At 40.7% G+C, this 288358-nt stretch overlaps 2 protein-coding genes across 6 annotated transcripts in view; one reads left to right on the top strand and one right to left on the bottom strand.

Moving 5' to 3' along the window:
• Positions 1 to 216: 216 nt before the first annotated feature.
• VPS41 (VPS41 subunit of HOPS complex) lies at positions 217 to 170018 on the bottom strand. Of its 4 annotated transcripts, none has more exons than XM_050937689.1 (29): positions 169961 to 170018; positions 164147 to 164185; positions 141234 to 141341; positions 138273 to 138350; positions 109221 to 109295; positions 102208 to 102270; positions 101333 to 101398; positions 82695 to 82814; positions 79745 to 79891; positions 78484 to 78550; positions 70543 to 70640; positions 67164 to 67293; positions 61400 to 61515; positions 59719 to 59775; positions 57376 to 57437; positions 56279 to 56360; positions 47906 to 47998; positions 46408 to 46535; positions 45348 to 45492; positions 42586 to 42627; positions 42397 to 42447; positions 40925 to 41062; positions 26970 to 27024; positions 23327 to 23467; positions 21499 to 21635; positions 6735 to 6834; positions 5870 to 5914; positions 3404 to 3483; positions 217 to 1589 (listed from the first exon to the last, which is right to left on the bottom strand). In XM_050937689.1, exons 1-29 carry the CDS (start codon positions 169979 to 169981, stop codon positions 1509 to 1511), a joined length of 2565 nt encoding a protein of 854 aa, XP_050793646.1. In that variant the 5' UTR covers positions 169982 to 170018; the 3' UTR covers positions 217 to 1508. The 4 variants fall into 4 exon arrangements, with proteins under 4 accessions (XP_050793646.1, XP_050793645.1, XP_050793647.1 ...); XM_050937688.1 differs by lacking the exon at positions 169961 to 170018 and adding an exon at positions 167233 to 167317; XM_050937690.1 differs by lacking the exons at positions 109221 to 109295; positions 169961 to 170018 and adding an exon at positions 167233 to 167318.
• A 42510-nt stretch (positions 170019 to 212528) lies between these two features.
• The window catches only part of POU6F2 (POU class 6 homeobox 2), a 419307-nt gene continuing 343477 nt past the window's right edge, over positions 212529 to 288358 (top strand). Inside the window, exons 1-2 of one of the 2 annotated variants that reach the window (XM_050937705.1) lie at positions 212529 to 212633; positions 287792 to 287963. In XM_050937705.1, the coding sequence (XP_050793662.1) occupies positions 212529 to 212633; positions 287792 to 287963 (277 nt within the window). Of the gene's footprint in view, positions 212634 to 287621; positions 287964 to 288358 lie in introns of those variants that run through there. The other variant, XM_050937706.1, reaches the window with a different exon arrangement.

Raw genomic sequence — 288358 nt, forward strand, 5'->3', positions numbered from 1 at the left:
TAAATATGGGAACAAAGGAAATGGACCGAGATTTAAAAGATCTATACAGTTTGCTTGAGAACATGTTCGAAACCTCTATTTCAAAACATACTGCAAAACAATTAGATGGCAATCACTTTGGGTGAAAATCACCACCGAGACCACAGGCCTCAGGGTGACGCCTCATCATAGTGTGATCAATTCCATAGGATCAATTCCATTGTTTACACCTTTGGCTTCTTTGACGATACTAGTTTTAATGCAACACTTACAATTTTATTTCCAATATTAAGTGATATACAGTATTACTATCACCAGAGGTAACAAAGCCCATTAATAATGTACTTGTAAAGCATAAACGGGACAACAAAGAATGAAGCACTGATTTGTTAAATACTCTGGGCCACATCCTCATATGATGTAAATTAGCATTGCTCCATTGATCTCAGTGGAGTGATGCCAATTTACATCAGCTGAGGAGCTGACTCTGTCACTTACGAAGATGAAAGAGTATAGACAAGAGTGATCAGCTGAAGAGCTCATATATACTGCACACATATTTTACATTTTAAGTATACTAGAAAAGTGGCAATAACTCTGAAGAGGTGGTGTCTGTATAATTTTTTCATCTTTTGAAGATTGATTCCCCCTTGGACCTATATGCTGTATGTCAATAATAAAAACAGAGCCTCAGAGAAACAAGAAAAAAATCACTGCATTTTTGTTGGCATCATAAACTATAGTTATTTGACCTTCTCTCTTTTGGTTTATGAAGCTCTTGGAGATATTTTCTTGTAAAGCCCAGATGTTTTTCTATATTTAAGCAACTCAAGAGAGATACTATAGATATAGTTATTAAACAACAGACTAAAGATGCTCACTGGTAACATTTAAAAACTTTCCAGTTAAAAAAAAAAAAAGAAGGATTTGCTTAACATAGTAAATACCTATACAAATGAAAGCACCATGGAGGTCATGTTTGCAAATGACATAAAATAACCAGTTTCTAACGAGATGGGTGAAAATATACAGTTACTGGAACTTATTAATAACTTATTTATTTAGGTATCAATTCAGGAAGGTACTAACTTCCTAACTTTAAGTATTTGAGCAGTCTCACTGAAATCAATGAGAACTACACATACTGACCTTGCATACAAACATCTAACTGTGGTTTCGGATTTGGTTTCAAACTATGGTACACGTATTCTGTAATACAATGTGCCAAGAATAATCTCCAAATTCAATTGTTTCCATTTAGGTTTATATTTTCATTACTTACTGAAGAACAAGGACATGACTGGTGAAATCTGCATTGTGTAATAAAGATATTTCAGATGAATATATATTGTTTTTGCCACTTTTCTTTCTGGAGATATAGAAGGAAATTTCAGTAAACTGGATACTTTTTTAAAATTTGTTTTAAATCACACTCAGAATTATATATAATCTCTTAACAGCATCATCATCAATGGCATTGCTTAGTGCCACAAAATGGTTCTCAGACGTGAGAGAGGATATGGAGCATGCTATTTTTTCATCTCCAAGATCGCACTGCCTGGTCCTCTGTGCTTAGCACTGCATATGTTGCAGAACTGCAATGGGGACATCTGGAAATTTAAAAGAAAGGTACGTTAGTTAGATAGTACTCTGTATTCTGCAACAAAACAATTGTTATATGAAAATTTACCTCAGAATTTGGGAAGGTAAATGTAAGTCACTCCATGAATTCTACAGCTTTCTAGTGAGTGCATAACTCCTGTGCATGTTCGCACATACACATATATATATAGGAAGGCAGTATAACAGAATGTATTATGCATGAAATAATTATGCTTGGAGCCAAGAAGCAGTATATTCCTCCTTGATTTTGCACGTGCTCTAAAAGACACCCTTCAGAACGATGTGTATGTATATAACAAACATATACTGAAGCCAAATTCTGCCCTTATGAGGATTAAATACTTATGCAAACAGCTATGTGCAACAAAGACAGCACAAATTACTTGGCACGCTGTCCTCAGTCTTTTGAAGATCTGTGCTGGTGGATCTGGCTGTGAGTGGATTTCTGAGCCACATTCCCAGATGGTGTGGATTGGCATAGCTTCACTGATTTCAAGGGAGCTAGGCTGATTCACACTAGCTGAGGATCTGGGCCAGAGTCTCTATGTTTTGCTACCCAAATCAAACATTTTTTTTAACTCCTGCTTTTTTACCCTCATCCGTTCCTTACTTTTGCATTATTCTTCCTCCAATATGCCCCACTATGCCTGTATGCATCAAACAGGCTTCCTATAACTATAACCGACATGGCACCAAACAGCAACTGCTCAGCAGAAACACCGAGGACCAACAGCTAAACACAAGAATATTAAGACTCCTACAGTAGCATTTACAATAAAAGTTAACTTTTTAAAACAAATCCCAGTAAATATTATCTAGCCTTCTTTGTCCAGGAACAAAATTTCAGACTGGCTTTTGGCATCCTGGCCTTTTAGCCAAAATTTGACTATTCTTCAGATAATACAATTCACAGTACGGTAATTATTGCTAGTAAATATTGTCTGGTCCAACAACAAATTGCCAACAAATAATTGCTTTTAAGAGAAATATTTAAAAGGCTTTATTATTATGGGAACATGCTAGTAAAATAAAGATCTCTGTGATAAATATTTAAATATACAATTTTTGATGGGCAAATACGGAGATGCCTTGTTTAGTTTGTTACATTTGCTAGAGGGAGTAGTTCTTTAGACAATGAGTTTACAACAAAAGAGACAAGTAAAAAATATCTAAAATTTCAATTGTTATTCCTGTTTTATTAACTTTCTGAGGCTTTTATTTCCAAATCCCTGTCCAATTTATTTATTTATATGTATAAATAAAGTTATTTATTGTGTTTTCACTCTACAGCCAAAACAATTTAATTCAACAGATAAAGATAAAATTCTCAGCAAAAAAGTGAATATAAACAAAGTTATTTAAATATTTATTCACTAAAACATGAAGATGTTTTCCTCTCCAGATCAAATTAGTGAATGTAAGTTTCTTAAGAATTTTTTATGGAAGTTAATTAAATTAAAACATATCTTAGAGAGCTGCTATGGAAAAGTTTAAAAAAAAATCAAACAGCTCTTTCACTAAGTCTCTGAAACACATTTCGTATTCAGATGTGAGAAAAATCAAAATATTTTTCTTGTTTGAGAGCAGCAGTTTTCATTTAAAATGATACATATTTTGGTTTCAGTTGGGTTAACCACCCTAGACACATACTGAGATACAGCCAGAAATAATTGTAATAATCATTTTATAATCCCCGACAAACATGTGCCCTTCTCTGTGGATGGCAAAAGCAAACCATTTGTCCTTTTGTCCTTGATGAAGGTGATCTCTCATACCCACAGAGATTAAGTTGGTTACTTACTGTGCTAGGTATAGGGAGGCACTCTTTGTGAAACATATGCCTGCAATGGAACACTGTCACACTGAAGGATTTGGATGCATCTGGGGGAAGAAAATAAATGCATTATAAGGAGACAGTGAAACAAAGGAGCTGATGGTTATAATAATTTACCTTACCTATGCAAAAGATACTGATAATTCCATTATTTATGCAGAATAGTAGTAACGTCTTACATTTAGGTAGCGTCCTTCAGCTTAATGTATTCCAAAAATTGTTTAGATTATTATAGGTAGCTCAGGTAGTGCCAATAGTTAATACTGCCCAACACTTTCCATCATGAAACACCATTTTTTAGTGCTAATAACTTTGTTAAACTTGATCCATTTGGGCTGAAATTTTCTTTACTGCATGTCTGCCTAAGAATGATTTTTTTTTTTTTTGGTGAGGGGGAGGGAAGGAGGGAATGTCAGCTAAAACAGTTCAACCACTTCTGAGAACAAGGTTATGGAAAATACATTGTTTTGCCCGTGTTAAAAAAAAAAATCTACAACTGTTTGTTGAGAAGCTCTTGCACCTCTGTGATTTGGAGCAAGAACTTTTAATTTGGCAAAGGGCTGCTCTGCAATCAGGGATGTGCCTTTTGATGTCCCCATGAAAATTTGCCCAAGGTATAAGCCTCTGAATAACTCTTATAGTACATATTTTGTCCATAAATACATACAAGAATCACTTCATGAATCATCAATATGCAGTTTTTAATGCATTAAAAATAGGTGGCCAATCATCACTGGAACATCCTCCCCTTCCAGATTTTCTACCACCAGAGGCCTGCGCTAGGCTTGATGTTGGTGGAGGTGAACACAGCAGAACTACATTGTGAATCTAGCCCATGGTCTGACAAAACCATTTCAGTTTTACTTTCTCTTCTACGCCATGTCAACATCAATTTGGCAAATGATGAAAAAAAAACAAAACTGAAATGAAAGTGCTTCCACGAATGCTCTGTGCCACTGCTCAGTAGCTGGTTTTTTCACTAAGAAGAAAGTAATCTTAGTCAAATACTTAGCCATAAGTATTCTCATCTGGAGGGCTCAGGCCAACTTATTCTATTGAATCAAGCTATAACCTTCTCATGCTGAGGAACAAGCAAAAAAACTATACATTTTTTTTTGTGCTATTGCATCTTGCCAAAATATATATCTTTATAAATAATGCTTCGCTGAATTTCTATTTTCAGGGCTAATCTCAGAAAATGTTTTAAAACTGCAATCTGTTATAAGATACAGTAACTCCTCACTTAACGTTGCAGTTATGTTCCTGAAACATGCGACTTTAGGCGAAATGATGTTAAGCAAATCCAATTTCCCCATAAGAATTAATGTAAATGGGGTGGGTCAGGTTCCAGGGAAATTTTTTTTCACAGGACAAAAGACTATATTTTTTATATTTATATATACACACATATTATATACATATATACACACACACACACAGAGTATAAGTTTTAAACAAACAATTTAATACTGTACACAACGATGATGATTGTGAAGCTTGGTTGAGGTGGTGAAATCAAAGGGTGGGATATTTCCCAGGGAATGCCTTACTGCTAAATGATGAACTAGCACTAGCTGAGCCCTCAAGGGTTAACACATTGTTGTTAATGTAGCCTCACACTCTACAAGGCAGCACAAATGGAGGGAGGGGAGACAGCATGGCAGACAGAGACACATAAACTGTGTGTGTGTGTGTGTGTGTGTGTGTGTGTGTGTGTGTGTGTGTGAGAGAGAGAGAGAGAGAGAGATGTGCATTGCTCCTTTAAGTGCACTGACTCCACTCTAAGTACATTGCCTTTTTCAGTACATCAGCAAGTTGAGACAGCAGCTGCTGCCACCAGCAAGCTTCCTCCGTCCTGAGCCCTGTCATGTCCCCCTCTGGAGGAGACGGGGTAAGCACGGGGGGAGGGGGACACCCTGATATTAGTACCCTTCTTTACCCCATTCCCTGGGCACAGCGAGCAGGAGGCTCCCGGGAGCAGCTTCAAGGCAGAGGGCAGGAGCAGCACATGGCAGTGGGGCTGAACTGCTGGCAATTGGTAGCCTGCTGGGTGACAGCTGCACAGGGAACTTAGGGGAGCGGGGAGCTAATAGGGGGCTGCTGGTCCACCCTGATTTCAAGCCCTAACCAGCTTGCTACAATGGGCTGCTCTTTCTGCAAGCAGTGGACAAACAATGTTATAAGGGAGTATTGCACAACTTTAAACCAGCATGTTCCCTAATTCATCAGCAACGTAACAACAAAACAATGTTAACCAGGGCAACTTTAAAAGAGGAGTTACTGTAAGTGAAAATATCTTAGCACTGAGTGAAGCAATATGTTTTCAAATGCTCATATTGTAACAGGTTTATTCCACGAACAATATTTTTTTATTTAGATGTCCTAAAAAAGAATTCTCTCCTCACAGGATCTCTTTCCCTCCAAGCGTCCTACCTGAAGGAAGTATAGGGGAAAGACACGATTCACAGATATTCTCCTCTGTAAGAAAACAAATTTTTAAAAATGAATGACAAAGAACATTATGTTATCATCATGCCTCAAGCAGACATGGCCCTGTCTTTACTATAGAAATTCCAGCATCCAATGCTGCATTTTGAGGAATTATTTATAATGCTCTATGCAGTCTATTAAAAATTTAAGTATGAAATAGAAGCAGCCTTATTGTCACCATGAAAATATGTAGTAAGGTGCTTAAATTCTGTGGAGAATGTACCATTTAAACACCTAGATTGACAGTCAGATCAGAGCTGTAAACTCACAGGAAGAGCTTTGAAAGAGGTTAAAAAAATATATGGCTGTTTTTTCCACGTACAGTATGCTGTGTCAGAAGCTCTGATCCTCTGACTTTACAGATGTCAGGTGTTCTTGTGCTGGAATTATCACTGCATTTCCTTGGAGTTACACAACGGCTGATTTTTTAATCATAGGTGCTTTTGAAATAGTTTTAGGTATCATTAAAAGCTGTATTGTAATTTCTTGTTTAGGTTACATATTCTGATTAACACAATATTTGTGTAGCCAACAGATCCCAGGAGGCAATACTTTTTAGTTTGATCAGAGCAGAGACTACTTGGATCAAGATAAAAGTACTTACACAGGGACCTGTAGTTTCCAGAAGCTAGCAATTCCTCATTAAAGATGAGGGCTAGCAGCATCCCACTCCATTTTCTGTAAATTAGGTCTGAGGCCCAGGCCCTTGGCAGGCTTCCAATATTATCCTTGGTTGGGCACCCATAGTCTAAAAGCAAAGAATACCACTCAACAGTTTTGAAGATTACCGTATTTTGTTTGTACCCACCATCCACACGGACACCTTTCATTTGAGTTCGGTGCATTTTCTTCAATAGCGACAGTGAGTCTGCAACAAGTATCTTCTTGCATCCCTCACGTAGTAAAATCTATCACAAAGTACACAACCAGATAAGATTAAGTCAAGTCAATTACTATACATGCAAATGGAGAAAACTGTACTCAGATCATGTCATACATGATGAGGCCAACTTTAAAAACTTTTCATTTGACTAATAAGAAATGCCACCTCAGTACTTGAAGCATTCTCTGTATCAGTGCTTCGCAGTTCTAAACCTTGGGATTCCCTGTGAAACTAAGGCTTTTTCTACACTTCGAGGGGAGATCGATCTAAGTTACGCAACTTCAGTTATGTGAATAAAGTAGCTGAAGTCGACATACCTAGATCTAGTTACGGCGATCTAGTTACCACACTATGCAATGTTGATTGGAGACGCTCCCCCATTGACTCCCCTTGCGCTTCTCATTCAGGTGGAGTACAGGAGTCGATGGGAGAGCAATCTGTGGTTGATTGCTAGACCTGCTAAATCGACCGCTGATGCACCGATGGCCACATGTCGAACCCCCGGTAAGTGTAGACAAGGCTAAGAAAGGTTCGATTACCTTCTCCCCGAAAATATCTAAGCAAGCAAAATTTGTAACTATAATCAAACCACAAGCAAAGTTCTGAAGTTTCAAAAGACAAACTTAATCAGAAAGGAGGGGAGGGGAGGGGGTCAAAAATTGTAAATACCCACTCAATTCAATATAATGGATGAACTTGCTTATGATAAGGTTCCAATGGAAGAAAATCTAAGGGAAAAAGGAGATCAGGAGAGCTGGCAATTTCTCAAAGGTGCTACAGAACACTATCCCAACATGAAGGAAAAATATGTGGAATACTAAGAGGCCACTGTGGCTGAATCAGGAACTCTTTAATGACCTGAACATCCAAAAGGGATTCTACAAAAAGTGTAAATATGGACAAATTTCTAAGGATGAATATGAAAGAGAAGCACAAACATGCAGGAACAAAATCAGAAAGGCTAAAACCCAGACCTACCAAGGGACATAAAATGTAATAAGAGGTTGTATAAAGACATTAGGAGCAAGAGAAGGACCAATAAAAATGTAGATTGTCTACTTACTATAGATGGAGAACTATTAATAGATGACATCACAAAGGTTGAGGTATTTAATGCCTACTTTGTTTCAGTCTTCACTAAAGATGTAAATTATGACTAGATACTTAACACAATTAATATTAACAAGGGGAAAGGAACATTAGGCAAAAGAGAGAAAGAACAGGTTAAAAATATTTACATAAATTAGATGTATTCAAGTCAGTGAAACCAGATGAAATTCATCCTAAGGTACTTAAGAAACTAGATGAAACAATCTTGGAACCATTAGCAATTATCTTTGAGGCCTCAAGAGGGATGAGTAAGGTGCCAGAGGATTGAAGAGCAAATATAGTACTTATCTTTAAAATGTACCAGTCAGCCTAAGTTCGGTAGCTGGAAAGATATTGGAACAAATTATTAAACAACCAATTTGTAAGCACCTAGAGGATAAGAGCATTATAAGTAATAGTAAACATGGATTTGTCAAGAACAAATCATGCCAATCAACCTAATTTCCTTCTCTGAAAAGGTTACTGGCATAAAGGATAGGGGGAAGTAGTAGAGGTAATACATCTTGGTTTTAGTAAGGCTTCTAACAGTCTCCTATGACATTCTCATAAGCAAACTACACAAATGTGGTCTAGATGAGATTACTATAAAATAGGTGCAAAACACCTTGAAAGACCATACTGAGAGTAGTTATCAACGGTTCACTGTCTAACTGGGGTGATGAATCTAGTGGCATCCTGCAGGGGCTGTCCTGGGTCCAGTACTATTCAATATTTTCATTAATGACTTGGATTACGGAGTAGAGCACATGTTTATAAAATCTATTGATGACTCCAAGCTGGGAAGGGTTGCTAACATTTTGTAAGAGGATTAGAATTCAAAACAACCTTGATAAATTGGAGAATTGGTCTGAAATCAACAAGATGAAATTCAAAACAGACAAGTTAGAAAGGAAAAAAAAATTGCTCAACTACAAAATGAGGAATAACTTGCTTGCTGGGAGTACTGCTGAAAAGGATCTGGGGGTTACAGAGGATGAAAAATACGAGTCAACAATGTGATGCAGTTACAAAAAAGGCTAATTTCATTCTGGGGTGCAGTCACAAGAGTTTTGTATGTAAGATCATGAGGTAGTTGTCCTGATCTGCCTAGTACTCGTGAGGCCTCAGCTGGAGTACTGTGGACAAATTGGAGTGCTTTAGGAAAAATATGGACAAACTGGAGAGATTTCAGAAGAGAGATAACAAAAGGATAAAAGGTTCAGAAAAGCTGACCTATGAGGAAAGGTAAAAAAAAAATGGCCATGTTTAGTCTTGGGAAAAGAAAACTGAGGGAGAACTTAACAACAGTTTTCAAATATGCATAAGGTTGTTATAAAGAGAATGGTGATCAATTGTTCTTCGTGTCCACTGAAGGTAGAACAAGAATAATGGGCTTAATCTGCAGCAAGGGAGATTTGCGTTAGACATTAGGAAAAACTTGATAACTATAAGCAGAGTTACGTACTACAATAGACATTCAGAGTTAGGTTGGGGGTTTTTAAGAACAGGTTAGACAAACACCTTTCAGAGATGGTCTAGGTATACTTCATCCTGCCTAAGTGCAGTGGGGGACGACGCTGGGGGGAGGGCGCTGGACTACATGATCTATTAAGGTCCCTTCCAACCCTACGTTTCTAGGATTCTAGAATCACATTGGTGCCTTCTGGCCTTATAATTTTTAATTTATGAATTCAGCTCATCTAGCTAGCAAGACAGGTTAAGCGAGCCACCCAAGATGAAGGTATCAGCAAGGGGACAACTCATCATTAAGGAAAATTTTCTTCAGCATGTTTGTCCACATGGATTCCCTTCTTGATGCGCATACTTCCCATGAGCACAAGATCAGATTCATTTGATCACCGATGTCAGCTGGAGCCATGACTGCACCTTGCATGTCCTTGCTCCCCACCCTCCTCCAAGGGCATACAGGGCTGAGCAAGGCGATCAACAACCTGGGTGTATTCCTGAATGATTCTGTCCTGTTGATGTAAGACAACAATGCCATTGCTACATCGAATGTGTGAAGTTAGCTTCCCCTGGGGTAGAATGAGGCTTAGGAAAGAAATGGGAGTTGAATGGATTGGTTTATGTGGAACTCTGACACAGCCTTGGGCAGAAACTTGAGGTGATGTCTGAGAGCGACCTTGTCCTTATGAAACTGTATAAGGAGTACCTGTTATCTTCCCTACCCGTCAAGCTGATGTAATAGTTATTAACAACAGCCTTCGTAGACAGGTGGTATAAGGAACAGGTTGCTAAAGGCTCAAAACGAGGATCCATTGCCTTACTAGTACTATACTGAGGTTCTCGAAGAGGGAAGGGCCTCTCACATGGAAGGAAAAACATGAATGATGTCCTTAGGGAATCTAGCCCTGGAAAAAATTAGTATGGCCCTGGATAGGAGGGTGATATGCAGGTATTGCTACTAAATGGACCCTTATGGAGCTGCTGGAAAGCCCAGATTTGTTTCATGGCTAGCAAATAGTCCAATAATTGCTGGAACTGGTTATGTCAAGAGAGAAGGCTGGTATTGAAATGCTGAAATAGAGAACCTCTTCTATTTAGCTTTGTAGGTCAGTCATTGTGGTTCTAATTAACACACACTGGCACAGTGTGCAGAGAAAAGGTGGATGCTGCAGGAGTTCAGTCTCATTTCCACAGGTGGTAAGGAGGATAGTTGAGCCTCCTTGGCCCTTCAGGCACTTGCTGGGGATGGGGAGGGCACAAGGATATCTAAGGTGCAGGCACAGCCCCAGCAGACACAATTGGCCAAAAGAAACCAATCTTGTATGATTGGGGTGCATGTGCTCCAAGAATGGAATCCATATGGACAATCAGTGGAAGAATTTGCACTTCTGCTCTAAATTTGAAGACTCAAGTTAGTATATTACCAAGATGAAGGCTCCTCACTTCCATAAGAAAGAAGAGTTTGCTGAGAAGGGATAATAAATCCCATTGAAAATACTGATGGCTCCATTTCAAATCTGGAAACTCCAGGTATGCTCTGACTCAGACAGCCAACACTTCTCAACCAGGAGCAATCACCCATACCAAATGGAGAGCTGCACATTGTCTACTGCTGGCTCTCTCAGTCCTCTGCCTTTTATAAGTGACAGCAGAAGTTAAACCTTGTCATGGCCCCAAGATCATCCCACAATGTCTTCATGCCCCCAGAAAACAACTAGAAGCTGCATCATGGGGCACCTTTTCAATCACCAAGTAAGATTTTGCTGTCTTCCCATAGAGAGCATAATTCTTTTAAAATACACCACCATAAGAGCTGTAGCCTTCCGCCTAGCTCCCTCGCTCCTCCTACACCTCACTTCTCACCCCCACAAAAAGGGAGATGGGCAGGCATTTTCTTACAGTGCCCCACCATTCCCAATCACTTATATCCTCCTTTCCCAAGTTCCTTGTCTTTCTCCTCCAAGGGGAAACTTCCTTGGCAGTTTAATTCCCTCACCCCAGCCAATTTGTACCTCTACGTAAAAAAAAAACAAAAACAAAAAAAAACCCACCTAAAAATGGAAAGAGAAAAAGGGAACCAATCATGTTACTATGATTCCTTCTACATCCTCCAAGAAAAGACACTTGGGAACACATTACATGTAATAAATGTTTCCAAATATTTATACAGAAGCTTTGGGTACCAAGAAAATTAATAAAAGCTTTAGCTTTCATTTCTTGTTAGTGAAAGTCTTAGTGCTTCACTAACAAGAATTTCTCCAATGCACTTCATTAGATGGACATTATTGTTCAGCACTATTGTAAAATGCAAGCTTGGAATCAATGGTGCTGAATCATGTACAGTATTATTACACAGTCCCTAACGATGCAGAACCAAGGAAAAGGACGTTTAAATTTCCACAACATGAAGCATATTTATGCAAATTTAACAACTCTGAATAAGTCACAAGTTCCCATTTTTCTGGATGGTTTGAAATAATTAATTTTTATGAAACCAGTTTTCAAACAGCACTCTCGGTCACAGTTTTTAGTTTGGTAACAAGAGAATGATTGCACCATTTCTTCTGATTATCTGTACTCTAAGAAAGAACGAATAAACTAATCTGGAACACTCAGCTGTATATCTAATTGAAAGAATATATCATAGCAGAGTGAATTACAGCTAAGTGAAGTTTCCAAAAACTGAAATCGCACACTCTCAGGTGCAAATGAATTATGTAGGACCTCCCAAGAATTAGCTAATTATACATCTGAAATACATTTTATAAATTCATAGACAATAAATCTCTAAACATTTTAAATTGGGCATGCCACTGGGCAACAGTCATATTCTTCAATACTAAATACTTCAAACTATTAAACAGGGCCAGCTCCAGACACTAGCCTACTAAGCACGTGCTTGGGGAGGCACCTTGGGACGAGGCGGTGCTTGAGGTTTGTTTTTGGTTTTTTTGGTTCGGCTGGGCGGTGCTGGGAGGGGGGAAGGGCGGCGCTCGGTGGGCTTCAGCGGTAGGGCGCTCGGGGGGGCGAGGACTCAGGTGGCGCGGGGCTCTCGGGGGCAGGGTGGTGCTCTTTTTTTTTTTTGCTTGGGGCGGCAAAAATGTTAGAGCCGGCCCTGCTATTAAATGATACAACCTCGAAGCACAACGAACCAAATTCAGTTCTACACTGTATAAAAAGTTTAAAATAGTGACCTCAAAATTTTTAATATCTGCTTTATTTCTCAAGAGACATCTGATTCTGATCCTATGGTTTCTCCCCCCTCTTCCTCCAAAAAGGACCACAGTGAAAGACAAATTCCACTTAAACCATAGAGCAGTGGCTTAAATTTTTAAAAATTTCTGGAGGCTTTTTTGACAGAACAGCTGGATGAAACAATTTTGCAGAACAGGAGCGTTCCCCTATTTAAAATGTTGTAAGTCTTCAAGCTACCACATAAGGATTCATCACTTATATTTCAGGTGTGTGAATGACAAAGCCTTAGGAGGTCTAAACTACTATATGTAGTCCATTCTCATTGCCAGAAGCAATTATTGAAAACAGGACTTTAAAGGAGTGTGTTTGCTTATGTAATAGAAATGAGTAAAACAAATTAAATCAGAAGAAAAAAAATCAAACTATTTGGTACCTAAAAATGTAGGCAGTACATAAGTGTTGAGAAAGAAGCTTTAGAATAGATGCAACAGTAGACACATTTATGGCTATGGAAAACTTGTAGAAGACTCACTGTCAGACCTTATTCTGCTAATAATTTAATAAAATAGGCAAGAAAAAAATCACAGTGCAAAGAGGTTCTATGTCAGAGCTCAAAATTCCACTGACACAGATTCAGGGAGTTTAAAGATAAACTTGATAATTTAATAACTACGGTATGTACAGAAAAGAGAAGCAATGGAAAAAATAAATGTTTTTAAAGAATCATTTGCCATTATTAGGACAAAAAGGGCATATAGGTAGGTCCCATTAGACAAGATTGAGCTACATTCATTAACAGTGAAATACGGGGAAAATTTACAAAGAAACCATAAATGCAGCAGGGTCAAATTCTCTTAGAAGACAAAAAAGGATTATTCCTCTGTAGCAAAAACCCCAGGAACTCTTAATTTCTTTTCTAGAAAAGGATGAGATTATTAAAAAGGAAAAAAAAATCAGGAGAATGAAACAAGAAGAAAAATGTGAAACTGATACAGTACTTTTCACTTTATTTAATAAATAATCTCATGAACCAAGCCCTTTGAAAGTAATGAAAATTTCATCCTCTGTTTCGGTCACATTACACTGCATTAAGGCAGACACTATCAGATAATTTGATTACCAGCCACACTGACTTCCATTTAATTGATAAAGGTCTGATTCAGCAAAATAAAGATATCCTCAAGTCCATCCCTGTTTAGGAAAGCATTTAAGTATGTGCTTAAATTTAAGGGCATGATTAAATGCTATGAAAATCAATAAGCACATGCTTAAATTATTTCCTGAATTGGGGCCTAAATGAGTTTAAATCTCTGAATGAAATCATGGAGGAAAGAAGACCTGTCACAACAAAATACACAACATGTAGATACGTTATCAATAGACACAGGTAGGCTGCACAAGTTGTGATATGCCCTCTAGCGGTCACTCTAAGAATCAGCATCTTATTTATACTGTATTTAGGACAAAATAAGAATGAGGTGGATGGAAATAAACAGAAAATATCCAAAGTAATTTTTCCAGATGGATTTTTAATCAGTATTCAACCAGTCATGATAGAGAACTTAGGTTCAGTCAACAGAGATAAGAAAAAAAGGTCATAGTACCTGAGTAGTCAGAGTTATTAAAAATACTAAATAAAAAAAAAAGTGGTTATATTTATATTTGAAACCATTTAAAAGTGGTTTATATTTGATATAAACAAAACAAGATCTTAGAGTAAGGGATGTCTTCTGCACTATTCTTCTGATACTTGTAGCAAAACAAAGGGAATATGAATTAAAATTATTTTTAAAATCAGATATATGCCATCTTAAATTTATCACAATGAGGCATATGCAACATTTGCTAACTTCTGTGATTAATGTAAACTAAATTCCGCATTAGTACATCCTGGAAGCTGAAGAAACTCCTTTTTTATCAATGTGGAAAAAGAGATGTTTAAACTGTGCAACAAGTCACTGAATAAGAAGAATATTTTTACTGGTCCTTTCTACATCAGAACACTGTACATTCTAAAAGATAGGTCCACAAAATTCGTGTCAAAATTTCCATATATGAGTGTTTAAAGTTATGCACATAAATTATATTTAGGCACTTGTAACTTCCACCATCATTTCTAGTAGGGAAGAAACAGACCGAAGTTTGAGAATTTTGGGTCAAGAGACTTTGCTACAGGTGCAGAGCTAAGGTTATTTGGACTCCTCCGCTGTGCAGGTCCATAGTTTCAAATGTTTGAAATTCTTCAAAGAGTAACCTTAAACTTGAAGTTTTAAACAGAGGATTTTTAATAACAAAAATGTTCTTGTACTTTTAGAATACTTGCACGCTCTCCAGGTTAACCAAGTGTAGGTCTGGGAATTTACACTGTACACAAGATTTTAACCACAATAAAATACTTTATTCAAAAGAAAAATACTTGACATTGGTATTCTAACAGAATGTAAGGCTTGCTGCAATATAATAAATGACAGTGGGTTGACTGGCAGGGAAATCCTCTATGATACAAGTTAAAGTGTAAATTAGTTATCAAAGACATGCTATCAAAATTATTCTACATACAGTGTTTAAAATTAAAGATTGTTTTTGGCTATTTGTTTCCCAAAAAGGACTGAATGTTTTAAAACAGCTGAAAACAAACCAGGAATTACAAATAGTAAATTATTGCTTTATTATCAGAATTTCAATGTAACCTCATGCAATTTGGTATGCCTGCCAGAGTTCTGATTGTGATTTAATTATATTTCAAATGCTGGCGGCAGAATAGCAATTTATTCTCTGTTAGATAAACCTCCGCTCGCAGGCCTGTCACTTTTGATGCATGAGTGGACACTTAATAGAATGCACAATTTTATGGCTATATAAATTAAAATGCAGTTGCCAGTAGCCAAATTGATTTATGATTTAATATTCATCTCAGTGAAGAGTTAGATTTAAAGAGTTAGATATAAAATACAAGAACTTTCAAGTTGTGGCTTTAGCCTACATTTTATTCAATTTAATACTTCTGGAAGAACCTGAAGAGCAGCTCTGTGTAAGCTAGAAAGCTCATCTCTCTCACCAACAGAAGTTGGTCCAATAAAAGATATTATCTCACTTACCTTGTCTCTCTAAAGTACTAACTAGCAGATAAATACAAGTTTTAACATATCTGACTGAGTTTATTACATAATAAGGCATAAAGACGGATAATATAGGATTGAACACTTCTGGTAGTGGTGATCATGAGGTAGGAAAGTGTCATTTAAATCTCTAAAGCTAGGGCTAACTAAATAAATAAATCCCACTTTAAGTTATCACTAGTTCATCTTCATCCATGATACCAACAGTGTGAGTGGCCACTGACCTTTTCAGTACACATCATGTAGGGCTGCTCAGGGTAGATGCACCATCACTGTCCTTAAAGTACAAAGGACATCTGTGACTTGTTTATAACAATGCACACATCACTCCCATGGGTGGCACTAACTAGTGGTAAGAAGAGTGGGAAAATCTGGGAGGAATGTCTTATCAGACAAGGCTTCACTGTAGCTGAAGCAAACATCCTCTCTCTCGGGCTGGATGGGGAGAAAGGGGAGAGAAGTCAGCATTATTCCTCCCTTTCTGGAGGTGAGGGAGACTGTCCTTCCCACTGTTAGATGACTGGCTAAGATAGACAGAATGGAAGGATGACAGAGATTGTGTCATACTGAAATGAAGTGGCATTGGGCAGAAAGAGACAGGTGTGTTGACGGAGAAGGAAAGGTAAAACTGGAGTTAGGAGATACAAAATATGGCTAAGGAAGAGAAATTGGCAGAGATTTTGAAAATACTAGGGGACAGGGAATCGAATTGGGGAATGAGGATTTTAAGGAACCTCAAAGTCAGCACCTCAACAAAGACAAATTAATTTTTTTTTTTTTTTGGCACTCAGGTTAATAGAGTCCCATTACCATCATAAAAATGCTAAAAGATGCAAAGGATTATTAGCTTATCTGTACAAAGCAGCTCAAATTAACCTATCCTCACTTTTTCCAGTACCATACATACTGCAGTCCAGAAGAGGATTTTTCAGCTTCAACACTTGAAAAAAATATTTATGTTCATGATAAAAACAAAGAACTTAATTATGGATATGGTGCTCAGATATTACTTCTTGCCACATCTTTTAGCACGTGTGCGCACACACACACGCCACACAGACACACCTTAGTTATCCATGAATAAGACTACCAAAAAATTACTATTCATTCTATCACCAAATAATGGTGTGGTATAAAGATGCTTGCCCTCATAGTTGTGTTCCTGACTGCCACACAGTGAACGGCATGGCATTCAACTTATCTATCTCATCATATAAGGATGAAGGGCTGAGTTGATCATGTTGAGATATGAACCGGTGTTTCCAAACAGACAAAGCTGGTCAAATCTGATGCTTAGCACTTATCATAACAAATCCCAAATATGTGTGGCCTCTGTACTAACTGAGTAGTGCCTGGACCAATCTCTGGCAAGGTTCTTCAGGTGAGCTGATTTATATTCCATTTATGTCCATCACTGACAATCTTATTGTGCCACTGATGCTTTTGGTGCTCGGGGCTCACCAGCTGCATAGCGGCATTCCTTGGTACACAGACTTTAGAATTCATTAGTATTCCATTCATATAATATGTCCATAACAAGAAAGTGCTGATGGAAGCAATTCCTGGGTTTGGCTTTGGATATGGGCACTTCCTTATCTTGTCCTGCCACTTCATATGGGGCAGCTGACTAACACAACAAGAACAAATGTCAATATGGTGTTCTTGAGCCTTGATCAGTGCCCGCATCTCACTTCCACACCACAGAGTTGTTCTATAGGATCTGCAGTTTTGGAACAAGTGATGTCACAACGTTCCTCACACAGGTTGCTGAAGGGCCTGAAACATGGTAGCAGTTGCTGCTATATGAGGTCTATGAGCATAAACATCTTTTGAGCATCCTCCAGCACTGTCTAGAATACTGCCCTAATATTTAACAGCTGACAGCTGCTTGATTTCCTACCCAGATAGGTTAATATTAGTTGTAATCTGGAGGCTAAATTTGGTGATAATGGCTAGAAATTTAGTTTTATCTGGACTAATAACCAGACCTATGCATGTTGCTTCTTACCTGACTGGATCAGCCATCAGTTGTGGCAATTCACCAGTCTGAGCCAATGGTGTATTCAAGATCCCAAAGCAGAATGGGTGTCCAGTTCAATGTCACCAACAGCTGCCTCCTCAAGATTATGCATCAACCAATCAATGCCGATACCAAACAATGGTGACAAAATATAGCCTTGCCAACCTCTTGTGGAAACAGGCAGTCATGCCATGTATCTGCCACTGACTCGAACACAGCTTCCTGTTCCACTGTAGAGCTCTTCTATTAGTGACACGCTCTTCCCAGAGATGCTGAGATGTCTCTTGAAATCCCACAAGCTTGCTCAATGCACTGAAACAAAGGCCTGAAGGAAGTCTATATAAATAGCATTGTGCATGACTTATTAAATGCAGCTATCTTCTCAAAATGATGTTTCAAGGTAACAATCTGGTTGACAGTGGAACAACCAGACCTACAGCCACACTGAGTATCCTGGACTTTGCCACCAAGTGCATTGTTGATTCAATACATTAACATGGAAGTGAAGACTCTCCCTAGAACGGACAACAGCGTAACACTTCTATAGCTGCTACTTTCAGCCTCATCACCCTTTTTGAACAGAGGTAGAATAACCCTCCTTCTTCCAGTCACTGGGGATGATACTAATATGCCTGGGAGAGCCTTTGCAGTTACAGCACAGGAATACTGTCACCGGTCTTCAGATACTTAGGAGTAATGCTACAAACCCTTGGTGTCTTCCCAGACTTCAATTCATGGACTGCGATCTAGATCTCCTTTTGGTTGAAGTAGGTGGCTCTGTGGAACTTCCTGCCCTAAAAGTGGAAGAGGGACTGCAAGTGGCGGACATCTTCCAATTGAGGAAACTGATCCATCAGACTCTGGACAATGCTGCCACTCTGATTCATTTTACTGAACAAGTTGGTGCCACCTTTCCTGGCAGACATTGTAAAGTTGAATGCAGGCTGAGGAGATAGTGACTGTCAGTAGCCTGTTCTAAAATGGCTGAAATGTGAGTCGACCATCACAATTCTTTATCTTTTGTACACGATTTGTTGACTTTCTGAAGTCGAACCCATTCAGCCTTAGCTTTTACGCTCGACAAATGTCTTTGAACACCCAGATTGGAGCTTTGCTTTTTCTTTAGCTCCAGCTGGTGTGTACATCTCCTCACTGTTCCATGGATGATGTTTGTAGGGCTGAAGCCCTAGCACTGAGCTTGCAGTGGCCACTAGTGATGACCTGAAACATCGCCTTTCCTCATCAGATGACAGCATGAGAGACTTAAATCTCTTATGCTTCAGGCAGTTCACAACAGAAAGCCATCAGATAGCTTGGTTGCCATAAGAGCTTTTGGTTGAATGGGGCCAATTTTGGCCCTCTAACTGGTCATCTTCAAAGTTGGAGATGCACTTTTTGTCAGCAGAAGATGATGGATTAGAACACCTGACTATCTCCTAATTTCAAAAGATTGTGTGGGTTTGTACCAGAGCTGGTAAGGAAATCTAAAAGAATGAAGATTGACATTTTATGCTTACAACTCAACACATACACTCCCACAAGTGCAGGAAATTCACTCATTACTCACTCATTTTTTATGTCAAGAGTCATGGGGGATAGAAAATAAGGGGGCCATTTAGTTAATACCATACAGATAAATACTATAGGAGTATGACAGTTTTTCCTTTTTGGAATCAAAAGAAGGTTTTGCCAAAGCCGGCATGGTCTCTAGGGTACCAGTGTGGAAGTCAGGAGAATGGGTTCTGTTCTCAGCTATGCCACTTCTTGTGCGGCCTTTGAATGAGGTATTTCATCTCTGTTCTCTGTTTCCCAATTTGGAAAATGAGATATAATTGTGAGTAAACATCATTAACATGCTTTTAGATAAAAGGATGAAAAATGTCAAAGACCTGAGCATTTTTATTAATAATAAGGTATGGCAAACAGATAATTTGGTTTGCTACACAAATCTGAAGAGTCAAATATATGAGGCAAGATCCTCAGCTGTATAAATCAGCATAGTTTAACTGAAGCCCATGGAGATACATTTTCCATTGCTATAAACTGAAGTGACACATGGAATCCAGACCTTGTTTGCAAAGGTGCATTTTACACCATCAATGTAAGTCTTTTAGCAGCAGTCTTATTTCAAGCAGTAACTTATAGAGTAAGGAGTATTAGTCTCTGTATTGTTGTTATATTATTTTCTATACAGCTGTAATAGCACACGAAGTATAAATTTAATTAAGTCCCCCTAACCTCTATTAGCTCTATGTCACAGAGATCCTCAATCTTTTTCTTCCAGAGGCCTCCACAACATGATATAAAAAACTCCATGGTCCACCTGTGCCACAATAACTGGTTTTCCGCATATAAAACCAGGGCCTGTGTTACGGGCAGCAAGCAGGGCAATTTCCTGGGGCCCCATGCCACAGGGGCTCCTGAGAAGCAACACTGCTCAGGCTTCGGCCTCAGCTGCAGGTGGCAGGGGTCAGGGCCCTGGGCTTCAGCCTCATGCAGTGGGGCTTTCGCTTTCTACCCTGGGTCCCAGTGAGTGTAATGCCAGCCCTGCTTGGTGGGCCCCCTAAAACCTGCTCATAGCCCCCTGGGGGCCCTAGACATCTGGTTGAGAGCCACTGCTCTATGAGATATATATATTTTAATCCTAGAACTATCTGGATCTATTAAAAATGAAATCACTTAAAAACCACAAAGCGTTTCAAGGCTAATAACATTTATCCTAAAAGAATTTATTTAAAAGCTATTTGAAGACAAAAATGAAAACAGTAAATTTCTTTTTAAAAATGTACCCAACATTTATAGCATATTAAATTAGCTTTTATTTAAGCCGCTTAACATGCCAGGTATGTTATGTAAACTGCATCTCTAGTGTTATTTATGGTACAGGTCAGGCCATCATAGTCCAGTGTGACTTGAACAGAACGCTGTAACAACAGAATCAGCGGTGCAGGGTAGCAGAGAGTCATATCAGCAGTGAAGAGGTTACTACATGAATGTTGCATCTAGTGTAGTATTTAGAAGCTATTTACTTTAAAAGCAATTATATCCGATGAAATCAGTGCAAATCACTACAGATCATAAGTGACTATGTACCGCATATACTCGTTCATTAGCCCGTTCGTTTATAAGCCGACCCCCACAAAACGGATAGGTAAAAATAGCAAAAACTGTATGACCCTTTCATAAGCCAACCCTATATTTCAGGGGTTGGAAAACTTTGGCTCCCAGCCCGTCAGGGTAAGCTGCTGGCGGGTTGGGATGTTTTATTTACCTGGAGTGTTCACAAACCCCTCAGCTCCCAGTGGCCATGGTTTGCCGTTCCCAGCCAATGGGAGCTGCGGAAAGTAGTGCTACTTCCCGCAGCTCCGACTGGATGGGAACAGCGAACCATGGCCACAGGGAGTCAAGGGGTAACAGGGGTAATGACAGTGGAGGCATGGCTGAACCATGCAGAGTACATGGAAATCCACTGGAACCAGTGGGTTTCTACTGGGCATGCCTCTTTTCCTGCTACCAGTGTGACTGTGGCTATGTTGCTATTTATACTCACGCTAGCTCAGTGTCAGCTAGCACAAGTATGTGGACATGAGCAGGAGAATCACACCCTTAGCTCATAGTGTAGACATAGCCTGAGTCAAAATAATGCAGTGCCACAACCCAAGCATCTCAATCTAAGATGTCATGATTGTCTAATTTAGTCTGTGGCCATATCCGGCTGGACAGCGACAAAGTGGTTTTTCAGTTCCTTTGAAGCAGAATACCACAGTAGAGATAAAGAGAGCACGTGAGCTGCATTTACCTGCAAATTGTAATCCTGGAGAATTTTCACCAGTGAATCTCTCAGATTAGGAATCTCCATGCCTTCCTTAATGCGGTGAATCAGAAGAATGGGGTCAACGTGGGTACCAATGTTGTTTAACAAGCCAGTAATAAAAGCTGTAAAAAAAAGATGTAAAAAAATTGTAAGATAAAGCCCCACTAAAATGCCCAATACTAGAGTGCTGTGATAACAGCCAATAGCCTTCTGCTGATTTTATGACAGCTCTTTCCTTAAAAGGCAATGTTAAGTCACATTCATATTTCTTTCACACATCTCTCGAGTCAGGCAAGAGGACATACTGTGATTGGCAGACTAACACAAAAGTCTTTGAGCCTCTGAAAAGGAAACCCAGAGTATTTAATTGGCCAAGTCTTCAAAAGACAACAAAAATAACACGCAAATTTGAAATTACAGTGTGCCCATAGCTGAATGTTTTTGGGCACCTGAACACACTGAACCAGAAAGTTAATTTCAATGCATGATTACTTTGGAAACATAGGATAAAGAATTAAATATTTTTCAAGCACTTCTCTGAACCTTTTCCCCACAGGTGTGAAATGCTGTTTCATGCAGTGCTGAGGAGGGCCTTTTGCTCCACCCCCTTTGCTTTTTGGCCAATCAGCTGCCCAGATGGAGCTCTGGGAAGAAGAGCAACTCAAGTTCTAGCATCTTCCCTCTGCCCAGGAATTGTGCAGGTCCACCTGAGCGGCTGCGTACACAGGCAAAGGAGGCTGGTAAAATTCCCAAGGTGATGTGGGTTTTTTCTTCCACTTGCTCAGGTGTTTAACTCCTGAACATTTCATCTTTCAAAACCTTCACTCCTCAGTAATTAGTAACATGCTTGATGATGGTTTTCTGCCCATCAAGTATCGGACTTGAGAACACAAAACTCACCTCTTGCAGGTTAAGAAATGGTAACGATTTCTGGTTACCTGGTACTGGTCTGAATTAGTGGCCAAGTGGTGAAAAGCTCTGTATCCCAACAGTAATCTTATGAGACATTCATTGCCTGGGAAAAGGGTGCCTAAATAAGATAGTTTTATAGCCTTGGCTTTAGAAATTCCAAAAGAAGACACACTCATATATTGTAGATAGCTTTAAAGATTCCCCAAGTGATTTAAATTCCCAATGATATGTTCTCTCCTGAATAAGCACTCTAATAAAAAATGATATTGTGTTGACATTCTGTCAGTAATCTCGCTGAGCTGTAAACCCAGAGCAGATGCTCAAGACAGGGCAAATGGGAACCCCTTCACAAAATAATATTAAAAGATCTTTTGTTTTCACCAGACAAAGTAAAGAATTCAACATATTTAATCTGGTGAAAGAGCAGAAAGATCTAGGCTGATCTTTATTTTCAGAAATTTGCAAACTGACACACACACTATATGAAAACTTACAAAACAGCTCAACCTTTCTGTCAATGTAGCCTGAAGACCAACTTTTCAGGAGGTATAAAAATATACCCTCACTTCAGACCAACTTAAAAGAAATAAAATATTTCATGAATTTCTGTAGGTAATAATACACTTACTAAAAGTTGTAGGATGACATCATATGCTTAAATGCTTGCTCTTTCTCACCTCTAGATACTGCAATACTAGAGGATTTTTTCCTCAGGATGCCAATATTAAAAATGATTACATTGCAATACAACCTCTTGCCCTAGGTAACCTGGCATGGCTCCAGAAAGAATTAGAACATATTCTTTTTGCCATGCACAGGGATAATTCAATTCCCCTTGTCCCAAGCTTACTGCATTTCACCAAACATACATACAAAGCTGCCTGTAGCTTATTCTGCTTACGTGGTTTGTCGATAGAATATAAAATGAGGTCTTCCCATAGTTCTCCATCATCTTGCTCCTTGGCAAATTCAATAGCCTTATCTACATCATACAATTCTTCCATTATCATCTTCAATGCACTACGGCTATTCCCCATTCTGCCTAGAAGAAGAAAGGAATACGGGAATTATAAAAACCACAGAAGAAAAACGTGCAGAAAGCACCCTGTGATAGACATCTGTACAATTTATACTGTTCCTGGTTCACGAATAAGAGGGTGAAGTCTTAGACCCCAATGCAGCCAAGCACTTAAGCACAGGCTCATTTTAACCACATACTCAAATCCCTCATTATTCAACAATGTATTTAAGCATGCACTTAATTAAAGCTTCTGCTCAAGTCCCATTATAGTAAATAGGATTGTAACACATTTTAGTGCTTTGATGAATCTGGGCCTTAAAATTTTGTTATAACTACACAGAGGTGGGTTAAGCAAAGTGATGTTAATTCTCTCTCTCCTGCACTGCAGGTACATCTGAGGCAGAATAAGTCTAATTTTATTATATACATATATACACACATACACATACACGTTCTCTCTTTAAATGGACCTCATCTTCCAAAGATGCTGAACATTCATAGCTGCAATGACTATAAAATACTTGGATTACAGTGCACTGAACCATCTCTTGTATTGAGTAAACCTATTAGTTCTTTTCTGAAAGCAAGAGTTGCTCTGCACTTCCAACATACATACAGAACATTTTTCATAGTAAATGAGACCCATTAGGTAAATTTTCTGTTCTATTGTCAGTTCTGCCCGCCACAGTTTTAATACACACAGACTCCACGGCTGTATGTTACAATTCCTCTCATCCTGAAGAGGGTTCCCCACCCTGCTGAGAGAATTACATTACACGATAGAGTATTTAAAAATATATATAAACAAAACAAAAGTCCAGTTTTCTTGCAGGATAGGTGGAATTTGAAGTTCGAAGACTTTAAGCAAAATTGGAATGAGCTTGGCGGAAGGGGCACAGCTGGGGTCGGGGGGAGGTCGCTGCCAGCTTCAACCCCGCTCTGCTCCCAGCTGAGGCTCACAGACCCCCAGAGAGCCACAGACCCACAGTTGAGAACCACTGCTCTATCATATCCCCCCTTAGTCGTCTCTTTTTGAAGATGAACAGTCCCAGTCTTTTTACTCTATCCTCATATGGAGGCTGCTCCATACCCCTAACTTTAATGTATCTATTTTGATATGGGGTGACAAGAACTGCACATAGTTTTCATGATGTGGGTTTACCAGGGATTTATATAGTGGTATTATGATATTTTCTGTCTTATCTATCCCTTCCTAATGGCTCCTAACATTCTGTTAGCTTTAACTGCCACTGGACCTTGAACGGATGTTTTCAGAGAACTATCCATGATGACTCGAAAGGTATGTCTACACTACCCACCGGATCGACGGCAGCGATCGATCCAGTGGGGATCGATTTATCGCATCTAGTCTAGATGCGATAAATTGACCCCCCAAGCGCTCTCCTGTTGGCTCCTGTACTCCAGCGCCGAGAGAGATGCAGGCAGACTCAACGGAGGAGCGGCAGCAGTCGATTCACTGCGGTGAAGACACCATGTTAAGTTGATCTAAGTACGTCGATTTCAGCTATGTTATTCACATAACTGAAGTTGTGTAACTTAGATCTATCCCCCCAGTGTAGATGTCTTTCTTGAATGGTAACAGCTAACTTAGACCCCATCTTTTTGTTAATATAGTTGAGATTATATTTGTGCATTACTTTGCACTTATCAACACTGAATTTCATCTGCCACTTTGTTGACCAGTCACCTAGTTTTGTTGGATTCCTTTGTAACTCTTCACAGTCTGCTTTGGTATTATCTTGTAAGTTTCAGAGGGGTAGCCATGTTAGTCTGGATCTGTAAAAGCAGCAAAGAATCCTGTGGCACCTTATAGACTAACAGACGTTTTGGAGCATGAGCTTTCGTGGGTGAATACCCACTTCTTCAGATGCATGTAAGTTTTATCATCTGCAAACTTTGCCATCTTACTGTTCACCCTGTTTTCCAAATCATTTATGAATTTACTGAACTGCACAGGTCCCAGTACAGATCATTGGGGGACCTCACTATTTACCTCTCTCCTTTGTGAAAACTGATTATTTATTTCTACCCTTTGTTTCCTATCTACCAGCTGTTGATCCATGAGAGACCTTTCCTCTTATCCCACAAATCCTTACTTTGCTTAAGAGTCTTTGGTGACCTGGTCAAAGGCATTCTAAAAATCCAAGCACACTATACTCACCAGATCACCTTTCTCCACGTTTGTTGACCCCCTCAAAGAATTTTAATAGATTGGTGAAGCGTGACTTCCCTTTACAAAAGCTGCATTAACTCTTCTACTACATATTATGTTCCCCTACGTGTCTGATAATTCTGTTCTTTACTATAGTTTCAAACAACTTGCCTGGTACTGAAGCTAGGCTAACTGGTCTATAATTGCCAGGATTGCCTATGGTGTCTTTTTGAAAATCAGTGTTACATTAGCTATCCTCCAGTCCTCTGGTACGAGGCTGATTTAAGTGAGAGGTTACATACCACAGCTATTAAGCTCTGCAATTTCATATCTGAGTTTTTTCCGAACTCTTGGGTGAATACCACCTGGTCCTGATGACTTATTACTGTTTAAATTTAATCAATTTGTTCCACAACTTCCTCTACTGACACTTCAGTCTGGCACGATTCCCCAGATTTATCCTAAAAAGCGAAAAAGGATGGCTCAGGTGTGGGAATCTCCCTCACTTCCTCTGCAATGAAAACTAGTGCGAAGAATTCATTTAGCTTCTCTGCAATGAGACTGTCTTCCCTGAGTGCTCCCTCAGCATGTTGATCATCAAGTGGTCCCACTAATTGTTTCATAGGCTTCCTGCTTCCTATGTACTTAAAAATAATTTGCTATTAGTTTTTGTGTCTTTTGTTAGTTGCTCCTCAAATTTCTTTTTGACCTGCCTAATTATACTTTTACACTTGACTTGCCAGAGTTTACAGTCCTTTCTATTTTCCTCCATAGGATTTGACTTACAATTTTTAAAGGATGACTTTTTGCCTCTAATGGCCTCTTTTACTCTGTTTAGCTATGGGGGCACTATTTTTTTCTGGTGCTCTTTTTAATTTAGGGCATATATTTAGTTTGAGCCTCTTCTGGTGTTTTAAAATTGTTTCTATCCATCTTGCAGATATTTCACTATCATGACTGTTTCTTTTAATTTCTGCTTAGCTGGCCTCCTCATTTTTGTGTGGTTTCCCTTTTTGAAGTTAGATGCTTCTCTGGTGGGCTTCTTTGGTATTTTCCCCCTTACAAGGATGTTATATTTAAATATATTTTGGCCGCTACTACCTAATAGTTTGGCTATCTTTACCTCTTGGCCCCTATCCTCTGCTCCACTTAGGACTAAATCAAAAATTCCCTGTCTCCTGGTAGGAGATAGATATGTAAGGTAGTTTTACTGACTACACACCAACTTTGTCTCTGGGAGAATAAGTGTGTTAAATGATAGGACTTAATGCTGTGTGTATACTTTCACAGCACAAACTTTACGACAAGATTAAAATTATGTCGCAATTTACTACAACGAAAGTTACTTACTCAGAAGATAGACGGTCTCTTCTACAAAGTTCCTCTGTTGGCAGATCTCAAGAGCCTTAAATTTCAGAGGGGGGGGAAGAGAGAGAATATGGAGTACCATGCCATAATCTATCATCAACAAATGTTACAAAGGCCAAAAGATACTTTTCTATAAAGATGCATTACTCATCTGGACAAAAGAACAGCTCCATTATTATACATTGGCAGAGCCTTCAGAATTAATTAAAAGAAGAGACGTTTTGGCACATCTTTCCCTCTGATTTTTTTTTCATTTATCTGGAGGTGGAAGGGGTAGGGTTCTTAATGCTACAGTTTGGGTTATACCCAGGACTCAGACTGACAAACATCCTCAGGGCTCACATTCCTGGGGCAAGCAGGGACCATTTGCAACAGATTAGAGGAGGGATTCTCACTTCTTTTTCATAGCATGGATCACATCATAGTATCATATCTTCCATTCCAATCACACAACATCCTAAAGGCAACTACAGTAATAGTTTACATGGAAAAGTAACACTAAAAATATTTTAGCTGCTTTTATGTGATTTAGCAGCTGGATACAAGTAAGAAATTCTATACCATATGACCAGCAAGCTCTCCATCAATGTTCCAAGTTTGGGAACTACAGGCCATTGGAAAGAAAGGTTCTGGCCAGAGGACACTCACTCCTGACCAACTAACAGAGAAAGTAGCTCCTCCTCTTCCACATCCTGAACTGGAGAAAGTCACCCTGAAACTAGTCAGCAGGTAGAATGAAGAGACCAACATTTGCAGGTACTCTAAAGTAGTTACATACAGTACAAAGAGAAAGGATGGGTAAGAAGGCAAAAGAGGAAACATATTAAGTAATCTGTATTAATAGACTAAGCGATAATAAGAGTCAAGTTTTTGAAAATAAGGTTTTCTTTCACCCACCCAGGGAAAGTAGGGCAAAGGTTAGAAGATACATTAGTAGGCGTTTACTCAGACATCAGTAAGATTAGAGGATGAAAGTCAACATCTTTGCGGTGGTACTCTGGGGCAGCAATGCTGATGGCAATGGAGCTACGCCAATTTATACCAGCAGGGAATTTGATTCATGGAGATCAAAAGGAGAATGATACATGATTAAAGATAGATACAAGGGTGGATTAAGTCTCCCTCCCCCTCTCACATAGTTCTGTATGGACTGAAACACAGAAAAGGGAGAAACCGACTTCCTGGCACACTCAAAGTCAGACCAAGAAGTTCTCCATACTATCTACAGATAAAAACCCAAAATAAACAAGTGAATAAGGGTATAAGCACAGCTGACCAGTCTTTTTCCACTGTGAAAGGAAATATAAGGTAAAAATAGCCAGGTCTTCAATATTACTGCATCTATAATGCTCCCTGTAGAGGGAAGCAGAGAACATAAATTCTTCTTTTGCAGTTTCTCTCATACTACATCTGTGAAATTGCACTTGAATAACAGTGCTGTTTTCCTCTCTCAGAAAGGTTTTTAAGTAAGAAAATAATTTCCTCCTGGCCAATTTATCATTGATTGATAGTGAGAGATTGGATTTATGCATCTATAATACGGGTCTATGGAATTTATACAGGACATCTGGTTAATTGGAGAGGAAAACACTGGTAAATTGTAAGTTTTTGTTCCTCATTATTTCTCAGCAGTGTGAAGGGCTAGAGTGATGGTAAATTCAATAATGTTATTTGTAAACTGCTTTGGTAATTTTTCTCTTTTCCCTCTCCACTTTCTTATTGAAAATGTATTTAGTAAACGTAAACAAGATCTGTTCAGTTTAAGGGACTTTCATTCGAACGCAGCGTTCTTTTCTCACACTTAAAATCCACTCTTGCACTGCCCATTCCATGATCCTCCCAAGTCACACCATACTCCACCTGCAGCCAAGAAGCAGAGCAAAATGGCTTCAGTTGTGTACCTGCAAAATTTGTGCACAGCGTTTTTTTGCAGCATCACTTGTGTATACAGAGGATAGAATATATATGAACAAAATGTCATTTGGCCCAAAAAACTGAAGCACATATGGATCTTGCACATTCTATGAATGTAAATTCTATCATTTGTATCTGTAAGTGGTGATGCACAAAATCATATGTGAAAATGATTTCTGTGCATACAAATGGAATCTCAGTTGTAACCCACTTAAAATTCATACTCAAGTATTTAAGAACTACAGCATCTATCAAATAGAACTTCAGACAGATCCAGGACTCCTGCAATAATGCACCAGGCCGTGACAGACCTAAAAGAACAGTTAGGTTTTTAAAAAATTATTTAATTTCATTTATTTTGTATACTAAGGCACTTCATTACCTTCAGACAGAAGACCATATTATGAGTGTAATTAGTCTTCTGGACTGACAAACAAGGCTGAGACAAGCTAATGTGGTATTTTTTTGTGTAACAACAACTTCCACCAGCTCTACAGTGCTGCTACTCTAAGGGCTTGTCTTCACTACCGGGGTAAGTCAACCTAAGGTACATTATTCACATAGCTGCAGTAGCGTAACTGGAGTCAACGTAGCTTAGGTCGACTTACCCTAGTGTCTTCACTGCGCTGCATCAACAGGAGATGCTCTCCAGTCAACTTATCTTCCTCTTCCCTGGGAGCTGGAGTACTGGAGTCAACTGGAGAGTGCTTTGCTGTCAATTTAGCGGGTCTTCATTAGACCTGCTATATCGACACCCAAGCAGTGCCCATCTCCCCGGTAATGAAGACAAGCCCTGAGAGAACATCGCCCAAAGTCTGTGATGCAAAGGAAAGAGGGTTTTTTGTTACACAAAAAGTAAAGCAAGTACAGCACTTGCTTATGAGTTTATAATGTCAATTAAAAGAAAGGAGAACTCGTAAAATATTTTGCTTAAAAATGTACTGATGATGTAATTATTACATCTACACATGCTGAGAGTAGGGGTACCAGATGTCCTGATTTTACAGGGACAGCCTCGATAATCAAGGCTGTGTCTTATACAAGCGTCTATTACCTCCTAACCCATCTCAATTTTTCACACTTGCTATCTGGTCACACTAGTTGAGGGCCACTTTAGGGATAGATGACCTGGGCAACCATCCAGGACCCCAAACACGAAGGGTGAAATCCTTGCCCCACTGAACTCAATGGGAGGTGTTATAGGTGAATTGTTCCACAATTTCCCTTGAGAGAGTGGAAATGATTAAGAAAGCGGTACCATGATGGAAATATGGTCAAGCAGTTAAAGCACAGGATGAGGAGTTAGAAGATCTTGGTTTTGTTTCAGGCTCTCCCAGTTAGACAAAAGCAACACTAATTAAGGTACTTAAAAGCTACCTGGGTATCTGTAGTATGAGGATAAGAAGGACTTACTCACCTCAGAGAGTGTGTTCTGTGGTTTTGTTCATGCATATTTTGTAAAGTATTTTAGAATTCTCAGACAGAAAACGCTATAGAAATGCAAAAAAATGGTTACCTACCTTTTCATAACTGTTGTTCTTCGAGACGTGTTGTTCAAGTCCATTCCACATTAGGGGTGTGAGCACCACGTGCACTAGCACTGGGAACTTTTCTCTTAGCGGTACCCGTCGGGCTGGCGGGGCTCCCGCCTGAGTAGCGCCACTGCACCGCGCTTATATATATCCCTGCTGGCCCGACCCCCTCCAGTTCCTTCTTGCCGGCGACTCCAACAGAAAGGTAGAAGGGCGGGTGGTGGAATGGACGTGAACAGCCCATCTTGAAGAACAACAGTTATGAAAAGGTAGGTAACCATTTTTTCTTTGAGTGCTTGTTCACGTCCATTCCACATTAGATGAATTACAAGCTTACCTTTGGAGGAGAGTGGGAGTCACGGAACAGTTGATCAGAGGACCGCCCTGCCAATTGCTGCATCCTCTCGGGCCCGCTAGTTGACCGCATAGTGGGTTGTGAAGCTATGCACCAACGACCAGGTGGCTGCTCTGCAGATCTCCTGGATCAAGACTTGTGCCAGGAAGGCCGCTGAAGCTGCTTGCACCCTGGTTGAGTGGACCATGACCGTTGGGGCCGGAACACCTGCGAGGTCATAACACACCTGAATGCAATCTATAATTCACAAGGAGATTCGCTGTGCCAACACCAGGAGGCCTCTCATCCTCTCAGCCATGGCCACGAGCAGCTGTGAGGATTTACGAAAGGGCTTGGTGCTCTCCAAGTAGAATGCCAACACTTAACAGACATCCAGGGTGTGCAGGCTGCGGTGACTTGGGTCTGCATCAGGCTTGGGAAAAAACAGTGGCACACAAATGTCCTGGCCTCGATGGAATTGTGAGACCACCTTTGGGAGGAACTTGGGGTGTGGATGGAGCTGCACCTTGTCTTTATGAAAACCATATAAGGTGGCTCTGAGCTGAGGGTACTTACCTCGGATACCCTTCTGGCCGAAGTGATGGCCACCAGGAAAGCCACCTTCCAGGAAAGGTGGAGGAGGGAGCAAGGAGCAAGTGGCTCGAACACGGGCCACATGAGCTTAGAGAGGACTAAGCTGAGATTCCATGGAGGGACTGGGAGACGTGAGTAAGGGAACACCGTCTCCAGTCCTTTAAGGAACCACCCCACCATTGGGTGGGAGAACACCGAGCCCCCTGAAAACCCAGTGTGGAAGGCAGAAATGGCCGCCAGATGCATTTTGATCGAGGATAGGCCCAGCCCCTGCTGCTTGAGGAGTAGTAGATACTCTACAATGGTCAGCACCTGAGCCTGGCATAGCTGAACCTGCTGGGGCCCACACCAGCACGAGAACCTCTTCCACTTGGCCAGGTAAATCACTCTGGTAGAGGGCTTCCTACTACCAAGTAGATCCTGCTGCACAGGAAGGGAGCACTGGCTCTCCAAAGCATTCAGTCACAGAGCTTCCATGCTGTCAGATGCAGTGATTGCAGGTCAGGGTGGAGGAGCCGCCCTCCGTCCTGCGTGATGAGGTCCTGGTGCAGAGGCAGGGTTACTGGGGTTTCCGCCGACAGATCCAGGAGCGTGGTGAACCAGTGCTGGCAGGGCCAGGCCAGGATGACGAGGATGACCACCACCCTGTCCGTGCGCACCTTGAGCAGGACTTTGCGCACCAGAGAAAGCAGGGGAAAGGAGTATTTCAATTCCCCTCCCCATGGGATCGCAAAAGCGTCTGCTATTGAGCCCGGGCTGCGGCCCTGGAACAAGCAGGACTGTGGGCATTGGGTGTTGTCCTTGGTGACAAACAGGTCTATCCGGGGAAACCCCCACTTGTGGAAGAGCAAAAACACGACGTCCGCTCTGAGCGTCCACTAGCGTATGCGGTACGGCCTGCTGAGGTGGCCTGCCAGTTCGTTCCGCACCCACAGGAGGTATGACGCCTTGAGGTGGATGGTGTGGGCTATGCAAAAGTTCCAGAGGAGGAGAGCCTCGTGGCTGAGCAGCGAGGAATGGGTTCCGCCCTGCTTGTTTATATAAAACATGGTGGTCGTGTTGTCCGTCAGAACTGTCAAGCTGTGACCACTCAAAGTGGCATGAAAGGTCTGGCAGGCTAAACGAACCTTCCTGAGCTCCTTCACATTGATATGGAGTGACCACTCTGCTCCTGACCACAAGCCCTGAGTCCTGAGGTCCCCAAGGTGAGCACCCCATCCGAGGTCTGACGCATCCGTCACAAGTGTCAGGTCCAGCTGTTGCGCAGCAAAGGGGATGCCTTCGCAAACCACTGTCTGGGACTTCCATGAACACAAGGAGTCTAGAATGTCCCCCGGGGCTGTCACTACCAAGTCCAGGGGGTCCCTGCCTGGGCGGTATACATGTGCGAACCAAGCCTGCAGCGTCCTGAGTTTTAGTCTAGCATGCTTGACCACATGCGTACATGCTGCCATGTGACCCAGCAGCCTCAGGCAGCATCTGGCCGTTGTAGGGGCAAACTGGCACAGGAAGGTCATTGCCTGCTGGATGGCCAGGACTCATGATACTGGAAGGCTCGCCTTTGCCTGCACCACATCTAGGGCTGCCCCTATGAATTCCACCTTCTGCACTAGAATGAGGGTGGATTTGAGGAGGTTGACCACAAGTGCGGAATAGTCTCAGGGCCACCTGTACGTGGGACTGAACCTCCTCTTTGGACCGGCCCACCAGGAGCCAGTTGTCGAGGTACAGGTAAACTTGGATCCTCTGCCTCCATAAGAAGGCTGCCACTACCGCCATGCATTTTGTGAACACCTGTGGGGCCACAGCTAGGCCAAACAGGAGAACCGTGAATTGGTAATGTTCCTGGTTCACAGTGAAATGCAGGAATTGGTGATGCACCGAGTGGATGGCGATATGAAAGTGTGTGTCCTTCATGTCGAGGGCAGCGTACCAGTCTCCTGAATCCAGGGAAAGGATGATGGTGCTCAGACAGACCATGCAGTACCGTGCCTTGACCAGGAACTTGTTGAGCCCGCATAGGTCTAGAATGGGTTGAAGGCCTCCTTTGGCCTTGGGAATGAGGAAGTATCAGGAGTAGAACCCTTTCCCCTTTAGGTCTTTCAATACCATCTCTACCGCCCCTGCGTCTAGGAGTGTGCAAACCTCCTTTTCCAGGAGGTGCTCCTGAGAGAGGGCCCTGAAGAGGGAAGGGGAAAGGGGGGTGGGAGGTAGACAGGGAGGAGAACCGTTTCGCACCATGCGTAACATCCAATGGTTCGATGTAATGCTGGACCACGCACAGGAGAAAAGGATCAGGCGATTCAGGAAACAAGAGGACGGATCCAGTGGTTGGTCTGGTATGCTGTCCTTGAGCGCACCTTCAAAAGCCTGGTTTAGGGCCCGGCTTGGATTTATTTTGGCCTTGGCTTTGGCCTGGCCTATTGGAGCTATTGTTGTTGTTATTATGCTACCTCCTGTTATCCCTGCTTCACGTGCGGTAGGGCTTGTGCCTAGGACGAGGCTGGTAGTGATGCTGAGGAGGCGGCTGCGGCTTGAAGGGCTTCCTTTGAGTCACCAGAGTGTGCATACTCAGCAACTTGAGTGTAGCCCTCTAGTCCTTGAGGCTATGTAGCTTTGTGTCCATCTGGTCCAAAAAAAGCCCAGACCCTTTTGAAGGGGAGGTCCTGGAGTGAGTTCTGGACCTCAGGCGGCAGACCTGACTCCTGAAGCTATGCTGAGTGTCGCATGACCACCCCAGACATGATTGCTCTGGCCAGCGCATCTGCTGAATCCAAGGACGCCTGGAGAGAGGTCTTCGCTATGACCTTGCCTTCATCCACCAGCACCATGAACTCCTACTGGGAACCCTGCGGGAGGTTGTCCTTAAACGTCCCCACTTCCGCCCAGGAATTGAAGTTATGCCTGCTGGTTAGCAATCCTCAACTGGAGGCCCCCTGAGGAATACATCTTCTTGCCAAACAGGTCCAGGTGCTTCACTTCCTTGGCCTTGGGGGCCGGGGCCTGCTGCCCATGGCGCTCTCTCTCATTTACCGCCGAGACTACCAGGGAACATGGGCTTGAGTGGCAAAACAAGAAGTCACACCCCTTTGACGGGGCGAAGTACTTCCGCTCCACACCTTTGGCTGTTGGAGCGTTGGAGGCTGGGGTCTGCCATATGGTCTTATAGTTCGACGGTATGCTCTTAATGGGCAGAAGCATTATTCTGGATGGACTCCTGGGCTCAGGATGTCCACCTTGGGGTCCTCCTGCTCCACCGTCTCCTCGGCCTGCAACCCAAAGTTATGAGCAACCTTATGCAGCTGCTCTTGGTGGGCTCTGTGGTCTATTGGTGGAGGCTCTGCTACCGCTCTGCCTGCTACCGCTTCATCCGGGGATGACGAGGAGGTCAGCAGCTACTCAGCTTCCTCCTGCTGGTCTCCTTGGTCTCCTTCCCCCGTGGGAGGGGCTTCCAGCTCGGGCCAGGACAGCTGACCTTGGGCAGCACTGGAGTTGGTGCCAGTCTCTCCAGTCTCTCGCTCGGCGAAGGTGCAGGTGCTCTGGACACCGTACCTTCCTGCATGGAGGAGCATTGATGCAGGGACCAGGACCGGTGCACCGAGTAGCTCTGGAGGGAGCCCTTTGCCACTGGGTGGTATGCCCAAGGGGTCCAGAAGGGCCAGTGTCCTGGCGGTCCTCACTGGGGTTGCCACCGAGCCTGGTGTTCTCTGTTGTCCGGTGCACGTAACTCTATTGGCCCGACTTAGCGCTGGACTCCGGCAATGCCAAACGTGAAGGCCACAGCGGTGCCATCGATCTGTACCAGTAGGAGGTCAACGAGCGGCTTCTTGCCGATCGGAAATGGTACCGGGATCGGTGCTCCTGCGACCTGGACCAGTGACTTCTGGAAACCTTCGGCAATGACCAGCTCACCTTTGCCTGGTACCGGTCTTTGGGGGGGCTGCCGGAGAGCGTCGGGTCCCTTGCACTAACCCTGTGCGCTGACTCACCTCCGGTACTGAGACTTCTCTCTGCGTCGGGGTAACAGAGTCCACAGACTAGGAGCTTGACTGAGAACAATGCTAGGAGTGATGCCGGGACGGTGTCCTCGAATGGTGCACCATTGCTGGCTTTCCCCTCAACAGCACCCCGGACCTGGGTGCCGGAGGCTTCTGCCTGGTCAGGAGGGGGCCCACCGTCAACAGCCCAATGTGGTCCTTCGCTGCCTCAAAGGTGTCAGGCATGGAGGGTTGATCTATTACTCCCTCGAGCCCATCATTCTCACTGAGTTCACTTGGGGCTGGATTCAGTGGGACTTGTGGTGCCGGCGCCAATCATGTTCTTCCTGGTGCCCAGGCCCTTAGATGGTGCCGGTCTCCTTTGTAGGGAACATCCGCGCCCTTCCTTTGGTTTAGTTTTGGGCCGCACCGGGGAGGATGAGCGGCTTGTGGTGCTTATCTGGCACCAGGTCTCTTGCCAACTTTGGGGCACTCCGCACCGAGGAGGCTGGAGCCGGCGTCGGGTGCTCCAGTCCCAATGGCTGCGGCGCGGCCTCCATTAACAACTGCTCCAAATGAAAGTCTCTCTCTCTTTATTTCAGGCTTAAATGCCTTGCAAATCTTACACTTCTCTGTTTGGTGTGCTTCCCCCAGGCAATGTAGACAGGAGTCGCGGGGGTCACTAATTGGCATAGGCTTGCGGCATGTGGCACAAGCCTTAAACCCGTGTCCCTGTGGCATGCCCCATGGCCTGGGACGGGTGCTGGAAGCCTCCAAGTACCTAATCTGTTAAGTGTCCAAAACAAGGGAATGCTAACGAACTGATAACAGTTATGTACTCTAAAGCCAAGGGATTGCTTCTCAGAGCAAGAGGTTGTTCCAACACTGCCATGGACTGTAAGAAGGAACTAGAGAGGGTCGGGCCAGCGGGGATATATATGCATGGTGCAGTGGCGCCACTTGCGGGGGGGATGAGGGGCATGGCAGCCCAATGAGAGCTGCTAAGGGAAAAGTTTCCGACGCTCGTGCACACGGCACGCGCATACCTAATATGGAATGGACGTGAACAAGCACTCGAAGGAGTAGTAATATTACATATATATCCATACTGTCTGGCCTTGAATTGAATATCACTTGTTTGACCTTCTTGTTGAAGAAAAGCTTGCTGATCGCTTCTAAATGGAATACAGTATTGTGTATACTACTTTACCTTTTGCGAAATAATAAGAAAAATATGGCAGAGAAGATCAGAGATTCAAACTGTTACGATTGTTATGGATATACGTATTTATACATCTTCTGAAGCAAAGATTATATAAACATTAATTTTCTCAAACATGGTTTATTACCCAAAATAGACCTTAACAGTTCCTGCTGAAGGAGCATTTATAATTTAAATCCACGTTCAGAGTACGTTATAAAAATGCAGACCATTTCACATGGTGAAATGGCTCATCTGGCATTGTTATGAACTCTTGTACCAGTTATTTTCCTTTGAAAAACTTTTTCCCTTAACAGCTAGACGTAAAGGATAACTATGAAATTAGCGTAATAGACTTCAGTAAACTCTTGAGCCTAGATGCAATACAAGGGAGCCAGAACCAACAACAGAGTAACACTGAGTCTTATGCCCAAGCCTATACCCTTCTGCTAGGCAGATTAGCATAATAGGGGTTTATTGTTATATTGTAATTAACTGTATGCAATAAAATAATTTGTCTGAATTTTGTAAAACTAGTCGCAGCCATCGTACACCTACGTGTCTGCAAAGCTTTTGTGTATTCATGATCACTGCACCTACAACCATGAAACACTTGTGAATCATATGTTGTACATTATACAAAGTCACCTATAAAACTATAGGTGAAATATGAATCTCAGATGCTTATCTCAAAAATAAGGCAATATGTGCATGACATCATGATAAAAATCTGGCCCTATGAAGATGCTGCTGATATAAAAAAAAAATGGAGAAAAAAATTATTATTGGTGCTCACAATTTTTAACTTGACTTCAGGGAATCTGTTCAAAATTAATTTAGCAAGAGATTTTTTTCTTCAAACTTCTTTCTCTAAAATAAATAATGATACACTGAGCCATAATGGAACAACAATTACTTGCACTCATTATAGGCACGGCTGGTAGCCTCACCTGTTTACTGAGGCTGCTCAACGCGTCCCATTGTAAGAGCCTGTTTTGCTTATAACTTTGTCTAATTTTAACAGCTTGGGCTGAAATTTCCCATAATTTTTATTATTATTTCTAAATTTCAGCCAAAATGATTCAGACAAGATCAAGGTTTTGGAAAAATGTTGTTTTGCCCATGTTAAACATTCTAGCAATCTTTTCTTTAAAATGCTCTAGAGGTCCCATACTTTGAAACAAGGACTTGAAATTTGGCACGAGAGTGACCTTTGTGTCACGGATGTGCCTTTTGCCATCCCAATGAAAATATGACCATATTTGGATAAATTAATTATAAGCCCTTGAAAAACTGCTGTTCGCACATGCTCACTAGAGACTTGCTAGAGCTTCACAGCAAACCGGTAAGCACTGGGCATGCCCCAGCCCGGGGTGGAGAAGGACTTCACTTGCAACTGCAGCTCTAGACTGTTGCATGCCATGCTGGGGCTGAGCACAGTAACTGAGAGCAGGGAACCTCTCTCTCTGTGCTGTCAATGACCCCCTTGCGATGCCCAAGCAGTGCAAAAGCAGAGAGGGAGAAGAACCAGATGGAGGGGGGCAGAGAAGTTGGATAAGGACCCTGGGCGGGGGGGAATGCGTCAGGGGGTGAGGAGAAAATGGGGAACTGAGAGTTGGGAAGTGGAGCTGACTGGGACTGACTGGGCAAAGACAGAATGGGAAAAGACTAGGTCCAAGAGCTGCAGGGGTCCAGAGAATTCACTGACTTTAATGTCAGAAGGGACCATTACATAATCTATTCTGTCCTCAGAAGACACTGAAATGGCTGGGCAAGGAGAATGGGAATCAATGTGCGTGGTGGGGGCAAGGAGGAGAGTTCTGATGATAAGTCAAGGTGTGAGGGGACAACTGGAACTAGCTGCGCAAAAAGATTTGGACAAAAAGATGGGTCGGGGAAGAGAGGCAAAGACTAGATGAGGGGCCCATGGAGGGGGACAGGGAGCCAGTAGGGACAGGGAAATAAGCATGTGGGCAACTAAATGCCAATAGAGGGCAGAATTGAGCAAGGAAAACAGGGAGACTAAAACTGGGAGTGGAGAGTACAGTCTGGAGGGGACAGGGCATAAGGGCGTCACACTTGGGGGGAAATAGGTAGAAAAGACTATGCTAACTAGAGCACACTCTCCTCCATGAATAGAAGCAGGATTTCACAGTCTCCCTGTGAAACATGTATGTGATCATTTCATTAAAGACTATTATAATACATATGCATAAGATGGCCAAATTAAGATTGCATGGACAAATTTAACAGTAGCATTTCCTTACTTTTGAGCACTTGACTTTATAACCTTGGTAATGTTATTTTTATATATTATTTAGATTACACATGCAAAAATGAAGATTCCAGGAAGGTCACTTTCTGTCTCACTCTGAAGCCTAAAATGTTAATAGAGTCAGTGTGAAGTGATGGAAGCAGCTACAAGCTCCTTTTGTTCAAAATATCACCAGACTGAACCGTCACTGGGTTCTGCAGTCTGTTACCATCCAATTTTTAAGTTCTCGCCATTTTGGCCTTATGAATTACACCCACATGTTGTTTAGCTACAGTAAGACATGTTTCTATGCCATGCCAAGGGCCCTAGACCATTGCAACATCAGAGGTAATTCAACTAATCATCAATCTTACTCCATAGTTAATCTGCATGCAACAATTTCATGCTTATATAAGGGAGAGTGCACAGATGATGGATTACTTGACCCAACTACTTAACCCATATGCTCAATGTCACCAATACAAATCTACAAGCACAAGCTCCCCGACACAAATCAACACAACAACCACATAATCAGCATATACGGTAATCCCAATCACACAGTCCTTGACTGCAGCACCCCCGCTTCATTTGCCATCTGCACAAATCCACACAACTCTCCTAGCACAGCACAACCCATGCACAAATCAATACAACTCACTCACACCACCACCACAATCAGCACATGCAGTAATCCCAAAACAGTCTGTTGAATCAGTGTGAAGCAATGGAAACAGCTACGACCTTGGTTGAAAGCTCTTTTCTGTTTAGAACATCATCAAAGTTAAATCATCACTGGGACTTGCGGTCTGTTACCATCCATTTTTTTAAGTTGTTAGCCATTTTTGGCTTTTTTACAAATGACACTATCAATTACATCCTGTGATAGCATGGGTTTTCAGATTCTAGTATACGAATGAAGTAGACAAGTACTGCACTCATTTTACAAATCAGCCAAGTGAGCCACAGAGAAAAGAGATATGCCTAATGCCACAAAGGCGCCGATCCTGCAAGCAGGTATGCATGCGAGCAACTTTACTCATTTGAGGAGTCCCATTAAAATAAATGAGACTTCTGATGTGTGTAAAGTTATGTGAGCGCACACGAGTTTACAGGACCAGGGCCAAAGTAATCTGGGAACAGAACCTCTTGTCTCCCACTCTCTTGATGTAATCACAAGCCCGTATTGGCTCTCACAGGCCATGTGAACCTTTTGGAAAAGCAAAGTAAAATAAAACGCAAAACTGAGGCATGATTAAGTTAAGTGAGGCATGCTGCAGCACCAGCCAACACTCTCAGCACCCCAGACCCTGCCCCCCTTCCAATGTTTCTTCCTGTGACAACTCCCACAATTCTTTGTGGCTAAAGGATTGTGCAGTTTGGTAGATCACAGGACAATTGTGTCTCTTTTGGGGGAGTTGAGAACTAAAGCTCAAAGCAAATGACATTTCCCACTGCCCATCTTCAGTTAATGACAGTCATACAATCCAGGCTTAGTCCTAGGCTGGGACTGTCGGTTTTCTCCCTGCCTGCTCTGAGTCCTGCCACTGATAACAAAGAAATACCCTCTGGCACCAGCCTTCAATCAGGAAGTGAAATCTGGGGCTGGGTGTGTGTGTTTGTGAGGGGTGGGGTGGGGGAGGGAAAATCACAGTCTGGATCTCAATTTAAACAGTGAAATGAACTTTTGGTTTATTAATGCCATTCCCCTCTCCCTAATACACGTTAAATAGACCTTTACACATTTATAATAGCTAACTAAATACATCCAACTAAATTACTAAAACTACAGCTGTATGTGCCCTGCTTTCAAGCAATAAAACTAAGCCCTAAACTTTGCAATATGATTCTTGATTTCTTACTACAAGCCAGAGCTACATAAGGACTGTACACAGGCCGACAGCTAACCTATATATATATTCAGCATGGAAAACAGAACTCAGGACCTTCTACTTCAAAAAGACATAAGCCTCTGTTTCTTAAGTATTGGAGAAACCGTTAGCTGTCAGTATCTTGAGCAGTTCTCTTTTGATCCAGTAGAGGGCAGTGACACACACATTAACAAATTTGCAATGCAGCAAGCGGCTGACATACCAAGCCAAGAAAGACATCTCTCAGATCTCTGGCTTACCTTCTCTAGCGGACAATGTGTGCTGTCTCTGAGAAACGGCAGGAGGTTTGGACGATCGTATTCAGCGTAGAGACTGATCTGTTTTTCATGGTATTTCTGTCCTTTATGATGGTCTCTTTTGAAAAGCTTATGCAAATACTGCATGAACAAAAAGTATCAGAGCCAAACATTCATAAAATAATGGCTACACTGTGAAACTTTCACCACAACCGTATTAGTAACTTCCTTGAGACTGAACCAAAAAGTGCATTGGATGATAGAATAAAAATCTTTAGGTTTTTCCTACAGTACCTCCATTATAGCTGTATCCCAGGCCAGCTCTGCTAAGCAACTATTTCTGTCAGTACTTTGAGATAGGTGCTTTCTTTGTTACTCAGTATGACATTCTTTCATTCATAAAATTATTGCATTTTCTATTTCACCAAAAACCTAGGAGAAAAACATTATGAGAAGCTTTCTATTTTTCTAGATAAGCTCAACTGATTGGATGACCCTGGGTCAAGTTTTGTGAGACAGATCAAAATGAAAAATACAGCATGCACGTAATGGGTAAAACATTAAATAAGGTATTTCAAACTATAAATTAACTGCACGTGGTAGAATGTGTGAAGCTCCTCCCCTCTGGAAAACAGGAATTATGAGAGGATTACTTTAAAAGTTATTTTTATTCAAAGGGAAGCAGACACAATGTTTGAAACTGATGCAGCCTCTTAGCTGTTGGGCATGCAGTTAATCTTCTTTGCTTTATAAGGCTCTTTGACACCAAACTACACTTAATACATGTGTCTGCTATAATTAGATGTCCATTATACAACTCAGTTGACCCCATTAGGTTAAAGCTTTGACCCCCTCCTATCTACAGCAGCAACGGTTGCTAAATAGGACAAGCTTCCCTCCCTAATACAGTTTAAGGTGGATGGTGTAGTTCTGCATGAAATAAGACAAACACTTTATGGAAGTTATTGCTCTGGAAATACAAATGGTTCACTTTTTCTATCAAGCAGGGAAATGCATCTGTAAATTACACTCATATTCCACTGTATTAGTTGGAAGTAAAGCAGCATGCTGGGCAACACTTCTATTGTAAGGACGGGAGGAGGGATGCAAGGGAAAAAGTAACTGACAGCACAACTGGGCTGCTTTACAGTCCAGAACCATAGGTGACGGCCCTCAGTACGGCATGAGGAGGGCAGAAGAATTCATTTAAAAAGAAAATCATTTTACTGTTCTACAAATGTCTTTGGGTCAAAGTTAAAGTAGAATGGTCAGAGGAGCCAATCTGTGTCTCATCCACTCATGTAGCTGATCTCTGGCTAAAAGATTTCGATGTCGTGTACCTTCGTTCCCTGCTACGGCAGTAGGAGATGGATCTGCTTATCAACAGCTAACCGTATTTATAAAGGGATGCCAAGAGAGAGCTCCAGCAGAAAGTTTATTCAGCTCAAAAATAAACAGCAAACACTAATATTTACCACATGTTGTAACTCAGGTCTGTTTTCTAATTCTTCTACAACTCTGTCAATCTAAAAAAAAAAAAAAAAAAAAAAAAAGTAAACACATGGGTTAGGAATCCTGACAGTTATCTGACCTACAGAACTGAAAGAAAGATGTGTAGCGCAGACAGTCAGCTGATGACAACTCAGTGAAGTGTTTATACTCACTGAAATTTTATCTTCATTATCCAATAGCATGTCCACCGCTTTCTGTAAATGAAGTAAAAGGAGCACAGCTAAGAATGGGTATGCAAAAGCAGCATATGATATCCAGAAAGACTCTTATTGATCATCCGGATATTGTAGACACACACGTTTCATTTGCATTCATTTGGATGGCAGTCTGCAAAATGTCAGTATTTAAAGGGAGAAATTAATTTACTTCAAACTGGAATTTATCAAATATTTCACAGAATACTTTTCATAAGCTCCTGCATTCAATGGAAGTCAACATTACATGATGTATGTCAAGTATGCCCACCACATCATGGTCCCCAGAAGACTTCAGCCCTATTGCAGCAGAACCATTGTAGTAACACCGTAAAAAGGGACAGGTTGGCTACAGATAAGGTATGAATAGGAAATCCACACCCCAGTGTGGCATGCAGGGGCACAGAATGCAAATGATCTGCATATTGCTGTGTCCCCCCAGCACATAAAACCCCAAAAGAAATCGGGGGGGGACACACGCATCTCTTCACTGCCAGCGCAGGCAGCTCGTCTGTTCCAGCGTGCCTGGAGCAGCTTCAGAGATGCAAATCACTGCAGGTGGGGTGTGCGTGCCTGTGGGAGAAAAACTGATCACCATCAGGGGGCGGGGCTGGCCAACAAGCAATAGAGACTCTGTCCCTCTCTCGACACTGCAGCTCAAGGGGAGTGGAGGAGGGTAGGTCTTTTTGTTATGCAGGAACAAGGCTCTGTCCCCGAGGCAGAAATGCAGCAGCCTGCCTGCCGGCCTGCCTAGTAAAATGTAACTTCTTGAGAATTGAAAAAACACAATTAAATATTAGTATCATGTTACTGAAAATTGTTTGTTTTCAAGTTAAAGAAAAAAGCTTTTGTAAAAAGACAAAAGCGACATTTTGTTCAAGTTGTGGTTGATGATTAATTGATTATTCTCTGAGGCAGAAATGGAGAAACCTGTCTACATAGTGTCAAGTATCAGAGGGGTAGCCGTGTTAGTCTGGATCTGTAAAAAGCAACAAAGAGACCTGTGACACCTGTCTACATAGTAACATTGTTAATTATTCTATTGTTAGTTAACTGTTCTCATTCACAGTCAACTTCCCCAGCAGCATAAAAACCTGTACAAGTTATAAGACCCCTACATTGCCAGAGTGATGTAAAGCCCTATAAATGACAGTAAGGGAATCAGCTAGGAGCAGCTATTCACTTTCTCACTTTTTTTTCCTGTGCCAAAGTGGCACAATGGGGTTAGATTTTTACCTACTCATTTTTTAAAACTAAAAGACTTTTGAGGGCAAATAAAACATTTACCAAGCAGTCGATAAAATGTCAGGACAATCAGAACCAAGCACTTCCCAAAGTACCCAGCTAGGCCTAATGATTAGCAAAACTGTATGACTTTCATGTGTGAAAGTCTGAGCAATTTAAAATGACATTCTAGCCTCCCCCTCCATCCCCCGTTTGGTGTTCTGTGATGTAATTTAAATGAAAATCCAGGATTATAACTGGAATGCAGGGTAGTAGTTACCAAGTATTTTGTAACTTAACTTTCATGTATTTAGGAAATGCTGAATAGTTAATGTGACTTTTTTCTGTATTGTAGTTTTGGTAAGTTATTTAAACAATTGAAACTGGTGTGATTATATTGCATTATTTTGACAAATAAAATTTGCAGAATTTTGAATTTTTTAGTGCAGAAACCCCCAATAGTAAGGTGGGCTCCAGGCAGTACTTAATTAATAATGAAAGAGATACTGGGGCTCAAGCAATTAGGTGCCAGGGCTGATCCAGCAAACCCAGGAGTGTTGGGGCTATGAACTGCCAAGTCAAGAGGTGCCAACGCTCAGTCCTGGCAAACCCTGGCACAAATTAACAGGACTTTATGTAGACCAGTATATGGGCAGGCATAAGCACATCGGGGTGTGGCCAAATGGATCCAGTTTTGTTCCCCACCACCACCACCACTGGAAATAATCTCGTCAAAATCCTGATCTTCAGACATAACCTACTGTATCTCTCAAGTGAAATCACAGACTCACTGTACTTAAATACTTGTAAAGACAGCACACCAAGAACGATACCAAGCATACCAAAGTCTCTGTTTCCGCCTCAAGGCTACAGCAGCAACAGCAGATGGGCTGCAGGTTCAGCTCATGGATGGGGTAATTTTCATCCCTCAAAGCTCAAGTCATTCACTCACCAAGAAAAGTTCATCTGCCTGCATTCTAGCCAAGTTCAAGGAAAGAATACTAACTTAGGTTGGGAATTAGGTTGATCACCTTGTACTTCTGCAAGCAAATTAGTCAGCAGCATACAAAGAAAAGTGGCAAGACTATCCAAAATGTGTGTGAGGTTAAATCCACTTCCCCAAATGTTTATTACTTTTTGGCTCGCTAACCTTCCTAATTTGATCGGAAACACAGCAATAGTCTTACAGCAGTCAAAGTCCTGGGTGATGCTTAATAGGAGATCTGTGGCTGAAGGAAAAGCAGAATACAGAAGCCAATATCCACTATGGCATTTTGAGAGAAGGATTTTGTTCTCAGGGATGTATGATGTTATTTTTGTTTTCCTGACTCCAGATGATGCAAATATAGTAAGTGCCTTCACGTCACCTCCAAATGCGTTTAGCCATAGAACACAATCCCACTTCTATAGCATTCTGTTTAACAGGCATTCACTTCTGACTTTCTGAGCCATAAATATTTCAGCAAGAGATAAAGGATCATTAAAAATCATCATACCTCTGAATCAAAATCCATGAGAAGAACAATTTTGTCTCTGATAGAACTGAAAAGATTATGTTTATGGATCAACTGGAAAACATCTTTATGTCTCAGTGTTAGGTAAATTTCAAGGGCTTTGCCATAGCGTTGGTCATAGGTGTATCTGAAAGAGATAACGTCATGACACACAAAGCCATCCATATTTGAAATTAAGAAAATTATGCACTAGGATGAAAATGGACACGTTACTTGTTTTGAGGAACAAAAATATTAATAGTTTAAATAATTCACTGAGAAAAAACATGGGCAATATGATTCTCAACAGTTTAGTAAACTAGTAGCCTGATGTGATTTTTGTTCCATCCCATTGCTCCCCTCCATCCAGTAAAGCCCCCAATTTCATCACCCCCAAGCCCCACAACCACAGCCCTGTCCTTTTGGTTAAGGACAACTAAACAGAGCTCACTGCAGAGGCCATCGGTGCTACTCCTTAAAAGGTGGGAGGGTTCATCATAGAGCAGTAGAGACATATGTTCCTCTGTTCAGAGGCTAAACATGCAGCACCTCTTAACCAGAAAGAGAAACTGGGTACATAGTGCAGAGCCCTAACACTAAACCAGATCAAGTTAAAACATATTTTCCAGTCACACATTTCAAAGCTAGTCTACACAGAATTTAGTACATTTGAAATAGAGGACAAAGAAATGCCACTGCTTTTCTCTCTTTATGGAATACACACTGGTTACAAAAGATGCTTGTTCTAGTAACACAAAAGAGTGATGAGGGCTGTTTGTTTTGGCAAAGGAACTGGTAAATTCAATCTTGCACCAGAATTCCTTGACTTTATTAACAACTCCCTTTATCGAATGAAAAGGAAATAGTAAAGAACTGCTAAGGATTGCAATCAATACATCTATACAGAGAAGCTGGAACAGAAAGCGGTTGATATTTCAAAAAAATGGATGATGGTAATTTCAATCGAGGTAGGCAGTCAAATGCTAACAGAATATATCATACCATTCAATAAACATGGTCTTGTACCGTTCGGTTTATATAAAGGAGTTTAAAATGCACTCACAATTCCGCAAGAGTTCTGAGCAAGGTCCTATTCTGTGGATCTTTCTTCAGGTGATCCACTACTACTTGAACTATGATCGCATTGTTATAAAGATCTCCAGGCCACTCTTTTATCAGCATTGCGAAACCCTAAAAGTGGAAGCGATCACTGATTAACAGAAATAGAAAGAGCTGACTAAATAATATTTCAGCACAACAAAGTCTCAGCTAGACTTCTAAAATTGCACCAGCCATTTTTCACCCACTTGTGGGCATCCACAAAAATATGAAATTGAGGGCACAAGTTTTGCTTTTTTAGGCCCTGATCCTGGATAGACTTGTGAACATATTTAACTTTATTCACATAAGACTTCGTAGGATGAGTGACAGACAGTTTCACCAACAGTATGCCAAAACAGAATCCCTCATGATGTACTAGGAGGCAGTTTACTTCGGACAAAACAGATAAATTTAAATAATTAACATTGCTTTTAAATGTGGAATAACCAAAAAGATGAGGATAAATGTTCAGACTTCCACAGATATACTTTTACTGACAGTGACACACAGTCCACATTTTTATGCAAAAAAGGTAGGACCTTCATTTTTAAGGCCCATAGTGTACACACACATCCACTGAAAAAAAATGATTTGCATATTTATGTGCACGTCTACTGCAATTTGTGCACATGCAGCTTTCTGAAAATGTAGTCCAACACAACGTCGTAAAACATTCTCTGACCCAGGCAGCTTACCATGAAAGGTCTCTATCCCACAACTTGTTACACACAAGTGGATTGCTGTTTTATCATAGAGCCCTCTTCGGTCAATGGGGCTCTGCATGGTCATAGCACTCCACACTGCATAAGTAAGTACCAGGATTGGGATGCAAGGGTCTGATCTTATGAGGCACTGAGTGACTCCTGTGAGGGACTGAGTGCCCTCAGTTGAAGACAGTCAGCACCTCTCAAGTTCCAGCCCTAAGAGAGAATACTGTCATTACTAATACCATTTTAAATAATTGGCTGTAGTTAAATTGCTACATTTCAGAATCACCAAACTACCTGGACTGAGACTGAAGAGATATTCTGGTTACTTCCAGAATACACAAATCACAATCTGTTGGCCATTTAGCATCCTTACCTTACCCTTCATTCACCCTTTTCCATCACCTTTGGGTTTTTTTGTCTTCACAAATCATATCATGCCATTAGTTAGACAGTAACCTCTTTTGGACTCTATATGTTTTGTAAGGCTCCTAGCATACTTTTGTGTTGTTAAACAAATGAATAATAATGATTATTATTAACCAGACTCAACACTTGGGTCTCTAAACAAGTGCACCGATAAGTATTTAAATGTTTATTGCAAACATTATTGGCTTTCATTTTTGCTTTGTTGTTAAATCTAGCACCAGTGAGCTATTTGACTACTGTAGAGTTTGCTACCAATTTTCTAAATTGCTCTTTAATTATATTCTAGTAAAGACTATTACACATGGATGTGTTGGAACACAGTACCTCATAGTCACTCTCCAAAAATTCATGCAGGACCATTTCATAGATGAGAGGTTTCAGAATTGGATCCCGTCTTGGCAAATAACGGCTAATTGCCTACAGGGGGAAACAGAGTAGCATGGGGTTAAAATAAATTATTGTGCTTAAATATCCTCAGATAGAATTCACAAAAATGATTCTTTCCCAACAATTTGAAGTATAAAAGCAAGAATACCCCTTGGTAAACATTAAAAGTACTGTAAATTCAGATGTTAAGCAGTTTACCTTAAAATAGCCCCGATCTGAGTTCCATTACTCACTTGAAAGAATTTTCATGAGAAAAAGATGTAGGTGAGATTAGAAATCTGCTCCAGTGTCACTAAGCTTTTCTTCATGTTGCAATGGGGCAGTGTGTCACAGATGCATCTAATTGTTGAGTTAGTACTGAGGATTATTTCTGTATTGTTTTACAACTTTTGGGTACACAACCCATTTAGTCCAAGCTCATTGGCTTCAGTCATTTGAAAGGAAAATCCTATATGTTCAAGTTAGGAGTTAGCACCTCAGGAAAATCTACTTGGCTAAATGTGCTACCACATTTACTGAAAAGGTATTAAAGCACTCATCTGGCACAATAAAGTAAACTTACTTTTCAAGGTATCATCTCACCTGTCCAAACAAAGCTTAAGATGAGAATAAGTAAAAACAACCACTGAACAACTTGCAAAACTAAGTTATAATTTCAAAAATGGTCTTTCCACCAAACACTGAATACAGTGAGTGGTTCCCAAACTTTAACAACCTGTGAACCTCTTTCACTAAAATGTCAAGTCTCATGAACCCCCCTCTAAAAATGAATATTTCCAGGAGATTTGTTCCTTTATCTGAGTATAAATTATAAGAACAGTGATCTTGGAAATATAATATTTGTTTTTATGATAAGCTTATTACACACTAATTATTATTATTATCATTACAGTATTTTTATTACATTATGAAAATGGCAACACTCTTCCAAGATCTCACTTTCGTAGCTTGTATCACTTTGAATAAGCCTGTTACAAGACAAGACTTCTATGCTTCATCAAGGAGTATCAGATGTGAAACAGCATAAAGGTATCTAAGAAACCAACTCAAAGAGTTCCTCCTATGCAAGCATTCAGATCTTGAGCAGTCCAGGCAAACAACGCACATTACAACAAAGCTTAAACTTGTTCTTCATAATAAGTTTAAAAACAATACTAGCTGCCTATCTAATTTTAAAAACAGCAAAAAATATTCACCTCCCTATCCATTTCTTATAAGGAGTCTTGAAGTTTAAATCTCCTCAGTGTGATACATATGCTTGCTTTGATCTGCTTAGCTCTTGGAAGCCCAGGGGCTCTGAGCTGCTGGCCCCATGCTGCCCAGGATCCTTAGGGTCAGCTCTGCCCGCCATTAGGGAATGTTTTCCCCGAGAACCCCTTGTAATATTTCACGAACCCCAGTTTGGGAACCACTGACTGAATAGAAGGGTTCGATCTGATGTCCTATAAAAGGTACTTAAGAAATTACATCCCAATAATCAAGAGACAGGAGCATGTTCCAGGGGTGAAATCACTTCATGTCATGTAATTATAGCACAGCATATTATTATGCAATGCAGTTCTATCTAAACGTGAAGTGATATTATAGCAATAGGGTTTACATTAGCAGATTATCAGTGCACAGTTTAGATGTGTTGTGACTGTGAGGCACATGGCTGAAATACCTTCAAGTCACCAGAAAAGTTCACTTACAACCTGCTAAAACATCTGCTTAGGTACAGGTCAGAAAATGGGACACACACAACCAGGCACATTTTTTGATTGCCTTTTTTCATCAAAACTTAATTTTTGTTGCAATCCTCCAAACAGCACTAATGCTTATTTTGAGTTGATGGGACACTAGATGGGGGTGGCTCTGAGTTACCACAGATAATTCTTTCCTAGGTGTGAGTCTTTCCCACATGCTCAGGGTCTGATCACCATATTTGGGGTCAGGATGGAATTTTCCATCTGGTCAGATTGGCAGAAACCCTGAGGATTTTTTGCCTTCCTCTCCAGTATGAGGCACAAGTCACTTGCAAGTTTAAACTAGTGCAAATGGTGGATACTCTGTAACTTAAAGTCTCTAAATCATTATCTGAGGACTTCAGTAACTCAGCCAGAAATTAGGGGTCTATTATAGCAGTAGTTTTCAAACTGTGGGTTGTGATCCAATATTGGGTCGCAGAATGTAAAGCACTGGGTCACGGTGGCTTTGATCAGCACTGTGACCGGGCTGTTAAAAGTCCGATTGGCGGTGCTACCCAGTTAAGGCAGGTTAGTCCCTACCTTTTCTGACACTGTGCTGCCCCCTGGAATTGGCCAGCAGTAGGTCCGGCTCCTAGGCAGGGGGCCCATGGGGCTCTGCGCGCTGTACCGGTTCCGCACTGCCACTGGCCAGGAACTGGTGCCTTTGTACAAGGCAGAAGCAATCAGGGCGCCCTGCAAAGTTTCCTTGCTTAGCCTTCGGGGTTAGCCCAGGTGGCAGGGCTCGGGGACCTGGGCTTCAGCCCCATACAGCAGGGCTTCATCTTCCTGCCCTGGACCCCAGCAAGTCTAATGCCGGCCCTGCTTGGCGGACTCCCTGAAAGCAGTTTGCGGTCCCCAGTGGGCCCAGAATCCTGGTTGAGAACCACTGTTCTAGATGACCTTTGTTTCTCAGTAGCCACTGGGAGCTCCTACTTTCTTTTGGAAAATCTAAGTTGGAAATGTTAACTATAACAAACTGGGCTCCCATCCTGCAAGCTGCCCTACACAGGCAAGCCCCAATACTCCTACAGAGACCCTTTGTAACAGAAAAGGGATCTGGAAGTAGCATGACAAAGCAGGTGTACTCGGGGTGGGGACTGGGAAGGGAGAGGCGATTTTAACTGCGCTTCTCATACTTCTACTCTGTTCTTCTCTACCCTGCAGCTGCCTCCTAAACAAGGGCTCTTAAAAACAAAAATAACTGATCTACATCTCAATACAATCCTTAGATTCCTAAATACAGCCTCAGTGCAAAGCAGCCCAGCCACTTCTTTCTCCCTGCAGCATGGACACAGCACTAGAGCAGCACTTTTCCCTTTGAAGTCCCACTGTTATCGGAGGGGCTTCAAATGGAAAATGCTGCTTCCTCCTGCAGTTTCGCTTCAGCACCCAACAGGGATAAAGAAGCAGCTGAGTTGCTTTAAAATGCACTTAAGAAGCTGAACTAAAGGCTAAGTTAAAGTTCCTAATGTCATTATTTTGTTTTGATTTGTTTCAGATCCCTAGTTGAGGTGGGGAATTTGGGAGGAAGTAAAGGACTTGGGGATGGCAGGATTAAAAAAAAGAGACCAAGGGATTTGGATGTTTTAGTAGTCCTGCACCATTTGACCCATTACAGAAATGGAGTTTGCAAAAGGGGGAAATACACAGAAATAGTCTTCCTCCCCTTATTCCCTCTTTTAAAAGTCAGTATACGGCCATGACATCACCAAAAAGGTACAATGAGCAAATCAGCATATGGAGGCCAGTCCTGCAAATTCTTAAAGCCCCTTGGGATCAGCTCAATTGCCTGGACAACAGCATCAGCTGTTAGCTAAACAGATTGTCAGCTAAATCATTAAGGATGCTTTCCCAGGACTCCATTAGAAGTTGATTGGCTTGTGAACTAGGGGTCTTAGCCCCAGCAAAATGCCTGACTTCAATACTACAGGATTCGTAGTCTCTGAGTATGAGGACAGGGGTCTTAGCTATGCGGTAGCATTCTCAGATACAGGTCACGATCCATGAAGAGATTCGCTGAGAGGAGATCGGGAGCCCCTTCATCCTATCCGCCACTGCGCCAGAATGGGAAGAGGTGCTCTGTGGGATAGCTGCCCATAATGCACCACTCCTAACACCGCTGCAAATGCTGCAGATGTGGCATTGGTGACGCCTCCTGCCATTGCTGCCCCGCCTGCGCCCCAGCTCCTGGCGAGTCTGAGGCTGGTAGGGGCGTGGGGCCATCTGCGGCCGAAACTGCCTGTGCTGGGTCACAGGGGTATGCAAGCCCAGTGAGTGAAGCGTGGCCCACGAGTCCTTTAGGCTGTGCAGACGCTTGTCCATCTTTTCTGAAAACAACATCTGCCCTTTGAAGGGGAGGTCTTGAATGGTCTGCTGGACCTCACAGGGCAGGCCCGAGACCTGGAGCCAGGCTCCCCACCGCATGACCAGGCCCGTGGCCAGGGTGCGTGAGGCTGAGTCCGCCGCATCTAGGGCAGCCTGGAGAGACGCTCGGGAGATCAGCTTCCCCTCCTCCACCAGGGCCGAAAACTCTGACCTTGAGTCCTGGGGAAAGAGCTCCGTAAACTTCGACATGGCTGAACACGTGTTATGACCATATCGACTTACAACTGCCTGTTGCTTGGCAATGCGGAGTTGCAGGCCTGCCATGGAGTACACTTTTCTGCCAAAGAGGTTGAGTCTTTTAGCATCCCTGCTCTTTGGTATTGACCCCTGAAACCCGATGCTCCCGTTGGTTGGCCGCATCCACCACCAGGGAGTCCGGGGGTGGGAGGGTGTGGGTGTACAAGTGTTCATGCCCTTTAGAGGGGACGAAATAGCGCCGCTCCGTTCTCTTGGCAGTAGGGGCCAGTAAGGCTGGCATTTGCCATAAGGCGCGGGACGTATCCACTATGGTCTTTATCAGTGGGAGAGCCACCCGGGAGAGCCACCCTGGATGGCCCTGAGGGAGCCAGGATGTCTACTACAGGGTTCACATCCATCTCAATTTCCTCAGCTTGAATTGCGAGGCTCTGAGCTGCTCGCTGGAGCAGTTGTTGGAGGATTCGGGCGTCCTCTAGGGCCGGTGCCGCAGCCGTGCCCGAGACTGCTTCGTCCGGGGAGGAAGACGAGGAAATTACATGGATCGGCCCTTCCTCTGGTGCGTGCAGTCCTTTGGGGTCCTGCGACACAAGGCACTGTGGTTGCGGGGCCAGTTCCGATTCTAAATGCGGCACCACGACCGGTACCGGAGTCGCCAGTGAGCGGCTTGGCATACAGGGCGGTGTCTGCTGAGCCTGAACTATAGCCATTGCTGGTGCCACTGCCCGGATAGGGGGTGCTGAACTTGGATATGGCACACCCCTGCCTGGCGAAGGTGCCGGTGGAGGAGGCAGCTGCGCTGGGGCCACTGACGCCAAGGAGACCGAGGCCGACCTTGATCGAGGACCAAACGCCTGGCATACCGACTGGTGGTAGGCCCAGGGGGTCCAAAACGGCCACTGCGAGGGCGGATGCCATTGCTGCTGCCACTGTGGGTAATGCTGGTGGCTCACCCCCGAAACCGATCTCCTGCTTTGCGACCGGCTGGAACAGTAAGAGTCTGCCTCTGAGTCTGAAGTCTCTGAGTATGAGGATCTGGGGGGAGCAGCACCTGGGGCCACTGGAGAGCGGTGCTGAGGCAGTGGGGAGCCTCTTATCTGATCCGGTGCCACCTTAGCGCCACGGTGCGGGGAGGGAGGTGACAGCACGGCCGGCTTGCTCCTCGATTGTGCTGGGGGATGGGCCACGGTAGGCAACTCCCTACGGTGCGGGGAGGCCGGCGCCAGGAGTCCCATCAAGTCTGAGGCCACCTTGAACACCTCCGGTGTCAAAGGGAGGCGCAAGTCTCCGCTGAGGTCCGGGGACCTAGGCCGGTCTGGACTCAACTGCCCTCTCTGCAGTGTGGGAGTCGACGGAGCAGTCGAGGGCTGTAGCCCAGCCTGTTCGCTTGCACCCGCTGACAGCGTCAGCCTCGAGTCCTGGCAGGGTAACCGTTCCCTCACTGGCTCTCTCTTCTTAGTGGGCACCGGTGACGGTGAGCGGTGCCACACTGAGGCTGACTTCCTATGACCTGACTCCGTCCGGTGCTGGGTTTTAGACGACTTGGACTGGACCCTAAGTCCTGATGCCAGCGCCGGGGCGCTCCACACCGAGGAAGACATGCCGGGTACCGCCTCGGCCGGTTCCGGGTCTGAGAGTGGCCGCAGGACAGCCTCCAACAGGAAGACTCAAAGTCTTTGAGCTCTGTCTTTGAGAATTCTCAGGCGAAAGCCTCTGCAGATAGAGCACGAGTTCTTTGGTGGCTCTCTCCAAGGCACCTCAAACAAGCAGAGTGTGGGTCACTCTTGGGCATGAATTTCCCGCAGTCCTTGCAGAGTTTAAACCCGGGGGACCTGGGCATGCCCCAGCAGGCGATGAAACCTGGGGCGGGGGACCCCCCAACCACTAATAACTATATACAATGATCTAAGTAAACTAACTATAACGTAACTATATACACGGACTATACACAAGGATAGGACACTGCTAACTTGCTATGCGCAAGAGAAGTTCCAGCTAGCCGTCACTGGCGGTAAGAAGGAACTGAGGGGGTGGAGGGTCGGCGGGCCCCTTTATAGGGTGCTGTAGTGGCGCCACTCCAGGGGGCACCAGGGCCGACCCTATGGACACTGCTAGGGGAAAATCTTCCGGCTGGCGTGCATGCGGCGCGCACACACCTACTTTAAATGGACATAAACAACCACTCGAAGAAGAATCTTAGTTACATTACGACTTTGCTCATTTGCACATGACATTAATTTGGAACATTTCTTATACTTCAGATAGCACCTTACACATGGAAGCATTTTATTTTTTTAAAAGATACCCCTTTTTAAATTAGGAATTATATCATGACAGTAGACCATGTATATATTTCAGAGCTCAGAACCTAACACCTAAGATGATTTAATTCCCTATTTAGTGTTGCAAAGCACCTTTGTCTCAACCTGTAAGCATAATGCCCCAAAATACATTAGAAATAGTTACATTTTGGATCAGCTATTTTATTCAATGTGTATTGATTACAATACATAAATCCTGACTGAAATTAATAGACAAATATTTCAATGAGACACAAGAGAATTCAAAACCGATTTCATGAAACAGTCCAGTTAGGATTGGCCTGACTTCATTAACCTTTTGTAGCAGTCAGGTACCATAAAAACCTGAGGAAGACCATATAAAATTGTAATGTGAAACGAAAAAAGGAATATGCTGGAACTGCAGCTTGAAGTCAAATAATGTAACCTATTACAGTTTATGTTTTTCTACAGTCTGCTTTCAGAGGGGTGAAAACAGCCAACTGTTTAGAAAGGCAGTAATTTAACAAAGAGGTTTTTGCAGCAAACCTGCAAATATTTTTATATTTTACAGTCTGCTGGATGACATAAGTGGAGACATGAAAACATCCACTCTAGACATTCATGTCCTCTCTCCCCTTAAAAAAAAAAATCAAACCGGGGGGAGGAGCGGGAGGGACAAAGCATATCACCCGTACATGCGCTCAGGTCCCTTACTGGATTGAAATAAAGAGACACAAACATGAGATTTCATCTTCCAATGTGGCAATGTGCACCAAACCACTAAGAACTCATAAAAACGGTGCTGTTCTCTTACTAGTATGACTCTACCAAAAAAACCCCCCCAAACATTTCTAAGAACTGTAATGTTGAAACACCTTCATTCTTTGACAGAACTAAATGGCTCAAAACTAGCAAAGAACTGCATGCTGAGAGATCTTAATAATATGTCCTTTTTGGCTCATTGAGCTTGAATAGGAAGACATAAAATTCAGAAATAAGTGTGTATGTGTTATCAAAGGGAAAGCGCATAATGTTTTCTACTCGTTTGGGAGTGACTACATTTCAGCCTAATGTTGTGGGCAATTTATTAACTGAGAATCTTACAGAGAATGTGTACTCTTACAGTAGTTTGCAATGCTAGTACTGGCAAGACACAAGTAGGGACAGAATGCTCCCCCTTCCCCTGCTGTTTTCAATGTCCAATAGAGGGGAAATCTGTCACTTTACAACTTAATTATTCTTTAGTGCTGCAAGGAAAAATCCTCTCAACAGAGGGGGCTCAGAATTTTGTGAAGCGATGGTAAACCGGCAAAGGAATTTCACTATGGATTTTCAAAAGGTCCTTAAGGGTGTTTGAAAATCAATGGGAATAACCAACCTTGGGCACACATGAAAATCCCACCCTCCATAAATAAATAGCCCTTTATGTGGGTTAAAAAATATGTTGGTAGGTACATAATTGTGCTACACTTCAAACATTGCTTCACATATACGCATTAACCTGTACGAGAACCATACAACTGCTGTCCACAGATTACATTTTGACTTTAAGAACGAATTTGCAGCAGGCTACAGCATCTTGGGTGTGCATACTTGCATATTAGATACATACATAAAATTTTGGCTCAATGGATATCACATGTGTTTGGTCAACTTCAGCCCCCATAGAATAAACATGGGTCAGACCAAACACATCAGTTAAGAAATATGAGTTAACCTACCTTAAGTTGTCCTATTTCTTTAAACTTATAAACTTCAAATTCCCAGAGTTCTGTGCTTTTTCCAAGTATTTTCTGACATTTTCTGAGGGAAAAATGGCAGCAATTACAAATAAAGTTACATGTAGGGATGAACAAAAAACATGACTGTGTTGGCTGTGTTTACTCTACTCCCTCCACCCTCCAAACCAGGCACCTTTCAAGGCCCTGTGTTTTAGCAGTCATTATTCAAATAAGGTGTTCTGGACACCACTTTCTTCAGAGCATATCAACACTACTCCTTCAGCATCTAGAAAGGGTCAGTAGCGTAACAGGAGTGGTATTCACACCCTCTTTTCCAGTAGCAAAATGTGTCATCCCAGCTCTGGTGCCAGGCACTGCTGATCCAGGACCTGAACTTTATTCCCCAGATAATCGAAAAAACCTCAAGAACATTCTGCTACTGTATTCCATTATTTGGGTGTCATCAACACAGGTAACAAATTTGCTGTTTGTGGTCTCCTATGAGCATGAAGAAAACGTCATCAGTTACACAGATTGCTACCGTTATCAGCCAATCTACAGGTTAGTTCTCAATTAGTAGAGATTCTGAGCAATTGCAGCTTCCATTCATTTCAATGGAGTTTTCTGGTCTTCAGCAGTTCTAAAAACCAGAATTGTTTAAGTGCTTACATATGGATTTAGGCACTTTACTTCATGTAGCCAGACCTGAAATTTTTAGTCTAAATAAAGTGTAAAGTATAATTATTATTGTGAATTATTTTCTGAGCATGTAACAATACTGAACACTGATAAGTCTATAATACAAATCAAGTGGATTCAAATGATAGTTTAAATAGCAAAGATATAATGTGGTCTAGAAGAATTAAATCCCACTCTTAAAATATGTGTACTATGTTTCTAACAGCTAAAATGATTTATGTGACTAGAAAGATACAAATCAAAGTAGTAAACTTGCAGTTGTTTCTATCTATATAAATTAAAGGACAAGGGTAAAACAAATATCACAGGATTCCTATGAATCAAGGATTGCTTTATCTATTTCACACATGCATTATACATAATCATAAGCTCAGCAAAGACATTCCTAAATATATTACCTGGCAGCCAAGTCATACTCTCCTTTCTCCACTAGATGATTTATATAGGCTAAGCCTATGTCCTAAAATAAAGGGAAAAACGTAAAAATGTGACAAACTAGCTATAAAAGTTCCAAAGTCAAACATTCTTGAAGAATCAAGTGTTTAACTGCTGTAATAAACCTTTCAGCTCTGTTTACATTCAGTGGCTTGTTAGGTCAATCATCAGTGCTTATTTCTCAGGGATCTCTCCTCCTAAGCCCCCGTTCCCACTTAGAAATAAGCACCTGTACATAAATTACATTGAAAAAACTCACTTTAAAATCTCATCTCTTGAACATATGACTCTCTTTTAAATAATTTCTCATGACTTCTCTAATCCTGAGTTGAATATACTACTTCCTGAGTCTTGAGTGGGGCTCAAAATACATATCTAGACATTCAACAGTTGAGTCACTTAGATCAAGGATGATAAAATGTTGACCCTGACACGGGACACTTGCTGCATCAACAAAAAGAAAGGTTTGGTGTATGGGGGAAGAGAAAAGCAGTGCATCCGCCGAGAACATAACTCCAAGCAATGCTCCATAAAGTAGAGGAATTACTGATAATTTAACAAGCTCCTCATTTTATTACAACGAAGTAGGGAAAGGAAACTAGGTTACAGGCTTTATTATCTAAAAAGCACTAAATCACACCAGTGCTATTCAAGCTACTTTAGAGATCTGTCTGCATTTACATAATAAATCCTATCTCAAGAGTTTACCCCATTAGTCAGCTGTCAGTTATCTGCTGTGCCTCAATTGAAACACTACTTGGTACTTTGGCCATTAAAAAAAAAGCATCCATTTATTATCAGATGTGATCACATCAGCGCTCAGAGATGATATCATCAGAACTTTACACAGGTGAAGCTGATGGGACTACGCACAAGGCTCACTGAACAACTTATGTCAAGCAATAATACGGAAAGGGGCTGAGGGTTCTAACTAGTGAAGGAACTAGTAAGGGATTCTACCATAGTCGCGCTTAGATTGGGGTGGCAAATAGAGGCCAGTACGGGAAAAGCGTATGGGGACTGGATTTGTACTTATGCAGATCAGGTGACCCTAGCATCCTGTGTAAGTGGTGCTGAAGGGGTGGGCCACTATGACAACCTACAGAATCCTTGGGAGGAGCTTAATGTTACATGACCCTGACCCCTGCTTAACTGTATATGCTGAATATATTTTGCCATTTAATCCCTGTGGAACTTTACCTGCTTTGGGCCTGATCCAAAGCCCAGTAAAGTCAACTGGAATTCTTCCATTGATTTCAGTGGGATCTGGATGAGGCCCAGCAAGCTAATAACTGTGGCTGCATGTGCATTAATTGGATTTCATCCTAACCTAACACATTTTACAAGCCATATGTTAACAGAGCATTTCCCTTTTTACTTTCTGGCTAGGACTTGCTTTCCCGTTTCTATATTTCTTCTGAAAAGGCCACAGGCAACTAAAGTATGCAAGGAACTGAACTACCTGCCTGTTACATTCTGGTGATGCCATCCGCTCTTAAAGGGGAAAACAGACTTTTGCATTCAGCTGAGACAAGTAAAACACTTTCAGGCTATTTCTAAAATGAATTTATTTGTAAATTTCAGGGTACACTTGCCATTTAACTATGAATTAAAAATCTCAATCAGTGCTTTGTGCTTATTCTTTAAATACCACATTTCACCTTTAAAAGGTCAGTCATCAACTCAATCTCTAAGTCAATTAAAAAAAAAGACTTTTTGATTGGACTGGTTTTGGATGATTCACAGTATTTTCCTATTTTACAAAATATCGCTATTTCCCCTTATTGCTGTGTGTAAGACCATACAAGTAACAGGGAAAACAACTTTACAGGAGTAAGAAGTGACTACTATGCAAAAGGCAGGGATTTTAAAATAGCTTCTGGGAGTTAGTGCCCATTTCCCACTGAATTTAAACAGGATTTAGTGTCTACCACCTTCCATAGGTCCCTTTGATCATCCTAGCCAAGAAGGTATTGTCTTACGCAGAAAGTAAAGCTGAAAAAGAAATTAGTTTTTCTCTAATGACTTTCAGGTACTATAATATTAGTTGTTAGCCAAAACAACAGCAGGTAAAAAAAACAAAACAAAAAAACAGTAGTACAATTTTTAAGTTCACCATTTTGTGCTTCCATTCTGTGCTTTAGGACTGACCTCAGGAATCTGAACATTGGTTGGAAAGTGTATAATTATTGTCTGGAATAATGTGGACAGACAAATATAATAACCAACATTCCTGTGATGAATATAAAGCACCATACAGTGTTCTAAAGAGAAAAACATTTTTATTTTGAAGATTTTAAACTTACCAAAATCCTGTGTTTTTTTATGGTCTTCTGACTGATCTCAGCAGCCATCAAAGCCTCCTATATTCATATGACAGAAAAGTGACATACAAGCCAGATATACAAAACTTCTACAGAGAAAGCTCTAGAACTGAATAAATCAAACCCTTTTTATTGCGCCTTGTGTTTGAAGCACTTAGAATTTTTAATGCCATGGTTGGATGAACAGCTTAGAATTCATACTCAAACAAAAGCAGTCAACCAAAAAGAAAACTACTTTTGTTTCCATATGGGTTCACTCCACATTGGTATATAAGTATCAAATTTCAAGACTATGACACAATATATAATGCAATACCATTGGATAATGTTCAAACAAAAATTCTCTGCTAGAAAACCTATATGAAAAATCTGTTTGAGAAAAGATACAATTTTTTTTATTATACTCAACCAAAATACCTTCTCCAGTCAGAATGTTTTTTTCATTAAGTTTAATTTGTAGTTCTTCCTTTAACTGCTTCAACGTGCAGAAACAGACACGGCTTTTTAAAAGCAAAATGAAAAAAGTGAAAGCTTAATTTAGATTACAACACAAGCCAGTCACTGATTATTAGCCTAGGAGGGCTTTCACCAAGACACACACAGCTATCACTTGAAAGGTGCTTGAGTCTTGTGGGACCCACTGCAGTGTTTTGCATAACTACAGAACTGCATTCCAAATTTTGAATGTATTCCTCAGGAGAAACAAATCCTATGGAGGTTTTCAAGATAATCTGCATCAGGGATATCAAAATTTAGTTAACCACAGAAATACATGCCGAATGGGGATGAGACTTATGTTCTTTTTTCCTAGATGTCTGTTTTGAATTTGACTTTAAAACACATGCATTCAGCTTATTAGTAAATTTAAATTAACCTTTGCAAATTTCTTTAAACAGCCTACATAGTCCTCTGATTCACTGCCGGAAATCAGAAACCAGAAAACTTGGGTATTGTATTCATATTGCCTATAAATTTCCACTTAAAGACACACTGCAAATTCTGGAACCAATACTAGGTGCCTAAGATCAGTATTTAGGCACCTAAATAAATGACTAGATTTTTTCAAAGAAGCTGAGCACCTTAGTTCGTAGTGTAGTCACTTACCACTGCTGGTGTTCAGCAATTTTCAGAGTCTGGCTACTGTAGGCACCAAAAATTGTATATTTGGTCCTAAATAATTTAATACTTTAAAAACTGTGCCACATATAAAAGAAACTACATCTTAGCTGGAGCTGTATGTGTTACCCTAATATATCAACCCTCTTTCAATATCTAATGCCTCAGAACGGAGACTTCTGATGCAACTAAAGTGAACCTCTTTTCTTCAATCAGTTTGGATGGACCCACAACACACAAAGAATATCTGATTCCCAAGTTCATTTCTTCAAAGCCAAATAGCATTGCTAATTTTAGTGACATCTAAAACATTTTGAATTGGACACAGACATACCCTTTCCATCAACTACACATTTAGGCTCCAATCTTGCAAAGATTTACACAATGGAACGGTATTTGTGAGTAAAGCTACACACATGCTTATGTGATTGCAGGATCAGGAACTAAGGTTAAAATAAGGCCTTCCCAGTCATATGGGATGGCAACATTACTATGGAGAACAAGACTTCCAAACATAAGAAATTAAAGATAATGTGATAAAAATTACTTCGTATTTCTTCTTTTCAAGAAGCCAGTCAATGTGGTCATCTTGGTCCCGCTCTTTAGCCACAACAATATCTCTTGGACTAATAACGTAAAACAGCGATTCGCCCTCTGAATGCTCTGCAAACACATGACATTTTTAGTATTTTATTTTCCTAAAGAAAAGCCTTGCATTTTAGTTCATCTTTGGGAGAAAAAAAAGTGAATAGAGATGCAACCAAGACAGCAAGAATATGACGATTTTGGGTGCTGTATGCTCCAATAAATTAAAACTGATTTAAACAGCAAAATAGCTTTCAAAACTCACCACAGCTTATTGAAAATTCTGATTCATCCTTTATGTATAAATGTTATGATGGTTTAGAACACAGAGTTATACTGTCAGAGGACTACTATACGACTTAGTCTGCAATAAACCCACCTTCCCTATCAAAGTCAAGGCCATCAAAAGCATAAGTGATAGATGCCATAACCCCGGGGGACTTGGTACATCATTACAGCAATGCATTTGCAATGCTGTAATTTAAGAATATATATGGCATATAGATATATATATCTATAGGGAGCATATATATATGGCATTCACCAACAGTTTAAACCCTTAATTTGATTAAGCTTCATGTAAAAATGCACTCAAAAAGGTAAAATCTTGCATAGAAGATGACTGCTCAAAAGGGCATTTCTTTCCCCAAAGCCTGGAAAAAAAAAAATCTCCTCAATATTTTGTAGACACAGGGATGGAATTTGTCCTAACGCTATCTATATCTCCACACACACGCACGCACTTATACACCCGCAGAACAATTTTTGTACACAGTATATTCTAAACCATCAAAAAGTTCATACATGACACATGAATCAGAATATTCATTGAACAGTGGAGCACCATAGTGGGGACCAGTTTTGTGTTTGGGCACAGGTATAAAGCAGCCCCAATTCTGTGATGGGAACACAATGGCTTGGAGACTGGCAGAGGGTATACTGCATTTGCAATTACTTACGGGTATGGATGTGCATTCAGGTTTGGCAGGCCTACTTTGATTTGAAGGTGACTGTATGAGATACTTGCTGCTGGCTAAGATGTTTAAATCAGACTTGGCTTTGGGACTCCAGAAGGAACCATTATGAACAGTGCTTAATTTGTAATGAAAGAGGGGCTGGGACTCACAATTTTTTGTATTTATAACTGATGCAGCAAGCCTAGAGATGCCAGGGCTCAGCCCTGGCACAAAGCACGCACAGATTATTATCCTCCTGCATAACATAGGCTATATAGTTTTACCCAATTGTTTCTGCATCAAGCCCATAACTTTTGTTTGAACTGGAGCATGCCTGTTTAGAAAGACAACCGATCTTGATCTGAAGACTTCAGGCAATGGAGAAACCACCACATCCTTAGGTAAGTTGTTCCAATGATTAAACTGCCTTCATTGTTAAAAAATTGTGCCTTACTTCTAGTCTGAATTTGTCTAGCTCCAGCTTCCAGTCACTGGATCTTGTTATTCCTCTGTCTGCTGGATTAGAGAGAGTCTTCTACTATCAAATTTCCTCTCTGTATAGGAGACTGTTAATAGTCCTTGTAGCTCTTTTTCTGAACCCCTGCCAAATTTATAAACATCCTTTCTGAAGTGCGGACACTAGAACTGAGCACAGTATTCCAGGAATGGGCTTATTTTGCCATATACCAAGTAATGTTACCTCCCTACTCCTACTCCATATTCCCAAGGATCACTTTTAGTCCTCTTAGCCACAACATCGTACTGAGAGCTCATGTTCAGCTGCTTATCCATCAAGACCCCCACATCCTCATCAGAGGCCCTGCTTTCTATGGGATATCCTTCATCCTGGAGATCTCATATATGACCTTGGGCAGTCACCTAGGATGAGATTTTTAAAGTTATTTAGGTGCCCATAGATACAGATAGGCTGTCCATAGGATTTTCAGAAATGCCTAGTCATCTAACTCCCATTGAAATGAGGTGCATTTAGATGCCTAAATACCTTTAAATAGCTAGCTCTTAGTGTCTCTGTGCCTCAGTTCCCCATACGTAATATGGGGATAACAGCACTTCCCTACCTCACAGAGGTGACTTGCAGATAACACAATGGATAAAAATCTATGTTTTCAAAAATGGAATTTAAATAATATTTTTATTTAAATTAAATGCAATTTTTAAATAAACGTATTTAAAATTAAATTTGAAATGATCACAAAAATGATTACTATCCTGTTCTGTAACTATTGTTCTTTGAGATGCATTGCACATGTCCACTGCTCTTTAGCTGCGCGTGCGCCAAGTGCACCAGAGCCAGAGTCGTTTTTAACTTAGTCCAGGCAGGGCATGCGCCTTCACATATTCACATTGCTAACTGATGGTATAAAGAACAGAGCTGCCCCTGACCCCTCTCAGTTCCTTTTGACTAGATAGACTCCTACATCGCAGGTAAGGAGGGTGGGCTGAGGAATGGACATGTGCAAAATTTCTCAAAGAACAGCAGTTACACAACAGGTTAGCAACCGTTTTTTCTTCGAGTGATTGCACATGTCCATTACACTTCAGGTGACTCTCAAGCAGTTCAGACTAGATGAAGGTTTGGGAGTCTAGCTGAACAACTGAAGAGCTACTCAACCAAATTTGACATGGTTTCTGGATTGCTGGGCTATAGTAAAGTGCTTTGTAAAAGAATCCACTGATGACCAAGTTGCAGCTTTACAAATTTTCTTAAAGGTACTCGAGCCAGAAAAGCTGCAGAAGCTGTTAGGGATCGTGTGGAGTGAGCTACAAACCTGCTTGGTGGGGGTACTATGGCCATGTCATAGCATAGACTTATGCAAAATGAAATCCACCATTATATCCTCTGCATAGAAACTGGGAGGCCTTCCATCCCCTCTATAACTGAAATAAACAGCTGGTTAGACCTTCTAAAAGATCTAGCCCTGTTCAAGTAAAACATTAATGCCCTTCTGATATCCAAGATATGAAGCCTCTTTTCATTCTTATGAGAACATGGCTTAAGAAAAAAGGATGGTAGGAATACGGCTTGATTAAAGTGGAACTTCCAGACTACTTAGTGAGGGACTTTGAATGAGGACATAAATATACTTTGTCCCTACAAAAAAAACATGAATGGAGGGTCAGCAACCAGGGCATGTAACTCTGTCACTCTCCCCGTGGAGGTAATGGCCACAAAGAATGCTACCTTCATAGACAGCTGTAACAAAGAAGGGATGCCCACTGGCTCAAAAGGCAGACCTATTAGCATTGCCAGTACCACACTGAAGTCCCAGAGAGTCGTGGGATCTGCTATTAGAGATGTAAAGCCTGACCAAACCCCTTAAGGGTCTAATGGTTATAAGGTTAGAAAACACTGATCCGCCCTCTGTCGGTGGGAGGAACGTGGAGATAGGAGCCTGATTGTCTTCATAATGGCTCAGGATCTGCTAGGTGACTTTGCAGCAGGAGGAATAGTGGAATATTTTGAAATGGGAGATACACCACAGAGATTCCAAAAAAGTCAGTCGGGTGGCATAGGACCCCAGCCATAACTGTTCCATGGGTCTTGGCCTCTCCTGTCAGATAGGTACTAAGCTCTTCCTGATGGTGGCGATGACTGATGTGGCTTCCTGTCATGGAAAGGTGGTGCATACAAGGTAACCTTGGACTCCAATTCGTATCCAGAGTACTCTGACTGCCACAGCGGTGCCAGGCCACTCTGTGCCAGAGACTGAAAACGTCTGCCAGACAATGCCAGTACTGAGAACAACATACTAGGCTTACAACTGGGTTGGACAGGACAAGAGTTGGACCAATGACAGTGGGGAAAGACTTCAGTAAACAAATCCACGTGCTCAAACTACCAATCACTGATGGAAATGAGGGGGTCCTTTACTACATTGATCAATTACACCAGTTGGTAAAGGCAAATGCACTGCCCTGATGGATCTGCTACGGGAAAAATATCTTCTCTGGCTCTGGTGCACTGGGCACACATACACGTGAAACAGAATGGACATGTGCAATCACTCGAAGAAGAACCTACATTAAGTCTCAAACTTATAATCTACTAAAATAATTTACATTGTTTAAATTAAAGAAAAAAATTAAGCTGGACGTGCTTGCCACCAAGTTTTTAAAAAAGCCACACCACTGAACTTGTAGAAATCACTGGCTAAACACCTGGAAGATGAGTTTGTTGAAGTGCTAAACAAGCTCTTGACAACAGTAGCACCTTCTACAGGTGCACAGACAACATTTTCTTTATTTCAATTTATTCAACTAGGTCAGTTTAACGACTAGTTCATTCAAAACTAAGGAACCAATTGGGAGTTGAAAAAGCAGAAAAGCTTGCTTTCCTCTTCCAATCTCCATGAAAAAAATATAGGTACAAGAGGGTAAGATCTACTAGTTTTAAAATCCCGAAGAATATGGTGACCAGTTCAATTCATTTACTACAGACAATACTTCCTCTGTTTAAGTAAGTTAGTTAGCTTTAAATGCAAAACATGTTTAATATGCTTTCTGATAAGCTTTATTTTTCTTATGTATCCAGCACTTAAGGTAGTTTTATTTAATAAAAAACTAAAATGCTGCTTTAGTGAATTTTTAATTTAATTTGAATTTCCTTCCACTCATAGCTTGACACATCATTCACCATTTTCTAACATTATAAAAAAAATATAATCTGAATAAAGGTAAATTAAGCTATATAAATCTGCATAGATATAGTGTATTCTCCTGGTTAGCAGGAAGAAATACCAAATTTAGGGTAAAGACTATATTTAGTTTCAAATCAACATGTCTTAATAGTTACTAACTAATGGGAATCAGTCTTTCTTTAGGAAAATAACTAAAAAGTACCAATGTAAAACACAATTAAGATCAATGATTTAAATCACGGTTTCCTGCTTGCTGATGTAAATCATGATTAAAATAGGTGATATAAATTGCTTTGATTTAAAACCAATCCACTCTGGAGGTTCAGTACATTAAAAATTACGAGGAACACAGATTCTATTGTAATGGGGGCCATAGAAGTATCTCAGATAGCCAGAGAATGCATTGTGGTACTAAGTCAAATGCCTTACAAACATTTAGGTAAGCTGTTAGTGCAGTTACCGTTAATCAGCCAAATGTGTAATCTCATCAATAAACTATATCAAGTTGTATGACAAGTCCTATATTTCTATTAAGCCTGTGGATTAGCATTAATTATGCTACCCTCCCTTTAATTCTTCATTGATGGCATCCCATATCCAGCATAGAACAGAAGCCCTAGTCATGGACCAGGGGTTCATTGTGCTAGGTTCTGTACAAATGCAGAAAACAATTATTTGACAAAATTAGTTAATAGAGGTTAACCCAGATGTTGCGGACAAACCTCATTGGCAGCATTGGTACAGATGGCATTATTTTGTGGTTAAATGTATAATTTAATATATGTAATCTACGTAATTAAATATTCTCAACATATAATACCTACAGGATATCCAAGCAAATGCAACACAGTCCAGGGAATGTTATGTTGGAACTTCAATTTTTTAATATCTTGACATTTTGTAATTTTAATTTAGCAACCTTAGCACTGCATTAAGTCATATTTGTGCAGTATACAGAACAATTGCCATACATAGATATTGACAGAGGAACTAGAGGATAGGATAGCAAATTAATGGTCTGACTTCTACAAGAGTAATTAAGCAAGGCTATTGTTACTAAAAATAAAATAAACAAAACAAAAAACTAACAAGAGTCATTGAAACTTCTCACCTAAATGATAATCTCTACATTCGTTTTCTTGGAATCCTCTAACAGTCAGAGCATCAGAGGAGATCTCCTCACAAGACTCAGGTAGGGGTTGAATAATATCCAGTCTAGGTCTTGCACAACATTCCATTTCCTAGGAAAAATTCAACCAAAAAAATTTGTGTTATGCAATGTGTCTTCTTTATATCAACTGATGGTCACCTGAGAACGAGATTTAAAAACAAACTTCTGCCATTGAGTTTTCCAGAAGGATACCCATTGTTGACAATAGACATGCCCAAATTGTCAGTATCAGACTTAACTTCCCAGTTCTCTGTAGCTATGACATGGTTATCACCACAAGAAACAAACAGCTGAAATCTTCCTTCACTGTGTTTAGTGAATGTATACAATTAAGTCACCATTGGAGGAGAGTGGAGTAAATTTTCTACACTGTGAATGGAGAAAAGGGGAGTGGAAAAAACTTTCCACAAATATGCATTCAAATTTGAAATCAAATTTCAATTTAGCCATGTCTTACTACCCTTTCAGGTTCACTTTTTGCAAACAGAGCTTTGTGAAAAGTGATTTTAGCTCAAATATTCACCAGATATGAACATCAAATTGTGTGTTCAATTGTAAATTTTGCAGTTCATAATTTGTGAGCTGTTGATTAGTTTTGGAACATAAACCACATGGTAATTATCCTATTCTTTCTTTGGTTTTCCCTTAAGTTATGTAACCAACACAGAGCAAAATACATGTCACAAATGACTACATAATTCAAATTTTGCATTCTGTCAGCTACATAATTGTACATTAGTGATTCCACAGTTAAGGACATAGTGAGATTTGCACTTACATCAAAGATTAAAAATTGTTTGGTATGTATGAATAATACCCTGTACCTTAACCAGACACACAGCAATTATAGCATGGAATTAATTTTTTAAGCATTCAAAATTAAATCAGTTATCTCAGACTGATTAAACAGATTTTTAAATGGGCTCTACCACTTTTTTGTGGGAGTGCATCCAACCTTATGTTTGGTTCTGTCTAGCAAATAAAATTCCTGATTTTTGAGATTTGAAAAGTAGCTTACTTCTAGATGATAGCAAACGTTACTAATGTATAAATTTGTGATTTAACAGCACTACTCATATTTCTAACGGTATCACAATGATTGTCACCTAATATATTTATCAACCAATGGATTTCGAGAATCTGAGTTTTCAGTTAAAAAAAATAAATTAAATTAGTGGGCTAGATCTTTGGCTGTGTCCAATCCTTGCAGAGCACAGCCCCACAAAGGAGCAGGTTGCAGCAACCTGATTCTGGGCTTAATTGTATACTGGAGCCAGCCCCAGGGTTATTTTTTTTTTGAAGCAGGGTGGATTTCAGTCTAAATTTATCCTTCAAGCGTCCAGTCAAAGTAGGAGTATATTAATCTGAAAGTAATCTAGAATTCTTGATAGACTGATGAGCTTGAGTAATGGGAACATAGGGAGTCTGTTGTGGATATTTTTAGGTGAAGTGGCATAAAGTTTGGGATTGGACTTTCACCTGTGATTAGTTATTCTCTGATTTTGGGGTTGGGGAAACTGCTGGCTTTACAGTCTTGCATTTTTAATTATGTCAAGGCCCCAGCACTGCCACTTAAACAAACAAACCTGGTTATGAATCAAACAATAAATAATGGAGTACTTAGTGATGATGCTACCTAGGCTCTCCCATCAGCATAGGTACTCCACATGCGTGAAAGGTGGCCCTCTCGCTGATGCAGCACTGCCTACACCAGTGGTTCAATCAGCATAACTGCATTGCTCAGGGTGTGGATCTTCTACACTCCTGAACAACATGTTTATACTGACGTAAGTTTGTAGTGTAGACCACGGCTAAGAAGTGGCCAGCTTAAGTCACTGGTTCAAATCTAATCCCAGTTTGTAATGACAAAGATATTTGCCAGTCATGAAATGAGTTGGTGGGCTCATTAGTTCACAAAAACAGAATTCTACAACACAAATCATCACTGATGATAACTGTCACCCTTGCTGGCAATCACAGCAGAGACGCTAACTAATAGGTCCCTCAGATTGAACTACTCTATTCCCCCTTAAAGACATGGCCCTCTCCAGGTCACAGCAGAGGTATATAGGCAGGACAGCAAGAGGAACCCTTCACAGCATCTGCTTGCCTTCTGTATGTTTGCTTTGGCCAATAAGAGAGGTTCAGTTTGATCAGCTTGGCATCTTTCAGATGCTCTGCATTCGTGTTTCCAAAAACACAAAACAAATGCAATTACATGAAAAATCTCTCTCTGCTATGATCTACTGTTGCTTTACCAGAAATTCTCTCTTTCCCTCCTTGTTCCCTGAAGCAGTCAGAATTTCTTTCATCTTTCCCATTTACTTCTTGCTTTATCCCAGCTCTTTTCTAATACTACTTTTTCATTAAGAATGACTTCCAATTTCCTTGCTTACTAGCATTTCACCCTCCCATTTCCTTTTTCATTTGTTACCTTGCTTTCTTTCAAAAAAGACTCTCTCTCACACCAGAGGAATTACTGTACTAGCTTTCTCAGGAAAAGCTGCTGTGGCATTTTTTTTGGCCTTAAAAATAAATAAATAAATAATCTGACATCCTGCAATAGGGCTAGAAGCTAACCCTATTGATTTCAATAGATTTGAGCATTAGTTTGAGCCTACAGCATTTCATTGCCTAGCAACATGTGCACCAAGTTGCTTAAGGTTACTATAGCGATGACTGTCTAACGCAGGCACACTATCAAAGAGATGATCAAGAACACCTGCCACACTCATATCAGAGCTTCAAGGGCTTTCCTTTCCCCACTTTTTACTGTGTATTCTGAAACAAATATATGAAGCAGGAATGGATGTTTCCCTCCTGGTACTGATGTTAATTCCAAGTACTATATATTTATAAAAATATACAGTGCACAAAACAGATGTCTCAGAGGCGAAGGAAACAATCAACTGCTCTCCCAGTAATTTCCATTGCTGCGACCACACTGACTTCTATTGTTAGAGCTGATCAACTTCACTCTCTCATTCCTGAAAATGCACAGTGTCAGCAAGTTGCCCCTCCCTTCAGCTGGATGTATCCTTCATTCTCTCTCATACACAAACACCAGAAAAGATTGAGAGAGAGGCTTTCTTTGTCCTTCCCAAGGAACAAAGGAGACCAGACAGCAGGGCCTCTAAAAGATAAATACACCAGTATTCAACATAACCTCTGTAGATCTTATTTTATAGGTCAAGGTAATCGATCCATTGTTCACTACAGACTAAGCTAATGAAGAATCATTTCACAGATAATCATTGTGTCTAACTTAAACCTGAGGAGATTTTGCACTGCTGTGCAACTCTAACGCCGAAGTAATTACCGTTTTCTCAGAAACCTCCTTTACGTATGAAAGCACAACAAGCTGGTCGCAGAGAGGTGCAAGTCCACTGATGTAGAATTCAGTATCGAACTGGAAAACTGCAACACAGGAAAGAGACAGATTTATAGAAGAGCATGATCCACTCTCCAAGAAAAACATGGATCTGATTTTCAGAGGTGGCCAGCTGTGCATGCTCAGCATCTCAAATAAATCCAGCCCAAGGTATATAACAAGCCTACAGTACCCCTTATTAGACTCACTGGGTGACAGAAGATTGCAACTTGCAAATGAAACTAAATTAAGGGTTAGGAAAAGAAACATCTTGGGCTCCATCATATGCTATCAATAAGACATTTGAAATAAGAGGGGTCATGTGGATTTTCAGTAGCTGATCGCATAATACAACAGGACGCAGAGCTAGAGGCAGAGTTAGTGCAGTTTACACAGAGTAGTAAGAACATTTTCCTATGGTCATTAAATTGTGGAAACTCACTTAATGGTGCCCCCTAAAGCTATCGGTGTGATATATGAGAATCCTTAAGCTTCAATGTGATTTTTATAAGCAGAATCAAGATTTAAAAAAAAAAAAAGAAAATGTTAGCTGATATTTCCTTCTTTGGCCTGATGTGTAAAACTGAACATGAATTTCCAAGATCACTTCTGAACCCAGGGAATTTGAATGCTGACTGTAATTGTGCTCGGGGATGGGGTTTCAAAAGACAGTTGAATGTTTATTTTTTTAAAGAAGTTTTGTTTCAGTATACAGTGAACCACAGCAACATTTACCTCACCTGAAATGGAAATAAATTACCCTTTTTCCCCCCTACTCAGTTTACATTTGTAACATTTAACATTAGGGAGCATATTGCTGCTTATTCTCTCTTTGATCCTTGACCACCACATGGGTGACATAAATATACACAGAGAAGAAGATCTGTAAGTGATTGCATTTGGACTAGAAAGGTGCATTCTGTATAACCCTAGATGTAGATCCAGGGCACAGTGATTTTCATTTCCATTTTAGAAGAATCTGAGCATAGATAATGAATGTGTTACCACTAGTTACCACTAATTTAATTAGAACAAGAAGGAAATGCACTGTAATCTTGAGTGATAAAATAAAGAAAGGGCCATAAAATAAACGGGGAGGAAAGAGGAGAAATAATCTCCCATTAACTAAGAAAAACCGCTATGAAATAAGAGTTAAATGTAACATTTGTCTCTAAAGGAATAAGCAAATATATACAGACACTGTGATATCATTGTGGGATGAATGCATCACATAAGGTTAAACATTCAAACAACAATATCCCTCGGTAGAATATGCTGCCATTTTTAATCCTCTATGCAATTATTTTGTTCTGTCCTGCAAGATTGACAATGCTGCTCAGAATATATCACGTTTTGAGTGCAGATTTTAGAACAGCTAATGTCAGAAACATTATCTACATAATATATCTTGCTCCTGACATTCAATTTAGCATTTAAGGACTGAAAGGAATACTCAAAGCAGAGAGTAAGAACTTGAATAATACAAAACAAAATGGACGAAACGAAAAACATTGGTTACAAGGAGGGCAGAGGAATATTTATTGACAACTTATCAAATGGTGGCTAAAGAAGAAGTCTACTGCTCTGAGAGACATTTTTAAAAAAGATAGGATTCAGTTTGGGGGAAGAACATGGCACTTAGTGACATCTTTAGAAAGAGAATGGGTAAAACATTCTAAATAATCTAAATTCCATTGACTTTCAAACGAGACTACAGTTCCTAGAGTAAATTAGGCACTTTTGAAAATTTTACCCTATTTGTCCACTGAGTGGTGAAGATGGGATAAACCAAAACAGCTGTTGGGCAAGAATGTTGCAGTAAGTTTTGTTCTCTGAGTTTCATTTTTCTGGTTTCAAGTTCAGCTTCTCTATAGCTCATCCTCCTCAAGAGACCTTATTGAAATACAATGCTATAGTTCTCTTGCTACGGCCTCGAACAAAGAACATCTAGTACAAATGCTTCTTGTTTAGCTGATAAAAGGCTTTGAAACAGCTAATCAAAATTAGGAAGGAAATGAAACTAGTTTTTAACAGTACATGAGAGGCCATGCATCAGAAAGCAAGGACTCAATGGGAACTCCGCCTTTTCGCAGAAGTACAATGAAATAGTCCATACGAGAATCCTATATTTGTACTCAAAGGCAGCAGTGTGCCTCTACAGTTCACTGTAATTCTTTTCCTGAAATTATATCATGTCCTATGGGAGCAATAAAGAGACTATCTACTGACTGAGAATGCATTCAAATGACATTCTAATAAAACATTATTTCACTTGAGTTTCTATAGGAGGAGCACTTTATAGGATATAACTGATACCAAATGTCAGCTCCTCTGTGTACTGCAGACTTGGCATCAGTATAAGTTTTTGCACAGGATACACAAGATGGGTTTTCTACCTGGATCTCACAACCTCAAGGAGGGTTACAAACTGGTTCCATGGCTCACAAACACCACATGGGTAGGATGGGAGAGAAGGTGGTCTCAAAAGGTGGTTGTAACATGGGAAGGTTCAGAACTAGTGGGGCATCTGACAAAGTGAGTATTCATCCACGAAAGCTTATGCTCCAAAATGTCTGTTAGTCTATAAGGTGCCACAGGACTCTCTATTGCTTTTCATAGATTAAAAAAATCACTAGTCAACCACTCCTAACCTGGTCTGAAAGAGACAAACTAAAGGACTAAGGATTTTCACTATTTCAATGTAAAATATGATTTCATTAGCTAGGGTTAGGGCTGGTTAGTACCTGTCAACACTGAATTAGCTGGGTGTGATCAGAAAGCAAAAAATATAATGCTAGATAAAGCTAGGGTTCTATTAAACTCTTCATGATTAACAGCTGTCACTTTACTGGATATTGATGTAGAGTGGAATCAAATGGAAAACTTGCTCTTAAACCAAAACACTTGTCATTACTTTAGACTCTCAAATTAGAAATGGAAGAGAACAATTAGGTCCATCCCCTTGGCAGTGCAAGATGGTCCCTATATTAAAAGATGCAGTGCACAGTGTAACGTCAGCAACATTGAGATTTGCTGCATAACTGTACTACCCAGAATACACAGCATTTCTGAAACATTTACATCACTTTCGTGGAACTAAGCAAATCTTTACTTACTTCTTTCCCAATACTGCCAAATATTTAACTTTGTGAAATGTAGCAACATATTGTAGTACTGCTGAAAACATTCCATACTTTTTATCTCACAGTAATGAAGTCAATGGGAACATTTCCCACCATTTACAGCATATATTTGTCCAGCCAGAGGCCTATAGTTAGGGCCCTACCAAATTCATGGTCATGAAAAACGCCTCATGGACTGTGAAACCTGGTCTCCTCCCATGAAATCTGGTCTTTTGCATTCTTTTTCCCTATACTATACAGATATCAAAGGAGGAAAACCAGCATTTCTCATATTGGGGGCCCTGACCGTTGCAGGGGCAGGGGGAGGAGGGTCGCAAGGTCACTTACTTATCGGTTGCCTTCAGAGCTGGGTGGCTGGAGAGCAGCAGCTGTTAGCCGGGCACCCAGCTCTGAATGCAGCAACCCACCAGCAGCAGTGCAGAAGGGTGGCAATATCATACCATGCCACCCTTACTTTTGCGCTGCTGCCTTCAGAGCTGGGTGCTGGAAATTGGTGGCTGCTGACTGAGGGCCCAGCTCTGCAGGCAACAGTGCAGAAGTAAGGGTGGCAATACCATACCATACCATCGTTGCTTCTGCGCTGCTGCTGGCGGCAGTTCTGCCTTCACAGCTGGGCTCCCAGACAGCAGCTGCTGCGCTACAGCTACCCAGCTCTGAAGTAGGGGTAGCAGTACTGCACCTCACCTATAGTAACCTTGCGACACCCACCCCCCAACTCCTACAATTACAAGGATGTGAAATTTCAGATTTAAATAGCTAAAATAATGCAATTTATGGCTTTTTAAAAATCCCATGACCATGAATTTGGTAGGGCTCTACCTATAGTCCTCAAGGAAATCACATAGAATCCTTGTCATCTTTTGCCGACAGATTAACAGAATTTTAACAGCTAAAAATATTGATAGCCTCAAAGGTGAGCTTTGCTTCACAAAAGTATATTGAATGGGAAACTATGGGCAACCTCAGCAACCAACAGGGGAGGAATATGGCAGCCTTCAGATCACAGTATTAGCCTCACTTATTTCATCAGGCATTTTGCTAATTATTAATATGGCTTTTTTATCATCATGTGAGGCTAAAAAGGGGTAATAGCAGTATTAGTCAACATGGGTTTATCGTATGGGTAGTATGGTGTTTTGTTTATTTATTTTTATGGCTTAAGATGAAATGTTTACATAAATAAACAAACAAGTGTCCGGAGGTTTTATAGATCAGTTAGAACCTGGACTTGGAGTAAGAACCTGGGGTGAAATTCTGGCTACCATGAAGTCTTTAGGAGCTCTGCCACTGACTTTAAGGGGACAGGGTTTCATCTTACATTTTACTCTCAAATACCACTGAATGACACTGAACAAATTGCTTATCCTTTTGTGTCTCAGTTTACTCCTCTGTAAAACTAGAGCAATCCTTACCTACCTCAAGCGGATTCAAAGAGAATTACTTAATGTTTATGATATGTTGTGTGATCTTTGGTGAAAGGCATTATGTAAGTGGAAAATATTAATTATTTCCTACTCTTTAAAATAAGCATCTTATATTGCTTTTTAGGTCTTTGCTGAGGAAAGGATCCCTATTCAGATCAGTGCATAAGCACATGGTCAACTTTATGCATATTTAGAGGAATTAAACAAGTGCTTAAGTTCTTTCCTGAACTGCAGCTGTAGCATAAAAAAATCTATGTTTTTATGTACATGCTAAAACTCTAAATGAGTGTTAAAGTTTTTTTTTTAATAAAAAAGTAATGCAGAAGCAAACGACAATGGGAATGGCTTAGTGTAGTGTAACAAACAGCAAGAACTCTGACATCAGACGGAGTAAGCACTGAGATCAAAAACTCTTAAAAGCTCACAACGGTCTTTAGTCCAAGTTAAGCTTGTAATTCAAAACCAATACTTTCTAATTAATATGGTACCTTCACTGTGGTAACTGACAGAGCTTAACTGAGACAATCAGCTCATCTAATAAACTGTTACCCAAGCAGCAACATTTGTGGAGTTTATCTAAGAACCATGCAAGCAGTGAATTGCAGCATTTAAAAAATCAGACAAAAAAGATAAAATTATTACATCATCATTGCTACTAAACTGAAAGATACCAAGTTACTGCTGCAACATATGCCTGAACATCTGAAACCTGTCCAGATGTTTGATTTGATTTCTCTAAGGCATAAACAAGGCATCAGTATTTTAAAAGGAGAAGTACAGCTAGAACAGTTTAGTATCATTTTTCTCTCATAGTATGGGATAGCCTGGTTTAGAAGCAAGACAGATGCCACCTTTACTTCCATCACAGAATGGGATGACGAGAGAGAACTTGCTTTATAATACTTGGCATCTTTGCTTCCAAGGTAAAATTTAAGGAGCAGGAGTTGTTCAGTTTCCTATTCAACAAGCTGTAAGCCACTGTAAAATGTTTACACTCTCTTTATGCCGATATAGTTTGTACTGTTACAAACACATGAACTTCTGATGCACTAGGAACATGACTCTAGAGTGGTGCAAATCTGAGCATTCTTAACCTTCAAGGAAGAACTGTTATCAGTCCTGTAGGTATCTTGAAGAGCAAAGATCCAAGTGTGACGCGTCATAGTCCACCTCTGGGATTCATTCATCATGTGAAGTTTGGGCAGCGGAGGAGAAGCCTCAACATGACAACAGTTAGTATGTTTGGTTATTTGGTTTGAGTTTTTACAAAGTAAGATGCCCAGATGTTAGGACGAAACTTGTCATTCAACCACTGATGGTAGTTTCCTGCTCACTGAATTTCATTTGCTTTAAGTTCTGTGCACTGAATGCACATAGTGTAAGAGTACAGTATCTTACTTGACATACTAATGTTTTCTGCCAAAAATCAAACTGGTTGCTGTGCTGTACACTGAGATTACCAGATCTCATTATCTAATACCTCAAAGTAAAATTTAAACTACAATAAAACTGAAACTGATGCCACTGTATGATACAAGGTTCTTTAGAAAGATCTTCTAAAAGGTATCAAAAGCTATTGTAATCTCTACTGAGACTTGAACAAATGATGCTCCCCAACCTTATGCCCATATTTTAAGAGTGTTGTTCAGAGCATTCAGCAGAGCTATCTCAGTGCTGTGACCTGAAACCAGAAAGGAAAATCTCAAGCAGATTCTTAACAGGTAAGTGAGATAAAACACTGATCCTCAAATATATACTGAAGACACTGTGCTGAAAGAGGTAAAATCAAGAAGTTCCCTCCACAAAAATCTCTAGCCTTCAGACATGTGTCTAGGTAATTTGATAAGAGCCTAACTTTTTTTTTAAATGAAGTTCCAGAAGACAGAGTCAAGTAAGGTCAACTACCTGTGTATATATTACAATCACACCTGAAAAACTGAAAGCTGTTTTTGATCATTTATTATATAAACTATCCCATTTTATTATTTTCTAAAGGGGAAACCCAAAAAGCTTTTGGGTACTGAAAGATCCAGATGATCTGAGAGTGGAACACAAGGTTAAACTTCTCCTTCTACTTATGATTTTCTCATAAATTATATAGTTCTCCATTCAGATGATTCTGTAGGGAAAACAGAACGGTGTCAATAAACATGTTTTGCAATCTTTGTAAGTCAGTTAATTTTCAGGTATTCCATCCTCTCAAAGTATCCAGACTTCTTGCATCTGCAGATGGAATCTGAGGATCATCCTGGTTAATTTTCAGAATTTTTCTTACAGATCTAGCCCAATCAGTACTAGTTGGTAAATACAGTAATATATTAAATTATGACATTTGCCTGAAATCACTATCAACATGAATAGTACAAATTTATTTCCTGTGGAATCACTTGGTTCAGTGTCCTGAAGTTAGACAACAGAGAGTGAAATCCTGCTCAATGGAAATCAATAGGAATTTTACTATTGATTTCAAACAGGGCCAGGCTGGAAACCAATTTTGTATGGAAACCAATTTTGTCTAATCCCATGCCTTCATAACAGAGAACCAGGTAAGAGCAGGGGTTCTCAAAGTGTGCATGCATTGCTTCCACATATCCACAGAGTTGGTTTTGTCACAATGGGGTGACAGCTTTCACTCTTTCAAGAGGTTATGCTTCCTGCTAGTCACAGTCCAGAATAGAAATATCTTCCAGGGACTCTGGGGGCTTCTTAGTGTTTAATTAAACAAAACAACCACTCCCTCAACCTTTTTTTTTCCATTCTGCTTTGTACCCTGCTTCATGCATCTGTTTGTCAGGGTTTTTTTCCATGTATATTCAATGGCGACCAAAGTTACACACATGACCAGAACTGAAAGGGTAGCAAAATGGAGGCAGAAGCAAACTACAAAGCAACCTGAGGACATTGGATCATTAGAGGCTATACTACACTGTGCCCAAGAGACAGAAAATGGAGGGTGGTGGTGAGCAAGGTAGTCAAGCAGCACATAGCTACCTGAGATGATGTGGGATTGGGAAGTTAGGAGCTATGGCACAACCAATCTGTTTTAAGAAAAGGGCCACAACACGAAGTTTCAGACTCATGGGGTTACAGAACTCCGAGCGTTCCCAAGACAGAGTTAAGTAAACTTCACAGATTAAAAACAAGAAGGCCTTTGTGTTATTTCAAATTGCTACCTCCAAATGAGACACAGAGAACCTAACTGCTACTGCAGTTATTCATTCTGAAATGAGAAAACAAGCCTTCCAAAATTACATAATATTGACATTTATCTGTGAAAACCTTTTCTCTTATTTTTTAAAAAGACACAACTTGTGGGGTCATACTTATTTCTACATAGCGGCTGGGCAGGTCTCGCATTTCACTGGCATGCCGTTCCTTTACCGAACATATCTAGAAAACAAAGATTTTATTCAGTACTATTCATCTCAAACTATGTTGCATTTTGAAGCACTTAGAGATATATGCATTATTAGAGCTTTAACATAGCCTGGGCTTTGCATTGTTGTAAGCTGGGCAATTACTATTTACCATTATCACTTAGAAGGAGACCATTAAAAACTGATGGAGCTGCAAGAAAGTGCTACTGTAACCCACAGCCACACAAATAAACGTTGGAGGAGAAAGGAAAAATGACTCAATTTAAAGTCTGGTTGCTGTGGTTCATACAGATTAGTAACTATGGGCTCAGTTTTTGTGTCACCTCCTTCTTCCATTGAGTGGCCCCTCAAGCTTTTCAGTGGAACTAAAGTATTGCTCACTCTGAGTAAGTATGGCAGAACCAGGCCCTGTCCATTTGTTTAGCTGATTTACAAAGCATTCTTGGTCTAAGTGTTTGAATGTTATGAAACTGATACAATTTGCAAATATAAAAACAGATGCAAAACTTTTAATTAAACCTCATAGTACAGAAAAAACTCTTCCAAGATTTTAATGTCACAAAAAAGCATTTTTTTTAAATTATGCGTTTCCCATCTCACTATATCCTCCCCCATACCATTTGCTCATACCAGCCATTTTTAAGTTTCCCACTGAGCACTAATATAGCACTCTGTTATTAGAAAGCATCTAACATGCTTGCAACAAACTTATCAGGTATGAGTCACAGCAAATCATACATGTCTCCAGTGCACGTGTTTAAAATGCAAGCTCCCTGCTAAAACAGGATTGAAAGAAAAATATTCCTTTTCACTTCCATGGCTGAAGGAAACTGTGTGTCCATTTCAGCAGTCACAAAAAACCCACCTCATGACAAGCTGTTTCTGCTTACGTTAATAAAAATAAATGAATTCGACAACTCTCTAGGTGCTTTCAAAAGAGGTAATCTCTTGAAGGCACAGAAGAGAAAAATTTCCCCGGGGATTATATACACCATATGTACAGAGAAATCTGTCCGATCACTGGTGTCTGTCATTACTCCTCCTCATGAGGGTCAGCCCAATGATATTTCTGTGGCCACAGGAGTTCTGCACGCAGTTGTCAAACCAAATTCCATTCTTTTCAATTGTCTTTGCTTTTCAAAACTAATCTTTTGTTTTTCTGTCTGTGATAACAGCAAGCATTTATTACAAGGACAGGTAATTATACCTTTACTGAAGTTCCCCAGCCAATAATCAGTGTTAAATTATCTTTCCAGCAAAGGCTGCAGGGATACATATCTGGGCGAAGACTTATATCATCACGAGGCACATTGGTAATTCTTTGCTTGGAGATCATGTCAAGTATCTTCACACCCTGGAAGTTAAATACAATCCAGTCTTACTTACTATGCCATCTCTCCTACAAACTGCATCTCAAAACATTTTGTGGTGTTCGGCATTACATGACAACATATTCAATCTATGGCATAAGTTATAGCTGTGTCAAAAGAATGTATAGAAGAAATATGTAAGTGTTCAATATTAAGACCAACACAACCTAGGAGAAGAGAAGAGAAATTAAAGAGGTACAAGCAAGGGAGAAATATTTTAACCCATTTAATAAGTGGTAGGATAGGATACAGAGACACAGTAATGAGGAAGAGAAAAAGCAGGCGGACAGCAACATCTGAGACAGAAGGCGCTCTAGAGCAGAAGGATCTTGTGGAATTGTGGGAAGGAACAGAGAGAAGGCAGGGGCTGGATGTGCAGATGGAGTCAGGAGACGAAAAAGAGGAGCATCAGCACCACTGAAGTAGAAGACAATGTTTTTTAAAGCAAGCTAAACTCAAAATTTAAAAAAAACAAAAAAACCCCACCACAACCAAAAGAAATAGAACGTACCTAGTAGAAAGCTGCAGTGTTTCTTTTACTAAGTTTGCTAGCAATTACCCACTCTAGACGGAGAAGCCTAGTGAGGTTTGCAAATTTGTCTGGATATTTTTGAGGAGAGCATGACCAGATACAGGTAAAAGGTGCTATTGGTTAAGCCTCTCCATAACTGTTGCTAACAGCCAAGGAGGAGACTCCACAGAGGTTAATGCTGTTTTAAGCAGCATTATCTCTCCCAGTGAGATCTCTTTCGCTTTATCTGCAGGCAGAGAAGATGATGATGCTACGAAGGACAGCCAATCCCCTGCTCCAGCATCTCTGAGACCAGCCCCACCTTCAAAATCTTGCTGAGCCATGCTGGGGAGCACTAAGAATTCCCTAGCATGTGTTAACATAGCACTGTTTGAAAGAGAACAAGTTAGTGCACCACACGCTAATGAAGACCAACATTTACACCCATCTGGTGAAGACTAAAGCACTGTGTAGACAAGCCCTTAGTCTTTTAGCTCAAACTGAAAAAGTTCAAGCTCTTAGCTCTGGAGGTTCCCAGTAGATAAACCCTGTGCTGCTTAACTGTAAGCCTTGTAACTAGTTCATGCTGTCTGTGGCTCAGGCACAGAGGGGAACTATAGATTCAACCTCGTGGCTATTTCAGAATATCAGAGGTCCAAAAGATTTGTACACATGTCAAAAAGAACACAAGGGGAGAAGACGACCAACATGGTAACACAGAGACAGTTATGAGGACACAAAAGGCATTCTATAAAGTGGACTCAACAGTACGGAACACTAACTGCACTGGATAAGGAGTACATTGGAAATTAAGAAGGCTAAGAGAAAAACAAAGGGTCAAGAGTCAAATATATTAATCTTCTGGAGGGCGAGCATCATTTCACTTTCAACATAAGGAAAAACCTGGCTGTGACCTTTTGTCTCTGATAGATGGCGTTCAGCATGTTATTAGTATTCCATGTTCCTATGCGGTACTCTCTAGAGACACCTCTCTTCAACTGTCAGATCTACTCCCAGCAGAGTCTCATAGAATAAATATTTTAATTGCATGGCTCTGAAAAGAATGGACCATCAGCAGTGGTCACGCAGGAAGACAAAGCAGCCATTGAAGCTGCACTCTCCAGCGGTAGTTGTCCAGAAGAAGCATGTCACCAGTACATCCATGCAGCAGATCTGGCAGGCAATGCCTGTTGATTATATATAAATTAATTCTAAAAATGGATCAGAGCAACTACGGAAAGAAAGTCATTGAATACTTCAGCTTCAAAAAGTAACTAATAGAAAAAGGGTAACATATTCAAAAGGGCTAAAATCCCATTTTCATAAGTGACTTGGGTTCCTAAGTGCCTAAGTCACATTTGAAAATGAGACTTAGCTGCTTTTGAAAATGCTACCCACACTAACTATTCGTGACTATTGGGCTTTGGCATTTTACTCAATTTAGGCCTTGACCTTGTAATTTGATATGCAAATGTAGGTGAAATTCCATGGTCTGTGTAATCCAGAAGATCAGACTAGATGTCTACAGTGGTTCCTTTAGGTCTTAATCTATGAAATTATATTTTTAGTAAAAAGAGTCGATTTTCTGCTAAATATTTTCCAAGGAGGACTCCCAAAGGCCTATCCCAATTAGGAATTTAAAATAAATAAATAAATACATAAAAAAAAAAAATAAAAAAAAAGATTGCACCCATGGAACTACACTGATGTTACACAGGTGCAAACCTCAATGTAGACACCATTCATCGGTTTAAAGCAGGGCTCACAATAATGTGATTCAGTATGGCGGTTTCTCAGTGCAAAAAGCACTGGTATCAACCCTGCTTTCCACAGGGGAAGGGTGCATCTCTAATACAGGTTTGCACAGGTGTAAGTCTCTACAGTCCTTCAGAAGAATACAGCAATAGTCAGTGTACTGAAGAAAGAGAGAGAAAATTTACACACCTCAAAAATACATTCTTCTCAATGTTTGACTGCATTAATATTCTGAATAATGGAGACAAATGTTTTAATAGATATCAGAGTAGTTTATAAAAAGAGCATTCTGGCAAACTGACACTTTAAAATGCTTCAAGTATCAGCCAAACTTGATGCAACAATACCAGGTAATTTTCCATGTATATTTACCAGAGATGGCAGATACAGTAGTCAAGTATCAGAGGGGTAGCCGTGTTAGTCTGGATCTGTAAAAGCAGCAAAGAATCCTGTGGCACCTTATAGACTAACAGACGTTTTGGAGCATAAGCTTCTTCAGATGCATGTCAGTAAATACTTACCATATTATTGGCCCAAGCAATTAAGTGTCCTCTCCACTTTACATTTCTTATGTTTCCTTCTCCTTCATGTAAAACAGAAGGCTTCCATCTGTTCATCCAAGTCTTCTCATATAACAGCAACTGTGGAGGAGTATAACAAAACCATAGTTCTGTGAAGTAATGCTGTATATAAAATGAAACTTTTTTTTGATTAGTAAAAGTATTTCTAAATCTTTGTGTTTGAATTGGAAGAGGAAAAAAAGTGTCATCCAACCAAACAAAAAGAGAAGCAATAAGGTCAACTATTTTAAATAGTTTCCAATGTCAAAGCAATACATTTATTATTTCAGAATTAAATCTACTTTAATAATAATAATCAGCTCTTATATGGCACTTAAATGGCTTTGCAAAGGAAGGTGTAATTATACGTGTGTCATAAACAGATAAGTAAGAGTTAATAGAACAGAAGTACTTCATATCTCTTTTCCCTGTAAAGGGTTAACAAGATCTGTAAGCCTGGCTGTCACCTGACCAGAGGACCAATCAGGGGACAGGATACTTTCAAATCTTGAGGGAGGGAAGTTTTTTGTGCTGTGCTGTTAGTTTTGGTTGTTGTTCACTCTGGGGGCTCAGAGGGACCAGACGTGCAACCAGGTTTCTCTCCAATCTCTCCGATACAGGCTCTTATAAGTTCAGAATAGTGAATACTAGGTAGATACAGCGAGTTAGGCTTATGTTTGTTTTCTTTATTTGCAAAAGCGTATTTGGTTGGAAGGAGTTCAAATTGGTATTTTGCTGAAAGGATTTTAATTTGTACTTGTATACTTAGACTGGGAGGGTGTTCCCAGTGTCTATAGCTGAAAGACCCTGTACCTATTCCATTTTAAATTTACAAAGATAAGTTTTACTGTTTCTTCTTTCTTTAATTAAAATCTTTTCTTGTTTAAGAACCTGATTGCTTTTTTATTCTGGCGAGACCCCAGGGGACTGGGTCTGGATTCACCAGGGACTTGGTGAGGAGAAAGGAGGGAACGGGGAGAGAGAGGCTAATTTCTCTCTGTGTTAGGATTACTGTCTCTCTTAGGGAGAATCTGGGAGGGTAAGAGAGAAGGAGTGGGGAAGGTGCATTTTCCTCTCTGTTTTAAGATTCAAGGAGTTTGAATCACAGTGATCTTCCAGGGTAATCCAGGGAGGGGAAGCCTGGGAGAGGCAACGGTGAGGGAAAGGGTTTACTTTCCTTGTGTTAAGATCCAGAGGGACTGGGTCTTGGGGGTCCCTGGGCAAGGTTTGGGGGGGGGAACCAGAGTGTACCAAGCACTGGAATTCCTGGTTGGTGGCAGCACTACAGGTTCTAAGCTGGTAATTGAGCTTAGAGGAATTCATGCTGGTACCCCATCTTTTGGACGCTAAGGTTCAGAGTGGGGAATTATACCATGACAACCTGTCATAAAGGTGGGGAAATCAAGGCACAGAGGGATGTGAAGTGATTTGCTCAAGTGTCAGCACGTAAGCGAGAAAACAGAGAATAGAAACCAGATCTTCTGACTCCAGTCCACCAATTTAACCATGGGACCATTACTCCTTTCATCCAATAGGAGATTAGACATAGCTTTTTATATGTATGACATAACTAGTACCACTCAAGCAATGATATGTAGGCTTCAGTCCCATGATCTGATCCTTACAGCCATTCAGAACCATCTTTATTTCAATGGGGCTGTACATAGGTATACAGGTCCACCCATGCAGATTAGATTGCAAACTCTTTGGGAAAAGAATCTTGCCTTCTGCCTATAAGAAAGATTTCTATTATATTTAAAAAACATATACAAAAAATTTAAAAGCGGCAAAAAGTCCTGTGGCACCTTATAGACTAACAGACATATTGGAGCATGAACTTTCATGGGTGAATACTCACTTCGTCGGATGCATGTGGTGGAAATTTTAAAATAATTTCTGAAATTGGTAAGCACTTCACAACAAAAGAGAAATAATTCTCAACTAAATGAAGATTGTTTCCAGGGCAGCCCAACTCTTTATCCATTCCAGTGTACTCTCAGTACATTTGTATTTAATATGGTTTTTAACATTTCTGGAGGTGCTGTCAGTTTATTAGCAACACATGAAAAAGTCAAAGTTCCTGCCCTAGAGAGTTTACAGTTTAAGGCCCCAATCCTACCAACATTTATTCACATGAGTAACTCAACTACTTCAGTGCGTAGCTCATGTGCATACAACAGGACTACTCATATGTAAAGTTATTCCCTGCAACGACTCATGCATGTATTGAGGACTAACTCAATAAACTAAAAAACCAAGGAAACATTTCAAATGCCAGAAACTATTACAGACAACCCTGACTACAGATGGAACATTTTTTCTCTAAATGCTTAAATGATTTGGATGATCAGAGATGATTGTTTTAAAAACACACCTTTATCAGAAACAAGGCTTCAGGTGATAGCTATACAGACTGCATGTCTTTTGAATGACCACAAGATGGCATCAAAGACAGATATTTCCAGAAAAAGTTTGATTGGAGGCAGAAAATGGAAGTTTTATCAGCTCGTTTTACATGTCAAATGCACTGCAGAGAGAACACTTTCTAACGTAACACATGCTTTACAATCTCTCCATCCTGAAAATGAGATAATTTCACTAACAGAGCCTACAAAGTAGTGACACCTGTCAATGTCTTTGGATAATTGTTTCTTTGTTCATATAATCTATGAACAAGTCACAAACAAAAGAACTTTAAGTGGCATGAATCATTTAGCTTGGCTGCTTTAATATAAAGTTAAGCTAAACTGAAAAATAATGACAAGAGAATTTTAATATAAGGAACTCAGAAATTGCTCCTATTGGTGGCTATATAAAATTGGAAATGTTTTTGCTAATTTACATTATATTAAAGAAAGGCTTGATAGGAAAAAAAAATAAAGTTATTTTTCAAGTTTTTTTTAATTCTTTTAAGTTAAAGTACTTCAAGTGTGTGATATTTATTTAACTAGACAAAAGTGTTGACTTTATTATTCATACCAGTATTAAAAGTGGCTACATTTATATTGAACAATATTGATTCCAAACTGAACCCATTTCTCTTTGTGAACAGATTGTGATCATTGAAAATATTTTGTTATTCATAAGTATTCATTGAGTTCCCTTGGAAGAACACTTTTAAACCTTCTCTCTATTATATGTGGTTTTGTTAAGGCTCCCACAGTGTGACAAACTTTTAAGATTAGAGAATTATGAACAATCAGCAGTAAACTTGTGTACTTTTGGTACAAGTTTTCAAGTGTTTATTCATTCACGGTAAATTCCTGGCACTTTCAGAATGTATCGTCTTTAAAATACAAGCTGCTGAATAAGAACAAACTGAATATATTTATAAAAATATGCACAAATCAGGGTTTAAGGACAGATACATCTCATTGTTTGGTCCTGTATGTTACCTATTGTTGGCCAAACACACTGGAAAAAAAGATGAGGTTTGTAACAAGGAATTACAGTAACTCCTCACTTAACGTTGTACTTATGTTTCTGAAAAATGCCACTAAGTGAAATGATGTTAAAAGAATCCAATTTCCCCATAAGAATGAATGTAAATGGGGGGGGGGTTAGGTTCCAGGGAAAATTTTTTGCCATATATTACAGTACTATAGTTGGGAGGTGCCCCCGCCTTACCCCACAGAGGCACAGTCCACTGGCACTGGAGACAATGAGGCAGGCAAGGATGCTGAAGGTGTTGTAGGCTAGGAGAAGCACGTTGTGCAGCAGCAGCGGCAGCTTCCCCTAGTGTGCAAGCACCAGGGGCGGGGGGCTCAACTCTTGGCCCATCCATGACACCACTTCCCCCAAGTCCCCACCTTTAACTTACCTCTTCTTCCCCTCCCTCCCCCTTTACTCCACATGCCGCGTCCTCGCTCCTCCCCACTCTCTCCCCGCCTCCTGCCCACAACAATCAGCTGGCTTGTCGCGTTCAGGAGGCAGAAGGGAGGCGCAAGGACACGGCGCGCAAGCTCCCCTGCCTCCTGAAAGCTGCAACCCAGCTGATTGCCGCAGGCTGGAGGCAGGGGAGGGACGGGGGAGGTGTGCCGCATCTTGGCTCCTCCCCCACTCCCTCCTGCTGGCAGCAATCAGCTGGCTTGCGACATTCAGGGGCCAGGAGGGACAGGGGAGGAGTGAGGACTCGGCGCACAGTCTCCTCCGCTCCCTCCCAACTCCTGCCCATGGCAATCAGGGGAGGGAGGGGGAAGGCAGTGACCCGCAGGGTCTGCCAGCGGGCAGGAGGCGCTGGGGGGGAGGGGCGTAGAGGAGCTGATGGGGGGTTGCCAGCCGTGGACAAAGCAGGCAGCCAAACAACATTATAGTGAAGCATTGCACAACTTTAAATGGAGCATGTTCTGTAATTAAGCAGGGACGTAAGATCGAAACAATGTTAAGTGAGAGGACGTTTAGTGGGGAGTTACCGTAAATTAAAACAACAGCAAAGAACTGATGGCCATTATAACAAATGATTTCCAGAGTTTCTGAGAACCCCTCAATTCCAAGCATCCAAGGGAACTGTGGGTGCCCAACACCTCTGAAAATTAAACTTAATACTTTAGAGAAATTTAAGATTTCCAGATTAAATGTGTCAAGTATCAGAGGGGTAGCGATAATTGTGATAATTTTTACTTACAAAAAAAAAGTGATAATTTTTGCTTACATTAATTCATTCAAATGGTGCTAAAAACTTTCCTCAATATAAATTTAGCAGAAAAAGTATTAATGATAGATTTGAAGTTCAACTAAATGCTATTTGAATGTCAACTATTTCCTAAACCATTATACAGAATAGGCAATGTTACATTATTTAGACCCACAATACACATCAACTTAGAATTATTATATTACGGTAGGCAATGCCTTTATGAATTCTTAATACCTATTTAAACCCACCTGCCTATAGTGAAGAATATTTTTGTGGGGAGAAAGGGGGAAGGAACATCTACATATTGCACCATGGAAAGCCTTTTTTGAAATCTCACCCCAAACACAACAGACAACCCCTGCCCTGAATAATTTATAGGCGTAAGCCCCAAACACTTACACATGTGCCTACCTTTGCGCACATTAATAGTTCTCCCATGAAATGCAAAACAAGTGTTTGCAGGATCAGATCCTACAAAGACAAAGGCCAGGAGAAAAGAAGAATTGCTATCCCCATTTTGCAGATGAAGAAACAAAGACCCTACTCGGGAAAACGTCCCCATCCAGGACAGCACTTACACATGTGCCCTGAGTTAAGCACATGCATATGGTGTTTTCCTGAACTGGGGCCAGAGATGAAGTGACTTGTTCCATGTCACGGAATCTGTAGCAGAGGAGGGAGTTGAATCCAGTCTCCTAAATCTCAAACCAGTGTCCTAATCTCAAACCAGTGTCCTAAATCTCAAACCAAGGTCATCCTTCCATTTCCAAAAGTACAACAGTAACTAATACTGGTGCCAACAGAAAGAACCCCTAATCTAGTGGCTTCAATAAGACAATATTCTTCTCTCAAAAATGTTATACTAATTTAACTGCAATAAAACTATACACCCTATTTTACTGACATTTAATAAAATCTCTCTCTCTTTTCCTCAAAATACAGCCACCTTGAGACTCACTGAACATGAATGTTCTACAAAGCATTTTAGGAGTTTGTAATCCATTCAGCATACTTCTCTTAAAAGCAGTTGTTAATTTATTTAGTTCATCTTCCACACAACTACAATATTGAATTGTCATTATCACAACACCAAAAACAATTTAAACTCAATGGGAGTTATGTAGAGAGAGAAAATAAGTTTCCTAGACAGGGTTTCCCCCGTCATCTCTCTTTTTGGTTGAGGAAGGTATTTTAGGGCTTTACTTCCCATAAATCCACTTTCTGGCAGCTAGCACTCTCAGTATTTATTTTTCAGCAGCAACAGCAGCAAAATCACTTCCTTGCATTTTCTACAATATCCTTCATTCATCTCTCTGTTTTGTACTGACAGATCTCTCTAGTTCTTTGTTAAAGTATAGCAGTGTTTAAGATGCATATCCCAACATCTCCTACTTGTATAATGTATCACAATATAATATGGCTGCAATAAAACAAGCAAGCTAAACCTTCTCTGACATCATCACATTGGGTACGGGACTTGACCCCTCTTTCCTCACCATTACAGAGAAGGGGTGTGCAAAGCTCTGCCACACTGGAGTTTTCTTGGTTTCACCACTTTGTTTCTTTTATGGTGTTTTAATGAAAGACTCCTCAGGATTTTTCTAAATGCTGAATAAGGATCCATATGCCCATATTCAATCACTGTGCTGCTAACTGTTGCAACAGTAGGAGAAGCCTGCTGAAATGTATTTATTGGTAGCTTTTTTGATGGGATGAGCAGAGGACTTTTTTATGTTAAAACTGAGTCAATGTAATTCAACTGGATTACTGAACACCATTCTGTGTATCTTGCACTATTAATACATCAGCCTTCTTGGAGAGAGCTCAGAACTCTTCTGTGGAGTGCAGCCACTAAAGAGAGTAGACTAGTGTTTTGACCTAATGGTGCCTGTCGTGCAATTAGCACTAATCCTAATTACATGTAATCCCGGTCTTTAAACTATGTATAGGAATCCTCAATCATCTGAATAAAGATATCAAAAAGACTACAGCAACAGCATTGTCAATGGGATGAAATTTAAACTGATTTTTTTCCAGCTATCAAATACTATTTTCATAACAATTAAATGAAAAACACTTTTTCCACAAAAACCAAAAGTTTCAAAGGGAACAAATTGTTCTGTACAGCTAATTTATATATGCAAAATGTGGGATATTACCAGTATCTATCACATAAAAATAACATGTTCAACTTATGTAGTTATTTCTTCTTGAACATATTGAAGAGTTTTACAAACATTTGCACATTATATTTGACACTCCTGCAGTGGATGTAGGGAAGCAGCACAGCCATTTTATTTCAGTATCAAATAAGAGAGGTTAAGTGACAAACCCAAGGTACGAACACACATTAATAACCCAACCTAATACTGTACACTAAGATTTATATTTAACAAGGAACCCAGAATCAGTGAATGTTATATATGTATAGTACAAATAAACATTCTTGTTATAAATGGCAATGAGCTGGGTGGATTCAAAGAAGTCAGCAGAGGCTGTGGACAATAAACAGAGGGCTGTTTCTCCCAAATAATCTGTAACTAACAACAACATAACTGTGAATAAATTCCATAGCTTCAAACCCAGGAGGATTGAGGGAGACTATTTCTACTGCATTAAATCTTAATTGCTTTAATTGATGGATTCTACTTATCACCAGCACACAAACTGCCAACAGCACGATTTCACCTGAAAATCCAAACTTCTCATATTAAGTTAATTATCTTGTATAAATGCATGTGTATCTTTCTACACTTCATGTATTTTGATCCTTTATGTCTAGAATCTCAGGGACAGCTGTTAAATATTTTTATATACACACATACATGGATTAGAAATACAATTTACTTGCATACACTACACAAGTGAATTCTAATTCTCTCTCTCTCTCTCTCTCTCTCTCTCTCTCTGTGTGCCTGAAGATACATATTGTGTTGACTGGGGGGAAAAACCCAGCAAGTTACATATATATAATATCTGTTTACTAAGTGAAGAAGACATCACTACTATTAGAGCACTCATCTACTGAATATCATTACATATATCAAGTACATTCAAAAACATCCTACATCCTTGTGAGTAAGTCATAGTTAGAAATTACTTTGGCTTGGTGAATGCTTCAGCCTGTACCCTGTTTAAGGTAAATTAGCCAGTGCCTGGACACAGATTGCTATAGTATCTGCTCTTACTTCACTTAAACTGGACCCCTCAGTATTTACTGACTGACATTTTACAGCTTACAAAGCAATCTGCCTTTCTTGTCTGGTACTCCTCTTCTACACAACAATGCAATGCCAAACAGCTGACTATCTGGTTTCTAAAAATGGACTATGCTGCAAACAGCATACTGACAATTTAATAATTTGTCAAAGTAGTCCAACCAGCTATTATGAAGTACATATTGTAGGGTTCAGAGGTAAAGGTCATCTGATCACTCAAAACGCAAAGTTAAACTGTATTTGCTGACACTAAAAAAAACAACAGACAATTAAAAATAAAAAAAATCTAAGACATTCTGTGGCAGACCTGCTTTTAACATACAAATTTCACTGCCATGCTTGTAATAGCAGTTGCAGCTTTATGAGAAGAATGCTATTTTTCTTCCTGTTTGAGAATTGTTCAAGATCTCTATTCTATTTCTGTATTAGAGATTGCCATAAACTGGAAGTGAAACGGAATTAAGAATAACTTGTTTGCGATGTGTCAAGCAGTGGAGCCTATGAACGCTGCCCTGGAATTCTAGTACTGAAAAATTAGTTTGGGGGTTTAAACTAAGTGTTTGCCAAAATGCCAAAGACTTTTCGCTATTGTTATGGCATGCAAGATAAAGGATCTAGTGTTCAAACTTGGGAGCCTAAATTAGATGCTCTTTAAAAAAAAAATGCTTAGAAAATGTATTGGGGACATCCATGTTTGAAAATTATTCCTGGTATCTCCAGCCTCTCTAACAACAGAAATGTATGCCTAATTTTTTAAAAACTGACTAGCAATTTTGAGTACCCAACTTAAGACATCTTAAAGGGACATGATTTCCAGAAAGAAGTCGGCACTCTTAGCCTAAAAATTACACTCCTTTAAAAGGTGTTTCCTGTTGGGCGCCCAAAAATTGTGGCACTCAAAATCACTAGTCACTCTGAAAAATGTAAGCCCTAGAATTAAGTGATTGATTCCATGAGGTGATGAACACCCTTATCTCTTACTGTTTTCAACAGGCTTGTGCATCAGCTGGAATGTGCTAAGTGTCCACACCATCTAGTAAGATAGGCACACAAAATCTTAATTAACAAACATATACTGGATCAGTGTAGGTAACAGTGGAAAGCATCGGTAACTAATCAATATCCTGAAAAGTGCCTTCACTAATCACTTTTTGATATTGGTCAAAGCACAAAGTGTAAAGTCTCATCAACGGCTTTACCAAGAGGAAGAGGTCAGAAGAGCAGAGCAATTTAAAGTACTGTATCTTTGAACAAGAAATAAGTACCCAATAACATGATTTGGAACTTACATATCTTTCAATCTTTCTTCTCAGTTCATTTTGCCTCTAACACTCTGAATACGCGGGATACCTGTGTTGTTCACTTAACCAGTAGATTAGTAAACACCAGCATTCTAAGGGTTAAGTGAAGAATACCTTTATTTCAGCTTTACCACCCTCATTAGCTAGCTTGCACCCTGTTATTTGTAAAGATTAGACCCTTTTTTCCAGGCAGAAGTTTACTGTCTCCAATAGCACACTATTGGTCTTTTCCCCTTGCCTTGAAGCTCGACTGCCTGCTCTGGCCAGGCATGCCCTGTTATTTACAATATATTATTATTATTTCAGGGTCACCATCATTTGCCAAGTGCTCCATTCAAAACAGTACTGCACTTAATTGCAGAGTTAAGAGAGGACAATGTATTTAGTACCATACCTATCGCCTGTACTTGAGCTAATATCAGCACTTCCATAAAACATCTACACTTCTCAGGAGAAGAAAAAACATTCATTTCTAAAAACCTGTTCCTGGCTGACAATATGGGGCAATTATTTTATCCACATTTTCAAGAATTCTGCATTTCTTATTCAGATGAATAGGTTTAACATTGTAGGATCTATATATTACAATTTGTGTAAGTAACAGATTGGCTTTGCATTTTAATTTGACCACAGCACAATATTTTTTTCTTTTAAAAAATCTCTGATGTTATTAAGTTCAGTAGCTTTGTAGAGCTTGCACAACAAAAATAAAACTTATTTCAATGTCTAATCACTTTAATGGCTTCTAGAGGAGCCATTGTTGTTTACTAAGTACACTGGTGTTTTTAAGATATGCTCATCCACAGCACCACACAATGAGTCCCACAGGTTCTGAAGATCCACTCAGTGCTGGGATCAAGATTTTATAATTACATACCCTTAAACCCAGCACATTACTTAGGCTGTGGCAACACCTGCAGATGTAGAGTGCCGGGAGTTAAATCAGCCTTCGGAGACAGCAGCAGGGAAAGCGCTGCCATGTGTTCACACTGTTAGCTGCAAGGGTAGTGGCATGGCTACATTAGCAGCTATTGCAACGCCACAGAGAGCAGTGCATTGTGGTAGCTATCCTAGTGTGCAAGTGGATGCAGTGTGCTTTTCAAATGCGGGGGTGGAGTGTGACAGGGAGTCTGTTGTGTGTATGTAGAGGGAGAGACAATGTGTTTTGGGGGAGTGTCAGCATGCTGTTTTGTAAGTTCAGATAGTGGCAGTGGGAAGGTGAAACCCTGACATCAGCCCCCACCTCTCTTTCTCTCTCACACACACACACCTGCCTCGGCAGCAGCAGCATTCCACAGTAATGGTTTGCTTTGTGTCCTGGAGCAGACAAGCATGCCAGCTGTCAGAAACGGAGCTTTGAAAGGGGATATCTGTATGCCTGCAGCTAAGTTCAAAACAATGACCAGAGTGGCCACTTGACTTCAAGGGATTATGGGATGGTTCCGGAGGCCAATCACAGCGCAGTAATGTAACAGGTCATCCACACTGACACCCCGGCACTCCAGCCCTGGCACAGCAAGCTCTATGCTTCTAGTGGAGGTGGATTACCAGGAGTGCTCCAACTGCAGAGTCTAGGCGCTCTAAGTGCCTTGCTAGTGTGGACACCTCAGGAGTTAAGGTGCCTGGGGCTCATTTAATGCACTCTAACTTGCAAATGTAGCCAAGTCCTTAGATGTTTTTTCATGTCTATAATTTGCCCACAATATTCACATAATGGATTATAATAGCTCCTTGGACATTATGAGATATTATGCCATATCCTTTATGAAGGACTGATTTGTCTCAAAGCAAATAGCATTAAGGAGGAGGCAATTAATAAACATAGGCCCTGATTCAGCATATTAAGTGTAACACTAAAGCAGGTGCTAAACTTTAATATTAACAAAAAGGGATGGAATTAAATGCATATTTAAGTGCTTTCGAGAATAGGGGCCACAAACTCTACTAAAATAGTGGACAGTGGATAGACCAATGGAAGCAAAAAAATTCAAGGAAAAACCAAACAAAATGATTACATATTTGTTCATTAACTGTTGTTCTTCAAGATATGTTGCATATGTCCATTCTACTTCAGGTGTGTGCATGCCAGAGGACCAAAACCAGAGGTCTTTTTCTCATAGCAGTATCCATCAGGACTAGGAGTGGCTCTATGTTTTTTGCCACCCCAAGCATGGCAGTCAGGCAGCCTTCGGCGGCAAGCCTGTGGGAGGTCCGCTGGTCACGCGGATTCAACGCAATTTGTGCAGGTGATCTGCTGGTTCCGCGCCTTCGGCGTACCCGCTGCCGAACTGCCGCTGAAGCCGCGGGACTGACGGACCTCCCGCAGCCGTGCCACTGAAGGCTGCCTGACTGCCGCCCTCACAGCGACCACAGGCCGGCCCTGGCGGCTTGCCGCCCCAGGCAGACGCTTGCTGCGCTGCTGCCTAGAACTGCCCCGATCAGGACAGCACATGCACCATGTTCACATTTGCACTGCTAGCTGAGGGTATAAAGGGGTGGAGCCACCTTGACCCTGCCCTCCATTTCCTTCACACCCAAAGCCTGTATTTCTTGAGACTCCAGTATAGAGGAGACGGAGTGTGGGCCATGGAGGGGTCAAGCAACATCTTGTAGCACAACCATTATCGAACAGTTATGTAACTTTTTTCTTTGAGTATTTGCACATGTCCATTCCATATCAAGTGACTCTCAAGCAGTTCAACATTGAGGAAGGTATCAGAGTCTACATAAACAAGGACCACTTTCCCAAATCTAGCATCATTCCTTGAGGCCTGGGACAAAACATAATGAGCGTTGAAGGTCTGAACAAAGAAACACGTCACAGCTCTGCAAATGTCACTAAGGAGTATGTGACCTAAGAAAGCAGTCAAGGCTGCTTGTGCTCTTGTAGAGTATGCTAAAACTCTTTGAGGAAGTGGAACCGTAGCAAGATAACACAGATGGATATAGGAAGGGATCCAGGAGAGCCTCTGCAAAGCGATTGGTTGTCCTTTTATCCTACCAGCAAAAGAGACAAATAACTGTGAAGACACTTGAAACTGCTCAATCCTGACCTGTTAAAAGGCTAATGCCCTCTGGACATTCAACTTATGGCATTTTTATGAGTGAGGTTTCAGAAAAAAAGGTTAATAACTATATAGGCTGATTTGGATGAAAAGTCAAACACTACTTTAGTGAGAAATGTAGGGTGTGGACACAAACTAACTGTTTTTATTTTAAAAAAAATGTATTTGCATTTAAAGCTGGAAGTTCTGCTGCTTCTGGCCAAAGTAATAGCCACTGGGAATGCCACCTTCTTTGAGACAAGAAAAATGGTACACGTAGATAAAAACTTAAAAAGAGGGGGCCCTACTAAAACCCCAGTACCAAATTTAGATCCCATGATGATGTGGGGTCTTTTATAGGAAGGAAGAGCCTGTCCAATCCTTTTAAGGATCTAACAGTCATAGGACTCAAAAAAACATACCTTCCTTCCATAGGAGGATGAAATGCTGAGAAAGTTGCCAAATAAACTCTCAGAGAACTGGCAGAGTTCTTCTTTCCGTTGCATGAAGCAGGTAAAACAGAATACACTGTATGGGATCCTGTGAAGGAGAGGTACTTTTGTATTGCGACCACAGAGAACCTCCTCCATTTTCTAAGTTAAGTGCTCATGCTAGTTAAGAGAACATTCTGAACTTCAAGGAAACAGTATACTGGGGAGTTAGCCACTGAGCAACCAGAAGTCAGTTGTAGGCTGAGAAGGCTGGAATGCAGAGTCTGCCCATGGTGCAGCAAAACTATGTCTAAGACCTAAAGAACAGTTAAGGATTTTCAAAGTGAGACTCTCAAGTGTTTGGCGAACCAATGCCATTGAGGCCAGCCTGGTGCTATAAAGATTAGAATGTGTGATCCTGTCTGTGTTTCCATATAAAATTCTTGCTACCAAGAGAATGGGGGGAAAGCAAATAGAAGTTTCCCCCTCCAGGAGACTAAAAAGACATTTGTTAATGACCTCAGGCTGTTACCTAATCTCAAACTGAAGAGGCAGCCTGCTCTGTTGGGAGGTGAACAGGTCTATTTCTGGCATTCCCCAGAATCTCTGCTGAATGTTCTGCTCAGACGATCTGCAGACTGTTTTGGACCTCTGGGAAGCAAGCATAATTGCATTCTTAATGCAGAAAGTCCAAAGGTTCAATGCCTCTTGGCAAAAGGTTTTGATTTGTCGCCTCCCTGCTTGTTCAAATTGAACACAGTAGCAGTGGTGTCCATGATTACTCTACATTACAGTACAACTTCTGATGGGGGGAAGAAAAATCTGACAGGCCAAGTGAACAGCTCCAAGTTCTCAAACACTCATATGGAGAAAGATTCTGATCTGACCAGACTCTCTGAGTCTGGAGGTTCCCTAAGTGAGATGGGAGATGAAGCATCTGTGATGTCCTGGAGGGCACAGATGGGGCAAAGAGAACCCCTCTGCTTACACTGGCAGGGTCTAGTCATCATTCCAGCGATGACAAAACACTTACTGGTGTGCAGCAAAGAGTCCTGTGGCACCTTATAGACTAACAGACATATTAGAGCATGGGCTTTCATGGGTGAATACCCACTTCGTTACTGGCATGGAAAGTCAACATCTCTGCTGGATTATGAGGGTAGTGATAGAACAACTTCAACCACCTCTGCATAACTTTGAGGTGAGATCTTGCATGTTGAAGCACATATGTACAAGCTGCCATGTTGTCTAGAAGTCTCAGGTAATTCCTTGCTGCTGTATGGGGACAACCCTTCAAGTCCCTGTACAGGTTGACTATCACCCAAAACCTGGCCTCAGTGAAATATACTCTCGCTGTGATAGTCGAGAACTGCTCCTTGTTGATCAACAGCCCTAAGATGCACTACAATCACTGCCATGCACTTTGTGAAGACTCAAGGTGCTGACGAGAGGTTGAAGGTGAGGACCATAAACTGCTAATGAACAGCTGCTATAACAAAAACCACCTGCGACTCTGGTGAATAGCCACACAGAAACAGGCAACCTTTAAAGCAGAGGGCAGAGAACCAGTCACTGGGGTCTAAGAATGGGATAACAGATTCTAGTATAACCACACAAAACTATCTTTTTTATGTATTTGTTGGGGGTTTGCAGGTTTAAATTAGGTCTGAGGCTTCCCTTGGACTTTGGAATGAGAAAATAAACTGGAACCGAATCCATTTCCCTGATGTTGAGGAGGTGCTTCCTCTGTGGCCACTAACAGTATCAGAGACTGAACTTCTTGAATTGGAACACTCTCTTGAGAATTATCTCTGAAAAAGGATGTGGGTGGTGAATGGGTGGTGAGAACAGAGGTAAATTGCAAGATACATGCCAGTTCCACCACACTTAGAACTCACTAGTCTGTTGTAATGCGAGTCCAAGCACTTACGAAGCGGAACAACCTACTCCCAAAGGGAAGGGAAAATCAGAGTGAGCGGTATGCTGGTCTCAACTAAGGAATCAAATAGACTGTTTCAGTGCTACAGACTGTTTGTAGGTAGCAAATGGCAGAGGAGAAGGTGATTGAGTCATATGGCCTAGATAGGTCCAGGAAAGCTATCTATTCTATCCTGCAAGATAAGCTGGACTAGAGTGTATATGCCTGAAGACTTTAACGTTGCTGTAGAATCTTTAAGAGAATGAAGAACCTCATCTGTCTTTGAAAATAATTTTGGGCCTTCAAACGACAAATCCTCCTTTGTCTATTATGTTGTACGTTGGTTAGAATGACAGATGATTATAGCTAAGGAGAACCTACCTGGAGCTGGCTTAGTTTTGAACCTGGTATCCATCTTCTTGTCTGATTCTGTCAGGGACTTAGCCCTCAGACAAGAGAGCCTCTTCTTGTTAGAAGCATTCGACTTCTGCTGCTGCTTGTGCGGTAATGGAGACAGAGAATCATACCTTCTCAACAACACAGAGATGACACCAAACCTGGCGTATGCTCAGAGCTGGAGTACACTCTGAATCCCTGTGTACCAACAATTAGGTGCCAAGGATGGGCACCAAGCTGCCTTCATTAGGATGTGTTAATCAAACGTCCCTCCACTTTTTAATCCTAGTCTTAACTCCCTCCTACAGATAGGGCACTTATGTCTCACATGTTCTTCTCCAGACACAAACCAGCGGGAGTAAGGATCACTGACAGGCACAGGTTTGTTACATTCAGAACAGAGCTTAAAACCCATGTTCTTAGGCATGCCCCAGATCAAGCTTAAAGCTCAAAAAAAAAAAATGAAACAAAAATGTTCCTAAAATGAGTACCACTAATTACAACAATAAAATCTAGAAACATTTTATCTAACGGCAAAATGTGAAAGAGTACAACAAGGACAAATGCTCCAACTATCGACCGCAGGTGGTGAGAAGGAACTGAGGGTGTTCAGGGCAATTCACCTGTTTATGCCCTTGGCTAGCAGCATGGCCAACCACAGGGCACACACTCTGCCCCACTGGTACGATTATGGGAAAAAGATCTCTGGCTCTGCCACACTGGCTTGCAGACACCTTTAAATAGAAGGGACATGTGCAAACATTCAAAAGGTAAACATCCTTCACTCTTTCTGAAATGACTATATGAATAATCAGGCTTGGCAGAATTAAATTTTTAGGATTTTATCATTTATAATATCAGGCATGTTTGTATTTTTATCTATTTAAGTTTTCAAAGCTGTGCAATATTATGGGTTTTAAGCATTTTTTCTATTTTTTTCTATTTTCATCTATTTAAATTTTCACAGTTGAGGGAAATGATGAGGGTTCAGTCGATGGGTAGGGGGTCAAACAATTATTTAATGACAGCAGACACTGAGATTCAAAAAGTTAAAACTTTATAACCATTAACACACAAATTGTCAAAATCATATGTCAAAATATAAAAAATACATGGCCTGAAATCAAAATCTAATAGGTTCTCAACCATCATTTTTCTTACTTTGCCTTCCTGTAAATTTCAATTCTCTACGGAAATATTTTCGGTTTGCATGTGTATGGTGAAAACAACATTTATCAACATTTACTGATACAAATCTAATCCTTTCAAGCCTATGTATAATGTAACTAGAAGAGAATGAAAAAAAGTGGGAGTACTCCATGCAAAGTCTTTCTTCAACAGCTGCCTCTCTGCTCAAATGATCAGTAGTGAAAGAGTTAAAGATGTTAGCATATAAACTATTATTAGGTACCAAAGTTAAAATTCTGCAGGGATGGGTGGGGGTATTTCATGATTTTCAAAGCTATTATTTCTATACGCTACTCAACAGATAACACCGCAGTTGGTCATACTGAAATGGTTTTCTTCACATCTGAAAGGCTACATTTGGGGGTTGGGGTAAACGAAAGGTTCTGCCGAAACTAATGGGACTACTCTAATAGTGTTGGTATTGCATGCCATCTCTGCTCTAACCCGAACCTGCAATAGATTAAGATCCAATTGTGTAGGGCCTGTATGTTCAGAGCTCATTACAGAGCCGGGTATGATTTTGCAAAGACTGCATTTTTTGTGTTGGGCCACAATCTTAAATTTAATTACAGGGTTTTAAAAATAAATATATATATTAATAGACTAAAATTAAAAATTTCTAGGGCTTTTTTTTATTACTATAAATGTTAAATATAATATGCTAAGATGTCAGTTAAAGTTTTTCTGAAGAGGAAAGTTTTTTCTCAGCAAAAAATTAATAGGAAGAGGGGGAAAATGGGCGTGCATTAGGAATCAGTATACCATTTCCCAGAGGGCAGAATAAAAAACAGCCTGTCAAGTAATCAAAGATAACCAAAGAGATGTGTTAAATCCGTGATGTTTTTTTCCGTTCGGGATCAGGTGAATCCAAGTTATTTTACTACCTGACAGAGCTTCCTCATTTCTATGAATTCCCAGTTTCTCTCTCCACATCACCATTAGCACCACTCAAATGCTTGGCAACTTGGTTGTTGGGAGAGACATCCAGTGATGTGCACTATCTAAAGCAGTGGTCTCTAAATTGTGGGTTGTGACCCATCAGTGGGTCACATGAAGGTTCCAAATGGTTTGTGGGCCCAGTGTGGACAGGAGGCCTGGAGGAGGAGGGGAGAGGGAAGAAAAGGTTGGAGACCAAGCCCACTCACACACCCACCACGCTGGGCTGGGCCTGGCTCCCTACTCTGGGCTGCAGCGCCATTCACTTGAACTTGGCCTGAAGGGACAGCCAGGCCAAACCTGGGTGATGCTATGACCCCTTGCGCCAAGCTGCAATGCCCTGATTGGGGAACCATGCCCAGCCCTGTGGAACAGGAGCTGCCGTTGCACACTAAATGCCGAGGGAGCTCATTCTCCAAGCCTTCCACACACCCTGCCTCCGCTCTGCACCAAGCTGGGATTTGGGTTGAAGTGCTAGGGTAGAGGGTGCTGTTTGGGAACCACAAATCTTAAAGCTGGCTTAACCATTGATATCACAGCTATTTTATTTTAAATAATGAGTAACAGTAATAAATTTTACTCCTGATGGAAAAGAGGTTATTAGCAGCACTAGAATTGCTGCGACATCTGGCAAGGCAGATAAAGTTTGATGAATCTAAAACTGTAAATGTTCATTTTTAATTCAAAAGAAAGGGTCACAATAAATGGCTACATGAACGTAACTAATCACCAAGTTGCACTGTTTTAATATTTTTTTCCTAAAATGTACACTGAATGATATAGGGTCAATTCTGGAACATACGGACAATGATGTTGGATGTCAAAATTACATTATTTGGTAGGTGAGGAATGAAACATCTTAGTATTAACTTTAGAAAGACCAAATTGCCTGGAACCAAGGGGTACAAAAAAGAGACAAAAAAGTCCATCCTTGACACACAAAGAAGTTTAAAACTAAGGGGCCTAAATTCTCTCTCACAACTGATTACGTACTCCATTAAAGCACAAAAATGAAAACCTAAGACAGACTTAAAGGACAAATGTATTATGACCCAGTTTGGCATACATTGTTTTTATTCATACAGGAAAGGAACAGAGCCAGAAAATAATATATACCACAGAAGATAACACTATGAGCCAAATTCTGTTTTCATGTCAAAGGGTTGAAGGTATGAAGAGAAATTGGCCCATGAAGTCCAATTATTCTCATCAACATTTTGTCAGAACACAAAACTATTTTTATTATTATTAGTCTTAGTCCTGGTTTTTAAATCATTCAAGTGTCCACATTTAAAAAAGAAGTGGTAATCTTTCCCTCTAAGGCTTAACCTTATGTATTTTTGTTTTGTTTTTTCTGGCAGAACGGATCAAGAGAAGGAAAAAATTGCTCCTCCCTTCTAGGTTTTCAAATCGATACATTTAGTAATTTTTTAAATATATTTATATATATTTATTTTAACAGAGGAATCCATAAATATAAGAGGAAGGGAAGAGAAGATGTAAAGTCATCTATAATATTGAGACAGCTTACCTTTTTTCCTCCGGTTACAAACTGTTTGCAGTGGGATCTTACAAACTGAGGGTGGACAGCAACAATCTTTAAAGGGGGAGAAAAAGTATAATTGCTGAAGTATTTGTTTCTCTGTTAAATTGCGACATTGATGCTGTATCAACTGTCACAGTATGCAACCTTCACTCATTATGGATTGTTACAGCTACACCTCTTTTACTAGGTAGAGAGATGAAAAATGGGTCTTTTTGCATTAAGATGCCATGGAAGCTCCCAACTGGCCAAAACTCAGTATTGTTGGAAAAATGTTATCATGGTTCTCTTCCATAAAACAAAATCTTACACCAAAAGAACTGCCCTCTTTCCCGCCAAGAAAAAGCCACCTGGCTCTTCACGCAACCCTGCTATTGCCGTTCTCTGAGGACAGCCAATCTGTCTATGATAAGAGGAGCATAACTGAGGTTTCCCCTTACTACAGAGGGCATCATCATTGGGACACCATCATCCACCACTTGAGCCCAGGATAGATTTAAGATCCTAATCAATTAAAAAATATTGACCTAGCACTTATCACAACCATTAAAATTTATAATCGCAGATCTACACAGAGAGGAATAGGTTAAGACAGGAAACTGAATCCTGACAATTTCCCCCTCACGCTTTGCTTTTTGTATTTTAAAAATGACAATACCACCCTAGACTGTACAAAATCTAGATCAGCTTTTCTCCAACCTAACCAGCTCAAAAGCTTTTGGAGTGGGACAGATGACTATTTTCTAGAGATTTAAACAACATTAAGGCAAAGAACTAGTATTTTTTAGCAAAAGAATCAGTGTGACCCTTATTTTATTAAAAGCACCAATAATGTAACTGTTAAGGATTAAATAAGTACTTACTTTAATAGGACAGTCAAATGTTTCATGAAATTCTTCTCCTGAATACAATCCAAATACCTGCACCTAAAGAGACAGTTAACATCAAATACTAATAATCAAATAATAATCACTCTGACAAACACTGAGAGGTGAATGAAAATGCTAATGCTTAACATGCTTATTAAAACAATGCAGTACACTTAACAATTCAGAATTATCTGAAACTTCCTTGGATTCCATTAAGGTCTCTTATGAAACTAAACAGTACCAGAGTGCTTCTTTGCAATTAGGTTTTACAAGAACCACAAGAAATAAGAGTTCTTTTTGCTTTAGGCTGATCACTGCCGTTAAAACAGATACTAATTTAATAGATATGAAAAGCATTCACATATTCTTAATAAAACTCAATGGAACATATATTAAAAGCTTTTCTTTTCTGAAAAGCTAAGTGCCTTTAAAAAAAAAAAAGTTAATACAGTTCAGCTTCAGAGATGCTTCTTAGAATCCTTCAAATCTTGAAAAATCTCCTCTGGACTATAAAGCAAAACTAGCATGAAATCTAAGGCCTAGTGTACACGATAGAGTTAGGTTGACATAAGGCAACTTACATCAACCTAACTCTGTAAGCGTCTACACTACAATGTTGCTGCCCACCACACCGACCTAATAACTCCACCTCTGCAAGAGGCATACCACTTAGGTCAATGTAGTTAGGTCAACACAGTGCCTGTGTAGACACTGCATTGCTTACATTGACTGCTGCGGCCTTTAACAGCCCGAGCTCTCAGCTCTGCCATCCTGGACAGCCCGGCTCTGGAGGTCATCCCGGGGCAACAGCTCCAATGGTCAATCCTGGGTGGCAGGGCTTTAGTGGACAGCTTGGGCTGTCAGCCCCCACAATGCCCCACTTAAGTTGGTGTAACCGCTCCTGGTGAGGACGCGCACCACCCGCAGGAGGAGGGTAGTGTGAACACGAATAACTGATTTAATTACTATGGTGGCTGTAGGTCAACCAAACTTAAGTGAACTGAATTGTGTAGTGTAGACATGCCCTAAACACCATAATTTTCATGGCCTTTCCTAAAAGCATCCAGCCATACTATGTTTTTTCTCCTTACACTTAGGAATTCCTTCTATGAAAAGGTCCCTCTACTCTTCTAGTGAGTTGAAGTAACTGTTGGCAAATGCTATTTAGTAGTCACCACTGCAGTTGCAACTATATACAATAAATGTTCTCCTTCAATCAGAGCCAAGCACACTACATACAGCTACAGCAAACAAAACTATATTCATGACAGTAAAGATGTTTAATAGGTTTTAAGAACAGAAAAATGTTTTCTTCTCTTTAAAGAATTGATGAGAATAATCGAAGCCATGAATGCAACAGAAATGATTTTTTGCAATGAAGATAGAAGATTTATCTTTCTGGTTTTTTATATCTAAATAATGTTGTCAATGATCATGTGAATGAAAGGTGAAAAATATTCCTGGAGAAATGTGGATAAAGACAACACAAAATGGAATGAATGGAAAAAGAAAACATTATCTTAAATTCTTGTAAGTGGCACTACCCCGGTCTAGCTAGAGAAAGAGGAGAAGGGTGCACGTGTACTTGGGGATACTTATTTCAGCTCTGTAGATCTGGGGCCAGAAGCTGTAACAGATTCTCCTCTCTGCTTCTAGCAAGCATCATACACACTTGAGATCCCCAAACATTTCAAGTGGAGGAATGAAGGAGATGCTCAGGACACATATGCCAATGACAGAATGAGTCTTGGAGCTCTCCAGTAAAAATATATTTACCAGTTTGTTCAAGAGATGCTCTTCTGGACCATGGCATTTTCTTACATACTGTTTGGGCTAATTAATTTAGTCCAAATTTATTTAGCTCAGGGTGTGGTTATCTTGTAAACAAGGAGGAAACAACAGTAATATTTAATAATCACTGTGTAGGCAAATGAGCAGCAACAGTGTACATACAGACTTGGACAACAGACACTAGTTTTCCAAGACCCACAACCTTCTCAACAGATTTTATTCTGCCTGTTCAAGGAAATGGACTCAATTTTTCCTCCCTTCTCCTTGGTCTCCTTCCCTTCCTCTGCCTGCATCTGATTGTTTTGTTTGTTCTGTTGAATCTGAGGTGCTATGCCAATTGCCCAAAGATACCCTCCCCACCCCCAAAATAACCTCCATCCCCAAAGATTATTGTAGGTATAGAGTCAATCTCAATTTGAATATCACCTATTCATCTCTACCAGTGGTCCCCAAACTGTCAGACATATCCCCTAGGGGGCATGGAGGAATGTTTGGGGGGTTGCACAGCAGGGCCCAGGCCAGCCCCTACAGGGGCAGGAGGGAGCGCCACCCAGTCCTGCTCTGCGCCCAGCCACAACCCATTCTGCCCCCATCCCAGCTCCTGCCCTAGCCTCAACTCCACTCTGCCCTCTTCTCCACCCCCAGGCCAGCTCTGCCCTCATTTCCTCTCTGTCCCTAGCTCTGCCTTCAGCCCAAGCTCCTCTGCCGAGGAAGACTTGGCTATGCAGTAATGGACTGAGGGTGCGTCAGTTGTGGACACATTCCGTTACATTCCCCCTCACCAGTAACAGGAAAAGTTTGGGCTCCACTGGTCTGTACAATTCACTGGCTGACTTCCATCATTGCAGACTTGTGGTGCTTCTCTCTGTCGCCAAATAATGTCCAAGCCTCCGGAGCAGTATCTTGGCCCCAGTTAGTATGTAAAACACTCTTTAAGGCTATGTTTGCACTACAAGTGAGGGGTGTGATTCCCTTGCTCGTGTACATATGCTTACGCTAGCTGTCATTAAGCTGGTGCAAGTATAAATAGCAGCATAGCCGCAGTACCACAGGTAGCAGAGCACAGGCACGGCTGAGCTGTGTCAAGTACAACCTCCTCTGAAATCGGTGGGTATGTACTCTGCATGGCTCAGCCATGCCTCTGCTGCTGCTGACTGTGCTATCACAGCTGTGCTGTTTATTTATATTCATGGTGTCTTGATGAGAGCTAGCTCGAGTGTGTGTACAGGAGCGGGGGAATCACAACTCTAGCTCTTAGTGTTGTCTCGTAGCATGAGTAGATATTCCTGGAGACATACTGAACTAAAGTTTCTTTGGCTCATCACTGGTGGCTGTCCAGCTTTATTCTAAAGATCTTGTTACTTTTTTCTGAATGATTCCTAAGGGGCAACTACAGTCATAAAAGACAAAAATGAAAAAGCCAGTGAGAGAATAAGAGGTTACAACAAGAGAATCTCTTACCCATCTGACAAAACAGCCTGTATATTTCTTTTAAAAAGAACCACAAACAACCATGCTTCTTAAATGAATTAAAACCGAATAACCAAAATTAACATCAGCAGTAGCTGCTAGAATTATAACTGCTCCAATAAATATGTAGCACTGTGTTGTCCATGCACACAGTGATACATGTTTTCAACATTTATATTCGTTCAAAATTTGGAAGTAAACTGGATCCAGGCAATTAAAGTGAAAATAACCCCACATTATAAAACGTATATTATGTTTACTCAGAGAACCTACAGATCAGTTTATTACTCCTTAATGTCTTTTATTCTACAAAGAGAAAGTGATTCTTCTCAAATTACAAAGCTACATTGGATTTATCTGGTTCTACCTTCTGTCTCCACTCAGTTTATCACATTTTTAGGTAGTCTAAAAAGCATCTCACACTGGGAAACCATTATGTTTCACAAATCCTCTGTATCTGATTTTATAGACACCCAGTATCTCTATATCTGATTTTACACTCACTTTCTGGGCCTTAAGTATCCCAATACATGGACCCTTATACTTAAATGGGTAAAAATGACTGGACTGACAATCCAGTGCTTCCAGATGTAGTTGTTCGGTTGGTTTATGTCTGGGTTTCAAGTTTGAGACTCTAGCTCTAGAATGCTCACTGATACCAGGTCAAGTGGGCCTGGAAATATTTCAATGCTCTCCCCTGACTTCTATGACTAACTCAGGGCCAGTGACCTTCCTCAGTCACAAAGGCTGGCCCAGTGCCAGGTTGAGGGTGGGAGAAGTAAAGAAGGAAAAATGGTGAAGAAAAATGAAGTATATAATTTAGAGAAATACAGAAGCAACAGAGCAGCTCATCTCAAAGTCTTCCTTCAGAAAATGAATCATACTCTTCGACTCTGTGCAGATTGACTCATGTCTGGGGAAAATACATTCCTCGCTTTATGCAAAGATCTTTACCAGGGACTGCCTATAAGACTATACCTGTTCATTAAATAATAAAGAACACTTGAGGCACTGTAGCTGGTTCAAAATCCACAGAGATTGTTCTTTGTTGCACTTTCTTTTATAGCTGAAGCGGATTCAACAGAATCAGATTTTTTGATAAATATGTTTATTGACTTTATCATCTGCATATATGTTTTGTACCTACACAATTAGCAGTCAGGAAGAGGTGGCACTCTGTAAGTACTTTCTAGCCAGGTCTCCTGTAAAGGTTGGTGCTATGGGAAACTAGCTGAAGCTTGACTGACTCAGGAAACTAAGATTCAGGAAAACTAAGATGAATTTCCAGTTCTGCTACAGACTTCCTATGTGTCCTTGGGCAAGTCACTTTATCTCTCTGCGTCTCAGTTCCCCATATGTGAAATAGAGAAAACAATGATAAAAATTATTGTTAATTGTTATTGGGATAGAGCATAGGAGCCCCAAATGGACCAGGCTTCCATTATGACAAGCATTGTACAAACAAGTAACAAAAAGAAACTCCTTGCCTCAAAAAGCTTATTAAGTAAAAGACAAGACAGACATCCCTTTCTCTGTCTTGTCTACTTAGCTATGATCCTGTAAAAGCTGTAAAATTTTGCACAGTGATAGTAGTCCCATTGAAGTCAATGAAACAACTCAGTGTGTAAAGTTAAGCATGTGTATAAGCCTTTGTAGGATCAGAAACTTGGATAGCAAAGCCTTCTGGGGAGGCACTATTTTCTGCTACGTGTATGAACACCACCTAACTTTGGTTGAGGATTCTAAAAGCTAATGTCATAAAAATAAAATATTAATAGTAGCTGTATTTTCCATACTGCCCCACTGCTGAGGGACAAGAGTAGTGTTAAGTAAAATTGTGAAAAAGAGGCAAAGCAAGTTGCATAGATTGTCTATGGTTTGATTTATTTTTTTCCTGAGCACATTGCATTATTCACCCTATTGTTCTTTGGATTCCTTTACAGATTAATTACTCTTCTGGGAACAAGCTCAAAAACCTTTGACTTCTGAAGCTTCCTAACCTTGGAAGTCTCCAGATGGACATCTCCCTGCTCAATGTGGAGAGATATAATGTTCCTGGTCTTCAAGAAGAAAAGTGTTCAATACAGCACGCATACTTCAACACTTAACTAGAAATGTGCCTGAATCAGAACTGGATTGTGAGACAGAGGCTTATACTGTCTTTTATGTGTTGCATAATTGTATCTGCCAATGAGCATTTGGAGTCACAGGAACAAAAGCTTGACCTAGATTCCTGGTTAAAACATAATTCATTTTCCAAAGTAATAAACATTTTCTAAATAAAGCCATGTCTTACAATGCACATTAGAAAATAATTATTTACCGAATATTCAGACTACAGTATGTGCATTTCTGTAGATTCTTAAAATTTAATTTACAATTATTGAAATTAATTTAGTGAACCACATTTGTATGATTTAAGGCCGCATTATGTTATATTCTTATTTCAACTCTAATCCACAGATGCATCACAGGAGTAATTACAACGGTGCATTATTTTTTCTTTCCAAAAACATTCAAACCCAACAATACTAGCACAACATATATGATTACCTTTAAACAATTATTGACTCTTCTATTATCTTGCTTAGATTACATCACCCTTGCTGAGTTTCTCACAGGCTGCAAAATTCCACAACCCTTTTTGATAGGCACTAGTATCCCAATTACTGGGTCAAGATACTAACATCAAGATATCTTTGGGAAACACTAGGCTTGCATATATAAACTGGCTCCATGCATGAGAAGCAAAACTCATTTTTTTTAAGTAAATAGAAATTAAATGGGTTTGTTTCCTCTTTTTCCTATCACAAGAGCCAACATTAGTTTTAATTTACTGATCCTTAATGGATCAGCAAATTAGGATCACCAAACCCTGTCAAACTAGATTAGGGAAAACCAAGTTATACTCAGTAATTGAGATAGATATTAAGAACTGATTTTTAATGCACTGTGTCTACTAGCAGTATTATTTTCAAGAAGTTTAAATACACCATGTGCATTAGAATTTTTTCACTGCAAACCAACATTAGAAGAGACTGCCACCGACTTAAAAAAAAAAAAAAAAAAAAAAGACATTCCTATAAGTGGAAAATCAATCACTAAAACCACTAAATGTCACAGCTCAACATTCCAGGGAAGCAATGATAATTGTTAGTTATATACTGTACGAATGATATATGTCCACAGTCTAGGAAGTAGGTGCCAGTTTTTTAGGACTGTACATATATTGATTTTGCATTTATTTAATGTGGCCATTGTAAGACACTTTATTCTTCTGATAAACTATGATTGCTTATCAAAAGATTCTATAATTCAAGAGAAACATTCATAACGTGTGAAAATGAAAACTAGCAGCCCACAGAAATCATGCCACAAAATCCAATTTTGTGGATTTATAGCAGAAAGGCATTAAACTACTGTCTTGCAGGAGCAGCAGACTAGTCACTGAAGTATAACTGGCACAGCAGTAATGATTAAGGTGACATGTCCTCCTGCAACAGCTGTTAATCAGCTTAATACCAGTTACATTATTGACATTCTTGTGATTACTTTTCCTAAGGCACATTTGTGCAAAATATATTTGACTTTAATTATGAGTATTCATAGGTGAGTCCAGTTCCTGAAATGGAAGATCAAATTACTTCTAACACGGGTATTTACTGCATAGATATCATGTGGACCCAAAGTTTAGTATACAAACACTGCCTGGTGCCTCTTTAAATATGTAGGTGGTTTAGTTGTACCTTGCCATCTTCTGAGCATATGCCCATATGTTCTCCACTTTCATCCAGGCTGATCTGATTTATCTTCACTGGGCTCTATAACAATAACATGTAAACTTTAAGAAAAAGTTGCATCAATGTTCAAATACCTTGCTTCCCCCCACCCCCCAAGCATTTAAGCAATAAAAATCTCTCTAGTGTTTTAGTTACATGAGTTCAAGAAACAAAAAAAAAGTCTTTCTATACCAGCGCTAAAACACATCTTTGTTTCTAGTCTTGTGCCTAACCCAGAAACTTGACATTTTTCCTTATTACCTACTGCAGGGACTTGGAGATGTATGTAAAATGCCATACCTGTACAACATACTCATTATGAGTCTCTCTTGGCATTGAGCAAATTTTTAAGAACACTTGAAGAATGTTACATCATAAGACTTTTCAGTTGTTCCAGTTTGGTCCATGGTGGTAACAGCAATAAATTTTCTCCCTATAAATCTCTGTTCTTTTCAGTTCTACCTTTCACACTATCTTCAATTACACAGCACCACTTTGTATGTAATTTAACAGAAGCATCTGTCCTGCCCTTCCCTTCAGGAGTACTTGTTACATTATTTGAGTACAAATATTTAACATCATACATATGCACCAGAGTATTTCAATCCAACAAGTAAAAGCACATCTGACTATACTTAAGTATGTAAAACTTTATTGTGCACTATGCCAATCACAATCCCATGTACTGCCTAAGTAACAAATAAAAAAAAGTCTCATTTCTTCTCTTGTCACTTGAGGATCTTCACCTACCATTTTCAAGATCCCTTAGACGTTTTAAAAGACTCTGCAAAATTGTCATGAAAATTTAAAATAGCCCAAACACAAAATACACTCACTGAAACACTTACTGTAATGCTGAAATTGATATAAAAATGAACTGTATATTGTACTCACTTGTGGGGGGAAAAAAAACCACCCTACCTCTTAGCAGTGTCTACACTAGATAAGGGAACCATCTGTAATTGCACTACCAGGATAGCAGTAATGTAGCGTGTCTAATGCCAGTCATGCTATTTCAGATACAGTGTTGTTGTGTGTCCACACTTGCTGTTATAATTATACTGTCTTGTATCACAGTTCCTGGCTCAGCAGTCTAGAGGAGATATCTTAAGGTCTTCTGGGAGCCTTTGGGAAGCTTAAAGGAATTAGGAGGAAAAGGAATCAAATTCTGGGATATTCAGTTCACTGCCCCATCCCCAATTCTCCATTATTACCTTGGAAAGCACCTGTACACAGTATTTCTGGTTAGGTCAGCATTCCCATTGTAGGCTGCTCTAAGTAACCGCCTCAGATTCAATAACTTATCTATCCAGCTATGCATAGGTAGCTGCAAGCCTCTCTGCCTTCTCACTTGACGACCTTTGGTTTCATATATGTTCTGCAAAATACTACAGGCAAGCATCACAATTGCTACATTAATCACTAACATGGTCATTCAAGGAGAGTCATCTCCACTGTCAGCTCTGTCTCCCAGAAATTTCATCACTATTCTGTATCTGCTGAGTATAGAGTTGAATCAGTATCTCTCCAGATTTATGTAATCTGGGAATGGTTTCATTAAGCGATATGCAATGATTCACAATGGGGATAAACACACCATTAATGTCAATGTTGTCAGGTGAGATCAGAGTCCCTTACTGCCTCTGTTTTCAAAAACTCTCACATTATACCCTTTGCTTGCCTACCTCATGTACATGTCCACCAGCCATTTTGACCTGTGAAGGCCCACATCACCCATCTTTGAGGGGCACTCATATCTATTAATATACAACTGGGCTAGGGATGGGAGGGGATACAGAATGGACAGATGGGTTCCATCAACAGCTTCAGCTAAGTTCAAGAATCCCAACTGTTTCAAAACCCTGAATGATCTCTGGAATGCTGGCCACCTTGAGCACATCCTCCTGCAGCACACTATATATTGCCATACAAACTTCCACCATGTCACTCCCCATGGGCTTCCTAAACCCAAACTGGTGCTCAAATCAATGAGCAACTATTCCAGGGAGCCAACCACCACTGGGCAAACTGCCACTCTTTTCCACAGGAAGCTGGGCTCTCAGTCTGGTAGATAGCCCCAGCATTCCTGTGCCAATCTCAGCACACAAAAGTCTCCTTTATCTTATATTATGCAGCCACTACCACTCACTGCAGGTCTCGATAACAACTTGGTCCCACCAGTGTTGTTGTGGTCCAGGCCCTAGCAGTACTCCTGCTGGTGAAAGTTATCCTCAAGTATCACACATAGCTGATAGTCCCAGGTGTGGGAAGTGCAGAACCACTGCAGCAATCCTGTCAACTGCTGGCCTTGATCTCTGGCATCTTCACCAGTAAAGTAGGAACATCATCTCCTTTCTTAACTCAGCCATGAGATTGCTTTTCTAAACTTCTCTTGCTCAGCTAGCAGCGAGAGCAGTCATCTTTTCTTCTGTTTAAAGACAAGGCCTAAGAAATGCCACTTCAGGCCTCCTCCATGTTCTGTGCTACTCAGAAACATCTCTGGCTTGTTGGAAGTAGGTATTGAAGATTCAGTCCAGTGTGTTATGAAAGGGGCACATTTTCTGTTCTGAACTGGATCTACTGTTGTTATTGTCACAGCTTTCTTACAAAGGACCTTCAAGCCCCTTATCTCTTTGATGCTAGAATACCCACATTGGCCATTGTCAGGCACATGGTCCTAGACTAAATTGTAATGAATGAATTCAGCTGTCCCAATATCTCTTCATCTTTATACATTGCCAAGTGTGCCCGCATGTCAGCCTCATGACAGCTGCCAACACATGGCCTACTCTTGGACATGCCACCAAACAGATTCAGAGGCATCTGACTATGTGAAAACAGCACATGACTGAGCCCCACAGTGTGCACAGCTCTATTTGTACTGGTACGTATCCTCTCTCTGCAGTGGAGTCCAGAAAACATTCCAGATACGTTACATAAGCAGTGACAAGTGCATTGTGGTAAGGAAACAATTCTCTGCATAGCTACGGAATCAGCAATTTCCACCCACATGAGCATGGCACTGGCAGAATATGGTACAGTGGAGTATCACATGATAATTAGCTTTGCTCAAAGCATACTGGTAGCTAAAAGACTTGTGACACATTTGGGTGGATGCGAGGCATGCTTTCAAGGGCACGCTTAGAGGGCATCAAATAGATGGTGAGCAAGCCAAATATCTTTAACATAAGGGCCTGGTGTGAATAGCAGTTTGCAAGCTAACTTTGCAGCATTTAAACTTTTCTCTCACTCAGCAATGTTCTCCACATCTTCACATTTTTACACTGGGCTTTGGAGCCATTAACATATTAATATAAAAGTGAGGTTATGGTTAAAGATGTTATTGTGTAAAACTAGAATCTAATCACTCAACTTGCCTGCTCTGTGTGTGTGTGTCTTTTATGATCAGTTTGCTTTCATGACAAAAAAGTTATTGTTATTTGCACTACAGAGAGACTACAGCTATAGAAGATCAAAGTGGATGTAATCAAAATCAGATATACTTGCTGCTTGTCAACCAAACTGGCAGCTAAGTTTCAACTGCAAAGACATTATAACTGGTGATGATGCACAAAGCAGAAAGAATGTGGACTGATTTTTTAAAAAGCTCAAGTTAAATTTGTGGTGCCGGCCAATGGAAAATTCTCCTTACTTGAAATCTCAACAACTGTAACCTGGAGGTCAGTAAGCGGTGATAAACACGGAACCTCAAAACGTTGTATTCTTTTTAAATAGTCATATTTGACTATTAAACAAACTTCTTAAAATAAAGAATTACCCATAAGTTTAAAAAAAAAAAAAAGATATCCTACACAAGAAACTTGAGAGTCCAGAACCAAATAATAATCAAGGCTGCAATTGCCAAAGCTATGTTCTACCTGTCAACCATCCAAAACTCACCTAGCACTTCAATTCAGACTAGATGGCAAAAGGCTATATATGTTATCTAAACTGATGCACTTCTAAAAGTGACTCCAACTCATCTTTTTTTAAAATCAGAAGCCTTATAAACTGTATTAGTGTATCAACCAACCATGGCTCAGTTTGCATTTAGCCATATTCATATTCTGTCAGTTTGTAGAGAACATTGGTTTTTCAGCAAACAAGAAACGCACAAAGTCGTCGTACATTTCCCCCCAGCCCCCCGCGCTTAGTCCTACGTTTCTTCATTACATTTTATAGTGGAGTAAAAAAAGTTACATATGTAAAAGACCAGGAAATAAAATAAAAACACTATATGCACGTCTTTATTTACTCAGCCATCACCACACAGGTATAGCTGCCTTCCTTTATTTGTTTAAGCTTGATATCAACTGGTGCATGCAGCAGTTTTATTGGTCTGGCATTAATGACAGGTTTTTAAAGTAGAAAGGGAACAAACTCCCTATACAGAATCTGTCACCTTTACTCAACATAAAGGTTAAAGAGGAGGAGTTAGTCAATGGTAGGAAATATACATTGATTCATTAGCTTATTAAAATGTGAAAAAAAGATTGCACTACCCAGTGGGATCTGCAGTAATTTTTTTAAGTGTATGGATATCAAAGGAGAAGAAAATTAAACGAGTAATTTATGAGCTGCTTTTTATTTTTATAAATCCAAACATTATAAGGAATGGAAGCAAGGTTCAAATCCAAAAAATCAGTAATATCAGTATTATTCAGTGAATAGTTATGGTGATGCTCGGGCCCTACACTGCAAACATACTGGGCACAATGTTTTGAAGTATGACAGATAATAAGTGTTTGCAGAATCAGGTCCTTAGGTTCTAAACCCTTTGGTACAGGAATCATGATTTGTTTGTTTGTGAAACTTATGGTACTATATAAATGATGTTAAATCAAATATTTAAAAACATGGAACAAAAGCAGTGTGCTTTAACTCTGGCAGGAAGAAGGATCCACTCCAGTTATGAAGGACTCGACTGAAATGATTAACCTCAGAACAAAATCAGAATCTCAAAGAAAGTGTGCTAGTTGCCGTGCAGGAAGGGGAAGTGTCTTCAGCTGAATTTCCATTAGCTGCAGTTTTCTTTCTGATGGAGACATGTTTGGAATGCTAGACAATGTAAGTAAGTTTGACTGTTCAAAATCAATAATGCCAAGCTGACACTATGGAACGAAAAAAATGTTACCTCAATGGGAAAAAAAAATGTTTAGGGGAAGGAAAAAAGACCAGTGAGCATCTTCTATATAATACAGGCTTTTGCAAAATCCTGAATTTGAAGGAAAGGAAGTCAAGTAACTGCCAACAAATGCTCCTCATGTGATAATCAATTACCTAACGTAAAATGCCTGAAATAAACACACTTAGTATGGATTATGTCAGCTCTTCAATTAGGAATAAATTCACGGCCATTCAGAAAGCCTCTTTTAATTGTGTTCTTTGTGGCAACTCCTTCTCCCTTGACACTCATCATCATCCCACCTTATACTATCAGTCCCCCAATGGTGAACCTGAGAAATCAATCTGCTAATGTATAATTTGTAAAGCTCCTCTGACTAACAAATGGATAATTGATTCTTTCACAAATGCTGCATCCCCATGGATATGAAATGGAATGAATAAAAAACATAAGACTGGCTTTCACTTGAATTCTGTGAGACATGCAATATTTACAAGCGAGAACCTAAACGTTTTAATAGTTGTCTGTGACTTCATGCATTTTAGCCACGGGTAGTGAGCAAGCAATACACACATTATGGGTGTGAAAAGCAATCTAGGGTTCGATCACACTTATGGAAAAGGAAAATGAGCTTTAAGAGGCCCCCACTGATAATATACCAGAGATAAGAAGCATTTCCATTCAGTCTTTAAAAAGACTTTTCTTAAACCATTCATAGCTTAACAAAAACACAACCTAACCCAAGGTTCAGTACCATATAAACACTTCCAAAAGAAAAGTATTCATAATTCTTTCTGCAATGCAAGATGATCATCATTTCTGGGTCCAGGCATCAACTGCGGTGCTAACACAAGACTATTACACAGGCAAGAAAAAAAACCAAACCCAAAACTGTCAGTTCCTGTACCCACAGCCAACCCTCAACTACTTGCTGAGATTTAATCTTCAAAAACAAAATCCATGTGTCTCCTTCTGGTGCTTTTGATTATTTTAATAGTTTATATCTGTGCCCATCACCATGGCATTAGGATGCATATATAATACCAAATATGCATACATTTCCTGCAATTTACAGAAATCCTAATTCTCAACTTGCTAACAGCCAGCCCACTTTCACACTGTAAGCTCTTTGGGATAGCAACCATTATTGGAAACTATTACAACACATAGTCAAACTTGGTTGAGGCCTGTAGGCACTAGCACAATGTAAAGGATTAATGAGGAACCCCTCCCTCCCCCCCACCGCAAAATGCCTCTGTAGTTATGATGCCATCAAGCAAAGCCCTGTCCAGAAATACAAACCTTGTGCACTGTGCAGGATGAAAAAGCTAGCTCTGGCAGGGCATTTCATGGTACTGCCTTGGTTTCCCCATTCATAAAGGAGACTGATATGCACTTCAACTAGTGCGTTGTAAAGATTAGTTAGTTCATGCCTTTAAGCAGCTTAAACATAAATATGGCTGCATAAGTTCTTTCTACTGGTGAGTCTTGACAAAACTGCATAACCTCAATGGGGAGTGACAGAAGGAATCTCATTAAATCTACCTTGTCAGAAAGCTCTCTCCTTTTGGGTGCCTTTCCAGGTTGTGAAGTGATGGTGGAGTAGAAAAGGGAGAAAATCTGGACGACTCTCTCACCATTCCAAGAAATAGACCAACCATCCCGTGTGTTAAAGTGAGAAATAATACTTTCCCCCACCAGATCAGTATTTAATCCCAGAGTTTGGAATGTTGTCAACTATTTCTAAGTAAGTTGAGCTGAACCCAAGGATGTACTCCTGTCATAACATTTTTCCAAGATCTGGACCTTAGCGTCCAAAATATGGGTGTTAGCATGAAAACCTCCAAGCTTAGTTACCAGCTTGGACCTGGTAAAGCTGTCACCAGCCAGGAATCTATACAGTGCCTGGTGCACTGTGGTCTCCCCAAAACCTTCCCTGGGGGACCCCCAGACTCAGATGCCTCGAGTCTCACAACAAAGGGGAATAAACTATTTCCCTTCCCCCCTCCAGGTGTTCCCTCCCTAGGTTCCTGGAGAGAGATACAGAAGCAAGCTCCGTGAATCTAAACAGAGGGACTTCACCCTCCCTGTTTCCAGTCCTGGAAAACACAAGTAACACAAGAGAGCTAATCTCTCTTCCCCCCCTCACCCAGAGGGTATGCAAAGCCAGGCTAGTAAATCTAACACAAAGATTTTCCCCTGACTTCTTCCTCCCACCAATTCCCTGGTGAGCTGCAGACTCAATTCCCTAGAGTTCCCACTAAAGAAAAACTCCAACAGGTCTTAAAAAGAAAGCTTTATATAAAAAGAAAGAAAAGGACATAAAAATGGTCTCTCTGTATTAAGGTGACAAATACAGGGTCATTTGCTTAAAAGAAAAAAATGAATAAACAGCCTTATCCAAAAAGAATACAATTCAAAACATTCCAGCAACTACACACATGTAAATACAAAAAAACTACAATATAAACCTTATTGTCTTACTATCTTGTACTTACAACTTGGAAACAGAAGATTAAAAAGCCAGGAGATAGAAAAATCACTCTCATAGCCGAGAGGGTCAGACACAAGACAAAGAACAAAGAACTCACACCCAAAACTTCCCTCTACCCAGATTTGAAAAAGTCTTGTTTCCTGATTGGTCCTCTGGTCAGGTGTTTCAGGTTACTCCTTTCCAGGTGAAAGAGATATTAACCCTTAGCTATCTGTTTATGACAACTCCAACCACCCAAAGGTCTTGTACTGAAAATCTTGTGTTAGAAGAAAAAGAAAAATCCAAAGCCATGCATTTTATATACCCACACTGAAGTCTTGATGCACTGGGCTATCTAGAGCAAATCTTACGCAGCTAGAGTGTCATTGACTTCTGTGACTCTGCACAGGAACAAGCAACCACTAGTGAATCCTGATACCACATCAGGGCTTAAGTATAATTTACAGAAAAGGGAGAACCTTGCATTCAATCAATAAATCGATCAATTGATAGAATCTGAGAAACTTCATGGTGTGGCATGAAGTTTGAAATATGAGGATTACAAATATAAGCAGTTCTTCACTGGTAGAAAGTAGTATGTTGAATTTTTCAGATTCAAATTTTAATCTGAAATAAATGTATTAAACCCATATCCAATAATTTTGGTATTGAGGTATTGTAAAAAAGTGAGAATATTTGCTCAAGTGCATTTCTTGTAAAGTTCTTGCATCTTCATTCTCCAAATAAAAGCTCAGAAATTGTATTGTGAGAAGGAAAAAAGGAGTAGCAATGTTTGGGGCTTTGAATAACTCAATATAAGCCATTATTTCTTCTGCAAGGAGGGGAATTATCTGCAGACAGAGGGAGAAAAAGATCATGAACGTTTGCCTAAATCTAAGAGCGAGGATGAATAGGAAAATGTTTGTCTAAATCTCAGTATGTGTTAGGGGTGAGCAAGACAGACGGGAAAACCTATGGTGATTTCAATATTTTCCATTTCAGTGAATTCCTTAAATTTTGTTTGTCAACCATGAGCACAAAAAACTATCCAAAGAAAAATTAACAAGGAATCTCTCTAAATCTGGAGCAGATTTAGATAATCAGTATGTCTGCCCAGGAATGACAAAACAAGGCACTACTGTCAGAAATAAATCTACTTGGAGAGCCTGATGCTTGATTTCTAGCAGAGTTTGGCTTCTGTCTTATTTCTGACAGATCCAAAATGAAGTCCTTCATCTCTTGAAACACTGATGGCCTTAGGCCCATGTGACTTATACAATTGCATAGAGCCACATCTTTCCAGAAGCCCTGCGTCAAATAAAGACATCCAACTTATAAGCCCTGATTTCCCATCCATGGTCTAAACTTTGGTGCCACCAGGTTGATTCAAAGATTAAATCCACTAAGTCTAACTCTACTTCTAGGCTATCCTATTTATTATACAGAGAAGTCACCAGAGGAAGCAAGGCCTCACAAACAGAGGTGTGATGAGGGGATGAGAGGCTTTGGTAACATCTGAGTGGAAGTTACTGGCTATCAATGATATGAGCAGGTAAGATGACACAATATAGAGCAGGTGGTTATAAATTCTTAGAAGTTAGGGTCAGTCCTGAATCTGCTTTCTTCTAATTATTTTCATTAGACTAATGCAGTGGTTCCCAAACTGGGGTTCATGAACCCCTGGGGGTTCACAAAATGTTACAGGGGGTTCTCAGGAAAAAATTCCCTAATGGCAGACGGAGCTGTCCCTAGGAACTCCAGGCAACATGGGGCCAGCAGCCTGTAGCCCCTGGACTTCCAAGAGCTAAGCAGATCAAAGCAAGCATATCACACTGAGAGGAGATTTAAACTTCAAGACTCCTTATAAGAAATGGAAAGGGAGGTGGATATTTTTAGCTGTTTTTAAAAATAAATAAGCAGCTAGTATTGTTTTTAAAATTATTATGAAGAACAAGTTTAAGCTTTGTTGTAACCTGCATTGTTTGCCTGGACTGCTCAAGACCTGAATGCTTGTGTAGGAGGAACTCTTTGAGTTGGCTTCTTAAATACTTTCATGCTGTTTCACATGATACTCCTTTATGAAACATAGGAGCCTTGTCTTATAACAGGCTTAATCAAAGTGAACAAGCTATGAAAATGAGATCTTGGAAGAGTGTTGCCGTTTTCATAATGTAATAAAAATACTGTAATGATAAATCGTAATTAATAAATAGTGTGTAATAAGCATGTCATAAAGACAAATTTTATATTTCCAAGATCACTGCTTTTATAATTTATACTCAGGTAAAGGAGAAAAACCCTGGCAATATTCATTTTTAGGAGGGGGTTCACGAGACTTGATGGTTTAGTGAAAGGGGTTAAAGTTTGGGAACTACTAGACTAATAGTATCCCACTATGGTCAGCTTTAGTTAAGTATTCATCTCAGAATGTTAATTTCCTGATCTGCTCTTGAATTAAGAACTCACTTTGAGAACTAGCCAAAGCTCAGCTTTAATACCTCTGAGGATGACTGAAGTTACTTGGAGAAATGGGCTAATGATTACGTTTGCAATCTTTACCCCATTAAAGTATTCCATGGAACTGTGTAGCATTTTACTGGGGGGGGGGGGGGGGGGGGGCTGGTGGAAAGTGTGAGAAGTCCTATGAATCACAGTTTATCCGTAATTTGAAAAGTAACTGATGGTAGAGATCTATGAGGTCAAAGTGCACATCACAGTGCAGAATTTTTCTCCTGCTATTATTTTTTGGGTGCTCTGACTAGTCTAGTTTTAAAATGTCACCAAGTAATGGGGCTTCTACTCCTTTTCTTAGTAGACTGTGCAATCTCTTGCCAATTTTGCTACTCTGAAGGTTTTCAAGTGTATCTACTCTTTCCTCTTGTTTGGCCAAAGGAAAGTAGAAAGAACTCCCTTATAGAGCTTGCCATCCCTTCTTATGGATCATTTCAGCAACACAAAACACTCATCTCTCCCTAAACCCACCTCAGGAACTGCATCACTTGTACCTAATCCCAGCTCACAGCATACAAGAAAAACTAGATTTTTTTTTCTATTATGGTTTCTGTTATTCTCCATCATTGGAGATTTTTAAGAGCAGGTTAGACAAACACCTGTCAAGAATGGTTTAGATAATTAGTCCTGCCATAAGTACAGGGGACTGGTGTAGATGACCTCTTGAGGTCCCTTCCAGTTCTGTGATTCTATGAAAAACCAGTTAAAAACAGAAGGACTATATAGAAAATCCTCCCCCATCCCAATTCCTTAAAAAAATATATTAGAAATTGGAGGTCTGGGGAAATGAGTTTGAAATATTTCTAAGTTTTAAATGTCTGAACCACTGGAAGAATCACTACTGGCTTAGTACTGGTTCCCTGATATTTTATATCGTTTTCACTAGCTAGTTGATAGTGATTGGAGGTACAAGAGAGAAAGATACCTTTTCCTGATCAGACTGTAAAAATATTCCAAAACAACAAGAGGATGTGTTATTTTTGGAAGTCCACATTTGAGGAAGGAGAATAGCTATGCTGCCTCCCACAAAATGCAGAATGACAACAGAAATACATTTTTGTCAGACATGCATCTCTGATAAACAGGATAAAACACAAACAAAATTAAAACAGAAGCTTCAACACCCACCTTAAAAAAAAAATCAAAATAAAGTCCCTGGAAAGCAAAGACTATTTCGCGCCATTAGAGCTATCCATAGAGAATTTTGGCCAGAGCCTGAACTGCCGAGCACCTCCAAGTGCTGAGTGCCCTCAAATCTAACCAACTTGAGTGGGACTTGAGGATGTTCCGCACCTCACAGGACAGGAGACAGATTGAAACCATAGTTCTTTTTAGTTTAGCCAGCTCAGATTTTCCAAGAGTTAGTGACATCTGAACTGGAGGTTAGAGAGGGTGCAGTGTTGCACTGACATTGCCAACTACACAGAGGGCTTCAAGACCTTCACCAACAGGAAGTTTTGAGACCCAGCAAAGAAAAAGAAACAAACAAACAAATCTCTCATGTAACCTTAAAATATAGGAGGATAGATTTAAGAAGGACTATCTGTGTAAGTCATTTTCTAAAGGTGAATTGCAGATTAGGAGCCTGCTCCAACGGTCACAGAAGTCAATGAGAGTCATAAATACTGGATCAGGCAGAAGCAGATCCACTATACAGAAATGAGGTCTCTCTTTTACCTGAAAGGAAAATAAATAGAAATCCTCCTGATGTATTTCAAAATAAAAAATATCCAAGCATTGGGGCAATATAACTTGAAGCTCAGGTCACTGGCTACAAATAAAATGCAATTTCCCATGTACATTTTCAGTTATTGGCAGTTAGATATTTGCACAAATGAGCACTGAAAGGATACATATGAAAACAAATCTCAAGCCTCCTGTTTGTTGAGTTCATAGGAATTCTACATTGTTTGGTCACCAGAGGACCAATTCTGGAGTTTCCTTTGGTTTGCAGTTATATCCGAAAAGCACAGACCATGTCTGGCAGAGAGATCCAAAGTGATGATCAACCCACCTTTCTCATTCTCAGAAGGATCCTAGGCTGAATATGCAAACCAAAAAGGTGGTGAAGAATGAGAGAGCACTCACATGAGAAGAGACTCTGAATCGTGCACTGTAGCCTACTGTATGTGGCATACCATATGCAATATCTTAACTGTGATAGAGAAAACTAAATATAAAGCTGAATTGATCTCAAACAATTTCTCCAATGCATTTACATACATATGTATCTATTTCAACATCAGGCATAGCAGGGAAAGGATCTCCACTATACTTCATTTAGCATTGACAAACAACAAAAACTAAGTCTCCATTTGTTTCCCCCTCCCCCACCCCACATGTATCATCTATTTTTCTATCTTCAAAACTCCAGTGTCATACAATGCCTGCTTACTTTTAGTAATCCATAAAAACTACTCTGTAGTTTCGAGACAAAGGATTGCATTTCTGAGTAGTGAAATGTGAAGATACAGAGTTCCAAAACTTTTCTCTCCTCTTTATTTCCTGGTGGGAGGGATCAGCCAACTCCTGAGCGCCACAGTCAAGGACTAATTTGAAAGTAACTACTGTAGCTATACAAGTCATGTTCAGGGCATTAACATCTAAGAACAATCTGAATTGTTTGAGTTTAGCATTCTATTGGGGCTACAATAAGAAACAACTATATACCCTGTCATGTCTTTTTAAATAAATAAGTCATCTTCCAGAAGGGAAACTGTATTAGATCAACAATACCTTACCTCCTGTGGGAATAACATTTTAGTTTTTCCTTCATGTTTTGTTCATTGTGTTATGTCCCTGTTATGTCATTTTTATTCTTAAAAGAACAGCATTATTTTTTTAAATGGGGCTTCATTATTAATGTCACCTTAGATAACAAGCACTGTCCTCCAGGAAGGATTCAGTTCATTTTTACTTTCTAACTAGAAAAAACAGTTCCTAATGCAAATATTTTATTAATGCCAGAACTCTGAATAATTCTGACTAGGCACACAGGACCCTGCCTTATCTAGGCAGGAAAATGGCTGTCTCCAATATAAGACACAGTTTAACAAAAGGAAAACAGTTCTGGAAATCAGCAGTATACTAACTTCTTAAGAACCAATCCTGTCCAAATCCTCCCTATGCTTTTAAAGGTTGTTAGGATTTAGAAAACGCACATCTATGTAATAAGTATTCTCTTTGCTAAAAGACAGCATTGTGTGAGTCCTAACACTGTTGAACTCCTACTACAGCAAATGCTGTAGCTAAACTATTCCACTGGCCCGGTGGTCCAGCAGCACATAGATGGAGCTCAGGAAGCGGAGGTACATGGGGGTTCAAACAGGAGTGGGGAGAGGAGATGGTCACTCATTAAACAAATGCATTTTGCCAGTCAATTCTTGAATTCCTAAAAGGAGTTATGCTGGGAAGTGGTGGTCTCTCAAATATTAACAAATTATAGATGTACAGCAACCTATTAGCAGCTTATATTTTTAGGAACTAAGCTTATTTGGAAAGCATAAGGAGAAGGGAGTGAAAAGATACATTCATAGTTATTATTTAACCTCAAAAATAACAGTTTGTTATTTGTAGTATTTACTTTAAATAAAGAGATTTTAAAAAGCTAAACTAGTACCCTCTGGAAATACTTTTCCCACTAAAATCAAAACTGAAAGAAAAGGCAAAATAAAAGTATAAATATTCTTTGTGTGAGTTTCTTCAAAAAATTATAACATTTATAATTTCAAACTTAATTTTCTCCTATCATTGAAAAAATGTTGTAAACTGCCTAAAAGTTAAGTACAGTGTTTTTTAAAGTGTTACAGGATGCAGCATAAATCCAGGGAACATATGCAGTGAACCTGGATGATGATAAAAGAAAAGGTCTGATGGCTATTGTGCTTTGCGTACAACCTGACATTGTTATTTTTGTTCTAAGGAAATGAAATATCAAGAGACTGAAAAGGAAATATGTAAATTTACTTAGTAGAAGAGTAGTAAAGTCTTCTATCGGATTTAACATTTTTTGAGTTACTATGTGCTTTGCAAGCACACACATACAGAGAGAGAGTTTTCTTTTATTAACAAACCTATATTAAAGATAGCATCTGTAATCTACTTACAATTTAGCATTATTTCATAATATGAGAATTAACTGTATTTCTGGGGTAATCCTTAAAATGACACTGGATTTTAATACATTTTCCACCACCTAGATCTCTTCCTATACTATGAAGCAGAAGACCAAACTCATCAAGAGCTGAGTGGGAGCTGCCAGCTCATTAAGAAATGGAATTAGCAAGTTCCCCTGACAGTCCTATTCAGCCATGTTGAGCTGTATGGCAGGCAGACCTAATACAAAGCCTCAGACTGGATCAAGAAATGACAAAGAGAGTTCAATTGCTATACAAGCAAGAAACAAGAAACCGACCCACTAGAAAAGTCAGGACTCAGTAAGATTAGAGCTCTAGGAAGGTGACATTGTGTCAGGAGAAGGACAGGGCGATGTGTGTTTGAGCAGTAACCAAATAGTTGTAGAAAGGCAATTTAGTCTTAGGAGGTGTGCAGTCTGTATAGACAGACATTGTGAGAGGGGTGTTAAAAGTATAAAAGGAGGAAAATATGGTAGAATGGAATCAATGGGTGAACAGACAGACTTCACAATCTGACTTGGATTAATTTAACCTATAAAACGTATGCTACTATTTACGATGGTTGAGATTTTTGCTACCGCCACAAAAAAGTTGATACATGATGGCCAACAGTATTTAAGAGATGAATGTAGGCACACTACTAGATGTTTTAATAGCTGGCAAAAAACCCAGATGACACTATTTGACATCTTTATATACCAAACAGTAAAATTATTGCAAGCTGCAAGCTGTGTATTTGAACAAAAGATGTACTTTACTTTTTGTTGTTTTACTTAAATTTATGAACTACTAAAACTAAGCATATAACAGCAATAATAATAAAAAGAACAGAGTTTACTGTGTCAGTCAAGTTACATTAAAAAAACCTAAAGCATCCTGCTGATTGTAATTTGGCTTCCTTGTAAGGCTCTTTGTTTTAATCCATACTAGTACAGGAATACTGCACTTTGGCTTCAAATTAAAAATGCCATAAAACTGTGGTTCCGATATTTTCTTATATTGTGGACCACACTTTAAGTCAGAGGTACTCTCAAGAAACAGTTCTTCTACCAATTCTAATTTAAAACCTTGTCTGCAGCAACTACAGCACACACCCTCCCCTGATTTGGCTCCTATTAATTAATTAATTGATAAATAAATAAAGGATGATGATGAGATTATGAGTGAAGGAAAAAAAAAACACCTATCTGGTGCCAGAGTTCCAACATCTTTTGTATTGGTGCAGTTTATCTCCTTTTCTTGGACATAAGATTTTTACATCCATAATAAATACTTCCTGTAGCCTGCAACCACCTCCATGTCAGTCTAACCTTTTTGCTTCTCCTACTTCCAACATTTATTCCAAAAGTATGTATGAATTACATGAAGATGATATGCAGAATACCCATAAGGGCTTTTTTGTTTTTACCTTCATTGGTCAAAAGAACTTTAAACCTTAGAACAGTCCAGTGGCCATTAGCTGTTCTGCCTCATCCAGCCAAGATTCCCCTCCTATCTAGTAATATGAAAAAGGGCAGGGTGGTCATGACTTCTGCCCTGGAAGGGTTCTGCAGCGGGCCAAACTATCAGGAAGAATCACTTGAAAACTGAGAAGTTTCAACAGCTCTCCAGATCACTTGAAAATATTCCAATTCACCAGCAATAAACTGTCCAAATTTGGGCCACGGACCATCTTTTTGTTTGGTATTTGTAAAGCGCCTAGCCCAATGGGGTCCTGGGTCATAACTAGGGCTCCCAGGCACTAGGTAATACAAATAAGAACAAAATATGATTTATCCCTATCTCTTTATAGCACTGGAAAAAATCTATACTCATAAGAAGGTATATAAGTCACTCCTAGGTTTTTAGCAAACTTGAATGATCTGAAGTCACTACAGAAGTGTTTTAAATAGATGTTCTATACTATTCAGGTGCCCTCGTTATTATATAATTGATAGTCTTAAAATCAAAGTCCAAAAACATTTTCTTTAAAATCCAACAAGAACATCTCCTACATTAAGGGCCAATCCTAAATCACTCAAATCCCTAAGAGTTTTCCCACTGCTTTAAATGGGAGCAGGATGGGGACTTAAAGCTGTGAAGTCCGAGGAATAAGAAAATAGAAAACTCAGCTTGAGCCAGATGCTTGCCCTTAATTCACATTAGAGAGGAAAAAAGTTGAGTCCTGGAAGGGCGATTAGCTTATGTCACAACTGTAATCTTGTTTAAATACAATGCTTGTATTAATTTTCCTTAAAAAAATAAAAGGCAGATCAACCTTTTCTTTTTTTTTTTTTGGAAGGACAGATTAAGCATACATCCACATCTATACTGCCATGCACTGCAAAGTAGCCAGGAAATTCTGGTGGGCCCTATACAAAAGACAGGTTTTCCAGCTAATTGGTCTTTACCTTTAATTCTGGTCTTTTGTTTCATTTCATTTCACTACTAAATCTTCTTTCACAGCCTGACAATGCAGACTAAAATTATAAAGTAATGAACAGAGACTTTTAAGTAGCCTATCAAAAAAAGTGACTAAAACAAAACAATACAAAACTAAAACTAAAACAATACAAAAAGTTCCATTCAGAGTAATATCATCATGGGAAATGATTGCCTAGGAAAGAGTACTACAGAAACGGATCTGGGGATCACAAGCTAAATATGAGTCAACAATATAACACTATTGCAAAAAAAACCAAACATCATTCTGGGTTGTATTAGCTCTTCCACTCTACTCTGCACTGATTAGGCGCAAACAAGAGCATTATGCCCAGTTCTGCATGCCATGTTTCAGGACAAATTTGGAGAAAGTCCAGAGAACAGCAAAAAAATCATTAAAGGTCTAGAAAACATGACCTATGATGGAAGATTGAAAAAACTGGGTTTGTTTAGTCCGGAGAAGAGGACTGAGAGGGAATGTAACAGTTTTCAAGTACATAAAAGGTTGTTAGAAGGAGGAGAGAGAAAATTTTTTACTTCTTAACTTCTGAGGATAGGACAAGAAGCAATGGCCTTAAATTGCAGCAAGGGCAGTTTAGGCTGGACATGAGGAAAAACTTCCTGTCAGGGCGGTTAAGCACTGGAATAAATTGCCTAGGGAGGTTGTGGAATCACCATCATTGTCTAACCTGCTCTTAAAAATCTCCAAACACCTGTCAGGGATGGTCTAGATAATACTTAGTCCTGCCATGGTGTGGGGGACTAGACTAGATGCCCTCTTGAGGTTCCTTCCAGTCCTATGATTCTATGATTATATCATCAAAAGTTAAAAGGTATCTTATTCAGAGAAGAATGCTGCATTATGTCCCTTCAGCCATCGGCTGGGTTCTATTTCATCCCTAGCAACTGCATCTAGAACACAGCAAACACTGCTGTTTCATTGCAGAAGTTGGGTTCTCTGTTAATAGGAAGTTCTTTCAAAGCTGTGTCAAGACAACTGAAGCCTCAGGTTATCCTCAAAAGCCTTGGAATCATTTGTTCACAACCTACTGAGACATCAGGTACGTTGGCAGGACATCTGACTTCTCTCAAAACAAGGAGGACAACCAGCTATTGGCCAGGAGATGCTGAAACTTTAGCAGGACTAAGTGCAACTATTCTAGAACTAAAACAAAATCACCTTTGAATTTTTAATATTGCAAGAGACAACCTGTTTACTATTTTGTTCTGTCACCTTGATTAAATAAAAATTATTGTTAGGTCAAGACATCATATATATGAGGACTTATAGAGGTGACCTAAAAATAATTACCGTATATACTCATTCATTAGCCCGTTCGTTTATAAGCTGACCCACTCCCCTCAATGGATAGGTAAAAATAGCAAAAACTGCATGACCCTTTCATAAGTCAACTCTACATTTCAGGAGTCGGCAAACTTTGACTCCCGGCCCGTCAAGGTAAGCTGCTGGCGAGTCAGGATGTTTTGTTTACTTGGAGAGTCTTCATGTATGGAGCCCCTCAGTTCTCTATGGCTGCAGTTCATCGTTCCCAGCCAATGGGAACCGCCACTTCCCGCAGCTCCCATTGGCCGGGAAACCATGGTCACTGGGAGCTGAGGGGCTCCATGCCTGAAGACACTCCAAACATACAAAAACTACAGTGTATTAGATCAGGGATCAGCAACCTTTGGTACGCGGCCCCCGGGACGGTTTGTTTACCTGCCATGTCTGCAGGTTCGGCTGATCGCGGGTCCCACTGGCCGCGGTTCACTGCTCCAAGCCAATGGGGGCAGCGAGAAGCAGCACGGGCCGAGGGATGTGCTGGCCGTCGCTTTCTGCCACCCCACTGGCCTGGAGCAGCGATCCGCAGCCAAACCTGCAGACATGGCAGGTAAACAAACTGGCTCAGCCTGCCAGGGTGCTTACCCTGGCGGGCCATGTGCCAAAGGTTGCCAATCCCTGTATTAGATATTCAATTCAATGATTCTATAGAGTTTAAAATCATCAGATTTTGGTGTAGACCCATTTATTGGCTGGGGGGAGAGATAGCTCAGTGGTTTGAGCATTGGCCTGCTAAACCCAGGGTTTTGAGTTCAATCCTTGAGAGGGCCATTTAGGGAACTGGGGCAAAAATCTGTCTGGGGATTAGTCCTGCTTTGAGCAAGGGGTTGGACTAGATGAGGCCCCTTCCAACTCTGATATTGTATGATTCTATAAGCCAACCCCCACTCTTTGATGCATCACTTTTTTACCGAAAATATTCGGCTTAAGAATGAGTATATACGGTAAATCATATAAATTATATATAAAAAGCCCGAGCCTGGAAGGGATGTGAAACATAAATTTATAAAATTCCGCAACAAAAGGGGTCTCTCAAATATTTCATGATTTTTAAAAAATTCCTCCAGTCTCGATGGTCTCAGAAATGTTACATGGTAAAAAGATTTCAATTCTTCCTACCAAAAGACTGCCTTAAAACATTATTTAAATTTGTTTTCTGCATTCATGCATCACCTTTTAAACATTAAATATTAAAAACCAACCCTACTTATAAAGTGGCTCTTAGAGGGGGAAAATATAGGCTAAGCACAGGACTTCACTGGCACAAGCCAAGACTAGTTACCATATTTGTTTTAAACATGATGTTTATTAAAACACCTGTTAAAGAGGGCATCTATTTTTGCCCCCAAAACGTTTTTTATTTGTTACTTAAGTAAATGTTTGCACAGCTTTCCTCATAGCTACAAGTCCTTAATCCACAAGATGTCAGCTGAGGCAATAATTATATTAATCAACTATAGACAGTCAGACAAAAATAAAGATGTGGAGGCATTTGGAATTAAGAGGCTGTAAATCACTTCTGCACAATCCTTTGTCAGTGGAGTTATCAGGGTGGGTTTTTTCTTTTGTTTTGTTTTGTTTTTGGCATTTTAGTCATAATTTTCAAAGTAGTTGACACATTTCATATGACTCAATGCACTGAACCTTAATACAAAAGAACTCCAGTTTGTCAAATACAAGTGCTTTGAGGATGCATATCAGTTAACCTTAAGTGCTTGTCACCAACTGAGGCCATGGCTACACTTACAGTTCTGCAGCGCTGGTAGTTACAGCTGTGTTCGTACAGCTGTGTAGGGCCAGCGCTGCAGTGTGGCCACACTGACAGCTACCAGCGCTGCAGTGTGGCCACATTTGCAGCATTTGCAGCGCTGTTGGGAGTGGTGCATTGTAGGCAGCTATCCCAGCATTCAAGTGGCTGCAACGTGCTTTTCAAAAGAGGGGGGTGGGGTGAAATGCGACAGGGAGCGTGGGGGAGACAGAGAGAGTGGATTTTTGGAGCTGACACTGTTCTTAGCTCCCTGCCTTGCAAGTTGTAAGGACTGGAAGATACACAGTGCCTACCGTCAATCATTTTAAAAGTTTTGACCTTTCCCCCACCTGTCTCTTATTCACTAAATGCTAATTATGCACTCCTAAATAGCCATCAGACCACATAAACAGTTGCTCAACATTACCCCTCCCCCCTCTCTCCTCAAGCAAACAGCTTTGAACATTCCAAAGCAATTGTCCTGCCTTCGCTGGCTCGCTCGCTGGAGCACAGAGCAGCTGTGTTTGTTTTTTAGCAAGTAGCTACGGGGAGATCCGAGTTCAGCCATTCTTCTGGTTTGTTGTGGACAGGAATTCTGGGATACCTCCTTATACCCCGGAGGCCAATAAAAGCACTGGTGGTGTCCACACTTGCTGACCAGCGCTGGAATCGCTACACCCAAGGCAGACAAGGTGTACAGCCAGCGCTGCAACCAGGGAGTTGCAGCGCTGGCTGTGCTTTGCAAGTGTGGCCACATCCTGAGTTGCAGCGCTGTAAGCCCCTCACCAGCGCTGCAACTCTCCAATGTAGCCAAGCCCAAAGACAGCTATGCTGGTGAGACCAAAGGCATCCTAGGTAACGAGAAGGGGTCTGTACCAGGATATTAGCATAGCATTTACAAGATCACCTAAATGCAGGGCCTAAAGCAAGAAAACACATCTCATATAATCCTGCCTGCCTGAAGGCCTCAAAACCTGCTGGGGCTTAGTGGATTCCTTCTACTCATTTTTCTTAGAACACAGGATTTTCAAACTTGAATAGACCACTGGTTGACCTCAGGTATCCCATCACCATCAGTGGGCAGTACCAGATGCTTCAGGAAGATGGTGTAGAAAACTTCAGCCCTAATCCTGCAAAGACTATTAAACATATGCTTAAAAATTACACACTAAGTATTCCCATTGACTTCCATGGGATTACTCCCAGAGCATAAAGTACATTATATGTTTAAGTCTCCACAGAATCGGAGCCAACACATTCATGGCTTATGGAATAACCTGCCCAGAGGGAAAGTTTCTTCCCTACTCAGCACCTTACAGAATTAAGAGCCCTAGAGGTTAAAAAAAAAAAAAAAAAAGCATAAACAAGAATGCAAAGAGCCCAGATACTTTCAAGAGCTGCCTGGTTTTAATTTACAAAGTATTATAGGAAGGTACTGAATTACTTCAGTTTTCAATAGAAAGCACATAATCAATATTAGTCAGTAGAGATTCTGCAAAGGTACTTTCCACATCTCTTGCACGTTTGACAAAGCTAAACAAACAGAAGAACTATACTGCAAGAGTCCAGTCTTCCAAAATCAGCCTCACATTTTGAATCAAAATCAATGTTACTCATTATGATACAGAAAAAAGTGTAATGTAGATAATTAGGCTCCCATATGTACATATTCCTGAGGTTGGGAAGGAGCGAAAGGAGAAAAATGGAACGGAAAAAATGGAAAGTATCAAGGGAAAACTGTGAGGAAACTTCTCGTTTATTTTGCATAACAATCACATAAGTTATCTGTCAGTTTTCAGAGGGGTCTAAGTGACAACAGCCTCTAGACTATTTTTTCCTCTTTCAACTCAGAAATGAGTTTTCCTAATAGTGGTTAGCTTAGTTAAACTAAAGGGCAGAGGTTGGGGGGTTTTTTGGTCCTAAAGCCATATAGTCAAGTCTCTGTCTGAAATATCTTTACCTACTATCATTCCCATCAACTCCTAAGATTACTATAAATGAGAGTAATGTGTAATTTCAAAATCTTGTCTCTCTCACCAATAGAAGTTGGTCCAATTAAAAAAAAAAAAAGTCATCTAGACACACAAGGTGGGTGAGGTGTTTTGTTTTTTTACCCCCCCTCCATTTATTTTTTGCATTTGACAATATTTTATCTATGGTAATTTTCACAGTCTCTCCTGATAACCAGTTTTCCCTGTTTGTGTAGGTCTTTCACATAGTGACAAGGAAAGAGAAGAATATTTTTAAGATACAGTAAAACATGGCTGTAAAACCACAAAAATGGCAGAGACACTCAGGGACACGGATAGTACCTGAAATTACTTAATTCATTTCTTTTAAAACAGACAGACTTTGAGTTGTTGATGTCCTTTTAACTATAAAGGAGAAAGCTGAAGCTATGCTTAAAAAACATCAACTTTTTAAAAAGATGTGTGAAATTTTAGTCTTGAAGTTCTTAATTTGCCAGGGTTGCAGATGATTCCAAGATTGTAACAATCTGAAGTAACATTTCTTTCAAGAGAAACCTTATCCTACTTACCTGAACAATCTTTTTCTTCAAATAATGAATTCCACCATTCATTATAACAGGCCTTCAGCCTATTTACTCCTCGGAGACAGAACCCAGCAAAAGCCAAGGTTAACTAGCTCTCCTTACTGCAGAGCATTTAAAAAAAATCTAAAGCCATTGAAGGGTATGATTGGGTGTTACTGTGTGACTCTCCTTTCTGAAAAGATTTCTTCTCTTCACAATCCTGTGGAGGGCAAAATGGTAGACAAAGGGAAAAAGAAAGAGGAAGGAAGGCTGTCCTGCTCCTTCTCCATCTGATGGTTATGTCTCTATATTCTGTAATCTAGCCATTTCAGACACAGTTTAGACTGGATGGCAGTGATTTTGGCATGGAAAAAGGCACATCAATGAGGACAAACTGCCTCAGTAGTTGCAGCTCTCCATCCTGGGAAACAGCATTCAAGGGATTGTACACTAAGCTTGGGAAGGGTACTTCAGAGCTGCGACAGTTCACACACATGCAGCCCTCTTTGCTTTAGAATGCCTGGTGATTAATAAAATGTATTATATTACTCTATAATTTTGAACCCACATAACTCCATCATATCAAAAACAATTTTAATAGGAATCTTAAAAGGCACCTCTTCTCCTAAACCTTGCTTAACTGCAGCTTTCTATTCTCAACTGCTGATGCATTACAGCTGCTGAACAAAGTTAGAAAAAAAATTAAAGATACTAAGCGAACAGGAGCTGCTAACAGGGAGTTTTGCAAGGGAGGGGGGGTCCCTTGTCAGTCTCATCTGTGACCCATTGGTCCCCTGAACCTGTAAACTGAGCCACATCGAAAACCTTTCTGTTTACAGCAGAGCAGAGCGGACAGGGAGCTGTAGATGGGAATTTGAGAGAGTTTGACAGAGGGAGGCTTACAATGGTGAGGAGGACCCGCAACACCTGTGCCAGCACTGCTTCTGTCTCCTCCACCTGCGCCTGTAGCCAGACAGAGTACCAAAGCATGGATGCTTTTACCCAGATTCTGGTGTGGGCTTGCAAAGACTGTAATTTGCAATTTCCACTTACTGATATCCAGGCTGGGGGTGGCATCCAATGTGAAAGGTGCCTACTGGTGGAATCTCTCAGGCAGCAGGTGGGAGAGCTACAGGAGGAGGTGGCTAGGCTGAGGAACATCCATATCCATGAACAATTCCTGGACAGTATCCATGTGGAGACAGCTGATGGTGCAGTCCCAGTTGACAGGACTACCGACACTCCAGTGGAGGAGGAGATGCCTCAGGGTGTATCTGACACACCAGTGGAGGAGGAGGCTCATGGTGGACACAGCCAGCTGGTTACTTCTAGCAGCAGGCAGTGCTCCACCGCTGCTGCGAACCCTCCTGCTGTGGTAAAAGATAACCATTATGCTCTTCTTGATACAGGAGAGAAGAAATCACCCCCAACAGTTAAGGGGGTGAAGCTTCGTACCCCTAAGGCTGGGAGGTCTGCTGCCACCACTGATAAGAAACGTAGGATAGTGGTGGTTGGAGACTCTCTGCTGAGGGGGACGGAGACACCCATCTGTCGCCCTGACCGCAGGGAGGTATGCTGCCTACCAGGGGCCCGTATCCGAGATGTTACAGAGGCATTGTCGAGGATTATCCGGCCTTCTGACTACTACCCCATGCTACTCATCCATGTGGGCACAAATGATACTGCGAGGTGTGACGCTGAGCAGATCAAGAGTGACTACAGGGCTCTGGGAGTACGGGTTAAGGAGTCTGGAGCGCAGGTGGTATTCTCTTCGATTCTTCCTGTTGAAGGTAGGGGTCCGGGCAGAGACAGATGCATCGTGGAGGTGAATGCCTGGCTGCGAAGATGGTGTCGCCAGGAGGGCTTTGGCTTCCTCGACCACGGGATGCTATCTGAGGAAGGACTGCTAGGAACAGATGGCGTTCACCTTTCGAAGAGGGGAAAGGCCTTATTTGCGCACAGACTGGCTAACCTAGTAAGGAGGGCTTTAAACTAGGTTCGACGGGGACAGGTGAGCAAAGCCCACAGGTAAATGGGGAACAAGACCTGGGAGATGGGTTGGAAACAGGAGGGAGCACGGGCTATAATGGCAGAGAGGAAGGAGGGTCAGGGCAAAGCTGGGAGGCAAGATCAAACCAGTATCTTAGATGCCTTTATACAAATGCAAGAAGTATGGGTAATAAGCAGGAAGAACTGGAAGTGCTAATAAATAAATACAACTATGACATTATTGGCATTACTGAAACTTGGTGGGATAATACACACGACTGGAATGTTGGTGTGGATGGGTATAGTTTGCTCAGGAAGGATAGACAGAGGAAAAAGGGAGGAGGTGTTGCCTTATATATTAAAAATGTACACACTTGGACTGAGGTGGAGATGGACATAGGAGACGGAAGGGTGGAGAGTCTCTCGATTAGGCTAAAAGGGGTAAAAAACACAGGTGATGTCGTGCTGGGAGTCTACTACAGGCCACCTAATCAGGCGGAAGAGGTGGATGAGGCTTTTTTCAAACAACTAACAAAATCATCCAAAGCCCAAGATTTGGTGGTGATGGGGGACTTCGACTATCCAGATATATGTTGGGAAAATAACACCGCGGGGCACAGACTATCCAATAAGTTCCTGTACTGCATTGCAGACAACTTTTTATTTCAGAAAGTTGAAAAAGCTACTAGGGGGGAAGCTGTTCTAGACTTGATTTTAACAAATAGGGAGGAACTTGTTGAGAATTTGAAAGTAGAAGGAAGCTTGGGTGAAAGTGATCATGAAATCACAGAATTTGCAATTCTAAGGAAGGGTAGAAGGTAGTACAGCAGAATAGAGAGACAATGGATTTCAGGAAGGCGGATTTTGGTAAGCTCAGAGAGCTGATAGGCAAGGTCCCATGGGAATTAAGACTGAGGGGAAAAACAAGTGAGGAAAGTTGGCAGTTTTTCAAAGGGACGCTATTAAGGGCCCAAAAGCAAGTTATTCCGATGGTTAGGAAAGATAGAAAATGTGGCAAAAGACCACCTTGGCTTACCCTTGAGATCTTGCGTGACCTACAAAATAAAAAGGCGTCATATAAAAAATGGAAACTAGGTCAGATCACGAAGGATGAATATAGGCAAATAACACAGGAATGCAGAGGCAAGATTAGAAAGGCAAAGGCACAAAATGAACTCAAACTAGCTATGGGAATAAAGGGAAATGCTTACGGGAAGAGGGTAGGTTTAGAAGAGAAAATAAGGAAAGAGCAAGTAAAAAATCACTTAGAAAAGTTAGATGCCTGCAAGTCACCAGGGCCTGATGAAATGCATCCTAGAATACTCAAGGAGTTAATAGAAGAGGTATCTGAGCCTCTAGCTATTATCTTTGGGAAATCATGGGAGACAGGGGAGATTCCAGAAGACTGGAAGGGGGCAAATATAGTACCCGTCTATAAAAAGGGAAATAAAAACAACCCAGGAAACTACAGACCAGTTAGTTTAACTTCTGTGCCAGGGAAGATAATGGAGCAGGTAATCAAAGAAATCATCTGCAAACACTTGGAAGGTGGTAAGGTGATAGGGAATAGCCAGCATGGATTTGTAAAGAACAAATCGTGTCAAACTAATCTGATAGCGTTCTTTGATAGAATAATGAGCCTTGTGGATAAGGGAGAAGTGGTGGATGTGATATACCTAGACTTTAGTAAGGCATTTGATACAGTCTTGCATGATATTCTTATAGATAAGCTAGGAAAGTACAATTTAGATGGGGCTACTATAAGGTGGGTGCATAACTGGCTGGATAACCGTACTCAGAGTAGTTGTTAATGGCTCCCAATCCTGCTGGAAAGGTATAACAAGTGGGGTTCCGCAGGGGTCTGTTTTGGGACCGGTTCTGTTCAATATCTTCATCAACAATTTAGATGTTGGCATAGAAAAGTACGCTTATTAAGTTTGCGGACGATACCAAACTGGGAGGGATTGCAACTGCTTTGGAGGACAGGGTCAAAATTCAAAATGATCTGGACAAATTGGAGAAATGGTCTGAGGTAAACAGGATGAAGTTCAATAAAGATAAATGCAAAGTGCTCCACTTAGGAAGGAACAATCAGTTTCACACATACAGAATGGGAAGAGACTGTCTAGGAAGGAGTATGGCAGAAAGAGATCTAGGGGTCATAGTGGATCACAAGCTTAATATGAATCAACAGTGTGATACTGTTGCAAAAAAAGCAAACGTGATTCTGGGATGCATTAACAGGTGTGTTGTAAACAAGACACGAGAAGTCATTCTTCCGCTTTACTCTGCGCTGGTTAGGCCTCAACTGGAGTATTGTGTCCAGTTCTGGGCACCGCATTTCAAGAAAGATGTGGAGAAATTGGAGAGGGTCCAGAGAAGAGCAACAAGAATGATTAAAGGTCTTGAGAACATGACCTATGAAGGAAGGCTGAAAGAACTGGGTTTGTTTAGTTTGGAAAAGAGAAGACTGAGAGGGGACATGATAGCAGTTTTCAGGTATCTAAAAGGGTGTCATCAGGAGGAGGGAGAAAACTTGTTCACCTTAGCCTCCAATGATAGAACAAGAAGCAATGGGCTTAAACTGCAGCAAGGGAGATTTAGGTTGGACATTAGGAAAAAGTTCCTAACTGTTAGGGTAGTTAAACACTGGAATAGATTGCCTAGGGAAGTTGTGGAATCTCCATCTCTGGAGATATTTAAGAGTAGGTTAGATAAATGTCTATTAGGGATGGTCTAGACAGTATTTGGTCCTGCCATGAGGGCAGGGGACTGGACTCAATGACCTCTCGAGGTCCCTTCCAGTCCTAGAGTCTATGAGTCTAAAACTGAACAGGAACAGTGTATTTTCCCCACACATACATATTGTTCTCAGCCCCAAGAGCAATACAACCGATTATCCTTATAAATAAACAAGATCTGGAAAACTTCAACCTGGAATAGTAAAATTTTAGGAGAGTTATAAGCAAGTGCAAAAGAGATTTTAGAATAGAAATGCTTAAGTAACCTACCTTAATATTACTATAACAAACATAAAACAGTAGCTGTTGCTAGCATTCTGTGGTACAAAGCAAACACACACACACACGCACGTTTTGAGGGACTGGGGTTTTTTTTAACCTCTATTTCCTGGTAGGGCATCCATATTATTCTTAGATTCTGATTCTGCCTGGGATCTGTGCAGATAAGCCCTTATGCCCATGAAGTGCACTCTACTGAAATCAACAGGGCTTTGTGCAGGCATGTGGATCACCTTGTAGGATTGGGGCGTTAGCGATCACTAGTTGTAGGACGGGGAGGAAGTGGAGACTTGCAACAAGAGGAAGTGTTTCAGGCATGTAACACACAGAGTCCATCTGTGGGGTAGATAGAACTATCAGGCGGATGCATTTCAGGCCTGAATCTAGGGGAAAGACACTAACTGATTTTAATAGGCTTTGGATCAGTCCCTTAATGCATAGCTTAAAAATGAAGATATTGGGATTTAGATAAAATTCTGATCTACCTCAAATAAATCAGATTGGAGTAAAATTACAAGTATGTGTCTTTGGCAAATTGCACCTGTGTAAAGTAATCAGAACATGGAAGAGAACCAGGCACAGCCCTTCTTCCCCTGAAAGTATTTTGGGTAAGTTCTATGGCTTGTGTCATAAAGGAGGTCAGATTAGATGATCACAATGGTCCCTTCTGGCCTTGGAATCTATGAATCTATTAAATGCAGTCAGCATCTACCCTGCTGGGCTGATGGAGCACACACAGTTAACTTGACTTTCACTAATCTCAAGTAAGGTCACTGTCAATCTGACCACTATAATATATAAAATTTCCTTCAAAGGCTGTTCCTAGGAGATTTTTTTTTGTGGTTTTTATTTTTTTGGAAACAATTGTGTAATTAGATTGTTCAAATATAAAAATATAACCTTTCACCTTTCATGTGCAGCTAGCTGTGTCAGCTTCAGAACATATGTTCTATTTTGCAAACATGTCGGCATCTTGTGATAGATACTTTGACAAGAGCTGATGCTGCTTTTGAAAAAGTGATGTCTGCCCACTGGAATTTGTGATAACGCTAGAAAAAAAAAACTTTACTAAAATAAAACAAAGCAAAAAGAAAGTAACACACACACACTCAAACCCTCCATACTTTAAAAACGTGCATTCAGTATCTTAGAACACAGCTTTAAATTCAACATTTCATTCATCCTCAGTGATTCCAGGAACAACAATAAAAAAAAAAAAGTATGCCTCTTCTCCTTCAATCAATACAATCCCTTAAGAGTCTAAGCTTCAAAACATTCACATAAAATATTAGCTTTATATATTTGCAGTAGATAAACTGAACTAGCAAGGCAATCAATCAATTTTCAATTACTTTTGGCATCTTGATAAGATGATAGCACACATAGTAACAATCAACAAGAGTCGGCTAATAAGTTGGCTAATACCTTAAGGAAGTCAAGAGCCTCCAGAGGAGGGAGATGATTATCGTTAATTACAATCACAAATATGTATTTCCTTTTCTGTAGTAATGATGAACACATCCTACATGCAATCTGAGATGTGTCCACATAAGACAATGTGTCTTTTTCCATGTTTCATATTCATCCTCTCATATCAGGAGGAGTTTTTTAAATGTATTTTTAAAATTTCAGGTGTACTGAGACCAATAACCTTATTTACTATTTGGTACATCACGATATTTTGCATCGCAATACATTTTTTCTAAATTATGTTTTACTTACAATGTCAACCTTTTGGGTGATGTTTCCCTGGACATCAAGTAAATAAACCTTGCCATAATGTGTGCCGAGTGCCAAAAACTGTGATAAGAAAAAGAGAAAGAGACTGATTAAATAAATACATTGCAACTTTAAAAAAATCCCACCAGGTAAAGAACTCCAGGATATTCAGCAGATTAATTTTTTTACAGCAACCTAAAAGACAATATTCTATGGACGAAGCTTATTTTGGATGCACCTAAAGAATAAAACAAGGCTTGAAGCCCATATTATTGTGATCGTGCAGGTTAGCTGTCAGAATGAGTCATGGGAACCCTCATCTACTGACAACTAATGGTATGTCTGCACTCTATACATATTGCCTGATGGACTGTGGCAGCAAATTAAAAATGCAGTGTGAAAGCAAGGGTAACACATGCTTGAAAATAAAGCTATGGAAATGATTAAGAAGCTATTTACTTTTAATTCTTCTTTGACAATACAATAAATATTCAAAAACAAAGCTATCAACTATTAGGCCCTTATTACACAGAATCCCATAACATGGAAAGCTGTTTAAAGATCCAATGCATTTAATATTATCCTGATTCTTAATTTTCTTTGACACTGATATTTTGACGTTTAATGATGCATGCATTCATCCGCCATTTTGTACTATGATAGTCTAATTATGACAAATCATTTCTCAACGTATACACATAACTACACATTTATCTGATAGATGTAAAAAAGCAAATGATTCCAGGAGACCCACAGTTAGTTGAACAGTGTGAACTAACCCTACACAAATCAGCAGAAACTTCAGGGTTACTTGATATATGACAGATGGTTTTTCCTTCCGCCCCCCCCCCCCCACACTTTTCTTTTTTTTCTGTTTAGCATTACTCAAATGGCCTAGCTTCCTAAATTCTCTGTATTTCTCTGCATGTGAGCATGCTTCATTGCAACCAGTAATGAAATGCTCAAATTTACAAGCACTACTAAGCGTGTCAGTCAAGCAGCACACTCTTTAAAAAATAACCTTACAGAAAGTCAAGGTTTAAAAGGATTTATCAAAATGGAATTGCTTAAAATGAAATTTCAGTTCAGGCACTTAAAATATGAAGCTACATTAAAGAGGAGTCAAAAAAAAGGGAAAGAAGGGGTTCATTAGAAATTCATCCCCTGCAATGCCTTTCACTCCTGCAAGGTTGCCTTTTTTCAGGAAGAAAAAAGTCCCCCGGGTAAAAAAATCAATACTGGTTAATAAAACATCAGGTGTGCAGACATAACTAGGTATGACTATTCCACTGCACAGGCCTGCTTGAATGCACCAGGTGCCAGGACGATTAGTCATCAAGTGCAGATAGCGAGCCTGGTGAAAATATGATGCTATAGCATTGAAAGAAAAAATAATTCCAAGGAGAAATTAGTCTGACTATATAAGCCAGAATTTGGGATTCCCAACAAAGTCAAATTGTTCTAATCAGAAGTATGTGTATAATAGGACTACAATTTCATTTATGCTAACTCTTTTGTATGGTTTTCCTTAACCTCCACTTCATCCCTGGAGGACGGGGGGAAAGCTTACACTCTATACCTTTGCTTTTAGGCTCTCTGTTGTAATAGACCAATTCCCAAAAGACCAATCTCCTAGCTTCTAATAATATTGATCCTCCTCATAAATAGTGTATCTAGTTTGCTAGAAATCTAAGAGTGTTTGAATACTTAAAACAGCCTTACTGTAGTGTCACTCTTTGTGACCCTATAGTTAAGGTTGGTATTCTGGAAATTTCATACATAAAATTCTATTTAAAATCGGTTGAGTTTAAAAATTCACTTAAAATTGAAAAAAGATCCCAGACTAGGAAAAGTTTCTTTCCAATTTTCAAAACATCTGTTTGATTTTAAATCTTTAATGTTTAAGAGAGAGACTAAGAGTTTTTTGTTCATACAGTTAAATTTAAAATTTAACAAATTTAAAACAAGAACTTTCACTACCCTAAAAAGTGCCTCTTTAGCAGCTGCGCCAGTATTCTGAATAAAGAAACACTCAGCACAAGTCTTAATCTTGAATGTATAACAAAACAACATATCACAGACACCCCAGTGATAGCTGGTATGCAGCCATTATGATCTGCCAGAAAATTATATATATACAAAAATACAACTGTAATATTACATTTTTAATATATTATAACACCTTTTTGATAGGAGTCATTAAAGTCATACACTTTCAAATGTACAACACCTTGTCTTTAATATTTTATAACAGCAAAGGAAAAATTGCTTAGTTGATGGACACAGAGTTACAAAAACCGTAGTTGAAGTTGCCACTCCATCTTCTTCTCACAAAACTGTACTTTTATTCTCATCAGTGCAAGCCCTTCTGTCTTCAGTGTTCTTTGGCTCCTGCGTCTTTTAGACTAATGTTATTAGTACAGGTTTTGAGTCACACCCTCTGGTCTGAGTTTACTGAGCATAGGTTGCTTGTAAAGGATTAGGAATAAATATATTTTAACTTTCCTGTTTTATTAACAAAATCTCAGTTGTCTTCTACAGATGAATACCTGCTCCCACAAAATCACTCCCTGGCAGGACTGAGTTTGTTTGAAATGATTCAAAAGATGCTGAATTCTTTACCTGATAAAGTATGGTTGGGACTGCATCTCGATCCTAGGCCACGATAAGTTTATAATTAGAACTAAATCTCACAGTAGCTCATACAAATATTCCACCTTACAAAATATGGAATTCTTACCTCTTACCCCAAGAGGGGAGGGAGAGAGGGAGAGAAACAGTGTCCAACAAGAGGTTACTATTAAGTCAGCTCAGCTTGTACTGTACTTAGCTGAGACGATCTTCAGATTTGTCAGTTCCTTAACCAAAATCTAACTTTTTTGATAAAGATAACAGACAGACAGATACTTTAAAAACAAGCAAACAGTTAGTTCATATCCACACTCAGAAAAAATAAAAAGGTACCTTTTCATGCACGGTCATGCAACTGGCTGCATCCTTTTGGAGAATTTCAGTCACTCCATTAGAAAGCCTTTCATACTTCAGCTTGGGTTCTTCTTCACTCTCATCTTCCTATGTTATTAAGAGTTTGGGGCAGGGGGAGGGGGAAAAGAGGGGGTTTTAAAGTTTAATTTAAATACCAAATACTCAGATTCCCCAAATACTATCACACAGCAACAGCCATAGATGGTTCTCTATGATCTCTCAACAAAACAGCCACTATACTTCACATTCCAATTACTGGTACCAGAGTTCTGGGTGCAACTAAATACAATACTGTAAATAAGTAAATTGATACAGTTCAACTGTAAGAGGCACTTAGTTGATTTGTAACAAGCAGGAAAAATGTACATGGGTACTTTGTTAAATAATGTTACTCATTCCCAATTAAGAAAAAAATAAAGTATGGATATGGCAAAGTTGGTGATAACAAAAAAAAAGAAAAAAGTATGCAGCTGTAGCCACTTTTAGCTCCGAGTTGAAGCATGCACATTACAAGAAACTTGAAGACCTTTACAAGATGCTGCACCTCGGTAGGAAGGACAGACACAAAATGCTGTGAATAAAAATAAAAATATCTACTAGGAATGTGTTACCTGTATCAAACATGTCAATGGGTTTTATGTTCAAACAAACAAAAAGTAGAAATGTTGCTGCAAAACTGTTTGAGAAAAAGATCTGGACACAATAACCTTCATATGGATAAACTGTGATCTAGCACATTTGTAGGACCTCAAACCTACCCTATTGTTACCCTTTAAACAAACTATGTAGTCATCCAATCACCATTCTGGACTGAGGAAAGGCACATAAAAGTAACAAAGTGAATGGTTAGATATGAGAGAGACAGAGAGAGAGGGAGGAAGAAAGAAAGAAAGCAAGCTAGCCGATCAAACCAAAACAGTCAGTCATTCTAGTTGTGTACCTTCTATAAATGAATGCTCAAGGTCCAATACAGAGTTTAGGTGTTTATAACAAAATGCCCTACTGCTGTTTTTAATATATATATTTATTTCAAATGGATACATTTTATATTTAATAGCTTCATTTGATACTATATATTCCAAAGCATCTTACTATGAAGTAGTACATCTACAATCACATCCCCCTATTCTCACTTAGAATGAGAACACCACTATCAAAAGTACATATTTAGTGTATACACACCGGATATAGTATTCTTTTTCACTTTCTGCCCTCAAACTGACGTGTATCATTGCTGTGCACTGTTAAAACAGCTCCAGTGTTCCACCCCACTGATGGGTGAAACGATTCTAACACTGACTTCAAAAAGGGGCGTAGGAGATTCAATTAATATTCATAAAGCATACAGAGAGCCTCAGACAAAAGGTGCTATAGATGTGCTATTTTTTTCATGTCTAATTAGTATAAACACTATATAACTCCCAATGGAGAAACAAAGAAAACCAACAGTATTACATTTAAGCCTTTCACACCAGTCTTTTGCTATATTAAAAGCCAATATGATTACTTAATATACTTAACTACTAAGACTGTTTAAACTATTATCTCCAATGTTATCATGATATATGTTCCTTTCCAGAAAACACAATTAAATATGAAACCATGATAGAAATTCAATATTTCATACCATCAACTTACTGTATACATGCTAGAATAAAAGGTTCTTTTAAAATTTGTTGGAGAGAGTTTTAGGGCTGCATACAAAAGGAATTAATATAGGTATGTCAAGAACCATGACATAGTTGTCTGAAGTGAAATGTCAAAATGTCCAGCAAGAAATAATTTTATTCAGTAAATCCAACATTGAACAAAGTTGTTACCAGTCAGAATGACAATGTCAAATTAGAGTGCTGTATATAAAAGTCAGCTAAGTTACCTGTGCTTCCAAATCCTACACAGATGAAAATTGTAATTAATACATTACTGTTTTTCTTACATCATTACAAAAGACTACACTTGCAATGCATCAGTGATCTGTGCATCCTGATATAAATATGTGAAGTACAAATTCAAATCTAGGCAAATAGTCTTTGTAATAAAAAAAATGTTGCTGAAGTCTGGACATCATATGTTCAACCAATGTGAAAAAAGTTAATTCTAGTCTCTCGAATATTTTGCATACAAGCATTCACCCACGGGCCGTTAGAGAGGGTTACTGTAAATAAGTTTTGCCTGTCTTATTTATGAGTGGAAACTAAATTTTTCCTGCACATGCATATAAAATGAATATATACACTTTCAAAACTCAGCGTACTGAAGCATTCTCCCAGGCTTCAAGAAAATGTATACAAAATGAAAACTTCAAATTTTAGCCACAATGATGTACCCACTCCATGCTTTTCTTACAGGTATCTTTTATGTAAAGTAAAAGTCAGGCAAAAGGCGAATTTAAGAAATTTTTGCCTCACTGTAAAAAAAGGAAATGAAAAATGATTTGTGAAAAAAATATAAGTTTACTATCACATTCTAAATGAGAGAGAAAATGTCAAACATATTTAATGTACTTGAGCTTAACATCTTAGAAATATTTTCTTATCAGGAAAAGCTTTTATGCAGCCTGAACTTCTAAGGTAAACACAAGCCAGCATTAATAAAAGGCAAATCAATAATTTTTGTTAAATTTTAATAATCCTGCAAACCTACAAATAAAACCATCAGCAGCCCGAGTTGAGATGACAGTTAGCTGCGTTTCTATGACAACCTGGTGGAATAGTACAAGTCCTAACTCGCAGCAAAGCTAAGATACGAACAGAGTGACATTTACCCCATACAAGAAAACTCAGCTTTCCAAAAAAAAAAAAAAAAAAAAATCAATTTCTCAACTAACATGGATTTTTACTAAGTGTATGGCACTTTTAATTAAAAGACAAGTCCTTTAAACCATCCTAGGACTCAAACATTTGCAAATAAATTTTATATTACTGTTACTTGTACTGTAGCTTGACATGTTTTTCACATTTTTGTTACCCAGAGAACTAATGTTTTATAACACTTACAAGGTTTTGAATTTTTTGTCAAATATATTTGTTCAGTATTATTCAAACAGCACTTGAAAATATCCAAAGTTAGAAGGTTTAAAAAAAAAAAAGTGCTACACAGAAGAAAATTTTTGAAGCTCTCTGCAAATGAGACATTTAAATCTTGGTTGAAGTAAAACAAAAAACACTGGAACAGCCACGCTACAGTTTAACTAATTACCAATTTGTAAACCACAGGCAACACCATTTTAAAAATTATTTTCCACTGGCTCTTCTGCTGTTCCATTTCCCTTAGATTTTCTAATTCCGAGAATGAAAACACCCAGTATATGCTGTAAAGATCTTTTCCATTTACCTTTGTATATTTTCTACTGAAAGCCATACACAAAACTAACACAATGAATAAGATCAAAAGAACTTCTGTTTACAGCTGTATCCTTTGTTAATATGGAGCCCCTTACGTGAAATGGGAAGATGCTCCTCTCTCCATTCTTCAAATCTATCTGTATATAGTAATCTACCAACTCTTCAAGAGTCAAACAATATAAAACTACAGAGAGCTAAAAAGGTGGCAGTACGTCTTAAGAAGGCCAGTTTAGTTAGAGGAAGACACTACTCGGATTTCTCAATACTAGGTTCATAACCTAACTCTCTTGAGATATTCTAAATCAGTCTTTCCCAGCTTTGCCTACAGGAAGGACTGCAGTAGAACCCAATATACAGTGAAAACTGACATAAGGACCTTACAAAGATGGTCTCAAGAGAGAATCCGTGGGCAGTTTCTTGAGTTACTACATTAGTGTATATTCATTCCTGCAGCAAAGGGTTTGCCCACAGGATAGTCTGTCACATGGACTATATGCTCTACTGGTTATGGATGCTCTAATTGTGTTATGGACACTGACAATGAAGTGCCATCCTTCTTGCATAATTTGTCATTATGAGTTTCAAAGCCTACCTAGCATGTTGCAAATAAAGCCTTTCATGGAAATAAACTTAATCAACATCCTTTGTCTTTGGTGCATAACTTCTAATGGATCCAGTGGCCCTTACAATTCTAGGCCCTGATCCAGCAATGCATTTGAACACATGCATAACTAAGCACACAGCTCACTGAAGTGACTACCATGTGACAATGCAAATGCTCAAAGTTACTTACTGAAAAGCTTTGCTGCAAAACACTGTTTTTAGCAGGGCACCCCAGACCAGGAAAAAGTAATTTCTCACCACCAACTCTCGCCAGACTATCTTTCAGATAACTTCTGATTTCACAACATGTGAATGAGCAACTTCAGTAAAATGCCATGTTTCAAGCTAGATAGGAGTCAACCAAAAGATGATTTCACACAGAACATTTGATTAATTAATGCTTAAAGAATATGAAGGAAGAGTTAGGCACTGCAATCCTATTAAAACCAAAAAGAAGACATCTGTAGACAAGTTTTGGACTTTTAAAATAGCGATCACTGTACCACAGAGAAAAGAAATTTGAGCTAGCTGGGTGTTTTATTGACAGGATTTGTACTATACTTCTGGCAATACTAGTTTAGGAGCTGCACCAAGATTCTAGAGTGAAGCCAATGGAGAATTACCACCTTCAATTATTCTCCCCACTTGTTCTCAGTCTAGCATAAATGTTCAGAGATCTTCTTATGGTTATGCAGAGTGCATAAAACATACCCTTTGTGAGCTGGCTCACAGTAGTTTCACTTGTCGCAAGAATTCTTCAACAGGTAAAGAAAAATTACAAGACTTCTGTACTTTTACACAGTATCCAGGGAGAATTACTTGCCTTCCTCTCTATATGGAAGTACAAAGTTAATCTAAACACATCTAGCAGAATTCAGTTATCTAGGCAATCCATTACTTTTTGGTCAGCTCAAGGTCCCATATCAGGCATATTAATTTGAGTGGTCACCAACATATAAATAATTTCTGTATGCTCACTTCTAGGAAAATTATGCATTAGTTAAGTTTGCATGTGTCTTTGAAAAAAATTCCCACAGCTGATGTGGAAGGAGTAGGGTCCTATAATCACATGTACCACTTCTAAGAGCAACAGTCACAGGAATTCGGATATCAGCTCTGCCAACAGTATTAAGAGCACAGCGTTAGCCTAGGCGGGATAGGCCTCCAAAACAGTGTTTTATCCCGAAAATTTAAAGGATTCCCAGCCACCACAAAACGTGGCAGCAAACTCAGAGCTGGACAACGGATTGTACACACATCACCACTACATATGAGTATCTATCAGATTTGAAAATGCTGGAGTACATGTCTTGACCATGTACACAGAGGGCGTCAGTACCAGAATTGAAATGAATCTATTGCTCTCAGTCCACGAGACCATGCTGTATCTCAGCCTATTGTGCATATACGCCTTATGGCCAAAGGTCACATTGGCCAGTCAGCACAGGACATGGCTCAGCCACAGTCGTGACACACCCACATGTAGTGGTGATAAGACTCTAATGTGAACTGTGGGTGCTCAGCAACACTGACATTTGGCAATGCAAGAATCCATAAAGAGCTATTTTCCACGTGCCTCACTATGATGCACGTTAGACTGGCTCTCACACCCAAGAACAGAGGAGGTAGTTGCAATGTGCAGCGGCAGTCAAAAAAAACAAACAAAATGTTGGGAATCATTAAGAAAGGGATAAATAAGACAGAAGATATCGTATTGCCTCTATACAAATCCATGGCAGGCCCACACAATGAATACTGCATGCAGATGTGGTCACCCCATCTCAAAAAAGATATATTGGAATTGGAAAACCTTCAGAAAAGGGCAACAAAAATGATTAGGGCTATGGAATGGCTTCAGGATGAGGAGAGATTAATAAAACTGGGACTTTTCATCTTAGAAAAGAGACAATTAAGGGGGAATCTGATTGAGGTCTATAAAATCATGACTGGTCTGGAGAAAGTAAATAAGGAAGTGTTATTTACTCCTTCTTAAAACATAAGAACTAGGGGTCATCAAATGAAATTAATAGGCAGCAGGTTTAAAACAAATAAAAGCAAGTATTTCTCTGGGGTGAAAGAAATATTAAATTCTTACCGCTACTGGGGCCAGCTCCAGCCTTGGGAATGGGTAGGGCCTCGGGCAGAAGGGGCGGAGCTGACCCTTGCCACCAATTTAAAAGATTCCAAGGCTCTGGCCGCCACACTAGCAGCCGGGAGCCCCAGGCCTTTTTAAATCACTGGCCCTGGAGCAACTGCCCCTTTTGCCCTCCTCTGTCTGCAGCCGGAGAGACAGCAAAAGGGGCAATGATGTTAAAGCACTGCAGGAGCACTTTAATGACGTTGCCCCTTTTGCCTCTGCCAACAGCAGCCCTGATGGTAGGGTCCCTACCAGCAGGGCCACGAACAGGTGGGGGGAGGAGGGAAGGGGCAGCAACGTGTTGCCGTGGCAGTGCTTTAACCTGGGCTGCGTACGGGACAGTACCAGCTTCTTACCGGTACATCATATCGGCCCACTTTCACCCCTGGTATTTCTTCACACAGTGCAAGGTCAACCTGTGGAACTCTTTGCCAGAGGAAGTTGTGAAGGCCAAGACTATAACAAGATTCAAAAAGAACTAGATAAGTTCATGGAAGATAGCTATCAATGGACCTATTAGCCAGGATGGGCAGGGATGGCGTCCCTAGCCTCTGTTTGCCAGAAGCTGGGAGTAAGCAAAAGGGAATGAATGGATCACTTGATGATTACCTGTTCATTGCCTCTGGGGCACTTGCCATTGGCCACTGTTGGAAGACAAGGTACTGGGCTAGATGGACCTTTGGCCTGCCCCACTATGGCCATGCTTATGATAGCATTTTTACTTCTCTAGGTAAGGAATCAGATGATGTGGGTGAGGATATTGCACCTGTTCCCACTATAATAATTGGCAGTTTGGCTACTGAATTCAAAAATTTAACAAAATTGACCAGAGGTGAGGATGCCACACACAGTTGTATAGTGATGTGGCATCGATATACAAAGATTAATGTTTGTATAGGGATATGGAAATTAATCGCTAGGTATAAAGCATTTTGTTGCACTAACTTTGCAATCATAGACAACCACCTCAAAAACAGCACTAGGATGTGCAACATGATTTTGAGGTTCTCTGCAACTCAGGGTGCATGGACACTTAATGCTGAAGATCTGAGATCCAGCTGGACAAGATGTATGCTCGCGAGCTAAATCACTACGTATCACTCTCTTATCGTCTGTTCTGTGTTAGGATAAAGCTTCAAGACTTTTTGTTCTTGTCCAAAAGACTGAGGGGCTTTCTCTGCTTATGAAGGGTGAAGCTGTGTTATCAGGATTAAGATAATGATTTGTCAATTTTTCTCAATGCACTCAGAGAAATATTACTATGATATACATAAATACAAGAATTTTGGACAGGAAAAATAGACATTTAGTGGCCTTTCATGTTCAGAACCCTAATTTGCTGGACAGCCAAGCAACAAATTGGACTAAGCTTTAAAGTAAGCTATTCTATTGCTCATCCAGTTGAAGCTAAAATGTTGAGAGGTAGTGGGGGACCAGCCTGCAGATGTATCAGTGTTACTCCCATATGTAAGACTATGCAAAACCCATTCACGCTGGTAAACTTATTTCCAAGAAAGAAATAATTCCTTCTGGTCAGAGGTGGGGGAAGAGAGATGAAAATCAAACTGTTGTGACTGGAAAATTTTAAAAAGCAGGGAAGGAATGACTGGACAAGTTAACAGATTAACAACAGAATACAGAGACTTTTATCTGAATCATCAGTTCAAATTCAGATCAGGCTGATACTGGCAAAAAGTTATTACCATCTGATGGCTATTGGGAGGCTTACCAAAATGAATTTGTAGCATCAGGCCAGTTCCTAGCTGACAGACGACCATGTTAAAGAAGAACTCCACCGCAGCTAACAACCTGGATGGTAATTTCAGCAAAGATACAAAGGAATGAGTGCCCCTGAAGATTAAGCCATCTTCTTAACACCAGAAGGGATTCTTTGGGCAAGAGCTGAGAACCACTGGCAAGATAGTGTGAAGAAATGTACTCTACTTCCCCAGTTATACCTACTCCACAGGCAAAGAAAGGACAACTTTCTCTCTTTCTCCAGGGCTGACGACATAGCACCTTTTTCATTGTGGACTAAGCTAGTTAAAAATGAAATTGAAATAAATATTAAAAACCCTTGCAAGCTTCTAACCTGTAGAAGAATATGTTTTTATTAATATGGCTACAATACACTGCGTTTCTGAGTAAGGAAATGAAGTGAATCACCTCCTGTGCAACCCCAGTATGGTTCTTCATAAGCCAAATCACCAAAAATATGCTGAATTTTGGCAAATACGGATCAGGCTATGAGGAAAATTGGTGAGAGGAATCTTTTCTTCTTTCTTTTCTTCTGATGGATTTTCTGCTGAGGATTGATTTAATCCATTGGCTTCTTTGGGGAAAATGTAGGTATACTAAAGCAAGGAATTACAATGATATATGGCTGCCCATGAATGAATATTAAGATGGTTGCATTCCAAGGATGAAATATATAGACGAAAGGAAAAGCACACAGCATTTTATTTCTTTTCAGGACTGCCATGGTATAAAGAAAGTCTCACAATATGTGTGGAACACCAATTCTAGATTCACCCCTACAAGTCTAGACATAAGCCAAGCTGTGAAGTAGAAGTACAGAAGACATACTGCAGATGAACAATCCTCATAAGTAACATGTAAAAAAAATATAGTCCACAAAAGTATTTGGTTTCACTTCAGCTGTCTATTTGTTTTTTCTCACTTGAAGTTTTGTGTACCCCAAACCACTGGGAATTATAAAACCACTTCAACCGCATACAATAATCCTAGTCACTCTAATTACATAAGAGCAACATAAAATGGCTTGTTGTATTTTTGATATCCCAGACAAGTTCCAATAGGGAAGGAAAAGGCTAAGACAATTCAAATCTGAATGAAACTACGCCTTTCCACTTGTATTTCCATTTGCTGAGTAAGGAATTTCAACAGAACCATTTGTTTCCCTTATGAACACTACTTGGGCACTAACTGTTGCCATCTTGTGATCTACTGCATATGAATACCCTACCGTGCAATTTTGGGAACAGTCATTTTTGAAGTTTCTTTTAACAACTCGCTGAAATGTGAAACAGGTTAGGAAATTATTGAAAAAGAAAATTCAGTGTTGCTCCATCCACATCAATGAATTAGTGTTTTGGGAAGGCCACATCTGCACACACTGTTGACACAGTAGCTTTTCAATTGCATTTAATTTATGTAACATGCAAGGCAGTATTTTCATCTTTTATATATTCCAAAACACACACACAGACAGGAGAACTGGAACTTCTGTTTAATATTAATAGCTCATTAACTGAAGTATCTAATTTTCACACAAGAACAGCAGATATTAGAAGAATATAGTAGTAAAACCAGTAACCCATTTTTCTTGGAAGTCAATCCTATAATGCTGCATATTATAATCTTAGTCACTGCAAACTTGTTTTTAAAATTAATGTATGGAAACATTCCATTTAAACGTCAATACATTATTTACAATGCTCATCCCAGTGATTCAAACTGATAAATTATTTGCATGATACATTTTCTCAGTAACAGAGGAGTTGGTTTTTTTTATTGCACACCTTCCCTTTCTCCGCACCCTATTTAAAAGGCTGGTTTCACTGTAGGTATGCAGGAAGAAGTGAGCTCTCTCTGGCTAGTGAGCATATGTGTATGTGTGTGTGTGTATATATATATATATATATATATATATAATGAGAGAGAGAATATATAAAACTTTTTAAGCAGTTCACATACAGTACTTTTTACTTGTAGATCTCAAAGAACTATGGGAAGAAAAAAGGAAGACTAAGGCTGTCTACACTGTCACTTTCAGCGCTAAAACTTTTGTTGTTTGGGGGTGTGAAAAAAACACACCCCTGAGCGACAAAAGTTTAAAAGTGCTGAAAGCACCAGTATAGACAGTGCTTTATCGCCAGGAGAGCTCTCTCTTGGCCATAAAGCATGTCTACACTGCCCACGCTGTAACTTGGGTAGTGCAGGCATACCCTAAAATAGTCCCCTTTTACAGATGGGGCAGGAGAGGCATGGAAAGGTGAAGTGACTTGCCAAAGGGGACACAGCAAATTGTCAGATAAAAGGAACTGAAATACAAGAAATGGCAAAGATGAAATCAAGGGGCTGACGTAGTATCTGAATCTACTTTTAATTCATTTTGTGTCAAGTTGATGGTGCTGCTTTAATGACAACAGTAGTGGAAGAGCCCATCTGTGCTTGATGCCCTGTGCTAAGGGAATATTTTAGTGGGGAATGTAGCAGGGCTAGGAAATCTCTCTCTCTCTCTCTTGTTTTTTAAAAAAAAAAAAAACAGTCGCTGCGTTTACTTGAAACATTTGTAATCAGGTCTGGATCAGTTCAGAGCAATTTAGAAGACTAAGGAGTTCAGTATAGAGGTACATCAGCAGTCCTCAGCTGTCCATTTTCTGAGTTTAGTGGGAAGACATGTAAATATTAGCAGGCATGCACAGGATGTAGTCAAAGGTTTATAACACTATTGCAACAACAAATCCATTAAAAATAAAATCAGAAGAGAGTCTGAAAACACTTTAAAAAAAATAAACATAGCCAAACTTCAAGAGGCCAACGAACAGGAAGCTTCTAATCTCAGACACTGAAGTACTTATATGATCTTCATCATAGCAGCATCTGAGCATTTCATAATGATCACTGGATTTTTTTCTAATCCTTACAACACCCCTATGAGACTGGAAATTATTATTCTCATTTTACAGAGGGGAACTGAGACGGAATGTAGTTGAAGTGCCTGCCCAAGGTCACAGAGAAAGTCTGTGGTTAAGACAGGAATTGAAGGTCTCGAGCCCTAGTATGGTGCTCCAAATCATTCTTCCCACTCTATAAGGTGCATATCATCAAGTTAACTGATAATCTATACTGATGGAAAAATATATGTAAGTTGGTGGATAAGCATAATTATTTTGCGCACCAGACATTCACTGAAGGGAGAAGTAACATCCACATTCGCTCATAAGATTTCACAACGATGCCATAGATTGCCTCATGACTATGTCATATTATGCAGATACTACGAGGAAGTTCAGCTATCAAGCCTTGTTACTGGTTAGCTATAGTGATACAATGCAAAACAGCATTGAGGTCCAGAGTGATAAACATCAGGGTACTGAATATAAACAAAGTTCAAGTAGGTGCATTGCACAAAAGAAAGCTTTTGAAATTTCCAAAAACAGGTGTAAAAAGACTCTCTACTTAGAAGAGAAGATCCAAAAAAGATCTATGTGTGGGTTCTGCAATATAAGCTAGCAGCAGAACTACTGCAGTATTACAGTCTCTTTTTCTTTTTAAAAAAGCAACCCCCGAATGGTACATTACATCACTCAGTGCAACAGCATTTGCTAATAGAGAACTAAACTGCAAAGCCAAGGCACATCCTAGCTGAGTATTATGCTCAACTCAAAAAGTCAAGGAAAATGTATATTTACCTCTCAACTTAATACTCTGTACCACAGATCTGTTAAGAAGAATTGATATAAAGCTAACAAACATGTGAGAAGATTTACACCAATTAGGTACCAAAATCTAATCAAGATTTGGTTGGGAAAAAACAAGCTCAGTTGTAAAAGTAACCACTTACAGCTATAGGTACACTGCAGGAAGGAAGAGTAATATTAAAACGGAGAAATCTTGCTTCATGCTGTACATAATTTATTCAGACTTTCTTCTCCACAGTTTATGATCAAAAGTCAGTCTACTTTTTTTTTTTCTTTTTTTCTTTTTTTTTTTTAAGGCCTCATCAAATGTGACAGCCCTCCACGTGCTATAAAATAACACCAAATACACCAACAAAGTAGCATCATATGTAGAACTTCTCTGTGAAACAAACCTGTTCAATCTAAAATGTAGCACACTTGATTGTTTTATGGGTTGGGAAAAATGAAGTATATGTACATCATATGTGCCATTTTAAAAAATGACAGAAGTTTAAAAAAAAAGTTAGTTCTTCATGATTGCGGTGAAAATACTTTGCAGCTAAAGTAGTTTTTTCTCTCGAGAATTTTAGATATATTGTTTGCTCACCATATCATGGAAGAATAAATAGTAGACTGTCTACATTATAAGTAAAAGCTCATAATACCCCATATCATATGTAAGGATATGAAATAAGAGTAAATTGTAGTGTAGTTACAAAGAAAAGACGGTTACTCACCTTTGTAACTGTTGTTCTTCGAGATGTGTTGCTCACATCCATTCCAGTTAGGTGTGCGCGCCGCGCGTGCACGTTCGTCGGAAACTTTTTACCCTAGCAACTCCAGTGGGCCGGCAGGTCGCCCCCTGGAGTGGCGCCGCCATGGCGCCCAATATATATCCCTGCCGGCCCACCCGCTCCTCAGTTCCTTCTTGCCGGCGACTCCGACAGTGGGGAAGGAGGGCGGGTGTGGAATGGATGTGAGCAACACATCTCGAAGAACAACAGTTACAAAGGTGAGTAACCGTCTTTTCTTCTTCGAGTGATTGCTCACATCCATTCCAGTTAGGTGAATCCCAAGCCATACCTAGGCGGTGGGGTCGGAGCGAGAAGTCGCGGCATGGAGCACTGCAGATCCGAAGGCCGCATCCTCTCTAGACTGCTGGACCAGGGCGTAGTGGGAAGCAAAGGTGTGGACCGATGACCAGGTCGCTGCCCGACAGATTTCCTGGATGGGCACGCAGGCGAGGAAAGCCAGCGACGACGCCTGCGCCCTGGTAGAATGCGCAGTCACACGGCCCGTAGGGACGTGGGCCAAGTCATAGCAGGTCCTGATGCAGGACGTTACCCAAGAGGATAACCTCTGGGAGGAGATAGGAAGCCCTTTCATGCGGTCCGCTACTGCCACGAAAAGCTGGGGGGATTTGCGGAAGGGCTTGGTCCTCTCCACGTAGAACGCGAGAGCCCTACGGACATCAAGCGAGTGGAGCTGCTGCTCCCTGCCTGAGGAGTGAGGTTTCGGGAAAAAAACCGGGAGGAATATCTCTTGGTTGACGTGGAAGGCTGAGACCACCTTGGGGAGAAAAGCAGGGTGTGGTCTCAGCTGCACCTTGTCCTTGTGGAAGACCGTGTATGGGGGGTCTACCACAAGAGCCCGGAGTTCCGACACCCGTCTAGCTGAGGTGATAGCTACTAGAAAGGCCGTCTTCCAAGAGAGGTAAAGCAGGGAGCAAGTAGCTAACGGCTCAAAGGGGGGCCCCATGAGTCGGGACAACACCAGGTTAAGATCCCAGGTTGGAGCAGGGGGACGGACGTTAGGGTATAAACGTTCCAGCCCCTTAAGGAATCTAGACACCGTCGGGTGGGAAAAAACAGAGTTACCATCCGCACCCGGGTGAAAGGTGGAGATAGCCGCTAGGTGGACTCGTAACGACGATATGGCCAGACCTTGCCCTTTGAGGGACCAAATGTAGTCTAAGATGTTGGCTACTGAAACTTCCATAGGGCGGAGATTTCTCTCCACGCACCAATAGGAGAAGCGCTTCCATTTGGCCAAATATGTCGCTCTTGTGGACGGCTTTCTGCTGCCCAAGAGCACTTCCCTCACCGGCGTGGAACAGCGCAGCTCAGAGCCAGTCAGCCACGCAGGAGCCACGCCGCTAGGTGCAGCGACTGCAGGTCCGGGTGACAGAGGGTCCCGTGCTCCTGGGTAATCAGGTCCGGATGAAGGGGCAGGGGAACTGGGTCGGCTATGGCCAGGTCCAGCAGCATGGGGTACCAGTGCTGTCTGGGCCACGCCGGGGCTACCATGATCACATGAGCCCTGTCCCTGCGCACCTTCAGAAGGACCCTGTGGACCAACGGGAATGGGGGAAATGCATAGTACAGGTGGGTCGACCACTGGATGAGGAAGGCATCCGCTATCGACCCGGGTTCCCTGCCCTGAAAGGAGCAGAACGCTTGGCACTTCCTGTTCCCCTTGGCCGCGAAGAGGTCCACCCGGGGATAACCCCACCTCCGGAAGATGGAGAGGGCGACGTCCGGGCGAAGGGACCACTCGTGTGACAGGAAGGATCTGCTCAATCGATCCGCCAGCGTGTTCCGTACTCCGGGGAGGAAGGAAGCCATGAGGTGAATGGAGTGGGCTACACAAAAGTCCCAGAGTCGTATCGCCTCGTGGCACAGGGAGGAGGATCTGGTGCCGCCCTGCTTGTTGATATAATACATGGTCGTCGTGTTGTCGGTGAACACCGCGACACAACGACCCTGGAGCTGATGACAGAACGTTTGACAAGCAAGACGGACCGCTCTCAACTCCCGCATGTTGATGTGTAGCCGCACCTCCTCCTGGGACCACAGGCCCTGCGTCCTCAGGGTCCCTGCGTGGGCCCCCCAGCCGAGATCTGAGGCATCTGTTGTTAGGGACACCGAGGGCTGAGATGGGTGGAAGGGGAGACCCGCACACAACACTGACTGGTCCAGCCACCAGCCGAGAGAATCTAAGACCCTCTGGGGGATCGTGATTAACATATCTAGTGGCTGTCTTGTCGGCCTGTAATGACTGATGAGCCACAGCTGGAGTGGCCTCATGCGGAGCCGAGCGTAATTGGTCACGAAAGTACAGGCCGCCATGTGGCCTAACAGGGTTAGACACGTCCTCACTGACGTCAGGGGGGCTGTCTGTAGTCGTTGCACGATTGCCGACAAGGCCTGGAACCGCTGCAATGGCAGCAAGGCCCTGCCCACAGTGGCGTCCAGGACGGCCCCGATGAATTCCACCCTTTGTGTGGGGGCCAGGGTGGACTTGTCTGTGTTCACCAAGAGGCCCAGAGTGGCGAACATGTCGGTGATCACACGGACATGGCTGCAGACTTGTTGTTCCGACGTGCCCCGAATCAACCAATCGTCCAGATACGGGAACACGTGGATACGACTGCGCCGAAGCTGCGCCACAACAACTGCCATGCATTTCGTAAACACTCTCGGGGCCGTGGACAAGCCAAATGGGAGGACTGCAAATTGGTAATGCAGAGACCCCACAACGAAGCGAAGGAAACGTCTGTGGGGTGGCCAGATAGCAATGTGGAAATACGCGTCCTGCATGTCGAGGGCGGCGTACCAGTCTCCCGGATCCAGGGATGGGATAATGGTCCCCAAGGAAACCATGCGGAACTTCAACTTCACCAGGTACTTGTTGAGCTCTCGCAGGTCGAGGATGGGCCTGAGGCCTCCCTTGGCCTTGGGGATCAGAAAGTAGCGGGAATAAAACCCCTTGCCTTTCTCGTTCTCCGGCACCGCCTCTATAGCTCCTTTGCGGAGGAGCGTCTGCACCTCCTGCCGAAGGAATTGCTCGTGAGAGGGGTCCCTGAAGAGGGACGAGGAAGGGAGGCGGGGAGGAGGAAATGAAACAAACTGCAGGCGGTATCCCGACTGCACCGTGCGTAAGACCCAGCGGTCTGATGTTATTAGGGACCACGCCGGGAGGAAAAAAGAAAGGCGGTTGGAAAACGGGGGGAAAGGATCCAATGGGGAAACTGTTACTGCGCCCTCGGGCGCACCTTCAAAATGAAGGCTTGGGACCAGGCGGGGGCTTAGAGGAGCCTTGGTTTTGGCCCCCTTGGTTCCCCGAGTGCCTGCGCCTTCCGTTCCTGCCGCGGCGCCTGTTAAGGTCCTGCCGCTGGCGGAACTGGAGATACGGCCTGCGCTGTTGTTGCTGTTGCTGCGGCCGGAAGGGTCTGCGCTGCGTCACTGGAGTGTGCATCCCCAGTGACCTCATGATGACGCGGTTGTCTTTTAGATTCTTTAGTCTAGGGTCTGTCTTATCCGAAAACAGCCCTTGGCCTTCAAAAGGAAGGTCCTGTATTGTGTGCTGGAGCTCCGGCGGAAGGCCGGAAACCTGCAGCCAGGAGAGGCGACGCATTGTTACACCCGACGCGAGGGTACGGGCAGCCGAATCCGCAGCGTCCAGAGAGGCTTGCAAGGACGTGCGTGCGACCTTCTTGCCTTCCTCTAAGATGGCCGCAAACTCCTGACGAGCGTCTTGTGGCAACAGCTCCTTGAATTTGTCTGCTGCCACCCAGGAGTTAAAGGCGTATCTACTTAACAGGGCCTGTTGGTTGGAGACCCTGAGTTGCAGCGCCCCCGCCGAGTACACCTTACGGCCGAGGAGGTCCATCCGCCTAGCCTCCCTGGATTTGGGGGCTGGAGCCTCCTGACCATGACGCTCCTTATCATTGACGGATTGGACCACCAGGGAACACGGAGTCGGGTGTACGTGGAGGTACTCGTAGCCCTTAGAAGGAGCCATGTACTTCCTCTCGACGCCCTTCGCAGTGGGAGGAATGGAGGCCGGGGACTGCCAGATGGTGGTGGCGTTGGCCTGGATGGTCCGTATGAACGGCAGGGCGACCCTGGTGGGAGCGTCTGCGGAGAGGATGGTGACAATAGGGTCCTCTACCTCCGAGACCTCCTCGGCTTGTAGACTCAGGTTTTGGGCTACTCGCCGGAGAAGGTCCTGGTGCGCCCTGAGGTCCAGCGGGGGGGGGCTGTTGGAGGAGGTCCCAGCCACCGCTTCATCAGGGGAAGAAGATGAGGAGACCCCCGGCAAGAAGGTGTCTAAAGGGGGGTCTCCCTCGGCCCTCGCCTCTGCCTCAGGAGCCAAAGTGGAGTCCTGTTGCTTGGATCCTTCCTCCCCATCCGGGGAGGGAGGGGGGCGAGACAACGAGGCCTCAGGTGCCCTGCGCTCTGCAGTCGCCGGCCTAGCAGGGAGCTGTTGGGGGCCCTGGGCCTGATGATACGCCCAGGGTGTCCAGAAACCCCATTGCTGTGGGGCTGCGTCCTGCTGTGGAGGCTCGCTGAACAGCGCCGCCTGCCGGTCGGTGCCCAGTGCGTACCCACTGTCCGCCAGCGAAGACACGGACGGCTGCCTCGAGGGCCATGGCGGAGCGGACCCTGGATGGTAATGGTCCGCGCGGGCCGGCACGGGCGATCTTCTCGGTGCCGGGGACCGGTGCCGGGAGTCGTAACGGTGCCGGGAGCGGGACCGAGTTCTGCCACGGTGCCGGGATCTGGATCGGTACCGGGCGCCGCTTCGGTGCCGGGATCGGGACCTGCCACCGGTTCGGTACCGGGAGGTCGACCGGGACCGGGACCTGCCACCAGCTCGGCGCCGGGAGGTCGACCGGTGCGGCGAACGTCTGGATCGGCTCCTGGACTCGCGGTGCCGGTAACGACGGCTGGACTCTGACCGCGACCGTCTCGGTGTCGACCGGCGCCGCGAGTACGACCGGTACCGCTGAGGGGAGCGGTGCCGGGACTGCGAGCGGCGGCGGGATCTGGAGCGACCTTGACGTCGGGACCTGGAGCGAGAACGAGAGTCCCGGGACGGTGCCGACATCATAGGCTTGCCTCTGGACACAACCCGCACCGGAGGTACCGGGGGTGGTAGCTGAGTGGGCTCGGTCATGGCTATGAGGTCCCGTGCCGAGGCGAAGGTCTCTGGTGTAGATGGCACCACTATCTCGACCCCAGATGTCATGGGGGAGCTTGGCGGCACCGGACTCGACGGACCCGCCGGGCCCGGAGTCGACGGTGCCGGCGGCGCCGCGGCCGATGCTGAGGCCGGGCGCTCCACTCGGGTGTGCCTGGCCGGAGTAGTGGACTTCGACGGCCTAGGCTCTGTCCCCGGTGCCGGAGAAGGTCGGTGCCGGGGAGTCTTCTCGGTGCCGGTGCGATCCGGTGCCGGCGCCGACATCACGGCCTGCGAAGCCGCCGGGTCAAGTGCCGCCTCCAGGAGGAGAGTCCGGAGCCTTTGATCCCTCTCCTTCTTAGTCCTTGGCTTAAAAGCCTTGCAGATGCGGCACTTGTCGGATCTATGCGATTCCCCCAGGCACTTCAGGCACGCGTCGTGGGGGTCGCTCGTGGGCATAGGCTTCTTGCAGGCCGCACACTGCTTGAAGCCCGGCGAACCAGGCATGAGCCCGGTGCCGGGTGCCGGGAAGGGCTAAGCCCCCGGCGAAAAACTATTTACAACTACTTAACACTTAACTACTACTATCTAACTAACAGTCTAATTAACAACTACAATAGAGATAACGATAGAAAAACAAGGAGAGCTAGGGACGTGGAGGACAGCTATGCCGCGCTCCACAGTTCCAACGACCGACACGGCGGTAAGAAGGAACTGAGGAGCGGGTGGGCCGGCAGGGATATATATTGGGCGCCATGGCGGCGCCACTCCAGGGGGCGACCTGCCGGCCCACTGGAGTTGCTAGGGTAAAAAGTTTCCAACGAACGTGCACGCGCGGCGCGCACACCTAACTGGAATGGATGTGAGCAATCACTCGAAGAAGAAAGATCTGCTACAATCGCATAGTGTTGACACAAAAAACTACCACCATCATCACTGAAAGGTTTGCTGAATATGAGGGTATGTACTACCTCTACTAATTTATACCTATATGCTTTAGACATTCTAATTTAAAACAACTGGAAAACATTAAAACAGATTTAAATGGCCTCAGGAATTCAATTTACGGGATCAGGGGAAACCAGATTTGCAATGAAGAGCTGTGTGACATCACATAGGCAAAACAGTTATTTTTGCAAAACATCACGTCTGAGATCCATTGTGATGCTCTGCCATTGATTCTGGTCAAACAGCATCTTAACATTCATCAAGGAACAGTTAACTCAAAGCAGACCATGCCGGTAGGCAAATTATTAGCAGTATATTTTCATTTGTTAAGAGCGGACAATGTGTTCAGTTTTGACAGACACACAAAATGGAGAGAGTCCCTGTCTCAACAAGCTTACAATCTAATAGAAAAAAGACAGCAAAATGGTGCTGTGAAGTCATAGCATGGACTAACAGAAGAGAGTGTTTTTCCTTGTGTGCACACAATTCGGGGGAAGTGGAGGAGGAATGGTTCAAAGAGGGATATGCAGTCCATTCTAACCCTATGATTATTCATTCACCCTTCCCACACCACAAAAGAAGATTTTTGCAAGAAGTTAAAGCTTAACATGGGCAATTACACCTTAATTCCTCTGATAAAAGTGCTAATCATTTGCAATTGCACCTTACGCCCATGAATCTCAAAGGGATTAAAGCTAACATCAATAGTCTGCCATTAATTTTGTAATTAATGTAGTGGTAACTGCCGATAATAAATCAATGTATAAACCAACGTACAGAGAATTAAAATGGTTTTCCCTAGTCATATAGGTAAATCTTGCCACTGGTTCAATTAGTCCAGTCCTCTGCTATAACCACTAGATAACACTGCCTGCCAATCCCAACTCTAATCTCTTAACAATGTATTATGTTTAGTATGAAAAAAGAGTGAACACACAGGGACACGGACAAACTAATCCATGACCATACACATTTCACATCAAGAGAATTAAAGCAGCAATTCACCACACTTCATTCAAATGCGTTTGAATGGCCAGCATATATCATTGATGATTATGCCGGAATGATCATAGAAAATGGTTTAGTCAAAGATGTGGACCTCCAGGCATCATGGACATGTTTCACTAGTTCATTCCAGCACATTTTAGATATTGTTTCCAGGCTTCTTGTAACAGTTAAATATTTAAAGACAACCCATCACTTGTCTTTATAGAAAAGAACATAAGAATGGTCAGATTGGGTCAGACCAAAGGTCCATCTAGCCCAGTATCCTGTCTTTTGACAGTGGCCAATACCAGGTACCCCAGAGGGAATGACCAGAACAGGTAACTACCAAGTTATCCATCCCCTATCACCCAGTCCCAGCTTCAGTCAAAGAGAGGCTAAGATACCATCCCTGCCCATCCTGACTAGCAGCCATTAATGGACCTATCCTCCATGAATTTATCTAATTCTTTTTTGAACCCCGTTATAGTCCTGGCCTTCACAACATCCTCTGGCAAGGAGTTCCACAGGTTGACTAGGTGTTGTGTGAAGAAATACTTCCTTTTGTTTGTTTTAAACCCACTGCCTATTAATTTCATTTGGCAAATGTATAATTCTTGTGTTATGAGGAGTAAATAACACTTCCCTATTTACTTTCTCCACACCAGTCATGATTTTATAGACCTTTATCACATCCCCTCCTTAATCCTCTCTTTTCCAAACTGAAAAGTCACAGTCTTATTAATCTCGCCCCATATCCCTAATGATTTTTGTTGCCCTCGGAATATCCAATTCCGATACCTCTTTTTGAGATGGGGCAACTACATCTGCATGCAGTATTCTAGATGTGAGAGTACCATGGATTTATATAGAAAATATCATATTGCCTCTATTTACTCCTTTCTTAATGATTTCCAACATTCTGTTCGCTTTTTTGACTGCCACTGCACATTAAGTGGATGTTTTCAGAGAATTATCCACAATGACTCCAGTATCTCTTTCTTGAATGGTAGACCCCACCATTTTATATGTATTGTTGAGATTATGTTTTCCAATGAGCACTATTTCGCATTTATCAACACTTAATTTCATCTCCCATTTTCTTGCCCAGTCACCCAGTTTTGTGAGATCCTTTTGTAACTCTTCACAGTCTGCTTTGGAATTAACTATCTTGAGTAGTTCTTAACTATCTTGAATAACCAGAATTAGGATTTGATCCTTTAGGTTCTGTCATACCTTCCCAATAGGACTGAAAAGTAGGTGGATATTACTCTGTGTATTTATGGACTAACATAAAGGTGCACTGCCATAAACTGGTTGAAAGATTTTGATATGAGTAATTTTGACAATTGTTTGAACCAAATTTAACGAAGGGGAAAAACTGTGAAAGTATAGACAAAAATTGCAGTCTGTTTTTTGCCCAGCTCCATCTTCAACAATTATTAAGGCTACAATTATGTCACAGAGGTCACAGAATCTCTGACTTCCATTGTCCTCCGTGACATTTTCTGCCCCTGGATTGGAGCTTCTAGACAGCCCCTTCCTGCCCCGAAGCTCCCAGCCCCCACTCCAGTGGGAGCATCCTGCAGCTGTCCAACCGGGGTAAGGAGACACCCCTCCCATAAAGCTGATCAGCTGTGACAAGCAGCTAGGGGACCCTGCAGTTCCCAAGCCTTGGTGGGCAATGGGAGACCCCCAAGAGCACACTGGCACGAGGGGACCCCGTAGCCGCCCAGCCTCACGGGCAGAAGGACCCCGCAGCTCTGACTCCCCACAGCGGCAGGAGATCCCAGAGCTCCCACTGACTGCAGCAGTGGGGGACCTGGGAGCCCCAGGAGCAGTGGGTGCTGAACCTGCCTCTTCATTTTGTCAGGGATATCTTTAGTGAAGATCAGGGACAGGTCACAGGCTTCTGTGAATTTTTCATTGCTTGTGACCTGTCCTCGACTTTCACTAAAAATATCCCTGACAAAAACTTAGCCTTAATAATTATTTATACAGTGCTGTAAACATGCATGGTGCTTTAGAAAAGTAGACAGATGAGATCCCTTTCCCAAAGAGCTTTAAAACAACAAAAAACAAAAACACAGGCTAACAGTTCAGATTCAGGAGACTGAGAAAACAGCATTGGAGAGCACGTTACTGTTGTGCATAATGGATTGCATCAGCACATAGCTAAGCTACATCCCATGCAGCCCTATCTCCCATCACTATCACGGGCCAATCAGATCCAGGGGTGACAAAATTCCAGGAGTTTTGCTTCCCAAGACTGAGTCATGAAAGCCCTGTCTCAGGTAGCTGCTTCAACAGCAGCTGAAACTGCAGGCAGAGGGAGCGGGACAGCAAGAGGAGGTACGAGGTTGCGGAAGTTAAGGAGCGAAAATACCACAGCATTCCCTTCAGCCAGGAAAGAAGGAGAAAATCCAGCCCAGGATAAATACAGCCATCACAGTCACCAAGGGAAGGAGAGTTCAGCCCAGCACAGGGGACTCAAGCCTTCCCGACTACAAACTCACTCAACAGGAGAGTCAAGACCACCAGCAAGATCCACTAGAGGACTTGAGAGCCTAACCACAGCCAGTGCCTGAACCCTAGATCCCAATCTCCAGTGTAGTTAACACCCCTAGGTGAAGAGCAATGTTTCTATCACCACCATTTCATTCTAGTTTTGAGCACTGGGAGCCACTTTAAGCTATCTAATCGATAATGGGTGAAAGTCACCCACATGCTCAGGCAATGCCAAACATGATAGCATCTGTCCATTACCTTATTGAGAGAGCTTAGGAGAGCACTGCCACCTATTCCACTCACTGTCCCCATCCGCAATTTGACCTTTGTGTTTACATACAATGCAAAAATTAGACTAAGTACTATACATTAGACTTCCACAGTCGCATCCAAGAACTAAGTTTGGATGTACTGCACTGGCATAAGGAGGGAAGACTTGGATTCATTTCAGCTCTCTTTCCTCTGTTCACCCAATAACACCACCTGAATGCTTACATTTCTTTGATGGTGAAACATTTCAAGTCGATAGACCAATCTTGTTTCAAAATATGATCTGACAAACATTTGCTGAATAAACTAAGACTAAATTTAGGCTCTGAAATCATTAAAAATCAGTTGCATTTCTTTAATGTAATATACTATATAGAAATGACATTGTCAATCACATTTTCATTTGTTTAAAGCAGAAATGCATGAATTTAAAGTTTAATCTTCTAACATGATTCACTTTATTAAAATCTTGTGATCCCAGGCTTTAATATCAAGTTTTATTTTTATTTCTTTTTAAAGGGTACACTTTCGCTATTAATTTGCCCACAGCTCAAACCATCTGTTAGAGCACAAGCACAGCTTTTCTTGCAAATAAGCGGCTGCCAAAATAGAAAAATAAAAAATAAAACAAGACTGAAACCCCCCCTGCATATTGACAAAAATGCAGTTTAAACACAACAACCATGAGGCCCCTGTACACAGCCTTACCTCAGAATCATCCGTAGATTCTTCATTAGACCTGATTTCCTGAAAGCAATGAAAAAAGCATGAAGAAGAAAATTTAACATATGTGCAGAGCAAATTATAATTATCTTTACTTTTTTAATGCTACAAGCCTTCTTATGAGAGGCAAAAAGTCAATAGAGTTTCAAGTGATTCTGAATGTGTCACAGATGAATGATTATCTTTTCTTGTTTATTCATACTCATTCTGTGTTTAGGACTTGTAATCTGGTGCCACATTGACAGTCAGTAGCACTGGTTAACTGTAATGCTACTGTTGGCTACCCTAAAGCAGACAGCAACTAATACCGCATCATTCCAGAAATGTGCATCATCTAAGGCTCTAAGCAATAGTCAGGTGCCTGTGAAAGGTTTTCCTTCACCAGCACTGGGCAATCAATCTTGCAAAGCAATATCTAGCATCTCAGCCTGCGGGACAAAACTGCATGCTCAAATTATCCACAGGCCAACTTCTGTATTTAGCCACTATTTGGCCATTAATTCACTGGCTTATTCTTAACTGGTTAACTCTTTTTAACAGTTTCCCAGAGAATTCTAATGATGATGCATATTAAATAATAACTCTTCCACTTATGCACAATTTAGACATAGTGCCTTGCTCAGACCTGCCAAGAAACTGTGCCTTTAAAACATCTGCCTTTCAAGACAATGAATCTTATCATCCTACAAAAAAGAGAAGAGCCTACTCTTGCTAATCTCTCACCTGTCCACTGGTGAAATCTGCTGATGCCATGCCTCCTCAAAGAGGTCAGCAAAATGAAGATTTACTTAACGTATTTATAGTTATCAATAGCAATAAAAGGTTACAACTAATATGCTGACAGCAAACGTAAGCATTTTCACAACAGCCCATGATATAAACGAAGAACTAACAAAAGAGAAAAAGTATTTCAAATCTTATAAAGTAATATTTTGACTATAAGATATTTAGGTACAGTATTTCATGAGAGACAAAGTTAAAGACAATGAGAAAAGAGATGAAGGGGAAAGAAAATCTAATTCTGATGATTACCAGTGTTTCATCTTTAGTTTGTTGGTCACATTTATTTATTTTCGTGCTATAAAAATGTGTTTTTGTAACCTTTAAGCACATAGCAAATGCCTTCTCTGCATGATTGAAGATCACTTTTAGTAACTAAGCAGAACAGTTTAGAGAGGGGAAAAAGTCACATTTCCATTTACTGTTAGTGACTCCATACAAGGCACTACGATGCTTACAGTCATCTGTCTTTCCAAGCTTTATTCACTACAGCCAGACTCACCACTAAAATATTGTTTATTCTCTGTTCAAGTTACGGCATGGGGAAGGGCAGAAACAACGTACTATAAAATGGGGGTAGAGGTGAAAAAAGAAAGGAGGAAAATCCTGACATTCCTTCAAGTGGAGGTTCGAAATATTTTTTGCCCACTGTCTCACGTCTCTTGGAAATGGTACAGAAAGCTCAATCCAAGGAGCAGAAATTCCAATCAAAACGTTTAGTGAAAGCATTTTGCAAGTTACAGTCAGTATCTTAAAAGAAATTCCATTCAATAAAATATTTAAGTCCTAAAATATATAGAACTAAATTATGGTGACATGTAGAGCACTAAACAAGTGACATGAGTTGAACCACTGTACAGCACAAGGTGCAACATAGAATTTATATTGCACTTATAGTATGTTATTAGATTTAGAAATGGAGGGACTGCCTTTGTTTCATGCACAGCACTAAGCACATCATCAGTAATTAATAAGAGAAACTACATGAGAGTCACAGTTCTGATATTCTCAGTATTCCCAAAAGGTTTCCCTCTTCCAAGAACAGAACTTATAAACAGAAGAAGGTATACAGTACAACAACGAACGACTGTGACTCTCTGAATGAGAGTAACTAGGGCCCCAGTCACATAAGCAGTAAGTTCCACATGGGCAGATCCCTGTGCCCTCATGGGACTTCATTTCAGTCAATGAGGTTCCACAAAAGCCCAGAAACCCACCTGCACAGCATAGCTCCCAAGATCTGGGCAAAAAAATACCAGGACATATTGTGCTACATCACAAAGGACTTCAGAAGTTGACTCAAATCACTTATCTATGTAAATGCCATAAAAGTGATTTTACTTAGACAGGCACTCAGATACCATTGAGATGAATGCTATTAATAACCTAAACACACAGTACATACACAAGGGGAGGAAAGCCACACAAGCATATAGTCTACATCCAGGGGTGCAATATTATTTCTAAAATTTACAGCTCTAAGTTTCTTAAAGGAAATGCTGAGCAAAAATTAAAAAGGAAATCTTGGTTTGGGACGCTAATGAACAGACTCTGCATCACCAGATGGGATGTTGGCAGTGTTTTGGGATGTTTAGAATTGACAGGTACTCTGCTAACTCTCTATGCAAGGGAGCTACTCTGAAAAGCTTTCTGCCTGACTTCTCCCATTCCCACAGGTAAAACTGGAATAGTAACTGCAGTCATGACTACAATGGGGTTTTGTTGGGATGGGTTTTTTAAATGATGAACCAAGAAGATTATCCCAAATTCTATTTTTTATTTTTAAAATAGTCTCCTAACTGTGAATAGAAAATCCCTGATGAGTAGGTGACCAGAATCCCAAACAGTGACCTAATAACTATCACTGGCAGGCCTCTCACACTTTGGGGTGGAAGGGGAATGAGGGGAAGGTGGAGGAATTAGCAGTGGTATTGTATATTTCAGCCAATTGATTTTCAAGAAGCCTAAGAATGCAGAAATGATACATAGATGAGAAAACGGGGGAAATTTCAAAGAATTCCTAACCAGTATAGTTAACCTCTGATTTGGCAGGCTTGATAATGCATCTCACCAAATGCAGTCTTCTATCTACATTGTTGTGGGAGGGTTTTCCCTTTGCACTACATGCCAACAACTGACTTTAGGCCCATAACTTAGATAGGCAGGGAAGGAGAATCACAAAACCTAAATTCCAATGAAAGTTCACCTGCATGCACACACTATTTATAGTTCCTCTCCAGTGTAGGGAAACCCAAACATAAATCACTGCATCTTCTACATGCGAAACTTACCTTAAGCAAAAGTGAAAAGACCACTCTCATATGATAGTCCATAGGGAGAGAAATGCAAACAATTAAATCAGACTGTTTTAATAATCAAAAGGTGTCAATTAATAAAAAGTAAGGATTTTTAATATGATACTTTTATATTTGACTGTGCCTTCATGGGGTGCACTAATTATAGATTTTAGTGACCGAGACAATGGAGAGAATACAAAGGAAACTGCCTCGACCAACAAAATTCACAATATTGTAGAGGAGGTGTATATCTGATATGCAACCTATAAATATCAACATTAGGACCAGCCTCCTTCAGATAATTTAAATTTCTCCATAGTTACGAAGTAAATCCCAGGAAAATAGTTCTCCTAAGCTTTATTATGCCCAACAAAAAGACACCAGTCACACTGCCTAATATACTGACAAAAAGTGTGTGTGGCAGTGGAGAAGATAAGGAAAAGCCAATTTTCTGAAGGCTTTAAACAAATTATATTTATAGCTATGAAACTGCTATACTTGGGCTGAGAAATTTTTTCTTAAAATCTATTTTATTCTTGTCTCACGTACGGGAACCACCCAACCCCAAAGCATGTTCCATGGAGAGAGTCCTTCTCAGCTGAAAAGTACTATGTGTAACAGGTATATTAAAAGAAGGTCTAGAATAACCAAATTTTCAGCTGCCTCCCAGAGAATATCCCACTCTTCCCCATACTCATTCCCCAGCTTCCAGAAGAAAATCTCTCTCCCAACCAATTCGGATGGACTCATTTCTTTCTTCCACCTCCGCATTCTTGATCTTCCTCTGAAGTGAAACAGCCCGCATGCAACAATCAGCTGTGTGCTCACACATGCTACCCTGACATTATTACATCTGTCCCCAGATTCCAAAGATCCTGCCTTAAACCCTACCTGCCAGGATTTATTGTAAAATATTACATTAAAACTAGGCCCCACTCCTGCCCACAGGAGTAATCCCACTGACTATACACTTAAATGTTGACAGGACTGGATCCTACACATAGACTACTGCCTATTACACTATTTGAAAGGCTATTACTGAAACGATTACCACTTTTCCTTGAGTCATATACTAAATTCTAAAACTGCTGCACACACAGAACTGGAGAATGAGGTTCTTCAGCCTCAATCTTGCCAGGAGCTCAGCACATGTTGACCCCTGGACTCACTTCAAAGAGGCTTCAGGCATGCAGAGGGATTGAAACATTCAAATTGCCATTGTGGATGAGACCTGAAATCCATCTAGTCCAGAATCCCTGTCTGCCACTACTACTAGATAATTCTAAAGTGCAAGAACCCTGCAATAGGCAGGCATGGGATAATCTGCTGCCGCCCCATTAGGTTTCATCCCGATATTCAATAGTTAGAGACTGCCTTAAATTCTAAGGCATGAAGTTTAGCATCTCTTACCCCCACCCCCCAAAAAAGTTATCAGTTAAGATAACTCTGGATATTCCTGTTATACATATAACTGTCCAATCCTTTATTGGATCTTGCTAAATTCTTGGATCTGTAAATACAGTGCACTACACTGGATCAAGACCCTAATGACTATCAAAAGTTTGTTTTGTCATTTGAAGATTTAACACACTTCCTTCTTTGCCCTCAGAATATAAATGTTGTTTTTTAAAAAAAAAAGAAAAAGAAAAAACATTTAAAGGAAGCACAGCTCTGGTCTACACCATGGAATGACCATGAAAGAGATTAAATTTTGGACAAACTCTAAAGACAGGTTTCCCTGTACAATACAGTTCCCAAGAAGAGGATTTTCTCATATAGGGTAATATGACCAATTATAAGAGTAATTTTAAACAAATTGTTGGTATATAATATTTAAGAATAGCTCCAACCCAAAAGTCATCAATAATTTTCTCTTTAAAATAATTTAAGAAACCAAAATATTCTCTCCTCATACCCAACTGATTGAGATTGATTTGAAATATTACTAAAAACTTAAACAAAAGCATAGCAACCAAACTCAATCAATAAGAATTTGATATAACTAATAAATGAGTGGTATTTAATATCCAATAGCTTTATAGAAGTCAAACTAGTGGGGTTGATGATTTCATGCTCATAAATCTGGGACTTTAAGCTATTTTTATGTGAAAATGAATGAGACTACAATATTGATTCTGAACCTTTGACACAGATTAACAGGGTTTCAGCCTCAGCATTAAATGCACTCAGGACCACACTGTGCTGGCATCTTCAAAAAGATACAGAATCGCCTGCAAAATTGTGCACTAACCCTTTACACCTCTCCTGTAGCCACAAAGCCCTCCAGTTCTGCTTCCCACAAACATCCATTTCCCAATTCTACTCCTGCTGCTCCTCCCCTCATGCCCTCCTGCTGTCCCCGCCCCCCTACAACCCTCTCCATCCCTCCTGCTGCCTCTGCCCCCACAGCCCTCCTCCCCATCCCCATGCCTCCTGCTGCCTCCACCCCCCACAACCCTCCCCCTAGTCCCCAGCCCTCCCACTGCCTCTGCTCCCCACAAATCTCCCCCAGACCTGTCCTCTCCTGCTGCTGCCCCCTACAGCCCTACCCCAAATCCCCGCCCCCTGTTGCTGACGCCCCCCAGAAGCCTCTCTCTTCCCTTTTATCGGCTAGAAAACGCGGTGGTGTCTCCGCTCCCCTAGTCTAACTCCTCCGCGCGGAGCAAACACTGGGCTCCCCCTGCGCAGCTGGCAGTGCTCGCTGCGCCGACACAGCCTTTACCTTCTCCTCTGCTTCCGCCATGGTGCAGCCACCTGACAGTCATGTGAGAGGCCGCTGGAAGTCAGAAGGCGGTGGAGGCAGTTTGGGTAATGTAGTTTTTCTACTTCCTCTCCTGCTGCTGGGGTTAGGGTTAGCAGGGAGGCCTCTGCACCTGTGCCTGCCTCACTGGTGCACAGGCAACACCAGCCCTTAGTGCAAATGTCTTCACTTCTTGCACTGCTAGCCACAACCATTGAAAGATCAGGAGCTAGGCCCCAAGAAATTATGAGATTGCCTTAATAATTACAAGTGATTAGAACAATAATAAACCTGTTGTTATTTTGTTGTGGTTTTTAAACCTTTAAGGCAAACCTGGCATTTTCATTTTTTTCTCCTCAACCATGAAGGCTAGAAACTTCCTATTTTAAAATGAAAACTTGAGACCCTGATCTGTTGACATGATTTCAGAAGGTGGGAGTTTAAGAAAAACATCAGTTAGGAGACTTAAAATTTAATGAAGCGAGCAGGAATCCTGCCGAGTTCAGCAGGGATTAAAAGTTGTTGCTATCTAACAGAAGTTTAGTAGCCCCTACATGAGATGAGTTTGACAAGTTACAGCTCCCATATCACAAACTCACCCCATGCTTTGCATTGGATTGCAAGTTCTTCAGGTCAGGGACCAATTCTTACTATGTGTTTGAACAGTGTCTAGCACACTGGGGCCCAGCTCTTAGTTGGTTTCACTAGTGAGAGCTCCTGAAGCTGGGACCAAAATCGCCTTCCTCCAGTATTGCCAACTCCCATTATTTTTTTTGCTAGTGATATGATTTTGGCTGTGCTACAGGCCAGTAGGGAGAGAAGTGAAGCTCTCACTCTCTAGCAAATTTGAGCCCTGCCAGTGAGAGAGCCTCCTATGAGAAGCTATCTACCACATTTGCCCACTGCTTGGGGCAGGGCAACCAGTCAGAGCTGCTGTAGGAAGAGCACACTGTCTTTCTCAGTGACCACCTAACTGTGGTGTTTAGATGCTGCATGTGATTATTAGAACTGGGAGCACTGGCTGCTGGGAGTCTGAAAGGACAGGAAACACGAAGGAGCGGGGAGGAGTTGAGGAGGCTGAGTGAGAGTTACAGAGGGTGCAGTAGTAGCTTGGTAAAGAGGTTTCCGCTGTACAAATGAAGTCCTGTTGAAGCTTGTTAATAACTTGCCTGGTTGATAAAACACTAACACCATTCTCACAAGAGGGGAAGGGGGAGCAAAAAATCCAACAGCTCAGCATAGCTTTGCTGCTCTCTCTTTCCTCTCCCCACTGTGAGCAATGAGGACAGTCCCTCTGATCTCCCCACTTCCTGTCTGCAATACCTGGCCATGGAAGGCACAGTGGAGGGTGGTGAAGAGACCTTGGAGTTGACACACCCCCTCCAGCCTGGAAGGACTCAAGGGACCCTGCTGCAGCCCCCCTCAGTCCTGAGAGAGGGAAGTGAAGCACCCAGGAGGAGCAGAGGTGAGGCTGTGGGGGTAAACTCAGGGTGCTAGGGCCTAGATGGGACAGAACTGATTTAGGGGAGGTTGAACTAATGGGGCAGGGGATGAGCTGAATGGGTGCAAGGGGAGATGGGCTGCACTAATAGGGGAAAGAATAAATTTCTGAGCAGGGAACAGGCAGATGTCCGAGTGAGAGTACCTGCAGCAGAAGTCAAAATCACCTGACCAATAAAACTGGGTGAATGGGCAGCACTAATTGTCACACAGACTAGGAAGGACAGAATGTGTTCAAAAATCAAAAGAGCACAACATAAGCTTTTTTAAAATCTCATGATTTTGGTGCCACTCTCATGATATTTTGGAGTCTCACTCGTGATTTTTGATCTCTTGAAACAACCTAGCTTCTGCAAATTTAGAGCTGCTGTGAAGAAATGCAGTGTCAGTTATCATTTTAGAGTTACTGTAAAGAACCTTATACCTTCAGTTGGCAATGCAAGAGTCAAGATGTCTCTTCTGTACCTGTATATATTTAAATAATTTTCCTCTCTAGCTATAAAAGTTAAATGTCTATTTTATTTTATTTTTAAAAGAGTTGCCTCTTTGCAACTTTTAAGCTAAATGTATCCTAGAATACTTAAGGAGCTGACTGAGGAGATATCTGAGCCATTAGTAATTATACCTCTACCCTGATATAATGCTGTTCTCGGGAGACAAAAAATCTCACTGCAATATAGGTGAGACTGTCTTATATCAAACATGCTCCCCCCTTCCATTCCTTGTTCTCTGACCGCCCCCTCCAGAGACCCCATCCCTAATCATCCCCAGGACCCCACCCCCTACCCAACTCCCCTGTCTCCTGACTGCTCCTACTCCTAACAACCTCCCACCCCCACCCCGGGCCCTGACAGGCACTCACCAGCAGCGGTGGGAAGTGGAGCAGCCCCAGCCTGCTCCACTCCGCCACCTCCCACATGCGGTACTCCGCTTCCCAGCACAGGTGAATGTGGGGGGCGTCCTTTCCCCGACCTCCCCACACTCACTGGCGGGGGGAAGCGGAGCAGCCCAGCCCCAGCCATCTCCACTCCATCAGCTCCCAGCTGTGGTGCTCCACTTCCCGCCGGGCAGCTGAGTGCAAGACATTTCCCCAGCCACCCCACAGCAACATGGCTGGGGCCGGGGCAAGGAAAGTGGAGTGGGCTGGGGCCACTTAGCTCTGCTTCCCGCTGCCAGTGAGTGCGGGGAGGTTGGCGAAAGGACGTCCCCCCATACTCACCTGCAACGGGAAGCGGAGCACTGCGGATGGGAGCTGATGGAGTGGAGCAGGCTGGGGCTGGGCTGTCTGCTTCCGCTGCTGCTGGTGAGTGTGAGGGAGATCCCTTCCTCCAAGCCCCCTTCCCAGAGAGACACGGCTGGGACGAGGAAAGCAGAGTGGGCTGCTCCCGGCCCCCCGCTAATCACCCGGGCACTCTGGGACTGTGGGTCCCACAAAAATGCCCTCCCACAGCTCCTGACCCCCAGACCCTGGGGGGAAGAGCCCCTGACCACCCTCGAGACCCTCTGCTCCTTATCAAACCCCTCGGCCCCAGCCTGGCCCAGTACCCTTGACATGCTGCTCTGAGCAGCATGTCAGAGCTTTACTGCCTTGTATGCGAACCCGCCTTATATCAGGTCGAGTTGTATTGGGGTAGAAGTGTATCTTTGAAAAGCGATGGAAGATGGGAGAGACTCCAGAAGACTGGAAAAGGGCAAATATAGTGCCCATCTATAAAAAGAGAAATAAGGACAACCTAGGGAATTACAGACCAATAATGGAGCAAATAATTAAGCAATCAATTTTCAAACACCTAGAAGATAAGAAGGTGATAAATAAGTCAGCATGAAGTTGTCAAGAACAAATTGTGTCAAACCAACCTGATAGCTTTCTTTGACAGGATAACAAGCCTTTGTGGATGGTGGGAAGCAGTAGATGTGGTATATATGGACTTTAGTAAGGCTTTTGATCCTATCTCGCATGACCTTCTCATAAACAAACTACGGAAATACAACCTAGATGGAGCTACTATATGGCGGATGCATTACTGGTTGGAAAACTGTTCCCAGACAGTAGTTATCGGTGGTTCACAGTCATGCTGGAAGGGCATAATGAGTGGGGTCCCACAGGGACTGGTTCTGGGTCCAGTTCTGTTCAATATCTTCATCAATTAGATCAGTGGTTCTCAAAGTTTTTTTGTTCGCGGACCACTTGAAAATTGCTGAGGATTTCGGCAGACCACTTAATGATCATTCCAAATGTTGTTTGTACTGTTAGATAACTATTGTAAAGCGCTTTGGATAAAAGTGCTATATTAAAAAAAAAACCTAATAATTAACATTTTTTGTTCTACAAATAAAAGCACACAACTTATATATTAATATCAGTAGTCTTACCTTTCTAATGTGATGGATGTGCCCTCTGTCCCTGCCACGGCAGCCCCCAAGCTGGGGCTGGGAAAGAGTGGGGTCTCCTTCTCTCCCCTGCCGTGGCAGCCCCCGAGCTGGGGCTGGGAAGGAGGACATCTCTCCCTGCCAGCCACAGCCCTGGAGCTGGGGAAAGTCACCTCATTCTCTGACCACCGCAGCCCTGCACATCCCAAATTCTCCCCACACCCTCTTCCACTCCACTGCCCCCTCTCACCTACTCCCTATTCCCCCCAAGACCACCACCTCACCTTACATATGCATATCTTCTCTAGGGTCCAGGCACGTAACTAGTGGAGCCACGCCTGCGTGGCACCACTAATTACGTGGGTGGCCCTTCATTCTCTTGTGTGTGGCCGTCCAGGCACACACCTTAGAGGGAACTATCCGCACACCATGTGAATGCAGCTCACAGACTGGACCACAGTTTGAGAACCTCTAATTTAGATAATGGCATAAAGAGTACACTTATAAAGTTTGCGGACGATACCAAGCTGGGAGGGGTTGCGAGAGCTTTGGAGGATAGGATTAAAATTCAGAATGATCTGGACAAACTGAACAAAATGGGAAATGACTGCCTAGGAAGGAGTACTCTGCAGAAAGGGATCTGAGGTCAGAGTGGATCACAAGCTAAATATGATGTCAAGTATCAGGGCGTAGCCATGTTAGTCTGTATCCACAAAAACAACAAGAAGTCCGGTGGCACTTTAAAGACTAACAGATTTATTTGGGCATAAACTTTCGTGGGTAAGAAAGCTCACTTCTTCCGTCCACAGTGTAACACTGTTGCAAAAAAAGCAAACCTATTCTGGGATGTATTAGCAGGAGTATTGTAAGCAAGACATAAGAAGTAATTCTTCTACTCTACTCTGCCCTGATTAGGCCTCAGCTGGAGTATTGTGTCCAGTTCTGGGAGCCACATTTCAGGAAAGATGTGGACAAACTGGAGAAACTCCACAGAAGAGCAACAAAAATGATTAAAGGTCTAGAAAACATGACCTATGAGGGAAGATTGAAAAAATTGGGTTTGTTTAGTCTGGAGAAGAGAAGACTGAGAGGGGACATGATAACAGTTTTCAAGTACATAAAAGGTGGTTAGAAGGAGGAGGGAGAAAAATTGTTCTTCTTAAGTTCTGAGGATAGGACAAGAAGCAATGGTCTTACATTGCAGCAAGGGAGGTTTAGGTTGGACATTAGGAAAAATTTCCTAATTGTCACAGTGATTAAGCACTGGAATAAATTGCATAGGGAGGTTGTGGAATCTCCATCATTGGGGATTTTTAAGAGCAGGTTGGACAAACACCTATCAGGGACGGTAAAGATAATGCTTAGTCCTGCCTTGAGTGCAGGGGACTGGACTAGATGACCTCTTGAGATCCCTTCTAGTTCTATGATTCTATGATAATATAGGCTAATAAGAGTAAAGTATCATCACTGGCACTATTAATAACTGCAGCATACTGTATATCATCATAATTCTTAGCCTCCTAGCATTGTGTGGTTGCAACTATGCTGCACGCTATGGTTACTTGGAACTTCCCAGCAATTGCAGTCACAGACTCTAATGCTGCTGCTCAAAAAACACAGGCCATTACCATTTGTTAGAGGAGACTCTCTGTTAAACTCTCTCTATTATTATAATCTATGATGCATAGTTTTACAATTATGTTACTGTACAGTGGAGGATGGTGGTACAAAAACATAAGCAAGTTGACTGCAGTATAAAAACAATTTAAAAATATCTAAGATCTGGGACAACAAGAAAGAGTCTGCCCCATCAGCTTTCAACAACTGATTAGGAACAGGTCTGCAACTTGCTAATGTTTTTTCACAAGTAGCTTTATATTTTTTACTTTTTTTTAATTCCATATGCTGTGCTGACATTTTAGACCCCTTCCTTTTGGGTTGGTGTGACACATATGTGGTTTCCCCTTCATGAGGTTCCATGGCATAACTCAGGCCATTTACCTTATCTCGATTCTGGAATATATTTAACTGAAGTAAAACCAATTCAAGACTAAGAGCTGGAGCCTGAATATACATACAAATGTTCATTCGCTTCCAGGGGATGTATTTCCACATAATGGTTGCATACTCAGGCCCTAAATTGTCAGAAAACATTCTCCCTGACATATGTCAATATTTTAATAAATGCAATCTTTTTTTTCTTGTCTTAACATCAAGAGGGTCTTTTCTCGTATGTGGATTTTAAACTGATCAATTGCGTCTACTGAACCTACGAATACAGAGTGAAATCCTAGCCATATTAAAATCAGTGGCTAAACTCCTATTGTCTTCACTGGGGCCATGACTTCACCTTAATATCTCATGGTCAAGCTATCTTATTTACTGTTTGAAAGTGTGTTTACAGAGAAAAGAAACAGCCTCCAATATATTTTTCCAGATTTAGAAAATCGAAAGTTGCTTCTGGACTGAGACATTTAAAGCAAGTTTTAAAGTAGAATGAATATTAATAACTGACTTATAAATGCCTAAAAGTAAAAGTCTGCAATGAAATGACAGAAGACCTGGCAAATTTTTGTACTCTAGTTCATAAAAGAATATATTTGTCACAAAGAAAGCAGTTAAAGAACAGCTGTTCTTGTTTTGACCACACATAGAATAAGTGGTATAAACAATGCAATTTACTTACAATGTGCTTCTTTCTTATTTCTGGCAGAAAAGCACAAAACTAATTTTTGTTTGTTCAGACTTAAGGTATGAATTCAATCTGCCATGATTACAAGTGTTTATTGTGTCAGGAAAATTTAATATTTTAGCACCTGATTCTGCCTCTTGGGAGGTGCTGAGAACCGTCAGCTCCTAATGTCATCACTGGGATTTGAAGGCCTTCAGCACCTAAGGCATTCAACATCCTGCAGAGTTCGGCCTTTATAGAGCGTCTTTCATTTTCAATCAACATTTGGTAACAAAATACTTACCTACATTTTAGTATAGATGAAAATGCAGTACTGTATAGGGGGAATGTTCTACTGTGCTAAAACGTGCAGCAGAAACTACTGCTGCATACATTTCCTCTGTGTTGCAGGAGACACTACCTGCCAAAGTGAGGGTGTGAAGGTTTGAGACAGCCAGTTAGACAAGTATGACCATTTGGAATGCAGGTGTAGATTCTGAGCACATCAGAGTTTTGGTTTAGGCACATCTTTAGAATCAGAGTAATACTCTGGCAGTACTGCTAATAGAAAAGAAAGAATGCTTTTCATAAGATACTCAAATAAGGGTTTTAACACTATCACAGTTGGATTTTTTTAAGTTTGGACTATCTCCTGTAATACAGAATTTCCAGCTATATAGAGTTCTGTAGCAGTCACCTAAAAGGATGCTGATCCCCTGGTGTGCTGTCTACCAGGTATTCAGTTACAAATCTGGATTTCCAATGCTCTAAAGTTCCGAAGAATTTTGATCTGGTTTTTGATCTATCCTCTTATATAGATGGGAATTGTCATTGGAGTATAGGTTTGGATCCGTGTTCAAATTCCAAACACCACCAGAATGCAGATCTTGGGTTTTTGCTTTCCTTATCTCTGCCTTGAAACACGGCAGTAGCAAGTATCCATACCACTTCCTAGATATTGATGTGTCTCAGGTGCTAAGAGCACTCAATCTCTTTCAAGTAGGACTGATTCAAATAAAGAACTTCAGCTGAGTTATCTCCCTCGATCCCTACCACCACTTACATTGTTAAGAAAGTATGGCTTAGTCTATGAGTTAATAGTGTTTTAAAACACTAAGCCTGATAAAATGTAGCTAATATTGTCATCGAAAGAATAGAAGTTCAAAGGCTTTTCTTGTTTTGTTTGGGTTTGGGTTTTACAAAGAAACTTGCAAAGTCTTTCTCTTTATCACATACCATCAAAGAATTATTTTTTTGAGTCTATTCTCAAATTGAGCTGTAGCTTCTATGAATTTAACCTTGAGCTTCTTATAAAATGCCATGCTTCATAAAATGTTTGTATTTCACATGGTAGCATTATCTTGTTTTGAAACACCACCCACCCACCTTACTTTCTTAATACTTTTTAGTTCACTTTTAAAAATATGCTTTATGAAATATTTCTTTAAATTATTATTTGAAAAAAAAGTAATAAACTTTTCAATTACAAGTGAGAAATATCATGCACTTTTTTTTTATGTTTAGGGGTTAGACTGTGATACACTTATTGTGGTTTAATAGCACCTTCACTCACAATTGCTCCCATTGACTTTAATGGGAGTATTCATGGGGTAATATTCTGTGCAATGAGGGTAAAGCTATCGCAGTCTAGTCTGGCCCTAGTGAAATTCCTGATCCTGTAAAGATTTATGCAGATGCTTAACTTTGTGTACTTTGAGCAGTTAAGTTTCAGTCAATGTGACTACTCGTATGTATAAAGCTAAGCCCATATATAAGTCTTTACAGGATCACCATCTAAAGTTATACATAGTCATTACTTCATAATCACATAGTGCCATATGATGCCATGACTTTCATACTGAAGAACTTAATAATGTCAATCAAAGTTAATGTTCTAGGGTAAAATTTTCAAAAGTGCCTAAGTGATGTAGTAGACCTAGGTCTCATTGACTTTCACTTTAGTACTATTGGTATCACAGGTGTGTATGTATGTATGTTAAATGATATAAAATACAATGTGTGAATGTTATATTATTTGTATTCCTTAAACAGATTTAAAAGTAACTGTATCATTAAAAGGACCAGGTAAAAATGGGGACATTTATTACATACATATCCTGCCTTTACATGGTATTTAACAATTATACTAAATTATCAACACTTATCGCAAAAGTGAAGAGCATGGACAACAGCATGACTTTTATTACTTATCCTTTAAGCCAGTAGATTTATATTCTCTCTAGTTAAAAGAGTTTCCTCAAAAGTACTCTGAATTGTCTTCAAATACTCAAGAAATAACATCCCTCTCTCTGATTTTTTTTTTAATTTCTCAGACTAACTTTATTGCATGGTACCCTCTCCTGCTAGGTAAAGCGTACAAAGATGAAAAAGCATGAAGAATAGTAAACAACATAAAGCCTGTACAATTATGTATTTATTAAAGACAAACAAGGGCTAAGTTGAAAGGAGCACTCTGAGACCTCTTAAAAGCCTAACTGTTCAAAAACATAAAGGATCAGGGAAACAGGGCTTGAGTCTGAGATGGAGAGATGATTGTATCACAAGATAAGGAATTGCTGCTGTTTAGTTGTTTGAAACTAAAATATATGAGATACAGATGAACCGTGACAGGTTCAAAAACCAGCAGAACCACAATAGTTGTATTATGTAATGGAAGTGGAGAGGCCTCACCAAGAAACTCTGAAATCCCTTGGGTTCATGGATCTGCACACCCTGGTGGCCTTTTCAGAGGGACCACAGAGCGGAGATTTGTGGACAAGCCAAAGGACTGACAGAGGATATAGCTAGTGGATCCAAAATCCAGTAGCCACAAGCCCATTGTAGACAGGGGGTAACAGTGGCCCATAGCTGTAACTATCAGACCATGAAGTATAGTAACGACTAAATTCCAGAAGATGCCTCACTCCCTGTCTCTGGGTTGGTGGATTGGGTTTCTGTTCAAAACCTGTTATCTTACGCTTTGTGTAGGGGATCAAAATTTAATTCTAAGTGGGTGATGGGAAATAACAAACAAAATTGGGAATTACCTTCCTTTTGGATTAACTAAATTTTATTGCCCGTGTTTCGGTTCTGTAAAACCCAGGATGGGTCTGGGACTCACCTTATCTGAAACCCAAGGACTGAGTAGGGGAATAAATGGTTTCAAGTTGCATCGGTGTCTATTTCAAATAGAAATTATTGATGAACAAAACCAGAAATGTTTCTGATTTTGCAAACCCTTGTCTTTTGTTTTATTGGGTCCAACAGAGTCCAGTTTTCTCTGAATTCCAAAATTCCTCATTTGTGAAAGGGATTCAGAAAAGTGTTTCCAATTCTGGCCCATCTGAGTTAAACAATACATGTAAATAGCAGCAAGTGAGCCTGAGTAGACGTATAAGGAAATCTAATTTATAAATGGGCAGTGCTTACATCTGAACGGCTTATAAGTAATGTACATACAGTATATGAATCAATATGGCGATTAGATGTGCTGAGCCTCAATGGAAATTTTGACCGAATGAAGTCTTTTACACTATTTTCTGGGGCTGCAGCATCTGCCACTTGTACAGAGGAACTATATAGTCATACATGAGGCACCAAAGTTTGTCTCTAGAATAAGTTAGAACTAGAATAACTGCAACATCTCAGATATTACTGTGTAATAATTGATGGTAAATTTTAACTTTTTAATGGCTACAGTTGTAACTGAGGAAAGTGTTGACCGTTCTCCAGACAGGAAAAGCACATTCTGGACCTCATTCTTATTTCCCTTGCACTGAATTTACTCTGGTGTAACTCTGTTCACTTCACTGGAAGTCCTTTTTGATGGAGGCATGGGCAATATCTATTCGTATCTCTTTCACTTGCTTTGATTACAGAGAGAACCTACAGATCGCACATACATAGAGAAGTAAACCCCCAAAAGCTATAAAGTGGGATTTCTAGAGGAACTAACCATTTATCTAACTTTGCTCCCACTGAAGCCCATGAGTATTTTATAATTGACTTCCACAGGAGCAGAGTTAGTTCAATGCTGAGCTATTTCAAAAATTCCATCCATTGTTCTTCAAACAGTTAGCATAAGAGATACCAGTATTAAAATGTTTGCCTAAAAATAAAAAATAAAATCATTTTCCTTCTGGTTGTTTTATCTCTTGTGACCCGCAGGGGTCAGATCAATCATTGGTATCATTTTTTCTGTTCTTTTTCCTTCATAAGTATTATTTATAATTTTTTCTCTGGTCTTTCATGGCTTATTCTGCTATTGCAGATTTTTAATGATATTAGTGTTAATGTTAAATAGATCATAGGAAAACAAAATATCTAAAATTTGCAATGAGAAACATTTGATTTCTTCTTTTGACAGACACTTAACCTCAAAGAAAAGTACTTAGCTTTCCACTTACCTAAATATTGTATGTACGGGTTCTTATTTTTCCACACAGAAAATGATCGATGAAATTATCAAAGTCCCTACCTCAAGAAGTACTGCTCTTTTTCAGCTCATAATATTATGGTTATAGATTTGGCCATATTATTCTAGTATTTTAAGATAGAGTAAATTTTCAACTTTACCATATTTTTCTACCATTTAGCCACTAACTTTTGTGTAGTCCTGCTTAACTGAGATTCAGAGAGTGAAAGAAAATAGAAGACTAAGGAACAAAAATGAAAAGGGTGGGTCAAGAAGCAGGATATATTGATTACTTAAGGCCCAGCAATACCTCTTCTCAAGTAGTTTGGTATTATTACACACATTAATATTCAGAGTGAAATCTTACCTTCATTTTAGCTAATGGGAGTTTTGGCAAGGACTTCAGTGGGGCTAAAGTTTCACCTGGGGAATCCAGGATGCCCAATTTCCTGTTTATTTGAGCATTAACAACATTGAATGGGAAAGGAAATGACACTACCCCTTGCCTGTAGAAGATATTCCTCCAAGTCAAAGTTGAGGCACATGGCTGGCTAGTGTGGAGAAGAAGTCTGTTCCATAGCTATTCTGTGGATATAAGGGTGACTTCATTCGCAGACATGGGAATATAACTGCTTTCACAAGCACCACATTCATTCTGAGCCCACTATGCTAAGCTGCACTCTGGGACTATCACTGAACTGCAGCAATGTCTGTACAGGACATAAATGTGAAGCAAGCTGGTCTGCTCTTGATTCAAATCCTGGGTTGTGATGTACTATCTTGCAGTGTAGACGAGCTCTAAGTAGTCTAATTAATATCATGTTGTGGACTAAATGGAATTAAAGTGGTGTAAGATGTGGCATCCTGGCACTGGTGTGAATACTTGACAGAATACCATCAACTTGCAATGTCCCATTAATTTTAGTGCCACTACTTACATAGTAATAAGCTTGATTACGAGTGAGAGAATCTAGTCCTTTATTGTTAAAAGGAAGGAAACCTATATAACAAAATTCACACAGTTGTTCACTAATGCTAGTGCTAATGCTTAGGGTCAGAGTCTGATACCATTACTCTTGCTGACTAGTGCTTTATTCCATGAGGAGTCCCACTAACTTTGATTAGGACTGAGGTCCTAACTCGATTGAACTGACCAGGATTACTCATGGAGTAAGATGCTACTCAACATGAATAAGTGTGGGAGAATCTAGCCTGGCCATTAGTAGCAGTCCTCAACTGCCTCAGTGAATTCACTTTTTCTTTGTGCTCTCCAGTTATGTTAGCACAGAATTACCTCAGACACCATCTCTTTTGGGACCTCTGTCTGAGTGTGACAGACGTGTACAAAATTATTTACAAATTTCTAGAAAGTGTACAATATTTGCAATTGCTACATGTCAGCACTGAGAGCTTAATTTTTATTTACAGTAATGCTCCTTTGCTGTGCTCTTGCAGGGAAAAGGGGACTTCATGTGAGAAAAAATTACATTTATAGCTTCTTTATGCTGCCAAAGTAGTGGAAAGAGGCCCTTAGTGTAAATGAGAGTTAGGCCCTGAGTTTCTAATTTTTCTCCCTTAGTCATACATTCCCATACCTATGAGACACACTTTCAATTTACTGAAAGTACAATCCTCACTGAGCTTTGTGTTTTGTGAGGCTCTAATCATAGCGTTGCTTTAAAAAAATTCTCATAAAAATGATTGCTTCCTTCATTACATCTTTACCCGCTTGTTTCAGTTCTTTTCTGTGCCTCATACAAATAGGTTTTCCTTCTTATCTTTTCCCCTCCTCTTACATCCCCTCAGGATTTGACCCTAGACCACATAGCTGAAGTCTGACAGTTCACCCCAGGACAATCCTTGATTATGAAGCAATGTCAGAGTCAAAATCCAGATCCCTAGCGTGCAGGGTAGTGCCTTTAAGTGGCGCCTGAGGTAATATACAGACTATTTAAGTACTTCCTCTTGCCTCCGTCCACCCTCCGAGTGAAATATCTTTTCAGTGAAATAAATTTTGAAGGAATTCCATTTTGATCTGGGAGACTATCAAATACAGGTAATATATTTGTAGATTTAAGCTATTTAAAATATAAGACTATCCATGTTAATGATATGCAAATACTCCTGACTTAAAAAATACCGTACTGCTCTCCTACCCCCACCTCAGAAGTACAATTAATGAAAGGTATTAATGAAAGTCATGGTCCCTATTTAGGAAGTGATTCATCTTCAAAAACGTCAAAAGATACGAGTATTTTGGAGACAGAAGGCATTACAGCTTTTACATGAATACAAAACATTCCTGCCGCATATGGTTAGAGTATAAAAATGTTAATAAGATGATTGCTATCTACAATATATGTGGATAAATACAGCTGCCACAAGGCAATAATAGGAAAATATGCCCCAAAAAACAATTTTTGAATTTGCAATACACTTTTTCCATTCTTCTCATTCTTTAGACTAAAAGCAGGTATTTTGCAGATGATCAGGCTTTCCTGAACTCATGGGTCAGATACTGAGGGACAGTGTAACCATTGCATGCCAGGTGTTCAAAGCTGCCATTATTCACTCCACAACAAAATGAAACCTTGCATTTACTTTACTAAGACAGGCCATCTGTGCATCATTAAGTAGATTTTAATACAATGCTGAGGAACAGTCTTGGTTTTACATGTGGCTGCAAGTGTATCAGTGCTGTCTGTGAGAGGTGACAGGGCTACCAGAAACTGTCCTCTCCCAAATGCTTGCTACCATCCAGAGAGGCACCCAAAGCACTTGACAAACATGAATGTATTTTAGCCTTACAATGACCCTGTGAAGTAGATATCACAATCTCCATTTTACATATGAGGAAACTGAGGCATGGCACCATTGTGGGACTAGCACAAATTCACACCAGAAATCTATGGTGGAGCAGGGGCAAAACCCAGGTCACCTGACTCCCAATCCTATACTTCAGCCACAATACCTTCTTTCCTCCAGCATTGTCTTTTTCCATTAAGCAAATATTGATTTGCCTCCCGTGCTTGAAAATGGAATAGAAATTAACATAGCTCTTTTTTCGGTTACTTCATTATTTGTGGATCCTGTGGGAACAGTATTTATTAGTTACCTGTCTTTGCTTATCCAGTAGGGACACTGAGAACATTTTTATTTGTTTATTTTTGGTATGTGTTAAAGAGTGGCTATTAAAAATGTTTCTCTGTGACAAAGTGACAGCTTTTTTCTTTAAATATTTAACCTCAAGCAGATTTTCTAGACTCCAACATTTGAAAAAGAAAATACACTTCAGAATGAACAGGACTAGTACACTCAGAGATTTTATTACTTGTTTTTTTGAGTATCCTGCTCCTTATTATAATTATCTCTTTAATTTATGATAGTGACCACAGTGTGTTAGGTGCTTTCCAAATACATATGAGAGGACACAGTTCCTGCTTGAAACAAAAAACTTTCAAAATCAACATGTTATCTAATTTGAAGTCATCATAATGCTTGAAGTAAGGAATGAGGAGTATCCAGGGAGAGACGAAAAAATATAAGGGAGTCTCCATAATGAGAGCTGGAGGTGGAGCAGAGTGTACTGGAGAATTACTAATATACCTAGTATTAGCCCTGAAAAATCAGCATTCTACTTATAGAATATGTACAGTCAAGAGATAGGGGACATTCCTCAATATATTCTGCTAATTTTGAAGATTGGGACAAAATTACATGAGAGTATCCAGTAACAGACCCAAATGTTATAATCTGAAGTGATCTTTGTGAGACCACATATTCAAGTAGATACTGAATGGAAGTCAGGAGAGCTGGAGTCTCTTTTCTTGACTTACTATGTGATGTAGAAGAAGTCACTTAACCACTCGACCTCGGTTTCCACATCTGTATAATGGGAGTATTAATACATACTCTCCTTTGCGTGAAGCATTTTGATATTTACAGAGGAAAAGTGTTAAGAACACTGATCCAAAGCCTTCTGAAATTAGTGGAAGGCCCCTGATTCTGCTTTCTTTACTTGCTGACTTACTTTTCAAGTTGCCCCACTGATCTCAACGGGATTACAGAAGGAGTAATAAATTACTTGACATAAATCAGTGTAGCAGAATCTATTCCTAAATTATTATTGTCATTGCCGTTATATAAGACTGTTGATAAGATTGCAAATTCAGTTTGAATTTACAAAATAGCAATACAATATATGCATGTCTGTTTTGTCTGATTATTTGTAATGTTTTACAAGATCAAAGTGAAAACTTAGATGATAGAGAAGAAAAAACCCAGTATGTTTCCTTAACACCAAAGAACAAACTCTGACAGAAACAAGCTTTTAAAAAAAATCTTACTTCTCTGAAGATAGATGAAAAAGATCAGGAGTAACTATGTCTCATTAGCAGTAAATATAGTCTGTGGCAATCCATACTAAATTTGAGGTTGTATCTTCTAAGAAAATATTAGGCATCAAAGGTATTTAGTTACACTGTTTTCCAAAATTTTTAAAAGTGTTTAATTTTTGTTCAGGCTAATAAATGAAGTTACACTGACTTTTCTATGGAATTCTAAAACCTTTCTTTGTGAAATATAAGGTGAGAGAGGGTTGTAAGATGAATGACAGTTCGGTTCGTTATTCAACAAACAGCACAACAAATAAAAGGTGTATTTTCAGAGCACACTTCATTTTCTTTTGCTTGAGATTATACAGCCTCTTTTTGCTAAAAGACATATTTTTTATTAAGATAATATTTTTTCCTAATCAATATTTTTTTAACCTCTGGGTTATTACTTTCTCGAAGGCACTTTTTATTTTATTTTGTTCCCTAAATTGGTCTATGTAGTTTATGAGAAATCTGCAGAACAGACGTACACTAATGTTTACATTAAATTTTTCACGTTATTTACTGTGGTTGGGCAATGTTTGTCTTCAGCATGCTTTGCAGTTAGGCATCAAGCACTTGAAATGTGTGTTTAAATATAATTGGGAGAGGAGAGAATAAGCCATTGGCAAAATAGTATCACATGCACTATGGACTAATGGTTAAAGCAAAAGAATAGGAGCTAGAAATGTGCATTCTGTGCCTCCTGCCTGTGCCACAGTTTTCCTGTATGAACTTGTGCAAGTCACTTAACCTCCTTGTGCCTCAGCTCCGTCATCTGTGAAAAGGGTCTAATAACATAATGCCATTTAACTATCTTTCTAAAGTACTTTGAGATCCTCAATTGAATGGCCTATGCACCTGCTAAATATTGGTATATGAAATTCTTCTGGTTATAGAAAATAAATTGGCTGCTCAGATTTTTCACCTTTCTTCTTCTTTTAGCACAGTAGAGCTGCAGAAATTCTAAATAATTATTTCCATATTAGTATAACCTATCCTAGTGACTCTTTCAAACCCATCCTTCATCCTTTCGAAGCTGTACTTTTGGAGCACACTACAGATGAAATTCTTAATGAAGCAAAAATCCTACTGACTTGAATAGAAGCTTTGCTGGCTAAAGAACTATAGCAGTGGCTCTCAAACTTTTTTACTGGTGACCTCTTTCACATAACAAGCCTCTGAGTGCAACGCCCCGTATAAATTAAAAATACTTTTAAATATATTTAACACATTGTAAATGCTGGAGCAAAGCGGGATTTGGGGTGGAGGTTAACAGCTCACGACCCCCCTCGTAGTAAACTCGCTCACGAGCCCCCCCCCGTAATAAACTTGCGACCCCCTGAGGGGTCCTCTCTCCCAGTTTGAGAACTCCTGAACTATAGGACTTGGCCCTACAATGTCTCTTATGGAATAGCCCTCCTGCACCTCTCATACTGGTCATCCAGTCCTGAATGTATATCCTTTAATCAGCTGGAAGCTGTACATCAAAACAGAGCCTTTGATGTTTTATTATTTCTTGTGCTCTGGCCAATACAGAATGATGAACACTGTTTGAAATTGCTGATGCTGCTGAAAAAACATACTACAAAATATCTCTTGCTATCTTTTGTACTTGATTACCAAGCTAAAGGCAAGACTTCATAATAAATGGCAAATCATGATCACTCCCTTTTGTATATCTGTCATCTATCTTGTTAAGAAAAACTTGAGCAACTTTGACACTGTTGAGAAACATAATTCAATCCAACTTGTAAAACTTTTAGTTCGCTCTCTCATTTGGATAACCTGCTATCAAAGTTATCCACAGATCCCCCAGCTTTTCAATGTGTGCATTCCTTTTTTCTCTGATATGCATTACTCTATTACTTCTTTGTATCGCTACCATAAACCTGAGCACTTATGTTAAAAAAACAGAAGCCTTGTTCTGATCTCATGCTATTTTCTATCCACTTGTGTTGTTATGCTGCACCCATTCCCTAAGCTGGGCTCACTTCCTTAACTTCAGTAGTCATTTCTGATCTACCTCTGTGTTAATTGAGCCCATTTTCTTCCTTTCTTTCTTTTAAAAATGATTTATTTATAAATATTTGAAATTTTCCAAAAGTAGAGTCATAGACTTTAAGGTGAGAAGGGACCAATATCATCGTCTAGTCTGACCTCCTGCACAACATAGGCTGCAGAATCTCACCTACCCACTCCCGCAACAAACCCCTAACCTATGTCTGAGCCATTGAAGTCCTCAAATCATGGTTTAAAGACTTCAAGGTGCAGAGAATCCTACAGTATGTGACCTGTGTCCCACACTGCAGAGGAAAGTGAAAAAACCCCAGGGCCTCTGCAAATCTGCCCTGGAGGAAAATTCCTTCCTGACCCCAAATATGGCGATCAGCTAAACCCTGAGCATGTGAGCAAGACTCACGAGCCAGACACCTAAGAAAGAATTCTCTATTGTAACTCAGATCCCACCCCATCTAACATCCCATCACAGGCCACTGGGCATATTTACCGCTAATAGTCAAAGATCAATTAATTGCCAAAATTAGGCTATCCCATCATACCATCCCCTCCACAAACTTATCAAGCTTAGTCTTGAAACCAGATGTCTTTTGCCCCCACTGCTCCCCTTGGAAGGCTGTTCTAGAACTTCACTCCTCTGATGGTTAGAAACCTTCATCTAATTTCAAGTCCAAACTTCCTGATGGCCAGTTTATATCCATTGGTACTGAGCTTAAATAATTCCTCTCCCTCCCTGGTATTTATCCCTCTGATATATTTATAGAGAGCAATCATATCCCCCCTCAACCTTCTTTTGGTTAGGCTAAACAAGCTGAGCTCTTTGAGTCTCCTTTCATAAGACAGGTTTTCAATTCCTCGGATCATCCTAGTAGCCCTTCTCTGTACCTGTTCCAGTTTGAATTCATCCTTCTTAAACATGGGAGACCAGAACTGCACACAGTATTCCAGATGAGGTCTCACCAGTGCCTTTTATAATGGTACTAAGACGTCCTTATCTCTACTGGAAATACCTCGCCTAATGCATCCCAAGACTGCATTACCTTTTTTCACGGTCATATCACATTGGCGGCTCGTAGTCACTCTGTGATCAACCAATACTCCGAGGTCCTTCTCCTCCTCTTGTTACTTCTAACTGATGAGTCCCCAGCTTATAACAAAAATTCTTGTTATTAATCCGTAAATACATTATCTTGGATTTTTCACTATTACATTTCATCCTATTACTATTACTCCAGTTTACAAGGTCATCCAGATCTACTGGGATAGTGTAATATCCCAGTAGTAACTGCAATGAGAATTTATACAACTTAAAGGTTTTTGTGTGTGTTTGTATAAATAATAAGACATGCTTAAAAAAAGTACTAGGCAGGTTTTTAATTGTGAGATCTAGGTTAAATAGAGTAGATAGAGAAGTCTCCAGCACAGTTCATGGCACAAAGATTGGATCTGGATCCAAACTTTTCCAAAGTTTAGAAGCATTCATATTTGGAATTTTGGTTCAGCCCTCTATAAACAGAGGGACCTGCCTGGAAATTTGGCTTAGGTTTCAGAGTTAAACTTTTCCAAAGTCTGCTGTTTGTATCCAAGATTTTTATATGGGCTCATCTCTTAGAGCATGAAGTCATTGGAGCCATCAACTTCAATGGATGTTGGGTCAGGCCATAAGATAATATAATAATTAACCACATTCATAATGAAAATGATTGTGTGCCCCTCTTGCCACCCCTTTAAGGATGCTTAATTGTGTCAAACTTGAACAAATGACCAGGGAGTGAGATAGTCTATTTAAAATTATCTCTGGGGCAGAATGAATTCATCAGTATAGCATGCGGTATCATTGGTATTCATGGCAGGACAAAGAAGTCACTAAATCACTAGTGGGCAAAGGTGGATTGATTGCTCCAAATTCAGGAAATTACAGTCTTCCCCAAACTCCCTGTGTTTCCAAATACGACTAAGCTCTGATCTGATGGAGAAAAAGCCACAGATTCAGGCTCTCACAATGGTCCTTCAGTTCTACATTACTTGTTGTATTACACAGTGTAGTGACTACTCTGAAGTGCTGGCAGAGTTACGTAAGCATTTAAAGGATAATGGCTTATAAGGTAAGGCTCTGATCCTGTAATGAACACTACACGTGAAGACTCTTTTATCTGCATGGAGCCTCCTTGAAATTAATGGTTCTCTGCATGGGCTCAGAAGTCTATATTGGACAGAGCTCCTTCCGGAACAGAGGCATCAGAGACCAAATTTTCTTAGCTCTATCCAGTCAACTCCTGTGTCATCACTTCCTGGGAGAGGTAGCCTATCTACTTCAGCCATTCCAGCTTCTGGCAGTAAAAGAAAGACTGAAGTTCTGAGCCCATATTTAGTAATGGTCAGTCCACCAGGGTCACCACTAGTAGATTGTAATATATGCTGGATACCAGTGGTTCCACCTGTCACAGCAGCCAGAGTTCACTAGGCTATAAGGGAACCTCAGAAGTGCCTCCTTTCTCCTGGCTAGGTGGAGTGGTGCAGGAGCTGCTATGGTAGCTCTGTGCCTTCCAAGGATCCCTCCTATCCCTCCCTCCTGTCCCTTGGGTGACTGGCTGATCAGGCTTTAGTGCTGGTTTACTCTGCAGGGGCATTGCAAAGCAGCTCCTATGCACCATACAATGAAGGCCACAACATTAAAAAACATGAATAAAGTTAAAATTATACCTGTTGTAAAAACTAGCAGTCTCATAAGTTAAACAAGATTTTCTCCTGTCTGAGGTTGGAAAGAATTTTTATAATGGTAATACTTCCTTTCTCCCAACATGTACCTGCCCTCTTTAAACTGTAAGCTCTTTGGAGCAGCAACTATCTCTCACTACACATATGTACAGTGCTTAGCACAACAGAGGTCTGATCTCAGTCAGGGCCTCTCCTGAGGGTGTGTATTCTGATGGATGGGTTCACCAGCCATGGAACAGAAATAATGCTCCAAGCATTCCTCCTTTTAAAGCCCTTTCCAGAAGGCTTTCTTTATTATACACAAAATGGTCCCAAAACAAAATCGACTGAAAAACACTGGGCAATAATCCCCAGTGGTTTTCTCAATGCTAGACAGCCAGTATGGGAGAAGGGACACTTTCTCCGTAGACCCCCATTTGCCCTTCCTTTTATAGTCTGCCAGTGCCTGTATCTTGTCACAAGGTAGTGCTACAGTAATAATAATAATAATAATTAATAAGAAATCCTAGTCATTTTCTTTTCCCACTTCTTCCCCCAAGGCATTCTGTTTACTCTGTGTCTGTTATTTAGATTTACTCTTTGGAGCAGTAGTACATTCTCCAACTTGGAAGATGTGGGACACAGGCGTCAAGTTTAGCATCTACGTGTTCTTCTAAAACCTTTCTTCCAAGCAAATCAGTGTGTGACGTACCTTCCAAGGTCAAGTTCAACTGCAGCAAATCTCCAGCTGACAAAGGTATATGAGATAACCGATAGAGGCACAGGCTATAGAATGAGAGGCTGCAATCAGTGAACACTAACCTACAACTTTCCCTTTGAAGCACTAACGCAGGAAGCTTCTGCAGTCGTCTAGGCTTCTCAGGAATTGTGTGATGTCTGTGTGTCTTTGTGATACATTAACAGAGACTGAGCAATGAAAATACATAGCAAGGGCCTGCTTTCACAATATGCTGAGCTGTTAAGGGCCATCAGCACCTCATAGGACTGGGTCCCAAAAGAAGCCATGTTTAGGGATTATCTACACTTGAAAATGTACTGAAATATCTATTCTGGAATACTTATTTCAGTATAAGCCCACATAGACACTCATTCTGAAATAAGAGTACCTTTTTCTGATTTAACTTAATCCATTTAGATACTCTTTATCTTGGCGGGAGGGAAGCAGGTTAAAGAAACAGGGATGAAAATCTGAGAGGCCCTTGAGGAACAATCTTGTGCCTCTGCTGACGGGAGCACAACCACCACGCTGCTTCACCAGCATATGTCTGTCTTCCCTTTGCTCAAGTAAATAGAGTTCTGCTAGCTTGAGTTAGACAAGCACGATTTGGATTTTTCTTTGGGCCTGATCTAAAGTGCAGGGAATGTAAAGAATGCCATCCACTTCTATGGGCTTTGGATCACGCCCTTTGTTACTAAGACGTGATATTGAGTTGATCATGTAAGTAGAACTGGTTTGTTGGGTGTTTTTTTTACCAAATTCAAGCAAATGTTGAAAACAGTTAAATATGTTTGTAATCAGTGTATCAGTCTTTACCATTCTGTTACCACAAAAAGCCTTGGCTTGCTCAAAGGAGGTGAACTTTGAGAATATAACAAATAACTTCCCCGTTCTATTTTTATGATATACCGTTTAACCCTGATGCACAGAAGCACTACTGTTTATCAGCGATAGATTTTTTTAAGTTGCACATTCTGTTAATGTTTTTTTCCTGGACTTGTACTTATCATTTTGGTCCTTTGATAAGTTAGAAAAGGGAGACAGAATAGCTCTTAATATACCCCCAGTTAGACACCTAAATAATGAGGCACTCAAAGTTAGTGGACAGATGCAGCAAAAATTCTGCTTCTAAAAAAGTAAAATGACAGTACGAAAGTCACAGTTATTATGAAAACAGCAAATACAGTCACTAGAAACTAGGACTCTCTTAGATCTAAAGATGGCTATTGTCCACAGGACAGGAAGGGCCATAATTCTTCTTTTGAAGTGGCAATACAAAAACTTTCTAGCAGTTTACAATTTGACTTTAGACATCCTCTTTATAATCCTCTCTTCCCTCTTTTCCCTCTGTACACAGTACAAACCATATTAAATGCAGAACCGGTTCACTGCAGATAATGGTGTTTTCAACAACCTTTAACCAAACACTACAGTTCAAAAAGCCTAAAATAATTGTGAATCTTGCACTTAAACTATTACAGATCTAGGAAGTAGAAATGTGAAACACACCAATCTGTGTTTGCAGTGGAAAAAAAATATTTAAATTCCAATCTACTATGCTTTGGTTAACAAAAATAATTACTTTATCTTACAAGAATAGCAGCCTGTTCCCTTCAAAAATCCCCAAAATGTCAACTTAAAGCAGGTCATTAAAAGAATGAATAAATAAATAAAACAAACCCCACACACAATACACGCCAGATCCTGTGATCTTGACTGAAGTGAGTAATCTTTACTCATACTGGTAAGTGTTGAAGGACCAGGTCCTGTTTCATTTAAATCTTATTTTTAATTTCAATCATACTTTCGTCTTTTGAACTTTTTTTCAGATGGCTTTCTGACCATCACAGCACACTTGGTGATAGACATAAAAATAGCAAAATGTTCTTTCAAAGTTCCTTGACTCTGCAGTTGACTTTTCATGCTACATGAAGTCCACTAGGGACTTCAGTATGACTGTTGACTTTACATGGAAGATGTTCAGATACTACCAGGGTGGGTGTCAGGATAAAAGCATAAGATCATTTTAAAGTCTTGGTTTGGTCTGAAGTCAGCTTTGTCTTTTTGGTGTTAATAAAATCCCTTCCTGGCCACTGGCATTACTACTGAGAAGTTTTAGGGTCTGCGGGTCAAACCAATATAGGATTATCAATGCCATTTCTCACTTTGGATGTCTCAAACAATAACAAAACCAAAAAGCTGCTGCTTCATTCAAAACACTTCAGGAAAATCCACTGAGTTGCTGGTCCAATAACTTTAGAAATGGTCATGTGATTAGTTCATCTTTTTCCTCAAGTGGTGGGTCATCATTTTTAAAATGTCCACCGAAATATTCAGTAGGTGGCTCATCTCTTCCTGTTGTTCAGATGATACAAATCTTTCCTTCTCCAAAGCAGGCGATGTAGGTGCCTTTTAAAACACTTCACTACTTAACTGAAAAAAACTGTGTAGCTGTCATAACCTATTCCCAGATTTGGACCCTAGCATCCAAAATATGGGGTCTAGCATGAAAACCTCCAAGCTTAATTACCAGCTTGGACCTGGTAAAGCTGCCACCACCCAAAAAATTAGAGTGTTTTGGGGCACTCTGGTCCCCCCAAAAACCTTCCCTGGGGACCCCAAGACCCAAATTCCTTGAGTCTCACAACAAAGGGGAATAAACCATTTCCCTTCCCTTCTCCCTTCCAGGTGTTCCCTCCCTGGGTTCCTGGAGAGATACACAGAAGTAAGCTCCGTGAATCTAAACAGAGGGATTCCACCCTCTCTATTTCCAGTCCTGGAAACACAAGTACTTCCCTCTTCACCCAGAGGGTATGCAAAGTCAGGCTAGTAAATCTAACACACACAGATTTCCCCCTGACTTCTTCCTCCCACCAATTCCCTGGTGAGCTACAGACTCAATTCCCTGGAGTTCCCCACCAAAGAAAAACTCCAACAGGTCTTAAAAAGAAAGCTTTATAAGAAGAAAGAAAAATACATAAAAATGGTCTCTCTGTATTAAGGTGACAAATACAGGGTCATTTGCTTAAAAGAAATATGAATAAACAGCCTTATCCAAAAAGAATACAATTTAACACATTCCAGCAACTATACCCATGTAAATACAAAAGAAAACAATAGAAACCTATGTTCTTCCTATCTTTGTACTTACAACTTGGAAACAGAAGATTAGAAAGCCAGGAGACAGAAAAATCCTTCTCATAGCCGAGAGGGAGTACAGGCAGAAGACAAGAACAAAGGACTCACACACAAACTTCCTTCCACCCAGATTTGAAAAAGTCTTGTTTCCTGATTGGTCCTCTGGTCAGGTGTTTCAGGTTACTCCTTTCCAGGTAAAAGAACATTAACCCTTAGCTATCTATTTATGACAGTAGCCCACTGAAACTTTTCTGAACCCTAGCAGAGTTCACTTCTTAATCTAAAGCAGAATTCCAAGGCTGTTGTGTTGGAAAGCCAGTCATTAGCTGCGTGTCACTCCCCTGACCGGTGGTAATAGTGATGTCAACATTGATTATGAATTCTGTTGCAGAAACAACTGATTCTCCCACAACAAATCTGCCAACCATTAGGAGTTATGAATGAACAGTTGCAGGTTTCTATTCAAATTTTGAATACATATATATATTTGTTTCTAAGTTATAAGTTTAGAGATAATCAAGGTGGGCTGGCAAAATAAGGAGGATTATACATGTCATCTAAATAAGGTTACTAAACTAGATCTCAGGAAATTCTGACTTCAGTGGGAATTGCGGGTGCTCAGCATCTCATCGGATTGGATCTATAATTCGAAAATCAACAAAGTTAATTTTGGGATTCTGAGAGATAGAACAGGATATTTTTATCCCTATTTTAACAGATGGAAATATACTTTATAATTTTTTGTATTGAGTAAAACATCATAAAACAGCCACAGTATTTTTAAGTCTGAAGCATCATAAGTATTGCCAAACTCAAGTTTTCAAAATCATGAGTTGGGCTACACCCCAGAACATCATGAGACTGACTTTAAAATCATAATTAAAGAACTATATATTGGGTTCTTTTATTTGTCTTCTGGATTTTGAGCCATTAGGTTTCTCTTGGGTCACATTGTCAAGTTTTTCTCTGTAACTATGAGGGCTAGAAAATCTTTTTTTTTTCCAAATGAAAGATTAGAGTTTCATGTAACAAGATGCAACTGACGAAGTGGGTATTCACCTACGAAAGCTCATGCTCCAAAACATCTGTTAGTCTATAAGGTGCCACAGGATTCTTTGCTGCTTTTACAGATCCAGACTAACACGGCTACCCCATCTGATACATGTAACAAGATGATCTCCATGAGATGGAAATACCACTTATTTTGAAACCCTTGATAAAATCATTGGTAACACCATCTCCTCTTCCCCTCCTTGCCACACATACTCTCAACAACACTGTTGTGGCACATATGTGTCATAAGATTTTTTCCCCCAAGCCTTGTTAATGTGTCTTCCAACACTCCTAGAAGTACTATTCACGGGTAAGCCAACATAAATATGTTATACTGTGTCACCGATATTTGTAAAATAATAACAGTCTGTACTTAATTAAAATCAAGGTCTAGGAGCCAGATTTTCCTGTTTGTCAATGCTCTAAATGACACAGAAGAGGGGAGGGCCATCAGGCAGCCACTTACAATTCCCTGATCCTGGGGGCTAGTCTGCGCTATCCTTGGCTGCTGTAAATTATGTCACTGGTGTATGGTCCCGAAGAGACCGTACCCCAGCTAAACATAGGTGTTGCATAGCTGACCCAACTGTATGATCCACACTTCCCCAGAAGCCACTTCATGCCAACTGCATGTGTTTTGGAACTCTGCAGCTTTGGAGGGGATGAGGTCTGAAGGAGTGGAACTGGGAACTACTTTTCTGCATAGCATGAGCCCCTCAGGATTAGGCAGGTGGTGGAATTTAATGCAGGTAGAACCTAGAGTGACTCCACCTCTGTTCTTTTTTACTCCTCAGAGAGAGTGTGGGGTGAGGGTAGTGCCAAGTACCAGGGGAATAGCCAGAGGAAGCATAAATACCTTAGTAGCCTCTCTTAATTGCGGTCACTTGTCACGGAAGAATGAGGATCCACCATTTTAAAAAATACACAGCGGTCTAGCTATTCTTAAGTCTAAAGTGGGTGGGAAATGCTGTCAAGTCAAAATGGCAACATTCTACACCACCTTTGCATTCACTTTATGCAGATATAAATGACTGCATGAGGTGTAGGGCAATGGAGACTTTCAGCAAGGCCTGTGCTCCAGCAGATTTGTGTGCTGGGGTGCAGTTTATGTTCCTAAGTGCTTTTCATTTATTTTTTAAATTTTAATTTAACATGCCAGTGGATCAGAAGGACTGATAGGAGTGATTCTCCCTTTATTCACCTTACAATGGTAGACGGAAGGAGGTCACAATGGACTGGCGAGAGAGCACTAGCCAGGCCTAACAGCCACTGCAGTTTTGTGTATTGACAGGGAGGTCCATTTATAGCAGTTTCTCTCCTTATGAGTGGTGTAAGTTTGCAGTAGATCACCGAGAGGAGTTCCCAGGAGATGAAGTAGGGCAACCTCCAGACCTCACAACTCTTTCCTCAAAATAGCTATAGCTGAGGTTACTGGAGCAACCAGACTGGAGTCCAGAAGACTCTGTGGCCTGCCCCAAACTGGACCCACCCACTGGGCCCAGAAGACTCCTCTTCCCCATTCCAAATAGGGAACAACAGCAGAAGCAAGGAGGAGTCTTTGCATCCTCCTGAGAAAATTATCAACTTAACTCTGATGCTAAGACACAGGGCATTTCCCCTTCATTTGCTGAATTGCCATTGGATGATATTCCATCTCCATCCTGCCCCTGTCTCAGCAGCACAACCGTTCAGTTGCCCAGCCTCACATTCCTTGCTGTACTATTTCTCAGCCTCCCTCCTGCCTCTGTCTCCTCTTCCTTTTCTAACTCCCTTCTCTTCCACTTCCTTTACCACTAACCAACTCCAACATGCCTTTTCTCAACTCCCACTTTAGCTCAGAGCCCCCCATGCTATAACTAAATTTGGGATATAAATAAAACAAATAAAGCAAATATGACAAAAATGCATCCAGCTAACATGACATGCTAATGACCACCCTGATCACATTACTTGAATGCTGTGTCCTTTCCACCTACTCTTCTTCTGATTCTTGTCTCTTTTGATGGTGAGCTCTGTGGGTCAGTGATTGTGTCTTACTGTGTCAGATACTGCAGCATCTGATACAATGGGGATGCAGTTCTAAATGGGGCCTGAGGGTACTACTATAATACAAACGCCATAGGAAGTGATGATAACAGTCTTGCTTTAACTGATTGATAGCATACATGGATTTCACAGCCTCCAAGACTTAATTCTTTTTTCACATAGGTCATAGGGTATGTCTACTCTGCACTTAGGCCTTGGCTACACTGGCGCTTTACAGCGCTGCAACTTTCTTGCTCAGGGGTGTGAAAAAAACACCTCCCTGAGCGCTGCAAGATACAGCGCTGTAAAGTGCCAGTGTAAACAGTGTCGCAGCACTGGGAGCACAGCTTCCAGTGCTGCAAGCTAAACCCCGTGAGGAGGTGGAGTACGTGCAGCACTGGGAGAGCTCTCTCCCAGCGCTGGCGCTGTGACCACACTCACACTTCAAAGCGCTGCCGCAGCAGTGCTTTGAAGTTTCGAGTGTAGCCAAGCCCATGCCAGCTGGCTAAGGGGCTGTTTAATTACAGTGTATATATTCAGGCTTAGGCTGCAGCCTGAACTCTGGGCCCCGCCCTGAACATTTACACTGCAATTAAACAGCCACTTAGTCCAAGACCCAGGAGTCTGAGTCAGCTAGCACGGGCCAGCCACTTTTTTTAACTGCAGTGTAGACATACCCTTGGTGTCCTCTGCTGGTCAATTAATGTAGACGGAATTCTATAGCCTTACAGGAATTATGTTCTTGCACTGCTAACTAGATCTGCCAGGGCAGCTGTGGGTTATGCTGAGTCTTGTATAGTCAGGTGTGCAGATGTCTCAGGCAGATGTCCATAATCTGAACTTCTGGAGTAGAGCAGGAAGGTCACTTGATTGAAAAAATTGACGAATTTTCATTGAAATTTCAAACTTTTTGAAGTGAGTGAACTAAGGAAGGGAGCAAATTAGAGAGGGTTAGGCAACTATCTAGGAAGAAAGCACAGATCTGTATTAGGATAAGGGGAAAATCAGGGAAAATTGAGTAGCTGGCTGGTGGTAGGGCTTTTCTGGGCTACCAGTATGAAACAGTAGCCAGTCTTCTTCTTCTCCTTCTACTGCCTCAGTGATGGGGTACTAAACTCCAAGAGTTGAGGCCTTTTGAAGCTGCTCACTCCATATTTCTAATGTAAGCTTTTCTGGATGGTAGAAATTGGTAAGCCAAAAGCATATTAGTCAAATCCTACAAGAGAAGTACATTAAAATGGACTGGAAGTTAGTTTTCTATTAGGCTCAGGGGAGCACTGATTTGAGGGCCCAAACTCTAGCTAAACTAGTGGATGTCTTGGCATGCATGTTAAAAGACCCTGGTTCTTCTTTATACTAAGGCTGCTTTAACCTGCTCTGTCAGGGCAAAAGGGCTTTTTCTTGCATGTAAGTTGCATTTGTTTTCTCTTTAAAGCCTCTTTGTACTGACAGAGTGATGTAAAGGGATCTTGGGTGTAAATAAGAATGAGGCCCCATGTGTTTATGTTTATAATGAGATGAACCATCGTACTAAGAAGTAAGGGTTGTTTGTTTATTTTTAAACGAAAATACCCCTTTCACTTTAAACGGTTGTTTGGTTTTGTTGGGGAATGTATAATGAAAAGTATGAATTTGCTCTGCTACATATATAGTATCAGTGTCTATCTCATATCACCTGCTTGTTTTCTTAACTCACAGATGGCTACGCACACTAGGGTTGCCAGGTGTCCGGTTTTCGATCGGAAAGCCCGATCAAAAAGGGACCCTGGCGGCTCCAGTCAGCACCACTAACTGGGCTGTTAAGTCTGGTTGGCAGTGTAGGCAGGCTCCCTACTAGCGACTCCTGGGAAGCTGCTGGCATCTCCCTCTGGCTCCTAGGCAGAGGGATGGCCACGGGGGCTATGTGCACTTTCCCCACCCCCAGCACCAGCTCAGCTGCTCCCATTGGCCAGGAACCATCGTCAGTAGGAACTGAGGGGGCAATGCCTGCAGGCATGGGCAGCACACAGAGCCACATGGTTGTGCCTCTGCTTAGGAGCCGGAGGGAGATGCCAGCAGCTTCGTGGGAGCCGCCTGAGGTAAGCACTGCCAGGAGCCTCTACTCCCTCCTGCACCCCAAACCCTAGCCCCACCCCAGAGCGCCCTTCTGCACCCCAAACCCTAGCCCCACCCCAGAGCCTGCACCCCCAACCAGAGCCCTCACCCCGGCCTACACCCCAACTTTCTGCCCCAGCCTGGAGTCCTCTCCTGTACCCCAAACCCCTCATCTCCAGCCCCACCCCAGAGCCCATACCCACAGCCAGAGCCCTCACTGCCAGCCCCATGCCCCAGCCCAGTGAGAGTGAGTGAGTGAGTGACAGAGGGATGGGGATGGAGTGAGTGGCGGTGTGGCCTTAGAAAAGGGGAAGGACAAGGGGGTTCAATTTTCTGCAAAAAAAAAAAAATTGACAACTCTATGTAATAGTATTAGATTAAACTCAATAAGAAATTTGGGGACTGTTCCTGCATTGCTTACGTTCCCAAAACTTTCACTGGTGCACAAGAAATGAAGAATTGGGCCCTGCTTTCTAGTTTTGATAGTTTATAGTGGGAAATCCATGATGATACATTTGAACAATGGAACAACCTATAAGCCATTAGCAGAATATTTATCTTTATTCCTAATATGAAATTTTTTTCATTCAATTAAAAATTAAAACTCCACAGTAATCATATAGATATATATGAGTATATGTATTTGTGTGTACGTACACATATTACCAAAATCCGCTTGTTCTAATTGTATTCTTATTTGTTATGCATTTGTACTGCTATCTCCTGCCTAGAGTGAAATTGATATAATGTGGTGTAGGACTCTCTATTTGATTACCAAATCTCATTCAAGCAGAGTCAGGTAACAAACCTCCAATGGACAGATATGTGTGAGTTTTCAATCAAATCTGACAGAAATTAATCTGAAGCTAACATTTCCCTCTGAGATATTTTTCTTGTCTGCTTGTGCACAAAACACTAGCCTTTTCCTTCTGGCACCTCTTAAAGAGGCCCCTGATTTTAAGGGAATAGCTTCTCCCTTGTTGTATAGTAATAGGGTTTGATTTTATATAGGACAATGTCTTTGAAACTTTCAGTATCCCACCAGTGAAAACACTTTTGTGTAAATTGGTTAGAACTGTAACATTAGTTGTCTTTTTTTTAAATCTGAAGGCATTTACCTTGTGGCTGCAGTCTGCTTCAGACATTTTATTTTATTTCTATAACATCACATGGTTACCAATGCACAATTTCTATTGTTTTGTCTGATGTATCTATTGTAGGTGCTTATTGAACAGGGGCAGAAGAAGGATAAAGTCATACAAAGGTTTGGGACTGATGTGTGTGAAGCTTTAGTAAGAGGGGGAGATATGTGGAGAAACTGCAGTTATATAGATCCATTAGCCTGTGTAAAGGTAGCACAGAGGTGGCGAGGAGTGGTTATGGAGAGTTTTCATTGCTATTGTGTTTCCAGATGCAGATTCAGTTTCTCCCAACCACTGCAGAGGATCTTCTGTTTACTCAGGTTGAGTACAGGGAATAAAGACTTGGTCCTTAATGAACAGTAATGATGCAGCAGACTACTAGTGTTTCTGGTGAAAAGACAGAAATTTGTTTGGCTTCATTCTACATTCTTAACTGAGAGGGGTTCATTGGGAGGGGTGTCTCATTCATCTGCACAGGAGGTGCTAAGTTACCGTTGTGCCTCCCTTATTCTAGGGTTGCTGGAGGCTGGATAGTGTGATGTCACTACCTCACTGTTGTTCTCCAAAGAGTCCTCCAACGCAGATAGATGTTAAGATCAATAGTCTTGGATATTTATATTCTTTTTAAAGCACAAAAATACATACAATAATAATAATCTTTATGGCCATCTTCATACATCAGAAAGGAGCGGAGAAGACCACAAATGTCCTTTTTTCTCCTTTGCAATTTGTTAGAACCTGCCCTCAGACTTGTGCAGAAGAATTAAATAAACACCAGTTTCAGCATTTAACTTCTAATCAGTCAGTATCTGCAATCCTTCGAAATGCGTGGCTTTCCAGTATCACATCCCATTTGTTTGAGTGACAGCAAAAGAGGTGGTACTTTGACCAAAAGGAAGCATGTCTAGCAACTGTAAAGTTCTTCCTTCAGTGAACATAAGTTACTGCACACCTTAGCTAAGATAACACACTCTTCAGGTAATCTACTACCTTTGAACTTCGATGGAACTCCCTTTGATATTAATAGAGTTGCATGCATGGGCTGTTGAAAATAAATGATGCTTAAAGAGACACTGTCAAGTAGTTTGGGTCCTAAATTTGGCAGGGGGAAAGGGTTTTGGGGGTGTTTTTAAACAAAGTGTTTACAAAGCCTAATATAAACAAATGATTTTATTGAGAAATAATTGAATTAAAATAGTTCTTGGGTGAATTTTATCATTCCCTTTCTGTGTTTCCAGTCCAAGTACTGCAGCATTGTACATTGGAACCTGAAAGAGAAACTGATTAGAAATATAGGGGACACTGACCAACCTATTTTTGTTGCCCAAGCTAAATGATATGCAGCACCAACAGCAGAAACAGTGAGAATCAATTCTGATTGTTAAAAGTCTTTCAATTGTATTCTCTATGGTGGTTAGTAACACAAGAGAAATATGTTTTTAATACACAATTTTTTTAACCTGACAATATCCTTTAAAAACACAGACCTGCAACCCTTATTCACGTAAGCTCCATTCATGTGGTTGAAACTACTAGCAGTGCCAGGGCTTTGCAGGACAAGGATTCTGGGTCCCATAACCAAGTGACTGGATTACACAGTACCATATAGGTGTTTTAATTTGTGACACATACAGTCTTGGTACATTTCATTTTTGACAGTCTAAGTATAATTTAGTCCAGGTCATCTTATAATTTGTCTGATGTAGATGTCTCAGTGGATTTGGTTCTCTCTTCATTCAGTGATAGCCTTACAAAAAAACCCCAAACCCCCTCCCCCCAAAAGTTCATCCAAAATGCTTCCCACGTTACAGAAATTTAAACACTCTCAGTTAATGCAAATCAACATAAATTCATTGATTTCAATAGCATTATGCTGATTTACACCAGCTGAGGGGTTGGCCCTTATTCTTCCCATTTAAGCACTATTAATTTTATGTGATTTTCATAATTGTTGAGAAGTATAGTCCATTGATACAAAACACTTGTAATGTTGCTTTGTTTTCTCCAAATATGGCTGTTTCTTTTCATAGCAGTCTCTGTTGAACAGTTTGTTTCCCATTCACCAACTAAGTCCATTCTGTTCCTGAGTGTTGGTAAACAGACAAGTGTTCCAGTGTAAACAGGCAATCCATGTCAAACTCTTCTTCACTGCTTTTCCATTATGCCATTATTTGGGTTTGTTCTTTTCATGGCACCTCTTCATCTGATACAGCGTACCTCTCACTAGAAGCTTATTAGCATCCATGTCAAGAAAATGTGTAAAGTCTTCCTCATTCAAGACTGATGGATGCAAACAGGCAGAGAACAGAAGCCACAAGCAATCGGTAGCATTTCACTGCCACAGTAATACCTCTAATTGTAATTGACAGGGTAATTAAAACCTAAAGATATGCCAACAAAGCAACTTGGATAACTATGATCACCCCATGAAAGTGACACGTCACACATTGTGTACAATAAGATTAAATTGGTTCTCTTCATTTTGTCTCACTTAAGCAACTGTCCCAATTATCTGCATCCTATTAAGCTTGCTTTGACTATAAAGATAAATTTAAAATAGTCTTTGTTTTTATTTAACTGTTTTAGAGTACTGTAGCTTCCTCACCCCAGATCAGAGTCATGAGGACCAAGCTGCCTGGGGACACTGGGTCCCAGCAGCTTTTCCACACATACAGGCCATACTACTACTCCTGGGGTAATTTTGTGCCAAAAGATTAAAAATTGTGCACACCATATTTCAAAATTCTGCATATTTTATTTGTCAAAATAACAATATAATCACACCGGTTTCGATAATTATGGTAGTTTATTTCAAAATACCTGTCCGCAAGTATATGTATAACAATACAGACAATAAAAAAGATTAAGGAAATGTTTTTTAGATAAACAGATTCCTTATTAATACAGAACTTTGAGTAATAATTCATTTAAACGACAATACTGAAACTTATTTTCCACCCCCCTCAAAAGCAGCGCAAAGGCTGGGGGGAGTCAGGAGTAACAGAGGAGCTGAGGGAAGTAATTGATAGGAAGCAGCCTGGGAGTGAAAGTGCAGGGTTGTTGGGTGTGGGTGGGAGAAGCATGGAACATGGGTTTTCTTGGTGATGGGGTGGGAAGGGATTGTTAGGGAGCTGGGGAGCTTCCTTCATGCAGACCCTGGCTGACCCCTAGCCTCTCCCAGTCAGGCACATCTGCCCCATCCCTGTGTGTCCCTTCATCCCCTTCCCCCATACCCTTGTGTCCCTGTGCCCCCACTCAGGCACCCTCTCCCTCATGTGTCCCAGCTTCCCCACCCCCATTCAGCTCCTGGCTCAGTGCTGTCACCCCACAAACTCCTGTACCCCTGCCCCAGTCTGTCCCACCATTAGCCCTTCTGAACCCCAGTCTGTGACCCCTCTGCAGCCCCATGTGTCTCACTCTGTCTGTCGTCCCCCCCGCCAAAACCCGTGCCTCTTCACTTGGCCCTGTGGGCAGGGCACTGTGAAGAGGGCAGCCTCTGACCACTCCCTCTCCGCTGCTGGCTGCTCCAGCCTGAGCCGGCTGCCCTCTCTTCTGGTGCCACAGCAGCCCCTGATGAGTGAAAGGTGTAATTGCAGCACAACCCCAGCAGAATCTGTTTTCTGCGAGGAAAAGAAATCTGCAAGGGACGTGAATTCTGCATGCATGCAGTGGTGCAGAATTCCTCCAGGAGTAACACCATTCACAGTCTCTTCATTACTCAGATCTTTTGACAGTTGAGCACTAGCTTCTCCAGAAGGCATCCACATCAGCAGCACAGTTGCACACTCCTCTTCCTTCTGGATCCTGGCCTGCCCCCACTTTCTGTTCCTGTTTCCTCCATCTCAGCTCTTTCCCTTATCCCTTCCTCCCCTGCTATGCTCAGTGCCACCCTGCTCCTGTCCTACACCCCCTCCCTAGTTCCAGTTCCTGTCCTTGTCCTCTCTGCTTCTCTCCCTCTCCACCTGCCAATGCTACTTGGGTAGCAGCACAGGAGAGAGGCTCTCTGCTCTGGTCCTGAGCACCACAGGGTATGTCTTCACAGCATTTTGGAGCAAGCCTTCCAGCCTAGGTTCACAGACTTGGGCTCACAGGGCCCACAGTAAACCACGCTCTAAACATGTCTGTGCAGATAGTGCTTTGGAGTTGCAGCTCAGGCTCTGAAGCCACCCCTCTTCCCAGCCTTTAGATCCCAAGCTGCAACTTCAAAGTGCTGTCCATACAGCTATTTTAAGAGTACTAGTGCAAGCCCTGCTAGCCCAGCCTGGGAGGCTTGCTCCAAAATGCTCTGTAGACATATGCACTGTGGCCCTTGGTAGCCAAGAAGGAGCAACTGCAAGAAAGTCTTGCTCAGCTGTGGACCCCTATATATAGAGAGAGATATACCTATCTCATAGAGCTGGAAGTGACCTCAAAAGGTCATTGAGTCCAGCCCCCTGCTTTCACTAGCAGGACCAAGTACTGATTTTTGCCCCAGATCCATAAGTGGCCCCCTCAAGGACTGAGCTCACAACCCTGGGTTTAGTAGGCCAATGCTCAACCCACTGAGTTATCCCTCCCTACCTTCCTCCTTCCTAAGTTGGAGCATGCTCAGTCACTCTGTCAGGGTGGTGCACATGCAGTTCAGTTGCAATAGGAGTTGTGAAGACATGGAGCATATTAAGGGCAAATGGAGTCTTCAGAAAACAGAGCTGTCAAATTCTAACAAGTCTCTACTGAATATACGCCAACTGCATATGATGGGGTCTGCTCTATTCACCCACTCAGCAGCGCCTCCTCGTGGCTCATCTGGGAAATTAGCTCTGCCTGGTCTGATGCCACATCCTGCAGTTACTCAATCTGTCCTTTCACTCACTTATTGCATGGCCTCTCATGAGCTAGGAGCTGCAGCACTTTCCTCTTCATGGCCTAGCCCTTCAACTGCATCACATTCAAGTTCTCCCCCCTTCCAGGGTATCATCAAAGTCTGCTTCCAGACTGCTTCCAACCACCCTAGATGGGCTTGTAGGGGAACCCAGGCACACCCTTTACATTGGGTTCCAGTCCCAAAACCCTCACCCCACCAGATCTGGGTTTTTACTCTCCCAGCCCTTACTGCTCCTTTCCTGGACTGCTTCCTACTCTGTTCTTACAGCTTCCTACCCTTCCCCCCTTGTATCCAGGAGTAAGGCTATGGGGAGGAAGCCTGCAGTTAACCAACTTCCTCTCTTTATAGAGCCCACTCAGCTCCTCCCCCAGCTGGCCTTCATGAGCAATTAGGTCCTAGACACCCTGGGTTTCCTCCAGGTGCAGCCCAAGGTTAAGTGGCCTACTTCACCCATTTCAGGCCTGTCTGGGATGACCACCCCATCACACTGCAGTTTTTCAGAGGCATATAATTTAAGCAAATTTGGGCAGATTTTCATGTGGGTAGTAAAAGGCACATCTGTGGTATAAGGGATTCTCCACCCCCTTACCAAATTTAAATTTCTTGTTGCAAGGCCTAGGGTGCTGGAGCAACTCAACAAAATGGCTGTAATAATTTTGTAAGGTTGGCAAAACAATGTTTTTCCCTTTGAGATGCTTTTCCTTAAATTCATTCATAGCAAGGGCTGAACTGTTTAAACTGAAACTTTAAACAAAAAGTCATCTTGAAGCAGACATCATACATAGAAAATTTCAGCCTGAAGGTTCAAGTTTAGCTAAATTATAAGCAATTGAAAGCAGAGTCTTACAATGGAAAATATTAGATAACCTTCACTATAAGCATTGCTATCAGCTCTGCCTATAATAATAATAATAGAATCATAGACTATTAGGGTTGGAAGGGACCTCAGGAGGTCATCTAGTCCAACCCCCTGCTCCAAGCAGGACCAATCCCCAGATTTTTACCCCAGTTCCCTTAATGGCCCCCTCAGGGATTGAACTCACAACCCTGGGTTTAGTAGGCCAATGCTCAAACCCCTGAGCTATCCCTCCCCCATTAATTCATTAATAAACATTACCTAATGAAACACCTTGCCATGTGCAAAGGTAGATAACATACAGGTCACCCCATAGACAAATGATACCAAAACAAACAATGAGTAATATTACATAATTGATATTTCATAGCTTTGGTCTAACCTGTCATCTGCTCAGACCTGATATTTAAAGTGCATGAGAACACTATGAGTTGACTACCAAGGAAGCACTTGTCTCTGTAAGATAACCCACTCTAATGTCGTGAGTTGCCTGTTTGTACCTATCTGTGGTATGTCTTTTTATATGACTGGTGAAATATGCAGACCTGCTGCTTGAGGGACTTGGTGAATATTAATGTGTATTGTTGTCTTCACCACACACATTTTTTTTGCCTATGAGGATGCCTTCAGTATTACTCCAATATGCTGTGTATTGTGTATGCACAATGTGCCTCTGTATTGTTCAGCATACGCTACTGTGAGGAATGAGAGGGGAAACAAATATGGAGTGATCATGGAGTTATTCATCAGTCAAGCACACTGTGAAACCACACCTACTTCCCCACATGCACACTGACATAATCACAACATTACCTCCATTAAGAGAAAGTTGGAGAGAGATATCCATGCTTGACAGGTATTACTATTTTCATTTTAAGCAGAGGAATTCCAAACCTCTCCCGTGTTTTTGGAAGAATACAGAATGGGAACTGTTTACACAAAAAGTAGTACAGTAAATATTGGTCAGGTGATTATATTGGTCACAAATAAAAATGTAAAAATAGTATCAGGGAATCATTCTATGCAATATACGAATCACTTCTTGCTTGTTCATATGTTGGCTGAGTTGCTTGAATCCTGTTGTTTCAGCCAAGTATTGTTAATTCCTCTTACAATAAAAATCATAATTTCTTTTGTGATCTACATTATTTCCAGTAAAGAAATGGCTAAAAAGAGCATTGTCCCAAACACCACAGGAAGATGCCTGGAATATGGTTTAACTATTAAGTAACACATCTGGGAACAGTCCAGCAATAACTCATCCAATGCAGGTCATTCTTCCTTTGTAATCTGTAATCTGTTCCACCTGGTGTCAGCGCCCCTCACCCAGAAAACCTGGTCTCAGCACTTTTATTTGGAAGCCATTGCCCTCCCCTCAGGTTAAAGGAGTGCGGAAGAAGGGTTTATCTCCTTGCTGCACCAGGCTTCAAGAGTCCCACCACCAGTCCTCACCTTCTTTAGGGGATGTCTTCTAATCTGCTTCCAATTCCAGTTTATCAGGGAACTGAGCTCGTAATTCAGTGAGTATCTGCACTGGGCACCTGCCAAGTTGTAAAAAAATGAGTTTGACAACCTAACCTATCCACCAGTCTGGTCTGTGGCATGGAAGGCAAAAAACCCACCCTGCCCAGGTCATTCGGGCAATGAAGGGAAATTTTCTCCTTAGTCCCCAGAAGGCTACTAGCATGGTGCCAATAGCAAAGCCCAAAAAACTCCATGAGAGATGGGGATTTTCTTCCCAGTGCTTTCCCTTGGAGGTCTGCCAGGGCCAATAGGCTTATGAAGCACCCCTCTGTCCAACCAACCCACAGAGCCCCCTCCTGCCTTCTTTGCGCCCACGAATAGGTGGGGGAGGGGGTTGCAATACTTAAAGAGGCCAAGTGTTTTCTTTCCTGGTCTAGCTCAGACAGTCCTACCTCTATGGCTGGCTGGGGAGGGGCGCTGTGTGGATTAATCAGGAAAGAACTACATAGGACTGTAAAAGCCAAAATGAGGCACAGAAAAGTGGCACAAAGAAATAAAGTCCCAAATCCAGGAAAAATACTAACTCTGTGTACCAGATTGACATATACAGAAAGATTCTATTCTCAGCCCCTGTAAATATGAAGATTAAGTTTAAATAAGAGGAGAATTTGGCCTATGGGGAAAACCCACCTCCCAGCTATATCTACAAACACAGATCAATGAAAATCAAAAGGCAAACTACAATATAAGTTGTGCTGCCCAGGCTGCACAGAGATCCATTGAAAATTTAGAGTTAAGCACATTTACCTTCAAAAGTTAAAGAACTGGGCCTTATGTATTTAACCTATTAGCTCTGGAGAGTAAAGGGCCAGTGTTCTAATGGTAGCACAGCTTGTTCTAACAAAGTTGTGCTCCATCGTGGCAGACAGAGGAAAAATAGTCCCCTTAGTGTACTGTTGCTGTAAGAAGCATGAGGTATCTATTTTGATTCTCTAAGGAGAACTGCTGTAAGAAGTTCTGAGTTAGCATTTAAGTAGAGGCTTAAAAAGACTACAGTGAAACTAGACAAGCCTACAGTCTGCTTAGCTATCAAAGGACTAGCAGTTCCCATTTCAAGGCAGGGCAAGAAAAGCAATAATACATTTTGAACAGAAGTGAATTTGTCTCTAAACCATTTTAATCATTACCAAAAAAATGACACTCTGCTGTAGTTTTTAAATTTATATTTGCCTCTTCCAAAACATCTATTCACCAGGAAGAAGGTACAGAGTTTATTAGACCATTGCTGTGTCAGTATCATCATGAGCAGATGTCGAAGAGTCCAGGAGCTGTGCTCAGAGACATTTTTCCAGCAGGTGCTCAATAGCAGAATTACTGCTCATTTTAAAAAATTCTTATTGTTTCACCTGAACAAAGGAAGAATGTTGCAGAGAATTTATCAGAAGATGAAAGGAAATAAACTTTTAAAGAGGGAGAAAATAAAGTTAATTAGAACTGGTATTGTTTTATTGTGTTTGGGGGCTGGGAGGTACTGCTTGTCCCAGATTTCATGGATCTCATGGGTCTACCATGTACATAGAATGTGCGGTGCAAAATCTCAGGCTAAATTCTGCTTTCAGTTACACTGATGTAAATCCAATAAAGTGAATGGTCACCTTGGATTTATACCTGTGTAATTGAGAACAGAATTTTGTCAGCTGAATTGTATTAATGTAAAGGGAAATGTCCCTGAATGAGTTATTACAATTATTAATGTGTTAATTATTTATATTGCAAAGGTGACAATCAGGACTGGGTTCCCTTTGTGCCAGGTATGGTGCAAATATATAAGAATGCTGTGCATGGTCCTGCACAGCAATGGATTGTCATCACAACACAACAAATAAATTATTCTCTCAATTACACCCAGGGAATTCCATTGACATCAGTGGCATTAAGAAGTTATAACGGAGAACAGAATTTATCTATTATGTAAACAACACAAGTTGTGATGCCGCATCACAGCATTGCAGAGTTTGTCATTTTTGTCCTTCAATTATATATATATAATTTTTTTTTGCAATGATGGGAATCTTAGCTCATTCTTCTAAATACTAACTTGAGCTCTGCTCCTCACCTAGGATCTGTACTATGGCATGAGCTACCTTGTTCCCTCACTTGTTATTTTCTTCAGTTTGTTTAGTGAGAATAGAGCTAAGTTACTATGTTGAGGAGAAAAGAGAATAGCAGTCAGGGGAGAAACGTATTATTCTGCCACCCCCACCGCCATCCCAAACACAAGAAGAAGGGGAAACACCATCAACAAGTGTCTGGGCATGGCCAGGGTTTGCCCTGGAGGTTGCACAGTGAAGTTGTGGGGGATGATAGCAATGGAGGTGCCAGGGTGGACCCTTCAGACCACAGGACAAAGTAGTCACATGTGAGTGGCAGATGCTTGCAAATGCAGGCAAACTTTGCTGAGGGAACAGGCCAAATGCATTAGAGAAGTGAGAAGAAATGATGGATGGCAGAGGAGAATCTCCGGGCTGTTAGGGTTAATACTAATGTCAATAATGGAGTTCTACTCAGAGACACCTAACAAAGGACGTTTTTTAAATAGATTTTCATTTACTAGAAGAGTAAATTCTAATTTTCATCAGTCTTTGTAAGCTGAGTGGCAGCACATTTCCGAATGTAATCAAAGAGTTCCTCCTTGCAGGTGTGTATATACTTGTGAGTGTGGTAGGGTCTTTGTGTGGTTTGCCAGCTAGTGTGTGTTTGCGTGAAGAGGGTGTCTGTATATCGGAGGGAGTATCAGCTTTGTGTGTGTGTACAAAGTGAAGTGTTTGTATTAATAAGGAGGGTGTGTCTAGGTCACAGTGTATGCTAATAAAATCCCCGCAAAAGTAAGTGTAAGCGGTTTGTTTTCTTAGAGACGTTATGGAAATTTGAAATGAGTGTGTACATTTCCGCTGCAGAAAGGCTCTTCCTGAAAAGAAACATAAAACAAACATCTTCAACTTGCCTTTCAGATTCCTGTTTGCCTTTAACAAGGCTGTTTTTGTGGAGAATGCTCAGGCAGCCCCCTCTGCTCCCTTCCCCAGTCACCAGCTATAGTTTATTTTACTCACACTGATTATACTGATGATGATTATGCCCTTTACAACAATAACTATTTTTTGAAAGAATCATCTTGAAGAATGAAACCGCAGCAAATTCTAGATTGACTAAAAGGCAACCCATGGTATTAGTTTGATGAGTTTTCTTCCATGGATAAGGAGGAACAGATAAGATTTCAGCATGAGTGGTGTATTTTAATTATGTTTAGAAATGAAATGCAGAGCAGATGTTGGAAGTACTATTTCAAGTGCTCCTTTCCAGTTCCAAAGAGGAAAGTTCCCGTGTTAATATTGCACGTCTTACAGTCCTTGATAGGAAGAAGTTTTTGTCCCATATTTTGTTTTTTTGACTCCTTGTATGTACCAAAGTCGAAATTCTTTTTTTGTATCTTCCACATTTTCTTTGAAATATGCTGGAAAACTTTATTTCTTAAGTGTTTACTTAGTAATTTTAAAATAACTGTAATAGAGGAACTGGAAAATGCAAAATCAAATTGGCACTTCTCTCTTATGTCCCCCACTTTCCCACAAACACTCACTGACATGCTGTTAAGTTTTAAGCATTCCTGGTGGTTGGAGTCTTAATTATAAATCATTAGAAAAATTAGACCAGCAAATTCAGGAAAAAGCAGGACCTGAAAATGTGATATTTATGCAATTTTCATCTTTCATGACTATATGTGTATTTTATGACTAACAAATTTATTTTGGAGATTTCCAAGTGGTTTTTCTTAAAGGCATAAGTGACATTACAATATCTTTTGAAAAAGAAAATTATTTACAAAAAAACTAGTAAGAACCTTGTTTTAACTGGAAAGGGTATGATACAAATATTAGATGTAGGTACTGCTTTTTACTCTGACAATTATTCAAAACCAGCTTATTTACAGTAGTAATGTAACTGGAATTTTAGAATGAGGACAAAAAGATGAAGCTTACATTTATGTTGAACAGTAATACTGCAAAAACGTATAAGGGCTGTTATTTTAATATATTGCCAGATAGCTGTATTGATCCTGAAAGGGTTAAAGTGCTACTGGGTTACATTAATGTCACCCTTCAGCAATCACTGGCCAATAATACATCAGCAATCAATGCTGTAACGTGTTGTTCATAACACTCAGCTTTTGGAGACAAGTGCATGATATATTTTGACAAGAAAGAAAAAAAAATAGTCTTGGAAATTCTTGCAAATCTTAACTCAGAAAGGAAGATATATGAAACAAACTGCTTCCATTAGAAAAAATGGTAATGTTTGCCATCATAAGTAACAACATTTTATGTCAGTTCAGCGGAGCAGTGAATGAACCAAAACTCTGCTAACCTTCAAAATGGAAAGGATTCTGTGAGTAGGATTTACATAGTTTGAATATTTTATATTTTTAGTGCTCATCACAGTTCACACAAACTCATACGTAAATATGTATTTCCAATCAGCAAATGTTCAATGGGTGATGGTGGGATACAATGGGGACTATTTTAAGCTTTTCGTTAAGGGCACCAGTTTCACAAACCCACCCCCCTTTTTTTTTCCTTCTAGTTTTTACTCGTTTCAGATTACTTGTATATGGACATAAGAGGCACAGAAAGACTGTTCACTTTGACAAAAAAGAAACTTAAAGAAAACCCACAGAAGAATAACAACGGAGAAATAAAGAGAGAGAACACAAAGGGTTAAAGTTCTGACCACTGTATCCATACATAAAATTATATATCACATTATCTAGAAAGTTTAGGCTTAAAAAAGAAAGCATTAGTTTAAAATACCTCTTAGGTTTATTAAATCTTTAGGCTGAAGATTACAGCAAGTGTTTTGTCTTTGGTGAGTAGCTGTTTGTCTCACTTTATTTACTTGGTATTGGGTATTTGTCAATGTCATTTCATATCTGCAGAAAATTCATGCGTTGTATGGAAGTATGTATGTGTGTGAGTGTGCTGAAGGTCACATGACTATTTCATCCTATTTGGTGGAGCAGCTTGACTTTTTTCCCTTGCTTTTGGTGATGGTTGTGAGTGCAGAAGTTGATTGACAGATGCATGCCAGAAACCCCCATTCTCTTTTTCAGAGACTACATATGATGGATTGCGATCTTTCAGCTCAGCAGGACACAGGGACCATGCAAGCTGTAATTGGTCAGGTATGGAGTCAGCCATTTCTCAACTCCCCTTTTATTTTTTTCACAAGGGTCTAACCATATGATTCACATAATTCATATTTACAGTACCATCTTTCTATCTGTATCTTCAGCTACCAGCAAGTGTAGTGCTGAAAGTGAGAAAGGCAAAAGACCATATTAATCTGGCCAGGGAATCACTAGTTAAACCTAAAAAGGTGATGCTTTGCTTTAATAATCCCAGTTTATAATTTAGTCTGAGCTTTGTCAATATTTATTTATTAATTTACCTTTGTATTTTGTCTAAATATACTGAAGTAGAAGAAGTGAACAGTAAAAGTATTATGTTTACTAATGAGTTGCTTCATATTCCTAATGCTGTTCATTATTTCTATATTGGCTGTATTTTTATACTAGAGGCTGTGGATTTTTTTGCTTTTACTCCTAACCCAGATAATGTGTGATTGAGCTTGGTAAATGTAGTAGTCTTTGCTGCTGCAGAGGGGCAGCCTGCAAATTAAACACTGCCACAATCTGAAAGGTCCAGGTGGTCTGCTCGTGCTTCCTAATGCAATCCAGCACAACAGCTTTAATAAACAGCTCTATTTAGTTCTCCCTCCCTGTATCCAGGGAAGTGAACTGGTCTGGGGCTGCTGTGATGAAATGCCAGAAGAATATCTCTCTGAGGCCTCACAAGCTGATTTTTAGAGCTTTTCCGTTTTGTCGTCTTTGTCTTCCAAATGGGTCAGTGAGTCCTTCTCTTTCTGTTTTGTGATTTCTGATAAGTCTAGTTTTATGTGTGTGTGTTTTAAATGTTCTGTTTTGAGCTTAACCAGAAGAGAGAAGAATCATTGTCTTTTCATTTGCCTTCAAATAATAACCTGGAGTGGTGGTGAAAGAAATGATAGTGTCCTGCTGTATAGGAAGGGCTGTTTCCCTATGAGTGCAATAGGAGTGGGAAGAGGGTGTCTGATTTTTTGCTAACAAAATGTTAAGTACTCAACACTTTCTCATTAACCATTGACTCATAAATCAGTCTCTGGGAAAGGATATTTATGAACTCTCAAAAGTTTGTTATTTTTTTGCATATGTTTCCAGCATAGTAAACACATGCTGCTAAAGTGATGACATAGTATTTGTGTTCCCTGTATGTTAATACAGTGGTAGAAAAACACATATCTTACTATTTTCAACTAAATTAGAGCAAAGCACTGAAATCTCTCAAAGCATATGGTTTATTAATATAATCATATCCAGTAATGCACTTTTAGATGGAAAATGTCAGATACGTAATACCATGTTTACCACAGACTCGTATTGCTTTAAATATTTTAAAAATAGAGAATACATTTTTTTATTAAAGATCTCCCAAACATTAATAGGTTTCTGTTAGGCACTTAAAAAGTGGCACTTTTTTGACAGTATAAGATTGCCTGCAAAAATATATTTTGGAGAGTGCTATTTACCTTTTTGTGGCAACTTGTTCAGTGTTAAATAAATATATTTTATGGTATTAAAGCAAATGTAACAGTAAGGATTTACATATGTACTATTGACAGAAAATGTAACTTGAAGGCTTGAAGAATCGCAAAGCTTGTGATAGCTGCAGTATCATCATTAATGTAACTTTTTCCATGCATAAGTTAACTATATTTTATTTAACGCTTGTTATATTTATGAAAGTGATTTTTGACAATGGAATGAGTTTGTGCATATTACTTTTGTGTGTAAAGTTTAATTTTCCTCTCTTAAAAACAAAGTTAGGTGAATGTTTGAAAAAATATTTATAGTGTGCTGTTGTATGTCATTTTCCAAAAATCAATAATGAAAGCATGCACTTAAAATAAAAATTTCACAATTTCAGGAGCTAACTTTCTTTTTTTGATGTTAATTCAAGAGTATTGTTAATCAAGTAATTAAACAGCTTATGTTTGAGTTACAAATGTGTTCCAAGCATTTTTGCATATGTATGTGTGGATGTATGTGCATATAGGATATGTACATTTATATCTATATATATGTCTGTTTACATACATATAGTATTTTCAAATCTATTTATTTTAGTTTTCATAAATTCTTCTCTTAATTTTTTTATGAATAGCTACATGCTAATACAGAATAAATAGTTAGAAAATTTGAAAAGGTTTACCCTTTGAGTAGAACTGCGGATATACGTTTTGGTTTGTTAAGTAAAATACATTTAAATTAGGAAGCATAAAACAATCATATTCTTTAGCTCATATTAATGAAAATAGAAATATTAATTTTCCTGTGTGTCTAAAACGTTCAGCTGATAAAAAGAGAAAATAACTATCAAATGACATGACCTAAATTCCATAAAATCTCTCCAAAATTACATGTACCGTATATCCTTTATTACTGATAAATCATAAAGCTATGAATATTCTATACATATCAATATTTTAAAAAATGAGCCTTTCATTTGCTCCAATCATAGTGCTGGAAAAAGTTGTTATTATGAGTTCTTGTTAACTTTTGAGGACTCAAAATTAAAACTTTAAAGAAATGTTTACCATTAAATCTTTTCATTTTGGAACAATATTTCTCTCTGGCTTTAAGAACCAAATTCTGTTGGTGATGGCAATGCTAGGCATATTATTGTAGTGCTAATCATTATCTAGTAGCTGGGTTTACTGGCTCCCAGAATTGCTTATATACCTTCCCTCTGGATTTTTCCTCCCCTAAGCAAGCAATTAAGCAGCCAAGTACTCTGAAGAACAACCTCCTTGTGTAGTGTGTCAAGATTTAGAAGCTCATTGCTCATTGTGATTTTGATTCATAACTGGAGTGTTTGAAATCAAACCTGATCTTTGACAGTACCTTCCTTACATGCTGAACCATAATAGCAGTTTAAAATTATTCTCCATTTATCCTTATATAAGAACATTTAAGTAGATTCTGAACCAGTCTTCCCCCTTTTCCCTGAGACTGCCATAACTGGTTACTAACTGTGTCATCATCTAATTAATTGTGCTGTATCTTTCTACCTTGTGTGTTCACTAAATCTTTACTGCACCTTCTTTTATTTTTTTCTTGTTTTGTTGCAGACCTGAGCTTGTGAGTGACAGGTTAGTTCATCAGTATTACAGCCCTCCTGTTTTTGTCTCATCTCATGCAGACAGGTCACTGTGTCCAATCACCCTTCTGGCTTTGTTGTCCCCAGGGGAACCAAGGCCAGCCTGCCATCTTGATCCAGAGGCCTGAGGGCCCAGGCTGGCTGCACATTTGTGTTCACTGTTTTTTGGAAATATAGTAGAACAGAGGGATATGAAATTAGATAGTAATAAAAACAAATGAAGTAAATTAGGTGAAAATCTTCAAATAGGCAAGAACTTGTCAATATTAGTATGTTTGGGTTGCCTTTCTTAATATCAATCATGTTTATATATTTCAGTTCTATCTTCCCATATGGTCTCATAATCTAACAAACACTGTATATGCAAGAGTAAACACATGCTCTTTTTCCATAGAGAGTTTGGCTCAGAAGACCAATTTATGAGATTGATATCTCATACATTGTACAGCATAGCTGGGTCCTCTTTAGTTTTTACTTTGTTTTTAGTTTGTTTGTTTGAATTATTTTAAGAAGTGGGATACCTTGGAAAAGAAGTCACTCATTTCAGTGATTTACTGGTCACTTTTTACAAGATTGATCTAAGTGTCCAGATTAGTGGGTTTTGTTTTGTTTTTTAATGCTGATTAATGCAGGCTAATTTTTAACCAGTGAAGAGAATATCTGTATTTTAGTTTGTCTTGAATATTCATTAAACAAGTCCTTGAGTACTCCTACAGAGAATCTTTTACTGTTCAAATGCACATTCCTATTTCTAATCTGAAGGACACATAAAACCTTATTCTTTTAACCAAAATAATCTTATATATTTAAGCATTATAAACTTATATTAAATACATTTTAGGAATAAACCCTTTTTCTACATTTTGGGCCATTCCTGTTCTCTCTGGCAAAATTAGTCCCATTATGGTGAGTAGGACTGCTTGCATGAGTAAGGTATCTGACCCACTGTCTACTCACTGACCTACTAGTGGAGAGAGACATCGTGGTCCTATATGGCTTCCAATAATTGAGTTCTGTCATTGGAGAGAGCAAGTGAGATGCTTATGGACAGGTAGACATTAAATCTTGTTTTCAGTATTGCTGAAAACAATGTAAACAGAAAGAATCATGTCTAAAAAGATATTTTTAATATTTATGTACACTCTGGTACTCTGATAATGAAGCATTCCATCTCCACAGAAACACACTCTTTTATATGCTCTCCAGTACAGTGTGTCCTTAAGAATTATTGTTGTAAGGAGATGGAGGAATGTGGCTGTAATATTTTACAATATAAATATTTGTTGTAGAGGAGTTTGGATCTAGTTAATTTAATATATGTAAATTCTTTGGTCCTTGTCCTAGATTCCAGCAAAAGAATGCATTTCACTGTTGACTTTTCCTTTTACAGTGCAAAAGATGGATTTTTATCATTTTCTTTCATGTTTCAAATTATTTTCCTGCTGTCACACCAAAATCAGCTTTTAATTGATATTAGCCCTCTAAAAACGTTATCAATATTATTTTCTTTCGTAGTGCATTTCTTTTTCTCTCTTTTTCATCTTGTGTTGTGTTGTCTAGCCTGTGACTTGGTGGTTGAACCCATTTATGAAGTCAAATGTTTAAAGAGCAGTGATTTAATATTCATCACTATTTTAACCGTAAAGAAAAAACAATGCACAGGATATGACCTTTAAATTGCTGGGCATGCTACAATCCTTCAGTTGTGTAGATGTTTATCTTCTGGGAATGCATTTACATTCAAGTCCCTTTGCTGTGGTTCCTTGATTCTAGCCTGATAAACTAAATACCAGTCTGGGCCACTTTTCCTATGTGTAGTACATGGAAGTGACTGTGTTGAGCCTCTTATCTTACACTGACCTGTAGCTGTAACAAGGCTTTTATTTTTTGCTTCTGATCTGGACTAAAACTCAAATGGAAGAAAATAAAAGACAGTTGAAGACAAATGTATATAGCTTTTCCAACGCAAGAGGAGGGCATGGTAAAATATTCTCTCGCTGGTGAAGTACTTCTCTTAGTGGTGCCTGTTTGTGATGCCACTTATTATGCTATAATTACAACACTTGTGTTGTTGTGTCATTCTGGGGGGGTCTCACTCTGAGAGGCCTTGATTTGGCTTATGCATGTGCGTAAGTCTCATTGAAGTCAATGAGAATTCAGCACGTGCTTTAAGTGTAAAATGTGCTTAAGTGTCCTGCTGAGTTGGGACCCAAATCCTTACACACACGAGTAACCCTTAGTTGTTCAAGTAGTTCTATACAACAGTGCACTCAATGGAACTACACACAAGAATAACAGTATGCGGGATCAGGCGCTGGCTGCCTATTTGCAAACTGTCATTGCTCATAAATTCAGAGAAGTCTGATTTAAATGCCAGCTAAATAATTACAGTACAAACTGTTGTATAATTAGAGGTGACTATTAGGATTAAAGAGAGTAATTTAAGGCTCTTGAACATTTTTATTTTTCATGAATGTCAGGGCTACAGGTAAATAGACTATAGCTTCAGGCTTTTTGTTTTATCGCTGGCTTTGAAACCTCTCTGATATGTAGGACTATGTCTTCAAAAGAGAGAGATTAGCTCTTGATATTTGCCACTGATTCTCTGTTGACTGGTAGTGCAGTTGCACAGGAGAGTTTTATCTAACTGTGAGATCAAAAGAAAATTTTGAAGATCAAGAGACTGTTCTAAATTCCTAGCTATTTTGAAAGTGACAGTGGGAGGGAGGGGAAAAAGCTTTATACCAAAGCACTCTTTTTTGTCCAATGGTATAAATGAATTTTCTTAAGCAATGTAAAATAAAGATCATAGTTATTGAAAATGGATAATTCCATATTAAAGATATATGTACTGTTCATGTCTTTTATACAATTTCTTGGCAAAATTAAGTCCTGAACCTGCAAGCTCTTAGGCACCATCTTAATTTTACTCTCATGAGTAAACCCATTGACTCCATTGGGACTACTCATGGGCTTGGAGTTAAGCTTGTGCATGTTTGGAAGGTTGGGGCCTTACAGCCAGATATTGCAAACCCTTACTCACAGTAGTCCATAGTCACAGCGGTAGTACCATTGCTGTTCTGCAAACTGTGAGAAAGAATTTACTCTGAAGTCCTGCTCCTGTTAATATCAATGATAGTTTTTCTTTCACTTCACTAAAGCGATCTACAGCCAGTTTGGAAGTAAAAAGTCTTGATCCTGCAAATTCGTATCACTTGAGTCATGTGATTAGTTCTCTTGAGGGCACTTGGACTACTTGCCTGATATTGTCTACTTGTAACTGCGGTATTGGGCTCTAAGTTAGGAGTAGCTCACAGATAACAAGGGGTATTCTAAAGAGAAACAGGTCCTTAAGCAAAAGGGGGAAAGAAGTTAAAAACAAACCATATACTATTTTACTCACTGCCTCCATCAAGTAAATTTTGTTTTACAAATTTCAAACATTTTCAGGTATCTCATGCTTGTGTGTTTAGGAGACACAGTCAAGCTCTGTAATGGCGCTTCCAAAAAAATAAGGGCACTAATAATAGACAAAAATGCTTTTTAGTAACCTCCTGCTATGGAAACAAGAGTTTCATGCAAGAGACAATAACAGAACATGAGCCTTTTCCAAGCAGATTAAGTGAACTGGTTATAATATGCAAAACAGCTGCTGTTAAACATATTACAGTAGATTATTATTGACATATCAGAATATTGTCCATTTTACTGAATTGCTTACTTCAACTGCATTTCTGCATATTGGGCCAGCTTTTGAGCTAAAAGCTAAGTCACCTTTAGTTAGGCTTTAGTCAGGCCATACTCACACTGAAATAAATAGGCGTTTTACTGGAACAAAAATCTAAATACGAACTTGACAATTTAGCCCATGTTTGGAAGATATATTATTAAAAAATACCAGATGGGCTAAGACTAAAGCAACAATATTTACTATTAGTTCTTTGTTTCAGAGTGTGGCCTCAGTCTTGTTCTCATTGTCCAAAAATCCCATGGTCCTCAGTTGGAGCCAAATCAAGCCTATTATTGTTTACCCATAATATGATGCAGATGCTATCGGGCTCAATTTTCTTATACAGCTCACAGTAGAGAATTTTGCCTGAGCACAGACCAAACCCTAACTGTAAAAGGTGGGTAAAGATGTAAATAACATTGATATTTGTTTAAGAGAAATGTTTCCTTTAAACAAGTACGTAGTAAAAAAAGATACAGTAATGACTCTTATATAGTTCTCTTATATACAGTATACAGATACAGATACAGTAATGACTCTTATATAGTTGGGATTGGCCCAAACCCGGAGAAGGGCCGAATACTTACATAACACCTGCAGTTACCATTGATTTCAGTACGAGTTGCTGTTGTTCAGCAGAGACTAAGTACTGAAAGTTCCTTAGTCCCTTTCTCAACATGATCAGGCCTTAAAATCTCAGCAGGGGAAGCTTTCATTTATTTTTTAATTTTGATACCAAGTGATAAAGAAGGAAAAATAGAAACGTGTCTTATACTTAAACTAAAATTAAAGGAAATCCTCTCTAGAAGAGGAGTGGCTAGTACTGGTATATTAAACTGGTCTAGGGAAACACAACCACTGTAAAAAGAACAAGAGTACTTATGCTGAAATAGATTTGTTAGTCTCTAAAGTGCCACAGGTATTTCTGTTCTTTTTGCGGATACAGACTAACACGGCTGCTACTCTACAACCACTGTAGGATTCCTTGCCTAATGTTTTACCTTCTCCACACCACATCCATCCCACTTTGTGTACAAAACGTGGTTCACGTTCATCAGATGGATTATACAAAGCAGAAATAATATCTGCAAACAAGACAATATACAAAACAATAATATTTGCAAACCTTACTCCTTTGGAGTAAAGGTTGAAAGTTGTGGCAAATGTAAAAATGGCTTCTAACATGGATGAATAAAGCAGAGAACATCAAACTCATTTCACTTAGTGTCGTTCATGACGATTTATCATTATAGTCAGGGCAAACTGTGGTCTCAGAGCTGAAACAATTTTATCCATTTAAAAAAAAAAAATAACAGAATGTTCCAGCTTGGTTTTTATATCCTTAGGGTTGCAATATTGAATTCAGAATCAGGAAACTTAATCTTGCAGCCAGATTTGACAAGATGCTGGTTGAATGGTAGGCAGAAATGATGGTTTGTGGGGTGTAATGCCCAAGGTCAGACATGAAAAAAGGTAACAGGGTTTTTCCACCAGGTTTGAATGCAGTATTTACCTACCCTTTACCCCTGCCAAAAAAGGCAAGAATTTCTTTGTGCACAAAACAATGAGCAGTGTTCAAAGGTTTCAGATCCAAGCTGAAGATATAAAGTGAGCAGTCTTTAAAACAAGTATATGAGGAGAGGAACTGCTCTGAACATTAAGTTGGCTATTTCTTTGTGGTGTTACTTATATAGGCACTGATCCTGCATGCACTTAAGCATGTATATAATTCACACAAATAGTCCCAATGAGATCAGGGGGCTGCTTGCATGAGTAAAGCTACACATGTGCTTAAGTGTAGGCAGGATTGAGGCCTTGGAGACAAACTGGCTTCAATAGAATTTTCAGACAAAATGGGGGCCAAATTGGCCCTCAAACCCAATGTAATTCAGCATTTTAGGATTTGGGGTAGTTTGTGAAAATGGATACATTATATCTGAAATATAAGATTAGTACTGGTAATTTATTTTTGGTGTTCCAAAAAAGTGTATCTAGTTTTTGAGTGGTCAAATAAAAAAAAATTACAAGATTCGAATTTCTTCCCTGCAAACATTGTTTTCAATTTACTATTAAAATCACAATGGATTCTGAGAAAAGGGGAAATTGAAGGTAATTCCAGAATTAGGGAATTAGTGTTGCTTTATAAGACACTTCAACTAACAGCTAGTAGAAACATTATGTTCTCTTCTGTTCAGGTTCTGATACCGTGTGCATCACCATGGTTATTAGATCTCAACATTTACATTCTGTAATCTAGTGTTTTCTAAATCCTTAAATCATCATATATTTCTTTAAAAGGTTATATCCAGCAATGGATTGTATTGTGAAGCACACTTTGTCTCTTTCATGAAGGACTGTCATAAACAGATAGTTAAGGGTTAATGTCTCTTTTACCTGTAAAGGGTTAAGAAGCTCAGTAAACCTGGCGGACACCTGATCAGAGGACCAATAGGGGGACAAGATACTTTCAAATCTTGGTGGAGGGAAGTCTTTGTTTGTGCTTTTTGTTTTGTTTGTTGTTCGCTCTTGGGGCTAAGAGGGACCAGACCTACACCCAGGCTTTTCCAGTCTTTCTGAATCAGTCTTTCATGTTTCAAAAGTATAAGTAATAGCCAGGCAAAGTGGATTAGTCTTATGTTTGTTTTCTTAACTTGTAAATGTGTCTTTTTGCTGGAAGAATTTTTACCTCTGTTTGCTGTAACTTTGAAACTAAGGCTAGAGGGGGAATCCCTCTGGTCTATATGAATCTGAATACCCTGTAAAGCATTTTCCATCCTGATTTTACAGAGATAATTTTTACCTTTTCTTTCTTTAATTAAAAGCTTTCTTTTTAAGAACCTGATTGATTTTTCCTTCTTTTAAAATCCAAGAGATTGAGTCTGAACTCACCAGGGATTGGTGGGGGGAAAGGAGAGGGGATGGTTAATTCCTCCTTGTTTTAAGATCCAAGGAATTTGGATCAGTGTGAAGCCTCTCAAGGCAACCCAGGGAGGGGAAAGTCTGAGGGGAAAAGGAGGGGGATGGTTAATTTCTCCTTGTTTTAAGACCCAAGGGGTTTGGGTCTGGGTTCCCCAGGGAAGGTTTTGAGGGAACAGAAAGTGTGCCAGACACTAAATTCTGGCTGGTGGCAGCGTACCAGACCTAAGCTAGTAATTAAGCTTAGAAGTGTTCATGCAGGTCCCTACTTTTTGTACCCTAAAGTTCAAAGTGGGGGAAAAACCTTGACAAGGACACTGAAGAAATGCATGCTGCTGTTATAGTATTTCTTTCTTTCTTTTTACAAAGCCACACAATTTTTTTTAATTTAAAAAGTGCATAGTGTGTATTGAGAAGAGAATTTGTAGACTTACATCATGATGTCATTCACTACTAGAATTTATTTATTAGAAATTATTATAAGTTTATACATAGATGTCTACTCTGGCGTTTAATAAACACAAAAAGACATCTGCCAGAGAAAAGAAAAAAAAAGAAAAAAAGACAATTTTCTTTAAAAAGTATTTGATGAAAGTATATTCTATGGGTCTGTTTCTGATCTCAATTCTGCTGATATAAATAAGGAGTAACTCCACTGAAGTCAATTGAGTTACACTGATGCAAACATGACCAGCATCAGTCTCTAAACTAATAGGGTCAAATTCTGCACTCTTTTCTCATGGTTTGTCTACACAGTTCATCAATGCTCAATACAGGGGTGTGTCTTCCCTAGTTCATTTTAACATTAGAGGGTAATTTTAGTGAGCACCAGCGGGATCTACATGGATCAGTTAGTGCACTTCCAAAATCACACTCCTTTCATGTGCATTCCCCCTCTGTGAGGACAAGCCCTCAGGTAAATCTCCCACTGAAGCCCAGGGGACTGACTGATTATAGACTGTATGATATGACCCACAAACAGCCCAGCAAGAACCATCACCAAACAGGAGGATGGGAGATCAGAAGGGAACACCTTGTGCTATACCACTTAATTGATGTTAATTTTAGCAGATTGATAATCTCAATCAAATGCATTATGATTTTTAAACTATTATATTTTTGAGCTACCTACTCAACAGATTGCAATGGTTTAATTGATTACATTTGTTAACTCGCAGGCTTCAGTGTTGCTTTCCAAGACAACGAACAAAGGTCTAGATTTTCAGAGCATTATTCTGTTAGTATTCCCGGATGTTAATGTTAATAAGAAACATTTTAAAATTTCAGACAAAAACTGGAAAAATATTGAAGTAGCTATTTTTTTGGGGTTTGCAGTTGTCTTTAAACTTCTAAAAGCTCCCTATATTCCTTCTTTCTCCCTCATGATAAACCTCTTTCCAACAGACATGACTCCCTCTGGAACTGTTCAGTGCTGCTCCTTGTATGAGGCTTAAGAGTTTCTACAGAGTGCTATGAAAATCTCTCTTTGGCATTTTGAGAACACTACCTCCACAGTGCTCATGTTCTCCAACAGTCCGAGAGAAAATTATAGGCTTGTAGCTTTGAACAGCTCTAACACCCCCATACTTTGGAGCAGGGACTTGATAATTGGCAGAGCGGTGTCCTTTTTTCAGGGGTATTACTTTTCCCTGTCACAATCCACCAAAATTTGGCCAAGTTATAAACCTTTAAAAAATGGACTTTGTATGTGCTCAGCAGAGACTTCTTTGATTTACCAGCTAAAGTCTTTGAAGATTCCATCCACACTGAGCATGCTCCACCCCAAGATTGAGACTCCAGCCCACTACTTGTTTTACTTGCCTTTGAAACATTAATTCAGCCCCTTTCTGCACGTGCCTTCTGATACGTGCTTTAATTACATGTTTACATAATATATTTTTCCCACTGGATCCTGCCTTATTCCTCCTTTGGGGATGAATCAGAGTTGTATAGTTAAGGACAGGGCCGGCTCCAGGCACCAGCGTAGCAAGCAGGTGCCTGGGGCGGCCAATTAAGAGTGGGATGGCACGTTCAGCGGCAATTCAGCAGTGAGGCTGTCACTCCCTCTCGGAAGGAAGGACCTGCCGCTGAATTGCCACCGTGGAAGAAGTGGCGGCTTTTTTTGTCTTCTTCCTTCTGCTTTGGGTGTCAAAAATGCTAGAGCCGGCCCTGGTTAAGGAGGCTGTTGTCTGTAGAACCCTTGCTTCATTGGTCGCAGAAGTTGAAAGGTGTATAGTAAATGAGGTCATGCATTGCAGGAAGAGAAAGAAGACAATTGAATACTGCCTTGGAGTACTGGATTCTGTCTGTGTCTGTGCCACAGAGTTCTTACATGATACTGGAAAGTCACTTCAATCACTCTTTTCACAGGTGGTCGCTAATTGGGTGTTCCTCATTTTCTAGGTGCGTGATATGAGTCCATGAGGCCTGATTTGCAGACATGTAGAATTAGGGTGACCAGATGTCCTGATTTTATAGGACAGTCCTGATATTTGGGGCTTTTTCTTATATAGGCTTCTATTACCCCTCCCCACCCCCGTCATGATTTTTCACACTTACTGTTCAGTAGAATGCTTGCAATTGCAACTTTAGCCAGTAACAGCTTTGCTTTGAACATATAAAATGCTATGTAATGCTAAGTACAATGAAAAATCAGGTCCTAGGTGTCTCAAGTTGGGCACCCAGCCTTAAGCTCGCTGCATCAGCTCCCAATCTGCAAATCTGAATAAGAATACCTCCTCGTTTCCCTGGTCTGTTGTGAAAATTAATTTATTAATATTTGTGAAGCACTCAGATACTAGCATTGAGTGCCTCAGAAAAGCCCATGGCTTCAGAGCAGGGTATGAATAGTGTGCAACGAACAAGAGATATGGCCACACGTTGAACAGTGAGGAGAAAACAAAATATTGAATCGCTGTTGATTATAGCAGCACTGTCCCTTGTGTGAACTAAATGAAACAGGGCTTCTGTGAAAGGCTGCATAGGAAACCTTAAAGATAGCATTTCAGTAGTTTTTTATGTGTAATAGTAGAGAAAGAGAGAGAGATAGAGTATTGCATGGCATCAGTTGTTTTTAAATCACTTTCAAATGCATTTGTTAGATATTCTGGTTTTGCTATAGTGGTTGACCTTAAAACTTTTCCACTTTTGCCTTAGATAAATAGATACGGTTCCTCCAGAATTTGCCAACACTTGGGTAACTCACTGTATTTTATCTGTCTTCTAATAGGATCCCTTACCATGGTATCAAAGGCAACTGGGGAGTTTTTAAGGGTGACCATTGTATACTGAAAGTAACAGTCATTACTCAGTCCTTCCCTCAGTAAAACTTTCATCTATTTCAATAGGAGTTTGCATGAGTAAAGATTGATGGCCTGATTCTCCGCTGCCTTGCACCTTTGCATAGTTATTTACATTCTTGTAAAATGTTAGGGTTTCAGGACCAGGTCCTTTATTTTTCCAAGTATAGTAGCTAGAGCTTTGTGTTCACTGAACACTGCTCCTTACCTTCAAAGTAAAAAGTTTCAGGTTATATAGACAATTATCATTTTCAGTTGATTTTTACAGATATAATTGCTGCTTTCAGCAGCACCAAGCTACTTTTATTCTGACATTCTATCAGTTTCCACTTTCCTGGGGGTAATTTTCTAAGAAACATACTTAGCTCTCTCCACTCAATGTTATTAGCAATTGCAATTGTAAACTAAGCATAATTTTGTAGGAATATATCATGATACTGAGGGGGAACCGGGAACAGACTATTAGCATGAACTGCTTAGTTGTATGTGTGTGGGGGAGATGTGTGGAGAGCAGCAATGAGCTGTCAAAATCTTAATAACTGGTTCCCTACCAGGTCTTTGGCAGCACTTCGGTGGTGGGTCCTCCACTCGCTGCGGCACTTCGGCGGTGGGTCCTTCAGTGCCGCTGAAGACCCGGAGCGAGTGAACAACCCGCTGCCAGAGTCCTGATGATGACCCAGTAGGGAACTGGTTATTAAGTGGTGCCCAGTGAGTACAAGCCCTTGTCCTCCCAATGTAACTGCCCCCCTAGGGCCCCACCTCTACCCAATTCAACCTGCTCCCTGTCCCCTGACTGCCCCGACTCCATCCACCACCACCCCGAAAGACCCCCAGAACTCCCACGCCTACCCAACTCCCCCCATTCCCCATCCCCTGACCGCCCCCCCAGAACCTCCGCCCCCTCCACCTGCTCCCTGCCCCTTATCCAACCTCTCCTCTTATCCCCGGCCCTGCCCCCTTACCATGCTGCTCAGGGCAGCGTGTATGGATTCCGCACGGCCTGCTGGAGCTCGCAGCTCCCCCCCCCTTACCATGCCACTCAAAGCAGCAAGAGCTGCAGAGCTGCTCAGGAGCAGTCCAGAGCGCTGGTGCCAGGCTCTGCGAGAGGGGGGAAGGAGTGGGAAGGGCCAGGGGAGCCTCCCCAGCCAGGAGCTCAGGGGGGCTGGACAGGACAGTCCTGCAAGCTGGATGTGGCCTGCAGCCCAGAGTTTCCCCACCCCTTTAACAACCAGTTCTAAACCGACTTCTAAATTTAACAACCGGTTCGTGTGAACTGGTACAAATTGGCTCCAGCTCACCACCGGTGGAGAGGGAAGGGGGTAATTGTCTGAAAGGAAATGTGAGGAGGATAGCATAAAGAGAGGCTGGTAGTTGCTGGGTGGAGGGAGGATCAGGAGTGATTGGAAGGAGTGGGGAGTGTGAGAGTTGTACCTTGACTAGAATTGGGAATTTTAAAGATTTTTTTTTTTTAAGAAATACAATATTCTATCGTTTTATTACAGCATATTAGTAATGGGTTAAAAACAGATGGTGGCCTGGCATAGGCTGGGGAAAATTGGGACTAATAATCAAGATTAGGCTGGGTGAAGGGCTGGATGAGACTACAGTAGGGGAAAACGTGCTAGGGATTATATTTTTATAAGTACGTGTTATATCCTTTCCCTGCATCTTTGTCTGTTCAGTGTCAGTGTTAGTCTCTAAGCTCAGGGACCTGTCTTAATGAGTGTCTCCAAAGCACCTAATGTACTTGTGGGTGCTACGTAAAGAATAACAGCTAACAGAAATGCAGGTGTATAATCAGGACCTGCTCCTGATATCTTCCCATTCTTCACCTAAATTTTGCAAAAAACTTCTAATGGCTATGAGTGTCAAATGTTAATCTCTTAAATTCCTTTCTTCTGCATTAATTGAGGATAGAGGGAAGTGGGGAGTTCAGGTGGCAGCAAATCAGGGATGCTACCATTTAAAATATTCTTGATTTTATATAATTTATGACTATAAAGCAACCTTAAAGATGACTTATTTCCAGAGTTGTTCTGTTAGCAAAGGTGAAGCTGGCTGTGCTGCTGATCCCCTCCTGCTGTGACTTAATGATTCTTTTTTAATTGCTTTAGTAAAAGACACTTTTGTGTTAGTATTGTTCAACCAGCTTTCACTTGGTTAGAGCCATTCTAGGTATTCACTACACTGGCATGGCCCTCAGTGAGATTGGAAAGATGAAATATTTTTCCTGGCCACCCACTTGTGCATCCCTCAAAAAATGATCAGGGGAAGGTGAATAAAAGAACTTTTGTGATTTGTTTAACCATATTGTGTTTTACTTCAAAGAATTAATCTCTCTTTGTTTCTCACCATGAATACAAGGTGGATTGTTAAAAATGATTTGCGTATGCAGACTCTCACATGTATACCTCCTGCCTCAGCACAGGAGGATAGACTAGATGTCCTCTTAAGCTTCATGTTATTGTATTATTTATGTGCTGCAGGCTCAGGGCTCTACTCACATGCACAGGTGCAGCCACCATTGATGTCAAAGGCATTGAAAACCATGTATATGGGGACAAAATTGGGCCCTTTATGCTTTGTACTCACCATATTGCATGGGACTTCACTATTCTAACCCTTCTGAAACTAGGAATTTATGTCACCTACTGCACATCTATCTCCAGCTACCATCATATTAAGAGTTACCATTAGATTATGGGCCCACTGAAATCAGTGGCAAAGCTCCTGTTGATTTTAATGGGACCAGAATTTGGACCTATATGTTTATTCATTGACATGTTCATTCATTAATCTGCAGACTCAAACATGATGATGGGATCATTTAAGTCCTGAAGAGTTCTGCAGAAAGGAGGCTTTCAGTTCTGTCATCCCCGTAAATATGTGTAAGGCCCAGATCCTGCAGTGATCTTCATGTGGTTGGAGGCAGGGGTCCATTCATGCAGAGTTTATTGCAAAATTGGGGTCTACCATGATTACCATGTTTGGGGATTAATTGTAACAATCTAATGCCACAACTAACACTAAGAAATGTAAAAGATAAACTCTTGAAGTATGTACATTGTAATGCCCGCTGGGCTTTTAAGAGCTATTCTGTAACATACTATCCTCAATTCAGTGTATCTGTTAGCTAATCATGATGTACAGTGGAAACATGAGATAATGATAAAAATATCTCTAATATTTTGAAAGAACTGATGGGGAGGGAGAGCAGATGAGATGAGTTTTAATTTTGCAACTAAGAACACTGGTGATAGAGAGATTCCTACAGTGATTTAAAATACTAAATGCTGGACAAGATGTGTGCCCCATGAAAATAAAGTTGAAGTTGTGACATTTGAAGAAAAGAAATGATGATTGATTCTGGAGTGCCAGCGCTGTACTTGGCACAGTCCCAAATAAGGACAATCACAGTCTCTGTCCCAAATATGGGACAGTTTTGTGGCCAGACTTTGCCACCATTACTAGAGTGCACTCTTCTCTGTGACTAGTTCCCTAAATTTGATACACAAAATGCAGGTCAGAAACATGATAAATATGTAGACGGTTCAACCAGGTGTAGTTCAAGTATTTTGCGGGGGGAGTGCAAAGGGAGAGGGTAGTATCTATCTTTCCACTGAAATATTTAAAGGCTTCACTGGAGTCCTGATTTTCAAGAATGGATTTGCATAGGGGATGGAGGTTCTTTAGATTAAAAAGGGAGATTGTACCACAGATGAAACACTAGTGTATATAACTTTTTAAAAGGATGAGCAAACAATGAAATTACTGTACCACATCATATAAGAATGTAGTCTTCATCTTTTTATTTTCTCAAAAGCATCATGAAGACTTTGAAATAAAAAGAAATGATGATGAAAGGCAGGTTTTTAAAAGCACTGAGCATTGGCCTAAGTCTGCTCCCACTGATGTCAACTGTAAAATTCCCATTGACTTCAATAGGAGCAGAATTAGGCAAATATTGATTGCTCTTGAAAATCCCATCCATAATTTACTGAGTTGTATCAAGTAGTTTGCATCACAGTACAGCCAACATGGCTGGATTCTGAAGAGATGGTCTATAAGATCTGTTAATTTAACCATTTACCATTATTTGTAGAGCAGAGTCTCATTTTTAGATTCTTTTAATAATTATATAAACATTATATTATGTAATGATTTCCATCTTTTAAATGTATTTATGTATTCCAGAGTGATTAATTCACAAACATAACATACAAGGATCATTTCATCCACCACTGAGGTGAAACAATGCAAACGTTTAACAGCACACAGCAATTTTACATAACAGTTTGGGACAAGAAGTGAGGAATATCTTATCCAACTGCAACTTCTCAAGGAGTTTAAGCAGATTGTGACAATTTCAGCTTTGAATTTGGCCAGGACAGCAGGGCTAGCAGCGCTATTTTTGCAATCCAGTTGGGGGTTACTTTTGCACTTTGAAAGGCAAAAAAAGAAAATGTTTCTGCAAGTCACACTTCCATGAATTTTTAAATCATATTTCTTATATAACAGTGGCTCACAAATCCATTATTGTTTATATGTGTATTAAGTAATTTTGCTAGCATTTTTAATTTGTTCAAAAATATGGTGAAATAGCTTACCCTGCTGCATTCACAAAGCATGGGAGAAGAAAGAGGAGCCAATATTGGGGAATAAAATGGCATGTAAATCTTCTAATGTACTATTTTTTTTAAATAGAACCTTCACTTGTTCAAATCTTGCACATTACATGTAAAAAGAAATGCATGATAAACCAAACATTACAAATTTCACAGACATAGTCTGACATTCTGTATTGCTAATCATGCAAAAATTTTGGCACCAAATACAGACCCATGCCCTGAACACAGTCATGGCCACTAGAAATACTGAAGGTCTAATCCAAAACTGTTGAAGTCACTGGGAAGTTTCAATGGATTTTGGATCAGGCCCAAGGTAAGTAATTAATTATTATTTTAGTAGTAGCTGCCTGTTGTATTCACAGATTACCTGTGCCATTTCTGAGAGACTCGACTGTTTCCTGGGAGTCCCTGAATATTCTAAAATAGTCCTGATTTCACCTAGCTAGAAATAATGTATTGTTCTTTTTAAACAAATCTGAACTGACTGCATTACATGAGTGACAGAGTAAAACACCACCTTGCTGCATAAAAGGACACCATACTGGAAATTTACTTTTATAAATACAATCCAGTGCATTTATCCAAATCTAATGGGCTGTCAAGCTGAAAACTAAGGTAAGCCTTTCCCTAAGGCTCTGAACTAAAAGTAAAATCCTGGCCTCATTGAAGTCAATGGGAATTTTGTCATTGACTTAGTGGTGCCTGAATTTCACCCAAAGAATCTACAGTAGGAACTAGAGTAGAAACTCCATGATATCAGAGGGACTCTTCAGGGATCTGCTCTAGTGGATCCCAGTGTAGGATTGAAGCCATAGAGAACTTTGCATCTTCAAAGAGCTGTATTTTAATTCATCCCAATGGCATACCATGAAGGACAGGACGTTTTAAGATATACTCATTACTTATGGTGTAAGGAACCTCAATTCCCACAGAATGCATCTTTTCTCTTGTCCCCTTTCACTTTTTTATGTTGTAGTAGCTATGTTTTACAGCCATATTCTACATCAGCTGTGGCACTAATACTCCCATACTGTCTTACTGTTTAATAGAACTGGAACTAGTATATAAATTAAATATTTTTTTGAATATTTGTTTTCTTGAAATATTTTTATGTTAGGATCTAGTGACATTGAAAAGTTACTACTACCGCAAAGGAGTAGACAAAGATGCTGATTCTTCCGGGGGAGGAACATGGGCTGACTTTAAAGAGATTTGATTTACCATATTGAAAGGTTTTAGAGGTTGCTATATAATACTCTGCTCAAGATTGGATCCCAATAGTATCTTCTATTAACACTTTTCAGATCTCTTCATCTGATGCCATGGTTTACTCTAGGAATCTTGGGACGAGGGGAATTCTATGGGTATGTCTACACTACGAAATTAGGTCGAATTTATAGAAGTTGATTTTTTAGGAAGCGATTTTATACAGTCGATTGTGTGTTTCCCCACTAAGCGCATTAAGTCGGCAAAGTGCATCCACAGTACTGAGGCTACAGTCAACTTTTGGAGCATTACACTGTGGGTAGCTATCCCACAGTTCCTACAGTCTCCGCCGCCTGTTGGAATTCTAGGTTGAGCTCCCAATGCCTGATGGGGCAAAAACATTGTAGCGAGTGGTTTTGGGTACATGTCGTCAGGCACCCCTCCTGTCAAGGTATGTTTCCCACTTTGAACTTTAGCGTCCAGAAAGTGGGGACCTGCATGTACCCTTCTAAGCTTAATTCCTAGCTTGGATCTGATAGCGCTGCCACCAACCAGAAATTCCAGTGTCTGCTACATTCCCTGTCCCCCAAAACCTTCCCTGGGGAACCCAAGACCCAAACCCCTTGGGTCTTAAAACAAAGAGAAATAAACCATTCCCCCTCCTTTCCCCCTCCCAGACTTTCCCCTCCCTGGGTTACCCTGAGAGATACACTGATACTTCTTGGATCCCTAAACAGAGAGAAATTAACCTTCCCCCTACCTCCTTTCCCCCGACCAATCCCTGGTGAGTTCAGACCCAATCCCCTTGGGTCTTAAACAAGGGGGAAAAAATCAATCAGGTTCTTAAAAAGAAAGCTTTTAATTAAAGAAAGAAAAAAGTAAAAATTATCTCTGTAAAATCAAGATGGAAAATGTTTACAGGGTCTTCAGCTTATATAGACTAGAGGGACTCCCTCCCCCCTAGCCTAAGATACAAGTTACAGCAAACAGAGGCAAAAATTCTTCCAGCAAAATACACATTTGAAAGGTAAGAAAACAAACATAAAACTAATCCGCCTTTTCTAGCTAGTACTTACTATTTTGAACATGAGAGACTGTTTCAGAAAGATTGGAGAAACCTGGTTGCACGTCTGGCCCCTCTTAGTCCCAAGAGCAAACAACAAACAAAACAAACAGCACAAACAAAGAATTCCCTCTACCAAGATTTGAAAGTATCTTGTCCCCCGATTGGTCCTCTGGTCAGGTGTCAGCCAGGTTTACTGAGCTTCTTAATCCTTTACAGGTAAAAGAGACATTAACCCTTAACTATCTGTTTATGACACCTCCCTCTGTGAAAGCAACGGCGGACAATAATTTCGTGCCTTTTTTCCATGTGGGCGCCATATTGCTTTCAGCAGATGGTGCAGTAGGACCGCTAACCGTCCTCATTGAACAACCACTTCTGTGGCCACTCTGTTCTCCTGCTCTGGCTGCAGACGGTGCAATAAGTTGGAAAAACTGGTCTTCCAACCACCACTTCCGCTGCCACTCTGCTCTCCTGCTCTTGTCTCAATCGATAGCGAATTTCTCCATGTTGGCTGTCGTGGGTTCCCGCTTCCACTGCAACTCTGCTCTCTTGCTCTCCTGCAGACGCCATACCATGGCAAGCAGGGCCGGTGCAACCATTTAGGCGAATTAGGCGGTTGCCTAGGGCGCCAAGATTTGAGGGCGCCAAAAAGCGGAGCCCCCCCCCAATTTTTTTAAATGGTTGCAGCCGCTGCTGCTGGAGAGGTAGTCTGAGCTGCCCGTGGCAGCAGCTGCCTGCAGCTGGCAGCCCAGGGTGCCCCGGGGTCAGTGCGCCGCCGCGGCAGCCCAGCAGCCCACGGCGCCCCCGGGTCAGGGAGCCACCGCAGCAGCCCGGCAGCCACGGCGCCCCCGGGGTTAGGGAGCCGCTGTGGCAGCCCAGCAGCCCAGGGTGCCCCCGGGGTCAGCGCACCGCCGCGGCAGCCCGGGGTGCCCCCGGGGTCAGCGCGCCGCCGCGGTAGCCTGGCACCCCGGGGCGCCCCCAGGGTCAGCGCGCCGCCGCGGCAGCCCGGCAGCCCAGTGCGCCCCCGGGGTCAGCATGCCGGCGCGGCAACTCGGGGTGCCCCTGGGGTCAGGGCGCCACCGCGGTAGCCCAGCAGCCCAGGGTGCCCCCGGGGTCAGGGCGCCGGCGCGGCAGCCTGGCAGCCCGGGGTGCCCCCGGGGTCAGGGAGCCGCCGTGGCAGCCCGGCAGCCCGTTGCGCCCCCGGGGTCAGGGTGCCGCCGCGGCAGCTCAGGGTGACCCCGGGGTCAGGGCGGCAGCCCGGCAGCCCGGGGCGCCCCCGGGGTCAGCATGCCGCCGCGGCAGCCCAGAGGTTCGGGCTGACGGCGGGTGCGCTGACCCAGGGGAATCCCTGAGCTGCAGGCAGAGGCTCAGAATCCCTCTCCCTCCCAGAGCAGGGACTCCAGCCTCTGCAATTTTTCTTGTTGCCCGGCTGGGCAGAGCTGTGGAGGAAAGCGGCGGCTGCCCCCTGGCTCAGCCTCCACGTCAGCCCCAGTGAGGGGCACGGAGAAGAAAAGAGCCTCAGCAGTGGTCTGGTGGAGCGGAGGAAGAAAGAGGACCCCAACGCTCATGCACTGGGCAAGGTAAGCAAGTGCTTCCCCACAGGTCGGCCTCAGGTGCCTGTGCTTCTGCCCCCTTGGTCCTTGGCTGGTCCCTGCTCCTGCTCCCCTTGTGCCTGGAGGGTTGGAGAGAACAGCAGCCTGCAGATCTGAGCTGCCCCAGTGCCCCCAGGCACCCCTCTGACCCCATCCCCCCCACAGCCCTGACCCCCAGCTCTGAGCCTAGTCTTCTGAGCTGGAAACCCCGTCGACCTCATCCCCCCACAGCCCTTACCCCCAGCTCTGAGCCCAGCCCCTCTGAGCTGGACACCCCCCTGACCCTATCTCCCCACATCCCTGAGCCCAGCCCCTGTGAGCTGGGCACCCCCGAACCCAGAGCCCAGCTCCCCACCCAGCTGTGGGCAACAACAAAACCACCCCCAGGCAACGACAGCCCATTGGTACCAACTATCACAATCACCCAGCAACTGCCCATTATGTAATTGCAAATGTATACAGACCATTACAGCTTTTAATGTTTTTAAATAATGTATTTAGTTTATTTTCAAATTATTACAAATTAATTTTTGAATGTATTTCACTAGTTATTTTTTACATTTCCTAATACATGTTACTATAGTATTGCAAATGTTTTATGGAAGGGGCCCCCGATTTTGCTTTGCCCAAGCCCCCCTGAGTCCTCTGGGCAGCCCTGTCTGAGTTTTAAGCCCTGCTGCTGTGTTTTGCCTGCAACAGGCAGGCCTAAGCCTGTGAGTGACCCCCATAGCAGCTGCCTGAAGAAGTGCTTGGGGGAATCATGCAGAAGGAGCGTGATATTTGTTTGAGTTCTCTCCTCATGGAGGCTGTGCTGCACTTGGTGCAGGACAGCAGTCTCAGCAGGACTCTAGGCCCAGCACCTTGCCTCAGTTTGTAGACTTGTAGTGCACCCATTACCGGGCTCAGTCTGGCACCGCTACCCCTCACCAGTGCCCAAGAAGCAGTCAAAAAAGTTGGATGGACTGGTTAGGTTAGTTGTCGTGCTGTTGCTTGGCCAGTGTAGAGACCACTGAATGCATAGTATTCCTCTATGATGTTCTGTCCTGAGCAAAATTGGCATGTTATGAGGTAGTGCCTGTGAGGGATAGGTGTCTGTTTATGTATCCAGCCATCATGTCTTAGGTCTTCTTAGGGGGGAGCTTTTCCATCCTGCTTTCATTGGTGACATCTGTGATGCTCTGGTAGACATCTATGAAGACAATACTCTGACAGGATCATCTGGCAATACATCACGAGTTGATGCAAAGGCTCTTACAAAAGCCATTTCTAGTTTCAAGTTTCTTGTTTCTCTTGTTTTGTGGTATGACATATTGTTTGAGATCAACATAACTAGCAAACAACTTCAGGCAAAAGAATTTGATATATGTGATGCCATTAATCAACTTGGAGAAACCAAGAAGTTTCTTGTGGGCCGCAGAAGTGACGCAGCCTTTGAGAAAACATTGGTAGATGCAGGTGAACTTGCGGAGGAGTTGGATGTACCGGCACTTTTTGAACCAGATCCAATCCATATTAGAAAGAAGAGGAAGCAGTTCACATATGAAGCAGATGACGAACCTATTTATGATCCGAAAGAAAAATTCAAAGTGAACTTTTACTTTGCAGTCATTGACACAGCAATACATTCGGTTGAAGAAAGATTCACCTTGATGCAGCAAATTAGTTCAGTATTTGGCTTCATATATGATGTTTACAGTTTGCAAAATAAAACACCAAAGCAAATTATGGAACATTGCTTGAATCTGGAGAAAGCTTTGCAACATGGTGAATCCAAAGATATTGATGCCTTTGACTTGTGCAGTGAATTGCAAGCTATTGCAAGACGAGTCCAAAGGTGAGTCATCACCGCAAGATGTATTGAACTTCATATGGGAAAATAAGCTGACAGATAGTGTCCCTAACACAGTTATTGCTCTTCGCATCCTCTTGACTCTCCCAGTTTCTGTGGCCAGTGGTGAGCGAAGCTTCTCAAAGCTCAAGTTGATAAAAACATATATGCGAACATCAATGTTGCAACAAAGACTTGTTGGGCTATCTACCTTGTCACTAAAATATGACATTGCTCACAGCATTGACTTGGAGGAACTTGTTTCTAAATTTGCTAAACTTAAAGCGCGGAAACATAAATTCTAAATTATAACATGTTACTCTGTGACTGTGTATTGTGTATAATGTATGTGATTTTTGGGGGGAGGGAAGGGCGCAAGATGGAAGTTTCGCCTAGGGCACAAAATATCCTTGCACCGGCCCTGATGGCAAGCATAGAGCCCGCTCAGATCACCGCGGCAGTTATGAGCATTGTAAACACCTTGCACATTATCCTGCAGTATGTTCAGAACCAGAACCTGCAAAAGCAGGCAAGGAGGCGGTGATGGTACTTTGTGACTTGCTCTCCCCTGCCCTCAAGCCCCAGAATACCAAAATGAGAGAAGCCTTCACAATTCACAAGCGAGTGGCAATAGCCCTCTGGAAGCTTGCAACACCAGACAGCTACTGGTCAGTTGGGAATCAATTTGGAGTGGGCAAATCTACTGTGGGTGTTGCTGTGATCCAAGTAGCCAGCGCAATCACTGAGCTGCTGCTATCAAGGGTAGTGACTCTGGGAAATGTGCAGGTCATAGTGGATGGCTTTGCTGCAATGGGATTCCCTAACGGTGGTGGGGTGATAGATGGAATGCATATCCCTATCTTGGGACCAGACCACCTTGGCAGCCAGTACATAAACTGCAAGGGATACTTTTCAATGGTGCTGCAAGCACTGGTGAGTCACAAGGGACGTTTCACCGACATCAATGTGGGATGGCCGGGAAAGGTACATGACGCTCACATCTTCAGGAACTCTGGTCTGTTTAAACAGCTGCAGGAAGGGACTTACTTCCCAGACCAGAAAATAACCATTGAGGATGTTGAAATGCCTATAGTTATCCTTGGGGACCCAGCCTACCCCTTAATGCCATGGCTCATGAAGCTATACACAAGCACCCTAGACCAGGGGTAGGCAACCTATGGCACATGTGCCAAAGGTGGCATGTGAGCTGATTTTCAGTGGCACTCACACTGCCTGGGTCCTGGCCACCGGTCCGGGGGACTCTGCATTTTAATTTAATTTTAAATGACGTTTCTTAAACATTTAAAAAATATTATTTACTTTACATACAACAATAGTTTAGTTATATATTATAGACTTACAGAAAGAGACCTTCTAAAAACGTTAAAATGTATTACTGGCACGCAAAACCTTAAATTAGAGTGAATAAATGAAGACTCGGCACACCACTTCTGAAAGGTTGCTGACCCCTGCCCTGGACAGTAGTAAGGAGCAGTTCAACTATAGGCTGAGCAAGTGCAGAATGGTGGTAGAATGTGCATTTGGACATTTTAAAAGCATGCTGGTGCAGCTTATTGACTCAGTTAGACCTCAGCAAAACCAATATTCCTATTGTCATTGCTGCTTGCTGTGCACTCCACACTATCTGGAAGAGTAAGGGGGACACGTTTATGGCAGGCTGGGAGGTTGAGGCAAATTGCCTGGCCGCTGATTACGCGCAGCCAGACTCCAGGATGGTTAGAAGAGCACAGCAGGGTGCACTGTGCATCAGAGAAGTTTTGAAAACCAGTTTCATGACTGGCCAGGCTACGGTGTGAGAGTTCTGATTGTTTCTCCTTGATGATAACCCGCCCCCTTGGTTCACTCTGCTTCCCTGTAAGCCAACCCACCTCCCCCCTCTGATCACCACTTGCAGAGGCAATAAAGTCATTGTTAATTCAAAATCATGCATTCTTTATTAATTCGTCACACAAATAGGGGGCTAGCTGCTAAGGTAGCCCGGGAGAGGTGGGGGAAGAGGGAAGCATCAGGTGGGGTAGTGGAGGCAGGGCCGGTGCAACCATTTAGGCAACCTAGGCGCCGCAAGCCTGGGAGGCGGGAGAAATGAAGCAGCAATGGCGTGCTCGGAGTGCTTGTGCTCATGTGCGGAGCAGGAGTGAGCTGGGGCGGGGCGGGTGCCTCAGGGCGGAGGGTGTGGATGGGGAGTTGCTGCGGGAGGTGAGCCTCAGGGCAGAGGGAGGGAGCTGCTGTGGGGGGGGCACCTCAGGGCAGAGGTGGGGGGGGTGCAAGGTGGAAGTTTTGCCTAGGGTGCGAAACATCCTTGCACTGGCCCTGGGTGGAGGGTAGGAGGGAAGAAAGAGGCCACACTGCACTTCAGAACTGATTGAATGCTAGCCTTCAGTTGCTTGGCAGTCCTTTTGGGTGCAGTGGTTGAGTGCCCAGATTCTGGGACTCCATGGTCACCTCTGCTGCTGAGCTCTGCATGGTCACCTCTGCTGATCAGCTTGCCATGCTGGCCAAACAGGAAATTAAATTCAAAAGTTTGTGGGGCTTTTCCTGTCTACCTGGCCAGTGCATCTGAGTTCAGAGTGCTGTCCAGAGCTGTCACAATGGAGCACTCTGGGATAGCTCCCGGAGGCCAATACCATCAAACTGCATCCACGCTACCCCAGATTCGACCCGACGATGTCGATTTCAGCGCTAATCCCCTCACCGGGGAGGAGTACAGAAATTGATTTTAAGAACCCTTTAAGTTGACAGAAATGGCTTCTTCGTGTGGATGGGTGCAAGGTTAAATCGATCTAACGCTGCTAAATTCGACCTAAACTCATAGTGTAGACCAGGACTATGATTCATTCCAACTTTCTACAGGGCCTGTGGACACTGCTTAGATAAGTACCATTACTCCTCTACTCCCAATCCCAGTTCAAGCCCTGTTTCAGATACAAATGAAAATGTTCTCTGGCTAAGTTACTGCAATTTGTGGTAGGAGGTTCCTGGAGAAGATCTTGTAAAACTCAAGGCTGCAATTCTGGTTTCTGTCTCCATCCTTACTGCTGTTTAAAAGGTCAGGATCCCATAACATTGCACAAACCTAGCATTTTGCATTACTGTATATGTAGTTAATTTTTGTACTTGTGTGTTTGTGTGCATATGTGTTTTTGTTTGTGTCTGTATCTGTGTATGTGCATGCAGCCTGCGTGAGTTATTGTTGTTGCAGGAACCATCACTTTTTAATGTCCTAACGTATGTGGATTTCAGCTGTCAAATATATTTTTCCTCCAATACTGTGTTCTGCTCTGAAATTCTTTTTAGTTTTTTTTTTTAAAGTAAAATAAAATCACATGATGGGTAACATTGATTGATTACACTGTGTCTGACTGAAATTGGGAGGGAAATGGAGAAAAAAAGTGGCAATACAAAAAAAAATATCTAATTGATCACTATCAAAATGATCCAAAACATGGAGTGTTTATATGTATTGTATGCATTTAACATACATATTTTCTGTGAAAAGTGTGTGCGTTCCCTTGTCTGATGGAAACTTGTGATTGAGAAAAAGTTGTAACACTTGAAGATAGTGTATTGTGAGTGTGAAGAACAACTACCTAATGTTTTACTACAGCTACCTAATGTTTTTCCATAGCTACCATAGTATCTAAGGCCCAATGCAGAAAAACATTTAAGCGCATGCTTAGTTTTAGGCATGTGAGCAGCTCCATTGACGTCAATGGGACTGCTCATGTGCTTCAAGTTAAATCTGTACTTTGCTGGATCATGGCCTAAACTCTGAACAGGGAAATTAAGTTGGCATAACATTCTAGTGTTCTTCATAGGGGAGTTTTGTCTTTGTCTTTCCCAGACTCTAGGTACATAATTTCCCATGTCAGCTTGAACACAAACTTTGTTGGGATCAGTGTTTAGTCATCCTAACCTGAGGTTTGATTAACATAAATATAAAAGTTCATTGGAATAAACACAAAAGCACATTAGTTTCAGTGGGAGATGTAACAGATTTACATAAGTTTACTCTAGCTGGTCCTGTACCAGCCACACAAGCAAAAAGATATTCCATGTACTCATCTGAGATGCTGTCTGTATCTAAGCCTCAAGACAGGAAGACAGACAAACTTTTTATAGTCCTTACAACCTCTGATCAAATATAATAGAAAAGGACTATCATCCATCTAAGTCATACCCCTCATGACAAAAGGAACTCATAACCCCCGGCCTCTTTTTCAACCGAGGTTAAGACACCTTTGGATATATATTTTGGTAACTTTTGTCATTATCATATGATAAAAAGAATGTTGCTGCCAAGATGGAGAATGACATTCATCCTGACTCATAGGGATTGGTGTATTGAGTTAGCTGAAGGGGTTTAATCTGACCAAATAATATTTAACTCAATTTAATTTTTTTTAAACTGAGTTTTAAATTAATTTTTAAAATCTCATGTATAGAATGATCTAAAATTGTGCTGTGGCTATGGTGGTTGGAAGGATATGGTATTTGATTAAGTTCATCTCACTAGGTAGGTCCCTCTTGTACTGCTGAAGTCATAAACGGGTATTTCCTTGACTCAGTTGTTCAGCAAGCATCTCATGCCCCAGTGAGGTACTTTTCTAACTGTGAATAAATAAATACAAAGAAAATCTGAAGAATTTGCAGTTTTCTAGATGTACTGACGTATTTTATAAATCATTTCATGTGTTTTAATAGGTAATTTCCCCCAAACAGACTTGCAGTTATAGCAGGATCATTTTTATTTGTAGATATTTATTGTCTATTGCTACATTTTTAGTTGTGCTAGTAGCTGTTAATAGAGAGATTTGTTTAAAAAGCTGTCTCTGAAACTCTAGAAGATAAAAGCCAATTATCATAAAATTCCAAACGAGGTCCCATCACTTGCCATATTTTCGCTTAACTGGCTCCAATAAAGAGGCAGTCCCAACCAACATACTATATTCCATACATTTGCTAACCTTGAAAAATGACTAAAATTGAAGCTCAAGTCCTAAATTTAGATGGTTCCATCAAGGAAAGATAATCATTCACTAGTGTTTTAGTAGCAGAATATCACACCTTTGAAGTTTGCCTCCAAAATAAAGTGCCTAAAAACTCCAAAATAGGATGTATTCATATACAACTCAACTCAATGTTATATGTATTCAGTGTTCATATCCTTTAAGAAAAAAATCTCTCTGAAAAACTGCACTCTGCAAGTATTGCATCCAGACAAGTGATCCTAATAGTCATCTTAACTCTGTAAGCTACATACTGTAGCTTTCCCTTGAAACAATGGAAATTGCAGGAAAGCAGGATCTTCTACTGAGGCAGGGCCAGGAGACAGAACTGTGCCTTTTCTAGGAAAATAATCACTAATATTTCTTATATCCCTCACTTAATTGACCATGAATATTTTGCTTTAAACATTCATAATACTTTGGTAAAAAGTATGCTGAAGTCTTTCTTAGAACACTTCACTCACATGAAATTAACAAAATACAAATGGCTTAGCACCATTTTATGATGATTGAGATGAATAGATGGTAAGATATTAACATAAGAACGGCCATACTGGGTCAGACCAAAGGTCCATCTAGCCCAGTATCCTGTCTTCCAACAGTGGCCAATGCCAGCTGCCCCAGAGGGAATGAACAGAACTGGTAATCATCAAGTGATCCATCCCCTGTTTCCCATTCCCAGCTTCTGGCAAACAGGCTAGGGACACCATCCCTGCCCATCTTGGCTAATAGCCATTGATGGACCTATTCTCCATGAATTTATCTAGTTCTCTTTTGAACCCTGTTATAGTCTTGGCCTTTGGAACATCCTCTGGAAAAGAGTTCCACAGACTGATTGTGTGTTGTGTGGAGAGAAGATGGTTTGAGCATTGGCCTGCTAAACCCAGGGTTGTGAGTTCAATCCTTGAGGGGGCCCCTTAGGGATCTGGGGCAAAAATCAGTACTTGGTCCTGCTAGTGAAGGCAGGGGGCTGGACTCGATGACCTTTCAAGGTCCCTTCCAGTTTTAGGAGATTGATATATCTCCTATTATTATTAAAGAGATTAAAAGCAGTGTTAACATTTTTTCCCTACTGGAAGTTGTTTAACTTGATTTTGTTGAGCTATCCACATTGTGAGGATGCAGCCTTCCCCCTCACCTCACCTCGCCCCACCCCACCCCACCTACTTAAATAAGAGGTCATTCAAATTGTTTTTTTCATGGCCTTATCTATGGGCCATGATGACTTGATTCTTGTGAGAGCTGAATACTACTGGGATGTGTTGCAAATGATCCCACCACCATCCTTGAGAATGGAGTTCTCCCTGTTTTTCATAAGTGCAACTACAATGCTAGAAAGCCTAAAGAAGGATTGGAGATTTGGGCCAAGATTTTCCAGCAGTGACTAGTGGGTTAGCGTGTCTCCATTTCTGGATGCCCAACTGAGACCTAACTTTCAGAATGTGATGAGTGCCTCACCTCTAAAACTCAGTCTTTAAAGGGTCTAGAGTTGGGTACTCAAATTGAAGCATCCCAAATTACCATCCACTTTTCAAAATCTTGGCCCTAGAGTAGGAACTGAGGAGTGAGTTTCCAAAATTTTACCCCAAGAAATGGAAAATATCAGCAAATTCAGTAGGCCAGGACTGAACATCTGGGTTGTACTCAGACACCCTCCACCCCACCCCCATTTTTGAGAGCTCTGGAGTAAATAGAGTATTGAAGGCATACACAGCACATTTTCCCGAAAGTATGTTCGTTTGTTATCAGTCGCCAGCAGTGGATGCTATTATATATTTTACTGTTCATTCTTTTAGGCAAAGCTGCAGTGTGAAATTGAAGGTGTTGATGCGGGGTTCGCTGGGATGTGTAATGATGTCATAACAAGTACACTGAGGACAAAAATAACATATTTAAAGGTAGAGATGGTGATCATTCTTTTTAGCCATAGTCTATCAATTTAATAAATTTCTTCACAGCAGTAAAATGAAGGGCAAAATACTAATTAAAGTGAGCTGTAATTCTCTTCAAGTTTTTGGGTATTGTCTCTCCCTGGTGAAGTTATTGTGCGAGTTTTGCAGTTTTACCATAGTCTATTTAAAATGTATTGATTTTGTGTAATTGCAAACAATTCTTAACTCCTAGTCATAATCAAGTTAGAAACATCTGAACAGTACATTAAAATCTGTATTTTTAATTATTGAAGGTGAAATTCATCCCTATGCAGTGGGACCTATGTACCACTTAAGTCCCTCTTAAGTCTTATTTTGAGCGCTTAAGTGGGACTCAAGTGGTTCACAGGCCTTGTGCTAGTTCTTTGCACAGGATTGGATTTCACTACATGTCCTGTAATGGGCAATGTGTTTTGTGTCTGGTATCTGAATGTGCTGCATAGCGAAGGAGTGCTGTGCTGAGTATGTACATGTTTATTTCTTAGATGACAATGTGATTACATGTTCTCAGTATGTTGTTTTTATATATATCAATCTCATGTAAAGTGGTACTCAGATATCTTTAAATGTTAGCATAAATTTCAGCAGCCGAAATGTCTAGCCTGAGTCTGTCACCTACATGCTGTATTGTGGATTTTAAAAAATGGTGGTTTTTTATAAAAAAGATCTCAAAACATCTAAGTGTAATTTAAGAAAGAAAAGGCTTTGGCATGTGTGAAACTTGCTTCTTACTTTGAGAAGGGATTAATTGAAATCCCAAGTGTCAGTTTGACACAATTACCAAACATATTGTCAGACCATGAACAATACTGTCAAGTGACAGACTTGTCTGTAGGGTACTCCCTCCCCAAAAGAAAAGCCCTCAAAACCATGGGTTGAATAAATATTTTGTGTTTTCTGTCTCACATCAGGACTGTTTTGAAGTGTGGATGGCAATTTGACAACAAGCCTCTCACAGCCACTTCTGTAAATATGAGACAAAAAGCAGAGATAATGTTGGGTGATTTTCTGAGTGTTTTGTAAATTAGAACAATTATTGTACAGAAAATAGTGCTTCAAATCCACATTGTCATTCATTTAAATACAATAGTCCAGGAGCGTGGCAGATGCTAAGACCCTGTAAAGGAGTACATGGCTTTTTTGTTCTAGTTCTAGGTTGTGGTGCTAAAACCCTGCATTAAAAATTCAGGGTAATTACTGTTGAGTCAAAATGGTAGATGGGTATATTTAGCTCCAGTTAGGAGGACTACAGAGAAAATCTTAGGAGCTGCCAGGCTCAGGGAAGTAGTACTTTAGGCTGAGATTTGTATTGTGGTATTTGGCTTTGGAGAAGCCAAAACGCAGGAGGCTTTTGAAGTTGGTTTAGCAGCTGTAGAGATTAGTTCAAGCAGATATGGCTCAACTGGGGAGGAGATAAAATGGAGCCTGGCTGCGGTCACCCATCTTCCCCAGCACTCCTGGATCCAAAATTGTGGAGGGCAGACCTACCTCTCAGGGGATGCTAGGACCCATGTATTCTATCCTTCCCCAGCCACGTGGCCATTGCAGGGGAGAAACTGTAAGGAAGAGAGAGCGAAAGACTGAAGCTGGCACAGTAGATGCAGACAGCAGATGAAGTAGGGACAAAGGGACACACTGAGGATGCCATCAGACTGCTTTCTTGCAGTTTTTGCTCCAAATATTCTCTCCTGTGATGACTGGTTGTTTGCTCCAACCTTTCATGCCACTTCCCTCATAGTCTCCAATGCCCTTCATCCGGCTTTCCATCTAGCGAATCCCCTCCTGCCATAGCAACATACCAAACCAAAAATAAAACATGCCATTTGCTGCTATCATATTGTTCACTCTGCTTGAGGGTAGGGATGGTATTTGGTCTGATAACACATGGTAATGTGTGTTGAGTAGTTTTTTCACTGTAAGGAATAACAAATAATTTATTATAAGCACAGTCATATGTTGAGTTATTAGATCTCTCAAGCAAGGCAGGGTTGTGCCTGGTCAGTACTATCCATGGAACTTTTTCAGAGTAGCAGCCGTGTTAGTCTGTATCCGCATAAAGAACAGGAGTACTTCTGGCACCTTAGAGACTAACAAATTTATTTGAGCATAAGCTTTTAGTTTTAGTTGGGGGGCTGAAGGTAACGGCTAGTGGCGTTCTGTTATTTTCTTTGTTGGGCCTGTCTTGTAGTAGGTAACTTCTGGGTACTCTTCTGGCTCTGTCAATCTGTTTTTTTCACTTCAGCAGGTGGGTATTGTAGTTTTAAGAATGCTTGATAGAGATCTTGTAGGTGTTTGTCTCTGAGGGATTGGAGCAAATGCGGTTGTATCTTAGAGCTTGGCTGTAGACAATAGATCATGTGCTGTGTCCTGGATGGAAGCTGGAGGCATGTAGGTAAGTATAGCAGTCAGTATGTTTCCCGTATAGGGTGGTGTTTATGTGACAATCGCTTATTAGCACAGTAGTGTCAAGGAAATGGACCGCTTGTGTGAACTGGTCTAGGCTGAGGTTGATGGTGGGATGGAAATTGTTGAAGGTGGCAATTTTGCAACAGAAAAGCTTCAAAAACGGACTCCAACAAGAAACTGCTGAACTTGAATTGATATGCAAACTAGATACTATCAACCTAGGCTTAAACAGAGACTGGAAATGGCTGAGCCATTACACACATTGACTCTTGTTTCCTTCATATTAAGTATCCTCACAGCTTATTGTAAAACTGTCTTAAATGGGCTATCTTGATTATTACTACAAGAGTTTTTTTTTTCTCCTGCTAACAACAGTTCATCTTAATTAATTAGCCTCTTAGAGTTGTTTGGGCAACTCCCACCTTTTCATGTTCTCTGTATGTATATATATCTCCTCACTATATGTTCCATTCTATGCGTCCGATGAAGTGGGCTGTAGCCCACGAAAGCTTATGCTCAAATAAATTTGTTAGTTTCTAAGGTGCCACAAGTACTCCTGTTCTTTATCCATGGACTGGAAGCTTCTAAGGAAGCCCAAGGCTGCAGGAAGTGATGGAAGTTAATTTGCACTCTTCACATCAAGTCAACATTGAGTTGAGATATGAATGGTGCTAGGTTATACAGTGCTGATGGTGGTGCTGTTTTCAGGGGACATAGAAAACTGAAATTCTGATCATTTGTGGTCATTTTAAGAACCCGTGGGCTCTTTTTTTAACAGACAGGATGATGAATTTTTAATTTGAGTAATTATGTTCTTCTTAACTAAATTCTCACCGTAGTTTTAATTATTTTCACTTCCTTCCTTAAACTCTTTTGATGTTTAGTGTTACACGGTGCTACTTTTCCACCCTTGAAATGGTTGGTTTGGCACAACACAGGTGAATCTCAGAAGCAAGTTGGCAAGAGTCTGACTTGCTGGCCAAGGTTATCAAAGATTATGGCTGGAGTCAGTCTTCTCTGACTTCAATAGCTAGTATAAAGTCTGGAATCCATTGGAATGGAAACTACTGTAAGATATTGCTATACAGATTGTTGTTGTGTACACCTGAGCAAAATGAATGTAAAAATTCTCCTATTCTGAACTGGTAGCACATGACACCTGTTTGCCTAGATGTAAATGACTATAGGAGGTGCAATGCGGTGGAGAATTGGGCCTCTGTCATTAATTATATCTCTTATTTTTTACAAATCAAATTTTGTATATAGTACATGAAAGTTTTTAAGCATTTAGTAAAGAAATGTCTTGCGGTTAATTCTGTAACTACTATGGGGTGTCTTGTGAACAGACCACATAGTGAAGATAAGGCATTCTGTCCTGACTGAGGTTACTTATGATTTCTACAGGAAACTAGATACTTGTGCTGTAGTGTACAGCACTGAGCTAACAGTATAGTGTTATTAAAAAAGCAAAACTTTCTGCTCTCATCTTCATCTTCTACTTTATCCCATGCTAAAATGGAAATGTGAAGTGACTGAACCCAAGGGACCATCTAGGTAAATCAGTGCTGGCATAAAGCCAGAAAAATAGCATCACATTTCCATGCAGGGTCACAGAATCTGACTTCCTGTCATAGGAGGTCCAACAATTATTGTAGCACATTTAAATTGCTAGGCTTACAGTTAAAATGTTTAATTATTGAAGCGATACCTAATCAGCTGAATATTGCTAAGATCTTTATAACACTATAATCTAATTTACAGTATTCAATGCAGTGATATATTAATCAGACTAACTGGTGACTTTCTGATATTATGCACTCGTACTAAGGGAGGGTGAGATGTTGCCCTGATTTTGAAGCTCCCTGTTAATCCACAGGATAGATGGTAGCATAGATGCCTATAGATCACCATGCCCAGCCTGTTCAGTTAAAGGATTAAAAATGAAATCTCAAGTTTTATTTCACTGAAATCTCAAGTTTTATTTCACTGTGAACTTTTCCCCTACAAATGCTAATTGTTCTAAATGAAGAAAGAAAAGCAGTTCTTAAGTTATCAGTCAAAACATATATATATCTAAGATGCCTTCCAGAAGATTTGCTTCCTTGCCTGAAAATGCCTGATTAACGTTACACGCTTAAAATACGTTGTTGGGTGCTGTCTATGCAGACGCCACACAGACCCTCCCCCACCTCTCTTGATTTTTGTGCTCTGATGGTTTTCCATTTTGTCTGCGACAGATGAGATTCAAGGTGAGAGAGAGAACAAATCCTGTAAGGTAATTCTGTCACTCACCTCATCTTCATAATCTTTCCTTAGCTTCCTCTGCCTTCTAACCCTGGTATTGATCGTGTCACAGGCTACAGCAGACCAAAGCAGGGGGCTGAAAACCTTTCCGAACAGCAGTTGCCAGTCTACCTGTTGCAGCTTGAAGAAGAAAAGCATGCTGTGAAAACAATCAGTGCATTTGCTTTAGATCTAAGTGATTCCAACTAGGTCGATGCTTCATGCTGATGTGTTGAAAACATTTAAAAAATTTCTCAGAGTTTGATTTCAACTGAAACATTTCAGCGTGTGTCTGACTCTCTGAATTGTTATTTCTCACTAATGTAGCAGACAACTGTTTTCCACCATAGCACAAATCAGTAGGGAAACTAGGCCTTTTGTCTAGATGGATTTTATTTTGAATGTTATTGTGGGAGTGGAAATTACTTGCCCAGTTTCACTTTTATGCGCTAAAGCTACTGTACATTGACCCTAGGGTAGTAGTATTTTATTCCATGAAGAGAAAAAGAGGTAATCACAGTTTTACTGTGTGTAAATGGGAGAATAGCTTCATTGCATTGCTTTTATCCCTGCATATGAATTTTCATTCAGAGGTAAACTTGACCATTCATAAAAACATCAGAAGTGTATTGTTTTCTTTAAAGCACATCATGCCTGCATTCAGAAATAATTGGCCTGATTCTCTCACAGTTTGGGATCAAGCAGCAAATGAGGTATTGCTAAAAAGAGCTATCCTCACCCAAATTAACATTTATTTATTCTCCAAGAGTGACAGGAACTCAGGACAACATTTAATTATAACAGGTTGTTGCACACTTAGTGTCTAAACGGCAGGAAAAAAATCATGAAGAAACAATCAGCTGCAGCAGGCCCCAATCTTGCATCCTTTGCACTCCCAGAACATGCTTTGGAGTCTGTAGGAGGTTTGAATATGCAGAACGATACAGAACTGGGCTCTTAAGTTTTGTTTCTTTGATGGGCTCCATGGGAGCAGATTAGTAGAACTCCAGCACAGATTCTACTTCATCACACCTCAGTGCACTCTCCTGTCATTTCATGTGCTCCCTTCAAAAAAACCTTTTTCTTCTCTGGGCCTGTTGTTCTTTTTGGGACATCCTGCTTTGTTTTGATTTGTTTGTTTGTTTTTAAAATTATTATAATTTCCCCACCAGTAGTGAAATCTCCCAAGTGTTGTTGCCATCTCTCCTATTCACTGTCACACCACACAAAGAACATTCTTGTGTTTCAGCAGGAAATAGCAAACACTTACCTTTATGTATTTTATTGAGTGTCAGGATGCCATCAGAAAGGCATGTTCTGAAAAATTAGATTTTTGTGTTCAAAGAAAATGAAGAAACAAACCAAAAATGCTGTACTTATATCTGGAGTGAGTGGTATTTCCCTCCTCTCTGAATCTACTTTCCAGAAGCAAAATTAATTTAGTCCCTGATGTATCAGGTACTAATGGATTTCATACTTCAGCACATATATTACTGTGCATTGTGCAATTGCCAAAAATTGTCATTTAAGTGGCTTTAGTTTGCAACTGTGTTAGTTCAAAACAGTAAAACAAGTGAAGCCTATGTAAGTGAAGGTGAATTGAAGTGTCTTCTTGGCATAATTTCATTCATTTTGCAAATGAACTCTGTGGGTGTGCTGTAGAAGTTCTAGTTGCACTTTGCATATTTTACCAAGAGCCTATTTGTAAAGAATTGTTGTACTTAATTTGTGTATTCGAGTTGTCAGGTTGCTTTGTGGTGTATTTTCCCCCAGAGCAGTGGGCAGAGTCTAAAGAAAAGATAACTGTAGGATTATCATAAGAAGTTTATGCTGGCTCATGAGCGAAGAGTAGCTAACTAAGAATTTTCTCCAGTGATCCAATATGGATATTGGGAAAATATCTTTCTTTGCCCATAGATGTACTCGATCCTGTAGACTTTCCTCATGACAGTTGTTTAGTTGAATTCAATGGAAGTGCCCAAGTGAGTTAGGTTTTTTTAGGCTCAAGCTCTTAATGGTCTAGGTAAAGCTCTTAGTGGTTTAAATGAGCAGCCCTCCACTCCTGTTGACTTGGGTCCTGATTGTAAGAGGTGTTGAGCATCCCTAACATCATATTAAAGTAAATAGAAGTTGAGGGTGTTCAGCACATGTCATGAATTGGATTAATTGAGTCACTTTAATATGACCTAGTACCTTAAAAGATTAAGCACTGTTTCTGGTCCTAGTCCACTGGTCCAAGTACCCTAACCCAGGAAAAAATAAATTTTGGTCCTGAAAGATGCTGAGCACTTATTGCAATATCAGTGGGAGCTGAGGATGCCCAGCATCTTACAGGATTGAGCTCTTCCACAGTAGCTTGGAAAAATGAAACCCCATCAATAAAGAAGTCCTTTCTAAAGCACTCCTTACTCCAACGGTGACAAAAGGAACAGATGGCCAAACTGCTAAGGAAAGGCATAGAGCATGAGCAGCAGGCAGTAATTGCAGCTGAAATCCAGCTTTACAAATCCCCTTCTTGCCTTCCAGAGATGATATTTGCATAGAAACTGGAGCTTGCGCCACTGGAGCAGGCAATGAGCTTTACAGAAAGGGCCCCAGAACAAAATGTGCTTTGTTACCTAATTCTAAAAGGTATGGTTGTTCGCAAGTCAGAAGGGAAGCTTCTTGGGAACTGGCAATAGAACATATTTACAGTTACTTAGCCTGATCCAAGGCACACTGAAGTCAACAGGAGATGGTTCAGGGAGAGTCTAAACTGGAGGGGTTATTGGTGTCACCTTGCAGAGTAACCAGGCAGGTGGAAGCCAGGGTGAGGTCACTGTGCGAAGGTCAGGGCTCTGAACCAAAGCTGCGCAGCACAGAAGCACCTAGGATTACAGGGTAGGTGGTGACAACCCCTTACTGATCTGAGTGAACCTCCACAGTGTTCCACCAGGTCACCAGGAGGGATTAAGGAATAGTTGGTGCCTCTCCCAATATCTCAGTTAGCCAAGAATATTCCCTCCAAAGTGAGAGTCGAGGAGACAGTGGGGGAGTTGGCTGACAAGCACAGGAGTTAGCTGAGCGCTTTGGACTGAAGTTGTCACCCAATAATGAGACCTGTTGGCCCAAAGACACCACTGTTGGGACAATTGGAGGTAGGCACGGGGGAAGAAAGGGGCAGCAGTGCCCTCTTGCAATCTTCCCCATGAAAAGAAGTGGTTTTGGGGAAGCTGTGACTGAGCACCCGATATCCCACAACTCTGCCTCCCTTTCCCTCAGACAGGCAATAGCAGCTCCCACAGTGGGAGGCATGAGCTCCCTAACCCATTTTGAGCCTTCATGGGCCCCAGCTATGGGATGCCCCAACAGCTGTTTCACGCTCCCATGGTATTGGCCTGACAGGCCTGAAGACTGTCCTCCACAGGATTAGGAAGCTTCATTTTCTTTTCCCTGTGCTTCCATCCTTCCTTTTTACACAACCTGTCAAGCTGCAGGGTTTCAGTTAAAAACATACATTCTTTACTGTGGAAAAAGTTGGTATAAATGAAGGAAATAATTTTCTTTATCCTTTAATCCTTTATTCTTTTGCATTTTTAAAAGTTTATTTACTTCCTGCAGTGGGCTGTCTTGAGCTTCTGCTTCTATGCTATGTCAAGACTTGCTTAAGCTTGAAGGTTTTTAGGCTCAACCAAGCACTGACAGCACTATAACAGAAGCTAATGCCTGAGTCTGCCAGTTTGATGAATTCAATAAACTTATTGAATTTATTTTAACTATTAAAAGAAGTTGAGGGCTATATTCTATTCTTGCTCTTTGTTTGAAACTCCCATTGACATTAATGGGAGTCTCATGTATGGAATTAGAGTGGAGCATGGCCCTTAATATTAAAAAGGCTTGTCAATCTTATGCATTAAATAATTTGGAGTTGTGTCATGATGCTTTATTCGCAAGGTCATTCTCCACATACCTCTTACGCATTGAAAATAAATTCCTTGCAGTAGCTGCAATGTTGCTAGCACCCTGATTTTTAAAAAAATGAAAATATTTTAAAAATCTAACTGTTCCCTTTTATGCCATCCACCTACTTCTGTACTGTATTTTGGTTGGTCAACAAAATAAGACAGGTCACTTTCACTTTGGTTTATAGTCAGTCTTGCTTTCCAGTGTTCATGCTAGTGTTATTGGATTCACAGTGCTTCAGAAGGAAACACTTAATTCCCCTTAAATGCCTTTCAGTTTATTCCATGTATGTTTTTAACTAAAACATGCGTGTTTATATTAGATCTCTTGCATTTTTAAAATTGTGATGCTAAGTCTAGTCTCTTGATCTAACTCTGCCATCACTAATATATGCACAAACTGAACAGTAGGTAACTGGTTAAAATGAATCTTAATTTGTGATCCTGTAAAATTATAAGAGTAATCAATCACTTTTCTTCTGTATTGAAAATCTATATTCAACTTACATTTTTGGAACATGAGCTCCGAGCCTGCGACTATACCTGTGTGATAGCCCCTAAGTCTTCAACGAATTGACGTGCTTCATCTCTAACTCTGTATGTCTCACTGCACCTCCACATCCATGTCTCGCTCAGCCCCTTGCATTTCACCTACATGCCCTCTTGCCCCTTTTTCAGTTTTCCTCTTTGCTATCCAGTACCCTTTATACCCTTCTATGTCCTCCTAAACCCACCCTCTTTCTATCTCTCCGTGGCACATGCCTTCCTCTCCATTCCCCTCGTTGGGCCCCTGCACACCTCATCCTCTATGCCTCCTCTGGTACCCCTTCCTGCCTTCTTTCCTCTCTCGTTCTATGCCCTCTCCTTTATGCCCTTCTAATTCCCTGCACCACCTCTATAGGCAGCACCATATGTACTATCCTGCACTACCCTCTTCTTGCCTAGTCCAGAGCCTCCCATTCTTGAAGGGAGTGTACAGCTTCATTTCACCTTCTGTGTACCCTCTAGTTTATGTACCTTCTGGTTCTGGCCTCCATTTTTACCTCTCCCAAACTCCTCCCTTACCCCTTTCTCTCCCCACACTCTCTACCTCCACCTCTATTTCCCAGATAATGCTCCCCCGACCTTCAGCTCAGCTTACTAGTAGCAAAATCTGAAGTCCAGCAGAAGGTCAACTTACGCCATACCAATAGTTCTCTATAAGTCTTTATATTTTATCCACCTCCCTCCCCTGATTTCATCTAAAGAAATAGAAACAAAACAAAAATACTACAAGGCACTTTTCCTCTGCTAAGGCCAACCAAACAAAACTGAGTTGCTAGGCCAAGACTATTTGGAGACATAAAGACCCAAAAAAGTTAGGCCATTTTTCAAAAGTCAAGCACAGGGATGTTTTCAAAATGCTATAACATTAAAACTCCATTTCTGATTTCTATCAAACTTCTCAGAAAAGCAGTACTCGTGGATGATATGTGGCATTCAGAATTAAACATAAATTGTCTCCTTTTTTATAGAAGTTGGGGGTGATGGTGTACAATCACAACCTTATAATGGAAAGCAAGTTTTGGCCTTAACTACAGCCCACAATGAGCTGTACATTCCCTCAGTATAATTTCCCAGAGCATAAATGATGCTCAGGCAGAGGCAGAAGGAAGTGTCATGATATACTTTCATTGGGATCGTGCAAACACTTCCAAATGTTCACTACCCCTCTGGAATCAGGATTTTCCTCCATTGCTTTCTGTTCTTAGAAGACCATAGAAGTTCTATTGGCTAGCCAGAGGCTGGCTTCCCATTGAGAGTGCCATTATGTGGTTTTGACAGGACAAATTTTCAGATCCCAAAATTGGCAAGTAAAATATTGCATTAAACTGAGTTCCATGTACACTGTTTTTTAATATGAAAAACTAAACATATTTTGCCCAGTTCTTTATTTCTTTTCTGCCCCACACATCTCTAGTTAAACAACAATGCACTTATTTTGGGTAAGCAAAAATACAGCTTAAAGTACTGTTCACAAAAAGAATATCTTAATCAAATTTCAGACACAGAAGAAGTATTTATTCTGAGATCTCTATTCCTGCTTCTGTTTCAGTGGAAAATGAAAATTCACTTTTGCTGATTAAAAACTATGCTACTTAAATTCAAAGAGAGACTCTGTCAGTGCAAACCAAAAGGGGCCTGAATGCCTGTCAGCTCCTCCCCACCCCGAACTCTGGGATTAGGATCCAAACTTTGGAGGTTGTGGCCTGTTTGAACAAATCCCTTCAAACTAAAACCAATGAGTTTCATGCTGCTCTGGGTCAGAGTCCATCACACCCCTAACACTTGGCATGGATCAGAGATACGATTTTGGGAGGAAACAGTCATTATTGTATGCCACAAGAATGTACTGATGTATATTTTATAGAGTAAGAATTGTGGTTCAAAAACACGTTGCTTGTTACCACACTTACAGGGACCTAACATTGTAGATCATGGGTCACTGCCTGAAAGAGGGGAGGCTTATTGTAACACATGTAGGTATATGCTTGGATACATATTATAATCCGCGATAGAAGTAAGAGCAAGGCTTCTTTTCCTGCCAGTTCCTATAGAGTACTTTTGGAATGTTATAGAAAGGTCATGATTGTTCAACCTGTTCTTGGTCATTTAGAATTTATATAGGGGCTATATTTTAATTAAAATATCCCTGTTCAAAAACACTTCAAATAAACAATAGAAAATGAGGAGAAGAAAACAGGAGACGTACTCGTATGATTTTTTTGTGGGAGAGTCTAACAACTGGGGTACTTTTGGACAGACGATATTTTACATAACATTTCATCTATCATTCCATTCTCAGATATATAATATGGGCCAAAATCATCCCTTCATTGATTTAAGTGAAGTTACAACAGGGCTAAAGTTGGCCTACATTGTCCATTTCAACATGAATCCAGCTGAAGTTGAACCCAGTCTTACTAGTTCTCAGGTGGGTGAATAGAGGAAAATGGGGAAGTAGGACTTCTAGGTTCTGACATTGACTTGCTGTGTGGCTTTAGGAAAACCATCTAGGTCAACATTTTCAAACTCGGGTACCTAAAATGAGGCATCCTGTTTTGAAAATGTTGGCTAAAAACCTTGGTGTACCTCAGTTTCCCATGTGTAAAATATGAACTATTTTTATCTTCTACCACAGTGGTTCTCAAAGCCGGTCCACCGCTTGTTCAGGGAAAGCCCCAGCCAAGCCGGGCCAGTTTGTTTATCAGCCGCGTCCACAGGTTCGGCCGATCGCAGCTCCCACTGGCCGCGGTTTGCCACTCCATGCCAATGGAGGCTGCAAGAAGGGCAGCCAGCACATACCTCAGCCTACACCGCTTCCTGTAGCCCCCACTGATAAGGTGCCTAAAATTGGAATGAACTTTTTTAATGCATCCACTGTACGTATTACCACCAGTGTGGAATTCACAGTACAACATTTCTGACAAGATTCTCTTTTCCTCTGCAACATGAAGAAGCAGTTATCCACAAAACATTAGAAAATTCCATTGGCCATGAGTATGGCCCACCTTTGGCTTGGTTGTATGGTTAGGTTGTCATTATGGGCCAAATCATCAGCCCAGCACCACGAATGCTATTTCCATGTATAAAACAGACAACTGAGTACAGCACTACTACCCAGTCTGCAAGTGCAAATGCCAGTTGTGTGTGAAGCTTTGGCAAAGCTTCTGGGTACTATTATTTGTGTAAACAGCATGTTTCAGGGTTTTTTTTTTCTTCTCAGCTGTGATGTTCTTATCAAATGGCTGTAAAGTACCTAGCACAGTTACAGGTGCTATATAAATTATAATTAACTTGCTATATTTGAAAATTTAGCTATATATGCACAGATGCATAAATGTATATAATTACACATAGCATGGTAAATGTGTGTATATGGAGGCAAACTGCAGGATATATACAATGTAAGAGTGATATAGTAACAATCATATATGTGTTCATGGGTGTAATGACATTTCCCTGTATCACATCTATCAGGTTACAAGCAGCTAATAATTTTCTTTTTCTACTCACAGCCAAGCATTATAATGGCACACACCCATAAATCAACATCAACATGGAACATTGCTTAGAAAATGTAAATGTATGTGCCTTGCAGAATGATCTGAGATTACAAAAATATATCAGAAGTCAAAAGTAGCTGGTGGAGAAATGCTGTGTCTTTAGTTTATTGAGATTGTTTGGAGGATCCTAATGTACTGTCACTGAAAGAATAATTTTTCCTTTACAATCTACTTAGCAAAGATTTATCGATCCTTTTCCCCTTCATAGAGAATTACTGATCCATTTTAGAAAATCAGATTTTCACACCTTTCATGAGAATGTGCACAGCGGAGGTCCCTTGGGATTGCCAAGGAAGTTGACTTTGACATGAAATCCCTAGGTACTGGTGCACAACAGCCTATAGTCTCATCACTGATTTGTTACACAGGGTGGTAAAATACTTTTATACATTTATAGAGAAATGGTTGCACTGTAAGGACTTATTTTTCCATGCGAGTGGATGTATTCTGGGTACTATTATTTGTGTAAACAGCATGTTTCAGGGTTTTTTTTTTCTTCTCAGCTATGATGTTCTGAACAGTAAGGTAAGATAAAAGTTTTGAAATTCATGTTGCAAAGCAGTAGGGTACTGTAGAATTTTTCAGTGCATGTGTAAATAACTTTCTTCAAGATGTGTCTACTCTCTGTCCTCATTATAGTAGTATCCTAGGTAGCTAAGCATTAGACATGTTATATTGAAGTATGCATCATAATGAAGGTGATTTATTATAATTAAAACAGCATAGAGAGCAGCTTTTATTAGACATATTGTTTCACGGGAGAGCTTAATAAAGAGCATTATTATTAGTTATAGATCTGTGTGAAGGATGTTGTTTACTGAGAGTTATGTGAGTATTAGTCAAAGTCTGAAGTTGCTCATTTGAGCTGTCCACTGTAGGGGGGAAAAAAGCATTCAACACTGCAAAGGGAAGAATTTTAAGGTTGGTGGGGAGAGAGAGACAGAGACAGAGAAAAGGAAATGCCGAGTGCATGAAGTGTTCTCTGCAGGAGCAGTTCTAGAATACTTTATTACATATCTACGGAGACAATGGCATGGACTGTAAGTAGCTCCTGTCTCTCAATATAATAATGCACATAAAGTCGGGGTCAGATTGGGTTCGCTCTGGGCTTTGATTCTGCAGAAGGTCACTAGGGGAATCGATGGACAAAAATGAGACCCGAGTTTCATGCAATCAATGAGATTTTTCTATTTAAAGTGGACACTGCTGGGTGTGAGTCTCAGAGCTTCAAATGTGGTTTTGCTCAGCTTTAATACATTGAGAGTAAGATGCATTGTAAATGTATTGTTTGTTTTAATAACTGTGCTGGCACACTGGGTGCATATCCAAACACATTAGTCTTGCAAACTCTATTGTGAAATTTTATGAACAGAAAAATAAACAGACAAATTAGCAGCTACTTTGAATGTTAATAACTATTAGTTTTTTCTCTGGCTGTGCAAAACTGTACTGCCTGGGCATTTAGATAACATTTAAATAAATCTAAGAGCTACTAATTTATTTGACTTTAAAAAATAATACTCGGGCTTCAGATGTTATATAAGATATACTCTTGGCTGTTCATTTCTTAATATCATATGCTCCATAAAAACATATGTTTAGTTTCCTTCAGAAGATTCAGTTTTCCACAGATCACTAAAATTATTATTAAGATGCTACTTAAGAGGGAAAGTAGATACTTGTTTAAATTCTTGGGACAACTGTGTGTATAATTTGTGTCCTTTAAAGTTTCAAGCGGCTGAAACATGTTTATCATTTCCTCTTTATTGTATGAAATGATCTCTCCAGAATGAAGGAAGCAATCAGGAATGGTGTGATCAGTGATTCTGACATAGTTGGAATAAGCAGGCAATAACAAATAATTGACTGATAGCAGGGATTTATGTCTGTTACTGAATGAATGAGAAATTAAGGAACATTATGGGCCAGTTTCTGATCGCTGGTGCAAGTCTGAAGTAACTCCACTCAAATCAGTGGTGTTATTATGGATTTTCACCAGTGTAACAGAGATCAAAATCTGTACCTGTTTGTTTCAAAGCACATCTGCTCTTGACTTGTGTTTTGTGAATGAAAGAACTACTTATATCTGTGTTTTAAATGAACTATTTATTTATAATTTTTATATTTTTCTTTTAGAATAACCCCCCACAACCGCTTTCTGGACTCCCATCCTATGCCCCATGGATCCAAATATAAAGGACAGTTCATGCCACAAATAAATATCCACCAGATAAATAAGAAAAATAAACCCAAACCCCTGTATCTCTCAGTCCCATCCCCCTCCCTTCCCCAGTAGAATGGGATTTTTATATGAGATTAAAAAAAAGTTGTAATCAATGACTGCAGGTACAACCCCCAAAATAAACAAACGAGCAAAAGCCGTGACAGTCTTTTTCATTCAAATATTTTAAAATGAATTAATTGAATATTTTCAAGAAAATCATTGACAAGTGAAGGTTCTGTACAGCACAAGTCTGAATTTGTCTGCTAAAATTGGAAAAATGCCCCAAAGAAGACTCAGTGGACAGAAGTATATGCAAGAGAACAACTGAAGTTTCTGCTTGAGTGTAATTTCTGTTAGCAAGGTCATTTACAATTCAAGCAGAACGTATGCTTACCTGAAATGATTTGTTTATGTTTTCATCTGTGCCCTTTGTAGGAACACTTCAGTTTATATTATTCTTATTTAAAACAAACACAAAACCTTTTAACTAGTCTTTAGTGTTGTGTTTTTAAAACATGTTACTGATTTAGACCCCTTTCAGATAAATCATTGACAATCTCTGGAATCAAATTCACTGACTGATTTAACTTATTTATTAAAATACACCAGCCACAAAAATCCCTTGCTGTAACCACATCCCACTATCAAATAGGTCCTGGGGAGTTAACAGGAGCAAGCAATCATAGGTGGATTGCATACACTCATAGACATAAAACAAAAATGAGCTGCTGGATATTGTATATAAAACCTAAAAATAAATGAGGAATCATTTAAAAACAACAACAACAAAACTCCATGTTTCACTTAATGGACCTCACTGACACTTATAGTGAATTATTTTTCATACTTTCCCCCACCCTAAAAACCAAGATGGGGATAGGACCAAATTCAGCCTGGATATAAGTGGACACAACTCCTATTGAAGTCATTGGAAAATGTACCAATTCACACCAGGTTTGATTTTGGTAATTAAGATTCTGGCCTTCTAGGTTCTTTAGTCCTGATCCAACGTCCAGATCAGGTCCTCTGTTTTGCCCTTATTTGCATATCAGGAGTGCAGTCCCATAGGTTCCCTCCTTTGAGGTGATGAGTGTCCTGAACTCTCTCAGGAGGTGCTCTGCTTCTTGCGAGATAAGGCCACAAATGGCCAAATCTTGTAGTCCTGACTCGGGCAAAACTTCATTAGATTTTATGCTTTGGGAGGGTCTGAAGCCTAAATCTGTAGCTACAGAATCCTCGCTGAAACAATTAGATGTTCCATCCATGGACTAGCCACAGGACTGGGCTCTGAGTAAGTAGGTTAGAATATATCATGAACAGACCTCACACGTGTGCCTAATAAAGAGGGTGGTGCTTGTGACTCTGTTGTTTAAAATACAGTAAGTCTGTTGGATGTTTTGTTGTAGATTTTGGTTCGCTTTTCAGGAACGGCTGCCAGATGAAATGCCAAAAAGGAAACAGAAGGGTGTAAAAGTAAAGATGTTCTGTTCAAATGAGCAATTTCATATTGGTCTAAATTCAAGCGTAGTGCATGGGGATTTAGCTTTACAACTCCCATTAACATCCAACATAACATGCTAATGTATCACCCTGAAGAGTTACCTTGTTCTCTTGCTTTTATATAGTCTTATTTAAAATTTTGGAGCGAGGGAGGGAAGGGACACGTAAATTAAAGCTTCCCACAGGCATTTTTAACTTGTGCAAGCAGCACTTACTCAACAGATCACTCTAGGTCTCGCTGATCTTAGCACCATTACAAGGGTCATATTTTCACACAGATGAACCATTCGTGAGCAATTTCTCCAATGTGTTTGACACAAACATTCTTTTCTTTGATATTGGAGATATAAGCCTTCTATTTTTGTCCTAATTTTTTTCCCCCAACAGACATATTTATTGAGGCTCTTGTAAGGAAAATCCTACTTTCCATTAATATTTGACTCTTTTTCTTTCTCCCTTTTCCAGGCGCTCTTGCTAATAAAGAGACTTAGGATCTCACTATAGATGAACTTGTGTGTGCATATATAGATAAATATGAGTGTGCGTGTACACAAAGAGATAGAGAAAAAGATGTAGATATATAAAACATATACTTTTTTTAGTAGACTACTTCATGATTCCAATGCTGCAGATCAACAAGTAGCATTTATTGATCTATTCTTACAACAGTTCTAGTTCCAGGGAAGATTTTGATTGATTATCCTCATCCAAACTGAGCTCTTTCCCCATCTCTCCAGAGTGTTCAGTGGCACCAGCAGCAGACAATATGGAGACAAACACTTTCTTTTTGACTGAAAAAACCATACAGAGCATAAATATAGGTAGATAGTGAAGAATTATTTCAAATGTCCATTTCCTATTTCCACCCAAGTAATTTCTGAGGGATCCCTGCTTGTAGGGACTTATTAGTCCACCTCTTGGGCTGAAGAGAATGTCCATCAGCTGTCAGTAGTAGCACTGATATCTTCAGGCCTTCATAATACAGAATGAGACAATTACAAATTAAAGCATTGAGCGTAGGGGAGAGGGAATATCTTTCTGTGACAAAAGAGTGCTAAGAAGATATTACATGTTAAGACTTGTGCTGTTCCTTTACTGTTTCACTAGACAAAAATCTTTATTCTTTACCTTTTAAGTTAAAGCACTAGTTAATGTCGATGTCAAGAGAGTCATACCAAGATTCATACCAACATTTAAAGCTTGGAAATGATCTATTAAGGGGAAACAAATCAGTATTCAAATAGCCTTACAGTTCAGACAATCTTAATGTACACATTCCAATGCCTTCCCCCCTAAATTTTTCCTCATAGTCTTAACCTAGAGGCTAGAAATCCTCTTACATCCACTCACCTTACATTTTAATATGCAAGTAAGAGAGGCCTAACTCTCCCCAATTCCAACTTCCTGCTGTGGTCAGCAGACCACACAAATCACATCTTAATCTACTGTTTGATTACAAGATAAAAATAGAAACAGTCACCCCCAAGCTCCCTCTCTACATGGGCTGCAATTGTCACGAGAAGTCTTGAAAGATTTACTATTGAGTTCACTATAAACTCCCCTAGGGTAAGTCAGAGACCCCATTTTGTAGACCTCATATATTCCATTACTCAGTCCACTGTAGGCAGGTAGACTGCAGTTCTCAGAGTACCTTCAAAAATTCCATTTAAAGAATTCCATTGTACCCCTCAAAAATGCTTTTCCTATGCAAAATTTTAGGACAGGACATGAAAAACAGAACTTCTAGATCCTGGTTGCAACCCTAATGATTTACATCTAGGTATTTAATACTGTACTACTCACTGTGATTTCTGAGGCCTTGGTACAGTATGGTTCCATAATCAGCATAATTTGTAAAGGCTGAGAACGTTTTGACAAATGTTCTTCAACTGAAGAAAAAAGATTGGGTATCCATTCTGCAACAAATCCATTGTTGCAAAGGAACAAACAGAACTGCTAAATAAGCCATATGTGCTTGCAGAGTTGGAACTAGCACATCAGTCCTACAGCTTCGTAAACACAGGCCTCTATCACTTGGTCTAAAGGAAGTTCTCTGTTAACTGCCAGTTACAAAGAACCCTTGATTTCTCTAAGCAGCAGCCAGCCTCTAGATGGCAATATGCTCACTGAGAACAGATACGATCCTCATGCCTTTTCCTTATAAACCACATACACAGTAGTCCGGTCCAGATCTGACCCACATCCCCACTAAGCTTTGCCTTCACTCTGTGACTTTACAGATGTACCATAAGAAATGAAGCCCTGAGGCAAGGCTTAACGCACAGTTAGTTCTCCACAGACCCTCAATGAAACTGGTCTGTTGTCAAGACTTTTCACTGTAGCCCACTCACCTCAGACATGCACTCAGTCTTTTCTTTTTCTTTATTGGATCTAATGCTACCCACTTGGTCTAAGACTATAAGCCTAAAGGTTTGTACCTCCACACAGAGTCCTAGTGCATATGAAAACCCCTCTCTCACATGCAAGCTATAACCATTATAATTAGACACAACACTTTGATCATAATCTCATTTCTTCAAATAGAGCCTGTGCTTTACTATTTCAAGCATTTTAACTCTGTGTCAAGTGTGGAGAGCTAGTAATAAGCTGTCTTGAGCTACAGGGAACCAGAGAGACATTAGTCACTAGTGGAAAATTTCAGATCACCGTAATTTTTTCACTACATGCAACTGAGAACAGTTTGACCAGTTTCCTTCAGACTTAGTTTAAAATTTCTCCTTGGTCTTCAGAGTGTATTTGGCATTTTCAGGACAGATCAATTTTCACTAGCCGAAGTAATGAGATTTGAGAGATTGGAGGGGCACTAAAAATAGGACTTAGAACCTTGACTGTAGAACCAGAATATGCTCTCTAATATGGTTGGAAAGATGGAATCTCCACATTTGTACTTAAAGCGAGATTCTGCTTTGAGAAGTGTCTGTATAAAAGTGGTGCTCCTAACTCAGCAAAGCTACTTTGTGTATGTATTCAGATTAATATGAACTTTTAACAAAGTAAAGTTTTACTACTGTCAGATCTGCATAACTAACAGAGCTCTGAGTGACTGTAATGGATTTTGTGGTGCAACATCAACAACAATCTACGTTCTATTTGATAGGCCACCTTTGCAATCTCATTTACTTCAATTGATGTGCTAAAATTACACTTGTAGAACCCCACTGAAAGGAGAAGTATTAGAATAAGTGTAATGTGGGGCATAATTTATTACTGGTACTGATATGGTTCATGAAGCAGAAAGGAACACAACTTGATTTTCAGATCTCAGGCTGAGTTTGCAAATGAAGAAAAAACTTACCTTTTTACTTGTAAACTGAGCAGAATTGATATGGAGCTCCTGAGGCAAATTGATGCAGAAACTCACATCATCTTTTTTACACTTTCAAAGTAGCACAATAGAATATCAGGGTTGGAAGGGACATCAGGAGGTCTTATAGTACAAGGATTGAACTCAACCCTGGGTTTAGCAGGCCAATGCTCAAACCACTGAGCTATCCTTTCATTCAGTTTGCAGTGCAGAACTCTTCCATAGAATCGTAGAAGTAGAGATGGTTTGAGTCAACTTGCTTGGGGTACTGCAAGAGATATCATTACCACTCTTGTACCTTGTCAACTCTCTCCTTTACACTCCCCATTGCTTTGTCCAGTCTGGTTTCAATTGACTCAAGTAATAGGGCTTGTGAGAATGTTCTAATCTATTAATGTTTTCTTCCTCTGATATTCATCCTGCACTCTCCCTTTCTTAGTTCCATCCTTTTCCTTCTAGCTACCTCCATGGTCTACTCAGAACAACTCGGAACAATTAGGCCATGATCTTGTAAATTCTTATGCACATGCTTATTTCTAATGAGTTGACTCGTGAGTTTAGTTAAGCACATGTGTGAATGCTTAAAGGATCAGAACCTTATGTAGTTGAAGGGTATAAGCACTATAAATGGCTTTGATATATCCGTAAGCCATAATTTAGCCCAAATATAAATATTTACATTTTCTTTATAGAACAAGTCAGTCCCTTTAACTGCGTAACCAGTTTTGTTACTCTTTTCTGAATTCCTTCCAGTTTGCTGTCATCTTTCTGGAGGAAGGTTCCTAAAAGTGCATGCAGCATCTGAGGATCTATGGTAGAGCTGTGTAATTCTGTGCAGAGAGGAACAGTCACATGCCAGGTCTGTGATAGGACACCTGAACTCAGACTAATATATCACCTGACTTTTTTGCTATTTCTTTGCTATTTCAGTATCCAGCTTGTATCCCAATATAATTTCTAGGTCTTATTTATTTGTATTTTTGCTTTGCAGTTTTATGTATCTTCTGCCTATTTGTGTGTGCGTGTATGTGCGCATGTGCGCTTTGGTTATTATTCCCCTATGTCTCTAGACTCCTTAAGTGATTTAGGTACTTTTGAAAATACGACTTAGGTTCTTAAAGGAATCAGGTGCTTTTGAAAAATTTGCTCCAGATGTATTAGCCATTATTTTTTTACATTGGTTTTCATTTTGTACTTTCTTGTCCTAATTTTCGGCATATTTCCCTTTGTATTTTTTCCTCACTGCGTAAAAAATGCGGTGGGGGCCAGTGAAAAGGGACTTGAATTAGGGTGAGAAGATGGCTCTATTATATGATCATGGCTGTCACTTGAAAAGTTCTTTTCCTCAGTTTCCCCGTATATACGATGGAGATAACAAATAATTTTCTTATTCCAAATCTGGATCAAATGTTAAAATCTGAAAAAAAATTCAGGTCAATTGAATGTTTCATTTCAATAACTTCAAAACATTTCATTTTGATTTTGAAAATTTAAAATTTATTTCACTAATAATTGGCTTCACTTTAAAAACAAAAAAAATAGATTTTGAACAGGAAAACTAATTTTTTCATTTAGAAAATGTCAAAATGAAACACTGATAGTTTAAAAACTTTTTTCAAACATTTTTTGAGTCAAAACAATTATCAAAGCCAACTCTATCCTGTGAAAAGTTTCACTTTGAACAAATTGGCATTTTCTGATTAAATAACATTTAATTGGAACTTTCCTTATCAGTTCTAATAATGATACTTAGTTTAGTTGTAAAGTGCTTTTAGGTATATGGACTAAAAATGCTATGTAAGATTTAGTATTATCTCTGATTTAATACATGTATTTAAATTGATTGTTGTGCTTTCCTTATAAAAGAAAAGGAAGCAAACTTGGCTTCCCCGGATTCCATAGTGCCTTCCTTCTAACACAGCGAAGCCTCCTAGCTAACCTCTGTGTGCTCCATGTAGCGAATTCTGGAAGAGCCAATTGTGTGGAAAATGTTGAAAATGGAGGGCAGGGTCTATACTACAGCCCAAGTCGCTATAATTTATGTCTCCTGGGGGTGTGAAAAAGCTGAGCCCCCAAGTGTTATGCTGTCCACACCAGCTTCCACTTCTCGGTGAGGTGCAGTAATTACACTGACAGGAGAGTGCTCTCCTGTCAGTACAGCATGTCTTCACCAGATGCAGCTGATGTAGAACTGTAGTGTAGACTTGCCCTGAGAAGAAGAATTGTTTTATGGTTAAGGCACTGGATTGAGCCTCTGGATGATTCAGTTCTTGGCTCTGCTACCTTGGGTAAATTACTTAATTTCTCTGGCCTGGAGAGATTCAAATGGAAGTTAGGACCCTAAATACCTTTGTGGATTTAGCCTTTGTTCCTTAATTCCTCATGTTTAAAATGGGGCTAACAATACTTCCTTTCTTCCACTCCTTGCTTGTATTTAGATTGCAAGAGCTGTCTCTTCCTACATGTATTTAGATATGTGTCTGTGTCACCCACCCACTCATGACCTGTAACCTCTGGCTGAAATCCTCAAATCATGATTTAATGACTTCAATTTACGAGAGTCCACCATTTACTCCAGTTTAAACTTGCAAGTGACCTGTGCCCCACACTGGAGAGGAAGGTGGAAACCTCCCAGGGTCTCTGCCAATCTGACCTGGGGGAAATTCTTTCCCAAACCCGAATATGGGGATCATTTGGACCCTGAGCATGGCAGCAAGACCAACCAGACAGACATCTGGGAAAGACTTCTCTATAGTAACTCAGAGTCCTCTCCATCTAGTGTTACAAGTCCCTCCTACCTCCATTGTGCTGTAACATGCCACTAAAAAATCTCAGGTTTGTTCTGCAGTTCCTAAGCATTGGAATTTACTGAAGAATCAACCCTTCCCTGCAGAATCTAAGCTTTTATTAAATATATATAAATCTTCCAAACATAAACCAGTGCAATGTTTTCTTTCTCAGTCTGCAGACCACCTGAAATAATAGCTGATGGGAACTCCCCATTCATCTAGATATGGGATTAACTCTAAAACCTAACAAGGGTGATTTAAATGTCACTCATTTCACTTCAGCTCCCTGTATTGGGAGCATTCAGCTCATATGTTTACCTCATGATCCCAAGCTACATCCTACACTTTCTCAAGTACCAAAGGTACACTTCTTCCTGCCAAAGAACAAACCACCAAACAAAGTAAAAAACCAGAACCTAAGGATTGTATGGAATTTAATTGCTCATATTGTTAAATCATGTATCTACATAATCTTATTACTTAACCTTTATCCTTCTCCTTTCCCTGTTTATTATCTCTCACTGTCATAAACAGATAGCTAAGGGTTAATGTCTCTTACACCTGGAAAGAAGTAATTTGAAACACCTGACCAGAGGACCAATCAGGAAACAAGACATTTTCAAATCTGGGTGGAGGGTTTTCTGTGTGTGAGTCTTTTGTTCTTGGGTCTTCTGCCTGTATGCTCTCTTGGCTATGAGAAGTGATTTCTGTTTCCTGCTTTCTAATCTTCTGTTTCACAGTTGTAAGTACCAAAGATCAGATAGGGATTTATGTGTTTTTTTGTATTTACATGAATATAGTTGCTGGAGGGCTTTGAATTGTATTCTTTTTGAATAAGGCTGTTTAGTCAATATTCTTTTAAGCAAATGACCCTGTATTTGTCACCTTAATACAGAGAGACCATTTTTATGTATTTTTCTTTCTTTTTATATAAAGCTTTCTTTTAAGACCTGTTGGAGTTTTTCTTTAGTGGGGAACTCCAGGGAATTGAGTCTGCAGCTCACCAGGGAATTGGTGGGAGGAAGAAGTCAGGGGGAGATCTGTGTGTGTTAGATTTACTAGCCTGACTTTGCATTCCCTCTGGGTGGAGAGGGAAGTGCTTGTGTTTCCAGGACTGGAATTAGAGAGGGTGGACTCCCTCTGTTTAGATTCACGGAGTTTGCTTCTGTGTATCTCTCCAGGAACACCTGGAGGGGGGAAGGGAAAAGGTTTATTTCCCTTTGTTGTGAGACTCAAGGGATTTGGGTCTTGGGGTCCCCAGGGAAGGTTTTTGGGGGGACCAGAGTGCCCCAAAACACTCTAATTTTTTGGGTGGTGGCAGCTTTACCAGGTCCAAGCTGGTAACTAAGCTTGGAGGTTTTCTTGCTAACCCCCATATTTTGGACGCTAAGGTCCAAATCTGGGACTAGGTTATGATACTCACTCTCAGTTGTTTTGTCTCAGCTTACTGGTGCTAGGGTCAGACTGGATCACTGGTGGAGAATCAGGAATGGTGCTCGGAGTGAGTGGTAGATTGTGTGGGTATGTCTAGAGAGCTACACAGAACATATGCATCTTAGACCACTACTGCAAGGTAGCTTGCTAACTGGTGTGAGAGGAAGTGAATTGGATCCCAAAATGGAGAGTTCAATTTAAGCACACATACCACTTTAATGGCTCCAGATTCCTAGCAAATTGCTGATTTGTCTCAATGGGTAGTAGTATAACCCCCTCACTTAGTTTTTGTTAGCTGTTATATTGACTGGAATTCATTACTTCCTTCATTTTTAATGTCTGATTTTATCAGCCGAGCCATTTTAGGAAGGTTGCTGGTTTAGACTCACTCTTCATTTTATTAATCATTCTCCTGTCTAGTATTTATTCTACTCTGATGTATTTTTAAAGCCTCTTTTAGTCCTCATATGTCTTTAACCCCAGCATTACTTGGCTTTGGTCTTCTGACCCTATATTCCTTCCTTCAAACTTTAAGGCATTTGGATATTCTGTGCTTTAGGAATTCTCTGTCATAATATTGATATGCATTTATAATTCACCTGTCCTGCTGTGAAGAAGGTAAATAAGGAAAAATGGTACATATGCATAGGTCCCAATCTCACTTTCCCTGGACTAGAGCTCAAAGTATTTAATGTGAAAAGATGTATGTGTGCATAATCTAGTGTACTGCAATTTCTTGCACATCTAAGGTCAGTGTGTAGTCTACCAGTATTCTGCCCTTTTGATTCTTTGGATGCACAGGTGTAATGATGCCATGTAGGAGAAGTGAACCCTGCTTTACTAGTAAACCTGTATGAAGGCATGTGGATGTAATACTTATCTTGCACATTATGTTGGAAAGTAGCAAACACTGTGACAGCAATTTAAGTGGTATTATTCTGCTCCCTATAAATATTCCTGAGTTGTGAGAGCAAAAACTATAATACTATCCTAGGGAAAGAGAAGAGCTTTTCCCATAAATACTGTGGCTGCTGTTGCAGTAATGGGATATCAAACAGGCAAAATTGTATGTGTTGTCAATGGCTACGATATAATTTTATTGACTTACACTGTTTAAAGTGAAGATATGATGTTAAGCTTACATAAGGTGTCTCACTGCAGTAATTGCATACCAACTTGATTTTAGGGGGAAAAAAAGAACATTTTAATATCCACATACGTTCCTGGGACAGCCTACATTTACATATAGTGATCATAGATTCATGATTAAGTGCTCACATACTATGGTGATAAGAGCCATACAAGTACCTTGATAAATAGATGAAATGTTGTAAAGGGCATGAATGGATCGCACCGGATCCCAGGACTGGATTAATTTAAATTTAGGAATTTGAATCTTTTGTAAAAGGCAAGCAAACAGAAAAGGAAAAATGTGCATAAGTTATTTGCTTTGCACATCCCAAACCTACCTATGTTGCTTGTATTCTGCTTTTCTGTAGGCTCTTCCACCTAGATACAAAGGTTTCTAAAGGGCTTGTTCTGCTAAATATACCGCCCTGTTGGAGCTGCCTATTAGCTGGTGAGCTGGCCCTCTATTTTTGGGGCCAGGCGCTGCCCACCTCCCCAAGTGAAGGGAATGAATCCAGGAGTGTCACATGATGAGTGCATATGACTCAGAACCAGGCCTGCTGAGAGAGATAAAGGGCAGCCTGACTCCAGTGAGGGTGAATTTAGGTAGAGACTCCAATGAGTCAGATAATTGTGTTGTACAGAAGAGCTCTTGCTATCTCTGAGTTAGAGGGCCTGGGTGGTTTAGGCCTGCAGAGAGCAGTAGCCAGCTAAGAGAGATTGAGTGGGAAGGAAAACCTCTGTGGGGTATAGGACTAAGAATCCTGCACTAAAGGTTATGACCCAGCTCAGAAAGCAGGGGTAAAGATGTGCTATTGTGAGCTTTGCATTGAAAGAAGAGGAAAACTGCAGTGTGAAGGCTGATTTCCTAGTGAGCAAGGAGAAACTGAGGGAGTAGCAGGGCCTGAAACAAGACTGAGTAAACCTTGCTACTTTTGCTTTTTGCATTGCTATATTCCTCTTCAACTGAATTTGTTAATGCCCTTTCAAAATAATAACCCCCAGAGCCATCCTATGACTAGCTATTGTAATCAGAACTGTACAGAATACTTGCAACAAAATCACAATAGTTAAAGCAGCTGATGCTCACTTGCTCCTGCATTTCGTTAGGAGCCCAAACATTGACCTTGGCTTACTCAATGAACCTGTGCTGTGTATTGTGGTTTCAGCTAGCCTCATGTCTCCCATTGCTCTGCGTAGCGGCTAAGCAGTTCTCCTTGCCCCTTCTCCAGGAGCTTTGCAGAGAGGACAGCCAGGCTAATGCCTCTGGGATTTCTGTAGGATTTTGGATAGCTTTTCTACTCATTCTTTTTCTATTTTAAACTTTTTATTAAGGTGAAGTTACAATGAAATGTGAATGTTACTCAATCAGAATCAAGTTAATAGTCAGATAACCTGGCTAAAGATTCTGGCTTGCTGGGTGGGAAGTCTCCTCTGAGTACTCTAAAAAGGGTGACCAAATTTCTAAATACCTATCCTCTTTTTTCAGAGTAGCAGCTGTGTTAGTCTGTATCCGTAAAAGGAACAGGAATACTTGTGGCAACTTAGAGACTAACGAAAGTTTATGCTCAAATAAATTTGTTAGTCTCTAAGGTGCCACAAGTACTCCTGTTCTTTATCCTCTTTTTGGTGCTTCTCTTGTGTATGTACTTGGTGTATACATTACAAGGCCAGTCTGTATTTTACTGTACCACAACTCTATAGAAGGAGGAACGCCATTATTCCAATAACGTCCAATACAAAGTATTGCTGCTAACAATAAAAAATAAATTCATGTGTCATTCTGTTTAAAATGTAGATTCTTTACTGGAATATTAAGGAAGCAGGTCAACAGATCTCTAGGAAGTCAGCATTTTGCCACAAAATTAATCTCTTTAATAATTTCCTCCCAAAATCATCTAATTCTGGGATGCAGCCACCACATATGCAAGTATGTTTCTCTTTCTCTGCAACACCTCCAGCAGAATTTCTCCTTAGGAGCCAAAATATGCCATCTGTACAGTAATTTATAAAACAAAAGTTCTTTGAGTGACTCAGATTGAAGAGAGACATCCCCTTTCACATATAGACTCCCACTCATCCAGATAAATTTATTTATTCAGCTCTCTTGTCCCATCTTTTCATTGGGGTGGTTTTCTTTTCAACATCTTTTACAATCAAAATTGTATATCTCTTAGAAATTAAACCTTTTGTTCCAACTTGCTCCTGGGTCAACTCCTCAAAGGTGGTTAAAGCCATATCTGGATTTCACAATAAGGTGTTTTATTTGTAAATATCGACAATATAGCGTATTTGTATTATTTACATACTTCTTGGCATGATTTCAAATCAGGACCCAGGAACAGCTGTTTGAACTGAGTAATCTCTGCTGTTACCCAGAGTGACTAGTCACTGATATTTTCTAGGGATAAATTCCTGATTATTAATGAAAGTAGCTAAGGGGAAGGGCCTCAGCAACAGGAATTTAGAAGAATTGTCCAAAGCTGCTAAGAGGTCTGGAGCAATGGATGGCTTCTTCTTTTTGGTGATGTTAGTTTCTTTGTAGCCCAATAATTACTATGAATAACTATATTTGGGACTCCAGTCTTCAAGTTTTACATAGAGTTTGCCTGGGCTATTGTTAACTCAACTGATCACATCTTTTAATTGTGATGAATGACATTCATTCCTTTTTTATATTTTGGGGGTGGGAACAGCCAGGCAAATCTTCTGCCTCCCTAATTCTTTTGGGGGGTCTTCAAGTTGAGAGATTGGAGGCCTATTGTTGGAACCTAAGAAATGCCCCATTAGTGAGGTTTTCCAAGCAACTGCAAAGGCCTCAAACTCTGTTTACTTCTTTGCTGACTCCTGATGGTGGCTGACATTTGTCCCTTCTATGGCTCTTTTTAAGACCTATCAGGTAGCAAGTTAAAAGATGAGAGAGATTGATTTATGTTGTGAAGATTAAGTTGACTAAATGTGCTTAGGTGGTTGATTGCTCAGTAAGTGAGGATATAACCATCTACTGAAATCTGAAGCAGGTAAATGTGGATGGAGAGGAATTTCTTAGGATGGCATAAGCAAGAAGTGGCAGTAATGGGATAAAATTAAGAAAGGAAAATGTATGATAGATATAACAAAAAATTTTTTAACAATGAGATCTCAGAATTTTTTGCGATCATTATGTTGGATTCTTAAAGCTGGTCTAGACAAAGCACTAGAAGATGTAGAGTAGAAAAGAATCTTGCATAGGTCTCTGTTGAGATGGACTGGGTAATCTTATAGGTTCCTATCCCTATATACAAAGCATCAAAATCAGCACCTTTTGCATCACTCTATTATCCCATTTTACAGATTGCAGCACTCTGAAGTAATTTCAGGTATTTCTTTATTCATTTTGTGTAAGCTGGTGTGTCCAGATGCATGGATTTTACAGGGGTATTGGTGCTATTTTGTGTAACCCTGCATGTTGCAAAAACGATGTTTTGTGAAGTATTTTTAGGGTACTATTCTGTGGGAATAAAGATTTCTATTTATAGTTTGAAAACCATATCTGCTTAGTAAAAATGGACTCTGAAGCCTAGTACTCATGTTGACTAGGTTGGAAAAATAATTTTTAAGAGACTGATGTTTATGAAATTTGATATGGACTTGCATTTATTAAAGTAACTAAAACCAGACCTCATTTAGGGCTCGGTCCTTCACCATCAAAGTCAATGGGAGTTTTGCCATTGATTCAATAGCTGCAAGATCAGGTCCTTAGCCTAGATTGTTGGTCACCATGCAGAGTTAGCTGCCAAACCTAGGGCGGATCCTGCTCCTATCAATGTAGATGGCAATATTCCAAATTGACTTAAATGGGAACAGGATCAGGACCCTTGTTTTTTAAAAATAGGTTTATAATACAAAGGGCAATAGCAGAATCTTCAGAAAGATTTTTCTGCAGTTTCAAACAGAAGGAACTCAAAGGCGTTTGTCAATTTGTGTTCTCTAAGGACAGTGGTGCTAGTTTCTCTTTAAGGGTAAAATTGAACAATCCAGCAACATTCACCAGTTTGAAAGAACAAGAGCAAGCAACAAAAAACAGCATTGGAATGGCACACTTTTGCTTTGATCAGATATTAACCCATCCCTCTTAAAATATTTTGTTTAGATGGGCTTTCCTGAAGGAACAATAGGAAAACAGTGACCAATAATTAGAGCCTTGCACGGTTAAAAAAAATTTATTGGCATCCCATCGGCAAAAATGGTCTGCAGATGTGGATATCTGCAGATATAAAGCAGATATCCACAGAGTTGCAGGGCGCTAGGTATAAAATTTGGATCTACATCCATCTGCAATCTGCAAAAATGGTCAACGGATATAAAGCAGATATCTGCAGATATGCAGGGCTCTGCCAATAATTGTCTTTTTTTATTAGTGCACAGTATGGAATAGTATTGTGTGTAGGAAAATACTAGTATACCTGAGAAATGACTTGCTCTTTGCTTAATAATAATCCAATCACTGTAATTACCTCTAAAAGTGATTAGTGAATGAGTGCACAAGCTCTTTTCATGTTGTAAAGCATTCAACAATATTGTAGGCTGCTTTTTATTAAAGTGCTCCTGTAAGCCTGCTGAAAAGGATTGCTACTTTATGTGATATTTGACATAACACACTTGACACAGTAAGCAAGACATCTTGAGAATTTGCAGCTCTACCTGCAGCTTTTGATGGATTAGCACCCATTCCAAAAAGCATGAAGCACATAAGAACATAAGAGCGGCCATACTGGGTCAGATCAAAAATCCATCAAACCCAGTATCCTGTTCTCTGACAGTGACCAATGGCAGATGCCCCAAAGGGAATGAACAGGCAGGTTATTATCAAGTGATCCATGCCCTGTCACCCAATCCCAGCTTCTGGTAAACAGAGGCTAGGGACACCATTCCTGCCCATCCTGGCTAATAGCCATTGATGCATTTATCTTCCATAAAAGCAGCAAAGAATCCTGTGGCACCTTATAGACTAACAGTCGTTTTGGAGCATGAGCTTTCGTGGGTGAATACCCACTTCGTCGGATGCATGTAGTGGAAATTTCCAGGGGCAGGTATATATATGCAAGCTAGAGATAACGAGGTTAGTTCAATCAGGGAGGATGAGACCCTGTTCTAGCAGTTGAGATGTGAAAACCAAGGGTGGAGAAACTGGTTTTGTAGTTGGCAAGCCATTCACAGTCTCTGTTTAATCCTGAGCTGATGGTGTCAAATTTGCAGATGAACTGAAGCTCAGCAGTTTCTCTTTGAAGTCTGGTCCTGAAGTTTTTTTGCTGCAGGATGGCCACCTTAAGATCTGCTATTGTGTGGCCAGGGAGGCTGAAATGTTCTCCTACAGGTTTTTGTATATTGCCATTCCTAATATCTGATTTCTGTCCATTCTAATAGCAGATTTTAAGGTGGCCATACTGCAGCAAAAACACTTCAAGACCAGACTTCAAAGAGAAACTGTTGAGCTTCAGTTCATCTGCAAATTTGACACCATCAGCTCAGGATTAAACAGAGACTGTGAATGGCTTGTCAACTACAAAACCAGTTTCTCCTTCCTTGGTTTTCACACCTCAACTGCTAGAACAGGGTCTCATCCTCCCTGATTGAACTAACCTTGTTATCTCTAGCTTGCTTCTTGCTTGCATATATATACCTGCCCCTGGAAATTTCCACTACATGCATCCGACGAAGTGGGTATTCACCCACGAAAGCTCATGTTCCAACACATCTGTTAGTCTATAAGGTGCCACAGGATTCTTTTCTGCTTTTACAGATTCAGACTAACAGCTACCCCTCTGATACATGACAGCTATCTTCCATGAATCTATCTAGCTCTCTTTTGAACCCCGTTATAGTATTGGCTTTCACAACACCCTCTGGCAAGGAGTTCCAGAGGTTGACAGTGCATTGCATGAAAAAATACTTTCTTGTGTTTGTTTTAAACCTGCTACCTACTGATTTCATTTTGTGGCCCCTTGTTCTTGTATTATGAGAAGGAGTAAATAACACTTCCTTATTTACTTTCTCTATACCACTCATGATTTTATAGACCTCTATCATATCCCCCCTTAGTCGCCTCTTTTCCAAGCTGAAAAGTCCCAGTCTTATTAATCTCTCCTCATACAGAAGCTGTTCTATACCCCTAATCATTTTTGTTGCTCTTTTCTGAACCTTTTCCAAATCCAATATATCTTTATTGAGATGGGGTGACCACATTGGCATGCAGTATTCAGTGTGTGGGCGTACCATGGATTTATATAGAGGCAATATGATATTTTCTGTCTAATTATCTATACCTTTCTTGATGATTCCCAATGTTCTGTTTGCTCTTTTGTCTGCCGCTGCACATGGAGTGGATGTTTTCAGAGAAATATCCGCAATGACTCCAAGATCACTTTCTTGAGTGGTAACGGCTAATTTAGATCCCATCATTGTATATGTATAGTTTGGATTATGTTTTCCAATGTGCATTACTTTGCATTTATCAACATTAAATTTCATCTGCCATTTTGTTGCCCGGTCACCCAGTTTTGTGAGATCCTTTCATAGCTCTTTGCAGTCTGCCTGGGACTTAACTGTCACGAGTAGTTTTGTATCATCTGCAAATTTTGTCACCTCACTGTTTACCCCTTATTTCCAGATCGTTTATGAATATGTTAAATAGGATTGGGCCCAGTACAGAGCCCCGGGGGACACCACTATTTACCTCTCTCCATTCTGAAAACTGACCATTTATTCCTACCCTTTGTTTCCTATCTTTGTTTCCTATCACAATAGCCTAAACTTCTTAAACAAAAGCAAGTGCCCTTGCAGATGATTTGGTCATCTCTATAAAGTTGCATGACAGGTAAAAGTACACCTCTACCCCGATATAACGCTGTCCTCGGGAGCCAAAAAATCTTATCGTGTTATAGCTGAAACCGTGTTATATCAAACTTGCTTTGATCTGCCAGGGTGCGCAGCCTTGCGCCCCCGGAGCATTGCTTTACCATGTTATATCCGAATGTGTGTTATATCGGGTTGCGTTATATCAGGGTAGAGGTATATATTAAATTCAATTAAATAAATATTTAATTATGAATTAATATTTTGAGATAGGAAAAGGAGACTGTGAAATCCAGCTGTTGATATAGACCTGCTACCAAGAAAAGTTACCCTGAACACCAACTACAAAGATTTTTTAAAAAACAAATAAATAAAAGTTTCACACATTTTATAAATGGGAAAGGCTTAGAAATACAAAAAGAATGGTGTTATTGCTTTGCAGTATTTGTTGCAGTATTAAGTGTGTTTAGCAGTTCTAAGCAGGTTTTGGTGTCAGACACGAGACCCAGCATAGAAGGAAAGATTTGGAATGCTCGTTCCTAAGCAAACTGCAGCAAAAGTGGTGCCTTTAGTCCTTGAACATGGAAATGTGTGTGGCTGTGAAATCAGATGAAGATTTCAGTCTCATACTTCCACAGAGACATTGTTCTGGTATAATTTACTGTAAAGAGAGTGAGTATAGAAAAGGAAATGAAAAAGTGTAGGTTTGTGCTTCTCCACTAGCTGCAGAGGGTTAGGAAGGGCAACTTTATGAGAGCAAGGCCTTTCAGTATTTCCCCTGTGACTTCTGCATTGCATATTAGTATAGTGAGACGTGCAGGTTGAGATAGACTAAGAGCAGCTTCCAAGAGAAGACAACTTATTTAATCACATCAACAGTACTAAATGCCAGAGTTGGGCCTGAGTTCCAAAATTGGGATTCAAATTTCAAAGTCCTCTACAGGTGGGGATGAGTATATCCATGCCTTTTCACACATTATTGACTGAGAGACCAGCTGTAAAACTTGGATCTGGATCTGGATTTTTTGACAGTTTTTGGATAGGGTGTTTTGGTTAAGGCCTGATTATCTATATAAAAATGAGTTGAGTAGGTCCTGCCTGCGTATGATTTTTGAGTCGTGCACAAGAACAGCAAAAGCAGCTTCAAACATGATTTGGATTGGGGTGTGAATTGTTTGCAAAAGCAGTGTTCACACCTGGGTAGTACTAAATAATAAAGTTGGTTGTCAAGTATCAGAGGGTAGCCGTGTTAGTCTGGATCTGTAAAAGCAGCAAAGAGTCCTGTGGCACCTTATAGACTAACAGACGTTTTGGAGCATGAGCTTTCGTGGGTGAATACCCACTTCCTCAGATGCATGTAATGGAAATATCCAGGGGCAGTTGTATATATGTGTGCTAGCAAGCAAGCTAGAGATAACGAGGTCAGTTCAATCAGGGAGGATGAGGCCCTGTTCTAGCAGTTGAGGTGTGAAAACCAAGAGAGGAGAAACTGGTTCTGTAATTGGCAAGCCATTCACAGTCTTTGTTCAATCCTGAGCTGATGGTGTCAAATTTGCAGATGAACTGAAGCTCAGCAGTTTCTCTTTGAAGTCTGGTCCTGAAGTTTTTTTGCTGCAGGACCAACAAAAACCAAAGTTGGTTGGTTTTTGTTTTGACAAATCATGTTGTTGAATAACGCTGATTCATCAAAACCAAAATATTTTGTAGAAACAGAATATTGGTTTCAAAAAAACTTTTTGTTGGGAAGATTTCTCAAGTCCAAGGGAATTTCTGGTCAAAAATAGAGAGGGACACCTCCCTTCCCCAGCACCAGAATAACCAAAAACCAAAAAAGTGGTTAGGGTACTCATCTGGGATTCAAAGCACAGACTTAGTGAACCTGGGTGTCCCACATCTTGGATGAGTGCCCTAACCGCTGGATTATTGAGGGAGTTTCTCTGTCTGTCTGTGGTGAGATGAATATTGAATTATTTATACCAAGTGGAAGAGCAGGAGACACTGAGTGAGAGAGATTGAGTCAGATCAAGGACTTGAACCTGAGGTATTGGCTATTCTGCAGTTGGGCTCTCATGTGTTTTTGTGAATAATTTAGAAAGATCTCAGTTTCATTTTGATGCAGAACAGAACCAAGTTTCAAAACACTTGACACTTTTTGCAAAACGGAATTCTGGTTTTCCAGCCGGCCATACTAGATATATCTCTTCGATGTCCTGAGTTCCTCTTGCGGCATCTAGACAAGCTATTCCTAGCGTCCCTTTCTTCTTCTCGGCATGCTTCCTGTGTGACCAATCTCAAAAATTTAGTGCAAGTCTTATATGTGGTGTTTCTTGATGCCCCAGATCCTAGAATCCAGTAATTTTGGTAGAATCTCAAGTTTCGTTTTTCGTGGAGAAAAGCTTAAAAAGGTGACCCAAGTGCACCAAAAATTTCAAAAAATAGACCGCAAATAAAAAGAATCACATATAGTATATATCTCTGATGTTCAGAAATCAGGGTTGGCAATACTGGCAACCTATCTTTCCCTCAGGAAAGACTAGCACTAATCATCCTTGGATGCTTTGTAGTTCTTGGTTCCAAAGGGGCAGTTCCTCAGAAACAAAGGGCAGGTGACCTAATTACTTGAGGCAGAGATAATATTCTTAATGTTGCTGGGACATAAGTGTATGGTCTAGGATGAACTAAAGGGAGGATGAATCCAAACCCAGGAGACCTTGTGCACAGGCCACAAAAGATAAATCAATCAACCAAACAACAAGCAAACAAAACCCTCAAACCAAATGTTCCACAGAGTCACCAGGATACAATGTAAGATCACTCATGTGAGAATAATGCTCTGATTTGGTACAGAGGATCATGTCTCCTGGCAGTGGCTGACCCTGAGACTATAACAGCTTGATGCTTACTCACTTTAACTCAAGTGAGAGGCCTCTGTTTTGAGTAACAAAGCCCATTTATTCGATCCTTCCAGACAACTGTGGCACCTGTTTATTATATCAGGATAGAATGGGTAATTTTTTCTAGGAACGATGAATAAGTACATAAACATCCTTGATCACATGTTTACTGAAGGCAGAAACCATAGTTGCCATCCTGGTAAGGAAAAATTTTCAAATAAATCTTCAAATAAGCTGTGGTTGAAAGGGCCATTGGAAGGTAGTGCATGCACATTCTTGTGAATTTTAGGTTAATTTTAATATGTTTGTTTATAATCGGGCCACAAAACAGATCCAGTTTTCTAGAAGGTCTATTATGTTTGGCATTACTTCTCCCTTCCCCCTCCCTCCCCCCTCAGGTTACTAACTGAATTCTCCCCATTGCTCTTTATAATTCTCCATATTCTCCCCCGTCCTCCCAGCTTAGGTTGGGTGATGGTGACGTGAGGTTGAAGAGCAGTAGTGCTGGAACTAGGGGTGCTGTCACACCCCCTGGCTTGAAATAGCAATAAAAAATGCCAACTACGTGGTTTCCATGTATTCCATCAGCAGCACCCTCACTACGAAAATTTGTTCTGTGGAAGAGTCAGGCTTCTAGTCCCAGTGCTTGCATGTTGGCTCAGTTCAGTATCATCCTGCTTGTTTCCTTTCCATTGTATTGCCTCTGGCGCAGGGGTGGGCAAACTTTTTGGCCTAAGGGCCACATCGGCTTTCGTAAATTGTATGGAGGGCCAGTTAGGGGAGGGGGTCGTGGCCCGGCCCCCACCTCCTATCTGCCCCCCCCTCCTCCAGGACTCCTGCCTCATCCAACCCCCATGTTCCCTGATGGCCCCGCCCCCAGGACTCCTGCCCTATCCACACACCTCCACTTCCTGTCTCCTGACCGCCCCCGGACCTCCCACTGCCCCATCCAACCCCTCCTCTCATTCCTGATGGCCTCTCCCCGGAACCCCTGCCTGACTGCCTCCTACCTCCCTGACTGCCCCCTGCTGCCCCATCCACCCCCTCTCCTTCCTGACTGCTTCCCTGGGACCCCTGCCCCCATTCAACCCCCTGTTCCTTGCCCCAACTCCTATCCACACCCCCGCCCTCTATCAACACCTCAAACTCCCCTGCCCTCTATCCAACCCCCCCTGCTCGCTGCCTGGAGTACTGGTGGTTGGCAGTGCTACAGCCGCGCCACCGCCACCATGCAGCACAGAGACTGGGTCAGGCCGGGCTCTGCAGCTGCGCTGCCCCAGGAGCTCACAGCCCCGCCACCCGGAGCATTGCGCCGGCAGCAGAGCGAGCGAGCTGAGGCTCCAGGGGAGAGGGGACAGCAGGTGAGGGGCCAGGGGCGAGCCTCCAGGGCCAGGAGCTCAGGGACCGGGCCATAGTTTGCCCACCTCTGCTCTGGCGTGTGGTCTGAGGCTCTGGCTTTCCAAACTTGTTTCCAGCTCCCTGGTCTCCCAGCTGTCACTTCTAGCTTCCTTTGCTAGCTACCCAAATTTCTTCCAGCTTTAATTTCCTACCTGGTAGAGGCCTCTCTCTTCCCGACCAATGCCAGGCATGTAGGAGGATAGTGTAGATGTGCACACCTCCTCACTTCCCCTACTGGTTACTCACTCCAGTTTCTACCCCCATTTCCTCCTATTCCTGAGAATGGAGGAGCTGGAGGATGGACTGGTGAGTGCTGGTGTTGGAAGGAAAGGAGGGAGTTGACAGGAGGACAAAGGGGACCTGGGTGAGGGGCACAGTAGGACAAGAGGGTCTGGGAATCACATGAGAAACAAGGGGAAACATGGACAGAGCAAGATAAAGGAAGATTAGGAGCAGCATTTCTAACGGAGACTCTGAGATTTGGAAAGGGGCAAGCGTGACAGCAGGGTGGGGCAGAGAAGAGCCTGAAGCGTAGTAGCTTGTGAGGTAAAGTTGGAGTTGTGGGGCTCAAAGACCTGAAGGAAATGGAATGAGAGAGATGGGGATACAGGGGAAGAATTCAGGGGTGATAAGAGAGGCAGATACCTTTGAGGAAATGGAGTGAGCAGAAGCAGGATAGCAGGCCTGCCCCAAAAGATGTGATGGCTATGTAAATGAGATCTGACTTTTGGTAGCCCAATGAGAGACACGTGCAGAGCAGCAAGGAACCCGTAAGGGGACTGTGAGAATATAGAAGAAGCCTGCACCCTATCCACAAGAGCAGTCCCTGTTGAAAGGAGACAAGACCACAAGAAAAACTCCTCTCAGCACAGAGTTCCCAGAGCAGAGAGGCAGCTGCTTGGTATGTGGGACTCAAGAAAATTGGGATAACATGGGGCACTTCAGGAATGTTGATGAGTGTGACCGTTCAAAAGAATAATAGTCTCTCTTTGGCTGTCAGCCTACCGAAGCTATGCAAGCCTCCGAGATCTGAATATTTTGGCCTTGGTCCTACTAAAATGATTAGGATCTTTCTAGCTCAGGAGAGAAAGATAACCTTATGTACCTCACAAGAATAAATCACCTCACAACTGGAGGGATGGAGTGGTACATACTGGAGGAGGAAGATTAATAATTGGGATAGGGCACAACAATGCTCTCTATTCCTAAATACTGTAATTAAATAAGAAAGTGTAGCCCAGGTAACTGGACACCAGGTCTAGAGCTGTTTCCTCTTCCTATCAGCAGTCAGTGAGAGGAGTAGTAGCCTCAACTCCGTGGGGACAGCATTGGAAGTAAAACATCTGGGCCATTAGGTGTATGTCATGGCAAGGGATTCCTACAGGTTGTGTGGTCCAGGATGAAGATTAGATAGGGTGTATTGTAGAGAGTGAGAAGATAGGGAATTCATTTGCAAGAGTTCTTTTTACATCTTGCTGCTCTGGAGCTGGGACCAGAGCTATCTTCTCTAGCAAGTTAACTTTTCTCCTCAACAGTGCTGCATGTTGTGGAATCGCTATTCACATCTTATTCAGCGTAGGATGCCACTGGTATTGTCAACTGGTTTAGGAGATTTAATATGTCTGAGTGGATTTATATTATATTTTGAACTAGAACTTAATTACTACACTTGTATTCAGGTTCTTATTTTGTGCCCACCACCATGGTATCTGAGTGTATTCCAGAGTTTAGTAACATTTGTCGTGTGGGATTCTGTCTTTCACACTTACGCTCATTGGTGGGGAGTGGGAGGTGGGAATTGTTCTTTTTTTTTTTTAATGTGTGTCTGCTGTGCTTTTTATTATTGAAGGCAAGGTCAAAGTCTGTCTTGTACTGGAACAGCACTTAAAGGGACAATGCCAAGTCAAATTTAACTCAAAAGTAAATTTTTAAAAAGATTTTAAAAAGTATAAGGCCAAAAGTAATGTTTCCAAGATAATTTCCAATAGAAACTGCATTTTAGACAAATAAACATTCACTAGCAATCTTTGCGTCCAAAATGTGCAGTATTTTACTAGTTAATGAGGACTATGGGGATTTTACTTGTTTATGAAAAAGGATTTTGCCTGGAAAAACAAAATTGAAATGGACTCATCTATTTTCACTGACTAAGCTAAGAGAAATGGAACAAAGGAAACAAACATGATTTACTTGGGGATTAGGTCCTGATTTGAGCAGGGGTTGGACTAGATGACCTCCTGAGGTCCCTTTCAACCCTGATATTCTATGATTTTAACAGCCTGAATGGTGAAAAGAGTCTGTTGGGAAATGAGTCTTTTAAAAATTACTTTTAACCAGACACACTACCTCCTTTAACTATAGGCAGGATGTTAGATGCACCGTTGAGCATCATCTGCAGAAAAATGACACCAAGATTGAAGCTTATAAAGAGACACATCAGAGAAAGGGGAGATGGAAAAAGGAGGAAGAAAATAAACTTGAAAATTTCCATAGTGGAGGAGACAAGAAGATAATTAATGTAAAGCCTTCAATAGAACTAAAGAGGAGATCATTTGAAAAGTACAATTCAGATCAGAAGGTGAACATGCTGGAGACATCAACATCTTACTCAAGGCACCATAAAAGGAGAGAGTGGTTGAAAGTAATGAGAGTTTTAATAAAATCAAATGTGGGTGTAAAGAGAGATTTGAGCCCAAGAGGGAAGGTCCTAAACCCAATATCAATAGTCATGCTCATTTTACATCAGGCTAAAAGTGGTTAAGGTGGTTGTGTAGAGAGAGATTAGAGAAGATGATGTTCTCCATAGCTTTGCTGAATAAAGGAAGGATAGATAGCAAGTTGCAATTTGTGGGAGGGTGTTGAAGTTGAATAAAATTGTCTTAGAATGGGTTTCGTAGTTATAGTTTTGGACGTGTCAGAGAAAGAACACCAGTGATAAAGTGGCAGTAGCAGACAAAACAACATTTAGGGCAGCAGGAGGTGACAATTGGAGAAGTGTCCAGTAAGAGGTGCTCTTATTTGTAAAAGAATGTATCATTATGGTACCTCTAGTAGTGATAAGGTGATGGTCATGATACTAGGTTGCAGGTGAATCAAGGGAAAATGAGATACTAAAAGCTTTAGTAGAGTATGTCAAATACCAGTTAAATTAATCTTCTCCTTAGACAACATTTATAAAATACACCCTGGTGAAAATCTTGTCAACTCAATTATCCCAATCTTGGAATAGCCTTTACCCAAGGCTATCTACTTCAGCTGTCCTGATTAATATACCATATAAAAATACATTCTGAAAACACTTAATGAGATAAAATAATGCACTGATTAAAATACAGGCATAAAGATTTACTGGTTTTCATATTTATTGTATATTTTATTTGGAATTTGATCTTTATTTCTTAATTTTATTTAACAATTACTGTGTTAAAATATTGGTGGTCCCTTCTGGCTGTAAGTTCAATGACTTGTGGTCAGAATGATGCACCTATTTAACACCTGATAATAAACCATTTAATGACTGAACCCCTTCCAAATTCTCATTAAGTGGAATTTTAGCCATTCATGTCCCAGTGAAGACATTAGTCACTGTCACTTGCTAACATTATTGAGGCCTATTTTACACACAGATTTTCTGCTGGTAAAACTGGTTTAATGAGGAGTGAGATTTTTTCCCCATCAAAATAGTTATACTGGTGTGGACACAATTATACAAGTTTAAAGATGCCTGACATTATGATAGCTTATTCCCTTCCTATCCAGAAATAAGCTATGCTAGTATGATTGGTGTACCAATGTCTGTACGAGGAGGGCAGTAGTGCTTTGTATAGTTTAAGTGCTACACCTTTTGTGCATAGACGTTCCTAGGTTTTCTGGGAGCTGTTGTGTCAAAATAAATAATTCTCCTGAGTATGTCCCAAACAGAGCTCATTACAGGCACAGGGCCTTAGTAGAGTATATTATATTCCCTGTTAGATTACCAAGTAGTGAGATATCTCTTTTTAAAGGATTATTTTTACATTATATGAGTTTTTAACCTAATGACAAACATGTTTTAATTGTCATGGTTGTGCCTATTGGTTTATTAAATATAAAGTCTTTGCTGCTGCTTTTAAAACTTCTGAGACAAACAGGGACTTCAGCTTTATTGTTGTGACAAGTAAGACTCTAAAACAGAATAGTTTTTTTGAGTAAAAATTAATACAGATATTGTAAATTGATAGAGTTGTGTCAGTTATAAGGAAATGATGAATATTATACTTTTAAAGGATTTTTGAACTTATGAATAGAAATATAAAGCAAATAGTTTAAAAATAAGGGCAGAATATAGTCAAAGCAAATTTTAATATTTACCTTATTTAAAAAAAGGGAATGATGATAGCAGATCTCCTCAGTAGAACTATAAACACTTTATTCTTTACTGTCTTCTTGTTCCATGTACTAAGCACTTTATGCTGCTTCATCTTACGTTCCTGGGTTTTCCAGTTTTGTTTATGGAAAGCTAAAACTTACTATATAGCACATGGTGTGTTTTGTGATCTATACAGTTTCCTGTGTTAGGCTGTATGGTGTAACATTATCCTGTAACCTTCGAAAGAAAAAGAATGGAAGTAACATCCAAAGACATTTGGGAGCAAATCCTGCCTCCTCCTCCAGCACAAACTCCATGACTGTAAGGAATCCTGGTCCACTTTGATTGCACTGTGTGGAGCAGAATGCTGGGCCCCAATGCATTGGACCCAGGTCCCCGACACACCATAGATATTTGCTGTGTGTGAACTCCCCGTGTTCCAGGGCACAGCCCATGGAGCTGGGGGCTTTGTGCAAAACAAAGGAGGAATGGGCTGGTGGATGTGTAGCTATGGCCACTCTCTCCATGGAAAGGACAGGAGCTATAGACTAGTCTCCTGCAATTTTGAGGCTGTAACAACAGCCATAGAGTAACTTACGAGATGAGTTATCATCTTACCTCTCAGGCCTCCATAGGGTTTTGCATCACTCAGTCCAATTACTGTGTATGGGAATTAGGATTTGCTTTTGTTGCATATATTACTTTTAATTTGATCTTGTAACAGATAACATCATAATGGTATTTAACCATCTTTAAAATCACTATGAGAGAGGCACATTTCCATTTGATTAAATGCAGTGTGATTTGATTAAATGCCTGAGAACAACTTGGAGCAGAAATGATATCTGTTAATTTAAATTTAAAGCAAATTTTCACATAACTCCCTTCCTGCCCTCATCACCTCTACCCTTTTTTTCATTTAAGCCTTGTCTAGACTTACCTAAGGGCTGTGTGAGGGGTCTGCCATTGGTGCACCATGAATTGTGCACCAGTTGGCAAGGCCACTTCAGAGGCAAACTGGAGGCTGCACTACAGACTAGAGTAGGAGTTGTCAATTCACATTTAGACAGTCCATTGACTTTTGTTTCTAAATCTTCTGTTTTAATGATAATTATCAGAATTCTGAATATTCCGGTTAGCCATATAAATGTCTAATCTTTTTTCAAACTTGCTAAATCCTTGGTCTCCAATACCTTGTGGCAATGAATTCCACCGGCTATCTATACCTTGTGGCAATGCATTCCACAGGCTAACTATACCTTGTGTGGAAAACGATTTCCTTTGATCATTTCTGAATTTGCTACACTTCAGCTACACTTCAGTTTTATTCTCTTTGTTCTTGTGAGATGAGATGGGATGAGTAATTCCTGATCTACCTTCTGTCCATTATTATTTTGTATACTTTGATCATGTCCCGTCTTATATCATCTTTCTCAGGTAACAGTTCCGATCTCTTCAATCTCTCATCATACATCTCAGAGCCCCCTCTCTTTCTGCTGTAACTTTTTGAAAGGTGGTAACCAGAATGAACACATTATTCCAGGTTGAGGGTGTGCTATTGATGTACAGAGTGGGTGAAATCCTGATCCCAGTGAAGTCAATGAGAGCTTTGCCAATAACCTCAGTGAGGTCGATTTTGCCCAATGACATTATGATATTTTCCTTATTATTCTCCATCCCACTTTTTATAAACTCAATTTGAAAATTTTGTACCTCATAACTTTCATCTGGAAAACCACTGGCTCAGGTCTCTTCCCTAAATTGTTGGCAATCCTCAGATAAGCAGTGTGGACCTGTGGGCAACATTAGCTTGTCCCAAAAGCATTTTGATGATGCATTCAAATTTTGTCCTGGATTAAACCTGAGCGATCCCACGGAACCCAGTGGGGTTGAACAGATGTAACTGAGGGCAGAATTATCGCCCAACACTTTGAAACAGTGTATCCTACTTCCTCAGGTGACCTTTCACTTGAGAATCAACTACGAAATACTTTATATGGCATATAAAAATAAAAGGCATCTGTTGTATATAATGCAGAATTAGTGTATGGTATAACTTGTTTTTATAAAATTAGCAACAACAAAAAATCTATGAAATCTGGGTTTTCTCCCCAAAAATATCTAATCCATGTTCAGATTCTTACCCGCTAAGAAATACAATAAATAAAATGTTAATAAATCACCTGCCATTTAGCCTGACAATGTGGATTGACCACATTGATTAAATTGATTATATTTCATATATTTACAATATGTAGACACAAGCCCAATTTATTTTCTGAAGAGTTCAAGGTAGGTATCATTGGTTTTAAAAAAACAACAATGGAGTAATGTTTGTGGATGCTATCTGCAATAATCTAATGCTGACAGAGAGCAGTATTTTATTTAGTAATTAACAGTGTAAAGGGGAGAGAAGCTGTCATGTTGGTTCTTAAGCTGGGAAATGTGATGAAAGATGATATCTGCGATCTCATCCTTTCCACTTGTTTAGGATTGTCAGGATGAGAAATGTCAGCATTATGAAAGCTCAGCTCTGCTCTTGATATGATAAAACCCTTCAAAAGCCAGTCTTTCTCTCCCTCTCCCCCTCCTTTCTCCCTCTCCCTGCACTTGCTTTTTTATTTATCCTGTTTTGTTAGATGGCAGAAATATAATTCTTTTCTTTCTTCCTATTATAAGCCACCATTTTTGTTTTATTATATGTTTCACAACCCCTAATGCCCCACTGAAAATTACTTTGTTAAATGACAGTGTTTCAAAGCCATAAATCCTTTCCACCATTCCCTCAGAGGTTTGAAACAGTCAACAGACTGTAAAGAATAAATAATAAAAAAGAATTGATTATTTTGATGACTCTGAGATTCAATTAAGTATTAATTTTGCCCTCCAGTGGACCTATCAAGGTATTCAAAAGGGAGGATTCAGCTCAGCTAAATGCGTGCTGAGTGCTTCAGCCTTAAATAGGGAGAAAATGTGTTTACCTACAGTATTTGAAGAGGAGTGCATTGATGCACAGAGTCCAATATTTAAGTGCTGTGCAAATTAAGCCCTGGTGACAGTGACATTGTTTTCAGCGATATGAGTATTGACTAAAGAAGTGCATTTGATGACAGCTTAAACTATTTGTATTGATTAACATTTTCATAGATTATCATGTGTCATATCAAATTCACTTTTCAGCCATGAATACATTAAAAAAACCCATAGGCAAACATCGACCAATGTGATGATGGGACATAAGGAACATGCTAACCAACCTACTTGCACGCTGGTCACCTGTTCTCTGCATAAGAACCATTTAGGCATGAACTTTGCAATAAATAGCTGCTAGATAGCGCAACAAGGTCACTTGTTTCTTTTCTTTTTTTGCTTTTGAGTCTGGTTTCTGAGCTATAATGGTATTATACATCTTAGTTTGCAAATGGAATAATTGAGTGCACTTGGAAGTAATATCTGACCCCAAAATGCCCTCTGAATGAGCTGAAGATAAAACAGATCCAAATCATCAAGAACCAATTTGACTAATATATATAATTTTTTTATGGGAGTGTAATGTCCCAAATACAAGAATAATTCCAAACATTGTGTGTAAGTATCTTCACTGATTTTATCTTTTAAAAATTTATGTCTGTATATATTGCTTTTTAAAAATGTGTTTATGGGCTTTTGGAGCAAAGTATCCCGAAAGGAAGAATAGTTAGAAGAAATATATCTGTATTGAATGTATATGATAAAATGGCTATTTGTTGCTTTGTATTTTCACTAAAACATTGGAATGATGAATATTGTTGTATATGATTTGGTTAATGTTATTCAAGTGATGATGCTTCTTTAAATCCCTCTGGATCATACACCAGGTGCTACTCTTCTGTGTTGTTGAAGCACTCGTGCAGCGATTTTATTTTCTTACCACGTTAAGAAAAGAGGGAGGTGTAAAAACACACACACACACACACACACACACACACACCCCACAATTAAAGCTGTGTATCTTATGTTGCTTTCATAGAAGTTTTTCTGCAAAGCATGCTGAATCTCTCACATGCTAGTTGAGCTTTAATAGGGTGGGGAGTAATGGAAAACTCATTGGATCTGTAATAGCTCTTCACTTGACTGCAGCCAGCAATAACAGCAGGAGCAGCAAGAGATAAGAGAGTGTATGTGTGAGAGAGAGAGAGGGGGGAGTGGGAGAGACTATACGCGCACCAAAGCTGCCACTTTTTTTCCCCCTCATTCTTCCCCCCCATCCTAGGATCCAATGATAGCTGGACAAGTCAGTAAGCCCTTGCTGTCACTGCGGAGTGAAATGAATGCAGAGTTGAGAGGTGAGGACAAGGCAGCTACTTCAGACAACGAGCTGAATGAGCCCTTACTTGCGCCTGTGGAATCAAATGACAGCGAGGACACTCCCAGCAAGCTCTTCGGTAAGTCTGTCTAGGTATTTCATTTCTGTGTTACTATGTTGTCCTGAAGAGCAATTCCCCCCGCCCTTTATTTTATTAGCTTAATTTTGTTGTAAGACGAGGGAGTAGCTTGGAGTCTGCAGGTGTACAGCCATATGCTCTGACTTGCAACTGGGTAACAGAATGACAGCGTCATGTGCTGAAAACTTTTGTCAACAATGAACTTATTCCATGCAAGTTGTAGGCACTGCATATTTCCTCTTGCTTAACAGTCTCTAATATAAACACAAATAAACGATCCTGCTTGGTTGTGATCCTGTATTAACATTTATTGCCTAAGAATTGACTCCAAAATTTCAGTTTTTCACAGCCTCTTCTGAGGAAGTAAACTAAAGAGTGTCGTTATATCTAGTAAA

Source organism: Gopherus flavomarginatus, chromosome 2 (genome assembly GCF_025201925.1).
Source record: "Gopherus flavomarginatus isolate rGopFla2 chromosome 2, rGopFla2.mat.asm, whole genome shotgun sequence".
In the NCBI taxonomy this organism is placed as follows: domain Eukaryota; kingdom Metazoa; phylum Chordata; order Testudines; family Testudinidae; genus Gopherus; species Gopherus flavomarginatus.

Bases quoted from the DNA above. Each gene is read 5' to 3' on its own strand.
- VPS41 (XM_050937688.1), bottom strand. From the start codon at position 167,274: ATGGACTATCATATGAGAGTGGTCTTTTCACTTTTGCTTAAG. The intron at 78,551-79,744 runs GTATAATTACCT...TTTGTTTTCTAG, and splicing joins GCTGGGGAACTTCAGTAAAG to ATATGTTCGGTAAAGGAACG. The intron at 42,628-45,347 runs GTATGATGATTT...CTTCATTTACAG, and splicing joins TCATGGATTTTGATTCAGAG to AAAGCGGTGGACATGCTATT.